We start from the raw sequence: 276,880 nt of genomic DNA, 5'->3' as shown, positions 1-276,880 counted from the left end.
CATGTGAAGAACCTGAATCCCAGAGTAGTTAAGCAGCTTGTTCAACATGCTCACTTACCAACTAGTAAATGATGACACAGGGGTTTGAATTCCAGTGTCTTAAGTCCAGAGCCCATGATCCCATCCTAGAACCTGAGGTCTAGAGGTGAACAGAGAGCTCATCAGACACAAGCCCTTTATTTAATAGTGCTGAAGCACAGGATGGGAGGTAACCTGCTCAAGGTCACACAAGCAAGCCCAAGCCAGAGCCAGGCCCAGGACCCAGGAGTCCTGACCCCCAGGCCACGGTTCTATCACTCTGGGCTGGCTCTCTTTAGAAACCTCACGTTAGTTCACTGATCTTTAAAAAGACAAAAATGCCAAATGGGATCCTGTGGACAATTCAGTTTTTTAAAAAAATGTATTTGACCTAAGTTTTGGCAAATTAGAACAAGTTGTTTCCTTTTTTGGAGTCGAAACTTAGCGATTAGTTGGTTCAAACTCTTCTACCCATCTCAGTGGAAAGTCTAGTCTGTACAAAATTTTTCAGTTCTCAAGTGATAAAGAGGAAGGAAAGAACGCAATGATCAGAGCCTCAGCTGGGGCTTAACCAAGATTACTTTGAATTCCAAGCTCATGACCCAGAAATGCCTTATTTGTGGTGTTTAAACACGTCCTATGTAACACTGCCTTGGGAAGCCTCTTGATAGAGTAAAATGTGTACGTTTTGAATCCCACTTCTACCACCAACTAGCTGCGGGAACACATGACCTAGGCCCACTGTGAGACTTGCGTGGAGCTAATGTACAGACAGCAGCTGGCACAAAATGGGACAAACCAAGTGTCATTTCCCCTTCCCCTGTCCTCCAGCGCTTCCCCTTCAGACTTGGGGCTGAAATATCTCTAGCACACAATTTAACAAGGAGTGCCTGCCTTCCCACACTGCTTTCTGTTTCAGAGGGTCAGAGTCCCTTTTGTTGACAGGACTCAAACCTTTCGGGGGAAAATATTTGCTTAAATTGAAAAGTCATTTTTGTGTTGCATTTACGACCCTAGAGCATCAAGGTTATAAGCATAGGCTCTTGAATCACACAGAGGCTCCGTCACTTCCTGTGTGTGTAGTTGTGTAACCTCCTTATGTCTCCGTTTCCTTCTCCACACAATGGAGGTAATAACAGTACCAACCTCAGGGGGCTGCCGTGGGGATTAGATGAGGGAATGTGTGTCACTCTGTAAGCATGTCATACAGGTTTGCCGGAGCCTTGTTGGATCCTTCAATCTAAGATAGGCTGGGACCTAGAACCTCCTACCAGAGCGACACAGTACAAAGAAACGATAAGGGACTAAAAATAACTATATACATGCACAGTTGGGGCAACTATGAAGAATAAGACATAAAAAGGCCATAAACCTACTGCTATTTCTGAGGTGCTAGGAGAAAAACAGGGTGAGCCCTGTGCATGACTCCTGCACACAGCCCCACCGAGGGGGTGGGCAGACCACCTAAGCTACCCCTCTGGCCCGACCTACCAATCCGCCCCTACCATCACCCCATGTAAGGGACCAGCCCACCCTCCTGGGAGAGCGAGCAAGGGAACCCATTATTTGTTTTTGCTCCCAATAAAGCCTTGCCTGAATTCCTCGTCTGGCTTCTTATCAATTTCTATGGATTAAAGAGTCCAAGGACCCGAACTGGTAACAAATCTCTTCCACAGTGTTTTTCAAGAGTGTTCAGTGTGGGTTAGACAAAACATTTTCTCTCCTTCTTTTAAGGAGACAATAAGGACAATTGGGCAAATGACAGCACAGCAGGGCAGCACAGCAGACAGTTGGAGAGAACTCAGGACTGCAGGCAGGATACTGGGTTCAAGTCCTGGCTCTGCCACCAGTGCCCATGTGTCCTTCTATTCTCTGGGCTTCAATTCTCTGCTAATCACGGCTATTCAAATGTCTTCTTGGAAGCCTTAAGTGACCAAGACTAGCAGGAAACAACAATTTGGTAAAGGTTTAGAATTCTGTAATTTGGGCTCGAGAATGAAGAACTCTTTCAAGATCTTCTCCCAGAACAAGAAGAGTCAGTTAGGAAGGAACAGCAGCATTTTCCTTGGGCAAACTTGAGGAGTCCCCTGCTTGTCCTCCTCACCCTTCACCCCCTCCTCTGTTCCTCCTTGGACACAATGTGACTTCCATCCTCCACTTTGCCCCCAGATACCACCATAAACAAGTTCTCAGATCCTTTTCCACCATCTGAAAGAAATGCACTCAGCAAACATGCACATTTACCTTGTCAGCCTCACGAGGGCAGGGACCGTGCCTCAGTCCACTGCTCTGTGTATGGACTGAGACACAGAGCAGTGGACTGAGGCACGGCCCTGCCCTCCTGGGGCTGACGTACTATAGGGGCAGACAGAGGCAAGCAAAGTAAACAAGTAAAATATACAGTGGAGCAGGTGGAGCCGGCCGAGAGCTGGATTTAACTGGGCTGGAGTTTTGCCAAGTGAGTACAATCTAGAAAGCTTGAGGTACGGGAGGGGAGGCTGTAGACAAGAGAAGAGTTGTAATCACTAACAATGGAGTTGAGGCAGGGAAAGGAGGGGAGAAGGGATTTGAAGGGGACAGTGAAAGGTAGTGAGATCAGTGGACTATGGGGCCCATGGGAGTAAAGGCTTGAAGAGAAGAGCTAGAAAGAGCTTTGAACATGGGATCTTCAGAGGGCCTAGGGCTTGAGTGTGGGGCTGAGTAGTGAGCCAGGGAAGATAAGATCACTGGGGGAGAGGAGGCCATGGAGCAGGGAGGCCAAAGCATCGGTGGATTGGGCAAATGGATGGTGAAAGCACTGAGCGTAGTGGCAGGATGAGTGGGACAGAGGACAGTGAGGTGGGAGTGAAACTGTGTGGGACACTTTAGGACCTCTCGGGTGTACAAGCCACCCCTCCCATGTTCCCCATCTCTTGAGGTAAGAGGCTTTGCTTCAGGCCCCCCCTCAGTTTCAAAAGTCTGGCTCAAGAGTTAAATATTAGGAAATTCGAACACACAGAAACAAAGAATAGCTGTTGGGCTAGGAAACATAACAATTTAGACTATAAATCAGTTACATAGCAGAGTCACTGAATTCCCAGTTCCCTGAAAGATATAGATAACGAGGTCTGACACACATTCCTAAACTGTTTTTACACAAACCAGACTTCTCCTGCTTCCAACCAGGAAAACTGCTGTCCACAAGCACATAGACCCCCCGGCCGGTTGGAACCAGAAGGTTGATGATGTTGATTCCCAAAACCTCACCCGGTTACCTCACTACCAACCAGCCAGAAGAATGCAACCCACAGCACTAATACTGCCTTTTAAAACCCTTCCCTGAAAGCCACTGGGGAGTTTGGGTCTTTTGAGCATGAGCTGCCCGCTCTCCTTGCTCAATGCCTTCAATAAACACTGTACTTTTCTTCACCACAACCTGGGGTCAGTAGATTGGCTTTGCTGTGTGTCAGGCAAGCGGATCCAAATCCAGTTTCTGTAACAGGAGATAGGACCTTCAGATAATTCGTAAATAGTGGCAGTGGTGAGAGGAGGAGTTTGTAAAGTCATATTTAATAGTGTGATTTAATGTTACATTTGAGTAAAACCTCTTTTGTTTTATTGTAAGAACTATAGAGAAGGAGAAAGCTGTTCATGGCATGAAAAGCAGGACTGAGCATTAAAAAGTTGACAAAAGACCTGGGAGTATCTCATTTCATGAAGGATCAAAGCTGTCAGCCTAAGGGATATAGCTCTACTTGTGCAATCATAAGCAGCTCTAAACTGGTGGGAAGGTATTTAGATTTTTATGGGTGAAGGACCTTCCTTTTTTGTTTGTTATTTTATTTTATTTTGTAAAATGAGCACGTTATTTATTTTTTTTAAATTTTTTTGGGGGGGTCATGCCGCACAGCTTGTGGGATCTTAGTTCCCCAACCAGGGATCGAACCCATGCCCTCGGCAATGAAAGCGTGAAGTCCTAACCACTGGACCACCAGGGAATTCCCCCAAGGACCTTCCTGTCATCCCTAAAATACCAAGCAGAGAGCCACCATTTCAACAGAGGCTTGAAAGAATAGAATGATAATTCATTAGTGTCATATACTAAAAGCCATTGACTGAGAGCCAGTGGTATAGAAAAGTTAAGAAAGTGGACTCCGCTTGGGTTTAAATCCCGGCTCTGCTACTTACCACTCATTTAACCTCATCTGTATGAGGGGGATAATAATGTCTCAGCTTCTGAAAAGTAAATGAGCTGAGAGGTTACCTGGAGTGTGTGAGGACTCAAAAAATGTTGGTTAGATATTCTGATCTTTCTAATCTTTGTTGGCAAATAAACAAGAAAATAAGGCTTTGAAGGCCCTGGCCATTAGTTCTGTGTAGGGAAAAACAGCCAGAGAGTAAGGCTGAGACAAGGATCCTACCTCAGCTAATTGCATTTCAACAGCCCCTGGGAGGCAGTGTGGCCCGGGGTAGTGAATCTGTGCTGGGAGTCAGAAGCCCTGGGTTTCCGTTCCTCCTCAGCCTGAGGCCAAGATCAAGTATGGCCAAGGGCAAGACTGGGTGTCTCTGACCCTCAGCTTACCCACCTGTAAAATGGGGATGATCATTCTGCCAGGCCCACACACAAGGTCGTTTTGAGGACCAAATGAGAAAATGTTCCATGAAGGTTAATGGTAACTCAGTTCACCTGTGTTGAGTGCCCACCTACTGTGTGCTGAGCACAGGAGAATGAAATTAGGCCTGCTCTCTCCCTAAACAAGTGCCCAGAAGACAGGACATGTACCCAGACAGCCAGAGTCTATGGGTGAAAGTGCTAAGGGAGTCTGATTACGGAAGGAAGAAGTATCTTTATGGTTGAGTCTTATGAGCAGATTCAGGGAGGATGTACTGAATGGTGCCCAGTGCACTCAGCAGCTCCCCTTCTAGAGCCTCATCCAGCACATGTACCTGCTCATGCCAGATGACCTGAGGTCAAGGGGGTTCACTGTAGCATGCTTTATAGCTGCATAAGTTCAGAGCCCCCTAAAACACCCACCAAAGAGAGAATATGTGGGCTCTATAGCAGAATAAGGAAAAGTTCTTTGTGAACCGACATGTCAATTTGGGCTTCCTTCCCCTTCCTCCGGATGCTCTCAGACCCTGAACTTGTGTCTACCATAGTCATTTTCATGGGCTCCTTGAATTAGAAGTGTCCTTGATAACAAGGAAAGCTATGACCTGCAAGTGTGTGAACACAGGCCCCACTGGGCCCCAAGCCCCAGAGAAGGGTTACTGTCCTCTTTCTATAAAGAAAATGAGGCCCAGGTTTGCCAGGGCAGCACAGCCAATAGATGCTGGGCTGGGATTTGTCCTACAACTGACTTCCTGGTTGTTTTATATATCTGTTGCTCCGCCCCCTTTGAGACTATTCATTCTGTAAGGGCTGCGGTCAGTTTTCTTATCCTCTCCTTCAGGGCCAGGCAAAGTCCACCCCCTTAGGAAATATTAATTCTTAAGATGGGGATGGTCCTAAGAAGGAGATGCCGGGGTAGGACGGTCTCTAAGGAATCTGTGTGTGTGTGGTGGGGGGGGTGGAGTGTAGGGGTGAACAAGTTGGTTCTGGGTTGGTTCAGAGGGAAGGGGGGAAGATGAGCATTACCATCTGAGAGAAAAGGTGTGGTGGTGAAACAAGACAGGACAGATACAGTTCCCATCTTGGGAACTTGGGGAATTAAGGGAATTTGCCGGAAGTGGACAGGTGGTGGGCCAGAGGGGAGCAAAAACCATCTTCCATTTTCATCTAAACGTCTCAGAAGGTCCCTATGTAAGAAACCTACATATAGACTCCTTCAGGTACAGACACACTTTACCATCTCTATACAAAGCTATTCATTGCAGAATTGACTGTAAAACAATGGAGCCAACTCAATGTCTATCAATAAGGAACTGGTTAAATAGTCAGATTTCCATATGATGGAACACTCTCCAGTCCAAGAAAGGAGGAGGAAGTCCTTACCGCTCTGATATAGGACAATTGCCAAAATATATTTTAAGTAAAAAAATTCGAAGTGCATAATCAGGGAAATAAAAAATTTAAACCACAATGAGTTATGATCCCACATGTATCAGCCTGTAACATTTTAAAAACTGATAATTCCAAGCATCGGCGAGGGAGTGAAGCAAAGGGAACTCTCAAAGAGCTGGCAAGTATGTGAACTGACACAACCACTCTGGGAAACAGTTTGCCCTTATCAACTGAAGTTGACAATAATGTGTGTTCCCTAGGCCCCTGCAAATGCCCCACGGAAATCCTTACCCCAACCAACTCCCCAAACATACATACACACCAGGAGAAACAATTAAGAACATTCACACAAGCACTGATCCTAGCAGCAAAAAATTGGAAGCAACCCAAATGTCCTCAAATAGTGCAATGAAAACTTAATTGTGGTGTCTTCATACGATGGAATTCCATACCAGAGTGAAAATGATTGGCATCACTCACCTGAACCTCAAGACCCTTAATCTAATCGTGGCTGGGATACAAGCAAGCTGTAGAAGACTGCAGGCAGTACACTTCCTTCTCTTCAAAATCCAAAAAGGTGAGACACTACCCCATACATATTGTATGGTGACATGAACATATGGCAGGACTATAAAGGAAAAAAGGGCATGATAAGCATCACATTTAGGACAGTATTTAGGGGAAGAAAAGGTGAGGCTGGGAAGGGCCACAAAGAGGATTTTAAAGGCCCTGTTTCTTTGTCTAGGAGAGGTGGTAGGGACCAGGTGGCTTATTGTATCATGGTTTTTTTTTTTAATAGGTATATATTGTATAACTACTATTTTTATAACTAATCAATATTTAATAAAAACAATTTTAAAAAATGAGGGCTAGGGCTTCCCTGGTGGTGCAGCGGTTGAGAGTCCGCCTGCCGATGCAGGGAACACGGGTTCGTGCCCCGGTCTGGGAAGATCCCACATGCCGCGGAGCGGCTGGGCCCATGAGCCATGGCCGCTCAGCCTGCGCGTCTGGAGCCTATGCTCCGCAATGGGAGAGGCCACAACAGTGAGGGGCCCGCGTACCGCAAAAAAAAAAAAAAAAAAAATGAGGGCTAGACCAATGTGAACAGTGTGCTACCATTTGTATAAAAAAAGGGACACATACACCCATAGACACACATGTGCGCACGTGTACACATACGCTGATATTAAACTACCTCTGGAAAGTTACATATGGAACTGGAAAAATCGGTTGCCTCTGGGAGGGGAACTAGGAGGCTGGGGACAAGGAGGGAGACTTTCCTGAATATTTAAATTTTCTAAATCACTTAAATCAATTGGAGTTAAAAATAATAAAGAATAATAAAATTTGAAGAGAAACTGAGAGAGGGAGACACAGAGGGGAGGGAGAAAGGGAAGGGAGGGTGTGAGGAAGGGAGGAGGGAGGGACAGGGGCAGGAGGAGGGGGAATGGCGGGGCTCTGGCTGCCAAAACCTTCCAAAACATTGGGAATGTGTCCAAAATCATAAGCGGACCCAGAAGCCCCACTGGACAGCCCAGGGAAGCCTGTGTGCTCATCCCACAGCTTGGCCTAGACCCCAACACGTTCTTGCACCTAAGGACAGGGCTGGCTTCACACAATTGCCCACATCAATTCGGGCTCTGCAATCTTTTGTTTCCAGAGCTTTGTTCCCAAACAAGACTCCCTCTCTGGGTCTCTTCCCCTGACCCTATGGTCTTATCTCAGACCTTCGCCCACCTGTGATCTGAACAATTCCTCTGAAGTCGATTTAGTGAGCCATCATCCTTGATGGCTCTGAAATGTGTGTCTGTGTCACCAAGGTCAGCCAAAAGCAAATAGGCCCTTTTCATCCCCTCTTTAATCCTCCCCTCAAGGACCCGGTGTCCTTTGCTCTACTGCCTCATCAAGACCTGCTTGCACATTCTTTATCACGCTGGGATAACAATAATTCAAAGGAAACCAGGGCCACAGGCATGTCCCCAAGGATCATGGCCTTGAGAGGTAAAGGCATGAAGTGCTAATGGAATTTCAGATACCAGCCAGTGGGCGAGGAAGGATTTGGACACAATGTGCAGGGGGTGCCTTCTGCCCTGCTTGTACCCAGGATGCCAGAGGAGTGAAGTATTGGCAGTGTGGGTCTGTATGAGAAAGGAAGCCCCTGAAGCTGGGCTCAGTCCCCCAGAGTCCAATGGCCAGGGGTGAGGAAGAGGGGGCCAGGGAGGATTGTGTTACTCTGAACTAAGAAGTTCCTTATTCCCCAAAGAGCCAAAAGCAGGATCTGGGTGGCACCATAGTACAGAGGTAGGTGCTAAGAGAAGGCTGAGCCACACAGGACAGGATCAGTTCTCCCACCTCACCCATCCCCTCAATGGGGGGTTCCCTAGTTGAAAACACCTTGGCAGTTCATAACTCTTCCTTGGGAGCAAGGTAGTGTTGTACAGGAAGAAAGAAGCCTTGCTGTATGACGGCTCTTAGCGGAAGTTGTTCAACAAGCAGGTCTAGAGCAAACGTCATGGGCTGACAATACTAAGTGCTGGCAAGGATGTGGAACACCTGGACTGCCGTACACGGCTACAAGAGTGTAAATCATCCAACCAATGGAAAACTGTTTGGTAGAACTACTAAAGCTAAACACACACCCAACCAGTGGCCTAGCAATTCCACTCCTGGGGATTTTCTGAAGAGAAATGAGCATTGTGTCCACCAAATGACATGTACAAGAATGTTCATAGCAGTGTTACTATGGCAGCTCAACATGGAAACAACCTAATGTCCACCAGCAGGACAATAAACACACTATGGTATATTTGTACAATAGAATACTACTCAAAACAAGCTACAGCTATGTGCATAACAGGAATGGAGCCCAGAGACATGATATTGAATGAGAGAAGCCAGACAAAAACGTACACACACTGTCTGATTCCATTCATATGAAGTTCAAGAACAAGCAACATGGATCTATGGTCATAGAATCCTGGATAGTAGTTACCCTTGGGGGATGGGGGGAGTAGATATTGACTAGCATGGAACATGAGGAACTTTCTGGGGCACTGGAAATGTTCTGTATTTTTTTTTTTTTTTTTGCGGTACTTGGGCCTCTCACTGTTGTGGCCTCTCCCGTTGCAGAGCACAGGCTCCGGACGCGCAGGCTCAGCAGCCACAGCTCACGGGCCTAGCCGCTCCGCGGCATGTGGGATCTTCCTGGACCAGGGCATGAACCCGTGTCCCCTGCATTGGCAGGCGGACTCTCAACCACTGCGCCACCAGGGAAGCCCTATGTTCTGTATTTTGATCTGGGTGGTGGTTTCATGGATGGTTACAAATGTAAAATTTCACAGAGATTCAAGGTTGTGTATCTTAATTACTGTATATAAAGTTATATCAAAAACAACAAAATTTGTTTCTTGGTCTAAAGCTCTGTTGCTCTGGCCCCCTGACGGGCCTACTCAGCAGCTGGTTTTGCACTCAAAAGAGTGTTGTGTCCACCTTGGAATGACCTTTCATGCCAGGTGCTGGTGCTGTACCAGAGGGCAGAGAGCAAGAACTTCTCAAGCTGAAGAAGAATGTATATGGCCTCTTGGGGGCCATCTCGCTCACAGGTGTTTGAACATGGGGTGGAATTTGGTCCAAGACTTATTTCCATGGAAATATATCCCCAAGAGCAAAAGTTCTTAGGATGGAGAACTATAGCTCTTATTCAATTTCAACTGTTAGAGTCTACCAATATCTTAGCAAAATGACGGGAACAAGCAAACAATAACAGGCAATGGTTGGCACAGGCCAGTTCATGATACTTAGCAAGTGAGGAAAAGTTAAACTTGGGCAGAAGAACTGTTGGGCCTTGTGTTCCAGTCATGCTGAGAACTTCTGCAGTGACTGCAGACAGCTATCAGCTGATTTCCCAACAACCCAGTACAAGAAACTAAAATACATGCATGCTCTACCTAGAAAAAATGAGACAGTAAGGAATTACATTAAAATAGTGGAAATGGTTATTTCTAAGTGGTTAAAATAGTCTTACTTTCTCCTTTGCACATAAAAAATTTTCTTTTCCCAAATTAGATAGCAAATAACAAATTTTATATTCTTTTGTGACCAGCTCAGATAAAATCCTTCGGCAGTCTTCTGGACTGTGAAGCTGGGGTGGGTGGGGAGGCCCTCCTCTGGACCCCTGTGCATCCTGCACTCTTGCCCACCAGGAACCATCAACATTTCATCCCCCCAACTATCTTTATGGCCCCAAAAGAGGCCAATACAAAGTAGAAAGAAAGAGGAAGGAACTCAGACACTGCTTCAGAAATGAGGGGAGTTAGACTGAAACCCTCCACTTCCAACCAGCCTTACAGGTGCCAAGCAAAGGACACACAGTGTTCTTTGAAATAACAACACAACAACCCTTCTGAAGTTTGGGGACAATTAGCTTTTTCTACTCCATGTAGCCTGTGAGTCCTAGCCCTCTTAAGAATATTAAAATTGTAGAGAATACTAACATATATGTAATTATATTGCAATATATATAATATAGCATGCAAAATATAAGTAAATACATCTTTATCTTTTTCTTTCCACCCTTTAAGGGAAAGGACAAGCAGAAGGGAACCCCCAAGTGCCAAGGTCAAGTCAGAGTTCCCCTCCAGCTCTGGCTCAGACACACACCTCCCTGGCCCCTCTTCTCCACCACACAGTCAGGCAGAAACTTCCTCCCCATCTTTTGAAGAAACTATTTTCCTCCTTCAAAGACCTCCCTCCTTTCTTCCTGGTAAAGGTCAAACTGTCTGCAGTTGGCAGGACCAGATGTTCACACTCCTTGCCCTACAGATACCGTGGAGAGCCTGCAGAGCCAGGGGCAGACAAGGCTCCCATACTCAATCTCCCTTCAGCACCTGTCCCAGAGCCTAGCAGTCCTACCATTCACCCCCTCTTCTCTCAAAGCTCACAGCCTGGCCAGGTCAGAAGAGTCTATCTGAAAAGCAAATTCACACTCAAGTGTTAATAGCAACTATTACATTAATGAAAGTGGTCAAGCTGACCAGGGTTTTGGCAAATGCTTTTTTTTTTTTTTTTTTTTTTTGTGGTATGCGGGCCTCTCACTGTTGCGGCCTCTCCCGTTGCAGAGCACAGGCTCCGGACGCCCAGGCTCAGCGGCCATGGCTCCCGGGCCCAGCTGCTCTGCGGCATGTGGGATCCCCCCGGACCGGGGCACAAACCCGTGTCCCCTGCATCGGCAGGCGGACTCTCAACCACTGCGCCACCAGGGAAGCCCCTGGCAAATGCTTTTAATGATATTTTTTAACTTGCTAGGAAAGTGAGATTTTCTTTTCCTGGTCAGAGTGCCTCTACATGCTCCAGTATCATATTTCAGAATTGAGGCCATGAATTTTAATAACAGCAGTGATAAAATTAATTAAGGAAACGTCTACTCACTTCTAGGGCTCTGAAAATGTGCGTATGGAGAGAGTAGAAAGTGCTGGGTTCTGGATTCTGATCCAGCACTGCCTCTTCCTGCTCTGTGATGCTGAGCACACCTGACCTGCCACTCTGTGTGAAATGAGTTGGTGGGGGGGTGGGTTGGTGGCTAGATGATCCTTAGGGTTTGACATTGTGTCAGGCCCTCCCTGGGGACCAGATACCTCTGAAGGTGCTGTCTCCATCCTCTGTCCCCCAGCCCCATCCTCTAAACATAAGGGGCTTTCCTCAGCACTGCCCTTGCCCCTCTCTCCCCTTGGCCATTCTCCTAACTACACTGATGGGCTTCAGTGGCTCCACATTTCTGTCATCTGCTCCTACCTTCCTCTGGAACTCCAGGTCCAGTTCCATCTGCTTGCTGGGGGGTTTTCTCAGATGTCCTGTAGGCAACATAAACTCATCAGGAACTAAACTCTTCCTCCCTCCTCACCCGCAAACCCACTGCTGGTCCCTCCAGCCACACAGTGACCCTGCCATAACACTCCTTTTTGACTCTGATGTCTAATTAGTTGCCAAGCTGCAATCATGTTTCTTCCCTATTCAAATCCTTCAATAGATGCTGCCACCTACCATGTACTAATGCCTCACCCTGGCTTTGGGGTCCTCTATTAAATCAGTCTGAGAGAGGCTCAGAGAGGTCCAGTACCATGCTTGAGGTCACACAGCAAGTGAGTGACAGGGCTGTTAATCCCAACACACTGCCTCACTCCCTAAATTGTTTCCAGTCAAAGGGGATGGCAGTTGGTCACTGGAGTTGGAATACACACCATACCTCCCAGAGGCTGCCCTTTGTTTAAGCTGCTTCATCTATTTACAATGACTTCTTTTTATCCTTCTCTACTAAAATCCTACTCATCTGGTCATTTTTCCTTTATTTGCAAAATGTTCTATAGGGCGAGCTTGTAATTTCGCTCTAAATGCTTTTGTAATTCAAAATATAAATTCATATATAGGTATTTTTAACCCCACTTGAATTAACTGCTTCATTCTTCTGGAAGCTTTTTCAGAGTTGTCTGCAATGTGTCTTATAAATCAGGTTGTTAGCTTCGTGGGATTAGGAGTGTGTCGCTTTGCACTCTAACACATAATATAAGGACTATCAGTACATTAGAGATACTTGTTTAATGTTATACCAGATTGACAGCCTTTACACTTCAGTGACTTCAATAAGAATTTCAAAGGCCCTGTGGAGGAGGTGATCAGGAGACTCCTGTGTCCTCCAGCCACACACTGAAATACAAAACTCCCAGCCAAGCACAGGAGCCAGGCAGAACCAGAGAGAATGGGTCAAGGAAAAGCTATCCTAGGCCCAACAAACAGTTTGTCTCAGGGAATACTCCTGCTTCTGCTCAAGATATCCCTTTCCAGAAATGTTGGAGCCAGAGCCACAGAGAGGGGAGGGAGGTACAGAACAGGCCAGCATAGCCTTGAAATGCTATGGAGCCCACAAAGAAAGCCTTGGCCAGATCGCCGTCCCACAATTCTGCCACCATGTCTTGGCTGGCTGACCTTGGCCAAGTTTTTTAATCTTGCTGGTCTGTTTCCACATCTGCAAAATGAAGACCAGGTAAGTTAAAGGCTCGCTTCCAGCTCTAAAAGGAGTCAGGCTCATGTTCTGACTCTCTGTGTGTCCTGGCTCCCTCCCTCTCTATAGAATGGGGACGGCAATAATGTCAAAGGAGGTGGGAGCAGCCTAGACACTCCAATTCTGCAAGCTTGGTGAACAGGTGCCCGAGATGTCCAACGGGCCACTTCTCCCACTGAACAAGGAGCAGATGCTCCTAAAGGAATGGCGCTACAGAGCAGCCAAGGCATGGGAAGTAGGCTGGACCTTCCACAACTCCCAAAAGGCAGTGCTGTTGGGGAGGAAAACGTCAGAAATCATTCTTGCACCCCTCCCAGGGGTCCAAGAGACAGACGGGCAGGCAGACAGACAGAGAGACAGAGCCCTGTCCAGCTGGGAGTGTGCAACAGCTAGACAACCCCATTCTTAATAGGCCCTGGTGTCTTGAAGAGGGGGAGGGCTGCAGAGATTAGGAGGAGAAGGGCAGGCCTCACTGACGACATCAAACACACACAGCAACTGCTGCCCATTAGAACATTTATTTCTCAGAGAGAAAATAAGTTTAAGACAGTCATATTACAGTAGGTAAAATTAACTTTTGTATTCTTTACAAGCATAGATTTTTCTCTGTTTATTACCTCTCTTATACCATCTGTTATAAACAATTCTAGAAAGCAAATAAAGTCACTTTCTACAATAAATAGAGCATCGTGTGCTTCACAGCAGACGCGACTGAGACACATAGGCCCCATGCCACAGCAGGATCTGAGCCGTTTCCCGTTCTAAAAGAGCAGTTTTAAAAATGAGACTCAGAGAGAGACTGAAAGATTCAAAGAGACTGAAAAAAAAAAAAGGGAGAAAGAGACTAAGAAAGAGAAAGTATTGGGGGGAAGAGACAGACACAGAAAGAGAGAGAGAGAAAGCCCCGAGATCTTACAACACAGGTTGAGACGAAGGTCACATAGTCCACAGCCGACCGACTACCTGGGGAGGGGGGACGCATTGGCTCCTTTAAATAAACCACACTGTGTGCATTTAAAATACTCAGCCACACAATGGAGGACTCCAGTAATGGAAACTATAGGCCTGAATAATTTAGAACAGTATTTTACAATTATATACACTATGTCCTTCCCTAGCCATAGGCTGTATTGTAGTTTTATTATTGTACAAAATCCAAAACCCCATCCTTTATGTTATAGAGAGTTTTGTTGGTTCCCTTTTAAACTCTGGCTCATGTCCCAAACGTATAAGAAGTCGTGGCGGTTGGTTGGTTGTATTTTTAAAAAGTGTGTAAAAATGGCAGTGATCTCCCCAGTGACTTTGTTTTGTCCAAAACTCCCCTATGAAAAATTTAAAACAATTAAAAAGAACGTCAGGTTAAAAATCAACATGGCAATCAGTGGCCTGCAACCTGGCCCTGCAACTTTGGTGCTTAAGAGGTGAAAAGAAACATCCAGAGAACAGACATCGAAGCCTCTGAAAGTTGTGTTGGTTTGTCAGTCAGCATTCCCGTTTCACAGTTTTTTTTCCCTTCTGGTTTTGAGAAGGTAAAGGTGGAGAGGGGGTTGAAGGAAAAGAGGGAAAGGGACAGAGGGTTTGAAATAAAAGACTGTGTTCCCTGGAGTTCAGAGCAGCAGAGGCTAGGCAGGGCAGAGTGCAGGACAGGAAGATGCTGGACTGCAGGCCCCACGCCATCCCTAGTGGTAGAGAGAGAGGCTAGAGGCTGCAGGTGCAGAAAAGGAAAAGCCCACGAGGAGACGCTAGGAGGAGTGAAAGGGCAGACCCAGCCAAAGGGCACAGCTTCACCCAACAACCCTCGAATCCACGTGGACAGATGGACACTGGCACAAGCAGCCTGGTCTGCTGACAGGAGCCCGTCCAGCCTGAGCCCACCTCTCTGCAAGACAGAAGAGGGCTGGAGGGACCCTGCCTCAATCTAAACGGGCAAGTTCTCACAGGCTGGCCTCAGCTGTTTGTCTGTAGCACATGTAAGGGGGTGGGGAGGTGTGCTGGTGAAGGGGTCACCCAAGTGGTAGGCTAGCAGCTGGCCTCAAAGGGAATGAGCCATAAAAAGAAAAAGATCAGTTTGGTGATGGTTTCTGTCAGTTTGGCACAAGAGGAAGTCGGGAAAGGAACAAGGGAAAAAGAGAGACTGGGCAGAGGTGCAGAAGATGGGGCAGGGAAGAGGTATGAGGACAGGTGATAGAGAGAGAGGGTGAGCTCCGTGAGATTCCCCGTGGGACCCTAGTGTATCCACAGCACCTCTGGGGTCAGTGTCAGAGCCTCGCTCACCCTGAGGTGTAGTTAGTTGGGAATGGGTTGGAGGGGCCAGGCACACCCTTGAGAAAGCCCAAGACCTCTTGCTTTCTGGGGCCAGGTCTATCTCCTCGGCTGGGCCCAAGCCTCACAGCTGTTTCTATTTCTAACTGGTTCTTCAGTGGACAAGCCCCTGAGGGAGCTCAGGTGGGAGTTTTTGGCACACAGCAGGCCCACCAGGGGAACCATGCAGTTTAGTCCAAACTGGGGCCTTGTCCTTGGGGAGGATACAGCCCAGTCCCTGGCCTGCCATGGAAGGGGCAAGCTACCAGCCGTACGTCTGGCTGGGGCAGGAAGAGGCTTCTCTGTGCCCCACAGGACGGAGGCAGGGCAGGCAGATGCAGGCCAGGCCCTGCCCTTACAGGTAGCTGGAGGTGACAAAGGAGTGGGGTCCCCGCACTCGGCTCAGGTGGATCATCGCACGGTCGTAGGCCACCTGCACTGACTTGCGGATGCTGGTCTTGCGGCCTTCCAGCATCTTGAGCTTGTCCACAGTGTCTTCCACACCCAGGGGCAGGACTTTGTCCCTCGGAAGCCACTGCCTAAAATACAAGCACAGTAAGAAGGCTGGACCATGGTGGGTCCCAAAGGAGGCTCTTCTGGACCCACTTGCCCAGGACCAGCAAAGCCAGGGGGAGGGGACAGGGCAGAGGGAGGCAGGCTGGGATGCCACAGGCAGGAAGCTACCAAGGGACTTATTTTGCAGCTGGGCCCAGGACACTCACTCAGCTTAGACGGTTGCCAGAGGGAAGCCCATGTGCCCCCAGGGAGACTAGCTGAGTCATCTGGAGGGCTCTGAGCCTCACTCTGCCTTGCGGAGTCAGGGAGCTACAGCTAGGAAGTGGAGCTGATGTCAGGAATCGATGAAATGATCTCTGGTGGGGCCTGCACCTGGTGTTTTTTAAAAGGTCCCTGAGTGAATATAACATGTGGCTAAGAGCCCAGCCTTTGGAGCCAGATCTTGGTTTGTATCCCAGTTCTGGCTATGGATTCTTGGCTTTCTGAGCCTCAGCTTCCTCATCTGTAAAATGGATTGGGAGGGGATTAATGAAGATTTAAATGAGGACCAAATGAAATCATACACGTAAAGCAATTTGCATAAAGAAATGGAGTAAATGCTCAATAAATGATAGCTATTAGCTAGTCCTACCTCCTCACTCTACAGAAGCAGAGGTGAAAGAATCCTCCTGCTGGTGTTTGTAAGCCATGAGCAGACAAGCCCCTTGCGGTGGATCCTGCACTGCCCAGAATTCTCCGCCCAGGACTGAGACATGCTTCCCTGCAGCCGCTGGGAGTGTTGGCAGATTACAGGCTCTCAAGTGAGTCCCGCTCCAGGAATCAACCCCCATCAATGTCACCCCCCTCCCCAGGGGCAGCCAGCATTCAATGACTGGTTGACATGGGGGTACAAAGGCACAGCCCCAATCCCTGACATCTCTAATGAGCCACCCAGCTCCAGAGCTCCAAACAGGATGAGCTGAGGCCTCTGCAGCAAGCGCACTGCAGTTCAACTTTTTCCTCTGCCCAGTGCTGCGCCCCCTCACCCTCACAGCTCTTCCCAATGACTCCGAATACAAATCTCCATCTCAGAGTGTTTCACAAGGAATCTAATCTGCAATACCCCTCAGTTACTATTAACACCATTAATCAGTGTTATTAGTAACACCAGGTTACTGTTAACATGGCAAATGCAGACCGGCTGCTGGCAGGTAACCATTCACCTTCACCTGGGTGGAGGAAGGGTGGCCGAGTCCACAGCCCCTCTGTGTACCTCTCCGGCACGTCAGCATTAGAACAGCCACCTGGTTGGGCCCCTTGGCCTGCATCCTGGTGCACCCTCCCAGCAGCAGCACCCACTCACCAGGTGCGTTTATTGTCAAAGAAGAGGACAAGGAAGAGCTTCTCTCCAGCCTCGGCCTGTTTCTGCTCTCCCAGCTTCAGCACATCCAGTGGGGGGACGGGGATGGGGACGCCATTGTGCAGAAGGCCCTCCCGGGGCATCTTGGGATCGATGATCTGGAAGCAGGAAAGGAGACAGCATTCAGCGGGGGGTGGACGGGGTGACCAGTGCACCCTGCTGTAGGACTAACCACTGAACCACCGTACACCAAAGCTATGCAGGGGATTGGCTCGGCCCACAATGCAGTGATGGAGGGGATGACCTCTTCCAATGACCCTCAGTACCCCAAACAGAAATTCTGACCCTGTTTCCCCAGGTATTGTCCTAATCCTTTGGCCCTTTCCAATCAGACCTTCCGACAAGGGAGCTTGCTCCATCAACTGTCAGGCCCCAGAGCTGAAAGAGGAGTACTGGGAAGCCAGGGTGGGGGGTTTTCAGAAGTGAGTGGAGCATCTCTGACGTCCAGGCCAGATAGACAAACGCCTTCCTCCCAATGTCCCTTAGGGGAAAGGAATGGAGGCCATTTTTTTCCCCTGCCAATTTACCTTTAGAACCTGTGCAATTCATTTCAAAATCTCAGGGGCTTCCTAGACACCATGGCTGTGAAGAAGGTCCTGAATCGGCCAGAGGGCCCATCCCTTTGGTTCTACCTAAACAGATCTCCTGGTTACCCACCACCTTCCTGTCTGACTATAATCCTTCCTGGTGCATAGACCAGATACAATTTTAGCACCTCCACGGTAAAATCAGAGAGAAGGCAAAAGACTGAGCGTGGAGGGTTGCTGAAGAGGGGAGAATGATGTGGTCGGAAACAAGGGCCACTGGAAGAATGAGTCCTTGAGGCTGCAGGCTCCACAAGGGCAAGGGCTCAGCAAAATGCCTGGTGGCATCAACATAATAATCCTCCAGCGCTGTGGAGCACTGACAAAGTTACCAAAGCTCCTAATTATTCACACATCATCTTATTTCATCCTCTTGCTGATGCTGAGAAGTCTGCTGACAAGTACTAGCTGACAGAGGAGAATGCCAAGCACAGAAGGATGTAGCTGGCTGGGACTAAAACCAGGCGCCTGGACAAGGCTTGGGCCTCTGCTGCCCACTGCCTCCTACACAGCCCCTGCTTCCAGAGCAGCTGGCTGATAATCTCTGTGCACCAAGGCCAGGGAGACTTGGAAACTTACGGAGGAGGCAGCTTTCTCCAGAGATGGAGCAATCTTAATTCCTATACCCTGTCCCAGGGGGTCTCTTATAATAAAAAATTGCTCTATTTACTTCTGGGTGTTTGCCAGCTTCCCTACATCCTTCTCAAGATAAGCAGCTAAAAGCAGGTCCTCTAGTTAAGAGTTTACTCTAAGGAAGAACCACCACTACCCTGCCCCCAGCTGTGTGATTTGGTAAAAACTCTAACTCCCAGCCTGTCTGTCCCTCCTGGGACTGAAGCTAAGGGTCCTAATGAGAACCACCAGACAAGCCCTCCTGAACCTCCTCGATTATCAACAGTGGGGATAGTGCCTGGCTTGGAAAGTGGGGCAGACTGTGAAAAGTGTCCCCCCAAGGGCAGAAGCAAGATGGGCAAGTCTGCCTCTTAAGGGGAGCTCGCCTCCCTTTTTAAAAAAGACAGAGGCAAATGTATCCCCAAATAATAAATAATGGTCCATTCACTCAAATGTCATGCAGATGTAAAACATGGAAATAAAGTCTGCAATAACATTTAACACATTACATAACAAATGTGTACACACACCATTGTTACGGCTATAATATATAAATGATAAATAGAAGCAACAATACAAAATGCTTATAGATGATGTCATAATGCTGCGATTTGTGTTGATTTTCCCTTTTTCCAAAGCTTCTGCAATGTAGATACATAATTTTTACATAAAAACAAAAAACATTTTTTTAAAGAACAAGAGCCTCAGAAATTTAAAAACCGTATAGTCACTATATGTGCAAGTACATATTTAAGTATGCAGAGGAAAATGACTGGGAGAGCATAAACCAAAATGAAAACACAGGTTGTATTCAGGTGATAGGTTTCTTCAGGTGGTGGCTGAATTTCTTTATCACAAAAGAAAATGTATGATTAAGAAGATAATTAAAAAGGAAAAAAAGAGGGGCTTCCTTGGTGGCGCAGTGGTTAAGAATCCGCCTGCCAATGCAGGGGACACGGGTTCGATCCCTGGTCCGGGAAGACTCCACATGCTGTGGAGCAACTAAGCCCGTGCGCCACAACTACTGAGCCTGCGCTCTAGAGCCTGTAAGCCACAACTACTGAGCCCACATGCCACAACTACTGAAGCCCACGCAGCTAGAGCCCATGCTCCACAACAAGAGAAGCCACGACAATGAGAAGCTCGCACACCCCAACGAAGAGTAGCCCCTGCTCACCGAAACTAGAGAAAGACCGTGCAGAGCAACGAAGACCCAACACAGCCAAAAAATAAATAAATAAATTTATTGAAAAAAAAAAGAGACTAGTTTTAGACTGGCTTTCTTTGTATTGTGAGATTAAAAAAAACAAAACTAAACCTGCACAGTCTTAATCAATTCTTCAACAACTAAGCTGGGGGTCTCACTGACAGCTGGGCATGGAGCCTGTGAAGGCAGCCCCAGGTCCAACCTCCTCAGCGCTGGATCACAATGTGGATCTCCCACCTGCCACTGCTAAGCAGGGGGTGAGGCAGGTAGCATGGGTTCCAATATGACTCCAGAAAGTCATATAACCTCTTGGAGCTACAGTTTCCTCACCTGTCCAAAAAGGATCAGAGTTCCTGCACTCTTCACCTAAAGAGGCTGCTGTCTATGAAAAGAGCCATAGACAAAAATGAGCTGGGAGAGGCTCAGAGCTCTGTGTGCACGCATAGGCTGGCAGGGCGGTTCTCAACACCCACTATAGATCATCTGGGGAGTGTTAAAAAAAATAGTCATAAAAAAAAGAAACAAAAATATTCATGCCTTGGTCTGGCTTTAGAGAGTCTAATACAGTTGATCTGAGATGGGGCCCCAGGATCTACATTGTTTAAAAAATTCCCCCAGATGATTGTGACATGCCCCAAAGGTTAGAATCAGTATTTTCAGGGCCAGATGGATATTACCTCCCTAATATAGAAAGAGCCCTAAGACATAACAATCAGGGTGGTAAAAATTAGAATTTTTAGCTACTGCCACTATGGAAAAAATGGAAATTTTAGCTACTGCTGGTGGGAGTATAAACCAGAACTAATGTTCTAAGGGGCAACTTGGCAATTTGCATCAGAATTTTACATAGATGCCCCAAGAAGGCATTCCTAAGACTTCTTCACTGTGAAGAAATAACCATGGATGTGCACAAATGTTAAGCTACAATGATGCTTACTGCTGGCTGTTTATCATAGTGAAAAATTCAAAATGATCTAAATGACCAACTAGGGAATGGTTAAAATAAGGTACACGCATACGACTGAAGATGATGCAGTAATGAAAGTGTTGCTGATGAAGAATGTTTAATGGCATAAGCCATGCATGCTCATGGTGTACTGTTAAGTGAAGGGGAGGTTAAACAGAGTACGGTCTCATATTTATGCACATTTATGCATTAAACAGAAAAAAAAGGGCTGAGGATATACATCAAGAGGTGATCTCTGAATAGATGGCACTGTGGGTGATTTTGAACTCAGTGGCTCGGAACACAGGCTTTGACATCACACACTTTGAGCCCTGGGCTCAAATTCCAACCCTGCCACTTAATAGCTAGATGACCATGGTAGCAAATAGATCTTCAGTTTTTTCCCCTATAAAATGAGAATAACCATACCTTCCGCAGCATTTCAAGAACTTAGCATGACAGACATTTAGTAAAACACCTAAGCATTATTAACAGCTTTTACAATTTTCTACAATGAGCACATTTTACTTTTATGAATAATAGATAATTTTTTTTATTTAGCAAATAAATATATGCTATTAAATCACTAAGAGCCCTAACTTCTGTCTGCAAACTTTAACCTATTTTAAGAGCCCTAAGCAGGGAGTCTAGCTGGTGTGACCCACCCAGGCTGGGATAAAACCTCCCTCCCTTCTGCAGCTAAAGGTACCCTGACTCCCAATCACACTCTCCTGGCTTGATCCAATCAGATAAGCCCCCAAGGCAAGGCAGGGGCCAGACCACCCATAGGAGGGAGGAGGATCAGGCAGACTCACCAAGGCGGGGTAGGAGGGATAACCTCGGCACTTGGCCCACACCAGCTCCAGGGGCTCCAGGTCTCCACGGTCTTCAAAGGGCATCAGGAGGCTTCTGCCTGGGGGTGGGGGAGGGGAGGAGACAGTGCCCAAGGGGGCATGGAATGGTGCCCAGGAGGCCTGCCCGGGGCCTCCATTTGACTGGGGCAGCCCAGGAATGAGTCAGCAACATCCCCTCCACCCTTCCTCTTCCCTACCCTCTCCTTAGTTCTTAAGACTAGATCAGGAGACGGCAAACTTGTTCTTTAAAAGGCCAAAAGGCAAACTTGTTCTTTAAAAGATGGCAAACTTGTTCTTTAAAAGGCCAAACTTGTTCTTTAAAAGCACTCCTCACCTGAGCCGTTGTAGTAAGTATTTTAGGTTTTGCAGTCTCCATTGCAACTACTCAACTCTACTATTGTAGCATGAAAGCAGCCATAGACGATTGGTAAATGAACAAGCACTGCTGTATCCCCATAAAACTTTATTTCTGGACACTGAAATCTGAATTTTGTGTAATTTTTACGTGTTACAAAATGTCATTCTTCGCTTGATTTTCAATCATTTGAAAATGTAAAAAACGTTCTTAGCTCGTGGGCCCTACAAAAACAGGCAACAGGTTACAGTTTGCTGACCTCTGAACTAGAACCCTAGGTTGATGTTCCTTGGAAAAATATAACTGCTTCATCACCAGGACACAGGAAGAAGGACTATAATGCATCTTGGCAAAGCCACAAACTGCTCTCTGGGCCTCCCTGACTGGTGGGCCTCATGATGGAGGCTTCATGGAAAAAGATGCCTGGGATGGATATCCCAGTAAAACTATTTGCTAAATGAGTTCTTTTCTGACAGGGCCATACCTGGCTATCCAGGACACCTGGCTGCACAGCACTCAGCAGAGCCAAGCAGGTCTGCAGATTCTTTTCTTGCCAGTTTTGTCAGAACCTTACACAGGGTGTCCTGCCTGGGGCAGGCACCACATCTCTTCGGTTTACTTTGTTCTGCACCTAATGCATTAGCACACGTGGATGGGTACTTCACAAATGTCTCTGAATACACAGAGGAACGTCCCTTCCCCTCCCCAGTCTATAAGCTGGCAACAGGGAGGTGACCACACTCAACTAAGGAAAAGATCCAATTCCACAGAGTAGAAATCATGTTCCTAAGGAAACATTACCATCTACATATATAATTTTTTTATAAAGTATATTCCTGATAATGAGGTCTTGTTTTCTGTCTATTAAATCAATAGCAATAACAACAAAAAGACAAAATCCATTACTGAAGAGGCAGGCTGTGGGGAAACTGGTGCAATCATATACTGCTGAGGAAATTGCAGACCAGTCTAATCCTTTCAGAATATAATTTGGCAGTAAGTCTCAAGAGCCATTTAAAAAAAAGTATGAACAATCTACTCCAGTAAATTCCTTCCCTGGGAATTTGTTCTTAGAAAAATAACTTTTAAAATGAATAAGAGGCTTTTGAACAAAAATATGGGTTCACTACCTTATGTATAATGTTAAAATTTGAAAATAACCAAATTCTAACAATGAAACAAGTAAATTATAATGCATTGATTGGAAGATAACATTGAAAAAAGCAGAATATGAAAGAGCATGTGTTTTGGATTAGCATTTTGTGAAAAACGTGCCTGAAATAAATAGAAGGCAACATAGAGAAATGAAGGCAATTGTGTTAAGGTGATGGAACAGTGGAAGGTCAGTTTCCTTTTTAAATTTCCTTTGGCATCATTTTAATAATTACGTGGTTTTAAAAATAAGAATAAAATGTCACCACCAGAAGCACAAAGTACGTGCCAATCCGCTCCCAGTTCTGCACTAGATGCTGTACAAATTAACCTAGACATAAGCCCTGCCTTCTGGGCACTGACAGTCAGACAGTAATGAAACATGCAGGCATGCATTCATCAACACACATATGAAAAAGAAACTGATGCTAAGGGAAAATAAAGCAGTTGGGAAAAGGAAAGAGGGGAAGAGAAGCCCTGAAGGCTGAGTGTTAGATGGAAGCTTCAAAGACAGGGCATCCAGAGTGCACACCCCCCATAGGAGGGCTGGACAGAGGTGTGCTCAGAGAACAGCCAGCCCTGCACCTGTTCCACCTAAGCACCACCCAGTCCTCTCCTTTGGCTCTGCCCTGTCCTTTATTCCTTCAGTCAGAGGAGATAAGATCCATGTGTTTTACTGTTTGGACCTGCTGGAGTAGAATGTCTCCATTTTACCCCAGTAGGGAGTAGAAGCATTGGATCACATGAAATTACAGGGTTATGTGTGAAATTCAGTGACACAGGATATCATATTACTCCTGTGAGGGCAGACTGGAAATATCTATCAAAATTACAAATGCATACTTCCTCCAATACAGCAATAGAGTATATCTATAGATATACTCCCCAGGGATACAAAATGATCTTTGTACAAGGTTGCCCACTGCAACATTGACTATGACAATTAAACAAAAACAATTTAAACGTCCATCTGCAGAGGGCCAGCTAAGTAAATGATAGCACACCTATGTAATGGGATATTAGGCAGCCAATAAAAAGCACAAAAGAATCTCCAAGATATATTATTAACTGAAAAAAGGCATAGTTTAGAGGAATGTGCATGTTAGGCTTCTCTGCTCACTCTTTTAAATATACACACAAGTTTTTGGTTTGTGTACGTATGGATTACATCTGGAAAGACACAAAAGAAACCGCTAACAATGGCTATTCTAGGGAGGGGAGAACTGGCTTTTCATTATGCACCCTTTTGTACATTTCTGATTTTTGTCACCATGGTATGTGTTACTTATTCAAAATAAGATGAATTAAAAAAAAAGTAAAAGGAGTATGAATGACCTGGGAGGAAGGGCCATTTCCCTGACGAGTGCCCCCAGGTTCGGAGGAGCTCAGGGTCTGGCTGCAGCCCGCAGAACTGGTTCTCTGGAAGGCCTGGTCCCCCAAGATGCACCTGTACAGCACTCCTCACCTGAGCCGTTGTAGTCAGAGTCTCCATTCACACCTTCCAGGAAGGGCACTCGAGACAGGGCTGGCTTCCCTCGGCTGCGTTTGGGGGGTGTCAGACCACTGCATATAGAGCAGGGAGGGAGAGAGGAGCAAAATGAACAATTTCAATGAGTAACACATCCACTCCTGCTCTCCCATCTCTGCTAGGAGCAGAGCTGCAAAAACCCTTCAAGGAGAATGGTTTCTCACCTTCCCCTAAAAACTCATATTAACCCGTGATATACTTCTGACCAGAATGTTCCCACGAGGCTTAAGGAAACATTTCATCCATGTGGAAGGACTGAACTTGGAAAGAGAGGCCTGCTCCCCTGCCCAGGGACACTGGATTTCATCCAGAGGGAAGGTCACCCAGGCACTTGTCAATCCTTCCAGAGTCTAAGCAGCCTGGCCATGAGGAGGGCCTGTCTCACATCTGCCCAGAATTCTTAACTCTCTGGTTCACATTGCTTCTCTAGAAACCAATTTATTTTTGAGGTACAAAAATCTGCCTCTTTCCCAAATTTTCTATAATGGACATGCCTTACTTCCTTAATTAGAAAAGACTTTTTAAATTGGAAAAACAATCCGCTTCTCACTTCTACTTTATGTGTGTGACGTTTTTCTTAGACAGAGATGGATTTTTTTTAAACTACCAAGCAGACCAGTTTTTTTAAAATATGGCTACTGCAAAGAGATAAAAAATATATAGTAGACAAAGACTAGAAGGTAATAGGCAAAAATGAGAACAGTAATACAAGAATAATGGTATAACTGGAACCCACCCAGGCATCAGTATTTTTAAGTTGCTCCCAAAGCAATTCTAATGTACAATCACAGTTAGAAGCTCTCGGCAAGAATGATGTGGCTATGGTTTTTTCCCATTCAAACTTTAAAAAATATTACTGCTGTATAATTATTTCAACAAAAAAAATTGCTTAAAAGACAAGTCAACAACCTGCAGTAGAGTAAAAATGCTTAAGAAGCCCCTAATGGGATACGAAGAGGCCAGGGTTAAGACTGGTTGGAGAGTAGGGTAGTCCTGTGTTACTGAATCATAACTGACTTTATCATGGTCTTATACAGAAAACCTGGCACAATGAGAACCTGATGAATCATAATCCTTCAGTTAGTAGTAGGTTGGGAGCTTTCTTCCTGCTAGTCAAAATTAGGACCTGTTGGGGAAAAAACAACACCCAGTTCACATTCAGAATTCAGTTCCCATGCACCCTACAAAAATCTGTCACTGGACTTAAAGAATCTGAGTCCTTATAAAAATGTAAGGTACTGGTAGTTCTATTATGAAAGCCTCTCCAAGTTCACATCATGGATCTGGGGAGACATCTCCAAATACAACATAGGAGGGCACAACCAAGCAGTTAAGAGAGAAACTCTGGAGCCAGACTACCTGGGTTCAGAACCTCACTCTGTGCTACTCATTCATTCTGTGACCCTGAGCAAGTTAACCTCTCTGAGGCTTGTGTTCCCCATGTGTTGCTGTGAGGATTTAATGGATTAATACACAGCAAGCACTCAGTACAGAACACACCAAGTATTCAATAAATAGAAGTTATATAGTAAATATTATTATATAAACGGCAGTAAATTTTAAAGTCTCACTTGAATATTATAAACTACCAATGTTATACTATCAGATGATGAGCTCTGAGAAGGTTGAGCTCAATGAGACAGGATGCAACACCAAAACTAGGTCCATATGTTCCTGTTTCATAGAAAAACGCACAAGTGACTCGATCATGGCCTGCATTTCAGCCCTCTCTCTAAGTTACCCAGGTCTAAGCAGACAGCCCAATCAATAATTATTTTGCTTACTCGCTTAACATTTATCTCTCCCTTCTAGATGATAAGCTCCTTGAGAACAGACACCTTATCAGGGCTTAGAACAGTACCTGGCTCAAGGTAAGTGCTTAATTAATAATTGAATGAGTGACCCAAAGAAGAGGGTGCAGCTCCAAACTGCTCAGAAAATCATTAGAAAAGATAAACCCAGGGACAGGATGGGAAGGGGATGGGATTAGTGACCAGAAATTCTTTCAAGGTTCTTTATTCTGCGATTATATGATTCTAGTCTAATTAATAAGATCTTCCTTTATGTACTTACCTCCACAATGTAGGAAAAAAGAAAAGAAAGAAAAAGAAAAAAATCCCTGTAGTTGAAGGCCTGAATCTCCTGTTGTAAACCGCAAAATTCTACTGAGAACCACTGAGCTAACGAGGAAACGCCTTCCAAGGGCATTGTTCCCACACTGAGCAGGGCCCCAGAGAAACTGGTGGCTTTGGCATGTTCCGCAGAAAGGCAAGCAGTCTGAACGGGCAGGCTAACCAGAGCCTGGCCTGGCTTGCTCCTTGCGGCTCACAGCTGGGAAGAGCACCCTTTGTGGAGGGAGGGGCCGAACATACCTTCTACCTTTAGTCAAGGACTAAGAGGGGACAGTTTGATAACCCCACTCCTACCCCACCCCAGTGAATTGGGTTTCCAGGCACCTTATCTTTGAAGGGAGTCAGGAACTCCAACCCGGGACCGGGCTAGAAGCATCCTGTATGATTTTGAAATCTCTGCCTCTTCTCTATGCCTGGTAACTGTGTTTTCCCATCCACTCCTCCTATATCTCTAGAGCTGTAACATGGAGGGAGACAGCTAGGACATTTCTGAGGCTTGGTGGGGAAGAATATCTCTAAGGAGCCACTGAAAGCTGGGCCCTGCTACAGCGCGGGAGCAGTCCAGGCCCAAGGGGGCATCTGGGGGCCTCCAAGAGCCCAGCACCAGTGTAGAGTGAGAACCCAATAGAACCTACACCCAGCCTGCCTTTGAAGCACTTCAAACACAGACACATAGTATTTTGGTGCTGCCCTGGGACCTCTCCTCCCCTGCTCTGAACCCAGAATCCATCCAGTAGCCATGTGGAGGGACCATGAGGTCAGCCTTCAGGACAAGTCATTCTTCTTCTGTGGCACTGAAGGTCTCCCATTTCCAAGAGTCCCACACTCCCTGGTGTCTTGCAGAGCATACAACACAGAGCAGAGAGATTCAATAAACTCTTAGTCGTGGAAGAAAGTTGAAGGTTCTGGCCTCGGAAATCCTCCCTTCAGGTGAAAGAATGGGAAAAGAAACCCATCCCTTCCCAGCTCAAAGATGGTAGAAGAGCTGGGGCCTTTGTCAGACTAAAAGGCAATTCCAAATTTCCTATCTGTCCATTTCTTATTCCTACACCACTGCTATGATGCCCTGAAAGGCAAAGGGTGAAACCATGTCTATAACTGGGTTATCTAAATGGGCCAGGGGGTGGGTGGGGATTGGCTCAAATGTTAACTTCACTGGGCAATACAGAGGGTGTCCCCACCCTCTGGAGCCAAATTCAGGTCTACAAACCCTATAAAGCATCAGCACTACTCCCCCCTAGTCAGATCAGGCCTGACAGTCAAGGGTCACAACGTTTCCTAGGAGCTACCAGAGTCACAGATGAGAGGCTTCAGGAAATAACAGGGGTGCGGGAAGAAAAAAACTGAGATAAGCAGGAGGAGGTTCAATCTGCAGCTGAAAGGAAAATAAATGGAGAGGTGGCAGAGCTGCAAACACGGCTTTGGGACAACTGTTCTTACCTGCAAGCTTCAAATGCCAGTCCACCACTGAGACCCAAACTACATTCTGAGTCAGACCCGCTTTCAGTGTGTTTTCCAAAGCCGTTGGTCACACCTGCCAAGAACACACAAAGTGAGCCTGAGTGTAGAAACCCCCTTCCCCGACACATGCTGCAGTGTGAGGCAGCCACCTTGGGAGGGCTCAGCAGGGAGGGATGGAGAGCATGGCTGGTCCCTCCTCTTGGGAAATGGGTCTTGGGTGGTGGAGAGAACCTGATAAAGGTTTGGGGGAAATGTTGGCTAGGGCAGTGAACAGACACCGCATTTACCGTCCCATCCTTCTGGGTTTACTTGAAGGAAAATAGCCTATAGCTCATTCCAGTTACTGTCATTTGACTACAATGGGAAATACCAAGACTTCCTCACTCCGGCTTGTTCACAAGTCCCTGGATCTGCTTCTAATTTCAAGCCTCAATTATCAGGGAGTCTCCTCTGCCTCTTGGGAAGCCCACCCACCTTGCCTCTTCAGATAAACACTCACACACCCTATCCATCACACAGCTGGCAATAGCTAGCTTCATTCTTTTGGGATGGTGTCAGGGGAGGCTGGAGCCGGATAAGGACTGTGTCAACCACACCCTGAGATATCTAGCAGAGCTAGTTAAAGTTGAGGATGGGGGGAACTTTTCAGCAGATCTAAGGCAGACCAGACCTTCCTGGGACGATGGGCAGTCAGATTCCCTGGGTTCTAGACTGGGCTCTGAAATATGGGTCCCTTTTCCTCTTTAAGCCTTGGCTTCTACTTTCGTGAAGTGAAGGTAATACCTTCTTACTTATGGAGGATGCTATTAAGTATGAATGAAAGAAGGTCTGTTTACAGCAGGGAGCCCTTCAGAGGCAAATGAAGACTGTCTGGTCATCCCAGGGACAAGAATCTCATCTGCCATCAAAGCTTCAACTCTCCTCTCTATCTACCCAATTCCCAACCACCATCCAGAATCCCACAAGTCTGACAGCTGAGCCAAGAGCTCTAAGTCACATATACCTTAGCCAGAAAACTGTGAGGCAAGTCACACCTGTAAGAGCAGGTGTCTGAGCCAACATATCTGGACCCAAACCTGGCTCTGCCTCTAACATCATGACCTCAATTTAAATCACCAAAGCCTACTGTGCCTCATCTATAAAGGATCAACACCTGCTTTTAAGAGAACCCACTAAAGTTGTGCAAAAATATTCCTGGGTACCAGGTAGCTGGGATGGTGGAGGAGAAACAGATTCTAGCCCCCAAGCGGTGGGCCCCCTCAGGTTGGATGAGCCTGATGTCTAGACCTATTTCCCAACAGCAGGATTTTTCATTTTTAGTGCTCAGTGCTGTTTGGCTGTGCCTGATATAACTGACAGGATGACAACAATAACTGCTACCAACTACTGCTATATACCAAGTGCTTTATATAGGCTACTTCCAATCCTTAGAGCCACACAAGGAAGGTGTCACTAGCCCCATATTAGAAATAAGGAATAGGCTCACAGAGGTTAATTCATACGCCCCAGGATACACAGCTAGTAAGAAGATGGGATTTGAATTCAAGTCTGCCTCAAGCTCTTGACTCTATATAAACACCCTACTGCCCTAAAACAGGGAAGCTTGGACCAGACAGGAAAGGAAGGTACTGCTGGTAACAAAGTATTAGGTAGGAAGACAGAAAAGCAGAGAAAAGCATGTGCTGACCACACAGCCCAAAGCCACCATGTAACAGGACATGAGGAGCAAAAGCCAAGAGCAGGCCCCTCCCTGCCAAGTGAGCTGGCCTTCCATATCCCACCAAGACTAAACAACTGTCTGGTGATGGGGGCCCTGCATGTCCAGGTCCACCTTGCCCACAGCATTGGCTCCTGATGCCCCTCTTCGCTTTAGAGAGGGAAGCCCCTCTCCAAACTGTCCCTCACAGGGACTCTGACCTTGTTTCTACACACCTGGGCCTGAGCCCTTTGTTCCTTTCTAGTCTGTCCTCATTCCCTGGGCCAGCTTAGGCACTGTCTACTCATGAAGCCTTCCCAACTCCCCCAGTTCCTATTCCCTGAACCTCTAGCAGTGCTGTCACCTGACACATAACCACAGACTGTCCAGCACTGGGGTATCTCTATACCTCAGGACACCATCTAGTCTCCCCACTGGATGGTAATTTGGACCTGGGTCTGATTTACTGCTCCCCAGTGACCAGCTTGTGTTGGACATGCAGTAAGGACTCTTTAGTGACAAGCCCCTATTACTACCTCTGAGACCGCATCTCCTATGATCCCTTGGCTCACTCTGCTGTGGCCACATAGGTCCCCTCACTGTTCCTCAGACATGCAAGCATGTTTCCACCCCCATGGCCTGTGCACTTGCTAGTCCATCTTTTTGGAACATCTTTTCCCCAGATACCCAAAGAGCTCACACCCTCAGCTCCTTCAGATCTTTACTCAGAAAGCCTCCCCTGGCCACCCTCTTTAATATCACCTCAGCATCCCCTCTCCCCCCCTTCCCTGCGGGACTTTTCTCCACAGCTTCTAATATGCGATACAATTTATTTATTTGCTTTTAGTCTACCTCCCCTACAAGAGAGGGGACTTGTCTGTTTTATTTATTGATTTTTCCCCCTACACTTTAGTGCCTACAATAATGCCTGATATAAATATCTGATGAATAAATGAACTAAAATGAAAGTAGGAACCATTTTATCATATATAGCTTTATACGCTGCTCAGGGCCAAAGAGAGCCCCAGACACAAGCTGGCCCTCTCAAAACACTTGCTCAAAGCCTATTTCCCCAGGCCACTACTCATGTACCAGGCCCAACTGTGCACTACGGAGCCCTCAGTGCTACTACTGGCATCCACAGGGGCCATCCACAGGGGAGGCAGCTGACTGGGGAAGGTGCCGGCTGGCAAGGCAAAGCAGGAAAGCAGATGAGAAGTAGCGAGAGAAGTCACAGGCGAGGTCACCTGTCTCTTCCCCCTGCTGGGGGGACCTCTCCCCTTCGCTCTCACTACAGCTCCTGCTCCTCGGCCGCTTCCGGGAGTGCTGTTCATCCTCGATGCTGGTGGGAGACGCAGGAGAGCCCACTGCGCCATGGTCCTCGCCGTTCTCCAGGGCCCTGTCTGGGCTCCTCTGTAGTTTAACCCCGTTCTTGGCCTTCTTGAAGAGGACTGATGTGCGACGGCCCACGCCACTGAGTGGGGCACCTGCGGGGGATGTATCGGGGGTCATGAGGGACACTCTATTAATGCCATTGTCACTGAGCAGGCGTTGCAAGGGCTCACTCTCTAGCTGCAGAGGTGATTTTTCCAAAAGCTCATCTTCTTCCACTTTTCTTGGCTTTGGGAATCGGCTTGGAGGTTTGCTATCATTGATGGGTTTCAGAGTGGGGGGATCCGGAGGGGATTCTTGCTCAGACAAGGAAGGCGCAGGCCCAGTAGGCTCCAGGGTTGGTGGGGGAGGCATTTTGGAGTCATCTGTTAGAGAAAAAGAGAACCTGCTTGAACATTTTAGAAAAAGTCTGCCCCTACAAGCCAGATAATGACACTGATAACTAAGAACCAAGAGCATAGGCTATTAGAAGGTTTGAGACGTGTCTCAGGTCTAAGGTGAAGAGAAGGTAGGACTAAGTTGTGTCTACACTAGTAGTTCTAAACCCTGGCTATGTATTAGTTACTCAGTTTCTTAAAAATTCCAATGCTGAGGTCCCACCCCAGACAAAATGAAACCAAATAGCTAACGATGGATTTTTTTTTTTAAAGCTTACCAGGTGAGTTTGATGAAGTCAGGGTTATAAACCACTGCCCTACACCCAGAAAGCCCAAAGCCCCCTGCTTAATCAATAATTAAGTAAATCTCAGCCTCACAGATTAGGGGTCTACAACTCTCTTTAGACCCAGGTGTTTTCCCATCTGTCAATGTATTTTGTTTCATATCACAAGTGAAGCAAGAAGGACAAGCAGAAAGAAGCAGCTTACAGATATGAAAAAATGAAAGCAAGGAAGTTAAATCAGTGGTTCCTGAACTTGTCTATTCAACCTCCACCTTAAAAAATGACAGTTTCGGGGCTTCTCTGGTGGCGCAGTGGTTGAGAGTCCGCCTGTTGATGCAGGGGTTCGTGCCCTGGTCTGGGAAGATCCCACATGCCGCGGAGCGGCTGGGCCCGTGAGCCATGGCCGCTGAGCCTGCGCGTCCAGAGCCTGTGCTCCGCAACAGGAGAGGCCACAGCAGTGAGAGGCCCGCGTACCACAAAAAAAAAAAAAGACACTCAAAACAGAGCTCAGATTTCCCTAATCTGAATTTCTGGGAGATGAAGCCTAGAAATTTTTTGAAACCTCTAGAAGCTGCTGCAGCCGGTCCACTGGGCATGACTCTGCACTGCCTTAGCCCAGGAGTGGGGATGGATACGAGTGGCATGCTGACTGCCACATGGGAAGCTGGGAAGGGTCACAATGGACACGAAGCCCTCTAATGATAAACCTGACCTCTCCGCCACATCCCCGCTCTCCCCCAACCTAAAATAAAATGGGCCATTCCCTGCAATTTGGCCCCTTTTCCCCTGGAGATAATTCCCAACCTTCTTGATTGTGTGGATGACAGGCCCTCCTGAGCTACAGGCTCAGATCCAAGGGCTGGTAACAGGGAGACAATTCTGTCCCCAAAGAAGCGGAGAGGATGGAAAGCAACTCAGGTAAGACACCTGGATCTCTGAGAATCACTTCCCCCAGCTGTCTTTTGCAGTTCTGGGCTTTTCTGCTTGGGGTGGGCCTACTGTAGACTTGGCCAGCTGGGGTCAAAGCCATGAGCCCAGACCATCCTTAGGGTCTTTCTTTCTTTTCTGTTCCCCCACACCACAACCTAACCTGCTCTAAGAGCCTCTCTATATGATGGTATAAGTTGAACTAATATTTAACTGGTATGTGCAATATGGCCATACCAGGTGCAAAATATTGAAATACTTCTTTACAAGTTAGTAAACAGCTACTGGGCCCCAGCATCTGAAACTCCCTGAACCCACTCACAATCCAACAACTAAATATCTGCATCAGAGGCCCTCAGGAGCCCCCTCCAATATAAAAGCCAACATCTACTCTGACGGATGAATTTTGGTCTCTACGTATTGTTAAATATTTTGAGTATCATCCCTGGGTATGCATGAAAGTGTGACCCCTCCCAGGGCTTTTACTTGCCCATGAGGGTCACACCTAGAGTTGGGGAAGGATGTTCCCACTACAGGATTTCAGCTTAACTCTCCCTTACCCTGGCCCGCAGCCCCCGGCCTGCCCGTGACTGTCTCTCACCTCTGTCCCCATCGTCTTCTGGCTCCTCCTGCGGGGCCTGCTCCAGCACAGCCACATCCCCCCGGGGCCCTGCTGGCAGCTCCCCATTGGACACAGTCTTGTTTAGCGATGCCAGCTGCGGTGGTGGCGGCTGCGCCAGCTTCTGCCGAAGGGCATTGATCTCCCGGCGTAGCAGGCGGACACGGCGGGTCCGGGCCCCACTGGACCGCATGGCACTCACCAGGTCCAGTTTTTCCAGCAGCTCCTTCAGCTGCACCTCTGGGGACAAGTGGGCCCGGTTCTCTGGGATGAGGATGTTGTCCACTGCCAGGGAGAAGGGAGGACAGAAGAAGGGGCTGAAGGACCTGACCAGCCCAGGGCAAAGGGAAGGGCAGGGGCCAATTCCTTCGGATGCAAAATATTCTCCTGGAGTGCCTGGGCCAGTGGCTTCCAGCAGCGTCACTGTGGGGCCTTGGCCCTGGCAACACTGCTCCCAGGAGAGCAGCCACAGGGACAAGGTCAGAATCTGGGAAACACCTGCAGGAAGCAGTTCACAGTCACGATTATGGGCTCTGTGGAGCAGGCACGAGGCAGCTTGGCAATCCCCCGGCCTGAGTGACTGTTTGGCTGCTGCCATCGAGAAGCAGAGAGCAGGGGCAGGCAGAGTAGGGAATTACAGAGGCAATTCCATTTTTCTGATGCTCTACCTGCACTCTTCTGAATGAGCCAGACATACATCAGCACTGCGCTCCTGCTGCCCATGCTCCAACGCCACACAGAGGGAGTCCAGGAAAGAAAGACCCTTGGTGAATCTTTAGCTTTCAGACAGACAGCTAGTACCTTATTCCCCTTATCCTACTATTCAAGAAGTGCTCAGGGAATTAACTTTAACCCTCGGAACTATTCCAGCCACAAGCACATGTACCCCAGCCTGTGCCTATCCCCAGCTTTGCTCCTGGAGTCCACCCTATAGCCCCAAGGCCCATCCTGATCCCTGGCTCTCTGGGCTCTATCCCTGCGCCTCCTCCTGGCCCCTCTCCTCCCTGCCCGTCCAGGCTTCTCACCGTCTTCCCAGGAGAAGCGGTAAAAGTCCTCCAATTTGGGTGACTCGGGCAGGTGGGTGCCCCTCTCGGGGTCATAGCCGATGTTCTCTGCCTGCCGCCGGGCGTGCCGCAGGATGGCCCCTCCCAGGTCCCGCAGGCGGACAGCTGCTCGGTGGAAAATTGTGTCTTTAGCATTATACTTCATGCAGTTGGTAACTATAAGGTTAAAGTCCTCCTCAAACTCCTCCAAGGTGCCGTACAGGTGGGACTCCAGCTTCCGCCTCATAGTAGAAAAATCCATTGGCTTGGATATGAATTCCAGGTAATCTGGAACCTAAACATATAAAACCTGTACAATTACAACAACCATTTACTAGCCAAACAGGCGCACCCTTCAGCGGCACTCTTGCCACCCCATTTTCTGGCTTGGCCATGCCAGGCTCACTCACAGCCCCAGGGCTCTGGCCCACCTTGGCCTGCTGAGCCCTCACCGTGGGCAAGTCTACTAGCCTTGCCAGACACCCCCAGGTTTTGTACACCCTGTGGCCCAACCCCTTCCTAGCCTACTCAGACCCTATTTCCATTTCAGGCAGGGCTCACTGCTCAGGAAGTAGCGGGGGAACTTGCCTCACTCAGGTTGACAGGCTCGGCAAAGATGTGTGCGGGATCCTTCTCCTGCAGCAAGTCCAGTGTTGTCCTCAGCAGAACGTTGAACGGCATAAGCTCCAGTTCCATGGCGGCCTGCTGGACCTTGACCTGTGGGGGAGGTGGAGAGAAATCAGGACACCCCCCAAAGAGGCACCGAACTTTTGCTTGATAACTTGACTTTCACCAGTTGTGTAAGACAAATTTTCACAAGATATTAAGCTGACCACTATTTGAGGAGTTACCACTGAACTTTTAGCCTAGAAATAATCATACCAACAGCTGCCACTTTGTGAACATTTCCTATGCATTCAGGCTATATCAAAACTTACAGTAATAATAGTTAATACCTTTATAGTCCTTACTAAGTGTCAAGTAATGTTCAAAATAGGTACAAATGAGGTATTTTACAAAGAGGAAACTGAGGCACGGAAGGACTAAGTAAGTGACTGGCCCAAGGTCACACAGCTAATAAGGGACAGATTGGGATTCACAGTGTGTGCTTTTGACTACTATGCCACACTGCCTTTCTACTTATATTACCTCAGTTAATCATCACAATAACCTCGAAGGAGAAACTGTAATTATCTCCATTTTACAAATATGGAATCTGAGGTTTGAAAAGAGTATGGTGAGGAGTTACTAACCCAAGGTCACCTGGCTAGGAAAGAACAGAGACGGACTTATACCTAGGTATGACTTAGTCCAAGAGGCACACTGATGATATAAAATGTCCCTTGGGCCAGGATTCCCACCTAATTGGCCCTTGGACCACCTAGGTCGGCCTAGGGTGACCAAGGCCTCGAGGCTCACCCCCTTGGGTGGCAAGTAGCCTGACATATTTGCAGCAGTGTGCTATACAAATGTTATTTTCCATGTGTGCCCTAATGTAAAAAGGTTGGGAAGCCGTGTATTATACTACAAGTTCCTGCCTCTTGGCTACATCAAAACAAATGCCTGCCTGCATCCCCTGCCTGCTTCCTTTTCCCTTACATTTCTCTGGACCAGAAATGGGAAGAGAAGCTCAGCTGTGGGGCCAGGCCTGGGACGGCACAGACGGTTTGAATCCATAGACAAGGTCCTGAGATGTCCTCCATGCCCACCTGTGCTAAGTATGGCAAGAGCTGCCCAGTCTCAGTGGTGGAAACTCGGGCTACAGGACCGTGAGAGAAGGGCTTGTGCTGGGGCTGAACAGTGAAGCAGAGTTCGGAGAAAGAGAGAAAGAACATCTTTAACCCAGGCCTCTGAAGCATGAGAGTAACAGCTGCTATTCCTGGACCAGAGAGAACAGTTTTGGCATTCAATTAATAGTTTTTGCTCACTGTCATGTGCAGAGTGCTGCCGTAGACACTTCAGGGAGGCAAAGAGTATCAATAATGATGATGATGATAGCAGCTGACACTTCTATAGCCTTACAATGTGCCAGGCACTGTTCTAAGCTCTTTATATACACTAAGTTATCTAATCCTCACAACCTTATGAGATGGGTTCTATTATTACCCCCATTTTATAGTCAAGGAAACTCGAGGTATAAGGAGATTAAGCAACTTAATGTCATACAAGTAGTAAGTGGCAGAGCCAGGATATAAATGCAGGCTGTCTGAATAAAGATGCAGATGTAGAGAATGGACTTGAGGATGGGGAAGGGGGAAGGGTAAGCTGGGACGAAGTGAGAGAGTGGCATGTACTTCTATACACTACCAAATGGAAAATAGATAGCTAGTGGGAAGCAGCCGCATAGCACAGGGAGATCAGCTCGGTGCTTTTGACCACCTGGAGGGGTGGGATAGGGAGGGTGGGAGGGAGAAGCAAGAGGGAGGGGATATGGGGATATAGGTATATATATAGCTGATTCACTTCATTGTACAGCAGAAACTAACACAACATTGTAAGGCAATTATACTCCAATAAAGATGTTAAAAAAAAAAACAAAACACGCAAGCTGCCTGATGCCACAGCTCATATTCCTAATTCCTAGGCTACACTACCTACCTCAACATTCTCCATGCTCAGAGGCTTAGAATCTCTTTGAACAGAGGTTGGAAAATTTAAATGATTCAAGACTATAAGTGTTTAAAGGCCAAGTGAGAAACCCCAGAAGCTCCCAGGTCAAAGGTGATACCCATAAGAATGGCTTGAGAAGCTCTCCAAAACAGAAGGCCAGGCTCCGCCCACCCCCCACCCCCCATATCCTGAATGAGAAACTCCAGGGATGGGCCCAGGCATAGGATATTAAGCTTATGCCTGAGGCCACCAGGAGCTAAACTCCCTAAGTTCGAAGCCATCAGCAGCACCACACCCAACGCAGAGTAGGCAGGTCTTGGAGCCCACAGTGCTGGGCAGGAAGGTAAGAAAGCTGACACCAGGCAGGGGCTCCTGGGTCTCCTGAAGCCATACTGACAGTAGGAGAAAAAGATCTTGAACAAGAGCCCTGGGGGCTCCTCCTCACCTGCTCCCGCTTGAGCTTTTCTCTTTTCCGAATCAGCTCAATCAGCAGCCGTGCCCGCTCCAAGTCGTGCCGGAGCTTCTGCCAGTATTTCAGCTCTTCCTTCACTGCATTTGTCTTCTCGTCCTGCTCCCGCTGCAGGAGGGAAGGGAAAGGATAGAGGAACTGTGGGCCTCCTTCCTGCCCAAAGTCCTCTCCCTGCTCAAGCCTCTGGGGCCTCAGCAGGTAAGAGCCCCATCCCCTTCCTGGACCCATGGTCCCGGAGAGCCCTTCCACCCCCTCTACAACCCTTCCTCCAGTGCTTCCCCAGCCTTATAACAATGTTTCTTCACTATAGCACAATAACCATTGCTGGGGTGAGAGCTGGGACTGCTTCTCCCTACCCCCAGGGACACCAGAGAGCAGCTGTGCATCCTCAGGGCTGGAAAGAATTTCAGAAGGAAACTAATAGACACCTCAGGGTGGAAAGAATTTCACCCTAGAGCTTCGACTTGGCTAGAAAACAAAGCGAAGTTTTTACTACGAGCTTGTGCTTACTGACTTGAACATACTTTAAAACACCACCACCACCACCAAAAACGTGATTCGTGCCCTAAAAGTGGTTACAGTGTAGTTGAGGGAAGAAAGAGGCCCAGGGTTTGATACGCAAGGGCACAGCAGCATAAAGACAACAAAAACTGATTGGATAAACTGAATATAAAATGCTGAGAGGACATAAAATAGAGAAGATCTCAGTGGACTGGGGTTAGGTCAGGGATTCCTGGGGCGAGCAATCTTACTAGGGTTTCACATGTAATGATGCATGTGGATGAAGAAAGCAGTAAGAAAGGCCTCTTTTGGAACCGAAGGGACCACAAAGCAGAAGTATGAAGGCAGAATTAGTGATTCTTTGCTTGTTGAGAAAAACGGGCTGGCCAGAGCAGAGAAACTGGAGAACCACAAAAGCCAAGGAAGACCCAGGATCCAGCTGGCAAGAAGCTTCAAATGGCAGGCAAAAAAGCCTGGACGTGGCCTGCCTGGCGAGGGGGAATTTATTCCGGAAAAGGAAATGACAGGATGGAAAATGGTTAAGTGTGTAAGACAGTACCAGCTGTAAAGCAAAGAAAGAATTAGAGGCTGGAGACCACCTAGAAAGCTACTACTGAAATTAAAGGGGCATGGATGAGCAGGGTAGCTGTGGAATGGAGATAAAGGGCCATATACTGATAAATCCCCCAAAACAGATCAGGGGATGATTAACTGCAGCTCCTTATGGAGGAAAGAGCCAAAAGTAACTCCAAGGTGGGCAACATCTGAGGTCAGGAGGAAGAAGCTTCCATAACAGTAATGGGGAAATACATTTACGGAGATGAAGGAAGATAATGAATTCAGTTTCCAATATCTGAGTTCAGGAAATAACATCTACAAGGACATCTATAGTTCGTCTGCCCCAGAGGGACTGAGGGCAGAAAAAAGGGAGGGGACAAGACAAGAAACCTGGAGCTACTGCTACACAGTTATTGGCAACTATGAGTGTGGACAAGCTCTCCAAGCCAACAGGGAGGCAACAGAGCCCCTGGGAGTGTTACCATTAAGGGGTAAGAATTAGGATCAGCACAGGGTACAGTTAGTGGGGTAGAGGGGATGGGAAATGGTGTCACAGAGAAGCTGTAAGACAAAGTGATCGTGGTGTCAAATGCAGTCCAACAGTCTATAAGGTGAGAATCTGAGGAAAGACTTGCTGGGCTGGAAGGGGTCACTGATGTTCTAGAAGAAGCTACAGGGGAGCAAGCAGACCATTTCAAGGAGAGATTGGATATACACTTCCCCTTCAGGACTTCAGTTACAAAAGGCAAAAGTAAAATCAGACAGAACAGAGGGCACCAGAGTCATGGGAAGGCTTGCCTTGTCTCTGGAGTAATGGTGTGGGAATATTTCAAGGCAGAAGTAATGGAACAAGTGAAGAGGCAGAGAGAACTAAATATGTTTTTTTAAAAGTCTCTCAGGAGGCCTCCACCATCTCGGAAAACACTAAACATGCAGCAACTCCAGTTGCTAATGTCTAAAAGATCACCCCAACTGGGCAGGCTGTGCGCTACAACCTAGATGGTTAGCGTATTTTTTATGGAACATTTTTAGGCAGATGGCAGTATAGTGTCTTAAGGAAAGTATGCCTTCCTAACTTATACAACATGGTCACCTGACCCTCACTCAGCCCACTTCTTCCTTTCTACCATATCTAAAGGGTTTTCCCCACGTAGAGGGAAAGCTGGGCTTGCTTTCCACTCTCCCCTAGAATTTGCTCCAAGCCAAGCCTCTCTCATCTAGAAGGGCTGCTGTCTGGTCTAAAGAGCTCTACAGTCCTGGAGGTCACTCCTCGGATGGACCACCTAGAGAGGTGATGGCTATAGGCAAAGGTCCCGCAGAGGGCTCAGGGAGAGTTGCCCCAACCATCTCTCCTTCGTCACTCTCCACCTCCCTCCACTGCCCTCAAATAACTACTTCACCTACCTGCTCAGCATTCCTTTGGGATTGCAGGTGGGAGTGCAGGCGCCGTATGAGGGGGACACCATTCCGTGCCTGCCGCTTCAACAGCCAGTAGTTGTGAAGCCGCTGCATGAACTGGTTTTTCCTCTGAAAGGAGAGACCACTACAGATCTTGTTCAACCTTGAGTAGAGGCAGAGGGAAGTGAAAGACAGGGTCAGTGGGCAGCCCAGATTACAGCCTCCTATTCAGACCCCCTGGTTCATTTCTGAACCTTATAGAGGAAGACAGAATAAAGTAGCCAAAGCCTCACCTCAGAGAAAGCCTTGAAAAGGACAGCAAAGTTAAGCAGCTCAGATTCAGCATGGGATATTTCACTTGATTTTCCACCTCCTGCCTTGCAGTCCTGATTCTCCAAAAGAACCCTCCCCCAGGAACCCTGACCCTATAGTCCTGGACTCCTGAGACACAGGTCTGTGCCCCAACACCCCCACTCTTCTCTTGATAAAGGCAGCAAAAGAGAACAGGAACTTGCATAAGCTGTGGGCAAAGCGGTCACTGTTTCCTGCCCCCTGTAGTTAAGGGTCCCACCAGACCAGGGAGTAGTCCACAGCCAAGCTGGAAGGAAAATTAGTAGGAATATAGCAGGCTACTGCCTTCTGAACCCAAATACAACCCTTTGGAGTTGTCTGACCTCTGGTTTTTCATTAAAAATCTCAGTAGCCTAAAAATGTCTAATTTTGAACCAAATGAAAAAAAAAATGGATCTAAAGATGTAAGAGGATGGAGAATCTGAAAAGTCAGCTGGCTAGACAAAGAAAGATAAGTACTGTATGATAACGTTTATATGTGGAATCTAAAAAAGACAACAGGGGAATTCCCTGGCAGTCCAGTGGTTAGGACTCGGTGCTTTCACTGCAAGGGCCCAGGTTCAACCCCTGGTCAGGGAACTAAGATCCCACAAGCCGTGTGGCGTGGCCAAAATAAATAAATAAATAAAAAATACAACAAGCTAGTGAATAAAACATAAAAGAAGCAGACTCATAGATATAGAGAACAAACGAGTGGTTACCAGTGTGTGGCAGGGGGGTGGGAGGCAATACAGGGCTGGGGGAGTGGGAGGTACAAACTATTGGGTGTAAGATAGGCTCAAGGATGTATTGTACAACACAGGGAATATAGTCAGTATTTTGTAATAACTGCAAATAGAAAGTAAGCTTTAAAAATTGTATGAAAATTAAAAAAAATTTTTAAAATTTAGCTGGCTAAACTGCGCCAAAAGAGAAGTCTGGAGGTCAGCGTTCAAGCCAAAAACACGTGGCGGGGGAGGAGTGGGAAGGGAATTAATGAGCTCCCACAGTCTCTACCATAATGCCCAAATTTCAACGTGGGTCACATTATTCCCATGTTACAAAAGATGGAAAGGCAGCTTAGGAACATTGTCAAAGTCACTAATGCAGCTAAAAAGATGGTGAAGCTGGGCAGGATTTGAACTCATGATCTCTCTGCTACAACATCTGTGTTCCGAAATTGGTTAAGCAAGGCCTCAGTGCTCCTGTGGCGTTTCCTCTGCTTCTTCTCTTCCTCTTACTCCACTGAAAGGAAGACAATTGTGGCTAAACAAGAAGGTGGAATCTAAGAAGGATGTTCATGTTGGGCTAGATATTGCTCACCCAGGCCTTGTGCCTTTCCATGGTCAGACATTCCTGCCCCAAAGCCAAGCTTACAAAATCAAGACCTAGGCCTTTCCCCAAAGGACAGATCCCCCACCAACACCCATGCCAAGCACACCTGCCCAGATGCAGGCAGCCCCCTCCCTCTACAACCTCTTGGCCATGGAGGGTCCCAACGGCATTTGTGCAGGTGGGGAAAAGAATAATAATAAAATAGCAGTAGCAGCAGCAGCCATCATTTATTGAGCACTTACTATTTGCCAGGCACTGTGCTTTACTTGTATTATCTCATCTATTTCTCCCAACAACCCTGTGAGGTAGTTTCACTTACAAATAAATAAACTAAGGCTGAAAGAAGTTAAGTGACTTGCCAAAGATCACACAGGTAGTTAGTGACAGAAGCAAGATTCAAACACAGGTCTGTCTGGTTCTTAGCCAGCATGCTGTGCTGGCCCCTGCAAGAGACCACCTACAAGAGCAGACCTGACAACCAAAAAGTCTAGCCCCAGGGCATAACCACCCTACAGATGGAGACTAAGCATGGACCTCACCTAAGGGAGGAGGGGAGCCTAGAACAGCTCTGTGACTAGAAGGCCCATTTCCAGTTGACTGAATCTAACTCCAGCCATGGCTCACAAGAGCCTCTCCCTCTGGATCTTGTCAGCTCTTGTGTCTTCCTTCCAGACCAACAAGTCTGGTTGCCTATTTCCCTCATACAACTCACTCCCCACTGCCCTCCAGTACTCCTTTCTCCCTATCCCTTACACCAAGAGAGACAGACAGCAGGAACAGAACCTAGAGGCATCACAAGCCCCAGCTTGTCCAGGGTCTGTCGCTTTACCCCTGGTTCCTTCCAGCCCTTAGAACAGGACTTGGCATATAGTAAGTGCTCAATAAACATCTCATTGAATGAATAATGGAGTGAACAACTTTACCTCCCGTGGCCGCAGTTTCTTCATCTGGGGGTGTGGGAGAAGGTGCAAGGACTATGTTAGATGAATAATCTCCAAGATTCCTTCCTGCTCTAACACTGTAGTCTTTTTAGTGAACATCACCAATGAGATGGGCCTCCGCTGGAAAATCTTCCCTGTCTCTTGCTTGTCTGCCAAGCTCCCATCCCTCCAACAGTGCCAGCTATCTCTCTGATGGTTTAAAACAGGCACAATGGTTTCTCTACAGACTCGGTGGGGGCCAAGGCGGCTTAGTTACACAGCAGAGCTGAGTGATCTTCTTTCCGCTAAATCTAAAAGCTTCTCAGGAGACATAATATATCTTCCCCACATGACCACCCCCTTATACAAAGTCCGCATCATTCCCAGGACAGAGCTTTCTGGACAGCAGGTACCTATACTGACCCCTTGAAACAGTGGTTCTCAACTGGAAGTAGTTCTAGCCCCATAAGGTTACTAGAAATATAAGTAGGGAGCATCTGAGGTTGTCACAAAGACCAGGCAATGAGGGAGGGGATGCAAATGGCACTTACAGACAAAGACCAGGGATGCTAAACATCGAGAAATGTACGGGACAGCCTTAATAATGAATTACCTCCTGTCCAAAATGCCACTTGTGCCCTGTTGAAAAATATTACCTTAGGCATCCTGTCACCTGGGTTTCTAAGCAACTTAAGTGTCTGTCTCACCTTGAATCAAAGGAAATACATTGCTTTGAAGGGCACAATCAAAACCACAAACCAGTCCAGGTGAGCCCAGGGTCTAAAGGAGAAGTCTAAATTTGAGAGCACAGAAGAGAAGAGGTATTCACCAACCTTGGGGAAAGAAGCCTGGCTCAGAAGCCTGGCTCAGGGCCAACACCAGCCCGAGAAGAAATCATGAGTCCCTAGGGAGCCCTCCTGGGCAGGCTCACCTGTAAGAGGGTATCTGTGGGACAGTGACCATGGGGACAGTGGAGGGTGTGTCTCGGCCCACTTCCTCTGGCTCCTTCTTGATCCTTTGCTTCAAAGTCATCTTGTTCTTCTTGGACACTCCCTTGAGGGGGCCACCTACCCCATCTTGGCCTTCATCTTCCTCCTCCTCTTCTACCTCTTCCTTCTCTTCTTCCTCCCCACAGCCTTCCTTCAGCCCTTCTTCGTCCCCAGCCTCACTGAGACTTCCTGGGGAGTCGCCCTTCCTCCTAGCAGTGGCGGCACCTGGCGGCGAGTGGGCTTCACAGTAGGCGGTCTTGCGCACTGTGAAGATGGTGCCATTGAGGCTGGTCTCACGCATAGGCTCAATCTTCATGAAGAGCCCAGCCCGCTGTGCACACGTCACATGGAAGGCCGTGTAGCAGTTCACCTTATGGCACTGGATGGCTGCACCCAGCCCCTTCTGCTTGCAGATATAGCAGGTTAGTTTCCAGCGGGCAGGTGGGATGTTGTCGATGCCCTCAATAGGCTCCAGGAACACGGTGTTAGCAAAGCAGACTTCAGGGATCCAGATGGCACACACCACGTGGGCCCAGTGCCCATCACTGGTCTGTTTGAAGGCGCCACCCTTGTTGGGGCAGAGGACGCAATCCACAGGCCGGGAGGGAGACTGTAGACAGCAGCGGCATAGCCACTGGCCCTCGGGGATGTAAGGGACGCCATAGCACTCCTGGTGTACAGCCAGGTTGCAGATGTCACAGAAGAGAATGACGTTGCTGTTGTGGCATTCGTCATCCAGGCATACACAGCAGAAAGCATCTTCATCAATGAGTGACTGTTGGGCCCCACTGCTTCGACTCTCCAAGTATGACTCCTTCTCAAGCCGATCCACCAGCAGCTCAAAGGTATCTGCCGACACCAAACTGTGCCCATCTACTCGCCGCTTCTCATTTACCATGTCCAGCCAGGCAAGGTCCTCCTCATCCATGTCGTATTCTACTTCTGCATCCAGGTCTTCAGGTGGCTTCTCAATGTAGCGGTAGTAGGCAGCAGGCAGCGGGGGTGCTTCTGGTTGACTGCCTGAGTCCACCATGCGGAAGCTGGGTTGTGGGAGGTGGAAGGAAGTGCCGGATGCATGCTTGGAGCAGGACTCCTTCTTCTTGCCCTTGGATGAGGGTTTTTTGGACTTGACAGGGAACTGAGGCTGCTCACTGTTTTCCTTGTTACTATTGCATTCGGTGATATCCTGGGCAGTCAACTCATCCTCTGTGATGATCTTGAGCGGGTCATAGATGCTAATACGATGCAGACGTCCATCAATGTCCACCTCGACGATCCGTTGGGCCTGGGCATATGTCAGGGTCTCCCGAGTGGGTGAGCACTTCAGACTATAGGGGGATGGGGAGCGCCGGCCCTCGGCATTCTGCCGTGACTTCCGGCGAGGCTTCCTCATGGCACCCGGGAACCAACGAGACAGGCCTAAAGAGGAGGCCAGGAGACTGTGAGCCAGACGTTCAGGCATGCATGCATTCATTTACCCTTCCATCTGATCAAGTGGCCACTGAGTAAACTGGCTATTCCCTCTGTCTGAACATCCTGCCCCTCAGGTATCCACATGGCTTGCTCTTTCACCTCCTCCAAGTCTTTCCATAAACAGTGTTTCTCAGTGAGACCTATGACCATTCTATCCAAAATTGCAAATCCCTTTCCCCCACCAGCAATCTTTCATCCTGCTTTATATTTCACTATAACACTCACCAATTTTTACTGTGCTATGTAATTTATATATTTATCATGTATATTTGTTTCCTTCCTCTAGAATGTAAGGCCCATGAAGGGAGGGATTTTTGCCTGTCTTGTTCACTGCTGTATCTCCAGCACCTGGAATGGTGCCTGACTCCTAAGTAAGCATTCTATAAGTGTTAGCTGAATGAAATGAGAAATCAAACACTCATGATCCCTGCCCTCAAGGAGTGCTGTCTGATTGAAGGGACAGAAAAGTAAACACAACAGATCACTACAGATCAATGCAACATGGGGAGAGAGCTAATGTTCTAATGGGGTATTTAAGGCTGTGGGACAGCTAACTATGGAAAAGGGGGTGGTGGTTAAGGCTTAGGAAAGGAGTAAACAAGAACAGCATCCACTTACAAGCTCTACACATGACCTGTGGCCCCATGGGGGATCAAAAATCCACAGGTCTAGAGCCCTCTCCCAACCCATCTTACCATGATCCATGATCAGAAACACTATCCCCGACCATGCCCAGGGGTGAAGGGGTAAGGCACGTGAAATGTCTATCGCATGTGGTCTAAGGACTTCAAACTACAATGTGCAGGGTATTCTCTGCAAAAGGCAGCATTCAGGATGCATTGGCTAGTACATCTCTAAGCAGAAACCCTGGAAGCTCTGGGTGTGGCCCCAAGTGGCCTATTTGGTACCCTCACTGGACCTAAGGCCAAGGTAACTGGGGCAATATCTGGGGTAAACTCTCAATGCATCTGTTACTTCAAAAGCCCCTCTCTCCCAAAATACATCCAGTCCACCCTTGTGCAACAAAGAGAAAGCTCTAAATTTTTCCCATTGTTCACTGGGATGGAGGGAATTATGACAAGCTCACAAGGAGCTGTGGTCACAGTTACTGAGGCCATCAATACTAAGAAAGACCTCTGGGGATATGGTGCCCTGAGGTGCGGGCAGAGGCTTGGAAGGGTATGAACAGGGAGACGATTTCAAGGAGAAAAACAGAATTTGTCACCTTGCTTGCAGGATCTACCATCTTCATAAAGTGGAGATGGTGATGATAATGTAGCACACTTTCACAAACTACAAAGCCCTTTTACTTTTAATATTTTTCACAACTACCTTGGAAGGGAGAATAGATATCCTCATCTCCATTTTACAGATGAAGACACAGAAGCTCAGAAAGGTGTCACTCCCCCTAAAGCTGGTAAGTGACAGAGTTACAATTCAAACCCAGATCTTCTGATCTGCTCAAGCCATCTCACTAGGACATAAGAACACCACAGAGATGCCACGGTCTGGTACAAAAAGAGGCTCTGAGGCAATCCAGGTACTAATCTTGGCCCTGTGTGACCCAGAGAAAGTCACTGAAACGTTCTGTGCCCGCACACTCCATCAGTAAAATGAAATTAATAAAATTTATTTCTTAAGGGTTGCTATTTGGTAGTAAGGTATTCTTAACATCCTTATTTTAAAAGCCTTCCAATCCCAAAGTCTGACTGAAAGAAACAAACAAAAAACAACTTGGCTGAGGCACAGTGCCAGGCAGGCACAAACCCTATTTGGAACCAAAGGAAAGAGAATCATTTGCAGAAATTCTGTCCAGGTTCCAGAGACCCTTGGCCACTACATGCCTGACAAATGCCAACTCCCTGGGGGCGGCCCGGGCCAACAGACCTGCTTTATTATCCCCACCCTGTCAAGGGCATGCAGACCCTTGCAGAGGTGTGAAAATCTATCTCAATAGTAACTTGAAATGCTTCAGAAAGGGGATGTAGCTCCTCCTTTGTCAAAGCCACGATATATTCCTCCTCCCTACCCACTACCTCCTAGAGTATCTCTCAATCAAGCAGCAAGTATCTACAGAGGCCTCTGTTGTCCTACCCAAGCCTCTAGACACTGGGGGGCCAACTCCAGAGGGGGAAGGGCTGCTGCTGAGGAAAAACGAAATGAGTTTCGCCCTCAAGGAGCTTACAGTCTAGTTTTTTGGCGGGAGTTTCTCATCCCACACAGCCCTTCCCACATACACAGCTCCAAATAACTCCAACACCCCCAGAGGTCTACCCGGCATCCCCTGAGCCCCCACTCGCCCACCCCACCCAGGTCCGCGAAGAATAAGGAGTTTCTGCAATTAAACTGTTTCCCCTGCACCCCATACGAGATACTCATGAGACAAATAAGGACCCCAGCCAAGACTCCCGCCCCTTTAAAGGGGCACCTCTTCCAGAAGAATCCTGACCCTTCGGAGAGGAAAGGAGGGAAATAACATCTCCTCACCAGAGGGGAGGGAGCGAGCGTGCCTGAGACAGACGCGGAGTCCGACCCTCAGACAGAGAAAGCTAGCGCCTGCGAACAAGCGGGTCACAGAGGCAAGCGCCCATTGGCCGCCTCACCTGCCCGTCTGGAGGAACCGGGGGCCAAGGGACGCTCAGGGGGTGGAACTCTCCTCTGACCTGACCAATTGGAGAGCGTGGCGGGGGCGGGGCTCGGCGGCTCGGCTTCCAGGGCCGGGGGGGAAACAAGATGGCGGCTGCGGGAGGGGGTCCTCGCTTTTCAGCTCCCCCCCTCACCCGCCTTTTCCTTCTCCGCTGCCACCCTGGCTCCAGGAAAGAGCTTTCGCGCCGCCCCCGCCCCGCTCGGGAAGCCCCTCGCTTCCCTCCCCCATCCCGTGCAGTCCCTGGTCCCCGTAGGCCCCGCTGCTCCCGCCCCCGTTCCGTCCGGCCCCGCTGCCGCCCCCATTACCTCAGCAGCCGGCCCGTCCCCACCGTTCGGGGCTCCTGGGCGCGGGCGGGCGGGCCGGCCGCCTAGCAGGTCGGCGCGGCCCGGGGAGCGGAGCGTGGCCTCCTCCCGCGCTGACCTCCGTGGCCACCGCCGTGCCCCCTCCCGGCCCGCGCTGGGGCCCCGGCCCGGCCGCCGCCGCTCCCGGGGGAGGAGGGGGAATGGAACCGCCGCCGCCGCCGCCGCTGCCGCCACGGAGCCCGGCCGAGGGGAGGGAGGGATCAGCCCCCAGGCAGGATCCGCCCCTCCGGCCTCCCCCCCTCCCCCCGCCACCTCCACCCCTTCCCTCGCTCCCTCTCTGGCTCCGCGGGCTCTCCCGCTGAACAGGAGCGAGAGCGCGAAAGAGAGGGGAAACAAGAAAAAAATCCCCCCGCCCGTGCCCGGCGCGGCGGCGGCCGGGGCGGCGCGGAGAGGAGCGCGGAGCCGCTGCCGCCACAGGGCACCGTCCCCTGCTCGGCCTCACGGTGGCGGTGCGGACACGGCAGGGGCGCGGAGCAAAGGCGGGATCTGCGCTCGTCGCGGCCCCGGCTCACGCCGACCTGCCTCGCCACGGGGAGAGTCCGACTAGAGAGCTGGGGGGCGTTATGGTCCAGCTGGGAAAGACGGGGTCCATAACTCCTTAGAGTGGTTATTTACCCACTCCCCCAGCCCTGCGGGGGAGGTGGCTAAGGTTTGGAGCAACAACCCCCCTCCCTGAGCTAGAAGGTCCCTCCAAAGGCTAAGTCAAGAGCAGTCATTGAAGACAAAACCGTTCTGTAGTTTCTTGGGGTGCAGGTGCCTGCAGTACTCCCAGAAAGTCGCCCCCTTCCCCCCGTGCTCCAGTCCGGAGGACAAAGGTCTATCGATGTCCATACTCTTCCCCAGTGAGGACAGCCGGGGAAGACCTGCCTCTGTTGTGTAAAGGTGAGCCTCATTCCCCACGAGACATCTTTCTTAAGAAACAGACTTGACTTTTCGTTGTGTGCCATCCTCTCCCTTCTGTGTTTAAAAAGAGTAAACATAAAAGAGTAAACATAAAAGTTTGACGGTCTACTTAAGGACGTCTGGTAACTCGCTTGTCACCATAGACATGGGAAACACTGTCTCCTTAAACCTTATTTGGCTAGGAGTTGGTTAATTTAATGCAAAAGCCGCTTTATAATAGATGTTTGACAAATGGCAACTTCAGACTTTCAGATATAATCAGCCTGGCTTTTGCTTTGGTAAATAAATTTAAGAAGAGAAAAGGGCTCCTTTGTCACCCCTCTTTTGCCTATAAATTGGAAAGCTTACCTCATATGACTGAAGTCTTAAGCACCAGTATTTAACGATGTTTATAAAGGATGTATGGATAGACTGCCTTTAAATGTGAACATGAATGACATGTTTTGAAAGCGTTTCCTCTCCCCGCGCTGGTGGTGTAGCTTGGTAAGACTCACAATTTCTTGCTTGGTTCTGATCATTAATGACAGAGATTGTAGAGTCAGAGGATGAAGGATAAAGGCTTAGGATCCAAGTCTTCCAAATGCTTAAACTTAACGAACTGCTACTTTTGAAGTATAGATGTTCATTATCCTAAGGAATTTAAACATATTGTGTTTTGGATTTGAAAGTTTGATAAAAGTAAGGAAGCTAATTTGTATGACAAAGATGTTTTCCTGATTACATGGTAGCACCTTCTGGCAAAATGATAGCAAAAATACTTCATTAACCAATTTTTTTTTTAAGAGAAAAGGACTGGCTTGTGAAGCTAAGCAAGGACAGGGCATTGTTTTGAAAGCTGTGAAGGTGAAATAGTATGAATTAACGTCAAAAGGCTAGGGAGAATAATCATTTGGAGGGAAGGTGTAGAAGAAAAGATGATTAATTGTGGAAGGGAAAGCCCCAGAGGCAAGAGAATATTACAATTACTTTTAGTTAAAGAAAAAAAAAAAAGGAGACTAATAGAAACAAGAACACTGAATTTCATTTCTTGTTCTTTTAAAATGTGAAATATAACCATTTCTACATATAACTAGTAACTTTTATTTCTTGAGGGATGTTCTCAAAATTTATTTAGTACAATTCCCATTTGTGTGATTGGGAGCTTTTTCCACTAAAGTTAAAGAATAAATACTTTGAGGAAAGGTATTGGTTTCCATTTGTAACAGTAAGTAAAATAATTATTTAAATGCTGTTGAAAATGCATTGTTAACCTGATACATATGATTTCCAGGTTTTTCTATTCAAAGCTTTCATAGAAGACCTTATTCAGCCTAAATGTTTTTCTTCCATTTTCAACTTCCACTTTCTTAATGGTAACTTTACAGTTGTCCTCGCTTCTATTTTTGATATTTGGAATTGGTTTCTGTTTGTATAACTGCACACATAGCCAGTTCACTATGATGTAATCTTAAATGTAACATGGGACAATTATGTCATTAAAAACAAATTTGAGGGCTTCCCTGGTGGTGCAGTGGTTAAGAATCTGCCTACCAATGCAGGGGACACACATTCAAGCCCTGGTCCGGGAAGATCCCACATGCCGCGGAGCAGCTAAGCTCGTGCACCACAACTACTGAGCATGCGCTCCAGAGCCCGCGAGCCACAACTACTGAGCCCGCGTGCTACAACTGCTGAAGCCTGTGCGCCTAGAGCCCGTGCTCTGCCACAAGAGAAGCCACCACAACGAGAAGCTCATGCACCACAACAGAGTAGCCCCAGCTCGCCGCAAATAGGAAAGGCCCGTGCGCCACAACTAGAGAAGGCCCGTGCACAGCAACGAAGACCCAACGCAGCCAAAAGTAAATAAATATATTTACTTTTTAAAAAACAAATTTGAAACATGTATCAAAAATCCCAGAGGCACTAAATTTAATTCTCTTTAATCTTTAGCTATTTTAAATAGTTTAAATTCACCAGCCCTTGGCCTTTCCATTAAACCATACAGCAGTTCAGTTCAACAGACAGAGGCACAGACCTTTGATTCCCAACAGTAGTTTTTAAAATCCTCCATTTCTAAGTAGACACTAACTTAATTTGAAGTAGGAGACTATTTTACTACTTAAACCCAGAAAAGGAAACATGAGTACAAAAAGTTTCCCCCTCAATTTTTTTTCAGCATCTTAGGATATCTTTGTCAACAATTTACTGTTATCATTAGTTTACCAAAGCAAGAAACCTCTGAAGGGTCAGATGCAATACCCACTGGATTAATAAAAATATGTGTAATGAAAAGGAAATAGACTTTGAGTAATTGTTGAATTTTTTTTTTTTCCCTGCTGTACGCAGGCCTCTCACTGTTGTGGCCTCTCCCGTTGCGGAGCACAGGCTCCGGACATGCAGGCTCAGCAGCCATGGCTCACGGGCCCAGCCGCTCGGCGGCATGTGGGATCTTCCCGGACCCCGGGGCACGAACCCACGTCCCCTGCATCGACAGGCAGACTCTCAACCACTGAGCCACCAGGGAAGCCCTGTTGAATTATTTTTAGTAGAATATTCCTTGCTTAGACTTTGGATAAAAGAATTCTAAACCATACATAGGAAGAATATGGGAGTTTGAAATCATTGTGATATTTTTATGCTGTAATGAAAATGCTGTAAGAATATAGTTTACTTAGAAAAAGGAAAAAATTTATGCTAACAACAGGCTTTAAATCGAATACCACACCCTCTAAATTTAATTGCATTCATTTATTCCTGTAACACATTTATCGAACATCTGTGTGTCCAACACTGTTCAAGTTGCTTTGGAAAATAATGACAAAATCTCAACGTAGGGCACAGTGATCATATGTAAATGTAGAATATATTTTTCTTTGCCTTGAGTAGTGTACAATCAAGAAGCAAGCTAGAAATAACTAGAAAATACATGTAGGAGAAATCAGATAAGGCAGTGAACAGTGTAGAGCCACTGCTATTCAAATGGAGGATAGGAGACTTCTTTTAGCCTGGTTCTAAATAGTGATGGATGTGAATTGGCGAAAAGAGTGTGGAATGACATTATTAGGTTGGTGACAGGGCAGCCCAGGCAAAGGGAAAACATGCAGGGAATAATAAGGAAATTACCCTAGCTAGTCTGTATGGGAAGTTGTTAAGAAAGAAAAAGTTGAATTGGATATGGCAAGGGTATAGGAATAATAAAAATAATACCTAACACTTATTTACAAGGTACTGTGCTCAGTGCTTTACCTACTGTATTTATTAAAAATCTTTGTTGCACTTAGAAAACAAACTAGTTTAATTAATAAAGGAAATCTATTGATTATCATAACCAGAAGGTCCAGGGGTGCATCTGGTTTTAGGTAAGGTCAAGTCAAGAGATTCAGATTACGTCATCAGGACATAGTTTCTTGCAGTCTCTCAGCCATCCCGAACTAATAGCTGTGGCCAGAAAGACATGATACTCTAATGAGGTGTGGTCATTGTTCACTACCAGAACCAGAGGACACGGGCAGGAGATGATTCTCCAAAGATATAGTGGGCACTTGTACAAAGTAGGTCCAATATGCATGCTATATCTCATTTATCAATTTGTAGCTCTGTGAAATTATTATTATGGTCCCCATTATGCATAGGATAAACTAGAGCAGGAACAGTATTAGGTAAACCAGGAAGAATTTATAGTATTTGTTGTGAAAATAAAAGGACATTAACCAGAATGGTGGAGGAGACTGTAGAGAAAAAGGAAAGGAAGGGTCAAATCAGAAGACAGATCAACAGTTTTATGAGTGATTGGACATAGGAACAAAAGAGAAAATCAAAGATGAATCTAAGCTCAAACTTAGGAGGTTTTGACCATGCTAGTATGGTCATTGCAAATTAAGAGGTGGCAAAGTGTTACTCTGGAGCTCCTTTTGGGTCTGAGGGCCTGAGGATTGAGGAAATGATAAGTCAGCCCAAGTTCTCTGGAGCCCCTTTTAGTCACACTAAAACACATATTCATTCAATAATTATCTGTGAGCTGCAGGTAAGGTTATATTTTATGCCTGTGAAGACCACAAAGGTGAAAAGGCTATGCTGTCACACTTGAAGTCACTTAAAATCTAATCACAGGAATAAAGCAAGTATATTAGTAACCAGAACATGCAATGGCGTATAAGCACCTCAAGAGAGATGCAAGCAGAGTGGCATGAGAGTTAGAAATGAAAGAGAAGAGGGGAAGGCTCCATGAAGAAGGTGCCAATTGAGCTCCACCTTAAAGCTTGGGTTGAGTGTTAACTAGGAGGATGGGGGAGTGTGGTCCAGGCTGAGCACCATGAGTAGAGAAAGGTGGGACACCATAATATTGATTCAGGGGACAGTGGGTTATCCCGTTTGACCAAAAATGGGAGGTGTGAGAGAAAAGACTGGAAAGATAAAGTCCGAGCATGGAGTCTGTTTTATAGGGAACTGGATGTGAAGGGGCGGTAGTTCCTCATGATTTTTAGAACAAGGAAATGGCTTGAATAATTCATGCTTGAAGATCCAGTCAGGCAAGAGAGTATGGTACAGTATGTTTTAAATTCTCCACCTAGTATGGCTTACATTATCCTCTTTGGACTTGAATTCTGGCTAGAACATTTTACCATATTCTTAGTGAAATGTTAAACCACAAACCTAAAAGTAAATAGCATGTGGCAAGTGTAAATTGTTCAACCTGATTTAATGTCCTTTCATTTCAACCTTTAATTAGCATTTCTGTTAAGTCCTAAACTTTTAATCATGCGTGAAGTCAGGACACCATAAAATATGTTATTTCCATATTTTAACAAAAGAACTGACCCTGCAAGTAGCCACCTACTTGGTATAATTTTACTAAAGAGAGAAAATGAACAAAAATAATAGCACCTAAAAAATAATAATAATAGCATCTACCAAACCAGAACCTGCATTTTAACAAAATCCCCCTAGGTGATTCATATGTGTGATGGTTAATTTTATGTGTGAAGTTGACCAGGCTAAGGGATAGCTGGTAAAACATTATTACTGAGTGTCTGTGAAGGTGTTTCTGGAAGAGATTAGCATTTTAATCGGTAGACTGAGTAAAGAAGATAACCCCTAATAGTGCGGATGGGCATCATCCAATCTGTTGAGGGCCTGACTAGGACAAAAAGGTAGAGGAAGGTTGAATTCGCTCTCTGGTTGAGCTGGGACATTACCTTCTCCTGCCCTTGGTCCTGGCTCCCACGCCTTTGGACTTGGCTAAGTTATACCAGCAGCCATCCTGGTTCTCCAGCTTGCAGATGACAGATCATGGGACTTCTTGGCCTCCATAATTGCTTGAACCAATTCCTATAATATCTATTTATTCTGTTTCTCTGCAGAACCCTGACTAATACAATGTGCATATTAAAGTTGAGAAGCAGTGGATTAGAGGATATTAGACAATTCCAGGATTAAAGTGTTTTAAGGTCCTTGCATTGTCTGGGAAAAGGGTAAAACTCAAGAATTAATATTTGCCTTTGATTAGTCAAGAATACCTGTTGTAATGTATGATTCCATTTATCTGAAATTCTTGAAAATGCAAACTAATCTATAGTAACAGAAAGCAGATTGGTGGCTGCCTGGAGGTAGAGGAGAGTACTGACTATAAAGGGGCATGTGGGAACTTTTGGGAGTGATGGAAACATTCCATAAGTTGATTGTGGTGGTAAAGAAACATTTGTCAGAAGTTATCGAAATACTGGGATAGCCGTCATGTATTTTACATAAATTTTACCACAATTAAGTTGATTAAAAAAAGAATACCTGTTGTAATTTTTAGACTAATCATTAAAAGAATGAAAAAAAGTATATAACTCACAAACTAGTAGAGAGGAAAAAAGAAATAATAAATATTCAACCAATCAAAAAGAAGACAAAGAAAAAGGAACACAAATAAGCAATAAGAAGAAAAATAAGCAATAAGATGATGGCAGATATAAACTCAATCTACAGTCTAAACGGTAGAATGAACAGTGTACAATGAGAGGGACATTTTTGGGAAAGTTCAACGATAGACGGTTAAAATGTGTGGATTGAGCACATGCACTTATTCCCCAAACTTTACTTAATATGTTAATAAAGGATTAAAAAAAAAACCCTGCAAGATAATAAAATCCACAAGAACAGAGAATGGGGGGAAGAAACAACAGCAGTTGAGAACTGTCAATAAAATTTTGGAGAATGGAAGTAGATGGGTGAACAAATCAGAGAAAGTTAAAAGTCTGCAAGAAGAGCCGGTAAAAATCAGCTGATTCACATTAGACCACTAGAAAGGCTTAGAAGTAGGAGACTGCAGGTACTTCTGAAGAAATGTGTGTGCTGGGGGGCAGGGGGTGGTGGTGAGGGGGTGGCAGTGGCTTGGAGAGTAGGCCTGAAAGTAGGATTGGCTGGAAAACCTGTTAAAAGGGTGGTTAGATGCCATCAGATCTCCCCACTACTCCTTGGAGATTTGCCGTCTCAAGAAATTGAACTAAAGAGATCTGGACTTGGAGATTCCAGGCAGTCACCAATGAAGGCAGGGACAAAGTGCCATTCTGAAAATGGCAATTAGAATGAAACTCTACATACTGAATGGTGAGACACTCCATCCCCACCTCATTTCCCTTCTCAGTGCTGATAAAGAGGAAGGGAGAAGCTGGTACAAATTGATGGGATCTGGTGGTCCAGGAGGGGGCTGAGAAAAAAATCCCACGAAAATATTTTTAGCCAGCTTATCCTTTCAAGTGGGGAATTGAAAAAAATGTTTTCTTGATATCAAAATCCTCAGTGGCCCAGCCTCTTCCTCCATCTCACATTTTAGAACACCAGGTATTGGCATGCCCTGGGAGGAGGTTAGAAATGCTGACTCTCAGGCCCCACTCCAGACCTGCCAAACCAAAATCTGCATTTTAACAAGATTCCCCCAGGTGATTTATTTATTTTTTTAATAATTAACTCTTTTTTTTTAATAGATTTATTTTATTTTTTTATTTTTGGCTGCGTTGGGTCTTCGTTGCTGCACGTCAGCTTTCTCTAGTTGTGGCGAGCGGGGGCTACTCTTGTAGCGGAGCACAGGCTCTAGAGGTGCAGGCTCAGTAGTGGTGGCGCACGGGCTTAGTTGCTCCGTGGCATGTGGAATCTTCCCGGACCAGGGATTGAACCCATGTCCCCTGCATTGACAGGAGAATTCTCAATCAGTGCACCACCAGTGCATGTTTTGCATGTTAAAATTTGAGAAGCAGTGGATTAAAGGATATTAGAGAATTCCAGGATTCCTCTCTGAAAGTAAAGTCCTATTTACAAACATTTATGGAGGAACATCCCCAGTAAAAACAAAAAAATTTCAGTTTGCCACCTTTTGCCTTATATTGAAGCCTACCAGATACCAAAATACCCCCTCCCTTTGCCCCAACACACACAATTTTAAACAACTTTTTATTACCTCACTCAAAATTGAGTAGACAGTCAAGAACCAAGAGATATATGAGGAAAGTCTCACGAACGTCATAGCCCAAAACAAAGGAACGGAGTGGAAACAGTTAATGTAGAGAACCACAGAAGTTTTAACAAACAAAAATCTCAGCCTCAAAGAGTAGCATCCAAAAAAAAAAAAAAAAGAGTAGCATCCATGAAATGGGAACGTGATAATATTAGAAAAGAAGGAAGGGAGGGAAGGAGGGAGAATGAAAAGACGCAGTCAAAAGATTAAAAGCTCTTGAAAATTAAAAATAAGAAAGTATGAAAGATTTTAAAAAGATACAATGGAAGATTTGGAAGGTGAAGTTGAAGTCTCCCAGAGAGTAGAGGGAAAATAGGAAAGTACAGAGAAGAGAAAAGAGAACTTGAGGATCAATTCAGGACACTCAACATCCCATCTATAGTAATTCTAGAAAGAGAAATGATAAATTTTCCCAGAAATGAAGGTCTTGAGTTTCCAGAATGAAAGACTCCACCAGTGCCCTGGTACAATGAATGCAAAAAGATCTAATCTAAGAACACTAGTGATAGAAAAAGGGAGGATCCTAAAAGCTTCTAGAGAGAAAAAAGCAGGTCACATAGAAAAGATTACGAATCAGAATGATACCAAATTAGAAGACATCAGAATAATCCCATCAAATGCTGAGAGAATGTTGTTTTCAATATTCAAGTCTATGCCTTGCCTAAGTATCAAGTGTGGGAATAGTATAAAGACATTTTCCAACTTGCAAGGTCTCATTTATCTATTCTTTCTCAGGAAGCAACTGGATGACATTTTCCACCAAATGATGGAGAAAAAAATCAAGAAAAATAGAAGTCACAGGGTCCATGAAATGGGATCCAATACAAGAAAGAAGCAAAAGGCATCCCCAGTTATGATGAAGGGAAATCCCAGGAAGAGTTGTGTGGCAGGCTTAGGGTGCAACCATTGGAGTTGGAGGACTCCAGAAACAATTGGAATGGATAATTTACCATATACATTTGACCGTATGAGAGGAGGTTTTCAGTACTGATAGAGAGTTTAGAGATGGATTTAATGATACGTATATAGATAATTAAAAATTTTAAACAGGCTATTATTAATTCCAGGAAAGACAACTCATGTGAAAAAAATATAATTTCTATATATTTCACAATATAATTTCTATAAGCCTGTGACTCATTTGCAAACATTTATATAATCATAATGAAAAACAGAATAGAGATTTAACTAAAAATTATGATAAAACTGTTTTGAGAATATGAGGTGAGTGGTAGGAGATATAAGAAAGTTAAATCCTCATTGTCTATAGTTGAAAGGTAATAGATAATGTGTAAAGTTGAAAAATCAAGAAGTAACAGTAAATGCGAGTTATTTAGAAATGAAAGATAAATACTGGAAGAAACTACAAAAGAGTTTGAAAGCGTTGCTTATGGATTAGGAGAGCAGGAATTGGGGTGAAGCAGAGATCTCTGGTTTTATTTTTAAGCCTCAGAATTATTTGTGTTTTTATTTCTTTTTTTAAAAAATTATTTATTTATTTATTTAATTTATTTATTTTTGGCTGTGTTGGGTCTTCGTTTCTGCACGTGGGCTTTCTCTAGTAGCAGCAAGTGGGGGCTACTCTTCGTTGCGGTGCGCAGGCTTCTCATTGCAGTGGCTTCTCTTGTTGCGGAGCACGGGCTCTAGGCGTGCGGGCTTCAGTAGTTGTGGCACATGGGCTCAGTAGTTGTGGCATGCGGGCTCAGTATTTGTGGCTCGCGGGCTCTAGAGCACAGGCTCAGTAGTTGTGGCACATGGGCTTAGTTGCTCTGCGGCATGTGGGATCTTCCCGGACCAGGGCTCGAACCCGTGTCCCCTGCATTGGCAGGTGGATTCTTAACAACTGCACCACCAGGGAAGCCCTGACTTTTAAAAACTGTGTAATTTCGTAGACGTTGATATGAAATATACTTAAAATTAAATGATATAATTTCAAAAGTAAGTGAATGGATTGAAAAGTGGCTGTAATAAATTAGCTGTCCAATTCAGTATGGCAGAAAGAGTGTGCATCATACGGAAGAGAGTTAACATAGCAGGCCTGACTGCTGTCCTTTGAAATGCCTGCTTACATGGGTGGCATCTGGGAACTTCCTGGATTTCAGGAAGGTTCTCACCACCCTCACTGATAAGAGTGATTCACTGTGCTTAAACTATTTGTGCAAACAATATGGTTTACGCTAGACAGCTGCTTTCCTTCTGGAGTACATGCCACCAGGCAGAGGGTGCCTTTGTAACCAGCCCCCAGTAAAAACTCTGGACAGTCTCTAATGAGCTTCCCTGGTAAACAACATTTGACATGTGTTGTTACAACTCATTGTTGAGGGAATTAAGTGCATCCTGTGTGAGAGAGGACTCTTGGAAGCTTGGTCCTGGTTTCCTCCAGACTCCACCCCATGTGCCTTCCTTTTCTCTTTGCTGATTTTACTGATTTTGCTCTGTATCCTTTCTCTATAATAAATTGTAGCCATACATACAGCTGCATGCTGAATCCTGATTCTTCCTATTGAATCACTGAATTTGGGGGTGGTTTTGAGGACCCCAGACACACATTTTACTTCAAATACCCATTAAAATAATAGTGTAATTACAGGATGCATGTTTGCAAGCAATAAAACCCAATTCTAGCTGTCTCAGGAAAAAACAGAATTTATTGGAAGGGTTGAAGTGGGGCTGACAGAATTGAAAGGAGACTGAAGGAGCAAGCTAGAAATCAAATATAATCTAGCTAGGACATTGCCACCACTGCCTATACTGTAAGTAGAAATTTAATATTTCTTCTTTTACTTACTAGTATTGGAAATACAGTTTATTGTTGCCTGTTCATCTTATATTTAGCCACCTTGCTAAACTTATTATTTTGAATAATTTGGTTGGTTCTTAAGGGTTTTCTCTATAGATAATTATATTATTTGTAAATAATAGTTTTGATCTTCCCTTTTCAAACATTCCTTCCTCCCTTCCTTCCTTCCTTCTTTCCTTCCTTCCTTCCCCCCCCACCCCCCCTTTCTCTCCTCCTTACTGACCTTCAGCACAATGTTAGATAGAAGCAATAGACATCCCTGACTTGTTACTCAGTTATAAGGAAATGCTTCTGACATTTCCCTACTAAGAATGATGTTTGCTTTCGGTGTTATGTGAGATACCCTTTAACAGATTCAGAAAGATCATTTCTATTCTCACTTTGCTAAAAGTTGTTTCATCATGATGAGTGTTGAATTTTATCAAATGCACTTTCTGCATCTATTAAGATGATAATCGGTTTTCTCCTTTACTGTTAATGTGAAGAATTGGTTCTCTAATATTAAACCATTCTTGTATCTCTGAAATTAGCCTGACTTTGTCATGATTTATTACCTCTTTTATATATCACTGCTTTGGTTTGCTAATACTTTAATATATTTGCATCTAGGTTCACAAGTGAGATTACTGTAATTTGATAGCTTTGGGAATTAAGTTTTATTAATCTCATAGTATGAATTGGAAATATTTCCTCTTTTTCAGTTTTATGGAAGAGTTTGTATATGATTGAAATGAACTGTTTCTTGGAAGGTTGGAATATTTTTTCTAGGGTTTGTTCATCTGAGTTTTGCAAAATGTTTTCTTTTGAATGTCTGCTACATCTATAGTTATGTTCCCCTTTACTTTACTGATATTTTTTTCTTCTCTTCTTTTCTCTCCCCTTTACCCCCACCCCCAATCAATTTTATTAATTTTTTTACCCCAGATAGCTAGCTTTTGGCTTTGTTGATCATCCTTAGTCTTTTTTTTTTTTTTTTTTTTTTTTTTTGCGGTACGCGGGCCTCTCACTGCTGTGGCCTTTCCCGTTGCAGAGCACAGGCTCCGGACACACAGCCTCAGCGGCCATGGCTCACGGGCCCAGCCACTCCGCGGCATGTAGGATTTTCCCAGACCGGGGCATGAACCCATGTCCCCTGCATTGACAGGCGGACTCTCAACCACTGCGCCACCAGGGAAGCCCCCCATTTTTTTGATTGTTGCTCTAACTATTTTAATCTGCTTCCTTCCACTTTATTCTGTTACTTTTCTAAAAGTTTGGGTGCCTAGTTTTTTAAATTTTCAGACTTTCTTCATTTCTAATATAAGCATTCAAGACTATAAGTTTACCTCGAATTACCACTGTTGTTTGTTTGTATGTTTCTCAAGTCTTGATACATAGTATTTTCATTATTGCTCAATTATAAATATCTTTACACTTCTCTTATGATTTTATCTCAGATCCAAGTGTTGTTTTGAAGTGTGTGTATGTTAAATTTTTAATTTTGAGATAATTTTAGTTTCACAAGCAGTTATAAGAAATAATACAGAAGGATTCCATGTACACTTTATCCAGTTTCCTCCAATAGTAATATCTTGCAAAACTATAGAAAATATCACATCCAGAATATTGACACTGATGAGAATTCAGCTGTTAATCTTACTGAGGATCCCTTATATGTGATGAATCATATCTGTCTTGCTGCTTTCAAGATTCTCTTTGTCCTTGGCTTTTGACAGTTTGATTCTGATATGTCTAGATATGGATCTGTTTATCTTAGAGTGTGTTGAGCTTCTTGAATGTGTAGATTCATGATTTTCACCCAATTTGGGACATTTTGGGCCAAATTTTTTTTTTGTTCCCTTCTCTCCTCTCCTTCTGGGACCTCCTTATGCACATGTTGGTACACTTCATGGTGTTTCACAGGTATTTGAAGCTCTGGCTGTGTTCATTTTTCTTTATTCTTTTTTTTCTCTCTATTCCTCAGACTGGAGAATCTCAACTGACCTGTCTTCAAGTTTTCTGATTCTTCTTTCTGCCAGCTGGAATCTACAGCCATGCTCCTCTAGTAAAAAATTTCATTTCAGTTATTGTACTGAAGTTCTTTCTTTTTTTTTTTGGCCTCGTTGAGCGGCATGTGGGATCCCAGTTCCCCGACCAGGGATCGAACCCAGGCCACAGCAGTGAGGGCGCCAATTCCTAACTATTGGATTGCCAGGGAATTCCCCTGAAGTTCTCTTTTTATATTGGTATTTATATTGATTCTTTTTTTATAATTCTTTCTCTTTACTGATAGTCTCCATTTGGTGAGACATTCTCATACTTTCCTTTAGTTCTTTAGATATGATTTCCTTTAGTTCTTTAAACGTATTTATAATAGATGATTTAAATTCTTTGTCTGGTGAAGTCTGTCCATCTGAGCTTTCTGAGAGACAGTTTCTATTCATTGCTTCTTCCCCCCCACCTTGTGTATGTCCTGTTTTCCCCTTTCTTTGTATGTCTCATATGTTTTTTGAAAACTAGACATTTTAAATAATACAATGTGGCAACTCTGCATATCACATTCCCCTCTCTTCCCAGGGTTTATTGGGGTTGCTGTTTGTTGTTGCTGCTGCTGCTTCTGTTTTTTTAGTGACTTTCCTGAACTAATTCTGTAAAGTCTGTATTCTTTGTCATGCATGGCACTGATAGTCTCTGCTTGGTTAGTTTAGTGACCAGGTAATGAATGGACAGCTATCTCATTACATGCCTTGAATTAATGTCTCCTGGCCTTTGCCAGGTGTGTGTGTGTGCGCGCACATGCGTGTGGTGTTAGGGTATATCTTCAAGACTCCAACACACTGTGGACAACTCTGCTTTAGTCTTTACTTCCTGCTTGTGCAGAGCCTAAAGGTCTCCCAGCAGTGAGTGAGATTAGGGTCTTCTCAGACCTTTCCTGGGCATGCACACGGCCCAGCACATACATGTGGTCTTCTAGATATCCAAGAATATGTTGGAACTTTTCAAAGGCTCCTATAGATACCTTATTCCAAAGTTTTTCCTTTTAAGCTTTTTGTCAGCTTCTTCCTTGCCCCACACAATTGTTATCGCCTAAGTCACCTGTGATGTTAAACAATTGCCCCTGGTTATTTTCAATAAATGCTCCAGGGAAAAGGGTATTCACAGTGAATGAGCTCTGAGTCAGTTCAAATAAACACAAACCCTGAGAGTGGTGGTTTACAGGGAACTGCCAGACAGGTCAAATAATGACAGTTATTTGGGGATGGAGCCTTTGAAAAGCTCCAAGCCTATTTTGACCTCTCCAGTGACTGCTAGGCTGCTAGTCTTCATGGCTGCCATGTCTGCAGGGCTGTTGGTTTCCAAGGCCACCATGGAAGTAGAGAGAAGACGTGAATAGGGCAAATTAAAATGCTACAAAGTTCTTTGTTTACTGAGATTCAGCCATTTTTTGTAATAAATACTCTTCAGACTGTTCTGAGCCTTTGGTTAATTTTCAGAGTTCGGACAATGTTGATTTTGGCAACTTTGCCGGTGCTTTCATTGCTTTTATAAGGAGCAGTTTTCTAAGGTCCTTGCTCTGCCATTTTGGAAGGGTCTCCTATCATTTTGACATTGATACAGTCAAAATAAAAACAATTCCAGCACCACAAGGATCTCTTATGTTGTCCTTTTATAGCCACATCTGTTTCCTTCCTGTAGCCCTCTTAAGTCCTGGCAACCACTAATCTGTTCTCTGTTTTATAATTTTGATATCTCTAGAATGTTATATAATTGGAATCATATAGTATATAACCTTTTAGATTGGTTTTTTTCACTAAATATAATTCTTTGGAGATTCATCCAGATTGTTGCCTTTATGAATAATTTGTTCCATATTATTGCTAAGTAATAATCCATGATATGAGTATACCACCGTTTGTTTAACCATTTACCCATTAAAGGACATCTGAGCTATTTCCAGTTTGAGGCTTTTATGGATAAAGCTGCTCTGAACATTCACGTACACGTTATTATGTGAACATAAGATTCTCTCTGAGTTAGAAGCCCAGGAGTGCAATTGCTGAGTCATATGGTAATTGCATGTTCAGTGTTTTTATTTTTTAATTAATTTATTTATTTTTGGCTGTGTTGGGTCTTTGTTGCTGCGCGCGGACTTTTCTCTAGTTGCAGTGAGTGGGGGCTACTCTTCGTTGCGGTACACGGGCTTCTCATTGCGGTGGCTTCTCTTGTTGCAGAGCACAGGCTCTAGGCACGCAGGCTTCAGTAGTTGTGGCTCGCGGGCTCTAGAGCGCAGGCTCTGTAGTTGTGGCGTGCGGGCTTACTTGCACCGCGGCATGTGGGATCTTCCCGGACCAGGGATTCAACCTGTGTCCCCTGCATCAGCAGGCAGATTCTTAACCACTTTGCCACCAGGGAAGTCCTTTCAGTGTTTTTAGTAAACTACCAATCTAGAAGACATAAAAAATGGAAAAATACTCCATGATCATGGATTGGAAGAATTAATATTGTTAAAATGTGTACACTGCCCAAAGCAATCTACAGATTCAATGCAGTCTCTATCAAAATTCCAATGGTATTTTTCACAGAAGTAGAACAAATGATCCTAAAATCTGTATGGAACCACATAAGAAGCCCAAATAACCAAAGCAATCTTGAGAAAGAAGAACAAACTGGAGTAATTATGCTTCCTGTTTTCAAACTATATTAATCAAAAGCTGATTTCAAAGCTATAGTAATCAAAAAAGTACAGTATTGGCATAAAAACAGACACATGGATCAATGGAACAGAATAGAGAGCCCAGAAATAAACAATGCATATATGACTAATTAACTTATGACAGAGAGCCAAGAATATACAATGAGGAAAGGACAGTCTCTTCAGTAAATGTCCAGTTGGGAAAACTGGACATCCACCTGCAAAAGAACAAAACTGGACCACTATCTTATACCATACACAAAAATTAACTCAAAATGGATTAAAGACTTGAAACTCTAAAACTCCTGGAAGAAAACATAGGCAGTAAGCTCCTTGACATCAATCTTGGCAATGATTTTTTGGATTTGACACCAAAAGCAAAAGCAAAGGTAAATGAATAAAGTGAAAAGCTTCTGCACAACAAAGGAAACCATCAACAAAATGAAAAGGCAAACTACTGAATGGGAGAAAATATTTGCAAAGCATAGATCTGACAAGGGGTTAATATCCAAAATATATAAACAACTCATACAACTCAATAGCAAAAGACAAAACAATCCAGTTTTTAAATGGGCAAAGGATCTGAATGGATATTTTTCCAAAGAAGACATACAAGAAGCCAACAGGTACATGAAAAGGTGCTCAACATCACTATCATTAGGGAACTACAAATCAAAAGCACAATGAAATACCACTTCACACCTGTTAGAATGGTTATTATCAAAAAGACAAGAAGTAACTAGTATTGGTGAGGACATGGAGAAAAGGGAACCCTGCTGCACTGTTCATGGGAATGTAAATTGGTACAGCCATTATTGAAAACAGTATGGACGTTCCTCAAAAAATTAAAAATAGAACGACCAAATGATCCAGTAGTTCCACCTCTGGGTATTTATCCAAAGGAAATGAAATTACTAACTTGAAAAGATATTTGCATCCTTATGTTCATTGCAGAATTATTTGCAGTAGCCAAGACGTGGAAACAACCTAAGTGTCCATTGACTGGTGAATGGATAAAGAAGATGTGCTGTATAAGTCAGCTGTATATTTATGAATATTATTCAGCCATAAAAAAAGAAGGAAACCCTGCCATTTGGGACAACATGGATGAACCTCGAGGGCATTATAGTAAGTGAAATAAGACAGAAAGACAAATATTGTATGATATCAATTATATGTGGAATCTCAAACAAACTCACAGATACAGAGAATAGATCGATTGTTGCCAGAGGTGGGGGTTGGGGTAGGCAGAATGGGTTAAGGGGGTCAAAAGGTACAAACTTCCAGTTATAAATAAGTCCTGGGACTATAATGTACAGCATGAGGACTACAGTTAATAATACTGTATTGTATATTTGGAAGTTGCTAACAGAGTAGAACTTAAAAGTTCTCACCATAAGAAAAAAAAATTTTGTAACTGTATCGTGATGGATGTTGACTGGACTTATTTGGTGATCATTTTGCAGTATATACAGGTATCGAATCATTATATTGTACACCTGAAACTAATATAATGTTATATGTCAATTATATCTCAATTTTTTTAAAAAAAGCGTCTTCCTTTTGTTAACAGGACTAAGCCAGTGGCACATAGTTATCCATGAAATCAGGTAGAAGGTACAGGCAAGCAGTGACTGGTACGTGGATAAGTCTTCCTGAACAATATAAGAAACTTAGAACTCTCTTACTCCAAGTACCTGGCCTTCTGGTTACATAATATAATTTTCTAGTATTCTAGAACTGTTCTTTTGAATTTAATTTTTGTGGCTAAGTAATAAATTCATAAGGTTCAAAAGCCAGAAATATAAAATGGTATATAGCAAAAAGTCCCATCGCATATTTGTCCCGCATCCGTTCAGTTCTCTCTCATAGGAAATTGCTGTTCTTAGTTTATGTAACCTTCCAGAATTTTATTATGCACAAACACAAAGTAACATAGATTTTTCGTACTTTACCTCTCCTTTTTAATAAAAAAGGTAACGTGCTGCATTAACTGCTCAGCGTCTTACTCTTTTTCACTTAGTATATCTTGGAGACCTTTCTATATCAGTGCATTGAGATCTAATCAGTGCATTGAGATTATTATTTTTTTAAATAGCTATCCATATTTCATCATATGGATTACTATAATTTAGTTACCAGTCCCATACAGATGAAATTTGGGTTGTTTCAAGCCCTGTTATTGCAAGCAATTCTGGAAAGAATAACTGTATACACATATTGTTTCATACATATGGAAGTATGTCTGTGGGATAAATTACCCAAAGTAGAATTCCTGTGTCAAAGACTATCACATGTGGAAGCGTGATAGCTCTCCGTAACGACTGTGCCAGTTATGCTCATATAAGCCATGTGTGAGAGTGCCTGCTTTCCCACAGCTTCATCAATGGAATGTGTTGGCAGACTTTCAGAGTTCTTGCCAATCTGATAGGTGAAAAAAATGATATTTTGATGTAGTTTTAACTTGAATTTCTATTATTATGAGAGTCTGAGCATTCTTTCATATGTTTAAAGCCATTACCCTGGGAACTGACAAGAGTAAGAATGCATTTATATATACATTTGTTAAAACTGGTGGAACTGTGCAGTTTAAATCTGTGCATTTCACTGTATGTAAATTATACTTCTAGTATCATTTTTCAAAAAGATTTTTATTTCTCTATTTAATGACTTTGTCAAAAATAATTTGACCGATATACGTGGGTCTATTTCTTGACTCTATTCTATAACATTGATCTATTTGTTCTTTTGCCAGTGTCACACTGTCTTGATTTTCTTTGCTTTATAATAAGCTTTGAAGGCATGTAGAATAATATCTCCAAATTTACTGCTTTCCTTTTCTAAGGTCATTTTGAGTATTCTATGTCCTTTGCAGTTCCACATAAATTTTAGAATCAGCTTATCAATTTCCATAATAAAGCTTGCTGGAGATTTTCATTGGAATTGCATTGAGTATATCAATCTGGGGGGAGTAGCTTAACAGTATGAGTATTATAGTCCATTAATAGAATATTTTTTCCATGAATGCATGTCTTTAATTTCACTCAGAAATGTTTTATAGATTTCAGTGCAAGGGTTTTGTGCATTTTTATTAAATTACCCTAAAGTATTTTCTGTCTTTTAATGATCATATAGATGATCTTTTGCTGGCTATTCTTGTTTTTCCATACCTATTTTAGGATGAAATTGGTTTAAAAAAGAAAGATTCTTTTTTTTAAGATTTTTTTGATGTGGACAATTTTTTAAGTCTTTATTGAATTAGTTACAATATTGCTTCTGTTTTATGTTTCGGGTTTTTTTGGCTGGGAGGCATGTTTGATCTTAACTCCACGACCAGGGCTCCAACCTGCACCCCCTGCATTGGAAGGTCCAGTCTTAACCACTGGACCACCAGGGAAGTCCCAAGAAAGATATATTTTTTAAAAGAAGTCATTTGATTTTTTTTTTTTTTTTTTTTTTTTTGCGGTATATGGGCCTCTCACTGTTGTGGCCTCTCCCGTTGCGGAGCACAGGCTCCGGACGCGCAGGCTCAGCGGCCATGGCTCACGGGCCCAGCCGCTCCGCGGCATGTGGGATCTTCCCAGACCGGGGCACGAACCCGTGTCCCCTGCATCGGCAGGCGGACTCTCAACCACCGCGCCACCAGGGAAGCCCTATTTGATATTTTTAAAGGGAAAATTGAAACCGCTTTGATATTGTCTTACTATTCAACAATAGGTCTTCTTTTTGCTTGAGTCTTTTGTGTGCTTCAATAATGTTTTAGGCTCCCCCGCCCCCCCCACCCCAACCCATGCTAGGTCTTACACATTTCTGGTTAAGGTAATTCCTGAGTATTTTATATTTTTGTTGCTGTAATGAATGGGACCTTTCCTTTCAGTGTATCTTCTGATTATTGCTTGCATATGCAAAAATTACTTATGTTCATATATTAATTTTCTATATTTTACTGTACTGGATTTTATTATTGTTTGTAGTAGTTTTCAGTTGATTATCTTGCATTTTGCATGTGTATAGTCACATTATGCAAATAGTAATAACTTTACCCCCTCCTTTCCAGTTTCTATACTTCTGAATTTTTTTTAGTCTTCACCAATTGTGTTGGTAGTATCTCTAGTATAATGTTAATAACAGTCAGGGTAATAGACAGTCTTTTCCTGATTCCATTGAAAATGCTCCTACTGTTTCCTCATGAAGCATCATATTCATTTTGGGGATAAAATTAATTTATTTTACAATGTTAAAGAAGAATCTATTCCTCCTTTTTAGAGGGTTTTTGTTTTAATTTATTTATTTTTGTCTTCATTGGGTCTTCACTTATGTGCACGGACTTTCTCTAGTTGTGGCGAGCAGGGGCTACTCTTCGTTGCGGCGCACAGACTTTTCATTGAGGTGGCTTCTCCTGTTGCGGAGCATGGGCTCTAGGCACACGGGTTCAGTAGTTGTGGCGCACAGGCTTAGCTGCTCCACGGCATGTGGGATCTTCCTGGACCAGGGCTTGAAACTGTGTCCCCTGCATTGGCAGGCAGATTCTTAACCACTGCGCCACCAGGGAAGTCCTTTAGAGGGTTTTTATTTTATTTTTAAAATTTTATTTATTTATTTATTTATTTTTTTAGTTTTGGCTGCATTGGGTCTTCGTTGCTGCACACAGGCGTTCTCTAGCTACAGTGAGAGGGGGTTACTCTTCCTCGCGGTGCATGGGCTTCTCATTGCGGTGGCTTCTCTTCTTGCGGAGCACGGGCTCTAGGAGCACAGGCTACAGTAGTTGTGGCTCGAGGGTTCTAGAGCGCAGGCTCAGTAGTTGTGACGCACGGGTTTCGTTGCTCCATGGTATGTGGGATCTTCCCAGACCAGGGATTGAACCCATGTCCCCTGCATTGGCAGGCGGATTCTTAACCACTGTGCCACCAGGAAAGCCCCTTTAGAGGGTTTTTAAATCAAGGATGTTTGTTGAACTTTATCAAAGCTTTCTTAATATCTGTGAAAGTTATATCCTTATATTGAACTATCTTTGTATTTTTAAAATAATCTTACTCGATCATAATGTGTTGTCTTTAATGTATTCCTGGTTTTTGTTTGCTATATTTTACTTAGTGTACTTAGGCAGTATTTTGTACTGTTGTATGATCCCCTTCCCTTGAAGAAGGTAGGCAGGTCCTATGAAATATAATAGGGTATATCACTCCCGTGATTATGTTATATTATGTGGCAAAGGTGAAGGGATTTTGCTGATGTAATTAGGTCCCTAATCTGTTGACTTTGAGTTAATGAAAGGGAGATTACTTTGGATGAGCCTTACCTGATCAAGTAAACCCTTTAAAAGAGAGTTTAGGGCCTTCTCTGAACTCAGAGAAGCTATCCTGCTGGCTTTGAAGATGTCAACTGTCCTGAGTTTACAGCCACAAAGAAATGAATTCTGCAAACAACCATGTGAGCTTGAAAAAGGACGTGAGCTTGAAAAAGATTGTGAGCCCCGGATGAGAGTGCAGCCTAGCTGACACCTTGATTGTTACCCTGTGAGACTCTGAAAAGAGGGCCCAACTAAGCTGTGTTCAGACTCCTTAATCCATGGGAACTGTGAGATAATAAATGTATATTGTTTTAAGCTGCTGTATTTGTGGTAATTTATCACACAGCAATAGACAACTAATAGTATTTTTGCATCAATACCCAGAAGTGAGATTGGTCTGTAATTTCCTTCTTTCCTTGTCATATTTTGGTACTAATGTGATACCTGCCTTATAGAAATAACTTGGAAGTTTTCTTCATTTTCAATCCCTTGACATAGTTTAAAAAACATTTGGGAAATAAGCATTGGACGGTTGTCTGTTTCTTAAAGGCCTGGTAGAACTTCCTTGTGAGACCTGGGACTGATTTTTTTGGTAGGGGTATTCTTTAAAAACTATCGCATTTTGATTTTCTTCTTATTTGGGAGTTTGTTTTTTTTGTTTGTTGTTTTGGGGTTTTTTTTGCGGTACACGGGCCTCTCACTGTGGTGGCCTCTCCCGTTGTGGAGCACAGGCTCCGGACGCGCAGGCCCAGCGGCCATGGCTCAGGGGCGCAGCCGCTCCGCGGCATGTGGGATCTTCCCGGACCGGGGCACAAACCTGTGTCCCCTGCATCGGCAGGCGGATTCTCAACCACTGCGCCACCAGGGAAGCCCTGGGAGTTTGTTTTGATAAATTATATAATTCCTCAAAAGTGATGTACTTCATACAGGTTTTCAAAATTGCTTGCATAGGGTTAAACAAAGTATTTTTATTTTATTTATTTATGTTTGTTCACACAGCTTGTGGGATCTTAGTTCCCCGACCAGGGATTGATTGAACCTGGGCCCTCGGCAGTGAAATCACAGAGTCCTAACCACTGGACGGCCAGGGAATTCCCAGCAAAGTAATTTTTAAATGATTCTGTAAACTATTTTTGTTTCTATGGTTATTTCTTATTTTTGTGTATTTGTGCTTTCTTCCATCTTTTCTTCATTAGTTTAAGTTAGGATTTTTTTCTTCCCCACACCTTTTCCATTTATTTATTGGTTCTTTCCTTCTTGTTTTCTAACTTATTAATTTCTGCTTTTACTTTTTTTTTCCATATTCCATCTCCTGTTTTCTTGCCATCTCTTCCTTGACTTCTTGCATTTCTGCTATGAAGCCTTTCTTCATTGAGGTAGTTGCTTGTTTTGTTCTGTTTATAGTTAACTTGTGGTTAGATTTTTAATCTGTTTCTTGTCTGGTTCTTCATCTCTTAACTTTTGGTGTTCCTTCCCACCTTTTGTCTTATAGTATCTTTGTAATGATGATGTGCCACTTCCTTTTTTATTACTCTTTACTCAATGAGTTGGATTTTTCTGGCCCAGCCATTTGTAAGAGGTTCCTTCAGTGATTGTATTACATGGGCATTTTCCAAGATCTGCCACCTCTGGGTCATTTCTCTATTCTCCCTTTATCTTTCTTGTACTTCCATCCACATAGCTTCTGACCAGTTGCCTTCTGCCTGGTGATTTCCAGCTCTCTCAACTCTTGTGGTGTGTAAAGGATGTAGGTTGCTCACTTCAGGGTGAGCCCTTTACCCACAGGAAATGTAGTTTTACTAATATTTTCTGAGATCTGTCACCTCTGGCCTCTTTCTGTTCACTTAATCCCTGTGGTATCTACTTGATCCCTATGCGGCGTCTGTGATGCTTTTGGCAGCACTTAATGCATTTTTAAGTATACAGATGATACCTGTCACTCAGTTTTCCTGAAAATAGAGTTAACTGGTTTTTAATCCCCCATATTTCTTGCAGTTTTTGCAAGACAAAACTTTAAGAAGAGAAATTGTTCTCACCAACCCCTTTTTACCACAAGCCTTGACCTTTTATTAACTATACATATTAGATATTTTCATTATCACTTGACAAAATGTTTGTTCAGATTTGCCTACATTTCTACTGTTTTTTTTTTTTTTTAGCCTTCCTTTCTTTCTTGCATCTCAAACCTTCTGACTGGTATCTTTTTCCCTCTATCTGAATTGTATCCTTTAGAAATTCTCAAAGAAGCCTAGTTGGTTTTTGTTTATCTGAAAATATCTTTAGTTCATAATTTTTCTTGAAAGATAATTTTCTGGTTGTAAGTTTAGGTTGATAGCTATTTTCTCTCAGCACTTGGGGCAATTTTCCAGTAGTCTAGAATTTACTGTTGCTGTTGAGAAGTATGCTGTTAGTCAGTTTGTTGTTCCTTTGTAGGTGATCTGCCTATTTTCTTTAGCTGCTTTTGAAGCCTACTCTTTGTCTTTGATGTCCTGAGTTTTACTATATTGTGCTTAGATGTGGTTCTTTTTTTATCTTGCTTGGTATACACTCCGCATTCTTATCAGAGGATTCAAGTCTGGAAAATTCTCAGTAATTGCTATCCCAGACATTGCTTCTCTCCAGTCTCTTTGTTTTCTTCTGCTGTGACTGATTAAATTACATTAGACCTTCTCGTTCTATCCTCCATATCCCTTAAACCCTCTTTCAGAGCTTTTCACCTTCTTACCTCTTTGTATTCCAATTTGGGTCTTGTTTTTTCACTCATAGTATGATGGCATTTTTATTTCTTTAAGCATTTCATACATTTAAAAAGATTCAAGGTCTTCCCTGGTGGCACAGTGGTTAAGAATCTGCCTGCCAATGCAGGGGACGTGGGTTCAAGCCCTGATCCAGGAAGATCCTACGTGCCATGGAGCAACTAAGCCCGTGTGCCACAACTATTGAGCCTGCGCTCTAGAGCCTGTGAGCCACAACTACTGAGCCCGCACGCTGCAACTACTGAAGCCCGCGTGCTTAGAGCCCGTGCTCCGCAACAAGAGAAGCCCCTGCAATGAGAAGCCTGCGCACAACGAAGAGTAGCCCCCACTCGCTGCAACTAGAGAAAGCCCATGCACAGCAACGAAGACCCAACACAGCCAAAAATAAATTAATTAAAATAAATAAATTTAAAAAAAATTTTTAAATAAATAAAAAGATTCTATGCCAAGCGAAAGATGCCAGACACAAAGGGGTACATAGTGTACAAGTCCATATAAATGACATTCTGTAAAAGGCTAAAGCATAGGGTCAAAATTCAGATCAGTGGTTGCCGACAACTGGGAACTGGGGGGAGCAAATTGACTTCAAAGGGGCATGAGGGAGTTTTGGAGGTAAAGGAAATATTTTGTATCTTGATTGTGGTGGTGGTTATATGACTGTACACCTGTCAAAATTCATTGAGCTGTACATCTAAAAAGGATGAATTTTACTATACTAAATTATACCTTAATAAACCTGATTTTTAAAAATTGTATAATTAACCACAACTTACATGCCAGATACAAATAGTGGAAGTGGGGAAGAGGAAGAAAAACATTCATTAAAATATATAAATATATACACAACAATGAAAGAAATATGGCTAGAGGTGACAGTCTTTATTCTGTAATTGCTTATGAGGATGCAGTTGGTATGTATGACTTTCCCCTTCTGTAATTTATGCCACATTCCCTTTGCCTTCACACAGGCACTCAGTGAGCTGGGGTTTCTTAGTATATTTACCTTCACAAGGGATCTAGCCCTTGATAATTCTGTCCTTTGGGGGTGTAGTGGTCTTCCATTAACTTTTTCCATTGGATGTGGTAATATAAGACCTGCTCTAGAACAACAGATCTGAGTTAAGATTCTCTCATGCCCACTTTGAAGCTGCAACATTTCTATCTTGATTGTCAATATTATTCAGGATCAGTCACCCCAGTTAACACCATGACCCCTCTTTTGCCTAATTATTTGTGGTATAAAAGTCCAAAATGACCAACAATGGAAACATTGTTTTTTCCCCTTGAGTAAGCTCTTGTATCCCCAATCCCAAATCAGCAGAGTCCCAAGTCATGGAGATAAGAAGCAATTATTTGGCAAGTCATTTCACTTAATATTGAAAGGCGCTATTCCACTTCCACCTCATCGTTTCCATACCTGCCATTAGGAGAAGCACTGTGTGCAGATACATTGGTTCATGATTTCAAGCATATAGTACATCCTGCAGGCCAGCATCCAACACCTCATAGGTGTTGTCTCAATTAGAGGTTCACCTGGATCCTCAATAGGCCACTCTGCTGTGCTATAAGGCAAGCTGCTGGTTGAGGCATGGAGAAAGTATGAGATATCACTTCACACCCATTAGGATGGACACTATCAAAAAAAAACAAAGCAACAAGTGTTGGTGAGGATGTGGAGAAAATGGAATCCTTGTGCACTGTTGGTCGCAGTGTAAAATGCTATAGCCTCTGGGGAAAGTATTATGGTAATTCCTCAAAACATAAAAAATAAAATTACCATATGATTCAGCAATTCCAAGTCTGGGTATATACTGAAAATAATTGAAAACAGGGTCTCAGAGTGATATTTGTGCACCCATATATGCATAGCGGCATTATTCACAATAGCTAAAATGTGGAAGCAACCCAAGTGTCCATCAGTAGATGAATGGATAAGCAAAATGTGGTACATACATGATATTCAGATTTTAAAAGGAATTCTGCAATATGCTACAACATGGAAGAACCTTGAGGACATTATGGTGAGCAAAATAAGCCAGTCACAAAAAGACGAATACTGTATGATTCCATTTGTATGAGGTACTTAGAGTAGTCAAAAGCATAGAGATAGAAAGTTGCCAGGGTCCGGAGGGAATGGACAGTCATCGTTTAGTGTGTATTTTACCATAATTTTTAAAAAAACTGGATAAAAAGCAACAAAAATATCAGTATTAATCCTATACAAAATTATTATAATAAAAAGGAATAATATACAGAATAACATTCCTTCAGCTAATGAACACATGCCAGAACAAGCTCAAACAGTAGATCAAAGCTGTAACCTATTATTTTAAAACAAGCTAAAAGACATTAAAATAAAATAATACATGGCATGAAAAATAACCCTAAATCAGAATTAGAAATTCTGAGGTGACGGAATTCAGAAAGTAATTAGAAATTAAAGATCATTCCATAAATGAAGACCTAATTAAAAGAAGCACAAGAGTGGGAAAACACAACAGATGATACCTTAAGAGAAATACAAAGTGAAAAGAAAGAAAATTTTGAGATAAAGTGCAGAAAAAGATTTTTTTAAAGGATTTTAGATATAAAGCAATTCCAACAAGCGGGGAGAGCATTCCTAGGACATCCTCAGATCAGTAACCAGTACGTGGCCACCCCAACAAAAGCCTCATTTCTCTCCAACGGGTACATCACTTCACTTGCCTAGTATAAGTTCCACTCAGGGTCAAACTTTCCTCAAGTGTCCCTGAGCTGGAGGAAAAGATTCGCAGCCCAGCGGCTCACTCTCTCCCTCCAGAGAGACTCAAGGGACTCTGAGGTCTTTCCCCCCTTGGACTCCCAGGGCTCTTCTGTGACACGATAGAACAGCCAGTGCTTTTTGAGATTTGAGCAAATGGTTGAGGGAAATGCCAATTGATAATATAGAAGAGAAATGTTTACCAGACACTTGATTAGCCAATAACGAAGCAAAACAAAAAAAGAAGCAAAATTTAAAGGTATAGTGAGTGTGTTGCCTTCTATAACTTGGCTGGTGACCAATTATGAGACCTAGTCCAATACATCCTGCTCACGTTCAGCTGCGATTATCTTGCTTTTAACTTTTACTCAGTCACTTTGACAATTTCCTTTAGTTAATATTGGGGAATTGGGATCTTTGTTTTCCTCATTCTTTTGCGGGGACTGAAGACAAGCATATTTAGACCCTGCTTCTCTTTGAAGGTTTAGAATAGGCACTCTCTCCTTCTGAAGCAGCCCTTCTTCACAGCTATAACCACATACCACACCACCACCCCATTTATTCTTCCTAAAGCACATTTTGTCCTGTGTTTTTCTTTCTTTAGCATATCAACTTTGAATTTGATACCTTAGGCCTCTAGCATGCACTCTCATGTTCCCCAAAATGATATGTTGAAGTCCTAACCCCTGATACCTGTGACTGACCTTATTTGGAAGAGGGTCTTTGCAGATGTAGTTAGTGAGATGATGTCATGCTGGAATAGGGTGGACCCTAAATCCAATGACTGGTGTCCTTATAAGGAAGATGGAGATTTGGAGACACAAACACACAAAGGGAAGATGGTCATGTGAAGACGGAAGTGGAAGCTGGAGTGATGTAGCTATAAGCCAAGGAATGACAAGGATTGCCGGTAACCACTAGAAGCTAGAAAGAGGCCAGGAAGGAGTCTTCTTCTCCCTAAAGCCTTCAGAGGGAGCATGGCTCTGCCAACATCTTGATTTCAGACTTCTGGCCTCCAGAACTGTGAGAGAATAAATTTCTATCGTTTAGTCACCCGGTTTGTGGAAGTTTGTTACAACAGCCCTAGGAAACTGATACACACTCTCTGCCTCAGCTTGTTTAAGTTAAACATGTCAGACAGAAATTATGTGAATGATTTAGTGGTTTATCTTTGTAAAAGCATGCTTAATCAGAAAGAGCAGTCATTTATAAAAATTACCTAACGAGTCCATCAAACACATTTCTTACTGCTATTGTTTTCTAATCAAATAAAATATGATTGTTAGAACCTTTAGGGACTTAAATTACTCAATTACAAAAAGAAAAGACAAATGGGAAGAAACCAATTTGTTTTTCCTTTTTGATATAAGAGATATTGTCAGTTTAAATTCTGTAGCTGAAATTTTTTCTTATAGAGTTTTCCTTGCTAAGTGTGCGAGGAGAATCAACAAAGAAGGCTGTTAATTAACAAGTGAGCACTGGATATGAATTTAGATCAAACAGGCTGGAATTACAAAGTTTGGGAAGTGTTTGCTCTTTCGTCTCCTGAGATTGGTTCTGGGAACTAGCAAACGCTACCTCCATATCATTTGCTTTCTTTCCTTTTAGACCTCTATGGCAGTGTTTTGAGGATTAAACAGTGCAGTGATGGTTGTCCAAAAGTCAAAGAACACAGCTATGAGACCAGAGACACTAGAAAACTGAAAAAGTAATTGGCTTTTACTGACTCGGGGAGATGATTGCCCAAGAGGGAAGAAAACTAGTATCTGAGAAATAAAGGATTCAGAAATGTGACTGCTGAAATAGGGAAAACTAGAAAATAGCACAGAAACTTCTGAGATGAAGTCAGAAGAGGGTTGTACTGTGAAGAAGAATGAAAAAGCCAAACATTTCAAGTCAAGTGAGTATATAATATAGGAGAAAGTCTAGGTGACCTTGGGTTTAGTGATGAGTTTTTAGATACAACACCGAAAGCGTGATCCATCAAAGAATAGATACATAAGTTGAATTACATTAAAATTGAAAACTTCTGCTCTGCAGAAGATACTGTTGGGAGAATGAAAAGATAAGTCACAGACTGGGAGAAAATATTTGCAAAGCATGTATCTGATAGAGGACATGTATCTAAAATATACAAAGAACTCAAAATTCAACAATAAGAAAACAAACAACCTAATTTTTTTTTTTTTGGCTTGCACCGCGTGGCTTGCGGGAGTCTTAGTTCCCAGACTAGGGATTGAACCCGGGACCTCATCAGTGAAAGTGTGAAGTCTTAACCACTGGACCACCAGGGAATTCCCCAAACAACCTAATGTTTTTAAATGGGAAAAAAAATCTGAACAGTCACCTCACCAAAGATGTCCAGATGGGAAATAAGCACATGAAAAGATGATCAACAGAATATGTCATTAGAGAATTACAAATTAAAACAACAATGAGATACAACTACACAACTATTGGATTGGCTAAAATACAAAATACAACACTAAAGGCTGATGAGGATGTGGAGCAACAGGAACTCTCATTCTTGGCTGGTGGGAATGCAAAATGATGCAGCCACTTTGGAAAACAGTTTGGAAGTTTCTTATGAGGTTAAACAAAGGCTTACCGTGCAATCCAGCAATTGTGCTCTTAGGTATTTACTGAACTGAGTTAAAAAACGTATGCTCACACAAAAACCTGCACACGTATTTATAGCAGCTTTATTCATGACTGCCCCAAACTGGAAGCCACCAAGATATCCTTCAAGAGGTGAATGGATGAATAAATTGTGGTGCATCCAGACAATGGAATGCTATTCAGTGAGAAAAAGAAGTGTTATGTTATCAAGTCACGAAAAGACATGGAGGAACTTTAAATGCATATTGCTAAATGAAAAAAACGATGTGAAAAGGCTACGTACTCTATGAGTCCAACTATATGACATTCTGGAAAAGGCAAGACTATAGAAACAGTAAAAAGATTACTGGTTGCCAGGGCTGCAGCAGGCAGGGGGTGGGGGTGGGATTAATAGAGCACTCAGGGCAGTGAAGTTATTCTGTATGATACTGTAATTGTGGATACATGACATTGTGCATTTATCAAAGCTATAACAACTATACAACACACAGAGTGAACCCTAATGTAAACTATGAACTTTAGTTCATGAGTATATCAGTATTGATTCATAGATTGTAACCAATGTACCACAAGATGTTAATAATAGATGTGTGCCTATGTATTATAACCAAGAAGGATTTACCATTGGAATCTAAGGATAGTTTAACATTAGAAAATCTATTAGTAGATTCATTATATAAAGAGATTTAAAGGGGAAAACATGATCATTGTTATAGAAAAGGCATTCAGTACAATTTAACAGTCATGCAACTTTTTTTAAAACACTAGCAAATTAGAAAAAAGTCAACTTCCTTAACCTGATTAAATGTATCCACCAAAACCCAGTAAACATTCATACTTAATCACAACATTAAGTATTTTAGAAGCACTTCCTTTGAAACAAGGCAAGGTTGTCCACTATCTTATTGTTGTACAGACTAGGTATAACCTCTGCCCTTCCCCAGTGCTCATTATTAGACAGAGGAGCCAAAATAAAAAGACATCCCAAAGAGAACTACCTTCAGAAGTAGAGGTATTCAAACAGATGAACCACAAGTTTAGAACAAGCATAATAGACATTAAAATAGCTAAGGGAAGGGCTTCCCTGGTGGCGCAGTGGTTGAGAGTCCACCTGCTGATGCAGGGGACACAGGTTCGTGCCCCGGTCCGGGAAGATCCCACATGCCACGGGGCGGCTAGGCCCGTGAGCCATGGCCGCTGAGCCTGCGCGTCCGGAGCCTGTGCTCCGCAACGGGAGAGGTCACAACAATGAGAGGCCCACGTACCGCAAAAAAAAAAAAAAGCTAAGGGAAGATGTTAGTGATATGAAACACAAAATAATGAAATAGATATATTGGGCATGTTCTGTCAGTATGCATGCATTTTGAAGCTCTGTTATTAGGCACACACACGTTTATGATTGTTACGTCTTACTGATGATGAAAACTGACCTTTTCATTTTATAAATGTCCCTCTTTGTCTCCAATAACTTTGTCCTGAAATCTTTTTTGTCCACTGTACTGTAGCCACTCAAGCTGTCTTCTGCTTAGTGTTTTCATAGTCTATGATTTTTCATCCTTTTACTTTCAATCTACCAGTGTCTTTATATTTAAAGTACTTCTCATGTAGACAGCATGTTGTTGGGTCTTACTTTTTTATCCTTTCTGACAATCTGGTAGGATTTAGGTCTACTATTTGTTACTTCTGTTTGTTCATCTGCTTTTTTCTTGCCTTTGTTTGGGTTAATTGAATGTTTTACTCATTTTGTTTTAATTCTTGTTTTGCATTATTTTTCAGTGGTTGCTCTAGGGATTACAGCATGCATCCTAAACTTATCGTAGTCTACTTGGATATTAATTTTTTCTTTTAAATTTTTTGGCCATGCCATGCAGCATGTGGGATCTTAGTTCCCCAACCGGTGATTGAACCTGTGCCCCCTGCAGTGTAAGCATGGAGTCTTAACCACTGGACTGCCAGGGAAGTCCTCTACTTGGATTTTGTATTGTCTTACATCACATGAAATGTAAGAATCTTACAACAGTAAAGTTCCATTTCCCCCAACTTATCTTTTGTGCTATTGTCTTCATATTTATTAAATGTATTATAAACTCTACAATGTAGTGGTATATTCTTCACTTTAAATATTCATCTCTTTTAAAGAAACTATGAGGAGAATATACAGTTGACCTTTGAACAACGCAGGGGTTGGGGCACAGACCCTCTGTGCCGTCAAAAATCTGCGTATAACTTATAGTCAGCCCTCCATATGTGCAGTTGCTTAGTATCCACGGCTCTGCCTCCACGGCCTCAGCCCGCCACGGATCATGTATTACTGTATTAAGCCTATCTAGTCAATTTTTCATGTATGGTTTTTAATTCTAGAATTGCCACTTTTTTTTTATAGTTTCTAGTTCTCTGATGAATTTGCCCACTTGCTTATTCATTATGAGTACATTTTTTAAAGGTTCTTGAACATATCTACTATAGCCACTTTGAAATCTTCACCCACTAATTAAATATCTGAGTTATTTCAGAATTGATTTTTATTGACTACCTTTCTTTTGGCTATGGTTCACATTTCCGTGCTTATGTGCAAGTTCAGCATTAAACAAAAATCTTTTAATACAGGGCATTGTAGCAGATACATTGTAGAAAATCTAGATTCTGTTATCTTCCTCTAGAGACTATTTATTTTTATTAGGCAGTTAACTTGGCAGGCATAAAATTCCAAATTCTGTGTCCCTTGAGATAGGCAGCAGCTAAAATTTCTGCTCAGTTCATTTATTTTCCAGTTGTCTTTTTCTCATTGTTTTCTGCTGGGCTCCTTGGAGTATCCCCTGCACATGCACAGGTCAGGAGTCAGCCAAGGAGTTGGTCAAATTTTATATGCATTTTTAGGAAGCCTCTGTGCCTTCTTCCTTTCTTGGATTTCCTTTCTAAACTTGATTCTCTGACTTGTCAAACTAGCAACTTTACACTTGAATTCTGGCCATTCTATGCTATGTTTTCTGGGTAGTGCCTTCAGGCAAAAATCCTTATAATCACAAGTCGTATCCACTGCACCTCCCTTCTATCAATGGTTGACTCCCTTCCAGTTTCTTCCTGCTTTTATTGTCTCCAGTCCCTTCAAATCATTGTATTCTTTTATTTTATCCAGAGTCCATTATTATTATAATACAATACAGGCTACTCCGTCACTACTAGAAGCAGAACCTCCTACTTTTGTTTCAAAACACTCAAGTGAAGATGTTGACTTGTCTGAAATTTAAAGGAAAGATCCAAGGTAGATATATACATTTGGTATGCATTGACCTATAGATAGATGGTACTTAAAGCCATGAGAATAGGTGAGACCATTAAGAGGTGAGCATAAATAGAAAAAGGAAACAAGAATAGAGGTTTATTAAAATTAATTTAATCCTCATGAAATTAAAAGTAATAACACATGCTATTTATTGAATCCTATGCAGAAGACTTTTTTTTTTATCTTTTAAGAATTTTTAATTTATTTATTTTTGGCTGCGTTGGGTCTTCGTTGCTGTGCACAGGCTTTCACTGGTTGAGGCGAGCTGGGACTAGTCTTCGTTGTGGTGTGCGGGCTTCTCACTGCGGTGGCTTCTCTTGTTGCGGAGCACAGGCTCTAGGCGCACGGGCTTCAGTAGTTGTGGCACACGGGCTTAGTTGCTCCGCGGCACGTGGGATCTTCCCAGACCAGGGATCGAACCTGTGTCCCCTGCATTGGCAGGTGGATTCTTAACCACTGCTCCACCAGGAAAGTCCCCTGTGCAGAAGACTTTCTATGCGTTCTATGCATTTCTCATTGAATTCATCCAACAGTATCACCAGACAAGAAATTAAGGCTCAGACGGAAGTGGTTTGCCGGTAGTCACATAGGAGGTGGATGAGAAGAAGAAGGAGGGAAGGAGACTATTGAGAAGAAGCAAACTGTACAATAGCAGAAAAACCTTGGGTGAACTTTTTAAACTCTCAAGAGTCCCAGTTTCCACATCTGTAAAATGGGAATAGCAATTACTTTGTCATTAGCATGAGGATTAGAAACAATATATGTAAAGTACCCAAAGCAGTGCACCTAGGAAACATGCAACTAGAGGATAGCTATAATGCCTATAAATGTTTTATTTGTTGTATTTAGCTTTATTATTTCATGCAAGTAGAATGAAGTTTCCCCCAAATTCCTTACCAGGAGTAGGTGGACATAGGGGTGGAAAAGACGGAGAGGATCAATAAGGAAAAAGACAGACAAGAGAGGGAAGGGCCTTTAGGATGATTATCCAAAGTGGACTCTGGATTGACCAGCATCCAAATGGGAGAAGTGGAAACTGTTTCCCACTACCCCTAGGACCCTGTGTGTTTGCAGGATTGATGAGTGGACTCTCCGTCTGGCTGTGGGCAGTACCTCCAGGTCCTTTCAGGGATATGGGCTCAATCTACACAAAAGGAAGAAAACCTACAGATCAAGTCAAAAGGTAAAGCTTTTATTATTTTTATTTTATTCTTTTATTTATTAGATTATAACCCAAAGTATAAAATAAATATCCATGAGTCCATTCTGGTATAAATTGCTGAATAAATCTCCCATACAGGAGAACTCCAAATAATTTTTGTAGATATTCCCTTCTCAAGGAATGGCAGTGAAAAAGGGGAATGAAAAGGGGGAAGAAGTAACTTTATAGTGGAGAAACCTGGCTAACACAACCTTACCTAGGTAATCAAGGTTAACACTGACAGTGATAAATCTTTTTTTTTTTTTTTTTTTTTTTTTTGCGGTACGCGGGCCTCTCACTGTTGTGGCCTCTCACGTTGCGGAGCACAGGCTCCGGATGCGCAGGCTCAGTGGCCGTGGCTCACGGGCCCAGCCGCTCTGCGGCATGTGGGATCTTCCCAGACCGGGGCACGAGCCTGTGTCCCCTGCATCGGCAGGCAGACTCTCAACCACTGCACCACCAGGGAAGCCCTGATAAATCATTTTGATACTATATACTCTTTTTTTTTTTTTGGCTGCATTGGGTCTTCGGGTCTTTGTTGCTGCGCGCAGGCTTTCTCTAGTTGTGGCAAGCGGGGGCTACTCTTCGTTGTGGTGCGCGGGCTTCTCATTACGGTGGCTTCCCTTGTTGCAGAGCATGGGCTCTAGGCATGCGGGTTTCAGTAATTGCAGCACGCGGGCTGTAGAACATGTGGGCTTCGGTAGTTGTGGCTCATGGGCTCTAGAGGGCAAGCTCAGTAGTTGTGGTGCACGGGCTTAGTTGCTCCATGGCATGTGGGATATTCCCAGACCAGGGCTCAAACTCGTGTCCCCTGCATTGGCAGGTGGATTCTTAACCACTGTGCCACCAGGAAGTCCCTGATGCTATATACTCTTGATACAATGTGATCAGAATGTCATTTTACTCATGTGGTCTTAGTCCACAAAACACATTATCCCAGTCTTATCATGAGAAAACATCAGACAAACCCTAAGTGAGAGACATTTTACAAAATACCTGACCAGTAACTCTTCAAAATTGTTAAAGTTACTGAAAATAAGGAAAGTCTTAGAAACTGTCACAGCCAAGAGGAGCCTAAGAAGACATGTGGCATCCTGGATGGGATCCTGGAACAGCAAAGAATAGGTAAAAATTAAGGAAATATGGAAGTTTGGATTTTAGTTAATAATATATCAATATTGATTTATTAGTTGTGATAAAGGTAGCATACTAATGTTAGATATTAATAATAGGGAAACTGGGTGTGGAGTACATGGAAATTCTCTGTTTTTTCTTTACAGCTTTTCTATAAAACTATTCTAAAACTAAAAGTTTATTTTATATATTTAAACAAATAAATTTTAAGGTTCAGCTTGACACTAGACACAGATAAGGTTTTTTGGAATCATTTTATTCCTAATTCTTAAGGAGGTGGCTGAAGTCATGGTTTCACTGTAAAAAAGGATAGGAAACAGGGACTTCCCTGGTGGTCCAGTGGTTAAGAATCCTCCTTCCAATGCAGGGAACGTGGGTTCCATCCCTGGTTGGGGAACTAAGATCCCACTTGCCGAGGGGCAACTAAGCCCACGTGCCACAGCTACTGAGCCCACGTGCCGCAGCTACTGAGCCCGCGTGCCACAACTAGAGCCCGTGCACCACAACTACTGAGCCCGTGCGCCTCAACTACTGAGTCCACACACCGCAACTACTGAGCTCATGCGCCACAACTAGAGAGACCACACACCGCAACTAGAGAGCCCATGTGGTCTGGAGCCCAAGTCCCACAACTAGAGAGAAGCCCATGCACTGCATTGAAGAGGCTGTGTGCTGCAATGAAAGATCCCGCGTGCCACAATGAAGATCCCACGTGCTGCAATTAAGACCCTGACACAGCCAAATAAATAAATTAAAAAGAAAAAAGGATAAGAAACAGGAGAGACAGGTGTGGATAAAGGCAAGCAGACTCCTGGACAGGTAGAGAAGGGTGCCATTGGAACAATGGAAAGGTCTCAGAGACAGGCAAAGAGACCCATATATCATCTCACCTATTCTTGAAAACTCATACCTAGGCTGAACATATTAGAAGAAGTAGTTGAGCACTGGCTTAAAAAAAGGAGTGAAAAGAAGGTAGGTAGGTAAGAAGGAAGGAAGGGAGGGAGGGAGGGGGGAAGGAAGAGAGAGAGGGAGAGAGGGAAGAAAAGGAAGGGAGGGAGAAGGGATAGGAGGGAGAGTAGGAGGGAGGGAGGAAGAGAAAGAGGAAGAGAAACAGAATTTCCATTTTAAAAAATTCATCTTAAAACAACTTTCTGGAATGTTAGCAGTATTTCACAATGCAGTCATCTCATTTTGGCAGCTTGATTGATTTCCTGATTTCCAGGAAAACTGAGCTGTCATCTGGTTCCTACTTGGCGCTTTACCGACATGAATATGCAGTTCTCACAAAATGTGAAATGGCTGCTGAAGAAGTGAAATTTAATTCTTTCTGATGTATTGCTCCAAGCCCTCCACTGTCTCAAAGATAAAGAAACCCAGTGGAGAAACTTTCCTCCTCTCCCCATAAAAAAGAGAGTGAAGGTTCATTTCTTTGGGAGTTTTTCACATGAACTAAAGGTTCTGAGCCAGTCTGTTGGGTGGGAACAGATGGGAGAAAGCACAGTGCATACCTACATAACTCAGCCAAAAGCTTGAGAGCAGCGGCCATGGGCCATGGCGTATATTTCCCAGTACTTCCAAGAGGATTGCCATCATCAGTGTGTTTTTGAGCACCTCCTGGTACAAGAACTAACATTTACTGTGCACTCTGTATGCACTTACCCCTCACCAGTCCTGTGAGGTAGACCCTTCTATTACTCCATTTTAGAGAAAGAAAATGAAGCTCAGAGAAGTAAATACCCTGCCCTCAAACACATGGTGTGATGGTTAGCTTTATGTGTCAATTTGGATAGGCTGTGTGCCCATTTGTATCCTTAAACACTAGTCTAGATGATGCTGGAAAGAAATTTTGTAGATGTGATTAACATTTACAATCAGTTGACTTTAAGTAAAGCAGATCACCCTCTATAATGTACGTGGACCTCATCCAATTAGTTGAAGGCCTTAAGAGCAAAAACTGAGGTTTCTTAGAAAAGAAGGAATCTGCCTCAAGATTGTCATAGGTATGGAAATTCTGCCTGAATTTTCAGCTTACTAGCCTGCCCTACAGATTTCAGACTTGCCAACCACTCCCCACCCAGTCACTGAGCCAGTTCCTTAAATCCATCCCCCTTCTCTCTCAACCTCAGGTCTTTTCAGATGGAAAGCTCACATTCTCAACTCCACACTCTGCTGCCTCCCAGGCCCTGCATGAGAAGCTGCAGATACCAGGGTCATAAAATAAGCTGTAGTATAAGTGACTGGGGCCAGGTCTCTTGAGGACCTATGAGGGAAGATTTAACATGAAGGAGACCAGGTGAGTGGAGAAAACTGCTGTTGAGAAGGAGGAAATGACAATGTCCGGAAGATGGGGTAATTGGGGAGGGAAGAGGATGTGGTAGAGAAAATAATTAAAAATAATAGTTAATGCTTGGTGAGCCCTTCCCATGTGCCAGGTACTCTTCTGAGTGCTTCCCTTATGTTAATTTCTTTAGTATTATTATCCTTATAGATGAGGAAACTGAGGCCCAAGGTCACATGGCTGGTAAGTGGTAGAGCAGGAGGCAGTATGCCTCCAGAGCTCAACACTTAACCACCTTAGTAAACCACATAGGGAAAGAAGAGGGTAAGACAGAGGTGCCACTCTTCTGACAGAAGATAAAAAGGAGAGGCTGGATTAAGCTAGAGTTTCTAAAGCCAAAGCTGTATCCTGCTTGGCTGGAGGAAATCCACCCACTGTCTTTATTGGGGTTCCTCCTTGGAATTATACAAAAGTTCTGGGATCTTATGGACCCCACAATACGAGGAGAGTTCCTCTGATCATCAGTCTGTACTTAAAAATACTGAGCTGCTGCATCAATTAAGAATGGTGGGCTATCCATAGGAGAAACCCTGAGTAATTTCAGCCAAGACCAGGAGAATTTGCTTACGGTCCAGCGTCCCTGAGCGTACCCAGCACCTTCCTCGTGAGTTTTGCCAGGGTGTTAACAGGGAACTGGACATAGTCCAAAAGAATGTGAGTATTAATGGGCCTCTACCTCCTTCCGGTCAGGAGAAACTGCCTAGCTAAGCCACACTGCTTCTCAAATGCACTTCCCTTCCTCACTCCCTCACCTTTTCCCCTCCCAGAGTCCTACCAAAATATTCTCAAGGGTGAGACCTTTAAGAAAACAGAGAGAAACAAGTGTGCTTCTGGGAGTTTCTTCCCTTGGCCAGTTAACACAAACCTGTCTCAAAGCCCTGCTACTTTTATGTCCGTGATGGTTGGGGGGAACAGGGACAGTAATGCAGGGAGAGAAGAGCACGCATTGACCTCAATGTGTGCTTGTGCCACGTTGCAGTGGAAAGAACGGTGCAGTGGTAAATAGGAGACCTGGGCCCCAGTCTCTACTCTGGGCCCAAATGTCTTCATCAGTAAAATTGTGTAGAAGGAACGCTGTGGGGTGGGGATGGGAGGATTCCACCTAGTTGAAAACTAGATATAGAGGCCTCAGCAAATTCCCTAGCGAAATGCCCCAGTCAGACCCATTCCTACCTGGACAGTAAGGTTGGGAAACACAGGGGAATGGTGGTTAGTATGTGTTCTAGGCATCCAGGTGCAGATCTGGGCATTTCCAGCATGGCTCCACGATCATGCAAGGTGGGGGGTGGGGGCACAGACGGCGGTACAATACGGGGGTTGGCTAAGACGTAGCAGAGGATTCCAAAAGTCACATTTTAGCATCTGGGACAAGCGTTTTTAACCGGGGTCCACAAACCATAGACTGTACACTGGAATTCAGAGGTCCATGAATTTGGATTGGAAAATATTACAGCTTTTAAAGGCAGCAAACTACAGTTGCATTAGCTGGGCCAGTAGAAAGCAGTACTTTTCATTTCCCTTTACAGTTGCTGCAGATATCTTGAAACATCGTTTAAACTCATTTCTACTTCAGGTTTGCAGTAGTGTGTTGGGTTCACCCCCTTGATGCTGTTATTTAATGTGTTAATAAAGAAACCCATGTACACCAAACATCACACCCTTAAATATTTTCACAACTGTATTTCGACATAACTAGCTTCCTTTGTGATCCTGTGTATTTTATTTTATGCATAGGAAAATATTTTGAGAAGGGATCCACGGCACAAAAAAGGTCAGGAGCCCCCAGACAGGGCGGAGTGGGGCCTTGTTGACACTCTGGCCCAGAGTTAGCACGGCTGCCCCGCTGAGCACAGGCTCGCACAGGAGGAACCAGGTCAGAATCCCAGCAGGCACTGCTCCAGCTCCAGGAAATCTTGGGGTAGGGGTGTGAGGCATGACAGCAACATCTTCTTTAGCTTGGTAGAGTAGCCTTGTGCCTCTGCTGCCCATTGTGAATACGGGGAAAATCACCAGCCTCTTACCTTAAATCACAGGGGGTTTAGGGAGAATGAGGACAGAAAATGTGGGGAAAAGAGGAAGAGATTCCTCGCTCCCCAGCTGTGGTTGTATCTCAGCTCAGGGACATGACTGTCCCACACCCTCCTGGAGAACAAAAGCTATTTCAATGTGCCAGGTGCAAGTTGAGCCAAGCCCTCTTTCAAGCAAGCCTCCACCCTTGCGGGCACTGGGACATCTGAGCACACCGGGCTCTCCTTGCAAGGGCAGTTCCTCCATCTCTGCCTTTCCATGTGCTGCCCTTCACTGGGAGCAGTGCCACCCCCATTTCATGCCAGGCTAGCCCTTCCGCAAGTGACACAAATTGCCAGGCCCCAGCGATAGGTCCAGGCTGCCTTGGGAGAGGAGCTGTGCCTTTGTGCGAAGACACCCTTCATTTCACAAAGGAGGGAATCAAGGGCACGATCGCTGTTACCTCTCTCCAGTTCCCGAGTCTGGCTTCCTTATCTCTGTCAAGACCTTTTGAGCTGCCCCACTGGCCACAGGGCAAAGCTCAACCCTGTCCATCAAGGGCCAGGGGCAAAAGACCTGCAGGCCAACTGTGAGAGTAACTGAGCCCAGAACCCCAAGCTCAGCCCCTTTCCCCCACCCAGCCTGAGAATGGACTCATTTCCTGTCACTCTGGCCAGGTGCTCACAGGGTAAGGCAGAGCCCACGAACCCCTTCACACTGCTCAGCACCTTCACCTCCCTCTGGAGAAACTTCCCAAGTTTGAGATAATTGTAGAGAAGGGGCTGAGGTGACACACACAAGTTTAATTCTGGGTGGGGGATGGACTGGAGGACACTGAGGGATGATGGGGAGAGGCCTGGGAGTTTGAGAGCCTGAGATTTTCAGGGGAAAAAGTCTTAAGGTACAGGCCAAGGCACCCACTTCTGCTTCCTGCTGGATTCTCTGCTGCCCTGGATACTATGCTGGTCTGATCTGGGCAGAGAAACGACCAACAGGCCCCTGGGACATCATTCATTCATAGATGTTTGTTCCAATCAGGGGCTCACAGTGGGCAATGGGGAGGGAAAGCAGAACCGTACACACTGTAAATGCTGTTCATAGAGGGCCAGGGGCAGAGGGAGGAAGCTGCCCATTCTCTGATGGAGGGTGATGGAGAATGACTTCCTGGAGGGAGGCCTGAGGCAAAGTCTTGAGGGAATAAGGAGGAGAAGGAGGGAGGGACTTCTCCACAGAGGCTTTGAAAGAAGCCCAAGCTCCAGGCCTGCTTGGGGAAAAGCAGTATTGGGACCTGCATACTGGGCTGCACTAGGCAAAGAGGCTTCTGTGCATGCTGGCCGTCAGGAGAAAGGGGGTCCTGCGGTTAAGCACACTTGGCAAGTTCTGGATTAAACAATGTTGAACAGTTCTCCTCACTGCAGGACTTGTCAGAACCTTTAACCTGTTAATGAGCCTCATGGTGTTGTATCCCAGGGCTGGTGTTCCTTGGCAGGCCATGCTGGCATAGGGAAAACGGGAGGCAGTAGGAGTAGATGAGTTTAGAGAATGCAGGGGACTTTGAATACCAGGCCAAGAAGGCTAGACTTTCCTTGGGACTATTGAGGAGTCTCAGAAGACAATTCACTGAAGGATTTAGACTAAGGGGACGGTGGCAGTTTAGTCAGCAGCAAGGTCAGAGCCCCTCCCTCGACCCACTCCTCCCTCCTGGATAGGAGGGCCACTCCTTGGGAGAGAAAACAGGGTCCTTGGACACAGGCAGCAGTGAAGAAGCTCAGAGACAGGCTAGAAGGGCGGGGAAGCTGGCAACCCTTGATTCCAGGCTTGGGTTGATGGCCTTTGGCACAGTGTTCAAGGCTGCTGTGGTTCAAATCCTGGCTTTACCACTTTCTCACTGTGGGTATCTCTCTGGAGCCTCAAGCTTTTTCTTTTTCCTTTTAAAAATAGACATTATCTTTTAGCGCAGGTTTAGGTTTACAGAAAAATTGTGCCAAAAGTACAGAAGGTTCCATATACTCTCTCCCTCCCACCCCCATGGTTTCCCCTAATATTAAATATTAACATCTTACATTAATGTGGTACATTTATTACAACTGATGAACCAATATTGGTACATTATTATTAAAGAAAGTCCATAGTTTACTTGAGGGTTCACTCACTGTGTTGTACAGTTCCACTAGTTTTGACAAATGCATAATGTCGTGTATCTACAATGACATCACTGCCCTAAAAATGCCCTGACTGAGCCTCAGTTTTAACATCTCTAAAATGAGAGTGTGAAAGTCATCTAAAGCCCCTCAGTCTCCCATTGTAGGTTTCTAATTTAGGCCTTTTGACAAATTAAGTGGTACTGAAATCAACTAAATGTTTCTCTAAATGTGGTCAGATATCCATCAGAATCACTGGGCTTGGGTTGAGGTGAAGGGGTCCTCATTCAAACGTTCTAGGGTCTCAACCCCAGACCTGCTAAATCAAAATCCCAGGGGCTGGGCCCAGGAATCTGCATATTAACCAGGCCCTGGTGCATAGGGAAGTTTGAGACCTGAACAGAGTTACTGAACAGAAGGATCCAATCTGTTGTCAGGTTAAAGCTCAGGAGAGATGTACAATTCCCAAAAGGGGGAAGGAGTAGAACCGTTTTCCTGGAAAAAGCCCATTTCTGCCTTCTGCAGCTCCCAGTCAACAAGCCTGCTGTTTCATATCTTGACTACTGATCACTCACCCAAAATAACCTGCATGCGATGTCTCACCAGCTGCAGCTCTCTCTGCAACTCCCTTAATTTAGCAGCCAAACACATTTGGCTCCACAACAAAGGGGCTCTGGGATGGGGCCCCTCCCTCATGGCCATCTGTAGTGGGTTGAAAAATGTGCCCCCAAAATTCATGCCCACCCAGAACCTCAGAATGTGACTTTATTTGAAAATGAGATAGTTGCAGATGTAATTACTAAGGATTAAGATGAGATCACACTGGATCAGGGTGGGTCCTAAATTCAGTGACTGATGTTCTTACAAGATCAGCCAAAGACAGAGATACACAGAGCAGAGAAGGCCCTGTGAAGACAGAGGCAGAGACAGGGGTGATGCAGCTATAAGCCAAAGAACACCAAAGATTCCAAGAGCCACCAGAAGCTAAAAAGAGGCCAGGAGGGATTCTTCCCTAGAACCTTCGAAGGGAACATGGCCCTGCCAACACCTTGATTTCAGACTACCAGCCTCCAGAACTGTGAGAATAAATTTCTATCATTTTAAGCCACCCAGTTTGTGATCATTTGTTACAGCAGCCCTAGCAAACTAATACACCATCACTGCCGTAGACTCCTGCCCCAGTTCAGCCCCACTACAGCCATGAAGGTAAGGACCCCACACACAGGCGATTCTCCAGATGGGCGCTTTAATATGGCCAGTTATGATCATAGCTATTTTCTCCCAACCAACACCTCTGAATTCTGCATCTCCTAGGCCTGTTTCCTACACAAGGACAAGGGTCCTCTGTCCTCTGCTTGGAAGGCTATATAATCCAAGACGGATTAAAGCTTCAATAAATAAATATTGGTCCCAGGGGCAGTGCCTGGCGGGTGGTACCATGTGGCCATTCCTGGGCTCAGCCGAGGGTCGGGCTAGACGGGTCACTGCAGCTTCATGCCACTCCGGCGCCGAGAGTCCTTCCGGGCGATGGGGCTGAAGTTCACAATCTCCTTGTAAATGTGGTCTGAGAAAGACAGGGTGGTTCAAGGGGTACGGGGTGCTGAGGGCAAGAGAGAGCCCCCCTCTCCCAACAGACATAGTGTGGAGCAGAAAGTCAGCTCAGCGCAGGGAGAAAGAAGTGCACACAGGAGACGATATTCGCTCAGAGAGAAAGAGGTGATAGTCTCCGGGAGGGGGTTGGGACCGGCTGAGGGCAGGCAGGAAAACGAAGCAGGCAGAGGAGAGGGGTGCTGCAGGCAGAGAGAGGAAGCAGCCCGAGGCCCCGAGCCCTTACGCTTCCATTCATCCACTGTGAGTTTCTCCTGTTCTAAGAAATCATCAAATGGCTGCTGGGCCTCTGTTTCCTCCTCAGGGTCCCGGCAGGATTCAAAGAAGGGGTGGGTGAGGGCCTGAGAGGCGGTCAGGCGCTTGTCCATGTCCAGCTCCAGCATCTTCTCCAGCAGGTCTGCAGCTGCGGTCACAGAGTGTGAGCCTCACACGCCATGGAGAGCCCGCCCGCTGAGACAGACTGCAGGTCCCAAGACTCACCCTGGGGGCTGGCATGCTGGAAGAGCTGAGAGAAATCCTTCTTGGGGGTTTGTGGCAGGGACTGGATGTAGGATTTGGCCTGGAAGACAGAAAAGCACTGAATAATCCCCAGTTGTCAGCCCCTCAGGGCTTAGGCCATGGGGTATAGAGCAGGGACCCCAGAAAAGCCCCTGAGCGGGGCTGAAGGCTCAGGTCCGAATCCAAAGTGAGATGAAGGCAAGAGCCCTTGCCAGGGCAGAGGCGAGGCGCAGCCTGCAGCCCACCTGGGCCTGGTCAGCCAAGCGCACAGCCCTGGCCAGCCTGGGCCCATCTGCCACTCACCGCTTTGTCATTCAACTTCTGCACAAACTCAGCGTCCGGCACCCCCGTCACTTTCAGGATCTGCGTCAGCTGGTCCAGGTCTTGGCAGGTTAAGGCTCAGCCTTACTCCCTGTGGGTGGGTCTGAAGCTGCCCTTCCTGCTGCCCCTCCATCAGGCCCACCCAGCACTGTGGACCATCCAGGTTCCAGACACTCACCTCCTCCTGCTTTTAGGAGGGGAGGTTCATCCTTCAGGACTCAGGTCTCTGGAAGGCTTCCTACCTGCCAGGCTGGGTAAAGGGTCCCTCCCTACAAATGCTCCTGCATGTGCCACCTTCCTGGCCTCATCCCGCTCAGTCACCTCCATCCATTTCTCTGTGTACTCCCCCCCACACCCTCGCACTCTGAGTTTGGCAGGGAGACCCACATCTTCTCCTTAATCCCTGCACAGCACACACAGGTGCCCAGTTTCAGGTGTGTGGTGCCAAAACGTCAAGCATTTTCTGCATTTGTGTGTTGGAATGACAGGTGACTAGTTTTCATCACTTTGCTTCTCTGTACTTTAAAGTTGTTCCACAGGGAGCATGTATCACTTTCACATTAAGAAAAAAAGAGAGATTTAAATAATAAAGTGTCTGTTGAAGGAATGAATCCCTGGATGCAGTTTGCCTTTTCCAGCAAAGGATACAATCTTTCCCCTTGAACAGAGTTTTCCCCGTCAGCATCTCCGCCATGATACAGCCCACAGACCAGATGTCCACTGCAGAGGGAGGGGGAGGAAGTGTCACCTGGACCAGCTGACCAAGACCCGGCAGTCACCAAGAGTCAACCCAGAGTCACCAAGACAGCCTTGAGGAAGCTGTCAGAGAAGAACCCCAGCCCCATCCCCCTCCCCCGGGCAGCGGACCACTGACCAGTCTGGTTGTAGTGCATCCAGCTGAGGATCACCTCAGGGGCCCGGTACCAGCGGGTCACCACATAGCCGGTCATCTCTGCATCTGCTTGCCGTGCCAACCCAAAATCCAAAATCTATGGCTCGGGGCACATAGGAAAAAGGAGCTCGCTTAAGAGAGGCTCCCCGAGCAGCTTCTGGGGGCTCCTATTGGAGAGGGGCCCACCCCAACCCCAGGCTGACCCTGCCTGGGCCCACTCACCTTCAGCTCACAATCCTCATTGACAGCAAGGTTGCCTGGCTTCAGGTCCTAGATGAGACAAGAGATGGAGCACTGGGCAGAGGCAGAGGTGGGCGCTGTCCCCACTCGGCTGCCAGCCAGCGTGTGACCTTGGCCAGGCCCCTGCCCCTCTCTCTGGGTTCTGGTCTCCTGTGCAGAATGAGGGTTGGACTAGGTGTCCTCTAGGGCCCATCCAGCTCTAAAATGCCTCTCGGAGCCTGAAACACCCAGCTCAGGGCTTGCTTTGTTGGCAAAAATTTCCCAGAAAGTTCCCCAGAACACAGCAATTCTTCTGAGCAGGTCTTCCTGGGCCAAGCCTAGATCTGAAAAATCCACTTTCCCTGCTTCCTCCACCTCCTGGAACCCCCTAACCCTAACCCTAGCCCCCAGGGGTGGGCGGGGCCTCTGGGGATGTAGCAGAGAAAGCACTCACCCTGTGGATGACCCCAGCTGAGTGGATGTACTGTGTTGGGGAGAGAAGAAGAAGGGTAAATCCAGTGCCCGGCTTTTGCACCAGGTGTTGCAGGCTGGCTCAGAGATCTCCTCTGCCTTGCCATGGTGTGCTCTCCCAGCCTTCAAGGTCTAGCCTCCCCCAAACCCCAGGTCTCAACACCAAGCCCCCCTCCCCTGCCATCTTGCCGGCTCCCACCCACCTTAAGACCTTTGAGCATCTGATACACCAGGTACTGGATCTTGTCCTCACCGAACTCCATTCCCATGATCTTCTGCAGATCCATTTGCATGAAGGGCATCACCAGGTAGCTGCAAGTCATGAGGACTTCTTGAACATCCCCAGCCCCACCCAGCTCCAGGTCTGAGCTCAGAGGAGGGCAAGGGGCTGGGCAGAACAGAGGCCTTAGGGATGACCTTCATGTGCAGAAAGAACCAGCCCCACCACAGCCAGCCAGACCCCCATGCAGTGGGCCTCCTGACTCCTGGCTCCCAGCCTGGCCCTGGTGGCTGCCCTGTTGGCAGAGCTCAGGGTACATATTTCAGCTGGAGCTGTGCTCAGGGAAAACAAATGGAGCAGTGCTCCCTCTCTTCAAAGGTGCCCTCTGCTTGCCCTCCTCCACGCCCCACAGAAAGCCACTGCTGTGAGTTAGAAACATTTGCCGGTGTTTCCTTCTGCTTCTATACAAATATTTCCTCCCCCAGAGGGTCATGCCCCGCCAACATGGCTCCTCAAACATACAAAAATGTCCTCCTTCCAAGAAGGAAACAATAAAAGTTTCCAGGAGGGTGAAGAAGGAAGAAGGAGGTAGCTGAGCCAACACACCCTCTTAATGGGATTGCAAAACAGGTGGAAGTCAGCAAAATGTAACTGTTACTCAAGGCAGTGATAGCAAAGTCCAGAACAAAAAAGGATAAAGATTTAGGAAGGAATTAAAAAAAAAAAAAAAAAAGGATGTGGAAGCCATCTCCCTGAGCCTGTGACTTTTGAAGTCTCCCCCCACCTGACCGCACCCCCGCTTCCCGCCTCCACCCCCCCAGCACGGGGACCCTGCTCCATGCACAGACCCTTCCCCACCTTTGTGTTTCACCTCTGCGTGGACCCTGATTCTTTCTTCTCAGCTGACAAACTTGCTGAAGTCTCTCTGTGATACAACCGCCTTCCCTTGCTTAACCTTGTTTCTTCAAGTAACCACCCCTTCTCTCTCTTTCCCTCCCGATCAAACTTCTAGAACGAGCGGTCCTCACCTCTTGATCCCACTGCCTTAACATCCAGTCCCCTGATAACTTGGCATCTGCTCCCACCCCACCAGCCCAACACATAACGCCCATGGCTCCAGTTCTTTATATTCAAAGTTTTGCAAAGCCTGACACTCCCTCAAAATTCTCTGCTGCTTCTACCTCTAGTCAGGCTCTGTCTGTTCATCCTCTTATACCTTTTCTTTAGTGTTGATACCTTTTTTTTTGGCTGCTCCGGGTCTTAGTCTCGGCACACAGGATCTTCGTTACAGCGCGCGGGATCTTAGTTACGGCATGCGGGCTTAGTTGCAGCATGCAGGCTCTTAGTTGCGGCATGCATGCAGGATCTAGTTCCCCAACCAGGGATCGAACCCAGGCCCCCTGCACTGGAAGTGCAGAGTCTTAGCCACTGGACCACCAGGGAAGTCCCTTTAGTGTTGATACCTTAATGAACAGTATCGAATCATGTTCTACACTAGCCTGTCCCTGGGCTCTGGCTATCATCCACTGGTGATTATTCTGGTCCAAATCCACATCCCTAGCCCAGACCTTCCTAAACTCCAGGTTTATTTGCAGCTGCTGATTAAACACTGGAATGTTCATAGGCTCTTCAAAAGTGAAGTGTCCAAAATGGAGCTCACTATCTTTCTCCCAAGATCTGTTTTTCCTCCACCTTGTATTCTGAGCAGGAACCTGGCACCCCCTGACATATGCCACCTCTCCCAGCCACTGCATCACAAGGGGTACAACATTCTGACAGTCCTGCCTCTCGATGGATGTCAAGTCTGCTCTCAGGACCCCATCACCTCTACTTTATTTGGATCAAGGTCGGGGTCTTGAACACTACCCTCCAGGTTTCCTACCTCCCAGAGTTGCTCCCTGCTCCTTTCTTGCTGCCTCCAGAGGGTATCCCCAAAATCTGATCTGACCACATCACAGCATCTCCCTGCTCAAAACCTCTACAGACCTGAGGATGCCTGTAGGATCAATTCTGGTCTCAGCCTAACCAAACCAGCCTCTGGTCTCCACTAGCCACACTGCACTTGTCAATACTGCCCAAACGGCCCAGCCTCTTTCAGGCATCATGGCCTTTGCCCATGCAGTTCCTTCTACCTGGGCTCCCTTCAGCCCCTTCTGCCTCAGGCAAATATCAACTTATCCTTCAGGACTGAGTTCAAAGTTTTCTCCTCTGTGAAGCCCGCTGAGGCAGCTTGCAATTTCTGGCTCTCTATCCAGACCTAGAGTACTGACCACCACTGTCAGTATTCACTACTGTCAGCCCCCGAGGTCCACTTTAAACTCCCAATGCTTGGGCTTCCCTGGTGGCTCAGTGGTTAAGAATCCGCCTGCCAATGCAGGGGACTCGGGTTCGAGCCCTGGTCCGGGAAGATCCCACATGCCGCAGAGCAACTAAGCCCGTGCGCCACAACTACTGAGCCTGCGCTCTAGAGCCCACGAGCCACAACTACTGAGCCCATGTGCCACAACTATTGAAGCCCGCACGCCTAGAGCCCGTGCTCCACAAGAGAAGCCACCACAATGAGAAGCCCGCTCACCGCAACGAAGAGTAGCTGCTGTTCGTGGCAAAAAAGACCCGATGCAGCCAAAAATAAATAAATGAATTTATTAAAAAAAAAAAATTCCCAATGCTAAGCCCAGCAGCTGGCATTATAGGGAAAAAAACCCATTCAAAATCACTGCATTAAATTGAAAACGAAAGCATCCTAACAAAGAGACCTGCAGCTGCATTTGAAACAGGACTGAAAAAAAAATCCACCTTCCCAAAGCTTCCTATATTTTACACCAGGTACTGCGCTAGCAAAGCCGTGCATTTAGCAACTAAATTTTCTCGTTTTATGTGACTCTGATAAACATCCCATCAGCTAGAGGTAGCCAAGGCTTCCTGATCCTCGCTTCATGCTAGGAAGAGCCCCAAGGTCCAGATCCACACCTGCGTCCCCAGGAAATGGTGAGGTAGGTTGATGCAAACCCTGTGGGGACTGGCAACGATGTCTCTTTGGTGGTAAAGCTGGGTAAAGCAATGCAGATGAGCAGACAGCTCTGTGTCAGGCAAGGTCCATATAAAGCCCCTCCCACCTCTTCCTGCCGGCCTTTCTCTCCACCCTTGGCTGAAAGAATCTCTCCACAGCCCAGAGGCACAGGGACTCCTGGGGCAGGAAGCTCCCCTACCCAGAAGAGAGAATCTGGACCCTCCCCTTACTTGCTCCCCAGTGTCAAGTAAGGCCTGCAAATGTCCTGGAACCCAGCGCAGCCCGACTCACAAATCATGAAAGTTGCGCAGGGAAGAGGCTGGGGTGAAGACATCCAGGAGTCCGATGACCTGGGGAGAAGGTTGCCAGTGAGGACTGGGCAGCCGCTGCAGCCCTCTGCTCCCCTCCTCTGGGGCCCCAGGCCTGCACAGGACCACCTGCCCTTTCCTAAAACACCATCTCCAGCAGGAGGCAGGTTCCCAGCCTTCTGGGAAGCAGTAAAAGGGGCAGAGGTGGAAGAGGAATTCCTCTAATTGGGAGGGAGTTTGCAGTGCACAGTGATGGAGAGTCAGGCTGGGGAGAAGGGGAGTTGGACACTCCTGTGCTCACTGACCCCAAGTCTGGTGTTCCGGACAAGCAGCACAAACCCACTCTCAACTCAAGCAGGGAACCACAAGTGGTGAAAGGAATCAAGGAGGAAACAGAGAAGGGGTCTTCCAGCCAGCAGGCTCCCTGCCCTTGACCTTGGGTCTCTCACCACATCCAACCTTACCTGCCAGAGGGCTGGTTCAGAGCTGGGGGCAAGATTACCCTGGCTGGAGGCCATGGGGATGGGTTTGCTGAAGAGGAATGGGGCTTAAAACGTGAACAATATTTTGAAATCGTTATGTTAAATGCTTACCTTCCAATCTAGGTATCCTGCAGAAAAGCCTGGGCTCCAGGCCCAGCACTGGGTCATTAGTCTTCCTGGCTGTTTCAATCAGACAGGGTAGTCTAGAGGTCAGGCCCTGGGGCCTGGAGCCAGGTTGGGTAGGGTCAAATTCTAGCTCTGCCACCGACTAACCATTTAACCTGTGAGTCTTTCTGTGCCTCAGTTTCCCCATCTGTATATGGGGGTAATAGTACTTATGTGATATTGTGAGGATTAAACAAGTTAGTTTATGCAAAGTTCTTAGAACTGTGCCTGGCACATAATAAGCGCTCGTAAGTATCTATTATTCTTGTTGTTATTATGTGGAAACAACACTAACCAGGATTCTGGGCACCACCTCTTAGATCTAGAACAACTACGAAGTTCCTCTGTGCCTATTTCCTCATAACAGTGAGACAGTAAGTTCGCACCTCACGGAGTTTGCTCTGCTCCACTGCCAAAAATGCCCTTTGCACTCTTCCTGGGAAGTAGGCAGGGTGGGTCCTGGCACCTGATTTTAATAATTAGGTGAGGAACAAGGATCAAAGGAGCAGGGAGGAGATTCCCCTTCTGCTGGCCCTGTTATGAGTTCCCTGCACCCTCGTGGGCCATCTCCTGTGTGTGACACACACACACACACACACACACACACACACACACACACACACGCAGGGGCCTGGTCAGGACCCTCTGTGGGGCTGCCCTCCACTCCCTGCCTCCCAGAAGCAGCCCCCAGGCCCAGCCTACGTTCTCATGCTGCATGTGCTTCAGCAGCAGCAGCTCGCGATAGGCCCGCTTGGCAAAGATCTCAGACTGGAAGGGCCGGCTCAGTTTCTTGATGGCCACCTTCTCCCCTGACTGCTTCTCGATGGCTGAGCTGTAGGGTCAAAGGCAGGTCAGCAGCCAGTGGCTCCCCATCACAACCCCGGGACTCCAGATCCTGGGTGGTCACTCCCAGGCCATCTAGGAAGCTATGGCCATCCTCACCCCAATCCCTCTTGGCCAGCAGTCTAAGCTGGGAGGAACTGATGCCCACCACCTGGAATGTGAGTGAGCAGCTGACAGCACAGTGGAGCTGGGAGAAGGGGGAGACAGCAGGCAGAATCTGAGAGAGGTGCACTGCCCCTGGGTCAGACACAGGTTAATGCCAACAGGATCCTGAGCAACTTGGCAAGTCACTTCTTGTTTGGGCCTCAGTGTACCCATTTGTAACAATGGGGATTCGCCTGGATGAACTCTGGGGTCCTCTGTAAGGTTCAAGTCCTGGAGAAACAGATCCAGTCCTAATTCAACCCACAGAAACTCCCACCAAGCCGGTAAGAAAAGAGAGATGGCGCCTGGAGTGGCCCTAGGCCAGCCTCCAGAGCCTGAGGCTCCTGCTGCTACTCTACTTCACTACCCAGCTTGCCGCTTCCTCCCAGCTCCAGGCCTCTGCCCCGGAAAGGCACCCGCGAAGTTATTCCAAGCCCGCAGGGCTCCGGGCCTTGGGGTCCTCCATCAAGGTGGTGGGCGCACAGCCTCGAGCGCCAGCAGGAGAGGCGACACCGGAGGCGGGTCCGGGAAGGGGGCATTGGCTGGGCCCCGGCTCTTCCGGAGGCTCCACTCGCCTGGGCGGGTGTCCCGGTGCCTGGGCGCCCACCATAGTTCCACCCCGATGCTCCAGGCACACACCGCCCCCCCCCGTGCCCCCACGCCGGCGCACAGGCCCGGGGGTCTCACCACACGGCGCCGTAGGCCCCGCTGCCTACGTGCGTCAGGGACACGTAGGTCTTGGGCAGCTCCCAGGCGGTCTTGTTGACGTCCTGCTTGTAGAAGCCCTTTTTCCAGGTGAAGTTCATCCTGGGCACTCAATCTCGGCGGCCCCAGCGCGATGGGTACGTTCGCGGCCCGCCAGGCTCCCAGCACCCGCCCCCGCCCGCAGTCCCCGCGGTGCCCGCCCCGCGCCGCCCGCTCCTCCCCACCCTGTGCGAGGGCGGGGGCCCCGGCCGGCCCCGCGTCCCACTTGCCGGCTCGCCCAGGTGCGCCCCGCAGCCACGCCCAGGCCTGCCAGACGGCAACCTGGGGAGCCCGATTTCCGCCAGCCCCGGAGTTTGGCGCCCGGACCAGAGACCAGCTAGAAGCGGCAGGTGAGCTGCCCTGCAGGGAAAGGGTGCTTCCCGTCGTGTGCTGGGGTGGGGCTGGGGGCCCGATAGACCCGAGGGGCTCCCACGGATGGCGGACGGCGGGAAGATACAGCCTCCCAGATTCCTCCAGCGCGGGACTCTGTAGGAGGATCTCCCCGGAGATTCTGAAGACAATTTTGGGAAAAAACAAAGCAAAACAAAACCCCACGTCTTTTGATTATGGAAAGTTTCAAACGTATACAAAAGTAGACAGACTAGCTCAGTGCTTCTCACATTTGAATGTGCACACGAATCCCCTGGGAATTATATTATATATAAAAATTATATATAAAAAATTATATATAAAAAATTATATATAAAAAATTATATATAAAAAAATATATTATAATATATTTTATTAAATACAGATTCTGATTCAGTAGATCTGGGGTGGAGTCGATTCTGCATTTCTAACTAGCTCCTAGGCTCCGAAGATCTCTGGACCACACTTTGATAGGGAGGTTCTAATGACCCTGCATGGCCCCAGTCCCACAGCTTCAACAACTACATCAACTCCTAGTCAGTTCTGTTTCCTCTACATACTTCCTCCCCCATCATTTTGAAGCAAAACCAAGCATCATATCATTTCATCCATAAATATTTTTTGTATCTCTGAAAGATAAGAATTATTTTAAAAACACAACTACAGTATCATTTTTACACCTAAAATTAATAATAGTAATCCTGTAATAACAACTATCCAGTCTAGGTTCAAATTTCCAGTTTTGAATGTAGTTTTTGCTGGTTTCCTAATGCCTCATGAGGGCAATGACAAGCCAAGGCCTTCTGCCACCTGTGTCTGGTGGCTTGTGGTCCTGGAGAAGATTCCGTGCTCAAATTAAATTACCGAGAATGCCCAGGAACAGGGTCAGGTGTGGCGAATGGCTATAAGGGGTCCAGATGCCTGGCCTGGGAAGGGGATTGTGGAAGGGATGGGGACCACTTGCTTCACTTTGTCAACAGTAGAGAAGAAGGAAAGGAACTTGCTCGTGGCCTGCAGAAAGCTGGGGGTCCTCCCTTAGAGAGTCTTCTGAACCCAAACCCTATGCCACAGCCCCTCCCATGCAGTCCTGCAGCGTCGGGCACAGCCCAGACGATTGGGGGTTTGGGGGAGGGAGATGCAGGGATCCCACAGAAATGCCCAACAGGCATTGCAGACAGGGAATCTGTCTTACGCATATCTGGCACACAGTAGGATGAGTAAAACTATATGGAGAATGAATGGAAGAGTCAGTCCATTAAAAGTGAAAAAATATTTATTTAATGGTTTGCCACGTACCAGTCATTATTCTAAGTGTTTTACACACACACCTCCCTTAATCCCGGTAAGAGTCCTATGAGTCAGTTGTAGTATTATCCTCGTTTTAGAGATGAGGAACCTGAGGTACAGAAAGGTTAAGTAGCTCGCCCAAGGTCACACAGCTGGTAAGGGACAGAGCAGGGTTGAAGAAGCTAAGACCATCTGGTTTGAGACTCCAAGGCTATGCATTGTCTCTGGGTTGAGAGGCATTGCTTCTTAAAGGAGACAGCCTGTGTTTCAAATCATCTACCTCACCCATCATAAGGACATGTCTACTGATCAAACCATGTCTCCCTCATACATCCTGCCCTAGAAATCTGACATACTCCCCACCCTCTCCCCTGCCCCACCCCCTACTCCAGCCCTGAGACACTATAGGAGGAGAAGGTGAGGGGCTACGAGCCTGGGAGGGCTGCAGGAGTTTTGGGTCTTGGGGGTCGGTGGCGCCAGTGGAAGGCACTCTGATTCTGAAGTTGGGGCAGGATTCTGGAAGGCAGAGTCTAGGGCTGGACACAGGCAAGAGAGAGTCGTCCGGGAGACTCAGGTTTCCTTCTGGATTGAGGATCCAGTTCTCCAGGGTAGGGATGGGCCTTGAGCCTCTGTGCTGTGTGTCTCGAAAACCTGAGTGTGGCAGAGGTGAGCCCAGAAAGGTAAGGAATACCAGGGAAGCGCTCATTGCCCAAGTGGGTGCAATCCTGCAAGGGCATGAGCTGGCCACTCAGGTTGTGGCTCTGAATGCCTCTTAAGCAATGGTCAGGAAGTGACTCAGGCCTCAGACTCTGCTGACACTCCGCAGCCTTGGAGAGATGGCCTCCGCAGCCTTGGAGAGATGGCCTTGGGCGATCCTGTCTGGGAAGTCATGAATGGGAGAGGAAGAGGAGGGGTCACTGAGGACCTCCTGGGTGTCCCCTCCCACAGTCCCGGTGCTCTCTTCTCTTTGAGCTCCGAGGCCCCTCTGCTCTCCTCCTCCCAGACACCGGCCCAGTGTGGTTGGTTTTTGCCCTGTCAACGTCGAGGCGGGGGGTGAGGAAACCAACTTTGGAATGGAGACCTGCGTTTCCATCCTGCCTCTGCACTACCAGCTATGTGACCCTGGGCAAAGTTCCTTCCCCTCTCTGAGTTTCAGTGTCCTCTTTGTAAAATGGAAATGATATTAAAACATGATAAGTATATTTAAAGGGTCCTGGGAATGCTTCATTCCAAGTGCAGTAAAACAACAACCCGATGAGGTAGGGACTGTCAATGCCTCTAGCCAAAGATACCCAGAAACACACCTGTGGGTGAACAAGCTGGGCTTGTCACTCACTGCATTGAGGCGGGAACATGCACGTGGGAACCGGGGGCGGGGGAACGGGGTCTGTGTCTCAGTAAGAGGGTGTTGGAAAGGACTTATTGTAAGGTTTGGGCTTGCGTTAGGTAATTTGGTAGAGGGTATAAGGAAGCCAGACTTTGGTCCAGATGAGTTGCCATCAGGAAGTGGAGGTGATTCCGTGATTAGGTGTCTTAAGAAATCTTATCTGGAAGGACGGCCAACTAGAATGAGGAGAGAGCCGTAACTGGTAAAGCAGCAACCTTCACTCAGGGTAGCTAGATGGGGTGTTTGGTCACGTTTGTGGTTTGGACAATACTCGTGTTTTCTCTGTGATTACAGAGTGTCTTGCTTTTGTCTTGATCCATTGTGGTCACAGATGGCCTTGTCTGCATTCAACGGGAGCACATCAAGATGAGCTGTGCTAGGCCAGCTCTGAGCAATGCCAGGGCCTGGCTGATGGGACTGGGCAGCTCCCAGGTGTCAGGATACCATTATTTCCCTAGTACAGATGGAGAAACTGAGGCCCAGAGGCATTAAGTAATTTGCCCAAAGCCACGCATGACCAAGAAAGTGGTGGACGTGGTCTTCAAACCTGGTGTCCTGCTCCAGAGTCTATACGCCTAACCACCAGTCAGGCTGCCTGGTGCCCAGCAAGTGCCTGTTCTTGTGGTGCTGCCTTCCTAGCGAGGCTGTGAGCCTCTGGAGGGCAGGGACATGGTTTTGGGGTTGCGGACTGACGTCTTAGAAACTGAGACAAAAGCCCCACATGATTATGAGGTTGGGTACCCATCCTGGCCTCCCAGACTGCATCTTGACTCAGAAATATGGCAGCTCCTCCAACACTACAGTCCTCGTGGTCCCAAACAGCAGGGCCAGCTACTCAAATTCTCACCATGGTTGGCCATGAAGCCTCTACAAAAAGAGAAATTATGACCTACCTGGGGTCTCGCAAGCATGAAACAGCAAGGCAGCCTGAGAGCTCTGGCCCCAAATCTGAGAGGGTCCCATGCTCCTTAGGGGCTTTTGAAACTCCACGAAACAATCAAAATTGCAAGGAGGTGAGGAGATGCAGAGGGAAGGCCTCCTGCACGTGGGGGCTACTCTGTGGCTTGTTAAGTTAGCTAGTGAGCCTCAGACAAATTAGTTAGCCTCGCTAAACCTTAGTTTCCTCATCTGTATAATGGGAGAGTAAGTGACAATACCCATCTCATGGGGCTGTCACGAGGACTAAAAGAGATGACAGAAGTGTCTAATTCAGTGCCTGGCACATAGTAGGTGCTCGCCAGATGCTCCTTCCCCAGTGCTGTCCAGCTTTGCCTCCCTGGCCCAGGTACCCGGCTGCTCTGCCCTTTTGCTGTTCAGTCCCAGCTGCAGAAGCAACTCCCTAGTCAGCTCCAACTCATGTCCAACTCCTTTATCAAGTTTTTTTGCCAAACACCCAGCCCAAGGATTCATACACCCATTCATTCAACATTTACTGTGTGCCAGGGACTGATCTAGGTGCTGAGGATGTAGCAGAAATGCAACAGATAGGACTTCCCTGGCGGTCCAGTGGTTAGGGCTCTGCGCTTCCACTGAAGGGGGCCGAAGTTCGATCCCTGGGCGGGGAACTAAGATTCCACGTGCCACACAGCGTGGCCAAAAAAAAAAAAAAAAGCAGTGCAGCAGATAATAATCCCTACCGGGTGGACCTGACATTCTGGTGGGGGAGGCAGATGAAAGACCAGTGAACAAATATACAGTATTGGGTTGAACCATATGACATTGCTGATATTTGACATTTTTTTTTTTTTTTGCGGTACGTGGGCCTCTCACTGTTGTGGCCTCTCCCGTGGCAGAGCATAAGCTCCGGACGCGCAGGCTCAGCGGCCATGGCTCACGGGCCCAGCCGCTCCGTGGCATGTGGGATCCTCCCAGACCGGGGCAAGAACCCGCGTCCCCGGCATCGGCAGGGGGACTCTCAACCACTGCGCCACCAGGGAAGCCCTGATATTTGACAATTTTATATGGCTCAGTCAAATGTAATGCCAGGTAACAGTAAGTGCTGTGAAGAAAATATTGCCAAGTAAGGATATAAAGAAGGGCTGTGAGTACTGATTTTAGATGTGGAAGGAGGGGGAGAGGCAGAGAAGGTCTGTATGAAGAGGTGACATTGGAGCAGCACCTGAATGAACAAGGGAGCGAGCCAGGCAGATCTCTGGGGGGGTGGGGAGCAGGTGGCTGCCTTCCAAACGTTTCCGCTCTGTTCCCACATCGGACCTGCCCTCCAGCCTCATTCCTCCTGTGCCCCCCCACTCCCCACTCCAAAAGTCTCTGGTAAGTCCTCCAGCTCAGCACACCTGGGGCAGCTTACTGGCCTCTGGCTTACTGGGTCATCTTCCCGCAGTACCTCTTCCCCTTCTAGGGACTCAGGGCCAGAACAGAACATCCATCCCAAGAACAGAACATCAGCCATGCCCTGCTCACAGGCGCCCCTCCATTGCAGAGCTGTTCTCTTAGCCTCCCCACCCCTTGCCTTGACCTGGTCCTCTCTCCCTGCCTCAGCGCTAGCACCCCCTGGTGGAGGATGGGGGTAGGGACAGCGCTGCTAGAGGGGCAGCTCCCAGAAAGCACACCTCCCCTCTTCACACCCTACACCGCACTGTCCTTCACACCCCCTCTCCTCCACCCAAGAGCCACCTGCCTTCACCCAGCCTACTGGACGGGCCCTCCTGTCCTTGACCCAGTCCTGTGAAGACATGGCCTGGGGTCCGTCTGGTGGAATATTCCAGCAATGTCGAGGCCTCCGCTCCCTCTGATCTCTGCATTGTCCTTTGTAGCATTCACCACACTTTTAATTAACCTGCATTGTCCTCTGTGAGGTGTCCGTCTCCACAAATGGAAAAATGGCTCCATGAGGGCAAGGACAGTGTCTTGGTCACTGCTGAGCCCCCAGCACAATGCTGGCCCACAGTAGGTGCTCAGTAAAGACTTAGTGAAGGAATGAACCAAAGATTTTTGTGTCTCTTGTGGGTACAAGAGGCAGTGAGGGGATGTGGTTTGAGGACCAAACGGTGGACCTGAGGGAGCAACAGTAGGGGAAGGTGCTTGGCATCCGTCTACCGTGAGGCATCTGGGGAGTGGCCTCTGTCAGTTGGGCACCTTCTGTCCTGGAAATTTGGCTTTCACTGTTCTCTCCTTGTTTCCTGAGGCAAGGCCCATGCATGTTATGCTGTGTGTGCAAGGCTGGACCTCTGTGTGGTGGTAAAAAGCTCTTAATTAAAAACCAGGGTGCACAGCCCAAACTTGGGGACCTCTTTTCTCCCCAAGAATTTGCACCAAACTTGATTCCAAAGCAGGCCTTTCCCTGTCTATGTCCCTCACTGCTCCCACTGAGGTTCTAGATATGACAGACCCTCCACCCTTTGGAATTGCCCTTCCTTCCTGGTCTTTAAAGTTCGGCTCTAAACTCACCTCTTCAAAGAGGTGTTCCCGAGTGAACCGCAGACCTGCTCACCCCAGGACCCCTGTACATACCCTGCCGACCCGATGACCCCAGCTGCTCCCCACCACGCACCCCCAGGCTTTGTGACATCCACGCTCTTGGGTGGGCTCGTACTCTTCTGAACCAGTGGAGAGTAGCCAAGGACTGGGAAGCAGAGCTGGGTTTGAATCTCATGCCAACACATAGAGCTGTGTGACCTTGAGCAGGTGAGTGCATGTCTCTGAGCTTCCTCATCAGTACAATGGGAGAGCGACACCCACCTGGCAAGGAGGATTTAATGAGACTGTGGATTGCAAGGTTGCAGGCCTTGTGCGTGGTGCTCCCTTCTGTCCTTCAGGACTGCCATATGTCACCTCCTCTGAGAGTGAGTCCTCCCTGACCCATCACAAGCCATGCCCCACCTGCCTTTCCCGGCCCCAGTCTCCTTCAAGCCTTTATTTATTTTATATATACCCTTCTATGTGTCAGGCCTACGAGGGTAGGCGTTTTGTCTATTTTGTTTGTTGCTGAATCCCAAGTTCCTAGAGCTATGCCTGGCATACATTGACTGACTGAATGGCAGGTACTACGTAGTAGGGGCTTTATAAACAGGAGATACTGTTATTATCATACATCTCTGTCTTATTTGTTTGCAACTGATAGGTTGGCCGAACTCACCTTCATGCCTGGGGGGCAGTCCTGGCTTGAATGACCTTATGAACGAACTTCGGTAATAGGGTCGCTGTGCTGCCTGGGCTCCTGTGTGACCTGCCCCAGGAAGAGGAGGCTGTGTACCTGGAGGACACCTCAACAGCCTGCTCTTCCGGGGCAGAGGCCACTGGGTCTGCCTGCTCCACCCTTTCTATGTAAAAATCCAACGCTGGGACACATGGATCATCCCCACAACACTTGTCAGGTCAAAGAAATCCAGACAAGACTAGTAGGGATGATTCCAACTCTGCCTCTAACTTGCTGTGTGACCTTAAGTAAGTCACACTGCCTCTCTGAATACTTAGTTTTCTATTTTATGTATCTAACAAATATTGACAGAGCACTAATTACTTGCCAAAAATCATTCAAAGAGCTTATGTACATGTAACTCATTTCTCTCAAGAACCCTATGAAATGGGTTAATAATACCCTTCATTTTACATACGACAGGGCTTCCCTGGTGGCGCAGTGGTTGAGGGTCCGCCTGCCGATGCAGGGGTCACAGGTTCGTGCCCCGGTCCGGGAGGATCCCACATGCCGCAGAGCGGCTGGGCCCGTGAGCCATGGCCGCTGAGCCTGCGTGTCCGGAGCCTGTGCTCCGCAACGGGAGAGGCCACAGCAGTGAGAGGCCCGCGTACCACAAAAAAAAAAAACAAATACCCTTCATTTTACAGACGACAAACATGAGGCACAGAGAGGTGAAGTGACTTGCTCAAGGTCACACAGCTAGTAAATAAATAGCAGAGCCAGGATTCAAGCCCAGGAGTCTCGCTGCAGAGTCAGTGCTGGTAACCACTACGCTCAGCTGCACTGGATGGTGCCTGTGAAGGGCCAGCCTTTACCTGTTTGGAATCTGAATTTATTCTCCTGATGGTGCTTCCATTATTTGGCAGACACTCATTTTCCTAAAGGCTCCATTTGGCTTCCCTAAACAAGAATCTCCCGGGAGTTCCCTGGCAGTCCAGTGGTTAGGAGTTCGCGCTTCCACTCCAGGGGTCACAGGTTCAATCCCTGGTCGGGGAACTAAGATCCTGCCTGCTGTGCAGTGTGGCCAAAAAAAAAAAAAAAAAAAACTCCTTTCCTGCCGTTCTTCAAATCTAATAACTGAATCCCCGTGACTTCCAGAAGGAAACAGCCAGTGGTATGTGGGACAACCAGCGCTGGGGGATGCCTAGTGTTTGTCGATCTCTGTGGTATAAATACCCCCACCATGGCCAAGTTCACGCTACCAACCTGACATCAGTGAACACAGAATTGAGAAGAGGTACATAAAATCAGCCCCCAAGAACCACCATGAGCAGCTCCAGGGCACCCCTGTCAGCCCAAGCAAAGGTGTGGCAACAGGGATGAGTAAGGGACTCCTCAGGTACAAACCACCAGCTGGACCCCCTGGCCCTGCCTCACAGGCCGTCAGGCCTCCCCTCCCTCACACTTCCCTGAGGCTGCCCTTCCTAACATGCAGGGGGCTGGGGCTCCAGCTCTGGTCACCTGGAGAGGGTGCACCAGTTGGGCGGCTTGGGAGCCAGGCTGAGCAGGTGTGACAGGCGAGCCAGCTGTGACTAATCTTCCTGGTTAGAGCAGCATTGCCTCCTCGTCACTCCCCACCCTGTTAGCTCCCAATTGCCTTTGGGATAAAGTTTAAACTTCTTAGACTGCTGGACAAGGATTGCCCTCATCTGGGCCCTGCCTTGCTAATCAGATCCTCCAAGGCACCTGTGCACAAACAACCTCTATTCTAAGTATCTCACAAACATGCCTTACCCACCTCTGTCACCACACCTTGGCTTGAGCTGTTGCCCGCCTGGAATGCCATTTCTCTGCTTTGCCCAAGATGGGGCGGACCCTCATGCCTCAAGACCTGGCTCAGTAGCACCTCCTGGGGCTGGCTTTGCCAGGCTGCTCCTGCCCACGGGCGCTCTCCCTCCTCTGACTCCTGTAGGATCATGGCTCAGCAGGCCTAGACTTGAACTGTCAGTTAACTTTCAAACAAAACTAAACTGTAAGTTTCTTGAGGGCATGAGTGTCTTAGTTTTCTCTGTTCTCTGTACATACACAGCAATGTGTTGTAAAGCCTTAATCCATTCCACCAATGAGCACCTATCAAGACATGGAGGAGACGTGGATGGATGTCATGTATCCTGTCCTCAGGAAGCTCATACCCTAGTGAGGGAGGCAGAGCAAAAAAGGGAATGACAACGCACTGTCACCTGCAGGTAGGAGCGTAAATTGGTACCAGCTGTTAGAACTGGTTGGCCATTTGCTCTTAAAAGGGTGAAAATGTGCACCTCATCTTTCCTGATAATTCCATTATGGATGGATTTAGCCTACATAAAGCAGGCAAGGGGTCACACACTATTACTGTATTGTTTATCTTCTGAATCAATAAAGAGACGTTTCCAGCATTGTGAGAAAAGAATAAAGAAAAAAAATGCCTGGATGGATTGTTCCAGATTTGGAAAGCTGGCACACATCATTCCCATATGTGCTATTTACTTGTGCTATATATGCATGTATCTATAAAAATATCAAGCTAGATAATTCTGCAATTTCCTTTTTCACTCAAGATTGTTGGCGAGATCCACCCATGTTGATTTAATCTAGCTTAGACTTCTCAGCCTTGGCACCAGTGACATTTACATTTGGGGCCCAATAATTCTTTGTGTGGCGGGGGTGAGGGGCTGCCCTGTGCATCAGAGCAGCGTCCCTGGCCTCTGCCCACTAGATGCCCGTAGCTCACCCTCCACTCCCCAGCTGTGACCAACAGAAATGTCTCCAGACATTGCCAGTTGTTCCTGGGACACAGACGAAATCTGGAGTGGGGTCGGGTAGCAGGGGAGAGCAGAAGGCAAAGTCACGCTAGTTCATTTGTTCTCACTGCTGTGTACTCTTTCGTCACATGAATGCACTACAATTTATTTTTCTATTCTGTTTTTTGGCCATGCCGTGGGGCTCGCAGGATCTTGGTTCCCCAACCAGGAATCGAACCCATGCCCCCTGCAGTGGAAGCACGGAGTCCAAACCACTGGACCACTAGGGAATTCCCTTTCCTATTCTCCTATTGATGGACTTTGAAGATTGTTCCAGGCTTTTTTTTTTTCTCTGCTATTACAGATAATGCTGAGTGAAAAGTCCCCATACTCATTTCCTTGAGCCCATATGGGAAAGTTTTTCTAGAATAATTACCTAGAAGTAAAACACAGGGTCATAGGGATGTGTAGCTTCCACTTTTACTAAATCCTGCCGAACTGCTTCCAGCGTATGAAAGTTTTACAGTTTTTGTGTCGTCAAGATCACGAGCCTTCCTCTTGTGGCTTCTGGGCTTTGTGACATGCTTCAAACGCCTTTCTCCATTTAAATCTTTGATTTGCCTGCAAGTGATTGTAGCTAAAGGGAGGAAGGGAGGAGGTGTCCAGTTTTTCAACACCATTTATTGACGCAGATGACTGAATTATATGCATCTGTGTTTATAAAAGTTATATATCTTTACAGATTTAGGAAATTTTTTAGGAGTTACACCAACCTGCCAACAGCTCTTATTTCCTGGTAGTGAGGTAACAGAGGTTACCTAGCTACATTCAAAAATTTTCAGCAATAAACATGTTTTACGTGTGTCGTGAAAGAATAATATGTAGTTAGAAAAAGTACAGTGGTAGGTGCTTTGACACTAGTCAGCTTGGTGCAAGTTACGGAAACACGTGGAGTGGCTACCTGACTCCCATGGAGGCTGGGGAGAGGCTGGGTGGGGTGTGGAGCAGGGTAGGATTTGTCAGGGGAGAGAACAGCTTCCAGATGGGGATACTCCCTACCACAAACACTTTGTCAGCAGCTATTATCAGATAGGCAATGCCTCTGTCACCAGGCAGAGCTGTGGCTTCGAGTTGGGTCACGCCTGAGCAATGGTGGGGCTGAAATGGGCCTTCGTGCACTGGCACAGACAATGACGTCACCTCACAACCGGCAACAGACGGCTGCCTTGGCTGCCCTGCAAGCGGAGCCAGCTGATCAGGTCACGGTAACACCCAGGAGGACACACAGGCCCAGGACTCCCAGTAGAAAATCCCACTCCCTGTCTGCTGAGTGCCATGGAGGTGAAATCAAAGGTGCATCTGGCCCAGAAATGGCCACCAGCAAAAGACGCCCAGAGGTTCTGTTCTATGGTGCCAGGGAAATGGTACAGTCATTGTTTACGACTGTTCCCCCATTGGAACGTCAGCTGCAGGAGGGCAGGAATCTAACCTTTATTTTTTCCCCCATGTTCTCATGCCTGACACATCAAAGTTACCCAATAGCTCTTTGTGGAATGGCTGAATGAGGGTGCAAGGTACCCTAATGACTTCCAATTCCCCTTCTTTTTCCCTGATATTTTCACTTTAAAGTGGCAGATGGATGGGGAAACAAATTATCTAGATCATGGCCCTTAGCCATCTTCAATAATCTTTTGATTCTTGTTCCAATTCATTAAATTGCTGTGCATCCAACTTGAATTACACGGCAAGATGCAGCCAAGAGAATCAGAAACTAATTCTAACACTTGTCTCTTCTTAAACTGGGAACTTGCACATGGCAAGGTTTCTTAGGGCAGATAATCTTTACATATTTGGTTTCTTTCTTTGGATGTTCTTTGCTACTGCAGACTGTGGATTGTAAAAACAGGAAACAGGACAAGATGATTTGCAAGTGATTAAAAGATGAGTTATTCACTGACTCAGTCAATAAAGATGAGATGCCTACTGTGTGTCAGGTACCATGCTAGGTGATGGGGACACTGTAGTGCACAAGAGAGTTTGTGCCCTCAAGGACATACAGCCCTGAGCTAACTTTTATTGAGCACTTACTGTATGCCAAGGGCTTTACATATCTTGACTCATTTAATCTTCACAATGAGGACTGTGAACCTGTGAGATAAGTTCAGAGAGAAAAATAATTTGCCCAAGATTATACCAATAGGAGATGGAGAGGCTGGGATTTGAACTCAGGCAGACTGGTTCCAGAGTCTGTGTCCTTAAGCTTCATGTTTTTTCTCTTGAGCAAGTGATACAGACACCAGGCAATGACAAAGCAATGTGACAAGTGCTACCACTGATCAATGTAGATGAGTACCAAAAAAAAAAGCACACAGAAGCCACACCTAATGCAAGCTTGGGGATGCTCAGGGAAGATTTAGAGGGAGTGACAGGGAAAGTTGGCCCAGAGGAGTGAGGCAGGAGAAGGCAGGGGGTCCTAGGCAGAAGGAATATCACGCACAAGGACCAGGAGACAGAGAAAGCAGTGTGCATTTAGAGCAGTGCCACAGAGGAGAGGAAGCGACATGAAGCTACGGAGAGAGGCGCTGAAGAGAGGCTGAGGGAGGGAAGAAGGTAGCTGCTGTAGCCCTTCGTTGGCCTGCTTCTCTCCGGAGGGTGGAGGTGCGTTTCTATACCAGATGATAAGGAAGCAGTGGAGGGGGGCTGGGACCTGGGTGAGGCCCAGCGTGTGCTGCACGAGATAAGGCGCCAAGTGCCTATCCTACCCGTTCTAGTCTTCTCAGTCTCCAATTGATTATATGGTAAGCAATATGACAAATGACACAAATATAATGCAGATTAATTGCAATAACTGCAAATCTTGCAAAAGAGTGGATTTGATGAACTTGACAAATAATGCTAGAAAACTGCTCAAATCTCAAGCAAAGCCACTGAAAAATGTGGATCTGGCAGACTCAGAGGATGACAATAAAGGGAGAGGTGATAAGGTGATCACCAAGGTGATCACTTATAAAAAAGGACAATGTGAATATCAAGAGATTGAGGTCCACAGGAAAACAGGAAGATCTCAATTTTTTTTTTTTTTTTTTTTGCCACTGAGTGGCATGTGGAATCTTAGTTCCCCGACCAGTGATCGAACCTGTGCCCCCTACAGTGGGCACTCGGACTTTTAACCACTGGACCGCCAGGGAAGTCCCAGATCTCAAATAGTTTTGAAAAAATTCCCTCTATGATTATGCTGTAAAAATCAGGTGGAAAGAATATGTAGGATACTAAACATGGTTTCACTCGAAAAACAAACACTTGATTCTTTCTTTTATAAGAATTTTTTTAAATTACAAGCTTTTATAATTTCATTCGGTTTTCATGATGAAAGTCCCCATTAGACTTCCTCTCTCCCCGAATCCCCACCATATACAATGAAATTCTGGTCCCCATTTTAAGTGGATTCACTTTTAGGTGAGCTTTTTCTGGTGTCAACCCTTTCCCTGAGCTAAACAGGCCCTTTGCTCTCAGCAGCCTGGGAGGAAGGTTGTGTCACGGTGCCGATTCTGGTATGGGAAGGCAAAATATTTCCTACCATTGTCTGATCCTTACAGGGGCTGATGTATCACATGTCACAACTGGGTCTCTTTTCTCTTACCTCCTTAAGAAGTCACTGAGGACAGAATGAAGACAAGAGCCTGTGCTTGGTTTGCCTTCTATCCCTGCCATCATTCCCAGCTGCCAGCCAGGGACCAGACAGCACAGGACAAAACCCCCAGCTGCACAGTCTCAACATCCTCACAGGCTAGGCCTCACAACCCACCCTGGGACCCCTGTCAGTCGGCATTCCGGGGCCACTGAGGAAGGAAGCACACCAGCACAGGCCCTGAGAACAGCTGTGAGACCTCGTGACTCTAATCTTGTGATGCAATCCAGTAGTTTTGAAGAATATTGTTGTCAAGGGCCATATGACGAGTCATCAAATACATTTGCTCAAAAGTCTATAAACAATGTACACATACAACCTTCTGCCTACAATTTTAAAATAAAAGCATAACTTTCTACAGATAGTCTTGGAATGTCAAAGCTGAAAAGAACTCAAGCATATTTAAACAAACTTCATGTTTCAGATGAGGAATCTGAAATCCTAGGCCAGGGGTCGGCAAACTTTTTCTGTAAAGGGTCAGAGAGTAAATAGTTCAGACTGTAGGCCATATGGTCTCTGTCGTAACTATTCAACTCTGTTGTAGCACAAAAGCAGTCACAGACGATACATAAACAACGTGTGGTTGTGTTCTGATTCAACATTTATTTATGGGCACTGAAATTTGAGTTTTACATTATTTTTCACATGCTACAAAAATACTGTTCTTCTTTTGACTTCAAGCATTTAAAAAGCTAAAAACCCCTTTTAGTGGGCTACACAAACAGGTGGGAGACTGGATTTGGTCCCCGGGCCATAGTATGCTGACCCCTGTCCTAGGCCACTCTGACACACAAGTGTAGCCTGTAGTGTTATACCTTGTTTATTTGCTCTTTGCTTTGGCCATCCACATCAAAGACTCTGACCTGCTTAACCATAAAATGTACAAGCAAGGAGCTCTATAAATGTTTTCTACATTTTAGGAGTAATATTAAGGTCTGTCAGAAACATATGCCAGGCCACAGTTGCAAGACAATTGATAGAATGCTATATTGTGTATTAAATAAAATCAAGAGAAAAAATATAATAAATTTGAGAAACTCACTAAATTTGAAAAATAGGCTTTATTTTAACCAGTGGTATTGTATGACATCCTATATGGCATAAATGAATACAGCCAAGTTCATGAGTACAAATAAAATAGAATTTTCCCTCATTCTCTCTTTCGTTTTCTGTTCAGAGAAGTCAGGAGATGGGAGCATTATGCTCAGAGACCAAGGAGCTCTTCCACAGGCTCCAGCTGAGTCCAGGCTCCTGGCGCGTTCAGCCTCTTAACACGTATATGGTCTCGTATGCAAAGACCTTTATGAAAAAAATATTCAAAGCAGTATTTCTGTAGGAAATCACACTAGCATTTACAACAAAACATGGCTGATAAAATTCATCCTGCTGTGGATCACGAGGATTTGAACTGCATATAAAGGAGATGAGGCCTCTGCATTCATTTTCCTTTAAAGAGGGGGCGAATCCCGGGTGAGGTGTGATCACCATCAGCTGCCTCCTTCCTTCTCGCTCCAGTTCACGTGGGGGTCCTACCCTGTCCCTCTGGAGTGCAGGTATCACTGCACTGTGACAGAGAAATGGAAACACCTTGGCCCCAATACAAGATTCTGTCACACAGCCAACACCGGAAGTGGCTCTACGCTTTCTTCTTTCACAAAAGGTTTAAATGTATGGGCCCTTATGTAGCACAAGATGCCTGAAATTCAGAAAATTATGAAAACAACTCTTCTCCACCCCTGAGGATATTTCATCTTTATAAAGTTGAAAATACAAAATATTAAAATAATTTGCCCTTTCTCCCCATCAAAAGGAATCATATTCTCAATGGATTCCTGCAATATAGAAAATTCTGAAACAAAATTTATTTCTCCACGAACCAAGACCAAGAAGTCAATGTTAAGCTGCCGAGAAGCCCCTTTTCCAAAGGGTGGAAAAGACACCTCGTTACTTTTTTAAAAAAAATAACCATATTTAGACAAAGATAGCAAAAGGAGTTTCTGGCCTCATGAGCTTTTATTTTTCACTTTGATTTTCAGCATTTCTTAGCATTGGTTATTGGGAGTGAAGAGAATGACTTGTTCTCCAAAGTCTGAGATATTCCTGGGACAAGCCCTGATCTTTCCTGGTTGACAGCTCCCCCAAAATAGTCTGTTGAAAACCAGATGGCAAGAATGGAAATGCTATACATCCATCTGTTCCATTTCTTCATAGTTTTCACATCAAAAGCACCTGGAGTATCACTTGTGTTCAACACAAAATAGCACTGGGGGCTGAAGAGAGGATGACATCACTTGCCCATAGCATCAGCTGAGGTGACGTGGATTCTGAACTACCCACAAGGTCTTCACTGGCAAACTTGCCTGGCACCAGGGCCTCCGGAAGAGAACAGGACGAGCAACCGTGCATGCTCAAATAGCAAGACGTGCAAAACACATCATCACTCTGCTAGGAATAAAGAGCACGCAGGAAGTACACTGAGAGCAAGAACCAGCTTCTGACTACTGGGGCCAGTACTTAAGAAACCTCTGCACTGAAGGTGGTGGGTATGCAGAGAAATGGCAACGACACCTGGGTGGGGGTGTGGGCGTGAGGGAGGAAAAGAGAGAAGCACATATACGCATGCTCACACATGGTGCCTCTGAAGGCTCCCTGGCCACTTCGGGTTCACAAGTGGCCGTCCAACAACCTGACTACTTGCCTGGCTCAGAACTTCATCCGCTGCACTCTCCTAACCAACTACACTTTCTTCTCTCCTTTTAAGGCACAGACATATTTATAGTTTCAGGTACAGCTGTTGAGTTCTGAGAATCACACTAAGCAAGTTCATCACAGACTAGTGCACAGAAGCCAGTTGGTCCTTTTTGGCTGATGCATCGCTGAGGGACAGCTCCAGGTGTGAAGCAACCAGAAGGTGTGAGCCTTCTCTCTATGCCACTGTGGGATGTGGTCAAGTCTAACCTCCACCATCAAGGTGGGGCCACAGGAGAGGCCAAAATGGCAAAAGCATGACTGGGGTCTGGGATGTTTAATATTTTTCACTTTGCATTTAACAAACCCTACAAGATGGCAGCTCTTGCCCGCCTAGCTGACTCTCACGAACAAGAGCAAGCAGAGGCTGCCACAGAGCATCTGTCACTCCACGTAAAGTCACTGTGATAGTTTGCTCATAATCTCTTACCCTCCACAAAGTCAGACACACATAACACACACACACACCCCTTCCACCATGGAGGAAATCTTTGCAACAAGAGGCACTTGAATGATATTTGGAGAGTTCCCATGAAAAGGCCTTCCCCTCACAGTGAAGTGGGATCAACGGAACAGAAACCAGATACTCAAGACTCCATCTCTTCTTGGTCAAGGGGTGGTGGCACAAAGCTGATGACTTCATCGTAGGTCAGGCCTAGAAATTGGGAAGGAAAAGTACGACGTGAGAGTTTAGACTATGCACTTTGCTGGCAAGCACCCTAACTTCTAAGCTCAAGATCCTTCCTCCCTGTTCAGGCCGCTGGTTCGATGGGCTACTTCAAATAATTGCCTCATTGCTTGTGTGTAATATCCTAATGGAACGTGTGATTACACAGAAGTTCAAGGATACATATAAAAGAACCATTTTTCTTGTTTCTTTCATCATCTAGTGCCTCCTCTTTAAAGCTCTGGAGAAGATGCTCAAGAGTAGCAAAGCAATCCCACACGCTACAGCAACAGATAATCCTGGCTTTTGGGATTTAACTCGAGTTCTGAATTTGTGTTTTATGGAAAGAATATGAGATTGGGCATGGGAGACCTGGGTTCCATTTCTGGCTGCATCCCTAACTATGTCTAAGGTAAGAGATATGATATAAACTCTCTTCGCCCCAATTCTATCACTTGTAAAAATTCCCTATTCCCTACTTAGCTCAGAGAGATGGTATAAATGCAGAAATTCTGAGAACCTCAAAGCTCTATGCAGACGTGAGGGGCTGTGCACAAAATCAGACCAGACAGAAGCATCTCAAAGGTCCAGAGTGTCGTCATCTACAACAGACAGTTTCCATCAGAGGAACATACTCATTCTGCATTAGAGACCCTCATTACAAGTTTTAACGAGTTGGATATAACCAGAAAAAATTCCACCACCACCCCCACACAGCTTTTGGATAGTGGTTCACGTAGGAAAGATTTTTAAATCTAAGTTCTCAAGCTAGATGTTCATCCTGCTATGACTTACTTTTCCATTCATCTATAAGGAGGTCCCTGCTTTCGAAAGACTGATCGTAAGGATCAGCCACGGGTTCATCGTCAGGATCATGGTACTGGGCAAAGTAGGCATGTGCAAGGGCTTGCGCTGCTGTAATTCTCTTATCTGAGTCCAATACAAGCATCTTCTCCAGCAAGTCGACAGCTATCAGTACCACAGATTGGAAGGAAAAAAGAAGAGTTTTTAACACGTTACCAAAAATTTATGCCTTATTAAGCAAACACACAGTTTTGACCCTTCATACCCAAACAAAGAATTCTCCAAAGTGTCTGATCTAGGATATATTACTCCTTTCCTCCTTTAAACACACACGTGTGTGCATGCTTGCATGCGTGTATGGATGTGTGGGTGGATTTTGTATTTTTTAAGAATATATTACTGGGACTTCCATGGTGGCGCAGTGGTTAAGAATCCACCTGCCACTGCAGGGGACATGGGTTCGAGCCCTGGTCCAGGAAGATCCCACATGCCACGGAGCAACTAAGCCCATGCACCAAAACAACTGAGCCTGTGCTCTAGAGCCCTCGAGCCACAACTACTGAAGCCCGCGCGCCTAGAACCCGTTCTCCGCAACAAGAGAAGCCACTGCAATGAGAAGCCTGCACGCTGCAACTAGAGAAAGCCCACGTGTGGCAATGAAGACCCAGTGCAGCCAAAAATAAATAAATAAATAAATACCCCCCCCAAAACTAGAGAATATATTAGTAAAGAAGAATTTTAAAAAGTAACAGATTGTGTTTGAACAAGCTTCTGTGGAATGTCAGTGTCAAACTGCTACCACTATGGTCAAAATGTCAGAATGAAAGTCCATAACTAAAGTAATCTACAAGAGGTAAGTAGGGCCGGTTTCTTACTGTTTTGTCCCTTCTGTTTATTTACATAAGGAAAGTGAATATTCATCTAATGGATCTAATGAACAAATTGAGGATTTTTTATGGGTGTGTGGATGAGACGTGGTATTTGGATAAAATCATTATGAGCAATTTCAGTATACAAAATAATAGGACAGTGAACAGTCATATGCCCACCACCAACAATTAACCTTCTGTATTTCTTTATCTATATATACATATATTTTTTGCCAAACCATTTTAAAATAAAATTAGAGACATGAAACTTTACCTCTAAATATTTCAGCATACAGATAGCTTCCTACACAATCATAAAACTGTTATAACATATGACAAATATATAATTCCCAAATATCATCTAAAATCCAGTACATGTTAAAATTTCAATTACCCTAAAGTTGTTTTTTATACCTAGTTTGTTCAAACCAGGATCCAATTAAGGGCCATGCAATGCATTAGATTGAGTTTCCTTAGTCTCGAAATAATCCCCCCACTTGTAACCCCTATTTTTTCCTAACTTTGACCTGAAAATACCCACCCCCAGTTGTCTTGTGCTATCATGTACTTACACCCTTGTTTTCCTCTATTCCCTGTATTTCCTGAACCCTGTTAGATCTGAAAATTTGGTAAGAATTGCGTTATAAATATTTTTGGAAAGAATATTTCATAGGTGATGCTATGTACTTAATGGTACATTAAAGCCATTTGTCCCATTAATAATGATGCTAAAATTTGATCACTGGGTTAAAATGTTTCTTTTTTGCCCCAAGAAAGTACCCAGTGGGACACACCAGGTAAATATCAGTTTCTTTCACTTACAGCTTTCAGCATCCATTGATTTTTCCTTCCCAGCAACTAATTCATTAGGGGGTCACAAAACAGTGGGGTTTTTTTGTTTGTTTGTTTGTTTTCTAATTCTTACAAATGAGGGTGTGTTGAGTTTCAGAACGGTGGCACTTGGGAGGACAAACAGTGACATTTTGACAGTTATCACTTTGGTGTAACAAAGGCATTTGAGGCTTTGCAAATTATCAATGTTTCCTTAAACGTGGAAGGGGGCAGGGATGGGTAGTGAAGGGAGGACTGTTTCCTGAAGAGATCCATGCTGCATACACTGGAGGATGTAAAAGACCCCTGTCCTGCAGCCTCAATTCCAGAGTAATCCAAAGGAGAAATGTGGGTTTCAGAGGACTACAGGAACAAAGTGAATATTTATGTGTCAAGTTCATAAGTTTATACTTTAAAGCATTGGGAAAATTGCCTAGATATATATTCTTCTTCTCTACTTAGAAAGAATAATCTTATCAGGTGTTGTTTGGGTCATATGATGAGTCTTTGCCACCCCCAGAGTAAAAAGAACCATGTCCTTATAACCAATACCTTGATAAAAAATAAGATCAAGGTTAAGAAAAAGATTCCTCTAAGATCTTGACAGACACAAATACACACACTCCATCAAAGGGCAATTTAAGTTTTACTTCATGTTTTGAGGCTAATGGTGAAACCTGAAGTCAGTAATGGACAAAACAGAGCTGTCAATATTTACACTGTTAGTATATTCCTTCTCGGTTAACATGCTGGGCACAAGTTCCTGGTCAGTAACACCATGCTCTGCCTGCAAGAGACTCCATATGACATCACTGGGCAGTGGACTGATAGGTCTGTTTAAATTTTGAGAACTGCAGTGCTGAGCAGCAGATGGCTCAAAGCCTCCTTCAACTCACTAGCAGCCTGCAGTACTAAGTGGTATCCAGTTCTTTTGAATGCTTAAATGTCATGATTCCAGAGAAGGGGGACACCTATCAGGATAGATGTGACCCAAATAAGCTGCTGGGACACACACGTATTCCCCCTTCCTCGGAAAAATGAATTAACAAATCTCTTTGAGTCAGCCTTCAGGAAGTCAAACAGTAAGCATTGCCATGTCAAAATGTGAGCTGATATGATGAAAAAACTCATAACAGAATGACAGACAGGGGAGCGACCAGCATACAACATAATTTCCCAACATCCTACAGTACTATGACTCAAAGAGAGCTTCTCACAGACCCTTGAACTAGATAACACAGTATAAACAAATCATACAAAGCCAACCACAGCATACCAGGGCAGATGCAAACCCAAGCCAACCCCGGCAGAGTTCTGTATACCCCTGATGAGTTTGTGGATTTTTTTCTTCGATGTGAGAGTGATCCAGCTGAGATCTGACATACTCTCCGTCTCAAAGGCCGACATGGACTCATCTATAGCTGCCTAACACTTGAAAGAGTGCGAGCATCTCTGCTATTGTAAGAATTATCACAGTAACACTAAACTGCTCTCAAACAATCACCGTGGATGAAGTACTTAAAAAAGTAAAGCCACTTAGCCTTCACTCCAACTTCTAAAGAGGCTGTTATGGGTGTCAGCTCTCAGAAGGATAAAACTAAACCTGAAGCCCGGTTGCTGGGACCCTTAAGCAGAGGGATGACCAAAACTGAGATTTAAAAACATACTACTAAGGGACTTCCCTGGTGGCGCAGTGGTTAAGAAGAATCCGCCTGCCAATGCAGGGAACACGGGTTCAAGCCCTGGCCCGGGAAGATTCCACATGCCGTGGAGCAACTAAGCCCGTGCACCACAACTACTGAGCCTGTGTTCTAGAGCCCGCGAGCTGCTACTACTGAGCCCGTGCGCCGCAACTACTGAAGCCTGCGCGCCTAGAGCCCGTGCTCTGCAACAGGAGAAGCCACCACAATGAGAAGCCCATGCACCACAACAAAGAGTAGCCCCCGCTCGCCACTAGAGAAAGCAAGCATGCAGCAACGAAGACCCAACACAGCCAAAAATAAATAAATAAATAAAATTTAAAAACAACCACCACCAAAAAACATACTACTAAGATACAATCTTCAGAAAAGTAAGAAGGTTGATTGTACTATTATCACAGCATTGGTCCCCTCCTGTCATAGAGAGGCCCTGGTCTGATTTTTCTGTGTCTGTCATTAAATAGCACTGTCCTCCGTCTTCTCCTACAGTCAGGGAATTAGAGTCTCAGGCAATAACACTTTTGGGGACCAAAAAAAGTACACATCAGCCCCCGGTTTTAAGGAACAAAGCAACTCTTTTTTTTTAGCCAAGGCAGTACACATCCTGCAGCTGCCACTGTTATGTCCCTTTGCCAAAGATCCTGGAAGTGATGGTGGCAGGAAGGAATATGGAGCCATTCCTTAAAGTCTGTGGTGGCAAATTAGCTTCGCAAAGAGAGAATGGTTAAGTCTCTAAGGGCAAAAGAAGAAGGGGAGGGAAAAGTACCTGAGGATGATGGGACCTGTAGGTAGAGCAGGGCACAATGCAGGGAGCGCCTGGGTGGGTCTACTAACCACCATCTGTGCTTTGGTTGTTTTCTCCCTCAGTGAGGGACACCACAGAACAACAGCAGTGGGCTTCCCTGGTGGTGCAGTGGTTAAGAATCCGCCTGCCAATGCAGGGGACACGGGTTCGAGCCCTGGTCCAGGAAGATCCCACATGCCGTGGAGCAACTAAGCCCATGCGCCACAACTACTGAGCCCACGTGCCACAACTACTGAGGCTGCATGCCACAACTACTGAAGCCTGCGGGCCTAAAGCTCATGCTCCACAATAGGAGAGGCCATCGCAATGAGAAGCCTGCACTCTGCAACGAAGAGCAGCCCCCGCTCGCTGCAACTAGAGAAAGCCCGCATACAGCAACGAAGACCCAACGCAGCCAAAATAAATTAAATAAATAAATACATAAATAAATCTATTAAAAAAAAAAAAACCCAACAGCAGTGGTGAACGACTCACAGGCTTTTCTCTGTTCCTCTTTCTTCCTGTATCCCTCAATCTGTTCTCCTAGCGTTCCCATTACTTCCTCTCCTTTCCTCACTGTCCCAGCCTATTTCCCCATTCAAATTCTGTGATCATATAAATATATAAGCATGTCATGAGACTGAAAAAAAAAACCTGATAATACAAACACGGATAATAAATGGCATTATTTACCTCCTTCCAAGATTTAATTAATGGTATTTAGTCAAAAGGAAAAACTCTTCTTCAAATACCTAACTTATGTCATAACCAATATTGAATATATTGATATTGAATCCATTAGATGAGGATACGGTCAACTTACCCAAGGGATTGGCACCAATAAATACATTTGCAAAGTTCATCTTTGGCATCTGGGTCAAAGACTGAATGTAGTTTCTTGCCTGTAAAACAGAGGGTTTTCAAAATGGCTTTGTTCAGTATTGTTGCTGCTCTCAAAGAGTCTGGGTCCTGTCAAAGAACGAGTGTTAACTGACAGGGTCTGCTAGCTTCAATGTTTATGAATATCACTGACATTCTTTAAATACTTCTCTCTTACTGCCAACCTAACCTCCTTATTTACGATCAGCACCTTTATTTACTCCTGCTATCACTCACAGTTAAATTTCAAGTGAACAAAAATGCGAACCAATTAAGTTCCCTTTCATTAGCATTCTGGTCACAGGATCAGAAGTTTAAAAAGATATCTAAGGGCTTCCCTGGTGGCGCAGTGGTTGAGAGTCCGCCTGCCGATGCAGGGGACGCTGGTTCGTGACCCGGTCTGGGAAGATCCCACATGCCGCGGAGCGGCTGGGCCCATGAGCCATGGCCGCTGAGCCTGCACGTCCGGAGCCTGTGCTCTGCAACGGGAGAGGCCACAGCAGTGAGAGGCCTGCGTACCACACACACAAAAAAAAGATATCTAAGAAGTAGACCTTTCTGAGACAGCCTTCCTAAAAAAGCTGCAGTTGGCATAGGGATTGGTATTCCCAAGGAAAGTCTAGGATCAACTGTCTTTTGATGGTGCTGATCTCAGCAGGTACTCTTAGTATATGAAAAGGGTATCAGTATTAACCTTGCTAACAAAATATTCATGGTGACAAGAAAGTAACCATAAGCGTTATATATATTATTCTAAGAGGTTCAAACACATTTTAAAAATACTAAACCAATTTAATAAGAGTAATAAAGAATAGTGGATAAGTTACACAGCCTAGGCAGAAATCCCTCCCCTACCACCTATAAGATCCATCTTCTTGGGCAAGTCTTAACTAGCATATCAATAACCTCATCTGTAAAATATTACTATTACTATTAGATATTAGTATTTGGCTTGCCTATACCATATGGTTATTGTGATACTCAAGCAAGATAAAACTCATGAGAGCTTCCAACTAAAATTTTGACACACAAAAATTTATATACCAATATAGGTTTTATAAGTTTGATCCTTGGGGTGGGACAGGCCTGAGTTTGAATCTTGACTTTACCACTTTGGGTAAATTATTCTCTTTTAAGTCTTCAGTTCTTCGTCTATAAAACAGGGTTAATAACAGTGCCTACCTCACAGGGCTGGAGTGAGGACTAGCGATAACAAAGCAGTACCTCCTTAGCGTGGTACTTGGTTCAGAGGAAGAGCTCAAATTAAACATTAGCTGCTATCACTGTTGCCTTTAGAAAGGAAAGCCTGACAATTTCTGGACTTCATTCTAAGGAACTTAAGGTGCTAATAAATACTTTCAAGGACGGACAGCTCTAATCAAGGCAAAGCCAAACACTGGTCTTGAGAATAATCATATAAACACAAATGTAACTCATAAATGTGTGCTTCAGGTATTAGGTATTAAAGTAAGTTTATGACCTTCCCTGTTTCAAAGAATAAATCCCACTATCAGTCCATCTGAGTAGCTGAGGTAAAACTTCTTTAAAGGTATGCATTATAGTTATGTATGTACGTATATACACACACATACAAGGTGAGAAAAAGTTCTAGCTGCTAGGGCAACTTCACCTTTTTAAAATTTATATATATATATATAAATTATATCTATAATATTAATACATATAATACAATATTATGTTATTTTCAGGTATATAACAGTGATTCAAATTTTTATAGATTATATTCCATTTAGAGTTATTTATAAAATATTGGCTATATTTCCTGTGCTGTATAACCTATCCTTGTAGCTTATTTATTTTATACATGGTAGTTTGTACCTCTTAATAACTTCACATTCTTAGTCATTGTATGCAGAGCAAGCAGGAGAGGCCCACTTTTTGAAAAGCAGCTGAGAATCTTTCTGATTTGAAAAGAAAGCTCTAGGAATTGAATTATCGACATGCCTGTTATCCCTTCCTACTTGAGCATGTAGATAAAAGAATGAAGGGAAAACAGAGTTAAGAGACCTGTCTCATGCAGAGAACAATCTTCCCTATAATAAGCTAAATAAAAAGACTACCTGAATAAAGCTGTGTTGCCAACTTGATTCCCAAAAAGATTAAGGGCACCTTAGAAAGAAGTGCCCCAATCATCTCTGATGATAAAACCAGAGTTAGATTAAGTAGCATTGGTAAAAAAGGCACCTAACCCTATCTAAGTGTTCAAATTTATTTTATATTATTTGCATATCTTCTTTTAAATATAGTCCTTACTAGCATTAGACTTTTTTTTAGGTTTGTTTTTTCTTTTTAAATGAAGACTCTTCTTTTGGTCATTAAAAAAATGGATGAATAGGAAAGGATGTTAATGGACTTCAGTTAATACACCTCCAGCTGAAAATCATTAGATGGTAGCATACCCTGACTGTAGGCATAGAATCCTAGGAAAACACGAACTTCCTCTTGAACACTCAATTCATAAAACTCAAATATAAAAGTAACATCATTTTCTAAGTACAAGCCTGTAAATTATATTCTCAGTTCACAGGACTGGGTGACGTTTTATCCCAAATGTCAACATTCTGTAATAGCACACAGGCAGTCTTTGCCTTAGTAGCCCTCAAGGCACATGCAAGCATTCAGTGACATTGAAAACTGTGTTGGTTATACAGTGGCAATAAAATGAGAATGTGGCCCTCTGAATTAGATATCCCTGCACAGTCTATTTGTTCTCACCTCATGGCTTGGCATCCTGTTAATGAGATAAGCAGGGGGAGTCCCCGTCAGACGCATAATCTGCTGAAGCTGGTTAATATCTTAGATGCCTAGTCAAGGGCATTGTTAAGCATACAATGCGAGAAATAACTTTCAACTCAAGTTTTAAAAAAGGCCAAAAAGCCACCCCCAAACAAACAAATAGCCTACTTCCACCCATCCCACCCACCCCAGGCCAGAGCCCAAGGCTGCACGTGAAATCATGCTTCTGTGAATGGCATGAGAGTTAGTAGGCATGTGGCCGTGACCGGCCATGTGGAGAAGAAAAACTTTCTTTTGGTTTTAGCATCATCTTTAACATTAAATATTTAGGCTCCCTGGAAAGAGACTGCCCCTTGGATCCAGGATGCCAGCCAGAGAACTGTTTTCAAGTACTGATGGCCAAAACGTGTTTGCTTGTGGGGTAAATGGAGAGGATTCAGAAAAGTTTGACTCAACTTTGGATATAATAAAATGTCCAATATATCCATTTAAGGTAGAGGTTAAATTTTTGTGGCACAGGTTCAGGTGATTCTCCAAAATACCACCCCTCCTAAGGTAAGACCAAGGTGGTATGTGGGTTGATAAGCAGTGCCAACTTTCAAAGACAGTAGTTAGTGATACATTTAAAATACATGCCACAAACACACAATGGGAAGTGACAGGGAGATGGGGGGGAAAGTTAGAAGCTAATGGCAGAGACAAAACAGAAGTCACAAGCTGCTGACAGTATTACAGCATGCCACAATGATTTCTCCCACAAGTCTCTTTAACAGATGAACAGACTGACTTTTGCTTAAAAACATCCTGGAGGAAGTTGGCAAAACACTCTGCAAGTATCTGACAAAGGCAGAACTATGAGGCCTTCCAAACGTATGCGCACGTAGGTAAGTTGTACTCTAAACTTCTCTCATTTAGCTGTCCCATCAATTTTAACACAAACACTACAAGAATTGTTAGTTTATCATGTGTTGCTTATTAAAGTAGAGTGATGGGATTTTTAAAATCCTCAGCACAATTCAATAAAAGCCTTTTCATATTCCCTTTGCTGTTATCTGTTAATTCTCTCCTTCTGTTGTAGCATAATTTTCAATAAGTACCTGAATCAAGTAATTTCACTTCTTTGTGGCTTCCCTCAATGATTTTTCCACTTTAGCTCATCCTCTGAACTCAGATTCCCTAGTGGTCAGATTACTACAAACACATGTTCAAGGCTGGCTATTAGGAAAGAGCTGGGGCCATGAGCTCCACCCTACCGTTCATGCTCCCTGGCCCAAAGACAGAAGCCAGCAAATTCAAAAGGTGGTATGAAGTTCTTTTAACATTCTCAATAAAGTTTAGATTTACCTCTAAATAAATTACATAACAAACTACTTTGCATGCCAAGAGAAAGAACAAAAGGGGGTCAATAAGTAAACCAGCAATAGGAATACCAGCTGGGTTTTAAATGTTAAAATCCTGTCACCTTTCTCTTCTTTCTTGTGAACAATAACTTGGCCTGCACATTTTCTGTTTTTTTTTTTTTTGTCTCCTTTAGTCAAATAGGTTATTGTATCCCCTTTTTGTCGGGAAGTTAGGAAGAAAATATTTCCAGAGAAAAATGTGAGAGTGAGTCAGTGAAAGGGCTTTTGCTTTCTTAATATGATATTTTTTTTTGTCCTTTCACTGATTACTACAGGTAGTGGGTCACCAACAAAAAAAATTCCCTCTCCTTACATCCATCGTGACCCATTTATCCCCTTTCTCATGGCACATGCTAACTTGTTCTCAGTCAGCCCATCTATCACTGCACTCTCTTACTCAGAATGTCCTATTATTTATTGACTGAATTCCATCAATCAATAAATAATGGCATCACTTCTTCACTACTTTTCAGGAGTAACGAAAATAGCCATTGGCTTTCTCTGTTTACTACATTCCTCCACTAATGAATTTTTCTTTTCACTTTGAAAAGCTTTAAACCATTTTATTCACCTGGCTTTGTTATTTATGCATCATGTGTTCCACAAATCATGTGCTTCTAAGATAAACTAGTACTTGAACAGTATCACTAACATCAAATTAATCTTGTGTACCCTTTTCAATGTTTAAATTACTTTTATGCACTAGTCGTAACTATGCAGGAGAAAAAAACACCATTTTCTTATTTCTATACTCAATACAATATTACTTAAGTTCTGTATTCTGATACTCAATTTTATTATGCCGAACTCTATACTAGAGCTGTTGAAATGTATGATGTGCCCTATATCACATAAGATAAAGACATTTCATTATTAGGTCAGGCACTTAGTGTTGTTTCTTTCTTAAAAAAAAAAAAAAAAAAAAAGATGGATTAATGACAGGTAAACATGATCATTTTACCCACACTTTTTCTTTTAGAAATTCTTGTGACTAACAGCACGTACCTATAGGGCAGATGGCTGAGGGTGGGCGAGAACACTTGAGAAAGAGCTGCTAGTGGCCACCCCCAGACAGGGAATGCATTTGCTATCTCAGTCTCATGAGCACTATTCATTAATAAACGGAGTTCCTCCCCAACCCCACTCCCTTGCCCCATGTCCTCTCTATTAGCCAATCTTTCTAAGCAAATGCATTTAAGACAAAAAAGCACCATCCTCTCTAAACATCATCCCATATCTTTGATTCACTCCAACCCAGCTTTCTGCATTTCATAAAGCAAAAGGAAACACTCCTTCAGGCTGACACTGTGGTTGATAACTCTGACAATGACTTTCAAAACAGTGTGCAATCATGAGATTAAAGTTTAGAACACATTATCAGAACATCTGGGATGTATGCTCAGCTCTGTCAAGTGACTCAGTGCGTGACTTGGGCAAGTCACAGTCTTTCTGTGCTTTTGCTTCCTCATCTTAAATGAAACAAATTAAAAGCCTGCCTCTGGCTACCCAGCAGTCTTTCCAATTGGGCAAAGGGACCCCTTCAGTCAGAAACGCTGGGAGGAGAATCCAGAAAGGCACAACTGGAACTTGGCTCCACAGCTCTTTTTCCCTTTTATCCAACTGCCTGGCAGCAGACAGAAGGGAAAGGGGAGAAAGACTGGGCTTTCATGATTTCTCTCACGCGTCTGGCCCAAGAAACTGACCAACAGCAGGAAATGAGAGCCAAAGTAAGCCAGAGTCATATTCCCATGGCTTCTCTCTAAGTGCCTGCTTAGAAGCAGGAAGGCATTAGCTCCAAAGCTTTTTCTCAGGTTACTCAAACTTGTAATTACAAAGGCAGGCTGTGGGAGAAGGATTTACAACCCTACTCCTGTGTTATCTGAGGTGTCAGGAGTGGGGCTGTTACCTCTGATGGTCTGGAGACTGGGTAGAGAGGGACCCCTGTGGGGGATAGACACCTTACACAAGATGTGCGAATTGTCTATTCTAAAATAATAAAAAGAAAGTAACTTCTGGAAAAGGGCAAGCGAGTGCAGACAATGCACATTTCCTTCTTTTAGTGATAAAGCTAGACTAATACATGGTGAGGCTCATGCTCTGAGGATAAACACTAACCCAAAAGTGAAAGGAGCCCTTGAGTATATGTGAAACTGAGAAAGACGAAGTCAGGGCTGGACAGTGGAGACAACAAGTTTTCCATTAATCTCTTGGAATGAATTAGAATCTCACATCTCATTTACTGGCATACTACTGCCCAATACAAGCTCCTATGCTCTAGTATTACATACCCAGATAGAGAGAAAACAAAACACACCCATGCATGTGAGCAGGCAGGTACACACAGACACACACACACACACACACACACACACCCTTCATCTCGGAAGTCAGCACACAAAGGGCATATGTGCTTACAAACATACCCGGGTCAAAGTACAGACTGACAGAAGGGAAGTGGCAGAGGCTCCCAACAGGGCAGATTATTACAATCAAAGCAACAACTCACAGACTCTGAGGAGATTTTCTTCAAAAGCTCAGCCCCTGGGGTTCCAACGAGTCTTAAAATGAGCTTCAACTGATCAATATCTAATGGTGGACTATAAAGGAAAATGTTGGGACAAAATAAAAATGAAAAACAAACAACAAACAAAACAAAACAAACAAAATACCCCAATAACAAAAATTAAAAACCCCAAACCAAGCCAAAATGGTGAATTCATCTAGGTCAAGCCTTCTGTAGGATGGTCACTTCAAGTAGAACATGCTCCTCCTGTACAAAGATTCAAAATGCGACCACACACATATCCAACTTATATTCATTTTATGCTTCTGTCAACATCCCCTATCAGTAAAGTGAAGCGACTATAGCTGGGTACTTAGATGCCAAAGACAGCATGTGAAAACACAAAAGCATCACTCAGTCCATATGCTCAGCCCACACCTACCTCCTTACCTTCCACCAAAGCACCAGTAGCCAGTCAAGCAAAGAGCACCGGTCAGCAGAAGGTCACAGAGAAGAAAGAAGCAGAGAGCATAGGAGCTAGGGATGTACAAGCCTACCTGTGAATATTCCCCTAAGGCTTGATCTAAGGAGCCTGTAATACGACAGGGGCCTGGGAACCTCCCGGGGCCTAACCACTTGAGATGTCCTCCAGAAAACCTCTCTGTCCACACTGACTATGGTAAGCAGAGAAGCATTTGTGAGCGATAGTCAGCCAGCAGAGGGCCCCACCACCTCACTGCATCTGCACAGCCTTCTGGAGCGCCATAACATAGAGCATATGAGGCTTCAACTTTATAAATGCATTAACAAACCTCACGCATCCCCAGAGCTCTAAATAATAGGCCACAAGGCCCAGACCTTTATTGTGGCAGCCAACTCTTCTGTGCATATTCACTATGTATGTACATGTATTGACCAGAAGACAGAAACTTTCCATTTGTTCTTACTGCTTTTAGCCTTGCCTAAAAAGCTAAAAGGAGAGAAAAAAAATCTTATAAAATAGCTTTCAATATTCTCTATGAAAATTTGAATAGCTTATCCATGTGTATATTGACATTCAGAGGGAAAAGGAGGAGAGGATGACTATCTTCTGATTCCTGTCAAAAAAAACCCTGTCAGGTTTTTTGCACGATTAGATCCTTCTCAGCTTCAGGTGTCGGCTTGAACTTCACCTCCTCAGAGAGGCTTCCCCCAACACTCTATGGAAGAAGCACTGCCCCCCCTGTTATTCTCCACCTCAGCACAGTGCTTGATAACGTCACAGTGCTCGTCACAATCTATAATTGCTTAGTTTGCTTATTGTCTGTCACCTCTACTGATCTATGAGGAGAGGGGCTGCTCTGCCTGTTCACCACTTATCCCCAGTGCTTAGCCTAACATCTGCTACGTGGTGGGCACTCAAAATATTTAAGGAGGTACAGCAGGATGGAGAGGAGAGAGAATGCAAGAAACTATTTCTGTTTATGATTATACATATGAAGGCAGTACAGTGTAACTTGAAAATAATGGCCTCTGCAAGCCAGAGTTGCCTGAGTTACAGGAATTGGTTACGCAATAATATCCTGCCCCATTTTTTTTTTTTCTCCAGATATGGAATTGGCTTAAACACAACAAAATTCGAGACAGGAGTCAGCAAACCCCAATCTGCTGTCTGTTTTGAAAATAAAGTTGTACTGGAACACAGCCATGCTCATTGTTTATGTATTGTCTATGGCTGCTTTCAACTTACACAGCAGAATTGAGTGGTTACAACAGAAACCGTATGGTTCCCAAAGCCTAAAATATTTACTATGTGGCCCTTTAAGAAAAGGTTTTCAGAACCCCATCGTAGACTCAAACAATTTATGTTCTATACAAAATAAATTAAAAGCAAGTCCCCTCACAGAAGTTACTTCTGAATTAAGAATAGTAGAGAATAACACTGTAAATCAACTATACTCCAATATAAAATAAAAATTTAGGGCTTCCCTGGTGGCACAGTGGTTGAGAGTCCGCCTGCCAATGCAGGGGACGCGGGTTCGTGCCCCGGTCCGGGAAGATCCCACATGCCGCGGAGCGGCTGGGCCCGTGAGCCATGGCCGCTGGGCCTGCGCGTCCGGAGCCTGTGCTCCACAGTGGGAGGGGCCGCAGCAGTGAGAGGCCCGCGTACCACAAAAAAAAAAAAAAAAAAATTTAAAAATTTAAAAAATAGTAGAAAATTTTGTCCTCTGCAAATGGCAAAAATCAATGTGTTCTGGAGGCTAAAATTTCAATACTGATTTCTTAATTCAAGGTGTTGTTAAGAAAACAATTTTAAAGCATACATTAATGGGGATGGAGCAAGCAGTGGGGACAGATACCATCTTGCTCTAAAATAATCAAATTAACTGTATTACAACAGAATTTAGTATAGGATCCTCTTTGCTCATTTGAAATGATTCATTTTACAAAAATTTAGTTCCCTCACATTCTTAAGGAACAAATTTAACAGGGTAGCTATCGCACAAGATAAAGTATATCACATATGAGAAAAAAACTGGACTACCTGAATTCTCAAACAGGTAGTTTTACAAAAAATGCATCAAAATTGATCTCTAGAAATAATACTAGTGAGATTGACACTCTTATATAAAAGACTTCTGACTAATGAAAATGAGAATCAAGTTTTATACTCCCTCTGAGGAAGACTCTGGGCTTCTCAAGTGTCTTAACTTCACCCCAACATACCTGAAAAGTATGCCACTTCCACTGGTCACAGTGGTTATGACAACAATGACTTGGGGGACTCCATGTCGTTCTCCTGCCTCAGCCAGTATGAAACAACCTCAGGCCTGAGGAATAAAGCCCCAATTCCTCAGCCTCAAATTCATGGCCTTCCCTGATGTGGCATCAAGACTCTTTTCTGACTCTCCCTCAAACTATTATTCCTTAATGCACTCAATGCTTCAACTCACACCAAATATTCCAGGCACTTTTAAGCTTCCAACTTCTTATTTCTCCAAGTCATAAAGAGGAATACCCTCCATCCTCCCCTCCTACCAAACCTTTTCTTTCCCTATTTACTCTTCAAAGTCCTGCTCAAACAAGAACTCTGCCATGAAGTCTTCCTGGACATCCTGAGTTTGAATTAATTTCTGCTTCTTCTCAGTAACTTATTTATACCTCTATTATAGTATTCTTATCACTACACCTTGTTTTATAAGCAGAGGGCAGACATTTGTTCAAGTGACTCCTATAGCTCACTTTCTGCTGAGTACGATCATTCTGGTTTGGAGGACAGGTACCATCTTACCTCCAGCACTTTCCACTGAGTAGCTCAATAAATATTAACTTGAAAAGACTTCCTGTAATATGCTTTCCAACTCAGCTCCACCCCTCTGTCTTGCCCTGAGAAATCTAGAATGACCATACTCTAATGGAAAGTCTATATACAAAAAAGAAGTCAAGAAAAGTTGCTTCATTTCATATGCAAATGCCCCATCTGAAGTGTTTACACCATAAAGAGTATACAAATACAGTGCAATGAGTGTGTAAGGGGTACGGACAAAGAGCTGGTACAGCATGACAGCCAATACTTAGGAGATTAGTAAACACACAATGCAAAATAAAAATCTACTTAGTAGCTAAAAGCACTTGCATGAAGGAAGTCAAAGCATGCAAACCTCATAGGAAATCACCATAGGTTCTCCAAGAGCTGGCAAATCCATTGAAATACAGGTCAGTCTTCCAATAATACCAGCTACTGTAAGGCCACTACAATTTGTCCAGGCAGTTAAGGCCAGAAGGAGCTTCAAGTAGCTATATAAGCAGAGCAAAGCAAAATTTACCACATTATGACAATTATTTCCACAGCAAGCCATCCTTCTTAACAGGTTTAACCCATTTTTCCCTAGATAGCAGATATTTTTACTGTTAGTCAAAAATGTGTTTTAATTGTAATAATCACAATGTCAAAATTTAAATCATAAATCTCCTGATTTTTCCTAAAACAACTTAGGCTTAAGGTTACTCTTTAGACTAGGTCCTCTGTAACAAAAGTAAAAGGTGGCCAGAATGAAAAGGCAAGGAAAAAAAACTTAAGGGTAATGGGGTATTTAGAGGGAAAGTAAAAGAGGGATATTCTATTCATTTCTAAGTGTTCTAGGCAACTCCTAGGAAACCTCTGCAGGCTGGAGAGTTGAAGATGAATAAGAGGACCATTTGCAGAACCTACATGTGACTACTGCTGCTTATGAGCTGCAGTTTTCAAAAAAAAAAATCCGTGTGAGGCAAAGCTGGAACAAAGACCTGTGGAAATTCCCTGGTGACAGACAGGTGGACTAGAATGGGACTTAGCTTACTTCCTTCTCTTCTTGGTCATCAAAATAGGCATTTTCACTGTCATACAAGGAAAAATTTTTAAGGTACTTTAGATTTGTGGACAAGCCTGAGAGTTCTAGCCTTTTCAAATGGGGAAATATATTCTTAAGTTAGAGAAGAAAAGGCAAATAACCTAATAAAATATTTTTCTTCTTCAACATTTATTAGGACACTTGCTTTTAGTGTCTGAAGTACAACTGTTTTTTTAAAATGAGAGACTGTTTGAAACCAATGTCTGAAAGAAAGGGGTAGATGTGACAGGAAGGGGTATACCAGAAGTTTTAACTCTACTGGCAATGTTTTATCTCATAATCTGGGTCATATAAACATAGGTGTTCATTTATTATTCCTTGTCTTTTTGTATGTGTGAAGTAGTTCATAAAATGTTTGAAAAAAATCAAAAGAAGACATAAGGAGCCAGTAAACACTAATAAAAGTCATATAAAGTAGGGCAGCAAGCTGATGGCAGGAGCCTCATTATCTTCTAGTTAATGTCGAAGTTAATGATAATGTCTAGTTAATGTCTAGTTACCATTTCTATTAAAATGAAAGAAGGAAAGAAAAGTTTTACACATGAACAAAATTCATTTGATTACCTAGCAAAGGAAAACAATAGTAAGCCAAGGCTGAGATGTCTGGAAGAAAACAGTATTTGACGTGCAACAGGGCTAGGGAACTCATTGTCTCTCTTCCTTAGGCTGCAGACTGTCAATCATTAGTAGCAATATTTTCTAATTGGCTTACTCTTTTCAGAACCAATGGTTTTTGAAATAAGTTAGCACCATACCTGAAGACACATTCTGTGTCCCCACTCTCTTTCTAATAGACAGTTCTCTCAGGTGTGTCCACTTGATATATATATATATACCCAGTCAACTAGACTTATGAGGAAGGGCTCCATTCTTTAAAAAAAAAAAAAAAAAAAAGTACTATTTTTGAGCTAGTTGGGAGGGTTTTGCAAAGTCACAAATGAGAATAATTTCTAACCTAAAAACATAATTAGCTTTAAGACAAAAATTAGTATATCTTATATCTTTAGGGGAACTCCAGGCATTATTAACAACTAGTAACAAAAGATTCTCTCAAGAAGACTAATCGCAAAAAAAATGAGAAAAAGGTATTATAGGAAGATGATTTGTCAAGATCTAAAACTGCATAGTCCAATACAATACCAATAATCACATGTGATTAAATTTAAATGTAATCTAAAGAAAATTTAATAAAATTTAAAATTCAGATAAATACACTCATAAAACTATGAGTTTTATGAAACTATAAAACTATTCAGAAGAGAACTCCTTGCCATGATAAAGCGTATTTATGAAAAATGCAGAGCTAAATTATACTCAAGGCTGAAGATAAGAGCAAGAGAAAGCTGCCCACTTTCACCACTGCTATTCAACACTATACTGGAAGTTCTAGTCAGAGCAATTAGAAACGAGAAAAAAATAAAAGCATCTAAATTGGAAAGGAAGAAGTAAAACTATCTCTATTTGCAGATGCCATGATCCTACATATAGAAAATACCAAAGAATCCACAAGAAAGCTACTAGAGCTCTCAGCTTTCAGCTATGCAAAGGTGCAGGCTACAAGATCAACAAACAAAAATCAGTTGTGTTTCTACACACCAACAATGAACAAACCAAAAAGGAAATTCAGAAAGTAATTCTATTTAAAATAGCATCCTAAAGATGCTAGGAAAATACCTAAGAATAACTTTAACCAAGAAAGTGAAAAACCTGTCCACTGAAAATTATAAAACATTGCTGAAAGAAATGAAAGGAGACCTAAATAAGTGGAATGACATCTCATATTCATGAATAGGAAGACTTAATATTGCTAAGATGTCAATATTACCAAAAGTGATCTAAAAATACAACACAGTCGCGAGCAAAACTGCAACAGCCTTCTTTGCAGAAATGGAAAAGCCAATCCTCAATTTCATATGGAATTATAAGGGAGCCCAAAGAGAAAAAAAAAAATCTTGAAAATGAGAGCAAAGTTGAAAGACTTAACACTTCTTGATTTCAAAACTTACTATAAAGCTAGAGTAATCAAAACAGTGTGGTACTGCTATAAGGATAGACATATAGACCAATGGAATAGAACTGATCTTTGACAGAAGTACCAAACCCATTCTGTGGGAGAGGACAGTCTCTTCAATAAATGGTACTTAGGACAACTGAATTTCCACATGCAAAAGTATAAAGTTGGACCCCTACCTCACATCATATACAAAAATTAACTCAAAATGGATCACAGACCTAAGTATAAGAGGTACACCCATAAAACTCTTAGTAGAAAATACAGTAAATCTTCATAATCTTGAATTTGGTAATACATTCTTAGAAATGACACTAAAAGCATGAACAACAAAAGAAAAAAATAGATAAATTGGAACTTCATCAAAATTAAAACTTATGTAAATCAAAGGACATTATCAAAAAAGTGAATAGACAGCCCACAGATGGGAGAAAATATCTGCAAATCATATATCTGGTGAAGGCTCAATATCCAAAATATATAAAGAACTCCTAAAACTCAACAACAAAAAGACAACCCAATTAAAAGATGGGTAAACGTTTCAAACAGATATTTCTACAAAGAAGACATACAAACGGCCTGTAAACACAGGGAGATACTCAACATTATTAGTCATTACGAAATGCAAATCAAAACCACAAAAAGATACCACTTCATACCCACTAGGATGGCTATAATTTAAAAAAGAAGAAGGATGGGAGGAAGGGAGGAAGGAAGGATGGAAGGGAGGGAGGGAAGGAGAAAGGAAGGAAGAAATGTTGGTGAAGATGTGGAGAAATTGCTCATACATCACTGGTGGGCATGTAAAATGGTGAAACTGCTTGGGAAACAATGACTGCTCCTCAAAAAGTTAAATACAGAATTACTATATGACTCAACAATTCCACTCCTAGATATATATCCAACAGAAGTGAAAGCAAGGACTCAAAGAGATACTTGTATGTCAGTGTTCACTGAAGCACTATTCACAATAGCCAAAAGGTGGAAACAAACCAAGTGTCTATGAACAGATGAATGGATAAATAAAATACGGTATAGCTCTACAATGGAGTAGTATTCAGCCATAAAAATGAAGTTATGATCCATGCTACAATATGGATGAACCTTGAAAACATGCTAAGTGAAATAATTCAGACAAAAAAGGACAAAGATTGTGTGGTTCCACTTAATATTAAATATTTACAATAAGCAAATTCATAGAGACAGAAAGTAGAAGAGAGGTAACCACAGGCTGTGGGAGGGAAGAATGGGGAGTTTTTGTTTAATGGGTACAATTTCTGTTGGGGTGATGAAAATGTTTTGGACATAGTGGTGGTGGGTGCACAATTTTATGAATATAATTAGTGCCACTGGACTGTACACTTTAAAAGGGTTAAAATGGTAAATTTCATGTTATGTTTATTTTACCACAATAAAAAAAAGTTAAAATGGCAAATTTCATGTTTATATGCTTAACCACAAAAATATTTTTAATTCAGTTTCTAAGTTTCACTGGCCACATTTTAAGTGCTCAATATCCACATGTGGCTGGTAGCTACCAACAGCCCTATTGGACAGTACATACATAAACCATTTGCAAGCCTACAGAAAGTTCTATTAGATAGTTCTTATCTAGAAGCTAAAACCGTCAGTTCCAAATGCAAGATAAATAATGATTGAGGAAAACAGGGAGAAAACTGTGTACTCAAATAAAGAGCATAGTCTAGAGGTTGCCTCAGCATTCAGCTGCATCTTCAAATCATAAATAAGCAGTAGATGCATGCTTTTCTGGGCAACAGAAGAGTGTGTGGGGCCAGCACATTCTGCAAAGGTTTTAAGAAAATGAGTTTCAGAAATTAGGAGAACAGGCAACAAGTAGAATATTGGAAAGAAACTAATACCTGAGTCAGATCAGAGGTTTGTATCTATCTTTTTCTGGGTTCTTAGTTTCCTTATCTATAAGAACAGAGGATTCAACTAGATGTTTTCTAACATCTTTCTAGGTCCCCAAGTGGATAATTCTAGATTCTTAATTTTTCTGATCTCATTGGTACCTTAAAAAAAAATGAGGAAAAACTGCTAACTAAGTAACTTTTTCAGGGTCAGCCTGAAAGATTAAAACTAAAATCCAACCAGGGTAAACTCTAGTTGTACTCAACACTGGCTGCACACGAGAATCAACTGGGAATTTTAAAAAGTAATAGAAAACACTTTCCTCTCCCTTTGTCAGGCAACCAAAGCTATATCCACACAGATTGCAACTGACAAGAAGGGAGTTATGTATATTACTAATACAATCCTCTGAATCTGAATGTATATTACAAATACAGTCCTCTGAATCTGAATGTTCCGATCCAGGAGAACATCTGTCTGAAGGAGCCAAGTAGGAAAGAAACAGTGAATTACTAAAATAAGAATTTTGAAATGAATTCTCATATATTAAAAAGAGAATCTCCTGGGCTTCCCTGGTGGCGCAGTGGTTGGGAGTCCACCTGCTGATGCAGGGGACACGGGTTCGTGCCCTGGTCCGGGCGGATCCCACATGCCGGGGAGCGGCTGGGCCCGTGAGCCATGGCCGCTGGGCCTGCGCGTCCGAAGCCTGTGCTCCGCAACGGGAGAGGCCACAATAGTGAGAGGCCCGCGTACCGCAAAAAGAAAAAACAGAGAATCTCCTAGTAAAAAGTTTAAATGCTAGATTTTCTACCTAAAGTTCATAGAAGGAAAAGAAGTATGCATAAAAGGGAAGATTTCTAGGGCTTCCCTGGTGGTGCAGTGGTTAAGAATCCACCTACCAGTGCAGGGGACACGGGTTTGAGCCCTGGTCCAGGAGGATCCCACATGCTGCGGAGCAACTAAGCCTGTACGCCACAACTACTGGGCCTGCGCTCGAGCCCACGAGCCACAACTACTGAAGCCCACACGCCTAGAGCCCATGCTCCAAAACAAGAGAAGCCACTGCAGTGAGAAGCCCTCTCACTGCAACGAAGAGTAGCCCCCCTGCTCACCGCAACTAGAGAAAGTCCACGCGCAGTAACGAAGACCCAGTGCAGCCAAAAATAAATAAATAAAATTTATTGAAAAAAAAAAGAGAAGACTTCTTAGAGGCTGAAAGTTCGCATTTTAAAAGGGTCAAGCCATCAGTAGGCAGCTGTCCTGCAGATAGGACCATAGGACACACACAACTGCTTTGAAACCTTTCTACCAGTAGCCTGCCAAGGGGATCTATCCTTTACTACCTGTTACAGAATTTAAATAAAACAAAAAACTAGCCTTTAAATGATTCACAATTAGACAATAAAGTGGGAAGATGAAGGGAGAAACTGCTTCCCAAAGATCACTGATGAAGATGATGGCTAATATCTGTTGGCAGGCTCTGTTCTAAGTACGTTCCAGATTTCATCTCACTAAATTCTCACAACCACCTTATGAGGTATGTACTATTATCAGCATTTTATAGTTAAGGAAACTGAGAGACAGAGGTTAGACAACTTGCTCAAAGTCACAGAGCTGGGAGTAAATAAGAGCTAAGTAAGATCTCAACCCTGTAAGTCTGATTCCAGAGCATGTGCTCTTAACCAGTATGCTCTACTGTCTGTCTCTCTCTACCACTTTGTGTGTCTATGTAGGTATGAGTGTCCACGACTGACTGTAGATGGAGATACAGATACAAAGAAGAGGAAGAAGAGGGGGAACAGAGGAGAGCATCAGAGCAGTGTGCTTGGGAGGACAGACTAAAGAATGGGACTCTAAGGTATGTGCCTGAGGAAAAGGAGAATTACAAATTTTCCCTAATTCTCTTAGCTTGGACTATAATGCATATATCAAATTTCTAAGAAACAAGTATAAGGTAAATGAAGCAAAGGACAAAGGAGAAACACTAGGTATTAAAATTAGAATCTGGGGATGAGGAGGAATAAGGTGAGCTATATAAGGAGACTATACTCTGTATCAATCCAGTAATATTCAGAGGGAAATAAATGGCTGAGGGAAGAGGTTTTTCAGTTCATTAGGAAAGAACACTCTAGCAGAAGATAGAATATGTGGATCGATAACATGAATATCACAGTCACCATAGAAGTATTATCCCAACTGTAAGCCAGTGAACTGACAATCTGGTTTACAAACTCAATGAGTTTGCTTAGGTGAGGTGCTAAAACACCTTTTAGGTCTCTAACCATGACAGAACACAGGCAATTGCAGCATCTCTCAACCAAACCCACGGAAGGCTGGTCAAATGAATTTTACGAAAACCTTCAAACCTAATTCTAGACATATATTTCAAAATTCTTTCTTGCCTAAACATCTTCCTCAAGTGGAACTGATGGGAGTTACAACAAATCACATTTTGATGATATTATTACTAAACTGTGAAATGGGCATGCAGCAGACAGGAAAGGGGCTAAAATAAAGGGGCCATGATAAACCATAAACTAGACAATAACTCTGGAAGTAAATTAAGGTTTGGCTACAATCTGGGATAAAAATAAAGTCATGCTGAGGGGAAAAAAAGGCACAAGACAGGGTGACCTTATCTCCTTGCTTTTATTATTTGTTGTTAGACAACAAACAAAACGAGTCAGCAGGTGTATCATTACAAGGACCAAATACAGCCTTTTTAATATGTAAATCAAACATACAAGCAAGATATCCCCGATTTATAAATGGTTATCTTGTGTTCATTGAGCGCTGGTGCAATGAAGACTAAACTAGTCATTGAGATCTAGAACTTCTCACCAATACACTCAGGTGGCAGAAGGGCTGTGGGAAGATTAATAAGGAACTTGTTGCAAAAAAGATGACATATGAAAGATTTAAAGGGCGTTCCAGATTATGAGGAATTTTTGCAACTCTCAAAATAAACTGAAGCCTCTTTCTTGACAAGGCAAGATACTCAGCAAGAGGGCAGATCTCACAATGCACATCTGGACTATAAAAGCAAGCAACTGAAGGCCCTTCCTAGAGATAGGTAAAAGTAATATACTACCATGGACACCAAAATACAGACAAGAAACAAGAACCCAAAACTTTTTAAAGGATACGGTCTGTACCAGGAAACAGTGTTCTTCCAGTCAACAGCTCGGCCATTATGCATCCCACTGACCAAATATCAACTGGCAAAATTAAAGAGAAATAAAAGTAATATAATGTCACTATTATCATACTTGGCTACAAATGGAACTATAGTTAAGGGGTGAAATACTGAAATTAATATTTAAGACATCCGAGGTGCAACAATCACACTCATTTTTATAGAAATAAATAAGCTAAGACCCTTACCACATTAAAGGGCTTCATGGGTGGGCTAAGTCAAAACATAGTTATGGCAAGAGAAATAAGCTGTTCACAAAAGGGCAAAGGTTTCTTACTGGTAGAAATGATGGATTCTCCCAAGTAATATTGAGAGGTTAATATTATAAACCCAATGTCTTCAGGCAGGAGTACTCAGAGAATATGCTGAAAATATAAATAAGTAAAAAGCCAGGGCTTCCCTGGTGGCACAGTGGTTGAGAGTCCACCTGCCGATGCAGGGGACACGGGTTTGTGCCCCGGTCCGGGAAGATCCCACATGCCGCGGAGCGGCTACGCCCGTGAGCCATGGCCGCTGAGCCTGCGCGTCCGGAGCCTGTGCTCCGCAACGGGAGAGGCCACAACAGTGAGAGGCAACAACAGTGAGAGGCCCGCGTACCGCAAAATAAATAAATAAATAAATAGCCAATTGTTAAATCACAAAGTTTGAAAAAACCCACTTTATCTGAGCAACTATTTTTCTATTCGTGGACTTAAAATGATCACTGAGGGAAGAACAAAAATGTTTCTTCCTACTCCTGCCATCTCCACTTCTGAGAACCCCAAATACACACAACATAGTATTAATAAGGCCCTATACAAGTGCAAGTAGTACCTGTCTGGTTGTAATGCATCCAGTTCAGCATGATCTCAGGAGCCCTGTACCACCTAGTGGCTACATAGCCTGTCATTTCATCATCTGTATGTCGAGCCAGTCCAAAATCCAAGATCTAAGGGAGAGAAGAGAAATCAGGCACTGGAACAAACTCCTAAGGCTTGTAAAGCAGGAGGGAAAAAACTCCAGTGCCTTATAAAAAGCGAGAATATAGTACTTTCATAAACATATTTCCTGGTCCATGCTTAGAATGCATGGGGAACACAGCAAGAACTTAAAAAAAATGAAATCACAAAAAGCAAAACAAAAATGCCACTGCTAGGCATTTATCCAAGAGCAACGAAAATATATGTGCCACAGAAAGGCTTGCACATGAATATTCATAGCAGCTTTACACAGCCCTGAAATGGAATTGAAGCACATGTCTATCAATAGGTGGATGGATAAATAAATTGTGGTATAATCATAAAATGGATCTACTCAGCAACAAAAAGGAATGAACTACTGATACACACAATACAGATGGATCTCAATAATATTATACTAAGCAAAAGTCAGACACACATAGAAAAATACTGTATGATTCCACTTGTAAGAAACTCCAGAAGAGATAAATCTACTCTATAGTGTCAGAAAGCAGATCGGTTGTTGTCTGAAGCCAGGGTTAGGGGTAGAGGTGTGGGGACTGGCTAGGAAGGGGGCACAAGGGAACTTTCTGGAGTGATGGACATGTTCTTTATCATAACTGTGTTGGTAGTTACATAGCTATATAAGTTTGTCAAATGTACACTTAAAGTGTTGCATTTTATTGTAAATTATGTTTCCAAAAAATTGAGTAAAAAAAGAAATGAAACAAAAAATTCCAGAGTTGCTTGCTCTTTATAGATTATTTATGTCATTTGAATTATTTTGAATAAGTGTGTTTCTGCCATTTTTTTCTCTTAGAAACCCATAAAATCTAATAATTACTCTTCAAGAGGACTGCTTACTTGATAGTCACACTATAATTCTCCTTTATTATAACTAATATATTAAATTTCAATTTAACTTTATTTTAGAATGAAAACAAGACACCTGATACTACCTTCAATATCACTTAAACTAATGCTTACTAAATCTCTGGTTTAAATTTCAAAGTCTAATGATATTCTTAAGGACAATAAGAATTTTCAGATTAAGAGTCATGGCTTTATAAACACATTCCCTATATAAATTTGCCTGGTTAGTTAAACATATAGTTACAAGGTGAAACAATTACCACTGTCACTTCATCCTACCTTCAGCTCACAGTCTTCATTCACAGCTAGATTACTAGGTTTTAGGTCCTAGGAAGCAAGTAAGAAAGAACAGGATCAACTTTATGACACATGGTAAATTCTCTCCCTAAGGGTAATGATGAAGAGCTAAACATAAAGGACTTCATCTAGGGCTTCCCTGGTGGCGCGGTGGTTAAGAATCCGCCTGCCAATGCAGGGGACATGGGTTCGAGCCCTGGTCCAGGAAGATCCCACATGCCGCGGAGCAACTAAGCCTGTGCGCCACAACTACTGAGCCTGCGTTCTAGAGCCGGCGAGGCACAACTACTGACCCCACATGCCACAACTACTGAAGCCCACACGCCTAGAGCCTGTGCTCCACAATGAGAAGCCCATGCACCACAACAAAGAGTAGCCCCTGCTCACCACAACTAGAGAAAGCCCGCGTGCAGCAACGAAGACCCAACGCAGCCAAAAATAAACAAATAAATTAAAAAAAAAAAAGACTTCATCTAGCTATAAACAATCTCCATTCTACAGTCACTATCTAGTCCTCATTAGCCTTAAATAGGTAAAAACTATACATCTTCATTCTTTAGTTAAACCTAGAGCAAAGTTGCAATCACTCAATATTTCAATGGGTAAAATAAGCTTAGATTAGGATCTTGCCAATCTCCCCACCCACCAGCACCCCAATAATTTAATCAAAAGACAATACCTACCCTGTGAATTATGTCGGCTGAATGTATATACTGTGAAAAAGCAAAAAATCAGTTAGTTATGTCCAGCCTCCTACTGTCATATGACATATCTGAAGTACATTTTTATGAGTCAATAAGAAATGCTAGTATTAACAGCAGGATTAGAAATCAGAGCAAGTAATTATCAGTAGTCTGTACATTTATCATAACTATGATTTCCATACCACCAACTCTGTTCACAGAGCTGGAGTATGAGAGAAATAGAGCTTTCAACCTGTTTCCTGGTGGGTGCTCTGGAGCACAATAAGGACTCAAAGATGCTAAATATTAAAGGTGGTTTAATTTAAAAACGGCCCCTGCCACAAATAAATTAGCCTTCTTGAGGATGTTTTCAAAGTTTCAACATGACACTGACCAGATATTAGATTACATCAAGAAATTATTATTATTGTTTAGATGTAATAATGAAGAGTCTTTAACTCTCAGACATGCCAACAGAAGTACTGATGGGTGGAGTGATATGATGTCTAGACTTGCCTTAAAATAATCCAGGGTTTGGGGGAATACAAAAGAAACAAGATTAACCATATGTTGGTAATTGTGGTCGCTGAGTAAACACAGGGGTTCATTATATTATGATTGTACTTGTGATTTCTGTATTTGAAATTTTCCATAAGAAAAGTTTTGTTTGTTTTCCCTTAAGCCCTAAATAGAAGGGAGAGAGGGAGAGAGAGAATTCATTCCACAAAATTATTACTAATACTGTCTGTACCTTGAGACCTCGGAGAATCTGGTAGATAAGGAACTGAACGTGGTCATCCGTAAGCTTCTGACATTTCACAATGTTGTTCAGATCTGCCCCCATGAGATGGGTCACCAGGTACCTAGAAATTAATGGACAGTTACACAATAATCCAGAACCCTAAGAAAGCTCTGATCTTCATAAGACTGTTAGAAGTCCACTCAGTAAGTACCACAGTGACACCTAAAAGCTTAGTAGCTACTCACGCGCGGCTTGTTTGCAACATCACTATTCTAACTTTACTACCTGTCGTCTATTTTTCTGAAAATTTTTATACTAGTTCCTACTTGACATCTTTTCCTAGGTTCTCTAAAGAAAAGAAAAAAAACAAAAATGGAGATTAGAATGATATATGTGTTAGTATCATTTTTCTTAAAAATGATATTACTGCATGAGAAATACACAGTATAACTAAATGCATGGCCATATTTTTAAATCCGCCATTACATTTCTCACCTCATTATATATCCTGTAGGGTCTAAAATAGGAGTATCTTCAAATGAACTTATTTACAAAACAGAAGCAGACTCACAGACATAGAAAACAAATTTATGATTACCATAGGGGGGAGGGATAAATTAGGAGTTTAGGATTAGTGATTCAGAAATATATGTATATAAATAAACAGAATACTGCTGTACAGTATTCTGCTGTACACCAGAAACTAACACAACATTGTAAATCAACTATACCTCAATTTAAAAATAAATAAATAAAATAGGAGTATCTTTAAATTTTCAAATTATTCCTCTCCTTTTTCAGGAATGACTGGTAAAAGGATATTGTTCACTGACGATATTCCTGCATTTACTTTAAAGGAAGGAGGAACACAATTTATCTGCAAGCAAGATGAGGCATTCTAGAACTTCTCCCCACAGGTGTGGTGCTGGATACGTATCCTGTCCTTACATCATAAGATTAGGGAATGATTACATTCAAGTCCAACAGGTTCACCACAGATATTCTAGACGCAATGCCTTACTCACTCATTACTGTATCACACTGCTACGGGAACATAACAACCACAATCAGTACTAAAGAAGTGGAGTTTTTAAAAATTCAGTTAGGTTTTATCTAGTATGAGAATGATTACCCATTCCTGAGGCTGAATAATAATGTATATCAGTTGAGCTATAAAAAAATGCTGATTTCATTTCATTTCAATTTTTATTTTTGATAAATTTGGAAGAAAAGAAACCAGGTCAGTAAATTTAAATATACTATTAACGTCTTACATGACTATATATGTGTATAACCTCTCTTTACACACACACACACACACACACACACACCACCACATTTATTACTTTCTTTCCTCAAGGAAGAATTAAAAATTTTTTTTTTCTGTTTCCTAATTTCCCTGTTGGGCTGCTATGGTCAGTTCCCAATTTGATGAAGAGCAATAGGACTTAGCATAGATGTAACCTTAAGTTAGATTTTTTAGCCCTTCATATTTTTAAAACTTGCAAGTTTATATTGCCTTGAGGAAAGAGTATACTCTGTCACTTAAAGACTATATTGGATTTTTGGAAATATTTTCACAAAGGTTGCTCTGATTTAAGAGATGCTCCAAGCTCAACATAACATAATCAAAGGCATTCGTGCTTATTCTGTGCCAAGCACTATTTATTATGCCCGTGTCTCATACACTCTTCCCAACAAAGCTGTAAGGTAAGTTCCATTAGTATTCCCATTTCGCTGAGGAGGAAACACAAGACAGAACAAGTATATATAACCTGCTCAAGGTTAAAAGAGTGGTAATGTCAGGGGCTGAATCCAAAACTGTTTGATCTCAGAAAATATGATCTTAAATCACAGCCCATACTGCCTCCAAATTCTTCCAGTTGACAGAGAATTTAAGTCAAGAGAATGACTTCTTTTAAGTTTTATAAATGTTGCAATATTCCATCCTAATCACAGTCACTGTATTTTTTTAACCCCAAATTGATACAAAATCCGACAAATACGAGAATGTTGTGAATAACTGGTTAATATTGTGAAATCAGAACTTCCCCCAGAAAACCTGGGATAATGGTTGCCATACCCATAATACCAATTATGACAATTTGCAAGGCTCAGGTTGAGGAAGAGGGAATCCAATTTTTGTTTTATAAGACTGTTTTGCAAATAATTACATTTTATGACATTGAATAGTAAGAGGATTATTCTTTCAACTTTCAAAAATATTTTTAAGGAGAAAAGGTAAAAAAAGGAAACACTGTTCTGCATGATTCTACCTAGAAATCTACCTTAATTTGTCTTGAAATAAAACCTAAAAATCTTAACTCTCTAATGTCTGCGCTAGTTCACAAAGGTGTTAAGCAGTATTACCAAAGCAAACATAGTAATTTCAAGTCTGAGTATTGGGTTTAAATGGTTACCAATAACTTAAAAAACCCTATACAGACAGAAGACCACTAACTGCACAGCCTGAGAGAGCGAGCATGCTTTTAGTTAGAATATTCCACCACTGGGCTTCCCTGGTGGCACAGTGGTTAAGAATCCGCCTGCCAATGCAAGGGACATGGGTTTGAGCCCTGGTCCAGGAAGATCCCACATGCCGCGGAGCAACTAAGCCTGTGCACCACAACTACTGAGCCTGCGCTCTACAGCCCGTGAGCCACAACTACTGAACCCACGTGTCACAACTACTGAAGCCTGCGCGCCTAGAGCCCGTGCTCCGCAACAAGAGAAGCCACTGCAATGAGAAGCCCATGCACTGCAACGAAGAGGAGCCCCCACTCGCCACAACTAGAGAAAGTCCGCACACAGCAACGAAGACCCAACTCAGCCAAAAAATAAATAAATAAAATAAATTTATTTTTTAAAAAAGAAAAAAGAATATTCTACCACTGTGTAATTCCCTTTAAGTCCCCTCCCCATCAGAGACCACATTCATTTTATCACTAAAATTTCCAGACACCGGGAGAGACTGTCAAGACATTATATAAGTACATAAGGTTAATCAGTTTATATAGTGATAACTATCAAACGTTGCTGCTAGGCTCCAATCAAATCAGCTGAACCACATTATTCATGGCAGATGTGTCTGGCAGGAACTAACCTAATCACTATATGTTGTTTCCACGAAGCCCAAAAGACCAATCCATGAAAACCAATTGTCAAATTCCAACTCATCACATATAGAAAGGTTTTTGAAATAAATTTTGCAACAGTGGACAAAAGCAAGTGTTGTGCAAAGTTCCTGAATGCTTATGGAAGACATAACAATTTCTAAAAGTAGTGAACAAGGAAGTGGGAGGAAAATGTCGATGGGCACATTTTAAATAAGCCAGTCCCAAAAGGAGCATTAATAGATGCCACATAGGGGCTTCCCTTGTGGCGCAGTTGTTAAGAATCTGCCTGCCAATGCAGGGTACACGGGTTCGAGCCCTGATCCAGGAAGATCCCACATGCCGTGGAGCAACTAAACCTGCATACCACAACTACTGAGGCTGAGCTCTAGAGCCCGTGAGCCACAACTACTGAAGCCCATGCACCTAAAGCCTGTGCTCTGCAACAAGAGAAGCCACTGAAATGAGAAGCCTGTGCACCGCAACAAAGAGTGGCCTCCGCTCACTGCAACTAGAGAAATCTGCACAGCAACGAGGACCCAATGCAGCCAAAAATAAATTTAATAAATTAAAAAAAAACAGATGCCACATAATTTCTATAGTATTAGTCTCTGCAAAGCAATTACATTTAATTGCTTAATTACATTTTAGTAAAGACATGCCTATTACTGTCAGTGTTCAGAACACCTCAAATAATTAAATCTGACCAACAGCTGGAAAGCTACCTAGTTCCCCCATCTTTAAAAAGGAATTAAATAAGTAGGGCTTTATTAGGTAGAGGGCTGAAAATATGATTTCACAGCCTGATGATACAAATCTTGTTTTCCACTTTTCTTGTGAGGATGGTTTCCTTTAAACTTAAAGAGCATAAACCATCATTTCTCAAAGTAAAATGTACTGTACCAGCAAAAAGGCAGAAGTCTACAATACGTGGTTTTCAGTACTCAAGACAGCACCCCATTTAGAGCTTCATTTATTAAGCGCTTCTTGGATAACACCCAATTGTCAAAGACTCCTACTCTACTGCCTTTTCTTTTTTTGAAGCATAATACAATCAGAAAGAACCTATGTAGAAAAAAATCTCTTCTATATCTATAGCTTGGCATCTCTACTACCGTCAGCCCTATTTGATAAAATAATTATCAAAAAGGGCAAAAAACATTTCCATATTAAAACAAAGTATTTAAAATAATCATAGGGATTGACAATTCGTAACCACATGCTTCTGAAATACACCCAATGATCCTTGGGACTCACTACAGCCCATTCTGAAAACAGCAGAGTGATTCTGTAAAAATGAAAAACAGACCATGTCACTCCTCTCAAAAGGCTTCCCATTTCACTTAAAGACAAAAATCCCTTCAGCAGCAGATAAAGCTGTACATAATCCAGCATCCTGTCCCCAATTCTCTCTCTCATTTCTTCATCTACTTCTCTCCCCTGCTCTCACTTAGCTCCACACTGGCCTTCTTACTGCAGCCACACAGGCCCCCTTGCTGCAATTCCAATATAGCATGCAGTCTTCTGCCTCAGGACTTTTGCACTGGCTGTTCCTTCTGCCTGGAATGCTCTTCCTCCAGATATCCACAAGTCTAATTCTTCTACTTCTTCAAATTTTTGCTCAAAATTCACCTTTTCAATGAGGCCTATCCTTACCACCCCATTTAAAATTGCATCTCTCCCTCAACCCTCACACTTCCCTGCTCTATCTTTTTCCTCCTGTCCATAGCATTACTGCTTGCTAACATGCTAATTTCCTCTTTTATATGCTCATTGTTTATTGCTACCTATCTGTACAATGTTCAAGGAGGACAGGCTTCTTTTTTGTCCTCTGTAGTATCTAAAGTACCTAAAAACATTGTGTAGCAGATATCAGGCACTCAATTACCACTGAATTTAATTGAATGACCCAGGACAACTCATATAGTATTACTAGTAAGACCAGGCAAGGGCATATCTTATTGGAATACTCATGCCAAAGATCTTATCTGGTAAGCAGACCAGACTGTTCCAATGTAAGGGGTAAAAGCACCATTCAGCAGCCAGGTAGGCAGCTTAGCCAGCTTATTTCACAACAAACTATTCTCCTCATTTGAAGTAAAGATTACTGAAAGGTGCCCTCTACATTACCTGCATCAAATAAACCAGATTCAATATTCTACCATATGGTCTATATTCCAAGATAAAAACAAAAAAGTTAGTCAAAAGAGAATGCACTGGGCATGCTATCAGACAACTAGATTGCCAACCAGTTATAAACAAGAAAGCACAAGGTTATTCATTCATTCAGTCACTCCATCAACAAATATTTATTGTTGAGCACTGGGAGTACAACAGTGGAAAAGAAAGATACAGAATTTAGATGAGAGGAAGGTATATACTCATAATAGAGCATAATTAGAGTTATAAAAGTGTACATCAAGGTGCTGGAGAACACACAGGGGAGGGCACCAATCCAGACTTAGGAAGCAGTTAATTACAGGAAAATTTCTTGAGAGAATCAAACTCAAAACTATACCTTGAAGCTTCTTTACCTTTTTACAACAGCTAATCTGAGAAAAAGGGGGCATCTTACTGATCACGTCAGACAAAAACTGAATGGTGTTTTCTTAAAGGATGTGTAATTTGTTTAGATTTCAAATGTGAGTCAGTGACGACACCTACATGCTTTACCAACTCTCCATCCTCATTTGAGCAGACCTCTCTGATATGGAAATAAATTGCAAATATAACTGTTAATACAGTTAACTCATTCATCTTTCTCCCAGACTGCTTCTCTTTCTGTATTACCAATCTTGAGCACTCAACTTATTTTCAAGGAAGAAGAATATTTCTGTAAGTCCAAACAACTGGGCTGGGAATTTCTTTCAGTGATAGAGGAAAGCATTATTTCCAAGCACATAATGCCTCTTAGCTAAATTATGAAAACAAATCTCCTCCGCCACCAAAAAAAAAAAATTCATAATTTACCAAAACACGATTTTTATCCAAGTACAAAAGAAAAATCAACGGTTATCTACTCCTTTAACAGTCTCCATTCCACACAAATCTCCTTTTTTGTATACTTTATACATTTCCTTCATTTCTTTGACTATCTGGAATATATTTCGACCTCTACACCCAATCCTTATTTATCTGCTTCTTCAGATACAGTTATTACCTTCTTTAGAGGCTTTCCTCCACTAAGTTTCTCTCATATTCTGAGATCACTTAATACCCTGTATGTTGCTTTGACACTGCAAATTTGACTTGGTCCTTTAAGTCGTTTTAGGTAAGCATTTATGCTTCATCTCATTAATGAGACCACATGCAGCTGAAGGCCTTTAGTTTTGACATCTTACATACAACCTATCACAGCATTTACCCAATGAGAAGGGTTAGCAAACTTTCAAATAATAGAGCTCTGGATCAAGAAAAATGTGACTAGAAATAGACTTAGAGCCAAAAAGACCTAAGATGTGTACAATTTTTTTTTTTTTTTGTGGTACACGGGTCTCTCACTGTTGTGGCCTCTCCTGCTGCGGAGCACAGGCTCTGGATGTGCAGGCTCAGCGGCCATGGCTCACGGGCCTAGCCACTCCGCGGCATGTGGGATCTTCCCGGACCGGGGCACGAGGCCGTGTCCCCTGCATCGGCAGGTGGACTCTCAACCACTGCGCCACCAGGGAAGCCCAATGTGTACAATATTATATGTGGTATTATACAATTCAGTTCATCACTCAACTTCTGAGAATTTCTAACTACTAAAGACTCAACAAGGGGGCTTCCCTGGTGGCGCAGTGGTTAAGAATCTGCCTGCCAATGCAGGGCACATGGGTTCGATCCCTGGTCCGGGAAGATCCCACGTGCTGTGGAGCAACTAAGCCCATGTGCCACAACTACTGAGTCTGCGCTCTAGAGCCTGAGAGCCACAACTACTGAGCCTGCGTGCCACAACTACTGAAGCCCGCGAGCCTAGAGCCCATGCTCTGCAACAAGAGAAGCCACCACAATGAGAAGCCCACACACCGCAATGAAGAGCAGCTCCTGCTCTCTGCAACTAGAGAAAAGAAAGCCCACACGCAGCAACGAAGACCCAACACAGCCAAATAAAGAAGACTCAACAAGGAAGAAAATAAACTCCCTGCTCTAACAGAGCTTACAAGCTACAGGGAGAAGACAGACAACAATAAATATATGATGATAAAATTTGCTAAGAAGAAAGTAGAGTAAGGAGTAGACCCTGACAGTGGGGGTAGTATTTCAGCTATTGTGGAGAGGGAAAAAAAAGCTTCTGATGAAATGACCTTTCGGTAGGGTCTTGAAGGAAATGAAGGAATCAGTCATGTGGATATGTGGGGAGAGTGTTCCAGGCCAACATTAGAAACCAGTACAAAGGTTCTACTGGGAATGTGGATGTCTGTATTCAAGGAAGAATAAAGAGGCCAGAGTGGCTGGAATGGAGAGAGTGAGTGGGAAAAGTATTGATGAGGTCAGAGAGTGAACAGTAATAAAAATCATGTAGGATCTTCCAGAACCTATCACACTGTATTTTGTTTGGTCATTTAAATTGTTCTTCTCTCCAATTAAAGAGTCTCAATCTATCATCAGGGACCATGTTTATATAATTTGTTATATTCCCCAGAGACTAGTACTATGCTTAACACAGGATGGGTATTTAAATATTTATGAATTAAATCAGGTTAAAATATAAATCTAGAAACTTCCTTTACCTATTTGGTACATTCAGCAGCTTTTACACTGATAAAAAAGGCTACACTTAGTGGCTGAACAATCATTTTTAGTTAGTGGATGGCTAAATAAGCTAGGTGATTATCTGCCCATTGGCTTTCACTAAAACAATGGCTGCTGACTGACCCTGTTGTAGGTCTTCTTCTAGATCACGGCAGAATCTAAAACCCCACTTCCACATCCCTCTTCAAGAACCAAGCAAAGATAAGGAACTTGGGTATAAGAAACCTGGAATGGGAAGTTATAAAATAAGGGGGAAAATGGCAATTCAGCTTTCCTGAAATTTGAGGAAGTTGTTTGCACTGAGTCCAAAAACTCTTCATTGTCTACTAAGCTTGATCAGAGAACCACTACAGTTAAGAAAAGGCAATGTTGTAGTAGCATGAAGTTGCAGCTTACTCTAGGGTTAGGTTCTAATACTGGCTATTTCAAGATTTTGGATTCCTATTGGTAACTAAATATTTGCAGCATGCATATGGCACATATATGCCACCTCCTGACAAATATTACCATCAAGAAGCAAAGAGACAGCCTACCCGGCTCTTTGGTGGGGTTGGTGGCGGACTCTGGGACGGCTCACGCCAAGGAGTGCTTCCCACGACTTCTGCTGCCAGTGACCTTGTCCCCCCGGTGAGCTGCGGCCACCCCACGCCTCTGCAGGAAACCCTCCAACACTAGCAGGAGTATGGATTACGTCAAAGCAGTCAATGATGGAGCTGCCTAGTGGGTTCCTGCTTCACTAAGCTCTACATCTTGGTGTGTGTGTGAGGACCTGACTATATCGTTAAGGATCTACTTTCCCGGGACTTCCCTGGCGGCACAGTGGTTTAAGAATCTGCCTGCTGGTGCAGGGGACATGGGTTTGATCCCTGGTCCAGGAGGATCCCACATGCCACATGCAGAGCAACTGGGGCCATTCACCACAACTACTGAGCCTGCGTTCTAGAGCCCACGAGCCACAACTACTGAGCCCTCATGCCACAACTACTGAAGCCCGCAGGCCTAGAGCTCAAGCTCTGAAACAAGAGAAGCCACCACAATGAGAAGCGCGCTCACCGCAATGAAGAGTAGCCCCCATTCGCCACAACTAGAGAAAGCCCTCGCGCAGCAATGAAGACCCAACACAGACAAAAATTTAACAAAATAAAAAAAAGAAGCAAACAGAAATGTCCAAATGATATCCAATCACTAAAAAGATCTAGATATATCTTATAAAATTTTGCCAACTGTACAACCACATCATATCGCAGTCAAGAACAACTTGGTACTGTATTCTCATCTTTTAACTCCACATTTTCCAAACACCAGCTCTGTTATATTCAGTAACTGCACATTGTTTCTAATGATCAAAACTCACTACCTATTATTCCTTTCTCAAAAGTATAGTCTTACTAATGAATTATGTAGGATGCCTATTAACTAAGAAATTTAAAATTCAGTAAAAGCTTGAATTGTATGATAAATGGAAAGTGCTAACTGAAATATAAAGGCACAAATACACATAACACATGATTAAAAGCCAACTATAACTATGAAAAGTAATTAGAGATTTTGTTAATTAGCACAGAAAATTAATGTTCAAAATTACTGTTTGGGGCTTCCCTGGTGGTGCAGTGGTTAAGAACATGGGTTCGAGCCCTGGTCCGGGAAGATCCCACATGCCGCGGAGCAACTAAGCCTGTGCGCCACAACTGCTGAGCCTGCGCTCTAGAGCCTGCGTGCCACCACTACTGAGCCCATGTGCCACAACTACTGAAGCCCATGCACCTAGAGCCCGTGCTCTGTAACAAAAGAAGCCACCACAATGAGAAGCCTGTGCACTGCAATGAAGAGTAGCCCCTGCTCGCCACAACTAGAGAAAGCCTACACACAGCAACAAAGACCCAACACAAACAAAAATTTAAAAAAATAAATTAAAAGAAGCAAACAACCCCCCCCAAAAAAGAATAAATAAATATTTTAAACAAAACCAAAAAACAAAATTACTGTTTGCTCTAAACCTGGCAGCCTGTAGAACCACTCTAGTCTTCAGTTTGTTTGATTTGGCCAGAACAGTGGGTCTTTGTCTGTTTATTTTGTTTTAATGTAAATTTGAATGCGTTTAGGAAGTGCAGGTATTCTGTATAGCACTGAGCCTAGTTTATGTTATTTGTATGGCCCTAAAGGTATTTAAATTTGCACAACCTGTAATTGTAGGTGAAGATGTTTGATCTCTTATGCAAATTCTGAAATGACTTTGGAAAACACTGAAATAACCATAGTCCTGGACAAGTATTAATTTTTTCTCAGTGATACATAAATCATAAAAAAGTAAACAATGAAACATTTTTCCAAAAGGTATCCTTAGGTTCATCATTCTATTTTCAGAGATTCTCTGGGATTGAAAACACTTCAGAAGTGAACCATCCCAATTTTCATCATTTTACACGGAAGTTAACTGGGACCCAGAGAGGAAAAGTGACTCGTCCAAGGTCTTACAGTCAACGGATAACTTGGTTACAAAAGTGTTGTTTTTGTTTTTTTAAATTTACTTATTTTATTTATTTATTATTTTTTGGCTGTGTTGGGTCTTCGTTGCTGCACGCGGGCTTTCTCTAGCTGTGGTGAGCTGGGGCTACTCTTCGTTGTGGTACGCGGGTGTCTCATTGCAGTGGCATCTCTTGTTGCGGAGCACAGGCTCTAGGCACGCAGGCTTCAGTAGTTGTGGCTTGTGGGCTCTAGAGCGCAGGCTCAGTAGTTGTGGCACATGGGCTTCGTTGCTCTGTGACATGTGGGGTCTTCCCGGACCAGGGCTCGAACCCGTGTCCCCTGCATTGGCAGGCAGATTCTTAACCACTGTGCCACCAGGGAAGCCCCTACAAAAGTGTTTTGAATTTATTTCCCCTAACAAGATTTTTATTTCATCAAGGGAAAGACTAGTGTTTCTGATTATCCTGAGCCTTGTTCTAACACTCTGCTCAGCAAGTATTCAACAAGTAGTACTGAGATTTGCTCCCAAACGGTGAACTAAGTTCTTATTTATAAATAATCAAAATCTAAATTACACAATGTTGTATGTCAGTTATATCTCAGTAAAGCTGGAAATAAATAAGCAAATAGAACCCAGCTACAGTTACACAGAAAGAATAGATTCCTGCTCAGTAGCCATGGTATCTGTTGAATGAATGAATGAAGAAATAAATGCAATTTCAGTTCAGTGGGTATGCTTGTAAGTCAGTGAGCCTTCAAATGGATAAAGGAGCCAACAGGCACCACAATGGATAAAACTTAACCTCCCAAAGACACTAGCCTTAAATAAGGTCTTTGACATAGGAAAAACAGGCTCATAATCCAGTTCCATACGCCTGATTAAGGCAAAATACAGCATTAGCCTAGGTCAGCGAATTATCAATTCCTTTCTTAAAAAAAAAAAAAATCAATCCTCGTCACACCTGAAATTTTGGGCTACAGCTCAATCCTGATTCAAATGTTTTCTAAAGTAATTCACAAACATATTACTTCAGCATTTTTTCCACATTTAGACAGAATATCAAAACCCATCATTCTTAGGGCAGTGAAAATACACTGTATGATATTATAATGATATGTCATTATATATTTGTCTAAATCCATAAACTTTTCAACACTAAGAGTGAATCCTATGATAAACTATGGACTTTGGGTAATTATGATGTGTCAATATAGGTCCATTCTTGGTGAAAAATATACCATTCTGGTGATAATGAGGGAAGCTATGCATGTACAGGGGCAGGAGGGTAAGCAGGAAACCTCTGCACCTTCCCCTCAATTTTGTTGTAAACCTAAAGCTACTTTAAAAAAAAAAATCCTCAAAAAAGTAAAAATTAATGAATTAATGTTAAAGAAAAAAAAACATCATGGCAATATTCTCTTTTCCAAACATAGCCTACAGCAGAGCTCAACAACTTGCAACACACATGCTTCTGCCTGGGGCATCCAGTAAGGAGGCTTTAGAAGCCTCCACATTCTAGAGACACGCAGGGCTCAGGAAGCACAGCTGTTCTTAGTTACTGCCTTTTTTTTCCCCTTTGCTTGAAGGAAGTTCAAAGTTTTTTCTTAAACTTTCATTAGCAGGATCAAGGTTAAAGTGGGTGGGAGTTCTTGCACTTAGACTAGATTCTCCTTCTTTCATCTTCGACTAACAGTCATATCATGTTCCAACTAAGTTCAAGTGGTGGGAGATTTTTTTGCTACCTTCCTCTTTCTCTTTCCATTTAATATTCCACATTTCTTTTTAATTTTTTTTTCCCCTTTCATTAGACAGAACACACAATCTCAAACATCTCCTCCACTCCCTCCCACTTGTTCTTTGGGAAATGAGCAAATGGTGCTTGCACTTGGCCTAGGGTAAGGGTAGAAGAAACTGAGCCCAGGATAAGGGTGGGGTTAAGTTCAGCACTGGGGACAGTGGAGAGTAGAGGTTAAGGAAGAGAGGCCAAGATCTGCAATTTTATTTGGATTTTCACAATAGTCCTCCTGTCCACTTAGGAACGCCAAAATTTCACCAGGACAAAATGTATAACCCTAAATTTAAGGTGTTCCTTCTCTCTTATGGTATAGTATACTTGTGAATTGGGGATGGGAGGTTATGTTAATTCAGATATTGGGAAAGCTACAGTAGAGCACTCACACATACACAACACCTGCACAACATCCACAACACTTGCTGGAATCTATCTTGTACTCATACAGGTGCAACCTGGGCAGGTGAGGGCATTACTGCCCCATGGGGCAACACTTGACAATGGAGTCAGAAGCCAGTGGGTAAATGCTCCCATCTGAGGTGCATTCTACACAACTTTTGGAAAACTGAAGACCCTGGCAGTTTTCAGCCCAGTTGCACAAAATGGTGACTGACTTAATAACATATCCTCGTAGCAACTTTCTCTTCCTCTCTGTTTCCTTTTCCCTAGCCCTCAACTACTGGTTCCTGAGAATCTCAGGCCCTCTTTCTAGGGGGGGTTCCCCAGGCTAAAACAATAGAGATGGTCACAAAACTGGGAGAATCAGCTTTCTAAACACATGAGGCTCACCATTTGTCCCAGTACAGAAATTCAATACTTTAAAGATCAGCATGCATTTCCCACACACAAACAGGATAAAAGAAATGGAAGAATCTATATGGAACCAGGACTCCACTACATTTCTTTCTTTCTTTTTTTTTTAAATAATTTTATTTATTTTTGGCTGCGCTGGGTCTTCGTTGCTGCATGGGCTTTCTCTAGTTGTGGCGAGCGGGGGCTACTCTTTATTGCGGTGCATGGGCTTCTCATTGCAGCGGCTTCTCTTGTTGCGGAGCATGGGCTCTAGGCAGACGGGCTTCAGTAGTTATGGCACACAGGCTCAGTAGTTGTGGCTCACGGGCTCTAGAGCGCAAGCTCAGTAGTTGTGGCACACGGGCTGAGCTGCTCCGTGGCATGTGGGATCTTCCCAGACCAGGGCTCGAACCCATATCCCCTGCATTGGCAGGCGGATTCTTAACCACTGTGCCACCAGGGAAGCCCACCACTACATTTCTTGATATAAACATGTCCCTTTGAAAGCTAGGACAGACAATTTGAGAATAAAAATCATGGTCAAAACTCCCTATACTCTTCTCCATGGAACTGTTGCCAGGACCCACCACTGTGTCTCCAAATAGGGCACAATGTGCCTGAGATGATGAAAATACGAACTTATACCCCCCAAAATATACATCTTCTGTATCCATTCCCCATTCCGCAGAAGAGCTGGATGACAGGAATAAAGAATCTAAGTCTGATAGTGCTAAGTGGTTCAGGATTAGAAATGGGCTGCTAATCTTTAACCTCTAGCGGAGGAAGGCAAACACAGAGGATTTACTCACACATCATTGAATTCCTCCAGAGACCTTGCAGGTGTGAAAACATCCAACAGACCAATCACCTATAAGAAAACATAAAAATCAAACAGTAAATAAATACTGAACTTATCCATCAGGTCTTAGTCATTTTTTTTTTTTTTTGTGGTACGCGGGCCTCTCACTGCTGTGGCCTCTCCCGTTGCGGAGCACAGACTCCAGACGCGCAGACTCAGTGGCCATGGCTCACGGGCCCAGCCTCTCCGCGGCATGTGGGATCTCCCCGGACCGGGGCACGAACCCGCGTCCCCTGCATCGGCAGGCGGACTCTCAACCACTGCGCCACCAGGGAAGCCCAGGTCTTAGTCATTTTAATAGGAACTAATTCCAAATCCTGCTCTCAGTTCAATAACATTACATTATCATATACTTAATAACTCCAACTTATTTTTTACCCAAATTATGCTTTTGTTTTTTACTTGTTAAATGTCACTTTTCATAATAACTCATTTTACTACTAAAATCTTCATGTCTTTAGAATTTGGTCACATATAACCATTAGCTTATCAGGAAGCAAAAAGATTTAGGACTCTTGACCTTACACATGCACTGATAGTCTAATGATTAACAAACAGAAAAAAGTCATACTTCTACAGCTGTTGTTACAGTATCATTTTTCTTTTTAAAATATATTATTATTCAATAAAAATTACTATATAGTCTTCAAAACTGACATTTTTAAAGCCCCAATATATCTTCTCAGTATATTCTTGGTATTATTCTTATAATATTCTTAATATTAAGATTATTAATCACTATCAGGTATTTAGATCAGACTATAAAAATGAAAAAAAAAGCTATCTTTATACAAGGGTAAAGCAAAGAGCTACTTAATACTCAGTAATCCATGGTCTTTGAGCAGTTTTTCTGGTTATGACTTTACACTGATTAATTTAACACCCCCCCCTTCCCCAGTTCCTCCTAAAATCCAGACCACTCATTTCCACAAAGCTAGGCACTAAGAAGGCAAACAAGACATATAATTCATGTGCAATATGTTCAGCAAGATTTAAGGGAAACTGGAAATGGAAAAAACAAAAGCTAAATGGGCTTCATGAAAACTGACCCATGACCGTGGACTCAGTAAAATATACCAACACTCAAAATATTATCATGAAAAAGAGCACTTTTTTTTTGCAGTACATGGGCCTCTCACTGCTTGTGGCCTCCCCTGCCGCGGAGCACAGGCTCTGGACGCACAGGCTCAGCGGCCATGGCTCACGGGCCCAGCCGCTCCGTGGCATGTGGGATCCTCCCGGACCGGGGCACGAACTCACGTCCCCTGCATTGGCAGGCAGACTCTCAACCACTGCACCACCAGGAAAGCCCAAAAGAGCACTTTTAATTAGAATGTTACACCACTCATCCAAATATCAACTTTTGGCTTCCTTGGTGCCACAGTGGTTAAGAATCCACCTGCCAACACAGGGGACATGAGTTCGAGCCCTGGTCCAGGAAGATCCCACATGCCTTGGAGCAACTAAGCCCGTGCGCCACAACTACTGAAGCCCACACGCCTAGAGCCTGTGCTCCACAACAAAGAGTAGCCCCCACTCGCCGCAACTAGAGAAAGCCCGCATGCAGCAACAAAGACCCAACTCAGCCATAAATAAATAAATAAATTCATAAGACAAAAAAAAAAAAAAACCCAAAAAACCCCCACACAAATATCAACTTCTAAAAGCAATTTCAGGGCTTCCCTGGTGGCGCAGTGGTTGAGAGTCCGCCTGCCGATGCAGAGGACACGGGTTCGTGCCCCGGTCTGGGAGGATCCCGCATGCCGCAGAGCGGCTGGGCCCGTGAGCCATGGCCGCTGAGCCTGAGCGTCCAGAGCCTGTCCTCCGCAACGGGAGAGGCCACAACAGTGAGAGGGAAACAAACTAAAAAAAGACCTTGGAATTCAAGAAGAATAGCTTTTCAAGTCTTTGCATCTTATTGCAAAGGAAAGGTACAGTTATCCATCATCTCCTTATCCAGGCAACCGTACACAAGAAAACGAAAATTACCTCTAATTGTACTACTGGTTATAACTATCATTAACATTTTGAGATACTTTCTTTGATTTTTCTGATGTACATAAATTAAATCAGGGTTATACTATGCATACAGTTTTATATCCTGCCTTGTCACTTAACAAATAATGACTCTTCTCATGTCCTCAAATGTTTTTCAATAATATGTTCTACCATTTGTATACACCATAATAAAACCAAGTTCCTATTTTTGGACATTTAAGGAACACTGCAAGTATATGTGCATATGCGTGCATGCGTGCATATATACATCTTGTATTTTCTTCCAGAGAATAAATTTCAAGAAATAGAATTACAAGATCAAAGGACATCAATATGCTTAAGGATCTTAATATTGTCAAACTGTCCTCCATAAAGATGAGGCCAACTTACATCCCCACCAATAGTGTTATCTATGACCTTATAATAGCTCTGAATAGTGCTTTAAATTAAGTCAAATCATTTTCTTTTTCCTTTCCCATCTAAATCATAATTGTTCTCCTTGAGTTTGATACAGTCCTGGCTTAAGACCTCTGGTCTTTTTAAAAATTAATTAATTAATTAATTTTTGGCTGCATTGGGTCCTCACTGCTGTGCAGACTTTCTCTAGTTGCAGTGAGTGGGGGCTACTCTTTGTTGCGGTGCGCGGGCTTCTCATTGCAGTGACTTCTCTTGTTGCGAAGCATGGGCTCTAGGCACACGGGCTTCAGTAGTTGTGGCACGTGGGCTCAGCAGTTGTGGCGCACGGGCTTAGTTGCTCCGTGGCATATGGGATCTTCCTGGACCAGGGCTCGAACCAGTGTCCCCTGCATTGGCAGGCGGATTCTTAACCACTGCGCCACCAGGGAAGTCCCAACCTCTGGTCTTTTGATTACTACCCCCTATACCCTCTTGTACTTCTGATAGCTGAGAGCTAGAAGCCAATTTTATTCACCTGCTCCAATATTTTCTAATCATTGATTCTTGTTATTTGAGATGCCCCATCTTCTCAACAAGAAAACTTAAAAACAATTTACATTGTTTTACATTATTTGAATTGTGGCTTTGAAAATATCCTCAGATCAAAATAAAATTAAACTACTAGAGATCCAATTTACACAGGATTATTCATGCAAGGGTTATCTCAAACACACTAAAGTGAAACAAGTCCAAGCATTTTAAATAAAAACTCCCATTTCAATCTGAAAACACAATAGGTATTTAGAATCAAACAGCTGTAAATTTGAACCCCCAATCAATCTGTGACTTCTTAGGCCGAGGAGCTTCTTTCTTTTACATTCCAATAACCCCAAAACATGGGATGTTGCCGGGCACACAGCAGTTCAATTAATATTTGTTACATAAATAAAAGTATCTTCTCTGAGCCTCATTTTCCTCAGATGAAAGACACGTGTATATCATTGCTTATTTTCATAGTATTTTGGGGAAGCTTATGTAGACTGACCTGCTGTGGATTACCAAAATAAATCGTGACCAGAAACTTCAGAGTTTTATAATGAATTGTAAAATACAAATCACAGAAACAAACTATTTGAAGCAGCTACTTCCAGTAACAAAACATGACATATAAAGCTAAATTCAATTATTCAAATGATTAAAAAGTATGGCTGCAAGAAGCACAATGACTAATTTGGAAAAAAATAATAGAACAAAGCATATTAGCAAATACTCTATCAAGTTTTAATTTCCTTAAAAGGGACACATTTTATGACATTAAAGCCACTCATGTTACAGCAAAGTATTTTTAATTTTTTCTGGGCTTTTACAAATATCCCTTCTCTATTAATCCTATTTATGGAGTATTAATCATAAGGAAAATACTGTAAAACAAAAGTTTCCCAGCATTAAAATAGATTTGGGGAACATTCCATAATCGATTCATTTCTCATTTCTTAAATGGAAATTTATTTTTAATTTGTCATATTTTAGCCTATTTCCTTACTCCTTCTGCCATTATGATTTCAGACGCTTTAGAAAGTAACCCAGGAATTAAATATTTAGAAAAGGCGGTTATAGTATAAATAATCAGCAAATATCTCTGATGACTGTCCTACAATGACAAACAGAAGTAATATATCTTTATTAAATTGGTACACACTCACAAAACACTTTAAGTCAGTAACCAGTCAACGACAATATTTAATGTATTTAACACAAGCACACCAAAACAACCACTTGTTCTATCATGGTAAGATTAACTCTAAGGCTCCCAAATAAAATTTATGAAAGGAGTCCCTTAATCATTAAAAGTTTTTTTTAATGTATAGCTCTCCAGGCCCTTAACTGTACAGTACCTACTCAGACAGCAAAAGGATGCAGCTAGCCAGTTGCTTCCTTTTAATCTTTCCTTAGACCAGGTGTCAATGAGATCAAGGTCAAAAATTCAGTCAGGAATGGGCCAGGTGAATTTGTTCAGAGAGTAACATCCCCTAGCTCCTATAACCCATATGAAAATTACATATCTGTCATTCATTATCACTAATAAAATAAAGAAAATGAACTACGGATTGTAAGTCAGAGGCATTTTTGTGTAAAAGATCACATATGCATTCTGGCACCTAAAAATTCTATTTGCTACCAATCCTTACTTAAGTTTTTCACGAGTTTTAAGTTGCTGCTGCTGCTGTCTTTGGAGTCAAGGCAGCTAGCTAAAAGTTAGACAGTGGCCCAAAACAGTCATTAAAGAGAAAGAAAGAAAGAGAGGAAGAGAAGATAAAGGAGAGGAATTCCTCTTAAAATCCTCGATTAAACTTCCTTGGAAGTCTTGGTTCTTCACCTGGTAAAAATACTTTTACACTGTACATACCTAAAAAGCGTTTGTAGAATAGACTGAAATTCCGGAATTTTTCTACATTTAGTCAAAGTCTTTTGGCCCCTTCCCAGTCCCTCTTCAAACATTTGCCAACAGAATGGAGAACTATGAACATTCAGCCATCTGCCTCCTTTTGTTCAAACAACAAATCACCATCTAAATACAGGTGACCCTCTACATCGATACAGTGAAAACCTAAACATTTTAATACAAAAAAGACTGCTATTAAGCAAACTGCTTATAAAACAATTTAGATAAATTAAAATCCTGTTTTCCTAATACGGTCAGTCCTCTTTAAAGTCGCATAGCCTTTCCTAAATTAAAACAATTGTATCCCATCACTGTGGCCTCTTCACGTCTACAAATACAGAATGGCTCAAATGCAACCAGCCCAATATCATGTAAGACATATTTCAAAGTATCTCATTACGGAAAATTAAAATATAGCATACTAAATAAGGTTGTTGCAATGATCACTAGAAAAGCCAAGGCATGGATTCAGATAACCCAAAATAATTTTTGCCCTAAACACTGGCTTAAATTGACTATGAAATAAAGCAGAACAATAAATTACAGTGCTGGTAATCTTCTACAGTAGATGTTCTTAAATTAGCACAGACAACATCAGTGGGATCCTGGGGCCTCCTGGAGGTGCTTTGGGGTTCCATAAATGTTTGGCTTGCATTCCATTTTCAAAGTATTCTTAAAAAGCTATGACAGTATCTTTGTCACATTTATTAACGTGTAATGAAAAACAGCATACACACTCAACTGTGTTAAATGCCAAATGTAAACCCATCAGTTAAGTTGCCAGACCACCTTGATTTTATGCAGACTTCGGAATAAAGATTCTCCTGTCAGCTTTCTCCACATATCTCAACTTCTTATAAACATGTCACTGATTAGGAAGGCTGCAGCTCTGCACTGAACTTTTTAAAAACTCAAGTTTGCACATGGATGCTCATATAAAAATTATACCTAGGAATGGAGATAATCTGTGGAAAACAGGACGTTCTCAATAGTATGCAATTAAAACATGAAAATAAATAAGCTGCAGCTGTGATTACAACAGCTTAAATTCCAAATTTAAGTCACAATGTTCTCAATTTAGAAGAAATTTGTACTTTGTGAAACAAATGTATTTTAATACATTTTTTTCTCACTATGCAGAAAAAAAAGTTCAATTACTGAAACAGAAAAATATCTGAATAGCCAAGTAATAAACTGAAAAATTGAATTTTTTTTCTACACAGCAACCACCAATAGGGTCAAATAGTTCTAAAATCTCTATGGCCATTGTTTCTACAATGCTACAAATTTTACAGTTCCTTTCATACAGCAATCTAACTTGATTTTGAAACTCAGGAAAATAAGTGTGCTCAGTCAATTGTTTTTTCACTTTCAGTTAATATTCCAACTGCATCCAGTTATTTATGCTATTAGGATTTTTAAGCACTCCTTTGCAGGACAGCATTGCTCTCAAATGTCCAAACTTATAGACAAGAAAATGTTATATTTAACTTAAACAATGTCTTTGTCACATTTGTTAAAATCCCTGAATCTAGAAAAGCTGTCTTTTAAAAATTAAAAGAAAAAATTATAATATTAAATTATTCAGAAAATAATACCCATCTCTGATAGGACATTCAGTGAACCTAAGGCACTCTTCCTCAAACTTCTCCACTGAAGAAACCCATAACAACACAAAATACCATGGATTCCCATATTCTGATAATATAGTCTTAAGTAAACCAAGTAGAGAATACGAAACTTCTTTGTAATATTTTCTGTTAAAAATCCTTGTGAGTTGTGTTTTATCTCACAATATTCTTTTATTTATTTATTTATTTTCAGTACGCGGGCCTCTCACTGTTGTGGCCTCTCTCGTTGCGGAGCACAGGCTCTGGACGCGCAGGCTCAGTGGCCATGGCTCACGGGCCCAGCCGCTCCGCGACACATGGGATCTTCCCAGACCGGGGCATGAACCCGTGTCCCCTGCATCGGCAGGTGGACTCTCAACCACTGCGCCACCAGGGAAGCCCACAATATTCATTTTTATTAAAAAAATTTTTATATGCTTTCCCTCTAAAAATCTTTAAGTAAAACTGAAACTCCAGGAAGATGCACCGATTTCATCCCAAGGCTTTGAGTATCTACCTGACACAATGCAGTGGTCACTAACACCCCAGTACAAGGACGGTCCAAAGTTTGATGTACTCTAATGCATTTCCATTCGCAGTAATTAAAACACAATTTTTTCCAGTCTATTAAACAGCAGAATTTATCCTGCCTTGAATTATTAACTTACATTTTCATGTTTCATATGTTTAAGTAACCGCAGTTCTCTGTAGGTCCTTTTGGCATGAATAATGGACTGAAATGGTCTGGATAGCTTCTTCACTGCAACACGTAACCCAGTTTTTGTGTCAAAAGCAGCACTAAGGGAAAAAAAAAACATAAAAAGCTCATCATTAAATGTTCTCTAAATATATTAAAATCAGTATTTATAAGGCTATTTCATTTCCAAATTAAATGGGTCTCTAACAAATTTTAAAAGTATAAAGATAAAAATTAAAATGACATATAATCCTACTATCCAAAGTAATCTATTAATTATTTTTGGTGTTTCCTTCTTGTCTTTTTTTCTATGCATCTAAATCAAGGATCAGCAAACTTTTTCCGTGAAGGGCCGTGTAGTAAGTATTTTAGACTTTGTGAGGCTTAGGGTCTCTGTCTCAACTACTCAACTCTGTGCTTGGAACTGGAATGCAGCAGATAGTAAATTTTTAAATGAATGTAGCTATGTCCCAATAACACAAAAGAAGCAGCCACTTGATCTAGATGAGCCAACAGATTGGTACACAAAGAGCTGGATTCTGTCTTCTTGGCCTAGGCCTCAGTGTCACCTTGCCACCAAATGCTGCCTGATCAGAGGCCTTGGAAACCACCATGTTTTCAGGACAATGAGTTGGCAAAAAAATTTCTTGAGCACCTACAAAGTATTTGTCACTTTCTAGAAGCTGAGATACAGTCGGGAATAAGTCAACATATCCCTGACCTCAGGGGATGGGGGGAGAGGGGAAGAGCAGAATAATAAAATAAATTTCACACAGTGATGAATGCTATGAATAAGTAAAATAGAATAACGGGATAAAGAGCGACAGAAAGCTGGTGGAGTTATGCTACATTAGCTAGGATGTCTGAGGAAGTACATTTGAGCTGAAGGAAGTGAATGATAAGAAAGTAGCAACCATGTAAAGATATAGTGGAAAAGAGCCTCAAGCAGAAGAAAAAATAATATTATTAACATTTAGTGAGTCTTTATTATCATTCCCCAGTTGACAGATAAGGAAACTGAAGCACAAGAGAGTATAAATAACTTGCCCACAGTCACAAAGCTAAAGAGTGACAGTGCAGGAAGTCTGGATCCAGAGCTCACACTATTAACTATTTTCCTATGCTGCCTCTCAGAAAAGCAAGTGCAAACAAAGGAAAAATAAAACAGAGGTAGAAAAAATATGGTATGCTGGAGTGACAGAAGAAACGAGGAGCAAAGGGAGCGAGGAAAAGAATGAGGTTAGAGATACAGGCAGAGGCCAGATCATACAGGACATCTACAGCAAGAAATGATGTGTATTCTAATTATTTTTAGAGACTGTTTGGGTTAATTCTATCATGTCTCATCCTCCTGTTTATCTCCAGTCTCTAATGGGTACATCCAAGGCTTTCGGATCACCTATTCTCACCAAAACCTCTTTCCCATATGACTCTGGCTCCATAAGTTCCCCTCCCCTCGCTCCCAAATCCTTACCTTATGTCCTTGCTCTTCAACTCCCAATTTGTAATAAACTCCTGTAAATCTTCACTTCTGAACTTTCCCCCATCTCCTTGCTTTAATTGAAACCAGGCTGTACCTTGAAGACACTACTTCTCTTATAGCTATGCCATTAGAGTGGATTCTCACTCTCATATCCCACGTACCTCACGACTAGCAGGTGGCGTAGATGTCCTCCTTGCCAACTGTTTCCACTTCCAGACCATAACTTTCCCTTTGATTTACACAAGCTCCTGCTCACGAACATCTCTCCCTCTGTTGCTGTTATCCACTGACCTGGAATTTTCCATCTTAAAGTCCTATCTTAAAGTCTCTCGCCCCTCCCAACTTCTGTCATCATTCCTGGCAACTTCAGCATCCAGGTGGAGGGCACGTCCAATTTCCTGGCCTCCTGTGTGACCCATCCTCTTCAGCTCTTCACCTCAGAGTCTGCCTGCCTACCCGCAGGCTGAGTATTTTCCCCTCTCCACTGCTGGGAAGCCTGTTGGGGCCTCTTGGAGCAAGGAATGCCATCGGGTTTCTAGCTGACATGCCTGCAACTGAGTGTGCAAGTTCAATTCAGTGGAGAAGAAAGAAGACGCCCACTTGAGCCACCTGTCCAAGTCATTCTCCGCGCTAGCTTTCCAGTAGTAAAGTACATATTTTTATCTCTATTTGACTCCTGTATCTATTAAGCAAAAGGCAAGCTAGGATTAATCAGTACCCTACAGACCCCAATAATCACAATTTATTATTATATGTTTATTTACCACCCAGCAGAGTGGTTAAATAAGGACTGGGGCTTTGGTATTAGGCTCTGGATTTTAATTCCAGTTGTGCCAGTTAGTAGTTATATAACCTTGAGGAGGTTAATTAAATCCTCTCGGCCTCATATATAAAATGAGGATAACGTTTATATCTAATCTGTCCGATGTTTGTTAGGATTAAATGTGATAATTTTTGCAGTAGGTTTAGCAAAGGGCCTGGCCATGGTAAAGCTCAAATATTAGACATAATAATATCTCGTTTTCCACTCATCATAAGCACCTTGAGGGCAGGAAGCGTCTTCTGTTTTATTCAGTACTGTATTCCATAGGACTTAGCTTAATGCCTGGCACGTGGCCCATTCTCAATAACTGCTTTACAAAAGTATAAAATGAAGTATGAAAGAAAAACTTCAACTTTATCATTTGGCCCTCAATTCTTATAAATTCAATAGCATCCAACAAAAAACTGATATTAATGTTAAAAACTTACCTGTGTGTTGAGTGTTTATTATTGTTAGGCATTGGTTTTAATCTTTACATGAATGAACATCTTTATCACAACTTTATAAGAAGACATTATTATTATTCCCATTTTACAGATGAGAGAACTGAGGCACCGAGAGGTTAACTAATGTGCCCACACAGACAGAAAATGGCAGAGCTGGGATTCAAATCCAAGTGATGTGTGTCAAACATGAACTCTTTAACCATAACAGAAAAGCAAGTTCAACCTAGCCACCAGTTCAGTCCATTTTAAATATATTCTAATCGTATGGACTCTGTTTCTTTTCTAAAATGCGTCCCACTATAATTAATTGCATTTCATAAGGAAAGTTTTTCCTGTGATCTTACATTGAACTCAGGATAATTTTAATGAAAAGTATTTCATAAGAAATAACTTTCACTCAATATACATTACTTTATCAAGGGGGAGTTTTTAATCCCTAAAGTTATACTATGACTCTAAAACATTATAAAGGAGTCAATGATGTAATAACTCACAAATACCAAAATATCACTTCCTAAGCATTTACTGAAAAATCTCCTTCATGAGATTCTTTGTGGATACAAAAGAAACATTAAACATAGTACCTGATATCAAAGAATTTAACCATATAACTGGGATGATGAAACATACATGAAAGCAAAGAATGCCCAATAATACAGTGCAACTATTACACTTTTTAAAAAGTTGGGTTCAAAAATATGTAAGTTGGGTTTAAAAATATAAAAATATATAAGTTGGGTTCAAAATACATAAATGTTCATTGCAGCCAGTTCACAAGAACAAAACTAGAAACTACCTTAATATCCAATACAGCAGAGTTTAAACTATGGTACATTCTCATGTACCGTATACTGCAGCCATTAACAAGACCCTCCACATACTAATATGTACTTGTTATACTGCTGATGGGAAAGAGAACAAGTTTCAGAAGTAAAGAATTATCCCCATCTGTGGGGGAAAAATATGTACACTCATTCAGATATATACACATAAGCAGAGAATAAATGTCTGATATACTCAGGACTTTTAACACTTTTGCTTTTTAATGTATATTTTTCTATCCCCTGACTTTTTAAAAAAATGAGCTTATATCTTTTAACAAGGTTATTAGTAAAGTCAGAAGCATAAATCGTCTGTGCTTTTCTGTTACCCTAAAACAAACAAAAAGAGGCATGCTTTCTAACTTTCATAAAACCACTACTGACAGGTATATTTCCTTCGAATGATCCTTACATAGCTATACTCAAAGTATATAAATAAATTTTACCCACCTTACCTAAGCCATAAGAATTTTCTATTTTACTAAACAATCATTCACAACAATTTCAAAAATATCTGAACCACAAACTACTCATTCTCTTATTGATGGGCCTTATAAGCTATTCCATTCATTCACATACACAAATAATACAAACACTACTACAATGGACATCTTCACTCACATTGCTTCTTCCATAATTGCATGACTTCCTTAGAAGAGACTAATAATTTCTACTTCAAAGGACACATATTCCCACCTTTTAAAATATACTTTACTTACAGAAGAGAGCAAACAGGAATTGTTCAGAGAAACTGCTCTGTTAGTTAGTAATCCTTATGGCAAAAGTTGCTGAAGCAAAGAATATATGATCCATCCCCTCCCCCACCTCTTTAAGCATTTAACTCCGACCTAACCTGTTCTATCACTAATCAAAGCAATATTTGGAGAAAGAGGAAACCACATATTTCATCCTAAATTGAACATTGTAATTACCCAAAGCAGAAATTCCTAATAATTTTTTAAAGATCATCTGATAAAACCAACTGAATACTCAGAGAAGAAATTCAAGTTATTGAATACCTAATCATACCACATATTATTTGGGAAACATTTCATTCAATCCTCATAACTTTGTGAGATAGTTATATTTACTTTCCAAAATAAGAAACTAATGGTCAGAAACATTAACAACTCACTGAATGGCATATAACTCATATGCAGTGGGATTCAGACTCAGATCTGTCTAATTTCAGGGCTCTATTTCCAGGATGCCAAGCAGCCTGAGATAAGGACAACCCCAGCTACTGGCTTGCCTTTATTATTACACTTACTAGTACTACAGTTGGGAAGATTCCTCTTAATCACATTTAAAAAACTGTAACTACAAATAAAACTGTGTTTTCATGAGCAACATCATAACATGGAATTACCTTTATGAAAATCAGGTTCTCCAAACAATTGAATAAAATCCAGGACACACTGCTCAATAAGTTTTTCTCCCAATTGTAAACTCATAGAGTTCTAAAATTAATTCATACTTTACAAAAAACATTGCTATGGTAGAAAAAAATTAAAGGGAGAAATATAAAATTCATTAAAAACATATTATAATATTAGACTGTCATCATCATGTATCTACTGTTGACTGTGAATGCAGTGCCTAGGACAAAATAATATTCATTAAATAAAATTAAATGTTTTGTTATACATTCATACCTGCCTCCCCTCTCCCTGAAAAAATAGTGGCTTACTAGGTTCTTAATATCCTAATTTTGTTTAATTCTAAATTTACTTACATATACCCTACTTTATTTCACAATGGATTTAAAGTAGCCTAGAACTATATACATACAACTTGACATAAGAATAAATGACTAGGGGAAAAATAAACAAGATAAATAAGAAATTATGTATGGGTGAGGTTAGTGCAAATGTTTATTGTGAGGTCCTTTCTAAATACCTGTTAGAGGTGGGCCCCAAATTTGGCTCTGAGCCCACTAAAGCCATCACAAAGAGAATACAACCAGTTAAGACATGAATCATAGGAACCATATAATAAAAACAAACCAGGTACTCAGAGAACTGAAGAGAGGCATAATTATTCTTGTAATAACACCTGAGAAGAGTTCCTCCTGTGTATGTTTATGAAGGAGACACTGTATAATGTGGTAAAAATGTCCTAATCAACATCCTTACACAATTATAATAGTGGGTTTCAGATGGTTCTTTACTTAGAGCATCCATCAGTGGAGACTGTTTCATAAGGCCAAAATACAGTTCATTAGCAACGGCAGGGAGGAGAGGACAAAACAGCACAGCACACTGCTCTCTGACAGACTTACTTAATCCAAGAGGAAATCTTAAGTGTTTCTAGAAAAATAGATAATAAGCTCCATATTCCTCAGACAATCCTCCAAAGATGATTTCCATCAACTGAGCTTTTGATAGATATAGAGACACAGGGACTTTGTATTTATGCTCCATGACTGGAACCTGGCTTGGAGAGTGTCTGTGTTGCAAGGCAAAGGCAGATCAACATGCTGAGTGAGCAAAGGAAGAGAGACAACGTCTTAAGAAAAGTGAGATGCTGCCTAACCAGGACAACTGCCCACGTCCACAGAGCATCAGAGTATAAATGCCTACATCAGGATTTTCCTCAAAAAACAATTTGGGTTTTCCCCAACAAAATGAATAATGAGCAATCACCTGGCAAGTATCTGAGTAATCTGTGGGAATCATAAACGATTTTATAATTTCTTTTAATGGTCACAGACAACTTCTCTAATCCTTGAATGATGTTAAGGAAAAATGAACGGTCAATAATGGTTAAGAAGACAACACAATTTTACGTATTTTTGGAAATTAATGGAAACATTTTTTTAAAAAACTTTATTTATTTATTTATTTAAATTTTTGGCCGCCTTGGGTCTTTGCTGCTGCATGTGGGTTTTCTCTAGATGCAGTGAGCGGGCTTCTCATTGCAGTGGCTTCTCTTGTTGGAGAGCACGGGCTCTAGGCACGTGGGCTTCATTAGTTGTGGCATGCAGGCTCAGCAGTTGTGGTGCACAGGCTTAGTTCCTCCGTGGCATGTGGGAGCTTCCCAGAGTAGGGCTTGAACCCATGTCCCCTGCATTGGCAGGCAGATTCTTAACCACTGTGCCACCAGGGAAGTCCCAATGGAAATATTTAAATATATTAAAATTCGTAGTTACACTGAATTAACAAATTGTCATTAATACATTGAATTCATTAAAATATCTACATGGAGATAAATAATTTGCAAAGAGATGACATTTCTTCCCCATATAATTTGAGGCTTTTTTCCAATTGAATTCAGGTTAATTGATAACAGTTTTCAAGAGTTTCTAAATAACTAAGTAATTCAGATGACTAACTTTGAACTTTCTCTTTACCTATAACAACTTGACAAAAATACTAGCAAATACCATACTGGAAATATTTTTCAGCACATCTCTCTCTACTACAGAAACCTACTTTTTCTTTCTTCTAAATTCAGACAAATGTGCAAGTACCACTGTACTTTTGATGCTTATGCTCTGCCCCTCCATTTCGGAAACAATGCCATGAAAATAAAGGCAACTTTATGCAAAAACAATAACTCAAGTTTTAATTTGAGAACTTCAAAAATATTCTTTAGAGTAGCAAGGGACTTAAAGTTGACTTTAAAAACTCTTACCATTTGAAACACTATTAGCTCTCTTTAAATATCTTTTACTAACTCTCAAATATCTTGTTTGAATGTCTACCTTACACTTTCATTTTTAAAATAAATCACAAAATGATCTACTTGCACTACATATAGTATTTTAAAATGGAATTCAATTTCTTACAATAATACTTTCTTATTGATAGGAAGAAAATCAGATGTTATTAATACAGTTGTTACAAGTATGTGCAATATGACCAATCCCCAGCTTTTCAGTTTCTAAAAATTCTTCTCAGAGGTTAAAAAAAACACAAATGACACATGAAAAACCTTACCAATAGAGAAGCAGCCTGGAATGGAAAAAAGAGTCATTTAATTGATCACTTACCTTGCCTTGCAGAAACTTACAGTTCAAGAACTTTTAGGAAAATTCAGTATTTTCATGAAAATCTCATTCAGATAGAAAAATGTATTTGTGATAGGATTTATTAGGGACATTAGCCATGGGGCTGGCACTCAGGGAATGGCAACATATATGCTAATACTTGCCATTCCTAACTAATCTGATCCAATTCCTGCTGCAAAAGCTTCTAAACTACTGGAACAAAAATGTTTTTCACAAACTGCTTCCATTTTTACTAGGCTGATGGAAACTAACATTCAAACAATGTAGAAATTCACTTAGGCATACAATCTAAAAATCCCAAACCATTTGCGATTAAAATGCACTTAATCTTCATTTGCTGAAAGCTCCGTCTGAAGTAAGAATAATTTTGTAAGATTTGCAGAAATTTATAGAAATTTGTAGAAATTATTTTGTAATAATTTCTTCACTGAAGCTTTAAAAGCTGCAGTGGTGTCAGTTAACATATATCTTTGATTGCAAATGTGAAGTATGTATCTGCATCAAGAGCAACAGTTATCCCATATTGAATGCAAAAATATTACACATGGATTATTTCATTTCTTTTAAAGGGGATTACTTTCCAAAGCCTCATTAGAATGTTCCCACCACGGGTTTATATCTTCTCTACTTTTATGTGTTTGAAAATTTCAATAACAAATGTTTTGGAAGTTATCATTAAATAATTTTAACTCCTTTCAAGCAAATCTGAAATACTGAACAGACTAAACATATATATTACATTGTAACTATTTAGTATTACCATCAATCAACTTTGTCTTGCTGCTACAATTAAAAGTCTTGTACAGGGCTTCCCTGGTGGCACAGTGGTTGAGAGTCTGCCTGCCGATGCAGGGGACACGGGTTCGTGCCCTGGTCCGGGAGGATCCCACATGCTGTGGAGCGGCTAGGCCCGTGAGCCATGGCCACTGAGCCTACGTGTCCGGAGCCTGTGCTCCGCAACAGGAGAGGCCACAACGGTGAGAGGCCTGCGTACCGCAAAAAAAAAAAAAAAAAAAAAAGTCTTGTACAGTAATAGTGTTCATAGCCTTCATATCCAGAAAAGCACCCTACAAATATATGCTATGATCATGACTAGAGATGTACATAACAGGCATTGACATGACTTCACAACTTTTGGGTTTTGCTATGTCTGTGACTCTCCATCTTATATGACATATCTATCTATCTATCTATATATCTGTACACACACACACATATATATATATACACACACACACATATATATATACACAAACACACATATATTTTTTTTATAGTAACACTTAAGAGTATTAATTATCTAGCACTAGATAATAAATTACCCTCAAATTTGGTGACTTAAACAAGATTTAGTATCTCAGTTTCTGTGGGTCAGGAATTCAGGAGCAGCCTAGCTGGGTGGTTCTGGCTCATGGTTTTTCCTGAAGTTGCAGTCAAGATGTTGGTCAAGCTAGAGTCATCTGAAGGCTTGACTGAGGCTGCAGGATCCACTTCTAAGACGGTTCACTCACTCGGTGTTGGCAGGCCTCAGTTCTTTGAAATGTGTACCTCTCCATAGGGCTGCTTCAGTGTCTTCTCAATGTAGCAGCCCTATGGTTCTCAACACAGGGCAATTTTACTCCTCAGAGGACATCTGACAAGGTCTAAGACAACTGCGAGTGTGTGGTGGCGATGGAGGGAGTGTTGCTAGTGGAAATGGTGGGTAAAGGCCAAGGTTACTGCTAAATATCCTTCAAAACAAAGAATTCTCTGGCCCCCAATGCCAATAGTACCGAGGCTGAGAAACTGCCATAGAGCAGATGATCTCAGAGAAAGACCAAAGCAGGAGTCACAATGTCTTTTATGACCTACCCGCAGAAGTCACACTCCATCATTCCTGCCACAGTCTGTACTTTAGAGAAGTGAGTTACTAAATAGTCTTCACTCAAGGGGAGGAGAATTAAAGCACCACCTCTTTAAGGGAGGAGTATCAAATAATTTTCATATCATTATTTTTAGCAACTTGATTTTTAAAAGTCAAAACACTGGAAAATATCTTGCTTACTTTTGGTAACACTAGATAAGTACTTTTTTATTGCTCTAGAAAAAAAACCTCTGAAATTCCACTTAACAAAGCTACTTTTACATCCTAGTGAATGGTCTCTGTTTGCAGTATTTCGATGATCTGATCTCAAAAAATTCTGTTAAGCATAAACATAGGCAGTCTGACATAGAAAAAAGTAAACCAGTAGTCAAAAGATTTCAGTTCTAGCTTTGGTTCTGGAACTTCCTAGCAAGTGATCTTGGCCAAAGCTTCTACGAGCCTGTTTCCAGATCAATAAAATGGGGGTGTCACTAGCTCTGCTTATCTTACAATGCTGTTTTGAGGCTCACATAAGATAATTATGTATAAGTACTTTATGAACTATAAAAGACAAGTAGTAAATGTTCCAAGTGGAAATGAACGTGCTATTATATAATACTTTCATGATCAGCTTCCAGCACGGGGTTTATCACATAGTAAATTCTCAACATATATTTTTAGATCTCTTACTCTCAATTTTGAGGTTGAGTATATTTCTGAAATAACAGTAAGATAGGGCAGGTTATTAAAATATAACCAAGGACCCAAATCCTTGATCATTTGTTGTCATGTTACGGAAAACTAAAATATCGTTTCCTTTCAAGTTAAAATGCACATTTATTCAGCAGTTTATGGATAGGATCTAGGAACTACTACAATCAGAAACATAATGTAGCCAATTCTTTAGGCACTAAACTGAAAAAAAAGGTATTCCTATATATATTTGTTTCCCAATTTAGACTCTGAAGGAGAGCAGAAGCTATAGTTTATTTATCTGTTTATCTTCAGGAACATAATGCAAGATTAGTAAATACATACCGAAGCAGATAGTTCCTGACCTCAAGGAATTGAGAAACCTAGCTGGGGAGTCAGATTAAACAGATACGCACATAAATTACTATAGACTTTTACAAAGCAATATATTTGCTTCCTCCAATCCATTCTGTAACACTCCAATCAAACCAATTTTAAAATACTTTCCCTCCCTACTTTCCAACTCAAGAAACTGTAACTAGCTCTCTATTGCCTAGAAAACTGCAGTTGCCTTAACCCTACTCCAGACCTAATTCTTAATTTCTGGGGGTAGGACCCAAGCATCTATATGTTTAAAAGCTCCACAAGTGATTCTGAAACACAACCAGAATGAAAACCACAATTGGGTTCATCCTATCTGAGATACTACCCTTGTCAGGGCAGTCCATCTCATATCTAATTCTCTTAGTTATGTTTTCTCCTGTTACCTAAAAAGTTCCCTTTCTAGAAATGCTCCAAATACTACCCATCCTTCAAAACAACCTTCAGGGCTTCCCTGGTGGCACAGTGGTTAAGAATCCGCCTGCCAATGCAGGGGACACAGGTTCGAGCCCTGGTCTGGGAAGATCCCACATGCCGCGGAGCAACTAAGCCCGTGTGCCACAACTACTGAGCCTGCGCTCTAGAGCCTGTGAGCCACAACTACTGAAGCCTGCGCGCCTAGAGCCCGTGCTCTGCAACAAGAGAAGCCACTGCAATGAGAAGCCCGTGCACCACAACGAAGAGTAGCCCCCGCTCGCCACAACTAGAGAAAGCTCGAGTGCAGCAAAGAAGACTCAACACAGCCAATAAATAAATAAATTTATTTAAAAAAAAAACCAAACAAACAATCTTCAAATCCTTCCTTCATGAAACATGCCAACTACTATAGCCCACAGGGCCCTCACATCTCTGTATACATCAATACCTTTATATATATATACATAGTTCACTAATATTTTATGTCTGTTTCTTTTAGACACTGGTGGACATTTAACACTATCAGATGGATGACCAACAGATTTCTTTCACTACAGCAAATCTAAAACATAAATATAAAAATACATACATTTCAAACTTTCAAAATTATGTTGCTTTAATACCTAGTTATAGAAATCTTCAGGCAATTGGCTTATTCCCTGACTGTAATTTTCATGACCACTGTCATTCATTAGTGCTAGTGATAAGCTTCCTTCAAATATCAGTTCCACATATCTAAGGCTGAACCATACAAGTTTATAACATGAATCTAATCCTAGGGTAGTTAGTGCTACATCTCTGAGATTGTCCTCAAGAAGTATGTAGAAAAATAATCAAGGGAAAGCATGAAACATTACCTTTCAATAGACTTGAAATCCAGGGTTAGACATTCTTGATATTAGGTTTGGAAGTATAAATTTGAATGTACAGTATATGAACAAGACACTGTTGAGACTGTATCAGACAATGAATTCAAAGGGAATATGCACAGAAAGTATAGTGTTTCTTTTTGCAGGTGGAAGGTTCAAGTTATCCTATCTAGTTTTTACTCAGGGCCAATCAATCCAAATATATAGGGTTATATAAGCAGTTCTCAGCCAAAGGTGATTTTGCCCCAGAGGACATGTGGCAATGTCTAGAGACATTTTTGGTTGTCACAACTGGAGGCTGCAACTGGCATCTAGTGGGTAGGGTACGGGGTTGCTGCTAAATATCCTACAATGCACAAGATAGTCCTCACAACAAAAAAAATTATCAATCCAAGATGTCAACAGGAGGAGTAACCCTAGTGTTATACTATATTTGGGAATGTAAGCACGGCTTGATAGATGCTCATAATACTCACTGCATGTTCTCTTAATTTGCTATTTTTTCCCTTTTGCTCCCTTTAGCATCAATATCACTGAGACTGCTAATTTCAAAGCAGATCATTCAAAGCATAAGGCATTTAGGCCACTAACCTAGGTATCAGAAAATGAACCAAGCCAAACTTATAATGTCAGATGAGGAAATTATTAAAAGCATATCAGTGTAAGATGCCAACATCAAAATTTCACTTCAATTTAATACTAAAATCATGAAGGAGTCATGTTTTATTATACCAAGTGAGAAAGATAACTAAGATTTTTACAAGTATTTGGTAGCCTAGGGAAGAAAACATAAATAGAAACTAGTATTCAAAAGTCTAAGTTCAAGAAGGTTCAAGCTACCTAAAGCCCTAGATGCAGGATTTGATGAAGGGGGAAAAAAGAAATAGCTACTGGGGATTAAGAATAAAGCATTTAGGGCTTCCCTGGTGGCGCAGTGGTTGAGAGTCCCCCTGCCGACGCAGGGGACACGGGTTCGTGCCCCGGTCCGGGAGGATCCCACATGCCGCGGAGCGGCTGGGCCCGTGAGCCATGGCTGCTGAGCCTGCGCGTCCGGAGCCTGTGCTCCGCAACGGGAGATGCCACAACAGTGAGAGGCCCGCGTATCGCTAAAAAAAAAACAAAACAAAAGAATAAAGCATTTATTTCTAGGAATAAAGTTATATGTATTACAGGGATAAGGAAATACAAGAATGAAGAGTTCAGAAAATACTTGGGTAAACCAGACACCTCAAGTTCAGTGTCACAGGACGGACTAAAGGCATGATTGTTAGGGGCACATAATTTGCAGGTGAGAAGACGGTCACAGCAGAGACACTACCCCATGTGGAATTATAGGGCTGCGTTAATGATCTACAGGACACTTACTCTCATTGCCCCTTTCCTCCCCTAAACCACAGCCTCCCTGAGCCCTTGGCAGATCAAAAGTAGAAGTTCTGACCTCTTGCGGGCACATGCTGATGTCATCGCTTTCTAGTTCTGAATCAGATGGAAAGGTCTCTCTGACACAGATTTCAAACACACATCCTTGCAAAAAGTTGCCCTAGATGTAAAAAGTGACCAGTACGTCACTAGATTCAAGAGAGACACAGAAAAACCTAAAAGAAGATTTCAAGGGACACATTAGAAATATAAAGGTAGATTTGAGATGGCAACTTAAGCTGAAAGAATGCAGAAAAGAAAAGCTACTGAGGACTTACAAAGCAATCTCTGAGAAAGCAACATAAATGTGTCCCTTCCAGACTGATATTTTCAAAAGCAGGAACCCTTCCTGCTTTTTTGTTTTTTCAGTCTTTATAAACAGAATACCTACTACAGTGCCTAGCACTGGCCATGCTGAATTAATGAATTTAAGAAAACAAAGAAGAAATTGGTTCAGATTTTTTTTTTGCATAATGATGTGTGATGCCTACACTCTGGACCGTAAGCTTGGTAAAGCAACCGATGCATACTTGCAGGTAGACTGACAGTAAGACACACACACTCACATACCTTCCGTCGTGTCACAGGCGTAGTGACAATGCCACCAAGGCCTAAGAGGAGAAGGTTTTGAGGAAAACAAGGAAATCTGAAACATCATTCAAGGTAACAGAAGTCAAAATGTTCAGGGTATAAAGTTACTCAGACAGCAGGCCTAGACAAAATAAACACTTGTTCTATTACCTTTTTGTTTTGTTGTCATGGGAATCTGTGTTTAGGAACACTTATTTTCTGCAACTAGATGATAGAGCAGTAAAAGGGGGATGGCTTTCATAAAAGAGAGAAACCTGTATCTATAAAGGCAGAAAAGTAAATAAATCCTATGGGTTTTTGTACAGTGACATGTGTGGAATCTGTCAATCTATAAGATTTATTCAAGTTAACAGAGAAGTCATTGCGGGCTCCTAGCCAAAACATTATTAACAGGTAACAATAATCCAACCTCTACTAAAATTATTGTGATGGGGGCAAGGCAGAGGAATGTAAAGCAGATACAGGGCCAAATAAAACAGAAAATAAATGAGATCTTAAAAGTTGAAAGAAGGTAAAAATGACTTTTTAAAAATAATCCAATAGTAAGAAAAAACCTAGAAGCCCAAAGAAGTTAGAAAACATTCAACCTGCCAGCAGGCTAATCTTCTTTTGTCAGAAGTCTAGAGCTAATCTCTTTGCTCCCTCCCTTTTGGCAACAGAAACCTGAAAAGTGAAGTTAAGCTCCACATGTTATTTAAAGAGCTGGACTGGAATACCCTGCATTTCTAGGGCCCACCAAAAGTACTGGCTCTGGTACACTGAGCCTTCCTGGAATGAGAGTTGTTGAATACACATCAGGGCTGTACACCAATTCATCTGACTCCCCCACTCTACCCTAAACTACAGTTAGCACCTCTAAATGGGTGAGGAACAGAAATGAAAAAACAGGGACCCCAGAGCAGAGTGATCTGTTAAAACACACGTTAGATCATGTCTCCCCTCTGGTTATAACCCTCCATGGTCTCCCGTCTCAGAGTAAAAGGCACAATTCTTACAAAGGCAAATAAGACCCTTTATGATCCCAGCACCTCTGTAGCCCCTCCACTCGCTTCCCCTACTACTATTTGGCCCCTGGTTCATTCAGTTCGAGCCATACTGGTCTTCCAGCTATGCTAGAGAATGAGGCCTTTGCCTCAGGGCATGTGCTGATCCCTCAACACGGAATTGTTCTTCCCTCCCCATTCAGGCCCAACCAGTGTACTACATCACTTCCTTCAGGTCGTTGCTCAATTGTCACTTTATCACTGAGGTCTACCCTGCTTAAAAGTGCAACACAGCCATCCCAGTATTCCCTCTCTTTTCCTTACTTTATTCCCCCATAGTATTTATCACCTGACACGTTATAAGTTTTAATTTTTTGTTTATTGTCTACTTTTATTCCCCTGCCCTTAGAATATAGTTTTTTTGGGTTTTTTTTTTTTTGCAGTACGCAGGCCTCTCACTGTTGTGGCCTCTCCCATTGCAGAGCACAGGCTCTGGACGCGCAGGCTCAGCGGCCATGGCTCACGGGCCTAGCCGCTCTGTGGCATGTGGGATCCTCCCAGACCGGGGCACGAACCCGTGTCCCCTGCATCGGCAGGTGGACTCTCAACCACTGCGCCACCAGGGAAGCCCAGAATATAGTTTCTTATGGGCAGAAATTTTTGTCTGTTTTGCTCATACTCTAGCACCTAAAGAGTGACCCACGCATAACAGGTGCTCAAAGTATCGGTATAACAAAGTCCTGGCCTCAAGGAGATTAGCATGAACCCATCCTCTTCTCCTTATAAGACTCCAAAGTTAGATCCTGTGCCCTGTAAGACTCCAAAGTTAGATATATCCATTTGTCCAAGGCCAAAACTTAGGGATCATTCTACACCCCTCTCTCTTCTGTACTTTCTCCCCCACGTTCAGCCTAGGAGCCAAGCCCAGAATCCATTTGTCAAAAGTGCAGAATTTACAGGCCACCATCTACTTCCTCCCTAGAATAAATTATTAAAAGGCTAAAATGCTGGGAAACTGGTTAATTTTATAAATCCTTAACAGACATGTACTGAACTTACAGAAGGACTATGCAAAGACAACTACTTCTAAGACTAAAAGCTTCATTTATTTAAAAAATTTTTTTTTCAAGTTTAAAGAGGTTTTATTTGTCCTGAAGAAACCCGTGCATCACTTCCAAGTACATGGCAACCATGAAATGATATTCCTAGGTTCCAGAGTCAGGGGAAGCCACTTTATAATGAGGTTTTTTTGAGCTCTATAGTAATTATATCTCTTGGATAGAAACAAATCAATACCAAATTTCACAGTAAAGAGCAAAAGTCCAGTGTATTTTCAAAGGCCTAGAGAGGCAGTTATTTCTATTTATATCCTATACTATACTTACATAACAGAAGCACATACAGAGAATCTCAACTTTCCAAAATGTGCACAGAAGAATTTCAAGCCAAGGGGATTCATAAATTCAGGAATTAACTAGTTGCACTGATGATCCTTTGGGAAAAAATGTAATCTGGGCAATAAGTCCATTTTTGGTCTATCAATTCTGAGGAAGAGATATGACTTTAATAAGTCATTACCTCAGATTAGCTAGGCTGACATTGGTGGGATTGGTTAGTCATAGTTCTACTATTTCAAGTGACCCAGCAACCCCTTTCTTCACAAAAGGAGGGAGGGGAGAGGCAAACAGCACAAGAGAAGGTGCCACCACACAATCTTAGCAGTCTACAAGTACAGGAAAGAATTCTAAAGTGTTGAAACCCCAGAACCAAATCCAAAGTAGCACTGACAAGTATGCCATTCCTTTAAGAAGTCCAGCTCCTCATCTATACAACTGGGTTAATAATACCAGCCTTCACAGAGCCAGTGAAAACTGAATAACAATGCTTTGAAATGCAAATACATTATGAAGTGTAAAATCCCATAAAAATGTCAGTTAATACTAAAGTGAGAGGGATCTAGCACAGTGACTTCTTCCACCTTTGAATCCTAAGCCCCAGGGTCTCAGCACCATCTGCACTATTGCCCATGAAAGGCAAAGTCAATGCAGATCATCTCTGAGGCTGATTTAGAGGGAAATCAAAAGCATAGTCCTCAGTATCAAGAAATTAAACTGGCAGAACTGAAAAGCCAGAGGTTCAGGATATCCTTATTTTAAAATGGGAGCCAGTGGAAAGGTTTCAGTGGAAAATGGAATCCGATAAATAAAGGATGACTTTATAGCCAACCTGATTGAACTCTTTCTTAAAAGTCTGTATCAATAATGCAAATATTTGCCATTGTGTTTAACTATTTATTGGTTGGCACTGGTAACATGCAGACAATCACCTTGCTTTTGGTTACAAAGGAAAGCAAATGGGAAGCAAGATCAGCATGGGCCTATTATCACCACTAGGAAAATAAACGGCACACCCCTCTCACTCATTAGGAGCCAAGAAAGTCACCTTTGCATACTCAATAATGACGTGCTTTTATTTATTCGTGCCCTGGCTCATGCTAAAAAAAGGAAAAGATTTAAAATGGTGAAGGGCCATTAATACTAAAAAAATTTAGCTTCACTTTTTTTTCTAATAAATTTTTCTTTTACTATTTATTTTTGGCTATGTTGGGTCTTCGTTGCTGCGCACAGGCTTTCTCTAGTTGCAGTGAGTGGAGGCTACTCTTTGTTGCAGTGCGCGGGCTTCTCATTGCGGTGGCTTCTCTTGTTGTGGAACATGGGCTCTAGGTGCACGGGCTTCAGTAGTTGTAGCACGCGGGCTCCGTAGTTGTGGCTCGCGGGCTCTAGAGCGCAGGCTCAGTAGTTGTGGTGCAAGGGCTTAGTTGCTCCGTGGCATGTGGGATCTTCCTGAACCAGGGCTCGAACCCATGTCTCCTGCATTGGCAGGCGGAGTCTTAACCACTGCGCCACCAGGGAAGTCCTTCACTTATTTTTATTAGTTATTTACACACAATCTTGTTCCACAAAGCATTTAGGAAGTTGGATTTGATTTCTTAGTAAATTTTGCCATCCTTTTATCAAAAGTTTTGTTATACACTTTATATACTGATGATAAACATAAAATGCACAGCACAATGCCTGGAACATAGAACACAATCCATAAATGTAGTTATTATTTGCATCAGGCTATAAACCCTATCAGGGAATGGACTGTCTTAGTCTGTCTTGCTTAACACTCTAGCTCAAGAAACCTAGCCTGCTATCTGGTCCATAGCTGGTACTCAATAAATATTGTTTAATAAATGATTGAATATGATTTAAGAATAATTCTCAACACTCACCTATTTTATGGTACCAGTGCCCCACCTCCTGTAATCAGAGGCAAGTGTCTGGAAAACCCATACACCAGAGGAAAGGCATTTAAGTTCCTGTTTATATTTCCTTAAACTCACCACAAAGCTCCTCCCCCTCCTTCTGTCCCCAAACCACAAAATCAATGCTGTGCAACAATGTATTCTTCAAAAATCTTGCTTCATTTCCCCTCACAGACAACAAAGTTCCTTAAAATTGCAAGACTTAGTTTAGTTCCTTTTACCCCTTAAAAAGGAAAGGCATATTTGTAAAACCCTATCAATTCCCAAATTTCTAGTCTGATTCCTTGATCTTTAATTCACGGTTGGTTATCACTCAGGTTGCTACATACTTGCTTTACTATATATATTCAGTACAAATTAAAATACTGAAAATTGGCTTAATATTTAAAAAAAATTTTTTTAAGTTTCACATCAAAGTGTATCACACTTCAGAGCAATCAAATTAGGAAACTGACACAGATTATTTCAGTGACATTGCATTCCTTGAAATACTTTCAGAGATTCTTTTTTGGAACAGACTTCAGATCTAGTTCTACAAGTCACACAGGAAATTCTGTGTCATTACTTTATGGTTACAACTTCTATCTGACCTAAAACAGTATCATCAACCTGGCTACCTAATCTTTTTCACCAGACTTCAGTCCAATTTTCTAAATTATTTCAGATTCAATTTGATTTTGTCATTTCCTAAAATTAAATCTGCTCTCAAGAAAATGAAGATAGTGAAAAATAACACAGGCTCCAAAGTGGATTCTAAGAGAAGTTAAAAAAAAAGTTTTCTGCCACACCTGAAAGTTGCTAATTGAAAGAACAACTTCAAATAACTACTCTGAATGAGATAACACTTGTACATCTAAATTCTGATACTTTCAATCCAAAATCAGTTACATTTGTTTATGGTCAACTGTCACATAATATCAGTTATTTTTCTCCACCAATATGCTATAGGTTACATCTTAAATACCCTTAGCAGAACTGCCTCCATGGAAAGACACACAAGAAACTTAACAGTGGTTGTCTCTGAGGAAAGGAATAGCACAATTGGAGAACAAGAAAGGAAAGGCAACTTTTCGCTATCTTTTTATACCTTCTGAATTTTATACAATGTGAATGTATCACCTACTTTTAAAAACCTGTTTAACAAAATTACTTCCAAGTGTCAGATATTGATGGTTTCTAAAAGCCAGAAAAGTACAGTACTAAAAAAACATGGAGTTCATTTTAATGGCACTTCGACGTAAATCTGGATCTCCAGAGCTAAGGCAGAGCTATTCACACCAACGTAGGGAAACCTTGCAAGGAATTCTTTTCAAGTCCACTAAACTCCCCATAGTTGAGCTGTTCTGCTGTATCACTCCTTAAGGTTTAAACATTATTGGAAACAAAAACTCGGTACCACAAAAATTAATGTGTCAATTCAAGAATGAAAAATGGAGGTAAACTAATGAGCTATTAAAGGAGCAATGATCCAAACACATCTTCGAAAATTAGCAAATCAACAGCACACTATAAAAATGGAAAAAAGATGTCAAGCATAGTGCCATCAGCAACATAACTCAAACAGCCTGAACCAGAAAATGCAATATGATCTGTTGCTGGACACAATTGCACAATCTCAATTACCCAGAAGATTCTATAAACCGGAAATTCATGCTGGGGCTTTAAGAAACACAGGAATTATATTTAAAGATTAACAAGTCCAAAAGCCTGGAATTTGTGGCGAAACAAGAAAATAATTTTGTAGACCTCTCTTCAAATGATGCATGCACAGGAATTACATGAATTAGCTTCAGATCAGGAGGTCTCAAATTTCGGTACATCTAAAATATAGTGTTTAAAGCCTTGAAAGTTAGAAAAGTTTAGTGAAATATTTCAGGTCTGAACATTTTACAGTATCATTTAATTGAAAACACATTCACAGTGTGAATTAAAGCTGCAAAGTGTCTCTTCCTTCCTTTGCTATATATTCCATATCCATATCGTGTACCTCAGGCTCTAAGTGTAGATAAGTTCCCTGCAAACTCTCAAAGGGACTTTAAAAACACAGTATTTCGCAAGAATTATCGCAATTAAAAAATATTTACAATACCTCCCAGCATTGTTAATAACTTTTTGATCTTGAGGGCGTGCATCGGATCTGAATCTCACTTGCTCCAAAGGAGAAAACTGTTTTGTCAAACAATACTTAAACGAGCAGTGGTATGTGACTAATCAGTGAGGCCGCCAGTTTCTCAAGCTGCAGTGTGTTTGCAGGCACTACCACCCACCCCCCACTCTGCGAAAAGGAAATACGCTTTCAACTGAATCGGAAACACACCACACTAAAGCTGGCACAAGACTCACCGAGATAAAGTCGGTATTTTAAGCTCTATGGATAGCTACTAATTCAGGTGCGAATTCAAAAAGAACGCTTCTCAAAATGGGATTTCGACAGAGGTTTGCAAAAAAGCCCGCACTGAACGCCCTTCGTCCTCAGTTTTGTTCAGATGACGGCAGTCTCCCGGTCGAGCTTTGCCCTTCTGTTTCTCCAGGCAGCTCCCCGGGCTTGTCTGCTCCGAGGGCAGGCTCCGGCGCCCAAGGTGGGCACATCTCGGGAGAGAGTCCTTCTGCTCGATGCCAGCTGGGAGACCCCCAAAGAGGGCCCTCCTGTTCCTGTCCCCAAAGCAGCAACCCCCCAAGAAGGGAATGCGCAGGGTGCGAGCCAGGGCCGGGCTCCAACACCATCACCCACCGCCCATCGTGGACCTGCGTCCTACACACAGCTGACCACCTATGTGGGTGTGCAGGGTGAGGGGTGCAAGGGGTACAGGGAGAGAAGGACAGGGAGAGAAGGGGCAAGGATGCCCTCCCCCAAGGAAAATTCCTACCGCTTGGTGCATTGCTGAGCCGTGGGGGCAGGCCTGGCTCTGGGGCATAAAGGGTCACCCAGCCCACCGAGGCCCCGAGCCCGGTGACACTCACCACACGGAGCCATAGGCGCCGGAGCCCACCGGGGACAGGTTTTGGTAACGCTCGGGCACCTCCCAGATTGTCTTGTTCAGCTCCTGCCGGTAGAACGTGGGCCTCTCCTGAGACATCTTCCAGCGGTGGCCGCGGGGCGAGGAGGTGGCCCTGCGGGGCCCCGCCTGCGCCCGCACCCGCTTCCCCGACCTCGTCGCCCGGCCGGACGGGCGGAGGACCCTGCGCTGGCCGCCCGCGCAGGTGTGAGTGCCGCGAGCCAGACGACTCCCGCGCGCGCGGCCCCTGTCAGCCGCAGCGGCTGGACGCTCCTCCGCGACGGGGGTGAGCCCTGCTAAGGGCAGGGGCACGCTCAGGGGCTCAAGGCTGCGCCCGCCAGGTTCTCGCTGCACCCTCTCCAGACCAGGCCGACTCCCGGCTGCACCGCGGGACTACGGCTCCAGCTGCAGCGACCGCGGAGGTTCCAGTGGTCGCCGTTCCACAGCCTGCGAACAGGAGCCTCCCGCCGTACTCTCGCGAGAACAGCTCCGGGGCCTCTCTGCGAGCCGAGATTTTACCCAATATGGAACCTGCCCAAGGGAGGGGGTTGATGAGAGGAGAGGATGGGAGGAGCAATTCTCGCGAGAAGAGAACAACAGCTGGCCACCAGAGGTAGGAACTCCCAGGGACTGCTCTTCTGAAGGGCGCCAAGGCGGACCCGAGAAGGAGGGGATAAGCAGACAACACATGCCGCGTGCGCCCCGCCGTGGTCGGCGGGGCAAACGCCTGGCTCCCAGGTGGAAAGCGACATTGACAAACAAGGTGTCGGGAAAAGAGCCAAAAGACCTTTGAACTGCGGGTAGTCACCAGCAGCCAGCCGAGTACCTGCTCAGCAGAACCCCCAATTTCCAAGAAATACTTGCATAATAAAAAGGAAGGTTCCGGCCAGAAAGCCGTTGCAGTCCCATCTGCTCAAGGACATACACGGCTTACTCTTCGGAATTCTGACGAAATCTGTCCCAAAGGTAAATATTAGCCCTGCATTAAGGTTGAGGTTTTCCACCCAAACTCTTCTAGTAGTTCTCAAACTTTTATGTGTAGAAGAATCACCTTGAGAGTTTAAAAATGCATATTCCCAGGATCCACAGTGAGTTTAGTTGGAGAGGTCCGTGATGCGCACCAAGAACGTGTATTTTTACAATACGCCCCAGGTAATTCAGATTCAGGAAAGTCCCTGGTATCTCCCTTTGAGAAATATTTCTAAACCATTACCCTGAAGGTTTGAAACTGATTCCTACCTTGAAGAGCTTCCAGTGAAGAGGATTTTAAGAATTTTAATCATGCCTCTCAGAGTAAGAACAGTGCAGAGAGTAGTCTTCCGGCAGTGTCATATTGGGCAAGTCAATTGACATTTCTCAGACCTTAGTTCCAGTTTATGCAAAGAGAATTCCTGCCCCACATTCCCACCTGAAAGGTGAACAAGATAATAAATGTGAATGGGCAAGGTATTCTAACCCCATACCTTGCCACCACTGTTAACCTATTCCTACGCTAAAGCTTGTAACAATAGGCAGAATTGGACCCTATCTTATTCTTAGTCGTTTCTTTTAGAAATAACTAGATTCAAGCCAGGACAATTCTCATCACTATCCATGATTATTCTCTTTTGTGTATGCATCCCTTGGAGTGCTCAGACTTTGCCTATCTTGTTCCAGCATCTAGCACAGTGCCTAGAACATAAAAGGTACTTCATAAATATTTGTTGAACAAATTATGAACAATGACCATGATCTCAATTTAGGAGGCGGTGCAGGATTCTCAGTTCTCCTCAAAGAAAACCGAAATAAAACCCCAAACCAGGGTCATGGGTGATTTGTGGAAAGCTTTCTTTGGATTCAATGTGACTTAGCCTGGAATGTGACTCTTGCCTACGAAGACATGTTGCTTAAAAATGTTCCAAGGGACTTCCCTGGTGACACAGGCACGTTAATCCGCCTGCCAATGCAGGGGAGACGGGTTTGAGCCCTGGTCCGGGAAGATCCCACATGCCGCGGAGCAACTAAGCCCATGTGCCACAACTACTGGGCCCACGCTCTAAGGCCTGAGAGCCACAACTACGGAAGCCTGTGCTCCTAGAGCCATGCTCCGCAAGAAGAGCAGCCACCACAATGAGAAGCTGCACACCTAGAGCCCGTGCTCCGCATCAAAGGGTAGTCCCCACTCGCTGCAACTAGAGAAAGCCCGCGCACAGCAGCAAAGACCCAACACACCCAAAAATAAAAATAAAGAAATAAATTAATAAAAAATAAAAATGTTCCAATTCAACCTGCAGGGTAGGGAGCTTTCTAAGAAGTATCAGAGGTTGAAGGAGGAAGTGAGAGCAAAAATGCAACTGTAAAGATATGAGGGGTGGGAGTGGGGAATCAAGGTGATGAGTGCAAGGATACAAGGGAGGAAACCTGGAAGTAGGAATTCTAAGAAATTCATATATTTATCCAACAAATTGGAATGATGAAGTGAGAGTGACCAAAAGGGTAAAGATGAGCAATACATTCACTCATTCAACAAATATGTATTGAATGCATCCTAGGTACCCGGCAGTTCTGATGGAAAAGTGATTAAAAAGCAGAGAGTTGCTGCCTATGTGGAGCTTACAGTGAACAGCAGGGCAATCATTCAATTATTCAACACAAATTTATTGTGCACTTACTAGGTCTATCACATTGCTTTAGGCACCAATGATACAGCAGTTAATGAACGAGAAAAATCCCTGCCCTTTTGGGGATGAGACAAATTACAAAAAGGGATAGGTAAAGTGAACAATATATTAGACACTAATACAGGAATCAAGCAAGTGTAAAACTGCAACTGAGCCAAGCAGGAATACAAGGCACAGTGAGAGGCAGTGATTGGTATTGAGCCTCACAAGGAGGTTAAGGGGGATTAGGGGCGGGGAGCAGAGCAGGAGACCTGGGCAGCAGTGTCCTTCAGTGGAAGAAGCCAAGCTTGTGGGGCTGAGAATTAAGGTTGGAGACCTCGGTGACCCTCTAGCCTCCAGTTTCCTCCCGCGTCTTCTCTTCCCACAGGGTCGTCGGGAGACTCAAGTGAATTACTGTACGTGAAGTGCGGGGCGCGAGGCCTGGCATCAAGGAGGCCCTCAATCAAGAGTCGTCGAGAGCGGAGGGCTGGGTGACACAGGTAACCGCGGCGCAGCTGGGCCTCTCCCCGCTCCCCACCCCGGCTGCCCAGGCTCCGCTTCCTCGCCCCGCTCTTGTCCCCCGCCCGCCAGAACGCCCGCGGGTTCGGACGCAACGGCTCGGGAACCGCCGGCGTCCGCGTCCACAGCGCCGCCCGCCTGGCCGGAGCTGCTTCCGGCTCCAGCGCCCGCCCTCCCGCCGCAGCCCGGGAACCAGGTGAGCCGAGGAAGGAGGGGAGCCGCTGCCGGAGCCGCCCGGGGCCGCGGGCTGCAGGTGGTGGCGGCGGTGCCCCGGCCCGGACGTCGGGTGCGAAGGACCAGCCCCTCGTTACACTCGGAAGTCCCTGGGCGAGGCCCGCGGCCGTCGCCGCAGGGCTAGGCACGTCGCGGCCGCTCAGTCAGTGTTTGGGGAATGAATGAGTGACAGCCGTCCCTGGGAGCTTCTCTCTCTTACGTGTCGGCTCTACTTGTGAAAGGCCGCGTGGAACAGCAGTGAGGAGAGATGGTGTGTGCGTTTGGCAAGTTGAATCCTTCCACACTCGTGGGTCTCAGTTGTCAGAAGCGCCAGAACTGGTCTACTCCATGAGCCTCACCTGACTCCCCCATCCGCCTCCTCCTGAGGCCTGACTGCCCAGACGCTCTTCCTCCTTTAATACTTCACTGCTTTTGTTCATCTTGTTCCTTCTGACTGAGCCCCCACTTCCACCTCTCTTGGCCCCTTTCTTTTCCTGTTAAGTTCTGTTTATGTATGTGTCCCTCTGCGAAGCCTTCTCCAACATCCCCACCCCAATAATGAGTTTCTCTCCAGCACAGCCCTTTACTAATACTCTCACCAGTTCACATTAAAGGTAGTTGTCGGTGTGTTCCCACCATCCCCAGCCACTAGACCGAGTGACTGAAAGATACTGAAAGCAATGCTCTTTGCTTGTGCCTTTTCTTTTTCCACATACATTCCCCCTTAAAAGCATAACATAAAAGCATAACAGGCAAAGGGCTGTTGTTTCTGATGGAATTACAAATATTTTTTTTGAAATTCTGGAAGTGAATTTTACCTTCCCATGATTGTAGAGCACATATGAAAGATGACCATATGAGAGGATAGTCTTGAAACTAAACTAAGGTTCAGGATTTCACATCTGTTGGGTTAATAGTCAGAAAACTGGGCTGTATTTAAATATTTTATTCTTGGCTTTTAAAGTACTTTCAACACATTATGTAAAAGAATCAATCGATGGCTGGATGGATAGGGGTAGTATGGGGGAAAGAGCTAGGTCAAAAGTACCCATGTTAACAGTATGCCCAAAACTAGCACTGAATGACTGAATAAAGATAATTAGCTATATTTACAGTGGTCTTCATATTTCATTGTGTATCAGAATCATCTGGAGGGCTTCTTAAAATAGACTGCTGCCACATCCTCAGAATTTCTGATTAATTTTGTCTTGCTAGTTGGGCCTGAGAATTTGCATTTTCAACAAGTTGCCGGATGCTGCTGATGTTGTTTGTGGGACCAAGTGTGGGCTACAGAGATTAATTTCTATTAGTTAGTAGTGAATCCAGATGTCCCAAACTATGTCACATTTGTAGAATATGAAAATAAAACCTTAAGTTGTTCAGACCATGGCCCACCCACCTAAATATTTTGTCTGATGGCAGGAAGCATCAGGGAATTGTAGGAGTCAGTAACCGAGATTCCCTCTTGTGTTGTGTCTCAGCTGAAAGGTCATTATCCCATCAGTATAGTTGGGATTACTTTCTTCGGAAATGCATCATCTTTTCCACGTTAAAGTACATTTGCCACTTGTCAGTAACAGCTTCTGATCATCATACCTTATAGGGAAGGGTCCTGCTAGTGCATAAAAACAAGCCAGTAGGGCTTCTGTGAAGTCAAGAAAGACATAATGGAACTGAAGAAATTTCAGAGATGACTACTAAAAACAAAACAATAAGGAAATTATGTGTTTTCCCTTGCTGCCTTTATCCAGTCATATGATAAGTCCTTTAAAGACAGCTTTCTACCTGCCCCTCCTAGCCATCCTGACTGTGGTCCCATGAGTTGTGACTTGATTGCCTCTCCCTTAGACTACCATGGTAGTAATGGGCTCCCACTGGTCTTTTTGCCTCAGTCTCTCCTGTCTCCAGTGCTGTCCAATAGAACTTTCTGTGATGATGGAAGTGTTTTATACCTGCCCTGTCCGGTACAGTAGCCCCTGCCACACATGGCTGTTGAGCACTTGAAATGTAGCTAGTGTGACTAAGGAGCTGAATTTTTCATTTTATTTATTTATAATCTTTAGGCCGTGCCACGCGGCATGTGGGACCTTAGTTCCCTGACCAGGGATCAAACCCGTGCCCCCTGCAGTGAAGCGTGGAGTCTTAACCACTGGACCAACAGGGAAGTCCCTCATTTAATTTTAATTTTATTTAATTTAAATAGCCACAGGTAGCCAGGGGCTACCGTACTGGGCAGCACAGCTCTAGACTATACCACTGATATGATTCATCTTCCCAAAGCACATCTCTGTGCATATTACTACTCCTTCTCGAACATTTTAAATAGCTAAAAAGTCCAGGTTCAGCCCAACATTCAAGACCCTCCAGAAGTAGGCCTCAACCTACTTTTTTGGGTTTGACACTGACTTTACTCAGGCCTATTGAATTACTTGCCTTATATTATCTCTGTAATTTTATCCTGTTCTCTTTCTGAAATACCTTATTCTCCTCCCTGCCCCCAGCTTAGCCAGAGCAGAGTTCAAACGATATCTCCCCTAGGAGGACTTCCTCATCCTTCTAGGTTGGGGTTATTAATCCCACTCTATAGGAGATCATGTGGCATTAGATGTGACATCTATTTTAGAATCAGAAAGACCAGGTTCAGATTCTGGCTCTGCTGTTTAATAGTTATATGATTCTGAGGAACCCGCTAAACTCACAAGTGAAATGAGTATAATCATTATCAGGAAAATAATACCTATCTTTTGAGATGATGTGTGTGAAGAAGCTGGCATATGGCAGGCCAGCAATAAATGTTAATTCCTGTCTTTCCCACCTCTAAAGTCTTATAGCACCATATGTTGGTATTTTTATTCTACTAAATTGTAGAGTCTTTGTCCTTTTTTTTTTTTTTTTTTTGTCTGAGGTTCCCTGACCAGGGATGGAACCTGTGCCCCCTGCTTTGGAAGCACAGAGTCTTAACCACAGGACTGCCAGGGAAGTCCCAAGTCTTTGTCCTTTTGTATCCTCAGAGCACCTAGCATTCAGCAAATGTTTGTGGAACACTGAATTAATCGACCACAGGTGAAATAGCATTCGTCAGTCAGAAATAAATGAAGGCCAAGAATGCATATGGTAGAAATTCACAAGATTGTGAAAATGAAAGCAGACAACCCCACCAAATCCTGGTCTAGTAGATGGTGGCCACCTCTTGAAATATAAATGATGTAGACTGAAGACAATAAAATGAAATCCTTCTTTCCATAAGTGAACTGATGAGATATAATACCTCCTAAGGGTGCGACAACAGAAAACATAAATGCTTTAGCTTTGAAAGAGAGAGAAATTCTTGGGGTATAAACTATAATTTGTGATGGGAGGAATCTAACCTGCAGAGATGTTTTGTTAGAGGTGTACTGTGTTTTTAAAAATATGTAAGGTAATCAACAACATTTAAAAGTCAGAAGATTTCACATAAAAATCTGGAATTATGACTTCTCTGGGAAAAGATCAGATCTGGCCATGCTGGACCCCACATGACCCATGGCAACAATTGCTGCAGTTGAGTAGCTGTAGCTACCTGTCCCAGGCCCACTGTTTCCACTATGCTTGATGTTCATATGTTGCCTGCTTCATGCCTGCTTCGTGCTACTTTCAGAAACAAAATGCTGGATTCTAGACACTGCATCTAACCCAGGATGGCAATTTTTATAATCTCAATATAATAAGCAAGTTAATTAGGGTCTTTTCAGTTGCCAGGAACAGATATATTCTAGTCATAGAAGTTTATTGTAAGATTACATAGGAAAAGTAAGGAAGACTGGATCAATATTCCTATGGGTGGAGGAAAGAAAGGGAAAAATATTACTTATGTTTTAGTGTCCAGTTCTGCTTTTTTTTCCTGTAAGACACGAAGTACTGATTCTCTTAATACATTGTAAAATACCTCTTCCATCCTCTTCTGTATTCCCTAACCACACTCACTTTATTGAATTTGTGATCATTAGTTCATAAGTGTTATACAGCTCACCCCTGCTACCCAATGCTTTGAGAATAAACATACATTATATAACTATGGTCAAGTTACCTAACTTTTCCAAAACCTCAGTTTTATCACCTATAAAATGAGGATAATAGTAGTACTAGGATTGTTGTTGGAATTAAAAGAAATAACTCATGAAAAAAATCTAGTGCAATGCTTGGTATATAATAAGTGCTCTACAAATGTTGGTGTTGATAATGTTTCCGCTGCTGAAGATACAGGATAATTCTGATGGAAAACAAATGTTGCTGATACATTGAACTTGTTTGCAGCCTCACCTATACAAGAACTACTTGTGTAATCTGCATAATTTGAGTGTTTACCTATATATTTTATAACTATGCAAAATATATATATGTATACTTTTTACACATTTGTGTGGAAGAATATTAGAGTTCATGCTGTTTTTATTATTCAAAAACACAGATGATCAAGAACAGTTATACCTTCTCCCAGAGATGGATCTATATCCATCCTCATTAACTCTTTCTTCTCATTCTCTTTAAAACAGCAGGATGATACTACAGATTTTTAAAGCTTAAAGTGACCTTAGAGATCATATTGTCAAACCATGTCATTTTATGGACAAGGAAACTGAAATTCACTTTCTAAGAAACTTGCCCCCGGTCATACAGCTAGTTAGAAAAACAGCCAGGGCTAGAACTCCAGAATCCTGATATCCTGTGCAGTGCTTTTTCTGCTACATCATGATGCCACTAACTGGATACTTGACCATAATTCAAGAAATACTTGTTGAGGGCCTGCTAAGCGTCAGGCATTATCCTGGGCTCTGGGGATACAGCCATGAACAAAGTCCTGCCTCTTGGATTTACATTTTAGTGTGGGAAACAGACAATGAACAAATAGACAAATATTGAATCAGGTACTGGTTAGTTCTATGAAGAAAGGAAAAGGGTAAAGGGATAATGATGGATGCTATTTTAGAGAGAAAAGGAGTTAAAAGACACTATGTTGACCCTTTAACCCTTAGCATTTTCAGTGAAAATTGGTGATTATACTTTTACCTCTTAATCTTTTCCCCTGCAACATAGCAACATAATTGAATATAAAGAAAACTAGGCTTTCTAGCTGGACACCTGGGTTCTAGTCCTGACTCTAATTATTCAAAAACCAAGGTTGTTTAAACTTCTGGGCTTTGGTTTCTCCATTTTGAAAATGAAAATAATATATACCTTGCTTTCTTTATAGGGTTGTTTTAAGTATAAAATTATACAATAAATGGAATGCTTATTTCCATAAAAATGTGCCAAGGATCTAGACTTTTTAAAAACTCTTTTGTTTAACTTCTTTCCACTTATCCAGGAATGATGCAACCAGAGAGGAGCTTCCAGAGTTTGGGCTCTAGATACAGGCAAAACTCTTTCATGTATGATGTGAAGCGAGATGTGTACAATGAGGAGAACTTTCAACAGGAGTACAGAAGGAAGACCGCTTTCTCTGGGAAGTTGGACATCGACATCAGCACCGTCAGTCACCATGTCCAGTGCCGGTGCGTGTGTGCGATCATTCAGCTGCCACCAAGCTGGCAGCCCTAAAACTCTACTTGACACCTTTGGTGCCTACTTCTGTTTTCCTCCTCTGAATTCCTGTCATCAGAACCCTTAGCTTATTGCATAATTCCTCTACAGTTTTTTTGTGGTTTGTCTTGTAGCACCTTCTTTTTTTTTTTTTTTTTTTTTGCGGTATGCGGTCCTCTCACTGTTGTGGCCTCTTCCGTTGCGGAGCACAGGCTCCGGATGCGCAGGCTCAGTGGCCGTGGCTCACGGGCCCAGCCGCTCTGCGGCATGTGGGATCTTCCCAGACCGGGGCACGAGCCTGTGTCCACTGCATCGGCAGGCGGACTCCCAACCACTGCACCACCAGGGAAGCCCCCTTCTTTTTTTTTTTTTTACTTTTTAAAATTTTATTTTATTTTTGGCTGTGTTGGGTCTTTGTTGCTGCACACTGGCTTTCTCGTTGCTGCGCGGGCTCCTCATCACGGTGGCTTCTCTTGTTACAGAGCACGGGCTCTAGGTGTGCAGGCTTCGGTAGTTGTGGTGCATGGGCTCAGCAGTTGTGGCATGTGGGCTCAGTAATTGTGGCACACAGGCTTAGTCACTCCGTGGCATGTGGGATCTTCCCAGACCAGGGATCAAACCCGTGTTCCCTGCATTGGCAGGCAGATTCTTAACCACTGCGCCACCAGGGAAGTCCCTTCTAGCACCTTGTTGATTATAAACTTCATGGACATGAAGACCTTGGCTGTCCCCCACAGCATCTAGGGATGGTATTTAATAAATACATTGTTTGATTAACCACCATTGCCAGTCTCCTAACAACAACAACAAAAGCAACCGTGGTGAAATAATTAATGATAGCAGAATGACTATGTAAACCCTATAGTTCAGGAGCTCGTAACCTGTTTTTGTGCTGTGAACCTTTTAGCAGTCTATCAGAGCTAATGAACATCCCTTCAGAATAATTTTTTTTTTACTTTTTTAAATTGTGGTAAAATATATATAATATAAAATTTGTGGTTTTAACCATTTTAAAGTGTACAAATTAGCAGCATTAATGACATTCACGTTGTTGTGCAACTATCACCACTATCTATTTCCAAAACTTTTTCATCACCCCAAACAGAAACTCTGTACCCATTAGGCAATAACTCCCCATTTCCCCCTCCTCCAGCCCCTGGTAACCTCTCTTCTACTTTCTGTCTCTATGGATTGTGTATTCTAAATATTTCATTTAAATGGAGTCAGACAATATTTGTCTTTCATGTCTGGTTTATTTCACTTAGCACAATGGTGTAGCGTGGATCAGTGCTTCATTTCATTTTATGGCTGATGATACTCCATTGTATGTATGTACCACATTTTGTTTATCCATTCATCTGTTAATGGACACTTAGGTTGTTTCCAATTTTTGTCTATCGTGAATAATGCTACCATGAATATTGGCATAGGAGTATCTGTTCAAGTCCCTGCTTACAATTCTTTTAGGTATACACCTAAGAGTGGACTTGTTGGATCATATATTTAACTTTTTTTTTTTTTTTTTTTTTTTGCGGTACGCGGGCCTGTCACTGTTGTGGCCTCTCCCGTTGCGGAGCACAGGCTCCGGACGCGCAAGCTCAGCGGCCATGGCTCACGGGCGCAGCCGCTCCGCGGCATGTGGGATCTTCCCGGACTGGGGCACGAACCTGTGTCCCCTGCATCGGCAGGCACACTCTCAACCACTGTGCCACCAGGGAAGCCCCTGTTTAACTTTTTGAGGAATTTTTTTTTCACAGAAGCTGCAGCATTGTGCATTCACATCAGCAAGTGTTCCAATTTCTCCATATCCTCTCCAACATTTGTTATTTTCCATTTTTTTAATTATAGCCATACTAGTAGGTGTAAAATGGTATCACATTGTGTGTTGCTTTTTTTTTTTTTTGCATTTCCCTAATAACTAAATATGATGAGCATCTTTTCATGTGCTTATTGGTCACTCGTGAATCTTTTTTGAAGAAATGTCTATTTACTTCCTTTGCCCTTTTAAAAATTAGGTTGTTTATCTTTTTGTTGTTGAATTATAGGAGTCCTTTATATATTCTGGATATTAAAACCCTTATCAGATATATGATTTGCAAATATTTTCTCCCATTCTGTAGGTTGTCTGTTGATAGTGTCCTGTGTACACAGTTTTCATTTTAATGAAATGCTATTTATCTATTTTTTTCTTTTGTTGCTTGTGATTTTTGTGTCATATTTAAGAAACTATTGTGAAATCCAAGGTAATGAAGATTTTCCCGTTTTCTTCTAAGACTTTTGTAGTTTTAGCTCTTAAATTTAGATCCTTGATCCATTCTGAGTTAATTTTATATACAGTATAGAGTAAGAGTCTGGCTTCATTTTTTTCCACGTAGCTATCCCATTTTCCCAGCACTATATGTTGAAGAGTCTATTCTTTCTCCATTGAATGGTCTTGGCCAGAATATTTTTAAATGCATAAAATACATAGTATTATAAAGGAAACCAGTTATATTGAAATATAGTTATCAAAATATGAAAATATCCAAAAATTATATTTAATGATTGTGGGTCTAATAACTACCATACTTTCTAAGTAATGATGAATATAAATGCTATTTTAAGGTATCTGCAGCAATTTTAATGTAATATGAAGATATTTGTGATTCTATTGGTGAAGAAGTCAAGCTCTGCTGATACTACTGTGGTTTGTTGTCAGTGTTCATAACTGAAGGAAATGCTACATTTCAGTTAGGAGGTTAGTGAAAATAAAGATATAATTTTTCCTAAAGTCACATATCCCCATGAATTCTATCTAGAGACACCTTGATCATCCATGGACCTCAGGTTAAAAACCCTTTGTGACCTACATCATGATATTAACCCTAACTACTCAACCTGTCCTCACTCACACTCCAGATTTATTAGTCCCTCTTGTTCCTTGATTTATCACTCATAATTGGCATGAGTTAGGTGACAAGTGAAGAAGGCTTCCACGCAGCCCTATTGCAGACCTTCCTCCCTCTGAGCCTTCTCCTTTGCCCATATCCTGCCGTTTGCAAGTTGTGGTTTTGGATGTCACTCCCCTGTCCTATATCACAACTCTCATTTTTTCTGCTCCAGGATGGGTCAGAGGTCATATATCAAAGAGAGCATTTGGGGGCCACATTGGTTTTGTCTCTACAAAAGGATAATCTTTTCCTGACTTATACCTCATCATAAACAGGTACTACCAAAGAAATTTCAGCCTTACTCCCCTCCAGCTGCCCTATCCTTAGACCCTTAAATCTGACCCACACTGCCTCCCATGGGTTTTTATAGCAGTGCTTATTCCCTACTTCTAAAACAAACAGTTATATCCACTTCTGAATTTTAACCTGAAAGGTAGCACAGCACTGTGGTTAAGAGCAAGACTCAGAAGCCAGATTGCCTGGTTCTGAATCCCAGTTCTGCTGCTTTCCAACTGTGTGACCTTAGGTAAGCTATCCATGCCTACTGTGCTTCAGTAGCCTCATCTATAAAATGGGGATGATAAAAGCACCTACCTTATAAGGCAATTGTGAGGATTTAAAGAATATTTGTAAAGCACCTAGCAAATAGTAAAATAATAATAATAATCTTTTAATTTCATCTCTTCCTTTCTGCAGAAAACCTCATATCTTCCTTCATTTTCTCCCTTTTAGTTACCCAACTGCAATACTCCCTCTCTTTAAAAAAATCTCCCCTGTGCTTTCACATCAACTCTTACATTCCTCACTTTTAAGATGCTTTAACTAGGATCCAGATTCATGTCGAAGTGCTTATAACTCTTCCACCACCAGCTTCAGTTTCTGTTCCTCTAACTCCTTCCTTGATCCCTGTCAGTCTTAGGTCCTCATTATTCCATGTCCATTTTATTTTTTTGCCATGTCAGAGAGCTTTGATGACTCTCCCTAGGGTCGCTGGTCTTCCAGGGTGGCACATGGAGAGGAAGGGACACCGGACCAGATGCAGAAACAAATTGTCCCAATGCCATGCTGTATTCTCCCCCATAGAGGGCCGTAATTGGAGACAGCACACTCTCCACACCCAGGGATTCTCATAAAAATAGCAATATGTTGTTCTTTCTAAACCTATGGTCTTGCTTCTGGCTCCTAAGCAGAATTCAACAGCTGTCGATAGGAACTGTGATGATAATAGACTGGATAGAACACTGAACTAAAAATCACGAAATCTGGATTCTAGCCCCAGTTCTACCCACACTTGTTACTGTGACCTTGGCAAAGACATTTACACTTCTTTGGCCTTAATTAGCTTAGGGACTGTAATGCTCATAGTTGTTAGAGTCAAGCATATTGAAATTACTTCTTTTCTGAGCACACATTTTAGCCTTGCATACACTGAAGTTATATTTGTTGCTACAGTCAAATCGCAATTATTCAGAGATAGCTCATACATGAAAAATCTCCATACTCTTTGTTTTCAGCCCATAATGAGATATAAATAGCAAAAAGCAATTTAAAACCATATTAGCAAAAAAAAAAAAACCATATTAGCTTTACTAGTGGATTAATTGATTAACAGATTGATTGATTGGTTTACAATGATTCTGCTGCTTTGATGATCTAAAGGTTTAAGTAGGTTTCCTCAATCTCAGTACTGTTGACGTTTCGGACCGTGAAATCATTTCTTGTGGAGGGCTGTCCTGTGCATTGTAGGATGTTTGGTGGCATCCCTGGCCTCTACCCACTAGATGCGAGTCGTGACAATCAAAAATGTCTCCAGACATTACCAGATGTCCCTTAGGGAACAAAATTGCTTCTGGTCATTATCCACTGGGTTAAAAGATAATAAGGCCTTATTTTATTCCCTTTTTTCCCATGACTAATGCCATAAGCACAAGCCTCCATATTCTATATTTTCTGTAAATTTCTGCATGTTACAGGTCAAAGCCATGTAGAGTTAATGCTTGGTAAAAATTTTAGTATACAGGAATGATGTGAATGTGTTAATTCTCTGCCACCCACCAACAGCACATCTCAAAACACTATCCTTACCAAGAGAAAGCCATAACAGTCCATTTTTCTACTGGAAAATTTTGGTAGGTTGAATTCTTTTCAAACATTCTGTAAAACCACAGGCCTGATTCATATGCTGGACTTACAAGGCCTAGTTCTTGTCATACATATGGCACCGGATCTCAGTTGAAGTTGATACTGTCCCCCAGGGAACATTTAGCAGTGTCTGGAGACATTTTTCATTGTCACAACTAGGGGAGGAGATGCTACTGGCATCTAATGGGTAGAGATCGGAGATGCTGCTAAACATCCTACAATGCACAGGACAGACTCACAACAAAGACTTATCCAGTCCAATATGTCCAAATATCAGTAGTGTTGAAAGAAACTCTGTTGTAGGGGAAGAAGAAGGTACTCACAATGCCTTTTCTTGGCCATGTGGGCTTTTTCTTTGGAGAACCTAATCAAGTCTCTGTTCTTTCTCACAGCTGCTCATGGTACAAGTTTCGAAGATGCATGCTTACAATCTTTCCCTTCCTAGAGTGGATGTGTTTTTATCGATTCAAGGATTGGCTTCTTGGAGACTTACTTGCTGGGATAAGTGTTGGCCTCGTGCAAGTTCCCCAAGGTAAGAAAGATACGAAGATTTTTCACCCACAGACAATACACCAGACCTGGTCACTTGCCCAGAGTAAACAAATTACTTGTGCTAGATGAATAGAAAAAAAATGTGAATTCCATTCACATCATTACCATTTGTTTCCTTACCTGCCAAATTTCTAACTCTTCTAGGGTAGTTCCAAAAGTCTCAGTTTAGTTTAGACCCCTGATACCTTCTAGAGTATTTGTAATGCCTGCTCATGGTCATTTTTTGCTCAACTAGTCATTTTATGCTCACTCCAATAGATCTCACTTGGCATTGGTTTTACTTAAAAAGGTGAAGGATAGGAAACACAGCATGCTAGCTTCCCTTCAGCAAGTTACACACACAGCAGTACAGGGGTTATTCTTTGGTCGTACAAACGGCAGTTCAGATATGACACAACAAGATCACACAGATAGGTGCGGGAGCTATCGGGCTTTAGAAGCCCCATTTCCCAAATAGAAACCAACATCTCTTGTAATTCCCATAACTGATGCCTCCATGGGTCCCACAGCGACATGCCCAGTTACAAGAGTCATTGTGCTCTGAGAAGCTCAAAACTAAGGCTTCCCACAAGATATTAATCTTTAATTCATAGTCCCCTTGGTCCAGGTAGAATATACTAATCAGGCTCCTTTTACCATAACTAATGTTGGCTGGTAACACAGCTGACCTTCCACCATTATCAGGTTTCCAAAGAAACAGAGCTAGAAGGTTAACCCAAGATCAACTTGATCAGAGAAAGAGAAAGGATTTTGTGTTAATCCGTTACTCAGAGTAGTTCACAATTCCCTACGTAGTCTTTAAACACCTCTGTTTCTCTCTTCTTCTGGGGCAAACCAAGCAGTGTTGAAACTTGTGATTGTAAAGCACAAATGAAGCCAACCAAAGGGGCCAGTGGCAGCTGAAATCCAACTCTGGCATAGGGCTGTTAGTTGGAGAAAAGGGATCCCTTTAAAATAATTAATTAATTATCATACAGTAAAATTTACTTCTTTCATACAGTTCTATTAATTTAAACACAGGTATAGGGTTGTATAACCACGCCACAGTCAAGTTACATAACAGTTGCGTCAGCCCCAAAACTCTCTTGTGCCATCACTTTTTAGTCACATCCTCCACTAACTTCTAACCCCCGGCAACCACAGATCTCTTCTCCATCACCATAGTTCTGTCTTTTCGAAAATGTCATGTAAATGGACTCATACAGTATGTAACTTCTGAAGGGTGGCTTCTTTAATTCAGCTTTATGCCTTTGAAATTAATGCAAATTGTTATGTGCATTGATAGTTTATTCCTTTTTATTGTAGAACAATATTCCATTATATGGCTATATCACAGTTTTTTGTCCATCATTCACTTATTGACGAACATTTTGTTTCCAGTTTTGGGCCATCACAGAGTTGCTGTGAACATTCATGCACAGGTTTTCGTTTGAAAATATTTTTCGTTTCTCTAGGGTAAATAACCCAGGAGTGATATTGTTGGTTATATGGGAAGTGTATGTTTAACTTTGTAAGAAACTGCCACACTGTTTTTCCAGAGTGGCTGTACCTACCATTTTACATTTCCACCAGCAATGTATGAGAATTCTAGTTCCTCCACACCCTTGTCAGCACTTGATATTGTCAGTATTTTAAAATTAAGCTTTCTATTTTGAGTTAACTATAGATTCACATGAATTTGTAAGAAACCACAGAGAAGTCCCTTGTATCCCTTACCCACTTTCGTCAGTAGTAAATCTTGCAAAACTATAGATCAGTCTCACAATCAGGATGTTAACATTGATGCAGTCAAGATACAGAACATTTATACCACCACAAGGATCCCTCATATTGCCCTTTTATAGTCACCCCCACTTGCTCTCTGCCCCCATCCCCTCCTTAATCCCTAGCAATCACTCATCTTTTCTTCATTTCTATAATGTTATCATTTCAAGAAAGTTACATAAATGGAGTCATACAGTGTGTAACCATTTGGTATTGGCTTTTTTCACTCATCATAATTCTCTGGAGATTCATCTAGGTTGTTGTGTGTATCAATAGTTTATTCCTTTTTATTTCTGAGTAGTATTCCATGGTATGGATATACCACAGTTTGCTTAAAATTTCACCCTTGAAAGACATCTGGATTGTTTGTAGTTTTTGGCTATTACAAATATAACTATTATGAACATCTGTATGTAGGTTAGTGAACATAGTCTTCATTTTTCTGGGATAAATGTCCAGGAGTGCAATTGTTGGATTGTATAGTAGTTGGCATGTTTAATTTTCTAAGAAACTGCCAAGCTATTTTCTAGAGTGGTTGTATCATTTTACATTCCTATTGTCAATGTGTGAGTGATACCGTTGCTCTGCATCCTCACTACCATTTGGTGTAGTCACTAGTTTTTACTTTAGCCATTCTGATAGGTGTGTAGTGAGATCTCATTGTGGTTTCAGTTTGCATTTCCCTAATGGTTAATGATGTTTAATATCGTTTCATATGCTAATTCTCCATCTATACATTTTAATGAAATGGCTCTTCTTGTCTTTTGCTCATATCCTAACTGGACTGTTTGCATTTTTACTTTTGAGTTTTGAGAGTTATTTATATATTCTAGGTACTAGTCCTTTGTCTTTTGTGTTTGGCAAATATGTTCTCCCAGTCTGTAACTTTCCTTTTAATTCTCTTAACAGAGTATTTACAGAGCAAAATTACTAACTTTGATGAGGTCTACTTTTTGGTATCTGTTATTTTAGCCATTCTAAGAGATATGTAGTGGTATCTCATTGTGTTTTTAATTTGCATTTCCCTAATGGTTAATGAAGTTGAACATCTTTTCATGTTTTTATTTGCTGTCCTTCGATCCCCTTTGGCAAAGTGCCTGTTCAAGTTTTTTGCCCAGTTTTTAATTGGAATTTTTTTCTTATTGTTAATTTTTTTTTTTTTTTTGCAGTACGCGGGCCTGTCACTGCCGTGGCCTCTCCCGTTGCGGAGCACAGGCTTCGGGCGCACAGGCTCGGCGGCCATGGCTCACGAGCCCAGCCGCTCTGCGGCATGTGGGATTTTCCCGGACTGGGGCACAAACCCGCATCCCCTGCATCGGCAGGCGGACTCTCAACCACTGCGCCACCAGGGAAGCCCAGTCTTATTGTTAATTTTTGATAATTCTTTTTATATTCTGAGTACAAGTCCTTTGTCAGATATGTGATTTTCAAATATTTTCTCTCAGTCTGTAGCTTATCTCTTCATTCTCTTGACAGTATCTCTGGCAGAACAAAAGGTTTTAATTTTGATAAAGTCCAATTTATCAATTTTTTTTCCTTTTATGGATTGTACTTTTCTTATCATATATAAAAACTCTTCACTTAACCATCAGGTCACAAAGATTTTCTCCTATGTTTTCTTCTAAAAGTCTTACATTTTATGCTTTACTTTTAGAACTGATCCATTTTGAGTTAATCTTTAAATAAGTTGTGAAGTTTAGGTCAAGGTGTATTTTTTGCTGCATTTTTAAAGAAGACTATTCTCCAATGAATTGCTTTTGAACTCTTGTCAGAGATCAAATAGCCATATTTTTGTGGGACTATTTCTGGACTCTATTCTCTTCCATTGATGTATATGTCTACCCCTTTCCCAATATCATGTGTCAATTATTGTATCTTTTTAGTGAGTCTTAAAATTGGGTAGTGTGATTCCTCCAATTTTATTCTTTTTCGAAATTGTTTTAACTATTCTTTCATACAAATTTTAGAATCAGCTTGTCAATATCTACAAAAAATTCTTCTGAGATTTTGATAGCCATTGATTAAATTCATAGGTTACTTTGAGGAGAATTGATATCTTATTATGTTGAGTTTCCACTCCATGATCACAATAAGTCTCTTTATTTATTTAGGTGTTGCTTTAATTTCTTTCATCAGCATTTGTAGTTTGCAGCATACAGATTCTGTATATATTTTGTTAGATTTATATCTAAGTATTTCATTTTGGAAGAGATATTGTATATGGTAATTTAAAACATTTTTGGTTTCCAGTTGTGCATTGTTTGCATATAGAAATACAATTGAATTTTGTGTGTTTACCTTGTATCCTGCAACTCACTTATTAGTTCTAAGAATCTTTTGTAGATTCCCTGGGACTCACTACATTGATAGTCATATCATCTGTGAGTAGAGACAGTTATGTTTTCTTCCTTCTAATATGAATGGCTTTTATAACTTTTTCTTGCTTATTGTACTAGCTAAGACTTCCAGTATATGTTAAATAAGAGTGGTGAGAATAGACATTTTTGCTTTGTTCCTGATCTCAGGGGAAAATCATTCAATCGTTCAACATTAAGTATGATGTTAGCTGTAGGGTTTTTGTAGGTGCCCTTTATTAGGTGGAGAAAGTTTGTATCTTTTCTAGTTTGCTGAGAATTTTTATCATAAGTGAATGTTGTATTTTGTCAAAGTTTTCCCTTTAGACTGGATTACATGAATTGATTTTAAAATATTGAACTAGCCTTGTATTCCCAGAATAAAGGAGTACCTTTTAAATTTTTCATATGGCAGATACAAACCAGAATGATCCATTTGTATGTGTATATTCACTTCCAGGAAAGTATCAGAAAGTCTCTAGAGCATTCGTGTGGTGCTGAAATGAGAGACCTGAACTCTTGGCACTGATGCTTTGCCTGTGAGTCCTCTACTGACACCACTTATGAAACATCCTTCGTTTATGGTCAAAGTTTGAGGACATTTCTTTGCTAAATTTCCAAGTCATCAGTATAATTTCGTACCAAAATAAGAATGACATTAGGATGTATAAGTATACCTAGCATCCAGCACAGTATTTGGCACATAGTAGGTACTCAAGATATTTGTTGAATAATGATTACATAACTGTGTGAATGAATGAATCCAAGCAACTCTGCTGACTGACTAAGGGAATGTGTGTTATTTTAAGTAGTGTGAATAATGAAATAATTTGTAGTGTAAATAATTCAAAAGTTTTACTTATATTTAAACAGGTAGGCCCTAACGACTTAATAATTTTCTTCAGATGAAACAAAAATACTGCATGATGAAAACCTTATTAAAAAGATGCTGGCTCTTCCTTACAGTAGAATCCCAATTTACAAATGTGAAAGAAAATAGAAAATCACCATTAGTGAAAAACTACAGTCATACTTATTGGAGATAAAATCCACTAACAGAGGTTAAAATTAGTGGGTAAAAGTTTGCAATCTATGTAACAGGATTTGCATAGTTTCAAAGTATCTTCCTCAAGATATTTATCAACTACTCCACTAATTTACAGTAGAGAACCTGGGAGAAACTACCTTAAACAAGTGATCAATGCTATCACCACCAATAGTAAGACATACGGAGATCACGAATCTTGTGATATGATGCACTAAAAAGGACACAATACCATTTCTGCAGTATGCACATCAAAAATGTATAACCTTAGCATGATCATAAGGAACCTAAGCAACCCCAAACTGAGGGGCATTTGGCAAAATAGCTCATCTATTTATACTCTTCCAAAGTGTCAAAGTCAAGAAAGACAATTAAAGACTGAGGAACTATAACAGATTTTAGGACTAAGGAGAAATAACAACTAAATGGAGTAGGGAACTGTGGATAGAATCCTGGAACAGAAAAAGGAAATTAGGGGAAAAACTGTTGAAATTCAAGTAAAGTATTTAGTTAAATTTCTAATGTTAATTTCCTGATCCCAATAATTATACTATGATTATGACAATGTTAACATTAGAGGAATCTAGGTAAGGTATATATGGAAATGCTCTATTATTTTTGTAGCTTTTCTATAAGTCTAAAATTAGTTCAAAATTAAAAAATTTTTTAAGGTTTTGGAAAGTCTGGAGACTTGGTTTCTCTCTGTTTCTCCATGGCCTAAGCTTAACTGAGACTTAGACCACTTAGTTCTCAGGCCGTTACCAAGTAATTCTCTTACCTTCCCTGCATTGGTGAATTATTTGAAACCCTACATTTCAAAGGACTTTCTCCTCACGCTACGTGTTGCTTATCAAGAGTAAATAGGGCTATTCAGGGACTTCTCTCGTGGCGCAGTGGTTACGCATCTGCCTGCCAATGCAGGGGACACGGGTTTGAGCCCTGGTCCAAGAAGATCCCACATGATGTGGAGCAACTAAGCACGTGTGCCACAACTACTGAGCATGCGCTCCAGAGCCCGCGAGCCACAACTACTGAGCCCGCATGCCACAACTACTGAAGCCCGTGCGCCTAGAGCCTGTGCTCTGCAACAAGAGAAGCCACCGCAATGAGAAGCCCATGCACCACAACGAAGAGTAGTCCCTGCTCACCACAACTAGGGAAAGCCTGCGTGAAGCAACAAAGACCCAATGCAGCCAATAAAAAAAAGAGTAAATAGGGCTATTCGATATTATACTGGAATTCACAGGCAGTGTATTAAAGCAAGGAAAAAAATATAAGGGTAAAGAATTGCAAAGCAAGAAATAATACATCATTCATAGATTTTTTTTTTTTTTTTTGCGGTATGCGGACCTCTCACTGCTGTGGCCTCTCCTGTTGCGGAGCACAGGCTCCGGACGCGCAGGCTCAGAGGCCATGGCGCACGGGCCCAGCCGCACCACGGCATGTGGGATCCTCCCGGACCGGGGCACGAACCCGTGTCCCCTGCATCGGCAGGCGGACTCTCAACCACTGCGCCACCACGGAAGCCCATAGAGATGTATTTTTTAATGTAGAAAATTCAAAAGAATCTACAGATAAATTAATAGAATTAATAAGATTTTATCAAAGTTGCTGGATATAAGATGAGTAAATAAAAATCAATTACACATTCCTTTATACCTGCAGGAAACAGAAAGTGAAAAAAAAATTTTAAATACCATTTACCAAAGCATAGTAAATATGAAGTAAGTTGTAATGAAACTAAGAAATGATGTGCAAGACCTCTATAGAGAAAATATGCAACTTTATTGAGAAATATTAATAAGGACCTAAATTAATTGAAAGATAGCATTTTCCCAGAATAGGCAAATTATTTTGAAGAGCAACATGGGAGGATTTGCTTCTCCAGCTATCAAGACTGAATGTAAAGTTATAATGTTTAAGATAATGTCCATCAAAAGTAGCAAGAATAAATAAACATTCATATATACATATATTGGAATACACAGAAGGAAAATGAGCACTCTCAAGCAACTCACAGCAACATGGAAGATGCTTATATACATAATAATAAGAAAAATAAGCAGAAATAAAAATTGTATACTGTGTAATTCCATTAATATAAAGTTCAAAAGTGGACAAACCAAACTACACTGTTTAGGGATATGTATACCAGTGGTAAAACTATAAAGAAAAGCAAAGAAATTATTATCACAAAAGTCAAAATAATGAATACCTCTGTGGGGAGGGATGGAGTTGTGATTAAAGATCTGGGTGGGGATAACATGGGTGTTTGTTTTATAAATATTTATTAAGCTCAATATCTATTTTAATGAACTTTCTATTTATATATTTCACAATAAAAATAGGGATTGCTAAATTTATTACAAAACTATTACTAGACTAATTACTAAAAAAAGTAATTAAACAGTGTGGTGGACTTCCCTGGTGGTGCAGTGGTTAAGAATCTGCCTGCCAATGTAGGGGACACGGGTTCGAGCCCTGGTCCGGGAAGATCCCACATGCCACGGAGAAGCTAAGCCCGTGTGCCACAACTACTGAGCCTGCACTCTAGAGCCCGTGAGTCACAACTACTGAGCCCGCGTGCCACGACTACTGAAGCCTGCGTGTCTAGAGCCTGTGCTCTGCAACAAGAGAAGCCACTGCAATGAGAAGTCCACGCAGCGCAACAGAGTAGCCCCTGCTCGCCACAACTAGAGAAAGACTGCATGCTGCAATGAAGACCCAACACAGACAAAAATAAATAAATAAATAAATTTATATAAAAACAAAACAAACAAAACAGTGTGGTATTACAGACTTAGACAATTAGGCCAGTGGAACAGAAAAGGGTCACACATTTATATGTTGCATGGTTTGTATCAGATGTGTCACTATAGAAACAGACTTTTAAAAAATGATGTGAAACAATTGAATACTTATATAAAAAAATCAATTTGTAGACCTCTACCTCACAGCATACACAAAAATCTATTCCTTTTAGATTAAAGACCCAAATATGAAAGATAAAACTATAAAGATGTTTTTGGAATAATATAGGAGAATATCTTCATGGTCGTGAGGTAGAAAATGTTTCTTAAACAAGACACAAAAAGCACTAGCCTAAAAGGAAATGACTGTTAAGTTGAATTAAATAAAAATTAAGAACTTCTGTTTATTCAAAGACATGATGAAGGTTGAAAAGCAAACCATGGAATACCCAACAAAGGACTATAATATATATATTCCTACATATGTGTAAGGCACTGCTAAGTAAAACTGATCAACATTATTGGTAATCAATGAAGTAGAAGTGGAAATTAACTAACTCATACACACTAAAATAAAAATTCTGACAGTATCATGTGCTAATACAGATGTAGATAATGGGAGTTGTCGTACGGTGTTGGTGGGAATGTAAATCGTACAACCATTTGGAAAACAGTTTGGCATATTCTGGTAAATGCCCCAGCAGTTATGCTTCAGGGTATATCATCTTGAGGAATTTATACATCTGTGCACCTGGAATCATGTACAAGAATATTCATAGCAGCATTGTTCATAATGGCCCCCAAACTGGAAACAAAGACAGCAGACTATGTAAGCCTGGAGACAAAGAGAATGGGGAGATAGCTGCCTGGACCCTGATGGCTTTTTAGTTCTGTTTCCAGTCTCTGATGAGGCCCAACTGACCTTTGTCCTCTTTTAATAAATTTCCTATTTTGGGAATTCCTTGGTGGTCCAGTGGTTAGGACTCAGTGCTTTCACTGCCAGGGTCCAGGGTCAAGCCTGGGTTGAGGAACTAAGATCCCGCAAGCTGGGCGGTGCAGTCAAAAAAAATTCTTCTCTTTTGCTCAAGCTGATTTGAGCAGGTTTTCTGTTACTTGCAGTCAACTGAGGCTTGCTTAGGGAAAATATGTGGAAGGGGAACCTATAAATTACAAAAGACTCAAGAGACATATCTACTAATGTGAGGACCTAATTTGATATAAACACAAAAATTGTGAAAGAAAGCACAACAACAACAACATCAACAAAACAAAACACAACATATAATAGCAAATAACTTTTTTAAAAGATCACCCCCAAACCCACCATACCTCTGGTTCAAGGTCTCTCAGGAGGTGGCAGTCAAGTTGTCAGTTATCTCAAGGCTCTACTGAGGCTGGAGGATCAGCTTCCAGGCTCACCCGTGTTTGCTGGCAGGCCTGGGTTTCTCGCCATGTGGGCCTCTACATGGGCTGCTTGAGTGTCCTCACAACACGGCTGCTGGTAGGACCGTGTATGGGGCCCAGTGCAAGGTGAAAATGCGGCGTCCCTAGTTCAGAAATTATCCAGAATTTCAAGATGGTCAGAGTAGAGCATTAAGCCAAGTGTGGAGCCTTTCTAAGCCCAGGGCACTGTGTGATTGCATAGGTCACACACCCATGAAGTCAACTCTGGCAGCTGATGACCTGAATGAAAGAGAGAGCCAGAGAGCAACCAAGACAGGAGCCACAGTCTTGCAACCTAATCTCAAAAGTGACATCATTTTTGTTGTAGCCTATTTATTAGAAGTAAGTTATTTCATGCTTTAGGGGTGGAGCTCAAAAAAGGGCATGAATACCAATTAGCCATTGTAGATCATCTTAGAGGTGGTCTACCAGTACAACCATGTATGAGAAATCAGGGAAATTTGAACATTGACTGGATATTTGATGATGTTAAAGAACCATTAATAATTTCTTAGGTGTGATGATGGTATTGTACTCAAAAGAGGGTGTTTTTAAAAAAGATATATACTGAAAATATCTACAGGTGAAATGATTTAGTGTTTTGGATTTGCCTCAAAATAATATGGGATGGGAGAGGAATGGGGGCATTGATGAAACAAGATTGGCCATGAGTTGACCATTGTTGAAGTGGGTGATCGGTACTTGGGGGTTCATTATACTCTATTTTTCAATAAGTTTAAACTTTTCCATTAAAAAAAAGCCTTGCTCGTTTAAGGCAATAAATTGGCTCACCGGATTCATAACTGATTTCTGATGAGCACACTGGTATGATGTAAATTGAAGAGAGTCCCTCAGGGCAGGAGCTGTGGACTTGAGACGTCAAAGGATGACACCATGAATGTTAATCCATTTGCCTCAAAATTTCCAAATTCTCATGGTGCTTCTTAGAAAAGAAAGTAAGTATTGAAGAAGGAGCTGAAGGAAGAGACTGGAGTGGTTGGCATATGCAAGAGAGACAACACATACCAACTTGGAGTCACGTCAGTTAAGTGTGACAATCCTTACCTGTTCTCCAGCTTTTTCTCCAGCCCTGGAGGATTCCTAGGGCCTTCTTGTACTAGACTGGGGGTAAGAATGGGGCTCTTCTGAGCTGTTGGAATTAAAGGTCTTATTGCTGTGATGTTTGCTTTCCATGATTTGCATGAAGGCCTCACAGTGAAAGGTGTTTAAGCCTATGATTTAGAATTGATGTGTAAGAGCTTGTGATAAAATAGGAAGAGAAGGGCTTCCCTGGTGGCGCAGTGGTTGAGAGTCCGCCTGCCGATGCAGGGGACGCGGGTTTGTGCCCCGGTCCAGGAAGATCCCACATGCCGCGGAGCAGCTGGGCCCCTGAGCCATGGCCTCTGCGCGTCCGGAGCCTGTGCTCCGCAACGGGAGAGGCCACAGCAGTGAGACGCCCATATACAGCAAAAAAAAAAAAAAAAAAAATAGGAAGAGAAGTTAGAAATCAAAGGAGATAATAAAAAGTACTAATTAAGGGCTGTATGCCAAGGGATTCTGTTACCATAGTCAGCTGTATACATGGGTCATTTTTATTTTAAATATTCTTTACAGCTTTTATTTCAGGTGACTTTTAAAAGCCAGGCTACCTTTGCTTACTTAAAGTATCTTGCTTTTCAGGCCTGACGTTTGGTTTGCTGGCAAGGCAACTGGTTCCTCCTCTCAATATCTCTTATGCAGCTTTCTGTGCTTCAATAATTTATGGAATTTTGGGATCATGTCATCAAATGTCCATTGGTGAGTTCAGTGCCGGAACCACAGGAGGTGGATGAAGTCTCCATCTCAGTCATTTGCTTATTGCTAAGGAACCCAAGCTAAAGCTATGTTTAAGGTAGAAAGAAAGGAGGCAGAAGATGGATATTCTATCCATAGCATTAGTGTTCAGATTTTAGAAATTGAACACTTCTTTTGTGATATTGTTAATGTCACCACCAGACAAACAGGCCAGCAAGCTATTAAAGGAATTATAGGACAAGAGGTACTTTTCTTGGTGAAATTACCACATGTTGGAATCTGACTATCCTCAACCTGGAAGATCCAGAAATGATTTTGCCCAAACTCCTAGAGTGGATCCACTTTTCAGCTGTACCCCTAATAAACAAAATCTGTGGACCTGATTTATAATAATCATGTCAGGGCTTCCTTGGTGGCACAGTGGTTAGGAATCCGCCTGCTGCCGGAGACACGGGTTCGAGCCCTGGTCTGGGAAGACCCCCACATGCCGCAGAGCAACAAAGCCCCTGTGCCACAACTACCGAGCCTGCACTCTACAGCCCGCGAGCCACAACTACTGAGCCTGTGTGCCACAACTACTGAAGCCCACGCGCCTAGAGCCTGTGCTCCGCAACACGAGAAACCACCGCAATGAGAAGCCTGTGCACCGCAGCAAAGAGTAGCCGTTGCTCACTGCAACTAGAGATAGCCTGCGTGCAGCAACGAAGCCCCAATGTGGCCAAAAATAAATAAATAAATAAAATAAATTTATATAAAAAATAACAATAATCACGTCAGATTATTAATTTACATTGAGAAAATGCTGTCATAGTAATCAAAGCACTCAAACCCACAGGATAAGCACTTTTCTTCCCTGAGTCAAAAGTCCATCTACTAATTTATAATTGGAAATGACTGTTACAGAGACCAGACTAGCTGAAGTTCATATAATTAGCACAATTACTTCCCCTAGGTGAACGCATACAGAAATCAAATCACAAAATGCCCTGAGAGTCTCAGAAGGGCATCGCCAACATTCACTCAGTAAAGTGCCTTTTTCTGAGCTTCCACACTGTGTAACTGACCAAGCAACCAACACTGACCATTCTGACTGTCACAGTTTTTCTCCAGGTCTGTTTGTATATTCAGTCCAGTTCCCATCCCATTCTGTTGAGTGCTCCTTTGCCTTTTTTAAGGACAATATTCCATATCTTTCCTAAAATCTATCATGTGTTGATTTTACATTTGAACACTAAGAGAACTATTTTATTCCCATTTTTCCAAGTTCCCAGAGCACATTACAATCATTTCCAAATACTGATAACAAGGGCTACTAGAGTTTTGTTTCTGTTAGGTATTTTAAAGGTAAGATTTGCCTTTGCCTCCCTTATGCTGATAGTAGAAGTAAATGAAATTATATTTGAAATAGGTTTAGCTCCATGTCATTTTGCACCTATTAAATCCTTCATAAGTGTTAGGTATTATTTTTCTTCTTATTATTATTGATTAGCTTTGTTTTCTGATCCTTTCACCACCATCTCATGTTTTACCGTTTCTAAGAACAGGCACAGTGGCTGAGCCTGATATATATTTCTAGTCAATTTCTCTTTAATCCTACTCCATATGCCCATGATGCAAAGAGGTTAATACCTAGACCACCAAGATCTAAAACTTGTGAGTTCGTTACAGTACGTGGAGCCAGAGTTCTTTTCCCTGCTCCTTCTTATTTCTTGGTGGCCACTTTCAAATAAGAAAAGTTTGTCAGATCAAGAACAAAACATCAGACCATGCCTTGCTTTTGTCAATATCTGTCAGTTTACCTGGACTTAAAACCTCACCTTCTGCCTGAACATTTTCTTTCATAGGTACATTCTTCCTTGTGAGTGCTCTGACGATCAATGTCCTGAGGACGTACCCATTCAACGGTGGCCACGTAATACTGGGAACTTTCATCAAGGATGACTTTTCTAACCTCTCCTTCTTTGAGAACTATAACAAATCCTTGAGTGTGATGGCATCCACAACGTTGCTGACTGGGATTATTCAGGTAGGACCTGAGTCTCTGAACCCCTAAAAAAGCAATAAATAAATAAAGGGTCTGCACGTGGACCCCTTCCTTTAATTGCTCCTGTTACCCATTGTGATATATCTGGAACTTAAGTGATTTAAGTTTTCAAAAACTTATGGGTCTTGTGGATAGGCTATCTCCTCAGTAACAAAACTGCTCCCTCCTCTGAAGTCTACCACATTGGTTTAGGATGACATACTCAATATTCTCATCAGTCCCTGATACTCTAAGACTAAAGAAGTGTCCCAGGGACTGTGGCCTAGAGTTCTACTCATGATTTCACGTTTTATTATTATTATTATTATTTTTTTTTTTTTTTTGCGGTACGCGGGCCTCTCACTGTTGTGGCCTCTCCCATTGCGGAGCACAGGCTCCGGACGCGCAGGCTCAGTGGCCATGGCTCACGGGCCTAGCCGCTCCGTGGCATGTGGGATCTTCCTGGACCGGGGCACGAACCCGTGTCCCCTGCATCGGCAGGCGGACTCTCAACCACTGCGCCACCAGGGAAGCCCATGATTTCACGTTTTAAAAAATTTCTTTCTATTCTTTCAACAAGAATAGCATTCATGGGATCACATACTATATTTTTGGTTAGTGACCATTAGAGTCAGACCTGAAATCCTTTTTCTGCAATGACGGGACTCAGCTAATGGGCAATATCAATGACTTATTAAAATATCAAACCTTATTTTGGGCTTATTTTTAATTTCTTCTGTGAGTCTACCATCTGAAGTGTCACCCACTGAACTAAAGTCACATATTTCAGTTTTATTTCTCTTTCTTCTCAGCTAACCTGCTCTATAGCTAATTTTCACTGATTTCCCCTGGGGCCATCTTTTATTAGGCAAGGACTTATTGGAAGCCTACAAAGGCAGGCTATTATGGTAGGCTGACCCCAGCCCTGACACTTACCAGCTATGTGACTTACTTAAGTTATCTTACCTTCGTGGGCCTCAGTTTCTTCATGTTTAAAATGGGAAAAATAATATTTGTATTGCAGAGTTCTTGTGAGGATTAAGTGAGAAAATGCATGCAAAGCATTCAGCCCAGAGCCTGTCACATAGTAAGTGTTAATAAATTATAATTACCAAGTATAGAGAAATGAAATTTGTACTTTAATAGAGACCAAAAATTTTTTTTAAAAAGATATAATACCAGGCTTCCCTGATGGTGCAGTGATTGAGAGGCCGCTGGCCAATGCAGGGGACGTGGGTTCGAGCCCTGGTCCGGGAAGATCCCACATGCCGCGGAGCAGCTAGGCTCGTGTGCCACAGCTGCTAAGCCTGTGCTCTGGAGCCTGTGAGCCACAACTACTGAGCCCACGTGCCACAACTACGGAAGCCCACATGCCCAGAGCCCGTGCTCTGCAACAAGAGAAGCCACTGCAATGAGAAGCCCATGCACCACAACGAAGAGTAGCCCCCGCTTGCTGCAACTAGAGAAAGCCCGCAAGCAGCAACGAAGACCCAGTGCAGCCAAAAATAAATAAATAAAATAAATAAATTTATTAAAAAAATAAAAATAAAAAGATATAATACCTGTGTTTAAAATATTCAATCTTGTAGGTGAAGACAAAATAACAGGCAGTAAGTCAGCAACCTATTAATTATCTAAGTGGCCTTGACAAGTTCTTTCCCCTTGTTTGAGTGTCATTTTTTTTCATGTAATAAAGGAGGAGATATTCCATTTACAGAAAGATGGAATATATGTACTTTTGCCTATTCCTCCTGCTAAGAAAACTAAAAACCTTGGAAAATTATATACAAAACAAACGTAAAATGACTCTGGAAGGTGAAGAGAAGAAGACAAACTGGCTCAGACCCAAGGAACAACACAGTGGTGAATTCCTTGGGTTTTCTTCTTTGCCTCATATATCTCAGACTTGGTGCTGAAGAAGCCAGAAACCCAAAATGCCAACACGGGCAGACCAAAAAAAAGCCCCAACAAAAGTCTGCTCTTTATAGCCACAGGACCAGGAAAGACTAGCAAGACTGAAAACTTTTACCCTATAACTGCTCTACTCCAGACAAACACCAAACAAAACAAAACAAAACAAAACAAAAACAACCTGTGGTGTCATCCCCACTCATGCCAGCAAAGGCCAAGCAGGGAGCCCAGACTTCCACACTCACCCAGCTGTAATGAGGTAGCCACCTGGGGTATTGTCAGAGAAGGCCTGGGAGTCAAGGGAGTCAAGACTTTCATCTCCACGGGGCAGTAATGAGACACCCTTCCTAATCCTTGCTGGGGTGTGTCAGAGAAAGCCTAGTGAAGGGTCAGATCTTTCACCCAACACAGCATTAATGATGACAACCCCCTCTTCAGCAGTGTCAATGGAGGCGATGTAGGGAGAAATAAAGGCATTTCTGTCTCTCCCAGCCAGGATGGGAGGCCTAGTGGGGAGCCAGAACTTCCATCCCTTCCCAGCAAAAATGAAGAGTCCCTATTGCCTCAAGTGTCAGTGGATTTTGAGAGGATTTTGAGAGGAGAACCTGGACTTCTGCCTTACCAGACAGTAACAAGGTGGCACCTTCCCCTTCCCCTGCCAGCAGTTTATCAAAATAAGCTGGCTAAAACAGAAGGTTTAAATAAGATCCAGAGTCTTATAGCATAGTACACAAAATGTCAACAATTAAACTGAAAATAACTTGTCATATCAAGAACTGAGAACATTTCAACTTAAATGAAGAAAGACAAGAAAAAGATGCCAGCACTGAGTTGATAGAGATATCAGAATTATCTGGGATAAATTATAAAGCAGCCATCCTAAAAACGCTTCAGCAACCAATTATGAACATGCTTGAAACAAGTGAAAAAATAGAAAGTCTTAAAAAATAAATAGAAGATGTAAAGAAGAACCAAATGAAAATTTTGGAGCTGAAATATACAGTAACCAAAATTAAAAATTCAAAGGATGGGCTCAACAGCAAAATGGAGGAGACAGAGGAAAAAATCAATGAACTTGAAGACAGAACAATAGAAATTACCCAGTCCGAACAACAGAGAGAAAATAGACGGAAAAAAAAATTAACAGAGCCTCAGGGACAAATGGGACTATAAAAAAAGCTCTAAAATTTGTGTCATAAGCATCCCAGAAAGGGAGGAGAAAAAAGATGGGGCTGAGTTATTTGAAGAAATAATAGCTGAAAACTCCCCAAATTTGGCAAAAAATATAATCCTACGGATTTAAGAAGCTTGGAAAAACCCAAAGAAGATAAATCCATAGAAATCCACATCAAGACAAATCATGTTTTGTTTTGTTTTTTTAATTTTTGGCTGCATTGGGTCTTTGTTGCCATGCTCAGGCTTTCTCTAGTTGTGGCGAGTGGGGCCCATTCTTCATTGCGGTGCACAGGCTTCTCATTGCGGTGGCTTCTCTTGTTGCGGAGCACGAGCTCTAGGCATGTGGGCTTCAGTAGTTGCGATGTGTGGGCTCAGCAGTTGTGCCACATGAGCTCAATAGTTGTGGCTTGCGAGCTGTAGAGTGCAGGCTCAGTAGTTGTGGTGCATGGGCTCAGTTCCTCCGTGGCATGTGGGATCTTCTCTGACCAGGGCTTGAACCCATGTCCCCTGCATTGGCAAGTGGATTCTTAACCACTGCACCACCAGGGAAGTCCCCATAGTCAACTTCTGAAAACTAAAAACAATGAAAAAAAAATCTTGAAAGCAGTGAGAGAAACACTTCACTACAGGAGGAAAATAATTTAAATGATAGCAGATTTCTTGTTAGAAACCATGGAGACCAGAAGGAAATTGCACAATATTTTTTGTTTGCTGAAAGAACTGTCAATCCAAAATCATAGCCTCAGTGAAAATATCCTTCAAGAATGAAGAAGAGGGATTTCCCTGGTGGTGCAGTGGTTAAGAATCCGCCTGCCAATACAGGCGACACAGGTTCGAGCCCTGGTCCGGGAAGATCCCACATGCTGCAGAGCTACTAAGCCCATGCAACACAACTACTGAGCCTGTGCTCTAGAGCCTGCGAGCCACAACTACTGAGCCCACATGCCACAACTACTGAAGCCTGCATGTCTAGAGGCCATGCTCCACAACAAAGAGAAGCCACCACAATGAGAAGCCCACATACCGCAACAAAGAGTAGCCCCCGCTCGCCACAACTAGAGAAAGCCTACATGCAGCAATGACGACCCAACACAGCCAAAAATAAATACATTAATTAAAAAAAAAAAGAATGAAGGAGATACCAAGACGTTCTCAGATGAAGCAAAACTAAGAGAATTTGTCACCAGCAAGACCTACCCTAAAAGAATGGCTAATGGAAGTTCTCTAAACAGAAAGGAAATGATAAAAGAAGGCATCTTGGAACATCAAGAAGGAAGAAAGAACAATGGAAAGGGAAAAATATGGATAAATATGGTAGTTTTCCTTGCTTGTTGGGTTTTCTAAATTATGTTCAATGGTTGAAACAAAATTATAACACTGTCTGATGTGGTTCAAAATGAATATGGAAGAAATACTTAAAACAATTCTTTTATAAAAAACATAAAGGGAGGTAAAGTTTCTATAATTTGCTCAAACTGGTAAAATGTTTACACCGGTAGACTGTGATAAGTTATGCATATATAATGTAATACCTAGGACAACCACTTAAAATCTATACAAAGAGATACACTCAAAAACACTATAGATAAATCAAAATGAAATTCTAAAAAATGTTCAAGTAACCAATGAAATCAGGAAAAATAAAGAGTTGAAAAACAAAGAAAACAAACAGGAAAATGGCAGACGTAAGCCCTAACGTATTGACATTTACATTAAAGTTAGAGACTGACATATTTAGAAATATGCTGTCTACAAGAAACATCAAATATAATAATATAGACAGGTTGAAAGTAAAAAAATGGAAAGATAGATCATGCAAATATTAATCAAAGGAAACAGGATTGGCTATATTAATATCAGATAAAGTAGACTTCAGAGCCAAGAAAATCACCAGAGGTAGACAGGGACATTATATAATGATAAAAGTATCAGTCTACCAAGAAGACATAGCAATCCTACAAAGGTATGCACCAAACAACAGAGCTACAAAATATGTGAAGCAAAAACTGATATAACTGGAAAGGAGAAATAGACAAATCCACAATTACAGTTGGAGACTTCAACACCCCTCGCTCAACAATTGATTGGACAACTAGACAGAAAATCAGCAAGCATATAATAAAATTCAAAATATCAACAACACCAATAGGATTTGAGACATTTACAGAATACTCCCACCAATAACAGCAGAATACACATTCTTTTCAACAACCCATGGAACATACAGCAAGATAGACTGTATCCTGAGCTATAAAACAAACCTCAATAAATTTAAAAGAATTGAAATCAAACAGTATGTTCTCTGACCACAGTGGAATCAAACTAGAACTCAATAATAAAAAGTTAACAGGAAAGTCTCCAAATATCTGGATACTACTAAACAGCATACTTCTAAATAATCCATAAGTCAGGTAGGAAATCTCAAGGGAAGTTTTTAAAAAACACATTGATGTAGGGACTTCCCTGGTGGCACAGTGGGTAAGAATCTGCCTGCCATTGCAGGGGACACGGGTTCAATCCCTGGTCCAGGAAGATCCCACGTGCTGCGGAGCAACTAAACCATGTGCCACAACTACTGAGCCTGTGCTCTAGGGCTGGCGAGCCACAACTACTGAGCCCACGTGCTGCAACTACTGAAGCCCACGTGCCTAGAACCCATGCTCCGTAACAAGAAAAGCCGCCGCAATGAGAAGCCCGTGCACCACAATGAAGAATAGCCCCCACTCGCCGCAACTAGAGAAAGCCCGCATGCAGCAACAAAGACCCAACGCAGCCAAAAATAAATAAAATTAAATCTTAAAAAAAATACCTTGAAGTAAATGAAAATAAAACATACCAAAATTTTTGGAACACAGCTAAAGCAGTGCTGAAAAGGAAATTTATAGCACTAAAATGCATAGAGTAGAATAAAGAAAATGTCTCAAATTAATAATAAAAGCTCCCTCTTCAAAACCTAGAAAAATAAGAGCAAATTAAACCCAAAATAAGCAGAAGGAAGGAAATAATAAAGAGCAAAAATAATGAAATTGGAAAGTTTACATACTGATGATTCCATTTATGTAAAATTCTTGAAGTGACAAAATTATAGAAATGAAGAATAGATTAGTTGTCGCCAGGGATTAAAGATGGGTAGAGGTCAGAGGATGGAGATTGGAGGTAGAGATGAGAGGTAAGAGGCTATTAAAGGACAACAGGAGGGATCTTTGTGCTGATGGAATTATTTTGTAACTTGGTTGTATTGATGTCAGTATCCTAATTGTGGCATTGTATCAATACTATAGTTGTGCAAGATGTTATCATTGGGGTAACTGGGTAAAACGGATCTCTGTGTGTTGCTTTTTTACAATTTCATGTCAATCTACAATTATTTAAAATAAAAAGTTTAAATTAAAAAAAAAGTCTGAACTAGATATTAATATCTAACATTTATTGCTATGTGCTGTCAATATTCAAAGCACTTTACATGTTTTATCTCATTTGATCCTCACAACACCCCCCTGTATGAGGGTAGGTATTATTCTGGTACTTATTTTAAAGAAATAAAGGTATAAAGAGGTTAAGTGAATTGCCCAAGGTCACATAACCAGTACGATTCAAAACTGGGATTCAGGCTCAGTTTGTCTACCTCTAGCATCTGTGCACTAGATAATCTTAAAGTGAAAACTAGTGTTAATAAAAGTGAAGAGTTTGTTGTCAAAAGAATATAAAGTGGGGACTTCCCTGGCAGTCCAGTGGTTAAGAGTCCACACTTCCACTGCAGAGGGCATGGGTTCAATCTCTGGTTGGGGAATTAAGATCCCGCATGATGCGCAGTGTGGCCAAAAAAAAAGAATATGAAGTGAAGGAATAACTTTTAGCTGGGATGGAGTTGTCTGGGAAGGAAACAACCATTTATTGAGCCTTTCCTTCATTCATCAAACATTTAGTACAGAACTTCCTCAGCTTATGATGGAGTTACATACTGATAAACCCATGGTAAGTTGAAAATACTGTAAGTCGAAAATACATTTAATACACCTAGTTTACCAAACATCATAGCTTAGCCTGGCCTACCTTAAACATGCTCAGAACACTTACATTAGACTACACTTGGGCAAAATCATCTAACACATTATCTATTTTATAATAAAGTGCTGAATATCTCATGTAATTTGTTGAATACTGTACTAAAGGTGAAAAACAGAATGGCTGTCTGAGTACAGAATAGTTATAAGTGTATCAGTGGTTTACCCTCATGATTGTTTGGCTGACTAAGAGCTGTCGCTCACTGCCACTGCCCGGCATTACAAGAGTATCATACAGCATATGGCTAGCCCAGAAAAAAAAAATCAAAATTCAAAGTACGGTTTCTACTGAATGCATATGCTTTTGCACCATCGTAAAGTTGAAAAAAATGTTAGAACCATTGTAATTTGGGAACTGTCTGTACTTGTTTTCAATAAGGATGGCAGATAGGTTTCATGTCACAGACCAATTCTGACTGACAATTGATGCCTAGAAAATTACATTAACATCAGATTCTGATGCCACATTACAGCTGGGTAAGGAAGAGTTCTATGGTTAATTATAGATATTTTCCATTTACAAGGTGGAAGGAAGGGATGGCATGAAGAAAGAATGGTACATATTTGCATCTGTCACTATTTTCAGATTTGAGCTAAGTGTTTTACGTGAATTATGTAGTGTAATCCATACAAAACACTGCATGTTGGGTATTATTCATTCTATAGGTGAGGAGACTGAGGTTTGGAGAGTTTAATAAACTTGCCCAAACTCACTCAGGCAGTGAGAAGTAGAGCCAGCATTGAAGCCAAGTTCTCCATCCCCAGGAATCATGCTGTTTGCACCACACCTCCTGAAGAAGAGAAGTTTCATTGAGCTTTTGAAAGAGATGATAAACATGGATTGGCAAAGAGATGGCAGAGGGGTTTGGGCATAAGCACAGAAGTAAAAATCAGCCAGCCACACTAATGACAGGAAGCAGACTGGCCTGACTAGAGTAAAGGAGCATATTGGGCAGTAATGACAGGACATTAAGGGAGACCAACTGCCCAGCTAACTGAAAGCTTTGAAACAAAAAGCTTTTAAAGCTACTAGATTTATTCTTCCAAGTTTGTTTTCTGAGAGTTCCTAGTGCAGTGGAAGATGAAGCAGTGACAATAGAAGACTTCACGACTTTTGTTTTTCTTTCCCCATCTTCTTCATTGGGCTGTGTCATTTTTCTTAACCTACCCTCTTAAGAGGGTTGAGGCTCACACCCTATCCATAATTTTACAATTTTTTTTTATTATAAAAGATGAACATGTATATTGCAAAAAATCTCAAATAATAAAAAAGTGTATAAATTACAAATATTGCCCCAAACTTTTAATCCCATTCCCCAAAGGTAACTTCTGTTAATAGTTTGGCATCTATCCTTTTAGATGCTTTGCTTGTTTATTACATAACATTTTAAAAATATATTTACATGTATATGCATGTGTACATGTAAAATGCTATATCATACATGTATTTATGTATAATTCTGAAGACATAAATTCAGCTTAATCATTCTTCATAAAGATAAGTGTCAAAGGCCAGAAAGTTTAAGCTGGAACCCAGTTTTTTTTTTTTTTTTTATTTGCGGTACGCGGGCCTCTCACTGTTGTGGCCTCTCCCGTTGTGGAGCACAGGCTCCGGACGCACAGGCTCAGCAGCCATGGCTCACGGGCCCAGCCGCTCCATGGCATGTGGGATCTTCCCGGACCGGGGCACGAACCCGTGTCCCCTGCATTGGCAGGTGGACTCTCAACCACTGCGCCACCAGGGAAGCCCCCCAGTTTGTTTTAATATTTTCCTTTGCGAAAAGCTGCATTCCTCACAGGGATATTAACCTCTCATGAAGAGGGCTATCAAAGCTTCTAGTGAAAAGGGCTTTGAAAAGGCAAGGTCTTGTTCTGATCACTTTGTCACTGTTAACCCCACATCAACAAGGTCAGTAGATTCTAGAGTAAGAACTTAAGCTTATGAACTCGTGAAGAAAGGAGTGTGGTCTTATGTCTGTAGGAAACCTCTGAATCAACACCAAGGACCTACCTTAGCTCATCAATTTCAGTTGATTAGGGAAAGAGGAACAAGAGTTATCAAAGGGGCCTAACTTAACTTTTTTTTTGGAACCCCTCTGGAGTTTGCCTAATTGGTGACATTGCTGGTTTGATGACATTCCTCCTCACTCTGGTTTTCTTTTCCATCTGAACCCCCTACAGCTATCAATGGGCATGTTAGGTTTTGGCTTCATTATCACTTACATTCCGGAGGCTGCAATCAGTGCTTACCTGGCTGCCACGGCACTACACATTATGCTGTCCCAGTTGACCTGCATCTTCGGGATTATGATTAGTTTCCATTCTGGTCCCATCTCCTTCTTCTATGTGAGTAACTTCTACCCTCACCTAGACTTACAAATGCCCCTCCCCTTGCCTCCAAAAAAGTAGACCCAAGTGGAGAGACTCCTGCATAGGCAGCTGGGTCAAGAGAGTCCTAGAAATAATTTCACCTCTTCTAGATTTACAGACTTGATTAATTGCAGATGCCAGTTGGACCATGTTCCCAGTTGCATTAACCATTTCACCCCAGCCTTTTAAACCAACGTGAGTTATATTAAAATTTGGTCTTTGAGATACTGTATTATCATACTTCTTCCCGTTACATGCCTCCTGAAAGACATATATCCTAAAACATAATATATACAGAATATAAAATGCAAAGTAGTCCCTGAATGCAAGCATGTCCTAGGAGCCAAGCTAAACATACATGGTCTGGGAAAATTGATAAAGAATAGGCTAATAAACATAACTCCTGGGTCCTTTCCACTACACTGAAACATAGAAAGTGTATTATCTTCTTACTGGACATTATAGTCTTTTAATATATTGTTTTCAATTAAAAAATATGTATCCACCTACTTGCTCTCACTGTTCTAGGAATGCTCATAAAGACCTCTGTGCCCAGCAACACTGCCTAGGGACTTCCTTTTCAACTAATTTAGAAAGAGTGTCATTTTCTAGATTTAGGCAGTTATCACATCCCTTTCTAAGCCTCTGTAATTTTGTTTTCTTTCAGAACATAATTAACTACTGTATAGGTCTCCCCAAAGCTAATTCCACCAGCATCTTACTATTTCTAACTGCTATTGTTGCTCTGAGAATCAACAAATGTATCAGAATTTCCTACAATCAGTACCCCATCAAGTTTCCCATGGAAATTTTTCTGGTAGGTGTTTTCATTTTGTTTTGTTTTGTTTTGCTTTTTATTGGAGTATAGTTGCTTTACAATGTTGTATTAGTTTCTGCTGTACAGCAAAGTGAATCAGTTATACGTATACATATATCCCCTCTTTTTTAGATTTCCTTCCCATTTAGGTCACCACAGAGCACTGAGTAGAGTTCCCTGTGCTATACAGTAGGTTTTCATTAGTTGTCTATTTTATACATAGTAGTGTATATAAGTCAATCCCAATCTCCCAATTCATCCCATCCCCCTTCCCCCGTTGGTATCCATAAGTTTTTTCTCTACATCAGTGTCTATTTCTGCTTTGAAAACTGGTTCATCTGTATCATTTTTCTACATTCCACATATATGTGTTAATATACCATATTTGTTTTTCTCTTTCTGACTTACTTCACTCTGTATGACAGTCTCTAGGTCTATCCACGTCTCTGCAAATGGCATTATTTCATTCCTTTTTATGGCTGAGTAATATTCCATTGTATATAGGTACCACATCTTCTTTATCCATTCCTCTGTGGATGGACATTTAGGTTGCTTCCATGTCCTGGCTATTGTAAATAGTGCTGCAATGAACATTGGGGTACATGTATCTTTTTGAATTATGGTTTTCTCCCAGTATATGCCCAGGAGTGGGATTGCTGGGTCATATGGTAATTCTAGTTTTAGTTTTTTGAGGAAACTCCATACTGTTCTCCATAGTGGTTGTACCAGTTTACATTCCCACCAACAGTGTAGGAGGGTTCCCTTTTCTCCACATCCTCTCCTGCATTTATCATTTATAGATTTTTTGATGATGGCCATTCTGACCAGTGTGAGGTGATACCTCACTGTAGTTTTGATTTGCATTTCTCTAATGATTAGTGATGTTGAGCATGTTTTCATGTGTTTGTTGGCCATTTGTATGTCTTCTTTGGAGAAATGTCTATTTAGGTCTTCTGCCCATTTTTTCATTGAGTTGTTTTTTTTGATATTGAGCTGCATGAGCTGTTTGTATATTTTGTATTTCTTTTTTTTTTTTTTTTTTCGGTATGTGGGCCTCTCACTGTTGTGGCCTCTCCCATTGCGGAGCACAGGCTCCGGACGCGCAGGCTCAGCGGCCATGGCTCACGGGCCCAGCCGCTCCGCGGCATGTGGGATCCTCCCGGACTGGGGCACAAACCCGTGTCCCCTGCATCGGCAGGCGGACTCTCAACCCCTGCGCCACCAGGGAAGCCCTGTTTGTATATTTTGGAGATTAATCCCTTGATGGTTGCTTTGTCAAATATTTTCTTCCATCCTCTTGGATGTCTTTTTGTTTTATTTATCATTTCCTTTGCTGTGCAAAAGCTTTTAAGTTTCATTAGGTCCCATTTGTTTATTTTTGTTTTTATTTTCATTACTCTAGGAGGTGGGTCAAAAAATCTTGCAGCAATTTATGTCAAATTGTGTTTTGACATAATTTGACATTTGACAAATATGTCAGAGAGTGTTCTGCCTATATTTTCCTTTAAGAGTTTTATAGTGTCCAGCCTTACATTTAGGTCTTTAATCCATTTTGAGTTTATTTTTGTGTATGGTGTTAGGGAGTATTCTAATGTTATTCTTTTACATGTAGCTGTCCAGTTTTCCCAGCACCACTTATTGAAGGGACTGTCTTTTCTCTATTGTATATTCTTGCCTGCTTTGTCATAGATTAGGTGACCGAAGGTGTGTGGGTTTATCTCTGGGCTTTCTATCCTGTTCCATTGATCTATATTTCTGTTTTTGTGCCAGTACTATATTGTCTTGATTACTGTAGCTTTGTAGTATAGTCTGAAGTCAGGGAGTCTGATTCCTCCAGCTCCGATTTTTTCCCTCAAGATTGCTTTGGCTATTTGGGGCCTTTAGTGTTTCCATACAAATTGTAAAAATTTTTGTTCTAATTCTGGAAAATTGCTATTGGTAATTTGATAGGGATTGCATTGAACATGTAGATTGCTTTGGTTAGTATAGTCATTTTCACAGTATTGATCCTTCCAATCCAAGAACATAGTATGTTTCTCCATCCGTTAGTGTTGTCTTTGATTTCTTTAATCAGTATCCTATAGTTTTCTGAGTACAGGTCTTTTGTCTCCTTAGGTAGGTTTATTCCTAGGTATTATTCTTTTTGTTGTGGTGATAAATGAGATTGTTTCCTTAATTTCTCTTTCTAACCTTTCATTGTTAGTATATAGGAATGCAAGAGATTTCTGTGTATTGATTTTGTATCCTACAACTTTACCAGATTCACTGATAAGCTCTAGTAGTTTTCTGGTGGCCTCTTGAGGATTTTCTGTGTATAGTATCAAGTCATCTGCAAACAGTGACAGTTTTACTTCTTCTTTTCCCATTTGGATTCCTTTTATTTCTTTTTCTTCTCTGATTGCCGTGGCCAGGACTTCCAAAACTATGTTGAATAATAGTGGCAAGAGTGGACATCCTTGTCTTGTTCCTGATCTTAGAGGAAATGCTTTCAGTTTTTCACCATTAAGAGTGATGTTAGCTGTGTACTTGTCATACATGACCTTTATTATGTTGAGGTAGGTTCCCTCTATGCCCACTTTCTGGAGAGTTTTTATCATAGATGGGTGTTGAATTTTGTCAAAAGCTTTTTCTGCATCTATTGAGATGATCACATGGTTTTTATTCTTCAGTTTGTTAATGTGGTGTATCACATTGATTGATTTGTGTATATTGAAGAATCCTTACATCCCTGGGGTAAATCTGACTTGATCATGGTGTATGATCCTTTTAATGTGTTGTTGGATTCTGTTTGCTTGTATTTTGTTGAAGATTTTTGCATCTATGTTCATCAGTGATATTGGCCTGTAATTTTCTTTTTTTGTGATATCTTTGTCTGGTTTTGGTATTAGGGTGATGATGGCCTCATAGAATGAGCTTGGGAGTGTTCCTCCCTCTTCAATTTTTTGGAAAAGTTTGAGAAGGATAGGTGTTAGCTTTTCTCTAAATGCTTGATAGAATTCACCTGTGAAGCCATCTGGTCCTGGACTTTTATTTGTTGGAAGATTTTTAATCACAGTTTCAATTTCGTTACTTGTGATTGGTCTGTTCATATTTTCTATTTCTTCCTGGTTCAGTCTTGGAAGGTTGTACCTTTCTAAGAATTTGTCCATTTCTTCCAGGTTGTCCATTTTATTGGCATAGAGTTGCTTGTAGTAGTCTCTTATGATCCTTTGTATTTCTGCAGTGTCAGTTGTTACTTTTCCTTTTTCATTTCTAATTTTTATTGATTTGAGTCCTCTCCCTTTTTTTCTTGATGAGTCTGGCTAATGGTTTATCAGTTTTGTTGATCTTCTCAAAGAACCAGCTTTTTTTTTTTTTTTTGCGGTATGCGGGCCTCTCACTGTTGTGGCCTCTCCCACTGCGGAGCACAGTCTCCAGACACGCAGGCTTAGTGGCCATGGCTCACGGGCCCAGCCGCTCCATGGCATGTGGGATCCTCCCGGACTGGGGCACGAACCCGTGTCCCCTGCATCGGCAAGCGGACTCTCAACCACTGCGCCACTAGGGAAGCCCAGAACCAGATTTTAGTTTCATTGATCTTTGCTATTGTTTTCTTCATTTCTATTTCATTTATTTCTGCTCTGATCTTTATGATTTCTTTCCTTCTACTAACTTTGGGTTTTGTTTGTTCCTCTTTCTCTAATTCCTTTAGGTGTAGGGTTAGATTGTTTATTTGAGCTTTTTGTTTATTGAGGTAGTATTGTATTACTATAAACTTCCCTCTTAGAATCTCTTTTGCTGCATCCCAGATGTTTTGGGTCATCGTGTTTTCATTGTCATTTTTTTCTCGGTGTTTTTTGATTTCCTCTTTGATTTCTTCCATGATCCATTGGTTATTTAGTAGCATATTGTTTAGCCTCCATGTGTTTGTGTTCTTTACAGTTTTTTTCCATAATTGATTTCTAATCTCATAGCATTGTGGTTGGAAAAGATGGTTGATATGATTTCAATTTTCTTAAATTTACTGAGGCTTGATTTGTGAGCAAAGATGTGATCTATCCTAGAGAATGTTCCATGTACACTTGAGAAGAAAGTGTATTCTGCTGCTTTTGGATGGAATGTTCTATAAATATCAATTAAGTCTGTCTGGTCTAATGTGTCATTTAAGGCTTTTGTTTCCTTATTAATTTTCTGTCTGGATGATCTGTCTTTTGGTGTAGGTGGGATGTTTCTGGTAAGTGTTTTGATACTCCAAACTCATGGTTCAGATCATTTAAAATATGTATTTTTTAAATTAAATTAAAAGCAAGTAACGTCGCAAGGGAAATGTTCATAGGAGAATTGTAAAAATAATATTTTTAAAATGTTTGTTGAGGGCTTCCCTGGTGGCGCAGTGGTTGAGAGTCCGCCTGCCGATGTAGGGGACATGAGTTCGTGCCGTGGTCCGGGAAGATCCCACGTGCTGCGGAGCAGCTGGGTCCGTGAGCCATGGCCGCTGAGCCTGCGCGTCCGGAGCCTGTGCTCCACAACGGGAGAGGCCGCAACAGTGAGAGGCCTGCATACCGCAAAAAAAAAAGTGTATGTTGAATTGTGACAAAGCTGAATACATACATTTAATTAGCTTATATATTTTTAAACATGCTTATTTTTCAAAGGACTTTTATCTACTGCCTCTTTTTCATACTATTTGAAAAATAGGGTGTTTTTTTTTTTCCATTATGACAGTAATACAGGCTCATTCTAGCAATTTTTTTTTGGCCATGCCAAGTGGCTTGTGGGATCTTAGTTCCCTGACTAGGAATCAAACCCAGGTCCCCAGCAATGGAAGCATGGCGTCCTAACCACTGGACCGCCAGGGAATTCTAGCAATTTTGAAAAACAGAAAGAAAAAAAAAGAAGGAGGAAAAGAAATTCCTATAGCTGCACTATCCAAAGTCAACTACAATTGATATTCCTGTACTTTCAGTTATTCTCACCTTTCCTCTTTCAAACAAATACATGACAGGCCTATGCTCAGTGTTGATGAATTTCTGTATTCTTTTATGTAGAGGTTTCATTTCTATTTTAGTATAGCAGCAACCACACTGTTATTCAGCCTCCTTTCATTCTCCCTATGCTACAGTAAAGAAATTGAGGGAGATGAGATGTTAAATGAAAACTAACCCATGTCACTAAGTGGCAGAGCTGGGTTTGGGGAGGAGGGGCTGCTGGGGAAGGTGTGTGTTCATGTATATGTCCTAGGTTTTTTAAACATCTTTTTCTTTAGATCAGGGGAAATGTTAAACTAAATCAATATGATTGTTTTCTTTCAAGAATATTTAAAAAATGTTGTCTAAAGATGACATTTCTTGTTTGTTTTAAGAAATCTGGGGGAATTCCCTGGTGGTCCACTGATTAGGACTCCACGCTTTCACTGAGGAGGGCGTGGGTTCAATCCCTGGTCCAGGGAACTAAGATCCCACAAGCTACGTGGCGCGGCCAAAAAAGAAAAAGAAAAAGAAATCTGATAAAATTTATCTTTTGCAGTTAACATTTTTACAATACTAAAGAGATTTTCATAAATAAAGCTTAGGTTTTTGGAGTCATCATTTCTCTTACAAGGATCAATAAATCTTTGGGTGTCCATGAGCATTACTTTCCCTTTAAGAAGTGTTCTGTGATGGAGATAATTAAAGTTCACTGTGTGCACCCCTATATTTCCCAGCTGCCCTTGTAGTTAGGCAGGACCATGCAACTTTGGGGCTAAAGCATAGGCGAATAGGCATGAGTTCCCAATGTTCCTTCTTCCCCTGCTGTAGTAATCATAGGGGCTATATGTTGAGGTGATAGAGTCTCCAGGAAGAATTAGCCTGGATCCCCAAGGCACTATTTGCAAAAAAGCTGTCCTGCAGAGACACTGACCCACAGTGGACTTTGTGTGGGTAAAAAAATAACTTTCAAGTGCTAGGACACTAAGATCTCATGGTTTGTATATTGCCACAGTATAACATATTCTATGCTAACTAATCCAGGTCCATACTCTTCATGATTGAAAGAGTATAGGAATTGCTTTGGAAACTGAGACCAAGCTCTGTCTTATAACTGTTGTCTACTTCTTGTGGAGGTGCATATCCTTTCTTCCTTGGAGTAGTTAAAAAGCTATCAATTCATAAAGGCCAAAAGCTGAATGGCTGCTTTTACAAAAGACCTTCCAAAACACTGTATACAAATAGTGGGGCCCTAGAGCCCAGGGAACAATGTGCATATGGAGTTTGGGGAGTGGAGTCAGAGGCAACCTCTCCTTCTCTTGGAACCAAGTACAACTCTGGCTTTTAGGAGGCTGAGGCTTTGGAGTCACCAGCAGATGGCATCTGTGACACAGACATCAGCGCGCTCTCTCTGTTTCTATCTCTGTTTCTCTCTTTGATTCCAGCTTTACTCAGGTATAAAATTATAAGATATTTAAAGTGTGCATCATGATGATTTGATACAGATATATATTGTGAAAGGATTTCCCCCATCTAGTTAATTAACACATCCATACCCCATATATTTATCTTTTTTTTTTTTTTTTGGTGAGAACATTTAAGTTCTACTCTCTTAGCAATTTTTAAGTATATGATAAAATGTTATCAACTATAATCACCATGTTTTACGTTAGATCCTCAGACCTTATTCATCTTGTAGCTGAAAGGTTGCACTGTTTTACCAACCTTTCTCAATTCCCCCATCCCTCAGTCCCTGGCAACCACTTTTCTACTCTCTGTTTCTATGAGCGTGACTGTTTTCTTTTTTGTTTTAGATTCCACGTATAAGTGATACCATGCAGTATTTGTCTTTCTCTGTCTAGCTTATTTCACTTAGCATAATGCCCTCAAGGTCCATCCATGTTGTCACAAATCAACCCTCTTTTAAGAGACATCAGCAGCAGGGATCATAGTGATGTTCCTTTAAGCAACCTCAAAGGCAATAACATTAACCTGGGTTATTAGGAAAGGAGAGGAGTAAGAGTATAGAGGATGCTGTGGGTTGACTATGGCTGACAGATTGGTTTGTGAGCCATAGTTAAGACATTCCTTTGGGGAATGCTATAAATAATTAGGATGCACCATGAAGTGAAGTGGAGAAATAAACTGAGGTCCAGCAACAAATGTAGGTGGAGACTTAGAATTATTGCAAATTAGACATTAAACTTTTTTGTGACCTGATTTATCCTCAAAGGTTATTGAAGCCTGCAATACACTACTTATACACATGTCAAGTCAAGTGATTGGGAACATTTTCTACTATATAGCAGGGATTAGAGATGTAGTTTAGAATTGGAAAAAGACCTCCATGTTTCCCTTGGAAATGAGGAAAGTAGGAGAGGGAGGATGAGAGCTGCTATGGTGTAGCGGGTGAAAAGCTTTTCACAACACCCCATAAGAAACTACTGTGAAACTAAGATGTGCTGGAGATGGGCTTCCCTGGTGGCACAGTGCTTAAGAATCCGCCTGCCAATGCAGGGAACATGGGTTCAAGCCCTGGTCGGGGAAGGTCCCACATGCTGTGGAGCAACTAAGCCCGTGCACCACAACTACTGAGCCTGTGCTCTAGAGCCCGCGAACCACAACTACTGAGCCCGCATGCCACAACTACTGAAGCCTGCGTGCCTAAAGCCCGTGCTCCACACAAGAGAAGCCACCACAATAAGAAGACTGCGCACCACAACAAAGAGTAGCCCCCGCTCGCCGCAACTAGAGAAAGCCTGTGTGCAGCAACGAAGACCCAATGCAGCCAAAAAAAAAGGTTGTGCTGGAGGAAACTGCACATACCCAGCCGTCTATCCTTTAGATGGTAGTCTCAAATATTAAGGGAAAATTTCAAGGCAATATTTGGGATCCAGGTAAAATAAACTGACAAATAATTCAAGAGTTTCATAGATATAAGAAATTGTACATACTGTACGTTCATAATTAATGTATGTGTATGTGTGTATTTGTATATGTGTATATTTAAGCTGTATAGCAAACACCAAAAAAAAGCATCAATAGTAGTTATCTTTGGATGACTTATTTCTGCTTTTAAATTTTTCATATTTTCTCTATTTTCCTTAATGAGCAAGTGTAACCTTTATACTGGAAATGAAAGAGTTTCTTGGCCACTTGCCACACTTCCTGTCCCTTAACTATATAAAGATCACAACTTTTCTGTTGATCCAGATCTTCCTTCCATTCTGATCTGTAGGCTTCCTAGGGGTCGTCATCTGAACACAGCATCACAGGTAAACCAACTGCTATCCTGCTCAGTGTCTAGCTGAGCTCTTAGAGTAGATGCTGGGAAAAGATTTATGTGTTAGTAGGGATAATGGGGTAAAGCAACTATATATTATTATTTTTAAATGGGCATTGAGTTCTCTTGTCTCTGCTTTAATTTGCTTTGGTGTGAGGTCTTTATAAGGTGTAACAGCTGCTAGCTTGTCTATTTTCCCTCTAACAGACATTAGAAATGGAAGGGAGACTTGGTATTTCAGAAGGAAATGAAAGGAGAAAAAAGAAAGCAAGTAATTGCTTTGCTAAAGCAATTTTTCGTGTGTGCTATCAAATGCTGCTCCATCTTATTAATGCTTATTAATGATTATCAATATACCTCAACAATCCCCCAGAGGGCTTACTTGTATTGGGACAGTGTACCTAGATTTTAAAACTTTTAAAACTGAGGCCTTGGTTACAGCTATTATCTGAAAACATGTTTATACTTGATCCAGATATTTAAAGTTGGTGAGGAAAGAGAAGTCTAGGGCAACCATTTTTTCCTATTACTATGTCAGAGACCAAGCCTGAAGTTGTTTTTCATTCTGGTTACAGTGCTAAAAAGAGTTCAGGGAACCAAAAGTGTTGGGGAGGACTTCTGCCTTTGTTGTTCCACTGAACTGGCACTGCCTCTTTCTCCAACCTTCATGTATAGGGACTGCCACGTATTGCATTCCCTGTGCTGCCAGAGGCTATGGGCACCTCTGCTCTTGGAAGCAATGCATAATATTTAGATGATCACATGCCTTTTCTTTTTAAACCCCTACAGATTCTTGGGTTCGCTGCATTTGCAAACAAGGTAAACGTGGACACAGAAAACAGCAAGATGCTCATTGATATGATTCCTTATAGGTTGGTAATTCCACTTTTCAAGACTACTTTTCCCTTCCTGTTAACTCCTCTTAGCCTCTGACTACATAGCCTGTTTGGTATCATTGACCAAAACAGAGTGCCAGTTAGTTCTCCAGCAAGGATGGGTTTATTCGGGATCAGCAAAGAATTGCAATTTGGGGTCTGCAACCATGGCGAGTCACATGCAAGTCCTCCCACAGCAAGGGAAGAAGATTTTATAAAGGAAAAAATAAAACTGGAGTGGGGGGAAGCTATGGTAAACAAAAAGTCTATGACTTTTCATTGGCTGAGTCCTTTGCCAGGAAAGAAGAGGAGTCTTTCTTCTTCCTGTTGGGCTCTGCAATGGTCACAGGGTGTGAGAACTCCCCCTTTTGGTCTCCCAACTCTACTTAATTATTTTCTGTTTATTAATATTTTTTTAAACAATATTCTCTGCTAACAGTCTCTGGCCACAGCCAAATCTGGGTCATGGGCTCAAGTTCATTTTAGAGCACAGAGGTTCTAAAGGACAAGGGCTAGGACAACCCCGTTCTTCTCTGGTCAGCCTTTGACTCTCTTCCCATGGTTGAGCCAATCCCCTTACCCAAGTAAACTGCTTGGATGCACTGAATACCAGAGAGACTCATGCATCTTTCTCACAGCACATTATGAACCTTCTCAACCTCCATACCTATCTGATTAACTCTCAAGGATGGGACAAGAGATACCTCTTTTCCTAGCCTCTCTCTGGGCTTCAGTGCTCAGGAGGTGAGCATTCCTTCTGTCTTCACCTACTTAGACTGAATGTCCTTGAGCAACATTACTTCATCACTCTGAGTAGAAAGCCTTCTTCAAGTAGTCTGGCATATGGAGTTCTTAAGGACTTGCAATTAATTGACATTATGATTCCTACCAGTGACTATGGGGCATCACTCTTGCTTCTGTCAGGGAATTATAGTTTCTTTAACCTTGACCAGATGAATCACTTTAGCTAAGAAAGGCCGCATACCACAGTTTCTTGGCTCATGAGAAGGCTTTTGAAGAGCACTGTTTATTTCCTCATGTTCTTCAATAGGGAGTACAGCAAAGAGTCAATGATATTGGCTAGCCCCCAGCATACAAAACAGAGGCTACTTTGATGCAACCAGATTGAATGAATCTCATATCCTACCAGTTCTCAGTGAAATCTAATGATGATTAAATACATTTGAAATTCTGTTCACTTTTCTTAAACTGTGAGCAGGCAACCTAGGTACCAGGGAATACAATGGTAAATAAGACTTGGTCTCTGCCCTCAGGAAAAAAAAATGACAAGGGCAACAATGGGATTGATGCTTTACATAATTATTTTATGTCATTTGTTCCTCACGGTAATACTATAAGGAAGATATTATCTTCTTTTTATGGCTCAGGAAACTAAGGGTTACCAAGTTTAAATTACTTATCCAAGCTCACACAGCTGGTCAGTGTCAGAGCTACTATTTGAACCCATTTCTATTTAATTCCAAAATCTAGTACAATAACCCCTCTATTATACTTACTTAATATGCTTCTGTTATTAATGACTTAAAAAGCATACAATTAACCTTTGCTTATATTTCATCATAAGATTCAAGGGTATAGGTAGAGAAACAAACATTTCAAAAATCTAATTTTAGGTATTGCTTTGAACTCCCTTTTTAATTACCTGTTTATCCACGGTTGCTAGGGACTAGAAAAACTGAACAATTTAGGTTAGTTCCTTCCACGTCCATGTCCCCTTTTAACTAAATTGCTGACAAAGAATTGAATGTTACAGAAAACATCAGGAAGGAAAGAAACAGTAGTTTATGCTATTATCATACTAAATATTTAAGGTTTACTAACATAGATTTGGGCAATAAATTCATGAAAATTAAAATCTTTTGTGCATCAAAAGACACTATCAACAGAGAAAAAAGACAACTCACAGAATAGGAGAAAATATTTGCAAATCATATATGCTAAGGGGTTAACATCCAAAATACATAGAGAACTCCTAAAACGCAACAACAAAAAACCAACAACCTGACTCAAAAAGTGGAGAAAGGACTTGAATAGACATTTTTCCAAGGATGATACACAAATGACCAATAAACACATAACATGCTCAACATCACTAGTCATTTGGGAAATGCAAATCAAAACTACAATAATTCAATAGATACCACCTCACACTCATTAGTGTGACTACTATTTTTTTTAAAAAAAGATGAAAATAACAAGTGTTGGTGAGGATGTGGAGAAAATGGAAATCTTGTGCACTGTTAGTGGGAATGTAAAATGTACAGCCACTGTGGAAAGTAGTACGCTGATTCCTCAAAAGATTAAAAATAGAATTGCCGGGCTTCCCTGGTGGCGCAGTGGTTGAGAGTCCGCCTGCCGATGCAGGGCACTACGGGTTCGTGCCCCGGACCGGGAAGATCCCACATGCCGCGGAGCGGCTGGGCCTGTGAGCCGTGGCCGCTGAGCCTGCGCGTCCGGAGCCTGTGCTCCGCAACGGGACAGGCCACAACAGTGAGAGGGCCGCGTACCGCAAAAAAAAAAACAAACAAAAAAAATAGAATTGCCAAATGATCCAGCAATTCTACTTCTGGATATATACCGCCCAAAGTTAAAAGAAGTGTCTTGAAGAGATATTTGTGCACCTATGTTCATAGCAGCATTACTCACAATAGCTGAAATGTGGAAGAAACAGTAAGTGTCCATCGATGGATGAATGGATAAGCAAAATGTGTTATAAACATACAATAGAACATTTTTTGACAGTAAGAATATAGTTTTATTTATAGAATTAATAAAAGGAATATACCACACAAGTATTTTACACACAAAACGCCTTAGACACAAAGATATGGAAGTGAATTTTTACAGTTTATTCACATTGAGTCTAGAATACTAGGTGACCCATTGTCACCTTTAAAAAACAGAACCTTGTCACATCTCTTGAATACAAATTAAACAGCTCAGACTGAGTTGGTCGAGGTCACATAGAATCTGGAACTCACTCTAGTCTGTGCCTTTACCCTAGCTCTTGAAGCTGCTACACTCGTGACAGAATAATTCAGTGGGTGGTGAATCAGACAAAACAAACACCAAACAGACTCTCCTTCACAGCATGGCAGGTGTGAGGGAAAGATAAACTTTAAACAAAGCTGTATTTATCTCGCAACAATGCCCCAACTGGAGCACTTTTTTTTTCCCTATAGACAGATACTCCTAACACACGATTCTTCTGCTGCTCAAGAACCTTCAATGGCTCCCTAGTGCCTATGAACTCACAATGGCAGCATGTTAAGGCTGGACTTTTCTTGTTTGTGACTAGCCCCAGTGGCTTAGCTGAAATTGTCTAAGATTTGATTGGAATTCAGTATTAATTGTGAAGTGGGAGAGAGAGACTGAAGGCTTCATAACGGTTCTGGAATGTGCTTAATTTGGGCACTGAAAATCCAAATATTTTAGCATTCAACTCCCCTCATACAATAGAATATTATTCAGTCTTAAAAAGGAAGGAAATTCTGACATATACTACAACATAGGTGAACCTTGAGGACGTTATGCTAAGTGAAATAAGCCAGTCAGAGAAAGACAATTACTATATGATTCCACTTATCTGAGGTACTTAGTAGTCAAAATCACCAAGACAGAAAGTAAAATGGTGGTTGTCAGAGCTGGGGGGAGGGAGAAATGGAGAGTTATTGATTAATAGTTATAGAGTTTCAGTTTTACAAGATGAAGGAGTTATGGAGTAGATGGTGGTGATAGTTGCACATTATGGATGTATTTAATACCACTGAACAGTACATTTAAAAATGGCTAAGATGGTAAATCATGTTATGTGTCTTTTACCCAATTAAAGTAATTGGGAAAAAAAGGTGTGGATAAGAATCAGAAGCAATTTTTACAAAAGACAATGACTAAAATTATACCCTAAAAGATTTGAGTTTGACTAGAAGGGAATACATGGAGCTTTTTAGCTCTAAACCCTCTTAGGTATGATATATGCCTATTGCTTACCCACTGGTATGGTCTCAAACAGTGTAAATAAACTATTTTTCATCGATTTTTGTAGTTTTGCCTGTCCTATCTGTTGCCATTGGTACATGGCAGAAACCTTGAACTAGAAGATAGCAGAGCATGTTCTCTTAATGGCTTTTGTAACCTGGCTTGAGTTGCTGGCAGTTTTGGCAAGCTGCTGCCTGAGTTGCTCTTCTTATCTCTTATTTTTATTATTTTTTAAAAGGGTCAGACCTTTTGAAAAACGGATGATAAAGTACGATAAGGTTGGAGTGGGGGAGATGCCAATAAATGATTCCTGCTATCTAGGAATAATTCCACCCTTTTATTCCAGCTTCCTGTTTCCTGTAACACCAGATATGAGCAATCTTACTGAAGTGCTTTTAGAAGCGTTCTCCTTAGCTTTAGTGAGCTCCTCTCTGCTCATATTTCTGGGCAGGAAGATTGCCAATTTCCATAACTATGATGTCAATTCCAACCAGGTGAGAGGACAGGCCTTTCTATTACTTTCTGTGACCCTTTAATCTTTGTTCTCTAACCTTAGCCTGCAGTTAAAATGAAGACTGGATTCTTCTGTAACCAGAGAGTCACTTGGACCATGATTTGAATTACAATTACCAAAGGATGTTGTAAAAAATTATTTTTAATTATTTACTTATTTTTGGCTGCGTCGGGTCTTCGTTGCTGTGTGGGGGCTTTCTCTGGTTGAGGTGAGTGGGGGCTACTCTTCGTTGTGGTGCGCGGGCTTCTCACCGTGGTGGCTTCTTTTGTTGCGGAGCACAGGCTCTAGGCACGCAGGCTTCAGTAGTTGTGGCACGTGGGCTCTAGAGTAGAGGCTCAGTAGTTATGGCACACGGGCTTAGTTGTTCCACGGCCTGTGGGATCTTCCCAGACCAGGGCTTGAACCTGTGTCCCCTGCATTTGCAGGCGGATTCTTAACCACTGCGCCACCAGGGAAGTCTTACCAAAGGATTTTTGAGAAGTGTGGCATACTTAACTCTGAAGCCACTTGAATTAATGTGTATGGTTACTCTAGAACAGATATGGTGTAGGGAGGCAAGAAGGTAATGTATGACATCATGTTGTTAAGCTAGCAGAGTTCCTCTCCTCTCCTTTTATCTTCCTTTCCACCAAGTCCTTAAAAGTCAACCACATGCCAAAGCACAATAAGAAATGCAGTGGAGGGACTTCCCTCGTGGTCCAGTAACTGACTCCGCTCTCCCAATGCAGGGGGCTCCGGGTTCCATCTCTGACCAGGGAACTAGAACCCACGTGCCACAACTAAGAGTTCGCATGCCACAACTAAAGAGATCCCGCATTCCACAACGAAGACCCAGTGCAGCCAAATAAATAAATAAATATTTTTTAAAAAGAAATGCAGTGGAATATCAAAACTAGGATAATAAAACAATTAAGTTGGCCTCCCAGAAATAGTCCTTCTCATTTTCTTTTTTTTAGTCTCCGACTATTTTGAGTTTGGCTTTTTCCCTAGAAATTAAAAAGAGAATATGGGGACTTCCCTGGAGGTCCAGTGATTAGAACTCGGTGCTTTCACTGCCGTGGCCCCAAGGTTCAATCCCTCGTCGGGGAACTAAGATCCTGCAAGCCGCTTGGCACGGCCTGGTGGCCTAATGGTTAGGATTCCGGGCTTTCACTGCCTGGCCCGGGTTCAATCGGTGTCCCGCTTTGACTTTAGGATAGTATAGAAGGAAGCAAGAAAAACAGTACTATATTTCTCCCTGTCATCCTAATTCCCAGCAATCATGCAGAAGAGAATAACAAGGCAAATGTCTCATTTACTCACTTTGAAAAAGGACTTTCCTTATGATCTCTAGCTAAAATGAAGAAATCAGATTTACCATCCTTCACTTCTTTCCAATAATATTTCAGTGTTATTTGAAGTGATGTACACAACCCTATCTTCATGCATAAGAAATAACAGTATACCTTTAGTTCAAACTCAAATCAGCCTTCTTTGACAAACAGTGGCCCTAAAGTATTTGCCATTTCTTTACAGGATTTAATAGCCATTGGCCTTTGCAATGTCGTCAGTTCATTTTTCAGATCTTATGTGTTTACTGGTGCTGTTGTCAGGACTATTATCCAGGATAAAACTGGAGGAAGACAACAGGTATGTGAAATAGAATTTGATCTCTAATATAGAAAGACACTTAGGTCTATTCATATGTATATTCACAGAAGGAGATTATATTAGTTTAACTATGTTACTGTTTTAATGTGATGCTTGTTTGGGAAAAATTTGGATTTCATGCTTGGCTTATTTTTTGATTAGATTTTGTCTTAAAAGCTATCTGTCAATGTGGAACTTGAAAGTCATTTTTTATAAAAATACTGTTCTGTTAAAGGCTTCTATATATTAGCCCACAAAAAGCTACTTTCCATGTAACATACCTAAAAGATAATATTTCAGATAAACCAACCATCACCTATTAACATTTTTTTCTATGGGGAGATATATTCTCAGCCCTAGTCTGGGAAAATAATAATATAACTCTCTCCTTCCTGACAGCAGAACTAGAAACTTTCCTGGCTTCCTCAAAGGGCATGACAAGAGGCTTTCATGATAGAGAATAAAGTCTTTGTCTAGGCAAGCTTAGGGAATTTATGACCATTCTACCTTTGTGTAAGAGAAAATTATCTAGGTCAGACCCTATTCAGGTATCCTGAATTAGTACACTAAATATATAGGGTATGGAAGGGAAGAAGGAAAGGGAAAATGTTGGCAGAGAAGGCTCTAAAGGCAAGCTCTCTAATTGTAGGTAAGATATTTTTTTTAAATTTATTTATTTCATTTACTTATTTTTGACTGTGTTGGGTCTTCGTTGCTGCGCGCGGGCTTTCTCTAGTTGCGGCGAGCAGGGGCTACTCTTCGTTGTAGTGCGCGGGCTTCTCATTGCAGTGGCTTCTGGTGTAGCAGAGCACGGGCTCCAGGTGTGTGGGCTCAGTAGTTGTGGCTCACGGGCTCTAGAGCGCAGGCTCAATAGTTGTGGCACACGGGCTTAGTTGCTCCGCGGCATGTGGCATCTTCCTGGACTAGGGCTCGAACCTGTGTCCCCTGCATTGGCAGGCAGATTCTTAAACACTGAGCCACCAGGGAAGCCCAGCAAGAGAGGTTTTTTTTTTTTTTTTTAATTAATTTTTTTTTTTTTTTTTTGCTGTACGCGGGCCTCTCACTGTTGTGGCCTCTCCTGTTGCGGAGCATAGGCTCTGGACGTGCAGGCTCAGCGGCCATGGCTCACGGACCCAGCTGCTCCGCGGCATGTGGGATCTTCCCGGACCGGGGCACAAACCCGTGTCCCCTGCATCGGCAGGCAGACTCTCAACTACTGCGCCACCAGGGAAGCCCCGGCAAGAGAGTTTTTAAGTCCAATGTTCATGAGTTTTAAACTGACTAGATAAAAGTTACAACTTGACAACATGAGAGGTGTCCCATCTCAGTTATATAGCATGATTAAGTGTCAAAGAACTATCAGAATTGAACCTGGAGTAAGCCCATGGAATGAGTCCGGGGATCAGGAGGCACAGAAACAGTGACAGAAGTCAAAGACAAGCTTAGGCCACAGCAGCACAGTAGGGAGGTATAGCCATGGTCAAAAAGTAAAGTGTCAGAAGAATGGACACTGAATTTGAATGGGGAAAGATAAAGTGTCACAGTCCATGGGTAAATATAAGTGAAATATAAGGTGAAAGCTAATAAAAGTCAGAAGATTGGGCAGGGGTGAGAACATGGGTCTAGAGTAAGCCCATACCACATGATTTTATGTGGACTGAGTTTTTTTGTCATAGAGCTTCTGCCAGACACATTGGCCTTTAAGGTGTATGTAGCTGTTTTGCATTACTATTTGACCAAAAGAAGGAAGATGAGTTACGTTAAAAAGAAGGATGTTCTATGCAAGTCTGAAAAAATTTTGAAGTCAAAATGAGAGGATTTTATGGTAAGAAAAAATGGAAATTCCAGACAATAGTTCCCACTGACTTGTGACCACACACTTTGTTTATTTAGTATACAAGCATAACAAATTTGGGGAGAAAAGATGCACGTGGTTGGAAAAAACTAAATCACGGTGCAGGTAAAATTAAGTGCAGAATAAATACAATAAATTTTAAAATGCCGTAAATATTGCAAGAAGGAGAATGATGGATAAAGTGAGACTTTCATGGATCATTGCAAGAGGGTTAGGATATGTATAGATGGAGGGAGGGAAGAAGGGCTTCAGTTCAGCCTCAGAGTTGCCTTTAGCCTGTTGGATAAAGTGCCTGCTTCAAAGGTTGCCGATGGCTCTCATTCTGTTTTCTGCTATGGCATTGTTCTCCCCTACCAATGACATCTCTGTTTGTGGTACAGTGACCCTTCAAAGGGAAGTATGTCCCCAGGGATACTGGTAAGTCCTTCCCCAAGACCCTGACTTGCCCAGGGCAAATTGCTGGTTCAAGCAGAGAATTCCCCTGACCCTGGCCCTCCACATTGGAGCTACCCCACCTCCAATAAGTTTCTGATCTGGACTCATTCAGCCTTCTTTATCCCATAGCAGGGGTTATTCTCTCCACCCTTTTTCTCTGGGGACTTTTGATTCACTCTGCCTGAGAACACCCCTACTTTTTCAAAGCTCCTCAGGACTGCAGGAAAGAGAGGCTAGGGGGCTGGCTCTGAACCTCTCCGACATGACTTGTCACCAGGAGCCACTTATATATATATGTATTATGTATGTGTGTATGTATGTATGTGTGTATGGATGTATGTCTGACATAAATACAAACTGTATAAAATGTGTCTGGATTTCACTTTAATTTCTTCCTGTCTAGAACCCACTTGTCTTTACTGGTTGTAGCAAAACCTATCAGCCCTTCCAGCCATGGCCTGGGCCTGCTCATCCAGTTCTGACCACTATGCTTCCCTCTTCTCTATGATTGGGTTCTTTTCCTTGTTCTCTGCTTTCCAAGGACCAGCCTTCTTGCCTTGTCCCCAGGCTCCCAGAACTGCTTTTAAAAATAAGTTATTGGGCTTCCCTGGTGGCGCAGTGGTTGAGAGTCCGCCTGCCGATGCAGGGGACGCGGGTTCGTGCCCCGGTCTGGGAAGATTCCCACATGCCGCGGAGCGGCTGGGCCCGTGAGCCATGGCCGCTGAGCCTGCGCGTCCGGAGCCTGTGCTCCGCAACAGGAGAGACCACAACAGTGAGAGGCCCGCGTACGGCAAAAAAAAAAGAGTTATTATTTTAAAAAAGAAAAGAAAAAAATTATCAAAGAGAGAAATGAGCTGTGTTCTTTTTAGAGGAAGAAGATAGGGCAGTGGAGAGAGCCTGGATTTTGGGGTCAACTGGTCAGGTGGATTGAAACCTGACTCAGTAATTCTAGATGTGTGACCCTGGGCAAGTTACTTTCACTTTCTGAGGCTCTAGTCCTTACCTGTAAAATGGGGATAAGGATAACCTTTCAGTTGTGAGAATTAAACTGGATGACAATAGGGCCCACCATAGTGCGTGTCACTTAAGATGTTCAAATATCAGAGCTTCCACCCCAGGTCCCTAGTGCCCTGGCTGGTCCATCGTAATGTACTGTCCGCTGCTTATGGAGCATTTGGTGTCTGAGGTTCTGCATGTCAGTAGTGGCTGTGTTTTATGTGACCTCACATTGCCTTGAATGCCCAGAAAGAAGGTAGAGTCAGTCTTTGTTCAAGAAAGCCTGGAAAAGTGATGGAAAATCAGAGCAGAAAAGCAAAACATGCATGAGATGTAAAGTTGTACATGCTCGTTGTCTCTAGACCCTGTTCAGGCACTGAGTCTGGGATTCTGAGAGCCATCAAGCATCCTCTTAAGGCACAATGCCACCAAGGATGGCCCTCTGATCCCAAAGCCCACCCCTTTGCGTGTGCAGCCATGGGGGACACACAATTATTGGCAGGCCTCCCTGAGCAGCAAGTTTTATGGGATTCAGTGTCTGGTTTGTGCTCATTTTAAACTAGGTTTATACAGCTAATTTTGGTGTCTGTATGTCTTCGCTTCCTTAAAAATAATCAGAAGAATTTTGGAGAAAGGAGTAGAAGGAAGGAAAAGTCCTGATATATTTTCCTGTGCTAATCAAAGCAGTTTCTTCTTATAGTGCAAGACTGCCTGAAGCTAGACTCTAAAACTCGACGCAGCAACAGGCTGATATGTACATTGGCTGGAGGAACTTATGGCTTCAGTTACTTTTTTTTAGTTCCACAGTGTATAAAATGTTTGCCATGAGAACTTCCTGAGGTTCAGTTACAGTGATCCATTCTCCTGAATCCTTCTCCCTTCACTCTTCTCTCAAGGTTCAACTTTTCCATGTTGGCTTGGTCCCATTAGCTGTGCATCAGCTGGGATGGGGAAAGAAGGAAGTAGGATGTTGATTTCATTGCGATTATTTTCAGCGATATATTTATATGGCAAATAGCAGTGAGTAGTGAGAGGGAATCCAGTAGGAAGTTATTTTTTTCACACCTAATAAAAAAAGAGAAAAAAAGTTAGAGAATCATTGCTGAGTGGTCATTTAATGGTTTAGATTTAAGGTTGCTTGTTCTTGCTTGTATATGCCATTGTTTTGATTTGTGGTTACATACAGTTTTATTCCCCCTCCACCCCCATCACAGTGGGCAATTATGCTGCTTTATATTATTTTTTCTTAGTAGGGGCTTAAACAATGGAAATTTATCAATAGAGGATATAATGAGTTCAAGATTATGTCCAGAGAGCCTTGAGATTATAAAGGGAACTATGTTTCTTAGCTTTCTACCTGTATTTGCCAATCTGAATCACTGCTTACCAAGTGGTACTGAGCCCAGAGTAGTCAACCCAGGTGGGATAGGACCCAGAGCTCCTATATACAGCCCTGACTCATGTGCATAACCTTTTTTGATGGCAGTGAGGCAGAGGGAAACTGAAGTAGGGAAATCAGAAGTGAATATCATGGTGTTTTTAAGATGAAGCACCACTGAAGCTGTTAGATGGCAAGTTATCCAGGCTCCAAAAGAGCGAGGTGGAACGGTTGGGATTTTAGGGCTGACAGTGATGAGTCTACCAGGGCTTTTCTAAACTGTTCAAAGAAGGGTTAAATTTAGGATGAAATGCAGGCTGGATTTTAGTAGACTTCAGAGTCATAGCACAAAGCTATGGCAAGAAAGATTCAGATATCCAAGACAATCTGGGACTTTTCAGAAAGCCTCCATACGTCCAATCAACAAGAATTTATTGAGTACCTAGTATGTGTTTAGCACTTTGGCAGGACCTGAAAATGTCAGTTCACCAAAAATGCACTTATGCTGGATGGTTATACTCAACCCCTTTTAAGAAAAAAATGACATGCTTCTCACCAAGCAGAAGGCCTCAGTTGCAGACAGGGACAAATACATTCCTGATGGTCTCTCTCCAACTGGCTCTGTCTCCTCAGTTTGCATCTCTGGTAGGCGCAGTTGTGATGCTGCTCCTGATGGTGAAGGTGGGACGCTTTTTCTACAAACTGCCAAATGTAAGTAGAACTAATCAAATAGCTAAGTCAAGAAAGAATGGATCTCCAGATTACATCTTGGTGGGGCATCTCTGAGGAGAACTGCATTCAACTGATCCCCAGTGGTGGTCCCAGCCTATTTCTAGTTCCTTTTCTTTAAAATAATAGCCACTGCCTCACAGGATTGGGAGTTAAATAAGATAATATGTATAATATAGAGAGAATGGTTTTGAGCTAGTAATAAGCACTCAAACAATTGTTATTCTTCTCGTTCCCGTTAATCTTTTTTTTTTTTTTTTTTTTTTGCTTAAGCTATAAAGTAAGCTTTGGAAGTAAGGATTCAGTTAAACATGACCAAAATAGACTTCTGATGCCAGAACACCCAATACCACCACAGACTTGGAAGCTCATTGTGCATTCATGCCATCTGTTTTCCTAAATAGTTTCCAGAAGTCCTTGTTCTGCATTCATGTGAACTCAATCCCCCTACTGCTGCCACACTGCCTCTTGGTCAGTTCAGAACACTAAAGGCAGCATCTAAAAATTGAGTTTTAACTCTGTGTTCAGCTAGGATGCCTCTATATACTTATGTGCCATTTCTTCCCTTTGTGTGAGACGGATGACCTTACATTTAGAGATGCCAGGTGCATTAATTACTAGCTATAATTGATTTGTTCTAAGTGACAATACAGATCAATGCCCAGTCATCATAATTTCCTTTTAAATTTCCTTAATGTTCCCTTTAGCCATTTTTAGATAGTACTAAGGGAGTGGGGAGGAGATTTTATTCCTGGTGCAGCAGCCTGGTTACACACTGAGGTGGCAGTCCCTAAGCTGGTGTGGTTGTAAATATTATGCCCATCCTTTTGAATGCGTTTATTCCACCTGGTAAATATCAGGTTTCAGTAGAGCAGGACCATCTCAAGGCTGTTGCTGCCTTCTGCTCTTGTGATTCAGGGACCTTGGAAACCAGCCATGGAATATATGCATGGTGGGTGGGATTAAGCTTCTGTTTATCACACAAGCTGTCCTCTGATTCCCAGCAGAAGCCATCTACAGAATTTAGTTTATATAGCACCTTTGGTGCTGTAACTCTTGGGAGTCTATTTTCAGAGGGCCACTCACTAATTTACTTTGAACAATGATATTTTTCCATTCTAGAAGAGTCAGAATTTTTAAAAATCTCAAATAAAAATCTGTCAGAATTCACTAAAGGGTAGTGATAAAAGTAGGTAAGCCCTCCCTTACTATAAATATGTTGGGGATAGAACAGCCCTTGCTTTTGGCCAACCATGTTATGGCATGTTATTTTTATATCATCTAGTTAGGATGTTTCTGGGTGAGAAAATGTGAATACAATCTGATCAGTGGAATATCTGAATTTCTATAACACTGGGACTTTATGAGTATTAAACTACAAATGATTCCTTCCTTCTTTGAACGACTGTGGATAGCTTGTTGCAAAATCCTTAGGAGAGTAATTGGTGGAACATCCTGGCTAGGATCTCAACTAGTTAGCAACAGAACCAACATAAATTTTTTAAAAACGTAATACAGGGACTTCCCTGGCAGTCCAGTTGTTAGGACTTCGTCTTCCAGTGCCCGGGGTACGGGTTTGATCCCTGGTCAGAGAGCTAAGATCCCACGTGCCTCATGGCCAAAAAACCAAAACATAAAACAGAATAAAATATTATAACAAATTCAGTAAAAATTTTTTAAAAATAGTCCTCATCAAAAAAAACTTTAAAAAAACCATAATGCAAATAGTATATTCAATATTGTTCCAATTTTGTGTGAAAAAATACATAGGCTATACCAAAATGTTAACAATGGTTATCTCTTGTATGATGGAAATTATATATAAATTCAATTCTTCTTTACACATGAGCACGTTTTATCTTAATATTAAGAAAGGTAAGGGCTTCCCTGGTAGCGCAGTGGTTGAGAGTCCGCCTGCCGATGCAGGGGACGCGGGTTCATACCCCGATCCGGGAAGATCCCACACGCCGCGGTGCGGCTGGGCCCATGAGCCATGGCCGCTGAGCCTGCACGTCCGGAGCCTGTGCTCTGCAAGGGGAGAGGCCACAACAGTGAGAGGCCCGCGTACCGGAAAAAAAAAAAAAGAAAGGTAAAAATTTTATTGTATATTATGTCATGAAAAGATTTGTTTCCTCTTCATACGCCATACCTCAAGCCAAAAACCTGGTAAAAGCCCTATGAAGTTGAATTTCTTATCTTTCCTACCACATCTCCCTGCAAATTGTGGAAATTTTGGGAGATTCTTGACTGGAAAGAAGATGAAGATGGGAAACAAGTAATTTCTGCTGACTTCATCTTTGTTCTTCCCTCCTCTACTGACCTGTTAAGACCAAGTGGTCACTGAGTAACCTCAGAAAATAAGAGTAAGCTTGGATCCAATCCATTCCTGATGATAGGATCAGTTCTAATTCCCAGGCAGAGTATATAGAAGAGAGGATGGCTAGGAAAAGGATGAGAAATGTTTCTTAAAGTAGGTTCGATTCTACTTTGAGGCCCTGATGATTTTACATTCCTATGAGTATCCATCTTCATTTTCTTACATTTAAGACACTTTTTTTCCCTTAGAAAGGGAGACGTGCTTACTTTTAAAACTTTGGAAAATTCACAATAGATAAAAATCTATTTTTTAGATAGACTGGTTACACACTGAGGTGGCAGTCTCTGAAGCCATAGTCACAAATAAACCACTATTAACATTTTGGCATATGTCTAACCAATATTATTCTCTATAAATAGTACTTTGCATAATTGTGATCTAACTGTACAATCTGGTATTCTTGTTTTAATTTAATATGTAGCATGATACTCCATACTATAACTTAATCATCTTAAATTAGGTTATCTGAATTTTTGTTATTATAAATAACACAACAGTGAGCAATTTTGTACATCTACCCTTTTCTATATTTAAGACAGATTTCTAAGAGTAAAACAAAATTTCTGTGTGAAAGCATATTTGCATTTCTTGATATATTGCCAAATTATTTTCCAAAAGGGCAATACTCAACACCCATTTTTATGGGATGTCCTCAATGTTTTAAATTTGCTAATTTAATTTGATGGACAAAAATTGGTATCTCATCGTTGAAATAATTGTAGTACATCATGATTAGACTTGAAAAAAGCCCAACTGAAACTATTTCAGCATTCCTGTGAGTGGAAATTCTCTTAATTTGTCATCCCTTCTGAGAATGGTTTCTAAGCAACATCGGTAACATAGATTATGTCAAGCAAACTAGACAAAGCAAGGCCAAGTAGGCAAAGATAAGAAAAATGGCCAAAGGTGCCAGCCTCCCTGAGGGCTTGCCTCAGACACCAAAGTGACAACATGGAAGCAGAAGGGGCTAGATGATCATAACCTGCGGGTACTCTTCCTCTCACTGTCAGGGTAAGTAATCAGTGACCTGAATCTAAAAGGGGCTTGTGGATTTTGGCTGTCCGAGCACCATGGACAGCGAGGTCCTGGGAGAGGATGCGCTGCTGCGGAAGCTCAGGGACAGCCGCCGCCGCTTCCAGAGGCGCATGCAGCAGCTGATAGAGAAGTACAACCAGCCCTTCGAGGACGCCCCGGTGGTGCAGATGTCCACGCTGACCTACGAGACACCCCAGGGATTGCGAATTTGGGGAGGAAGATTAATAAAGGAAAGAAATACAGGACAAATCCAGGGCTCCCCGGTGAAGACGGACAACAGGACAGATGGACCCATGCGAATCCCAGCTGGAGGTCACGAGCTTCCCTTGCCCTGCACACAAGGTGAGGATTCAATAAGCAGTGATACTGTTACAACTTTATTCCAAGAAGATGTGGTTGCTGGTAACTTGATGCCTGCAGTGCCTTGGAGCCCATTGAAAAATGAGCTAAGGAGGAAGTACTTGACACAAGTGGATATCCTGCTGCAGGATGAAGGGTGTTTGGAGTGTGCCAGTTACGGAGAGGGAAAGGACACCCGTGTGACCCTGGTCCCTTCATTGGCCTCACCCGCCAGCCCTGCCCGAGGATACTATGGTGGCATCTCTGAAGAGAGCCCCGGTGGCCCATTTCAGCCAACCTCATTGCCCAGAGAGGGTGATGCTTTGCACTCTTGCTCAGCAGGCCTGGCCCTGGTGCCGAGGGGTGATGGCATCTCCTTACAGGGAGGGACCGGTGGCAGCAGCTTCTCAAGCAGCGCATGCTCTGAGGCTGAGGACGTCTGCAATGCAACACTCAGCGATCTGTATGTGGGCATGCTACACTCCATGAGCTGCCTGCTGGGTGTGAGGCCCTCCTGCGTCATCTCCACCAAGACGTTCATCCACCAGAACTGGAGCTCCAAGCGGAGGCCCAGGTGTAAGAGCAGAATGGACAGAACGAGCTGCAGAGGAGGCAGGCGCTCTCGGAGGAGCCCCCAGGAGAGACGTCCACCCGGCTCCGAACCTGCGAAGGACGTGGCAGTGTTAAGAGATCGCGAGAACGTACTCGATGTTTCTGGCCATAAGATGGGTTTAAAATTGGGAGGGGCTTTTTTTGAAGTAAACAAACCCCAGATCCACGCATTCGCTTCACATTGGAAGGAGCTTCCGAGAACGCCTCAGAAGGATCATTCTTCATTGACTTACTTAGACTCCAATGCAGTGTATCATCTTGATCAGGAAAATAGATTCATGACATTAAAGTGGTTGATTTCTCCTGTAAAAATAGGTTCTAGACCCAGAGTACCGCCGGGTGAGGGAGGGAATCGTTATAGGGAGATGGAAATCAGATTTGACGAGCTTCATCAGGAATATTGCTCGAATCTTAGGAAGCAGCCCTGCCTGACTTACCTTCCCGGCTCCTCGGCTGTGGATGTGTACAGAGGTGGTCCAGCAAGCCCTGGTAGCCCCCAGGGCGTAGAAGCCCACAGGCCGAGTAGCCCTCTCCGCAGAGCAAAAGCTAAGAGGTTGAGTGAGGCTTTTGAAAGCCTGGGCAAAGGATCTATCAGAGAGGGTAGCTGCCCACCAAAGAGTGATTCCTTCCCTTCGCTTTCAAAGACCACCTCCACATGTAGCCCGGGCCGCTCGGAGCAGACCTCTGACCTTGCTTGTCAAGGAAATGATCTGGGAGGATTTAGGAAGTCAGTATCACTCAACAAAGCCATTTCAGTACCCAGGGTACAACCTCCAGCCTGTGCCAGGGATCGTTACGATGACATTAAAGAAAAATTTGACAAGCTTCATCAAAAGTATTGCCAAAAATCGCTTCAGCAGACGCAGGTGCCTTTATGTACCAGAGCATCTCCAGATAAAGCAAGTGTGGGAGTTTGGTATCAAAAAGAAGACTTCTCAGGAAAATTCCATCCAGACTCTGGCTCCCAGGGCCCCCTGAACTTGTCATCGTCACCCCAGCAGAGCATTAAAAGTCCCCTTGGCTCAAACACAATTAGGGCCCCTCCATCTACAGGTTTTGCTCTCGATGCCAGCTGGGGCCATCAAGTGCCCACAAAACGACGCCGATTATCAGACCCTCAGGTGTGCAGACGGTGGGCTGGACCCTGGGATTTCTCACCTGTGGGCAGAGCCATCCCGAGGCCTGGGGAAGAGGCTGGCTCTTTACAGGTCACCTGGGAAGAGAAGAAGTGGAAAGAACAACACATCTTTCAGGATGGAAGAGAAAAGTGATTTCGTGTTAGAAAACCTCAAAGCTGAAAATCTGTTGCCAAGTTATTCTGAAGCATTCCCTCTTGCCTCTCTGATTTTTGTGTATTTTTTTTAAATTCTCAAGAATATGTGACAACTTGCTTTGCTTATCTGCCCTTCAAAGCAAATTTCTATGAAATTGGTTCCGTTGAGATGACTCTCTGGGTTCTTGGAAATTATTTGAATAAAGTTGACCAATTTAAAAAATAAATAAAAAATAAAAGGGACTTGTGGTAGCTGTACCAGCCAAATGAGTGACCTGGCCTTGCCTTGTTTTGTGCGTTTGACAAATTATGGAGGTGAGCAGAGAAAAACGTGGAGAAAACTTATTTGATTAGACAATGAGTCAAAGCATGGACCTGGTATTTTTATGAAATATCAGTGCATAATATCTCTGAGTGGCAAGGCTGCCTAACTCTCTGTGGTACCTTTGTGGAAATTTGGGAGTTTTACCCCAGAAAGGAAAATGAAGTAGTGTTTATCTTTTCCCCACAGGCTGTGCTGGCTGGTATTATTCTGAGCAATGTCCTACCCTACCTTGAAACCATTTACAACTTACCCAATCTGTGGAGGCAGAACCAATATGACTGTGTGAGTGTAGATGTCCTGGGTGGGGTGGGAAGGACGGAGGGGAAGCCTGCAGAGAGGGGAAGAGAACAAACGAAAGAGATCAACCGGAAGGCACTGGCAGATGCCTAGTACTCTCTGATGCCTAGTACTCTACTTTTGCTTTAAACAGGGAGTCAAGGTTATTGGTGCATGGAAATACCCGTTCCAACTATGCAAAGTTAAATAAAATGCAATTAATTAAGTAGCTGCAGTTACATACAGATCTAGTAAAAAGGGTTTATCGTACATCACGTATTTGAATGACTTTTAATCCAGTTAATAGAAATACATTCCAGGATGGGAGACACAAATTCTAACAAGAGAAGGAGGTGTCTTTCCAGGAGGAGTAACTGATGGAGCACTCTCCTTCTCTCTAGAGCACAAAACTAGAGGACATAAAGGGGAGACAGCAAGAAATAAAAGATGGGGGATATGATACAATGAGAGGAGAAGCACCCAGAAGAGGCAAAGAGATAGGAAGAGGGATCATTTTGGAATGCAGGTCCCTGAAAAGTTAAGAGGGGAATGTGGTCCAGTGCACAGGTAGAGCTTCTAGTCTTAGGAGGAGGGATAGCCCTTCCAAGAGACCTGGAGAGAACGGGGGAAGGTTGAGTGCAGGTACTAACAAGTGGTAGGTGGAGGGGGAAGTAAATACTTAAGGGAGTTTCAGCCTATCTTCTTTTTTTAATTTTTATTAGAGTATTATTGATTTACAATGTTGTGTTAGTTTCAGGTATACAGCAAAGTGAATCAGTTATACATATATCCACTCTTTTTAAGATTCTTCTCCCATATAGGCCATTACAGAGTATTGAGTAGAGTTCCCTGTGCTACAGCAGGTTCTTATTAGTTATCTATTTTGTATATAGTAGTGTGTATATGTCAATCCCAGTCTTCCAATTTATCCCTCCCCCCTCAGCCTATCTTCTTTGTGAAAATAAAGTCAACATCACCTGCTGAGAGTGATGGAGAAGGTGGTGGGATAGGAACTTGAAGAGATTCCCAATAACTATCATAGCTCTTAAAATAGCAACCACTAATTTGGTGAGTGTTCTGGGTTGCTTTACAAATAATATTTCTAATCTCAATAAATTCTATAAATTAGATACTATTATTCCTATTTTTCACACGAGGAAACTGAAGTTTTAAGAGAGAATTAAAGAGAGAAGTGACCAAGGATGCATAAAAGAATTGCTAGGTAGCCCTTGGACCCAATCATTTGTGATGGTATCAGTTCATATGGCTGTGGAATTTGTTCTCTAAATCCTAGGTGTTGGGAGAGAAAGGGTAAAGGTGAGTTGAGATAGAGGACTTGTGATTTTCTCAATTCTGCTTGTTATCACGGTCTTCCTTTTCCCTTCTTCCTCTTTTCCATAAGCTCATTTGGATGGTGACGTTCATATCTGCAATTTTACTGGGACTGGACATGGGATTACTTGTTTCAGTAGCTTTTACCTTCTTCATCATCACTGTTCAGTCACACAGGTACTTTGTCTCAGGTAATAGGAGGTGGGCCATGGCAAGGTAAGGCAACTGTGAGCTAAAGGCAAATGCATTTACTTTCAGAACTAAGATTCTCCTCCTGGGTCAGATCCCTAACACCAATATTTATAGAAGCTTCCATGACTATCAGGAGGTAAGAATCCAGATCAGTCCCACTCCTTTGCCCAAAGGATGGGGTGGACCAGGCCTGCTGCCTAGTTTTCCTACAAAACCCCTTTGCTCCTGTCTGCTGCACTGCAGATATGCATTTACAAAGGTGGGGAAAGAGATGCAGCCAGTTAAGGATAATTTTAAAATGTACTTTGGGGGAGGAAGGCCAAGGAAAAGAGAGGTATGAGGAAATGGAGGGGAAAAGAAGAAAGCAGGAAAAGCACATGATGAAAATGGGAGGAAGGAATTTGCTAGATCTTGCTTCTTATAAAGAATACAGATTCTCCAGGAGGTTCTAAGGATTATTTTTTCTTACTCCATAAAAGAGCTGAAATATTTCCCTCAAGTTTACATTTATTTGTCTTGCAGGTTACGAACATTCCAGGGGTGAAGATCTTCCAGTGCTGCAACTCCATTACATTTGTCAATGTTCACTACCTAAAGCGCAAGCTGTTAGAGGGGGTGAAGGCTTTCCTCCCCAGCCTCTCTCTACCTGCTCCCCTCCCCTTCCCCGAGTATTCTCCCCTCCCCCACTCACCATCCGTATGAGACCCCCTCATATGTCTTTCAGGTTGAAATGGTAAAGGTGCCTCTTACAGAAGAAGAAATTTACAGCCTGTTTAATCAAAATGAAGATGGCCCCCAGCAAGGAAAGCTTTGTTGGTGTTTCTGCAACTGTGATGAACCGGAGCCACCGCCCAGGGTTAGAAACATGTCTTCTTTTCTGCATTTTTCTCCACATTTTATAAAAAAGAAGTGCACTAGTAGTTTTTTAAAAAAAAGGAAGAAAAGAAAAGAAAATCTAAACCCCCTCAGGGATTTTAACTCTTAGACGAACCATGAGTAATTGGAAATCAAAGATTTCTACTCAGAAATGGAGACACGGGTTCCCTTTCAGGTTCAGATCTTGCCCTGAAAGTAGGAGGCAGGGGGAGATGTCCTGACTCCTGATTCCCTTCTCAATGGTCAGCAACTTATCTGAGCACAGAGTACAGTCTGCCTGTTGACGTTGTCAGTAGTTCCCTGGTTGTCCCTGTTTCCTTGACTTTTATCTTAGCTCCCTGGCTATCTATTTCTGAAAACAAGTGACTTAAAGATTGTTTTCTAACTGCAGCAGGGCCAAGGGCAGGCAGGGTCAAGGTGGCTGGGGTTCCCAAGGATCTGTCAGAGTCTCCTGATGTCTGCCTGTGACCCGGGAAATGATGATGTGGGGTGGAGGGCAGATAAGCAGACGTGGGGATTTTACAGCATCTGAAGATTATTTTAGCAGATGAGTTGTAGCGCTCATTAATTTCCAACTCAGATTTGGTCTAAATATTCCCTTTCCCCAGGGCAGGGCTGTTCATTTCCAGCTTCAAGGCCTTTCATCCACACAAACACCCTGGAGGAGCAGCTCTATCTACACACACACACAGGAACACCTCCCATCCCCCTCATCACCTACAATACCAAGCACTCACTCTCATTGCCATACACTCGAATGGAGCATAGGCTCTACTGAGCTCCTGGAAAATACCAACTTCCCTGCCAAGAGGACTGCTCTACTACTAGAACTAACACTATCTCTAATTTTTATTTTGTACCCACACTGCACTGAATATTGTAGAGAGTATTTACAGGACATCAGAAAATACATTTTAGAGTATAATATGATGTAGTATTTATTGATCTCATACTGTGTGCCCAGAACTATGACACTATGAAAAAGGAAAATAAATTTTTAGGGGCCTCTGTCTCCAGGTAGTTCTTTTTTCTTTTTCTCTTTAATTGTGGTATAAAATGCATAACATAAAATCTATCATCTTAACCATTTTTAAGTGTACAGTTCAATAGTGTTAAATATATTCACATTGTCGTGCAATCATTACGACCATCTACCTCCAGAACTTTTTTATCTCGCAAAACTGGAACTCTGACCCATTGAACAACTCCCCATTTCCTCCTCCTCCCAGCCCCTGGCAACCACTATTATACTTTCTGTTTCTGTGACTTTGACTCTTCCAGATGCCTCATATAAGTGGAATCATACAGTATTTGTCTTTTTGCAATTGGCTTATTTCACATAGCATAATATCCTCAAGGTTCATCCAGGTTGTTCTTTTTTTTTTTAAATTTTTTCATGGAAAAATTTGAACATATACAAGAGTAGAGACAAGTATAATGAGCCTCTATGTACTCACCATCTACTTTAAGATTTATCACCTCGTATTCAATCTTATTTCATCTATATCCCTACCCACTTACAGCCCCTCAAAATCACAGGATTATTTTGAAGCAATTTATGGAATTTTAATTCAAACTGGGGAGGATTTTCTGGCAGTCCAGTGGTTAAGACTTGGTGCTTTCACTGCTGTGGGCCTGGGTTCAATCCCTGGTCAGGGAACTAAGATCCCACAAGCTGTGCAGTGCGGCCAAAAAAAAAAAAAAAAAAGAAAAATCAAACTGGGGAAACAGCTCTCTATTAATGTGACATTTAAGGCTATTATTGTATTTATCCATCCAAAAATATACATTTTTTTCACATCTCTGAAATTTAGATGCATTGTACAATTGATGGCATTATTATAGTTTAATTTGCAGTGTTTTGTTTGTTTCTTGACAGTACAAAAAGTAATGGTGCATCTTAAAACTGATGAAATAAGATGGTAAACCATACCATGCAGTATTGTTATGTTCTAAATCGTGTGTTTATATTCTAACCACTCTAAGACTTCAGCTAAAGAGATTGGCATGAACTCAAAAAGGCAGGGAAACTTCACGGTAGTAATGGACTTAAGCTGGGCAGGAGAGAGAAATTTGGATTTACGTCAGGTAGGAAAAAGAAGGACTCCCAGTCCATGAATAGGCTTGGACAAAGACACTGAGGTAGAAATAAGCATGGGATCCTCAGAGTAAGAGGCTTGGCCTGGGCAGTAAGTTCAGGCAGACCCGGCGGGAGTGGATTGTGAAAGCTCTTGAAAGAGTATAGAGTAGACAGAGAGAAAGGGGAGGCTCTCAGAGGTTTCTTTTGCCTGAAGGACCTTGTATCTCCCCAACACTGAGCCAGTGCTCAGCTGTCCCCCAAAGGCCTGGCCTCAGTGACTGTCAAGGCTTGGGGAGCACCTCTCTCCTTTGAACTGTAATATTATCATTCGTCCACACCACTTTTTTTTTTAGCAATACAATATATACTACCTTGTTAGTTTTAATCTTTACTTTTTTTTTTCTATTTTTAAATAGAAAAGCAACAAGCAACAATGTTGCTTGTTGTTCACAAGCAACATTATTAGAACAACAGATTTTTCTTAAAGAAACATCACCCCAAAGTATACCACTCTAGCAAATGAACTCTTCATTTTCCCACATGCCTTACAGTTCTTGTCCATTTAGGTTGTTATTCATCCTTTAAATGGACACGTGCCCTCTCCCCAGGTAGAATCTGGTCCCTGTGACTGCAGAGTCAGCATTCACATCTTTCATGCCATTGTATTCCCGGTGCTTGGTCCTGTCCTTAAGCGACATAGGCCTATTAGGAGCATGAAAGGAGTGAAAGGTAAAGACAGCCACACTCAAGTACCTTTTGTCTCCTTAAGGAACTGTGACAGAAGACAGTTTCATTGATAAAAGAAGGAGGTGTTGAGAAAAGGGACTGATGGAAGAAATACTTCAAAGTTCTAGTAGGTGCGGGAGACTAATTAGAATCCAGGGATGAGGGAAAGGAATAAATCAAAGACGATTTAACGTCTGGCTCACTAAGACAATGATAATGTCACTGACGTGCGTGAGGAAGTTGGGAGGGGTGGCTCTGAGTGGTGAGGATCAGGAAAGATGAACGTGGTTTTAGTCACAAGCTGGAAGCGACGGTGAGATATCTAAGGAAAAAAGGTATAATGCATAGTCTGCGGAGTTTTCCAAGAGAGAGGGAAGTGAGTTAGTAGATAGAAACAGCATAGTTGCAAATGCTTCCAGGCTTGTTTGAGTCTTATCATAGTCCTCCCCTAACTCTGTCATCCCAGGTTGTTTACACAGAACGATTTGAAAGTAAAAGGGACCTCGACTCGTCGTCCTCCATTAACCTGGTCCGCTGCTCACGTTTCAAAATCATAGACACAAGCCAGACTATGTCCGATGACCAAGTACCGTACATAACATCTTCCACATCCCAGAGAAATCCAAACTACAAGGAGGTGGAGAAAGTTTGGCTTTCTGATGACCCCTCTAGGAGCATGTCGATCACACTCCCTGATGCTTCTGAAACTCAGGTTGGGGGTAGAACACTCCTGCCTTACTCGACTTCATCTCTTCTACCCAGCATCCACACCATCATCCTGGACTTCTCCATGGTACATCTTGTGGATACACAGGCTTTGGTCGTACTAAGACAGGTAAGTACTAAGGAGGTTTTCACAAGAACCCTGATCCCCTCCTACCACCACCATCCCAGCCCTGATCCTGATTGAATCCTGTTAGTCACTGGTTAGCTGCTCTGTGACTCCTAGGCCACTAGGAACTTGAGCACGAAAGACAGTTTAAGGTCAACCAGAATAAAAAGAAAATGAAGCAACTCTGATTTACTAAACTAGGGTTGGTTCCCTAACCATGGCATATTATTTCTCAAGGACTGAAAGATAAGAAACTCTTAACACCATTGAAACAGCAATCTGTGCCACACCCAGCAACTCCCAGCGTATCCTGGGAGTTAGCTACAAAAAATGTCAAGGAATAGGTTCAAATGCTACAGAAGAAAGTTCACAAGGAATTCTCCACTATTCAGCTGCTCTAAAAGGCACTCAGGTTTGAAGAAGTTGTGATGAAATGACACCTCAAGCATGGGGCTGCCTGGTCCGGTACCTGTAAGGATCTTCCCCAGTTCCTTCTTCATTGCCTGCATCTTTGGGTGAAAAGGGCAGGAAAGATTTTTCCTTCAAAGCTATGTTCCCTAAGTCCTGGCTTCTCTCCCACTTTCTGGTTTCTCAGACAGATTTCATTTCTCTCCTTCTTGTACAATATGGAAGTTTAGGTGCACAACTAACCATATTGGCTTTATTGTTTAATGTCTCATAAGTATGAGACATTAAAGACATATTTAATGTCTCAGTGTCTTTTTTTTCGAGCCAGCTTATCTCAGTTTTTAGTCCTCTATCTCACTCTTGCTCCTGTTGGCGATGGCTCAGGTTTACACATCCTGAACCCACTCGCTTCCTGGCTCTAACTGCACCCACATTTTTTTTTTAATTTATTTAATTAATTTATTTTTGATGGTGTTGGGTCTTTGTTGCTGCGTGCGGGCTTTCTCTAGCTGCGGTGAGCAGGGGCTACTCTTCGTTGTGGTGCGTGGGCTTCTCATTGCAGTGGCTTCTCTTGTTGCGGAGCACGGGCTCTAGGCGCGCGGGCTTCAGTAGTTGTGGCACAGGCTCTAGAGTGCAGGCCCAGTAGTTACGGCGCACGGCCTTAGTTGCTCAGTGGCATGTGAGATCTTCCCGGACCAGGGCTTGAACCCATGTCCCCTGCATTGGCAGGTGATTCTTAACCACTGTCCGTCCCCCACCCCCCCACCTTTTTTTGAGATATGCTCCTTTGGCTGACTTTCCTTCTTGTATCCTCAGATTCCATTTTAACAAAATATTTATAAATATTTTATCCTATGTCTTATTCCTAAGTGAAGATGATTCTGTCTTAAGTGAGTCCAGCTCCTCTTTGGTCTAAGGCAATAGGAAGCTTGTCATAGCAGAAAGAACTCTGATTGGTGGTCTGTGGATGTGTGCTTTGTCCTGGCTTTACTACCACTCACTGTCCATCAGACCCCAGGTAACTTAATAAATTGCACTTGGTTTCCTCATCTATAAAATGAGAGGCTTAGAAGAGATTTACATTAAGGTCTTTCCCATCCATGAGACCCTCTCCCCACCAACACCCCACCCCCTCTCCATTTGCAGGCTCAAATATACTTGATAATGTCTTATCTTTGGGACTTTTCCATCTTAGGTTGTACTACTGGGCTGTGTTCTCTTCTCCCAGTCTTACACTGTAGCTGTAGTTTTAGATTTCATTGACTACACTATCGAATGCCTCTTACGTGCCGGACTGAGTTGAGCACATTTATATACACTATCTCGTTTAGTTCTCACAACAGCCCCGAGAGACAAGCCATATTTCCCCCTAAGAGTCCTGTGCTCGCAGCTAGGAAGGGGCCTGCCCGGCACTGGAACTTAAAGCCTCTGACATTATATCACTCTTCCCCCTGTTCTGTAGTATAATTGGGCCATCCTTTCCTCTCTCCTCTCGTCTTCCATTTTTTGGAGGCACCATATGTTCTGGTCCGTGGCATAACCCTTCCATCAACCTGGCCTACGTTGATGACTTTCTGCTCCAGCCCCATCATTGAGGCAACGTCCGGCACCTTAACTTTGCAGGCTTCAGAGATCCACGGTACACCCTCACACTTTAAAAAGGCAGGTTTCCCCCCAGGTGTCTGGCTCTGTGTGTGTTCGGGTTTGGTTTGTAGCTTCTGTGGCCAGAGCATTTGAGAAGAATGATTTCTTTGACACCGGCATCACCAAGGCCCAGCTGTTCCTCACCCTCCACGACGCTGTGCTGTTTGCTTTGTTGTATCCCGCCTTGTTGGAGGAAGTCATTATGTTTTGTTTACTTTATAATTGAAAACTTGAACCCACTAAGAAAAATCCCAGTAGCTGTTCTTATTAGAGACAACCACTCCATTTAAGCTTCTTCTTAATTCACGATATTTCTATCTCCCATTGCTTGTCATTTAGAGTGTGTCTATAGTGGCTCTTTACCAAATAACTTTATGATTTACTGTATGATCAAGAATGACTTTCTTGTTTCCCCTTGGTAGTGAAAGAAGTAGAGTCTGTCTGTTTTGTTTCTTTTGACACTCCAACTTAGTGCCCAGGTTTGGAACCTGTTGAGTCTTAGAGTATTAAGGTGAATGGTGACTTCTTTTGAATTGAACGTTAAGATTTATAGCTCCAGAGCATATATATATATATATATATATAGGCTGAAGTATATACTTGGGGTCAGTTTCTGATGTTTTACTAAATTCAAATACAACTCTGCAGAGCAGCACTGAATATGATCCTCAGGGTTCCTGAATACCTTTCCCAACTGTATCCCTCGACCATCTCTGGGCCACATTTTGCCACCTCTGCTTAGTGGACTCCAGAGAGAAGGAGGTCACGTGCAAACACTAAGCAATAATACCAAGGTATAATTGTTCATGAGGCCTGTCCAGTGTGTCCCCATCACACCTGTGCCTGTGTCTATCCTAGCACTGTCCTCATGTGAACATTTATCTCTTTATGTGAACTGTTTCCCCACTTAAGGCCATGGGCAACCCTCCCTCTCACTCCCCGCCCAAGACCATCTGATTCTCTTTTGTATTCTGGCACGTTAGGCATTTCCTGGCATAAAGCAATTCACTCATCAAATGTTTACAGAGCTGAATGGGGTGGGGATGCAAAGGTACATATACCCCAGACAAGTGAATGACCAAAGAAGTTTTAAAACTCAGCTAATTAAAAGGCCCTTTCCTCTACTGAGCGTGAAGATCTCTAAAGCTGGCTTACTCTCTCCCCACAGATGTTCAGTGCTTTCCAAAACGCAAACATCTTGGTGCTCATTGCAGGGTGTCACTGTGAGTATCTTTCATCTTATGAAGAGGGCTGTGTTTTGTATCCTGGATCCTCTCCTCCCCAGATGTCTGACCCTGTGTGTGTTCCCGGTTTGGTTTGTAGCTTCTGTGATCAGGGCACTTGAGAAGAATGATTTCTTTGACACTGGCATCACCAAGGCCCAGCTGTTCCTCACCCTCCATGATGCTGTGCTATTTGCTTTGTCAAGGAGGTTGCCAGAGTCCTCCGAGTTAAATGTGGACGAATTGGAGACAGTGATACAAGGAGCCTACTCAGAAACAGACAAGGTTGGATGATGTGAAGCATCGGGGTGGGGAGTGGTATGGTGGTGAGGTGGGAGGAGACACCTAATCAGATAGAGATGAGCAACGTCCAGGAAAGGTTTTTGAGTGTGGCTGTCCCAGAATTTGAAATGTTGAAAGGTTCCCTTACCAGTTGGTAAATAGCAATAAACCTGAGTCCCAGGTTCCCACACTGCCATGGCATCTGGGTGTCATTCAGGATCCTTTCCCAACTGAAGAGGGGTTACCCAACCCAGCATAGGACTCAAGGATCTTTTTACAGCAGGCTTGGTTAGTGCCAGTGCCATACCAATTAATAAATATTTTAAAAATCTCCCTTAGCTATCCCTTTAGAATCCCCCCCCACCACCATCCTTGGGATGGATAATAAAACTGATGAACTAGCAGACGTAAAGATCTGCCAGTCTAACTCTATGGCTAGAGCAAAAGGTGGGGACTATAGACAGAGATAAAGCTAAAGAAGATAGCAGGAGGCCAGGTCATGAAGGGCCTGCTGAGGATTACATTAGGGGGTTGGAAAGACAAGTAAAATCAAGAAGACAATATGTCCAGGAATGCTGACCAGACCATTGTTATTTAAATGGTTGACCATGAAATCCAGGCTGGCTACAAAAACTAGAGAAATTGGAAGTTATGAATTGATTGAGCCTGAAGCATGGTAAGTAACTGAGGAACCAGAGGGTGCAAAGAAGATGAAAAGCAAATTTAGGCCAGAAATATTTTCTACTTTGCCAGGAACCCATGCTTTCTGGTACCTTAAGTCCTACTGTATTCTGAAATTCCTTGACTGTTCAAAAATTAAATCTAATTGGGAAGTTTTAACCCATCTAATTGTGTGTATTTCAGAAAGAAGAATCAAAACATAAAATGAGTAGCCGTCTTATAGAAGCCCCCAGAAGTAAAAGTCCAGCCTTCATACTCCAGGACCCAATAACAGAGGAGGAATCAGAGCTAGACTTTGATCTGTATCCCATGCAGGAGTCAGAACAAGAGACTGGGCTAGATCTAGACCTAGACCTGGATCACGAGATGGAGCCTGAGTCAGAGCTGGAGCCTGAATCTGAGCTGGATCCAGAGACAGAGACCAAGCCTGAGTCCACATCCAGGCCAAGCTCTCAGCAGCAGTACTAGCCTCTGTATCAGTTTATAACTCCCCAGTCCCCACCTCAGACTCAGCCTAGGACACAGTCAGTAGAGAGTAGGCATCAGCTTATGAATTCACTTACATCCCAGAGCAACGCCAGTGAGGATACCTTGTAGATGAGCTAGGAATAAGGGGTCAGATTCCCTCAGCAAATCCTCCCCACCCAAATGGGGCCACTTGGTCTGGAGATGCAGGCTAGTTACAAACTAGCAGTACTTGCTTTGGAACTCCTCCATCTGTTGGCCTTCCTCCTTCCTCAGCTCCCAGATCACAATACTAAACACCAAGAATTATCTCTGAATTCCTTATCCAGGTTCACTTCGTTTCACCTTCAGCAGATGTTCCACTGAAGGATTTCCTTCTTCACAACCCTCACCTCTGTGCTTTTTTTTTTTTTAAGACCATCTCTAACTTATTCCTCTCATCTGTGTTCCCCTTTCTCTAAAGAGATGAGGCTCAAATAAAATACATAACTCTAGTTACATTTGGACCCTTCCTGCATCTTCTACCTTTTCTGTATTCTGTATGCCGAAGGAACTGTCAGGTGGAAGAAATCCCAGAAGTAGGTAGATACAGTGGGGAAGAGATGAGCATGAAAAAGAAAAACTGCGTAGCATTTGTACTTTATATGTTATCTTCACTGCACTGCTGCAGTGGGAAATAGGGGGTAAATAGGTTAAGTTAGGCCAGGCTGGGACTTCCCTGGTGGTCCAGTGGTTAAGACTTTGCGCTTCCAGTGCAGGGGGTGCGGGTTTGATCCCTGGTCGGGGAACTGAGATCCCAAATGTCGTGCAGTGCGGCAAAAAAAAAAAAAAAAGTTAGGCCAGCCTGTGAAGGCTTGTAATACAAAGAACTGTTAGGCTAAAAGCACTTTTGCCGTCACTCCAAGGTCAGGATCTTATCCTGACAGTGTTTCAGAAGGCCAATAAGCTGTACCATCCAATGAGAATGTTAGCTCTATAGAACTCCCCCTGGTCTTCACATTCATATTCACTGTTGCTTCTTTCTTATAGGTTTTTAAGATCCAGGCAATCTAGGATCTGTACTCTTGGTGGACCAAACAGTTAAAATCTGTGACAGACACCAACCCCTTAGGAATTGGAAAAGTCAATCAAATCACTAGTTTGGTCCACATTTAAAAAAAGTTTTAAAAATTTAAAAAAATTTCCCCTCCTCCATTAAAAAAAATCTAGTAGTAAGGTACAACCTGAAGAGAAATATAAACCCCTGGGCAAAGGCATTGGGAATACTGAATTTTATTTCCCACTCAGTAAACAGGATTCCCCTTGCTTAGAAAATCAACTTCTCTCACCTGTTAGATGAAAGAAATACTTCTTAAAATAAGTGTCTCTTATCACAGAGATAACAGGTGCATTTATTCATTCTACAAACATTTACTAAGCATCTGCTATATACACAGCACCCCAAACTGTGGGGTAAATAAAACAATATTATCCCTCCCTACTTTACACATGCATAAAGTGAGACATAAGTTTTGTAGCTAGCCCAAGGTCATATACAATTGTACCCTAAAAGAGGTGGGGGGCCCAAGTTACAAGCTTCATTTGTTCATGTTTACTCAACACATTTATTGAACTCCTACTATGTGCCAGCCACTGTCCCAGGTGCTGAAGACACAAAAGTAAGCAGAATAGATGACAAAGATAATTATAAATTGTGATAAGTACCTTGACGGTAAAATACAGGAAACAAAGAGGGCATACATCAGGAGGACCTGAACCTATCTTGGGTGTCAAGGAAACTCTTCCTATGGTAATGACAATGACCTTGCATCTGAAGGATGAGAAAGAGCTAGACTGAAAGTAGGTTCCAATGACTGCTAGGAGGGCAGAACCAAACGGGGGACCAAGAGTGGTAACCATGGGTAAGTACAGAAGCTGGGCACCCAGGGACACAGCCAGATGGAGCCTAAGGGTGATTACCATGGCACCAAGGTCTCAACCAGAAACTGGTTCAAACCAGGCTGTCAGGGTGGCAGGAACAAGCACAGAAGTGTTTCAAAACCAAGAAAACATTTCACATTTAAAACAGGAGACTAGGAAGTGCACAGAGAGCCGTTTCTGTGGGCTGCCGCCCTCTCACTCCAGCTCCCTTCCATTCCCACATTTCCATCAGAGGAAGGTATTTAAACACAGAACCAATGGCTTCTGAGAGTCTGGTAGAGTTTAGACTTCGGACCTTTCTGTTACAACTGCAACATAGCTAAATCTTGATTTTCATGCATGACCTCAGAAAGACCAACCTGATGCTTGGACTATAGCCTATCTTTAAAGCATATTCTTCATAAATCCATAGCATCCATCCCCTCCTGAAATAATAAGATGAAGAAAAATGGTCAATTGATTGTAAACAGTTCAGCATTAAAGAAAGGCTGAGTCTTCTTCCAAAATGCAGATTGCCTGAAATTCTAAGACGTTTCAAACTTTACAAAATGCCATGGTTTGGATTGGTTAGCTCACTTTTCATTGCGTGGTCATCATTGCAGATTTTATATCTCTAATAAGAAATTGGAGAAAAATTTTAAAGACTAAAAAACTAGTATAGGCCAGATCTGAAAGAGTATTTTTCTCCATTACTGAAAAAATCTCAAAGTAGTTTATGTTCTACAGTAAATGGGCTATGGGGCATGATTTTCACATATAAGAAATTATGTGAAGTCAATACAACTGCAGAAAACTGGGTTTGGAAAAGAGATTGGTCAAACTAGGTGACCCTAGGTGCTGTCTCTAAATATTAATACATTAAATGTCACAAAGCCCAATGGATTGTAACTTGATCTTACCCATATCTGATTTAGATGACAGTTAGATGAGACTTTGGACTTAGACCTTTGAGTTGATGATATGTGAGAAGGACATGAAGTTTGGGGAACCAGAGATGGAAAATTATGGTCTAAATATTTGTGTCACCCAAAATTCACATGTTGAAATCCTAATCCCCAAGATAATGGTATTAGGAGATGGGGCCTTTGGGAGGTGATTAGGTCACTCTTACAATTATTAGTGGGATCAGTACCCTTATAAAAGAAGCCTCAGAGGGCTTCCCTGGTGGCGCAGTGGTTGAGAGTCCGCCTGCCGAAGCAGGGGACACGGGTTCGTGCCCCGGTCCGGGAAGATCCCACATGCCGTGGAGCAGCTGGGCCCGTGAGCCGTGGCCACTGAGCCTGCGCGTCCGGAGCCTGTGCTCCGCAATGGGAGAGGCCACAACAGTGAGAGGCCCACGTACTGCAAAAAAAAAAAAAAGAGGCCTCAGAGAGAAACCTCCTCCCTTCCACTATATGAGGACACAGCAAGGAGACAGCCATCTATGAACCAGAAAGTGGGTTCTCATCAGACATCTAATCTGCCAGCGCTTTGATCTTGGACTTCCCAGCCTCCAGAACTGTAAGAAATAAATTTCTGTTGTTTATAAGCCACCCAGTCTATGGTATTTTGCTATAGCAGCCCAAATGGACTAAGATGCCCAAGGACTTAACTGTATTGTATCTAGATTCAACCCTCATTTATAGGTAGAAATAAAGGAAGTAATGGCATAATCCAAGGTCATTAAGGGTCTTGAGATTATAGAATCTCAGTGCTAAAAAGGACCATGAGGGTCATCTGGACCAATTTTACCCATCCAGTCTCTTACAATTAAATTTAATTTGGGGCTTCCCTGGTGGTCCAGTGGTTAAGACCCCACACTGCCAATTCAGGAGACACAGGTTCGATCCCTATTAGGGGAACTAAGATCCTGCATGCCGCATGGTGCAGCCAAAATAAATAAATAAATACAAAAATAAATTTAATTCAATAAACACTTATTGGAAGACTCACCATACCCCAGATACTCTGTGTTTCCATAATCTATTACTGCAGGACAATCCACCCAAAATTTAGTGGCTTAAAACAATAGTCATGCATTTGTTCATTATTCTGCAATCTGGGCTGGGTTTAGCTAGGCCCATTCATGAGGCCGCAGTCATCTAGAGATTCACCTGGGGCTAGAAATTGAAGATGGGTTTACTCACAAGTCTCGACATCTCAGCTGGGATGGCTGCAAGGGCTGGAGGCTGGCCAGGCAGCCATCTCTCTCCACACAGTCTCTCTGGGAGGGTACCTGGACTGCACACAGCAGCTCAAGGCAGCATGTCACCTGCCACATTCCACAGATCAAAGTACGTGACAAGGCCAGCCATGATTCAATGTGAGGGCAAATACACTCCACTTCTTGAAGAGAAAATAATTTATGGCCATTTTTAATCCGCCACACTATGATAAAAGAATGAATAGAATATGATATCTGCCCTCAAGGAGCTCCCAAGCTACAAACATGCGGGGAGAGAGTGTCATGCCTACTAAACGAAAAGGTGATAATAATGAGAGGTAAAGTGCTATAGAAATACAGATGACAGGAAGGGTTAGAAAGAATGTGGGTCAGGGAAAACTACTGAGAAGAAATGACATTTGAGCTGGGCATTGAGATTAAGTGGGATAAACACGAGTCTCCCAACGGACCAAGGATGAGTAGAGGAGCCACAGCTACTGTGGATCAAGTGTCCATCTGAGTAAGCACCAAGAAAAATCTTGAGTTTTGTTCTGGGAAATGGTTAAATTACTTGGAAACAGTTTGATCACTTCAGGTATGACTTTTATGCTTTGTTAGGTGAGACTAGAGCACCATTTAGTATAGGGCTAATTATTCCCCCAAACTGAGGCAAAGTCTTTCTAAAAACTCTATCCAATGCTCTGAATATTGGACTTAATATAATCAAAGGAGACTCATGCTTTAATTAATTTTGTGTTATCTTATAAATTTGTTAAAATACAGCTTCTCATTGTAAGAATAATACTTGCTCTTTAATGAAAATTATAAAATACAGAAAAGTGGGGTGGAAAAAAAAGAAATCTCCTGTACTTCCATTCCCTAGAGAAATTCTGTTAACATTCTGGGGTGTTTCTTTTGTTTTACTAGAAAGCATGGGCTTTGTCTTAGTAATGAAGGATTCTTACCTCCCAAAGTTATAGTACTTTTTCTTTAGTAAATTAGAGGGTGCTTTGATTAAATCTAAAATACCACCATCCCAACATGCATTTCTTGTTCTTAAGGACTGAGATAAACAACCTGGGAACCCTGCTGGATGCCCACACCTGGCCTCAGCCCTCTAGGAAGCACCAGGCCTACAACTTTATTTCCAGTATCCTTTCTTCAGATTTAATAAATTTAAGGGAAATGCCAGGGAGTTGACAGAAATCCAGTTTACTTAACAGTACTTTTCACGAAACAGACAAGGAGACTGAGTATAAACTATAGCAATGCTTAAGTGAAATGCACTATGCCCTCATGTCAGAAAATTGCAATTTTTTTTTCCTTAAAGGAAAGCAGTCTTTATTTTGGGGACTTCCAAAGCTTGATTTATAGTAACTACAAACATTGCTACTTTTGAAAGTTTATAGAAAACATTTTTAGAAAAATGGTAATTTCAAACATTAGTCACACTGTTGTAACACTCATCCAATAATTATTTATTCTTCAGTAAGAAATAGAATTCTTCACAGCAAATGCCCCAGAGTTGCCTCACTCAATTACTACAGCCATTAAAAACCCATTAACTAAATCAACTAAATGTTTTTGTAGCCTTACTGAACACCTGTAGCTCTATCCTCTGTTGTCTCAATAGGCACCACGTTTATCTAAGTAACAGTAGATCACGTCTGACAGATACTAACACTAAGCTTACGTACTGTACTGAAGAAGCCTAACACTGATATGTTTGCTTGCTATAGGTGTACTCTCTGACGCACATAAAAGCAGATCTAGGTAATGTCCTTTGGGGATGGGAGAGTTTACTTTGCCTTGACTGGTTCTCATTCTAACCAGCGAACTCTTTTTGTTTTTAATGACACTCTTTTAAAAAATCCTGTAACATTGATGGGAAGGGAGCCCACCACCATCATATGTGGTGCACCTACAGATGACTGCATGGCAGTTATATTGCGGCCTAAAAGACAGTGTCCTATTTAGTGATATAGTAAGCAATGGTCCAAAAAACATGCAAGAGCTGGGATCTTTAAAGCGTTCCACAAAAGTCCTGTTACAGTGGAAGAATGAATTGTCTAAGGGTCGTGAGTATTAAAACTAAGGTTATGATTCCACTGTTCAATTTGGGCAGGCAGGGATCTGTTGTCACGTCGGAAGATCACGGAAAAGAGGACTCTTTGCAGAGTCCCTGATCAAAAATGGGCCTTCAGGTTTCTCTTCAAGAACAGCTCTGCTGGGTTTCCCTGGTGGCACAGTGGTTGAGAGTCCGCCTGCCGATGCAGGGGACACGGGTTCGTGCCCCGGTCCGGGAGGATCCCACATGCCGCGGAGCGGCTGGGCCCGTGAGCCACGGCCGCTGAGCCTGCGCGTCCGGAGCCTGTGCTCTGCAATGGGAGAGGCCACAACAGTGAGAGGCCCGCATACCACACACAAAAAAAAAGAATGGCTCTGCTTCGTAATGGTTCATCACTCACCAGTGACAGGGATTGCCTGTAATCTGAAGCAAATTGGGCATGAGGCAGTGTATGTAATCAATCTGTTTATGGACTTCCCAAGCTCTCCATCTACTAACATGGGCATGGCTGTCTCTGGGTACCTGACGTTGCCCTTGCCTGCGTGATTGCAAACACTGGGGGGTTGTGTCCTCTTCTGAGTCACAATTAGCTTGTGAAATTGCAGAATTGTTCTGATTTATTTCAGTCATTCTAGGAGCTGACTTTGGTTCCAGTTTATATAAAAAATTAACCGGTACAGTGTCTTCAGACGTATGTGTTTGTGCATCGGGAAGGGGATCAACCTCTTTTTCAACACCAAGCTGCCTTCTCTCTCTAAGCTTATCCTTTTCAGCTTCTGTAGAAGCCAAGGATAGATCAAACGTATCAAAAAATGTTAAATGTGGGCTCACAGGAATATGCTGTTTAATCAAAGGCCATTTAGGGGCTAAATCTGAGACAGCAGGGAAAGAACATTTCTCAAGCATTAATTCAGAAAGGCGTGTTTTTCTTTTATTAGAAAAGAGGAGCTTTGACCGCTTGTTTACGTTCTCATGGGAAAACACGAGCCTACAGTATCCTGCAATCTCTGTCTCCTACAGTGCTGCTGGAAATGATGTTCATGTCATGTACAGAGCTTATGTCATTTCGCCTCTCTCTCCTTTGAAGTCCACTTCGAGTTCCACCAAACTTTTTTTTTTTTTTTTTTGGCTGTGTGGCTTGTGGGATCTTAGTTCCCCGACCAGGGATCAAACCCAGGCCCCTGGCAGTGGGAGCGCCAAGCCCTAACCACTGGACCACCAGGGAATTCCCTCCACCAAGCTTTTTACCAGTATCCAATGAACTTTGTGTCTCTGCAGAACAGGAATGCTTTTTCTTCCTACCCCACGGAGCATGTCAATAGTAGAAACCTCTTCTTGCAAGTCTTGTCCCTGGGGTGACACATGAATTATTATCCATTTCAATGCTTATTTCAACAATCTGAGGAGTTTCAGTGGCACAGTTTTGGTTTCTCCTTGAAGAATTCTTTGAAGAGCTTAATCCCAGTCATAAGGCAACATTTCCTCTTCAGGGACTGCTCTGTTGCTGAGGAGCTGTCTCCTATACTGATTTTTTTCTCTTTGACAGACAAAACATCTGTTGGAGTTCATGCCTGCATTTTCACTACAGCTTCCTCCTTCATGGCTGAAGAGATTCTGACACCTGTATTGGAAGTTATTCCATATTTTCCCCACTTTATCTGTTGATTATAAGCTCATGACCAATAGCAGGCAGGGATTTGGAGGGGCAGGAGCCTTGAAGGAAATATGTTGTTCTTCTGGCCACAGATACGCATGGTGCCCTTAACCTGCTACACTCACTGAAACTTGCCCAGTGGTGTTCGTTCCTCCATAGAGCCCGACTCCCTGCGACATCCTGATGCATCTTATAAATGGTGTGTGGGAGACACAGCAGCTCAGATGATCCCCACTCTCCCACTCCGCTACTACCCTGGCGTGCTCCTTCTCTCCCAGGTAGCCCTCACTTATTAACCCTTTACTGTATATCAGGTTCTGTTCTAAGCACTTCACAAAAGCTAACACATTATTCTGCACAACAACCCTGCGAGGTAGGGCTGTTATTACTCCCATTTCCTAGATGAGGAAACTGAGGTACAGGAGGTCCCACTGCCCTGGATTCCCCCTGAGGCCCCTAACTCTACCATCTTGTCTACTGCTTAGTATCTGTGCCAGTGAATGTTCAGAATAAGTCCAATAGTGCAAATTTCTGGCCTAGTAGAGGGAAAGGTGTGTCACCAAAAGGAAAAGCAGGTTCAAATGAAGGACGATTCCTATTTACTGAGTGCATGCGATGGTGCAGGTACTTCACAGGCATGATCATATTTGTTACTTGCTCCAAAGCCTCTCGTTGAGAGAGGGACAGTTATTCTTTTTACCCAGGGTAGGACTCTTAAGACCAAGAGTTTGCCAAAAGTCACCACTATTCAGTGTCAATGTCAAAACTCAAACCCAGGTGAGATGCCAAAGATTAGGCCTTTTCTCTACTCAGTGCTGCTTCAATTTGGGGAAAGGTGGCTTCTTGGTGCCTTTGACATGAGAAACTCAAATCAGTGCACTGAGTGCCTCTGTGTCTCTGCCTCCTGCCCTGGTCCCTTCCCCCCCATACACCCAGCCACCCATGATTTCTACATTCTTTCATAACATCCCAGATAATTCACTGAGCACTTACTACGTATCTGACACTTTTCTTGTAGGCCCTGGAGATACAGCAGTAAACAAAAGTCACTGTCATTCCAAGGAGTAGTGGGGCAATCAAAGCAAATAAACAAAAAAGGCCTTTCCCTCCCCAAAAAGTCATTCTCAGGTTCACTGCCAGAGGGTGTATAAACCTCTCAAAGGTCCAAACAAAGGAACATATTGAAATATTGGTGTTTGGATTGAGAGAGTAAGTAACTTTAATGACTTTTTGCAAGTCAGATGGTTTCCAGTTATCTGCCTTCAACAAAACTGAATAAGGACCTCTTGGAGTTGTCAGTTGACGGTCATTAATATAAATTTTGATGATGATTACTACGTGATTTTTTGGCACATTTGGAAGGAGTTTAAAAAAAACAATGATACTCCTGTGCCAAACTCTTTCCATTCCCATGTACTTATTTTATGTGACCAAGTTTTCGTAGCTATTACCAAACAAACATGAATAGAATGATGCAGGGCTTATTGAGAAAAATCACCTACCTTTGCACTGAGGTATATTTGCAATAAAATTTCATCTATCACAAAATGATCCTATATGTTATCTTGATTAATCATGCAATAATAATACTCATAATGATAGGTAAGAAAGCTTTTAGAGGATCATGATCTCAGGAAACATTTTTACAAATTAAATTACAACATAAACGCACATTTGTATGGTGGAGAAGTATGATAGGATGATCAATACAAGACTTTTAAGCATAAAATTGTATTACCTGAGGATAAACTTCTGTGAGAGTAAAATGAAATAGAAATACAAGTTCAGGGAGAAAAGCGGGTAATGTAAAATTTCTTAAAGTGATTTTTATTTTTTACTTATAAAAATGAATGATGGTGGGTATCAAATTGCTATTGTATTTAAATTCCATTGGATGGCATTCAAAACTGTGATGTTAACACTTTTAAAGTGTCGATTTCCTTTGCAATCTGTATGGCTTTTATGTAATTTTCTTGCCTAGTGACCCTATCTAGAAAATCCAATACAAGACTGAACAGAAGTGGTGAGAGAGTGGACATCCTTTTCTTGTTCCTGATCTTAGGGAGAAAGCTTTCAGTCTTTCACCATTAAATATAATGACAGCTGAGTGTTTTTCCTCAGCCTTTATCAGGTTGAGGAAATTCCCTTCTATTCCTAGTTTGTTGCATGTTTTGCATGGGGGTAGTTTCAAAAAGTTATTTTAGTGAATAAGGAAGCAAAATGTTTGAAAACTCAAGTTCAATTTCCTTAGAAACTCTGTCCCTGCCATACCCCCAACAACAAGCACAGTGCCTCCATATGAAAGGGGCCCAATCAGCATTTGTGGAGCAAACTATCTCCCTCCTTCCCCGTTGCATTTTATACTCCAGTGATGCTACACTGTTTATGGTTCCCCCACATACCACGCTGTCTTCTCTGACCGCAGGTTCCGTCCCTCCCGTCTGTTCCCAGCTGACACCTATTTGATGTGTTCCAATGCTGCCCCCGTGTCATCTCATTCAGGAGATGCCTCTCTCCTCAGCTCTTCTCAAATCCTGAGCTGAGCGGGCCTCTTTTTTTGTGCTCCTGTGGTACTTTGTGCATCTACTGTATTTATAATCCCCCACTAAACTAGACAGATGATAGGGTGTGTGGTTAAGGGTATGAATTTGAGAGCCCGGCTGCCCAGATTCAAAATTCTGCCTCTTACTACTAGTTTGTGTGACTTTGGTTGTACCTCAGCTTCTTCATCTGTCAAACACAGGTGATAATAATGGTACTGATCTCATAGAGTTGTTTGAGGGATGAGGGGTAACAGTGTCCAGCAAACAGTCATTACTATGTAAGAATTAGCGAATATGTGTGTATGTATAAATGATTCACTTTGCTGCACACCTGAATCACAACACTGTAAATCAACTATACCCCAATAAAAATTAAAAAAAAAAAAAAAGAATTAGCTATTAAGTCCTACCGGGCAAGGGCTATGTTTTCTTCTTCTCTGCTTCTCCAAGCCCTTAGTCTCCTGCCTGGGCTGCAGTGGGTACTTGATACATGTTTGTCATGAGGGTGGGCCTGGTGGAAAGTATCTGAAAGAAGGAAAAGAAATATGAATTTGACATTGCATAGCAGGTAGAAATCAGAACTCAAATGTCTAAACCATGTTGCGCATTTTTATGTATTTCCTAAACAGTCTTCACCCTGGCCCCGAGATTGCCAAACTGGAGAAATTAAACCTGGGGCCAGAGGTTCCAAGAGGACAGAGTGACCTCAGAGAATATACACAAGTCACAAGAGCTGTGCTGTGCCTGCCTGCTAATGAATGTTAACAAATGTGTGTGGCAGATTTTAGTCAAAACTTGTTTTCTTTATATCCCGGGAGTGAGGATGTGGTGCGGACAAATCCTCATTACTATACACTTCTCTCGTAGAAGTTCTTTACCCAGGTAGAAGAACTAAGAGTTGGACACGATCAGCGCAGGTCAGTTTGCAACACCCTGCTGCCTCCCCAGAGCACCTCCAGGGAGCAGAGCAAGGGCTCTACCTGCCTCCAGAACCATCAAGCTCTGTAACCTCCTCATTGCTAGAGAATCTCCTCCCCTCCTCCAACCTTCACGCTGTGGCCAGAGCATCCAAAATGATGCATAGTTTCCCACCCTACCAAGCCAAGGCTTTTATTCTTTTATTTTTTTAAAGATTTATTTATTATTTATTTTTTTATTTTATTTATCTTTGTCTGGGTCGGGTCTTAGTTGCAGCACTTGGCATCTTCGTTGAGGCATACGGAATCTTTTTGTTGCAGCACGCGGGCCCTTTTGTTGCGGTGCACGGGCTTCTCGCTAGTTGTGGCGTGCCGGTTTTCTCTCTCTAGTTGTGGCGTGCAGGCTCCAGGGTGCGTGGGCTCTGTACTTTTGCGGCACACAGGCTCTCTAGTTGAGGCACGCGAGCTCAGCAGTTGTGGCGCGCGGGCTTAGTGGTCCTGCGGCATGTGGGATCTTAGTTCCCTGTCCAGGGATCGAACCCACGTCCTCTGCATTGTAAGGTGGATTCTTCACCACTGGACCACCAGGGAAGTCCCAAGGCTTTTATTCTTATATCTCCTCCACCTACACCCCTCAACCCTTCACTCCAGCACAATTTCCTTGTGAAGTATAAGCTTTTATAGAACAAAGCCAGAAAGCGGTTTATCTCCAAGCAACTTCTGTTATCAAGCCTCTCCAGGGATCAGGGAGCCCAAGAGGCTGACTTCTTGATTGGAAAGTGCTGGCTGCTTTGGGTGTATCCTACAGACTGCCCAGACAGGCCGTGCTGGATCTTTTGTTTGCCCTCCAGATTCACCCTCCACCTCTCCACCCTGCTCTGTGCCCTGGGAGGCTGGCCTGCATGGACTGCATCACCCAGGCACCTTTGCCTTCTAACTTCCAGTTGAGTTTTGTCAATGGGAGGCACTAGCTGGAGAGGATGACTGGAGAAAGAGGTTGGGTATTTATTTCCCTGCTGCGCCATGGTTATATCCCTCTATCAAAGGGCACAGCTGTATTCAGGCAGTCCTTTCTTACTGCTACAGCTCTGTTATGGGTTGAATTGTATCCCCGTCCTCAAAAGATATATTGGAGTCCTAACCCCCAGAACCTCAGAAGGTGACCTTTTGGAGATAGGGTCTTTACAGAGGTAATCAAGTTAAAATGAGCTCTTGAGGATGAGCCCTAATCCAATATGGCTGATGTCCTTATGAAAAGGGGAAATTTGAACATAGATTGAGGCACACGTACAGGGAAGATGATCTGAAGAGTCATGGAGAAGGCGGTCACCTACAAGCCAAGCAAAGAGGACAAATCCTTCCCTCATAGTCCTTAGAAGGAACCAACCCTGCTGATGCCTTGGTTTCAGCCTTCTAGCCTCCAGGGCTGAGACAATACATTTCTATTGTTTAAGCCACCCAGTTTGTGGTACTTTGTTAAAGCAACCCTAGCAGACTAACACAAACTCTCATTGGGTCTGGTAACACCTCCACCCCTTGTGTCTTCAGGCCTACAGGGTGGTAAAGACTCCCACTGTTGCTAGTCTTCACCATCCCTAGTTGGTTTCCCTTAATCCTGTCCACACCTCAATCTCTTTATTCAATTCTCTTCAATTATTCTGTTGACTGTGCCATGTTTACTGAGACTCAAGTCTAAAATATAATTATATTTTCCCAATATACTTCACAAAACAATCACAAAGGCAAGAGAAAGTTCTATTGGGGTTCTCCAATTATGCAGACATCTACTGGGAATCTTATTCAATATATCTTCACTTTCTTCTTCTGTTGCCTATTTCATCTTGCAGGACACAGAGGAAGCCATGAGGGGAAGTGATACTTTGGACTTAATTCAGATCAAAATTATGAGAGTTTGTGGTAATCAAGGCAGGGAATGGGTGTGATGAAACATGTATCCTACACTTCAGGTGCTCATATTTCAAAAATTCCAAAGAAGCATTAGGTAAGACCCTAGGAGAGCCTGAAAAAATAAGTTAGCTCAAAAGGAATGGGATCTTGCAGAAATTAAATTCTGACACTGCCCATGAGCAGCAAAAACATGACGACTCATGTTCTCTGAATAATCCTACTTTTAAAAGAACTTGCAGAAAAACAGTTGTGGGAGAGGCGTATGTATGTAATTGAAAATGAATACCAAAGAATGGCCACCACTTTTAAGAATAACTTCTGGAAGGGGAAAATCCAAAATAGGATAAGTCCTGTGAAAATGGGGGGGGGGGGCGGAAAGTGATTTTTAAAGTTACATTTAAAGCGAGAAACACAGAAAAAGGTATAGGCTTTAGAATACGGGAAAAAAACAAACCAGCTTATATGAACAATTATAGAAATTACAGAAAAGGTGTGAGGAACTGAAACATGCTGGGAGACTGGGGAAAAACAGATGAAAGAAAAAGGAGAAATAGTCAATTCTGGGAACTCAGTCCAGTGAACTTGACACTGACTCTGGAAAAATTCTCAAATGAGTTGTTAAACAGATGGCTGGTGAGCTCTTAGAGAGAGAATCAACAGTCACTCAGAGATGTATTTCCTTTTTGATGGATCTGCACTAACCCATTTGGGTTTTAGCACAGCTCTCCTGTTGTCCCTCTCAGTGTCTTCTCTCCCTCATCTAGACATTTCTCATAAACTGCACATCATTTATTCTTTGATTAGACAAATATTTGAGCACCTGGTAAGTGCTAGGCACTAATTTCCCCATTCTGGGACTTTCCCTCAGCCACCAGCTCTCTCCTGTCTTTTCTAAACCCCATGTGGTTTTCCTGAGCTGGCAGAATCCACATACTCCAGGGCTTGACTGTCTGCCCGAACTCACCTTTTGTTTTCCAGGATAGAATTGGGAGGAAACTGGGTTGCAGTTTTCCTTGGCCAACAGGTGCTGTCCTCTTTTGCAATATGCCCAGAAATGCTATCATTCGGGTTCCATGCAACAGATATTAATTAACTCAATTTCAAATTTGGCAAACCTACATTTCCAGCCTCATGTTCCACTTCATCTCTTCAGTCATTACCAGCCCCAGTCCCTGCCTGTAAGTTTCCAAGTCTGTGCCTTTTTGCTCAATTGATTTTCTCATTCAGGAGCCTGACATCTCCTCCACCTCTGGAAATCCTACACATTTCCCAAGACCCAACTCAAAAGCTGCCTCCTCCCTGGCTGGACTTAATGACCTACTTTGCTCAATAAAATCCCACCCAAGCCCCATGCTTGACCTGTGAAGCACCATTGTACTTTCATCTTCCCTTCTCAATTAATTACTTGTCTGTCTTCCTCACTGGAGTCTAACTTCTTTAAGGGCAAAGGTCTGCAGGCTTCCACCCAGTCCAGCTGCAGTACTTTACAAAGGGGTCGGCAAACTAAGGCCTGAGCAAAGAATGGTTGAAATAGTGGAAAAAAGAACAACAGAAGAATAATATTTCATGATACATGAAAATTACATGAAATTCAAATTTCAGGGACCATAAATAAGACTTTTTTTGAACACTGAGAGCCCCTATTTTCTATGACTGCTTTTGAGCTCTAGTGGCAGAGCTTAATAGTTAAGAGATCTTATGGCCCCCAAGATCTCTTGGGGTTTACTATATGGCCCTTTACAGAAAAACTTTTCTAACCCTGCTTTACAAGAAGGATTTGATGACTGATCACTGTGTCAGGACACCAAGGTTCTCAGTACATATCCCCTCCGAGTTTTAGTTTATTTGTGTATTGGAAGTAATAACTGTCTTGCCTTTAAGCTGTCATGAACATCAAATGAGATAATGCACTTAGAAAAGTATAAAAATATTCTATAAAGACAACTGTGTTTATCTGTACTAAAAAGATAAAGTGGTAAAATAAGAAAACACTAAGTTTTTATTCTCCTGCTTCCTTCGTTTACAGTCTTCTGTTGAATTTGAAATTTTAAGAGAAAGTTTTTACTTTTTAAGTGACGATAGGGTCACAGGTTCCTTCCTTCCAGTCTTTCTTTTGTGTTGCTCCCACCTCCTTTTCTTTCTCACTTGTAATTCCCGCCCCCCCTCCATTTTCTTTATATAGTTTCTCAATTGGCCCTCACAATAACT

General features: G+C 42.7%; 5 protein-coding genes, 1 long non-coding RNA gene and 1 pseudogene across 12 annotated transcripts; 3 read left to right on the top strand and 4 right to left on the bottom strand.

Moving 5' to 3' along the window:
• Nucleotides 1–13,873: 13,873 nt before the first annotated feature.
• BRPF3 (bromodomain and PHD finger containing 3) lies at nucleotides 13,874–48,179 on the bottom strand. Its single transcript, XM_030870923.3, has 13 exons — nucleotides 47,976–48,179; nucleotides 43,493–44,969; nucleotides 39,983–40,139; nucleotides 37,496–37,627; nucleotides 35,029–35,157; nucleotides 34,423–34,735; nucleotides 33,380–33,682; nucleotides 31,046–31,555; nucleotides 28,082–28,175; nucleotides 24,447–24,544; nucleotides 21,436–21,533; nucleotides 17,215–17,369; nucleotides 13,874–15,895 (listed from the first exon to the last, which is right to left on the bottom strand). The coding sequence occupies exons 2-13, from the start codon at nucleotides 44,941–44,943 to the stop codon at nucleotides 15,712–15,714; spliced, it is 3,624 nt and encodes a 1,207-aa protein (XP_030726783.1). The 5' UTR covers nucleotides 44,944–44,969; nucleotides 47,976–48,179; the 3' UTR covers nucleotides 13,874–15,711.
• A 3-nt stretch (nucleotides 48,180–48,182) lies between these two features.
• On the top strand, nucleotides 48,183–86,858 carry LOC115860781 (uncharacterized). Of its 2 annotated transcripts, XR_009565836.1 has the most exons (4): nucleotides 48,183–48,914; nucleotides 81,647–81,755; nucleotides 85,034–85,200; nucleotides 86,772–86,858. It is a non-coding gene; the product is annotated as an uncharacterized lncRNA (long non-coding RNA). The 2 variants fall into 2 exon arrangements; XR_004042541.2 differs by having other exon boundaries at nucleotides 48,191–48,914; nucleotides 85,034–86,828.
• A 2,464-nt stretch (nucleotides 86,859–89,322) lies between these two features.
• On the bottom strand, nucleotides 89,323–99,423 carry MAPK13 (mitogen-activated protein kinase 13). 5 transcript variants are annotated; one of them, XM_030870944.2, is made up of 12 exons: nucleotides 99,262–99,423; nucleotides 98,290–98,419; nucleotides 96,924–96,982; nucleotides 93,606–93,714; nucleotides 93,386–93,415; nucleotides 92,935–92,982; nucleotides 92,695–92,809; nucleotides 92,469–92,540; nucleotides 91,803–91,882; nucleotides 91,482–91,560; nucleotides 91,228–91,404; nucleotides 89,323–90,957 (listed from the first exon to the last, which is right to left on the bottom strand). In XM_030870944.2, the coding sequence occupies exons 1-12, from the start codon at nucleotides 99,378–99,380 to the stop codon at nucleotides 90,875–90,877; spliced, it is 1,101 nt and encodes a 366-aa protein (XP_030726804.1). In that variant the 5' UTR covers nucleotides 99,381–99,423; the 3' UTR covers nucleotides 89,323–90,874. The 5 variants fall into 5 exon arrangements, with proteins under 5 accessions (XP_030726804.1, XP_060163969.1, XP_060163970.1 ...); XM_060307986.1 differs by having other exon boundaries at nucleotides 89,323–91,404; XM_060307987.1 differs by having other exon boundaries at nucleotides 89,323–91,404; nucleotides 96,863–96,982; nucleotides 99,262–99,271.
• A 14,544-nt stretch (nucleotides 99,424–113,967) lies between these two features.
• Nucleotides 113,968–186,368, bottom strand: MAPK14 (mitogen-activated protein kinase 14). Of its 2 annotated transcripts, none has more exons than XM_030870946.3 (12): nucleotides 185,803–186,368; nucleotides 164,722–164,851; nucleotides 157,557–157,615; nucleotides 143,859–143,970; nucleotides 143,108–143,137; nucleotides 142,407–142,454; nucleotides 141,130–141,244; nucleotides 140,267–140,338; nucleotides 128,871–128,950; nucleotides 122,152–122,230; nucleotides 117,136–117,309; nucleotides 113,968–116,328 (listed from the first exon to the last, which is right to left on the bottom strand). In XM_030870946.3, exons 1-12 carry the CDS (start codon nucleotides 185,916–185,918, stop codon nucleotides 116,261–116,263), a joined length of 1,083 nt encoding a protein of 360 aa, XP_030726806.1. In that variant the 5' UTR covers nucleotides 185,919–186,368; the 3' UTR covers nucleotides 113,968–116,260. The 2 variants fall into 2 exon arrangements, with proteins under 2 accessions (XP_030726806.1, XP_030726807.1); XM_030870947.3 differs by lacking the exon at nucleotides 128,871–128,950 and adding an exon at nucleotides 124,944–125,023 and having other exon boundaries at nucleotides 185,803–186,366.
• An 8,186-nt stretch (nucleotides 186,369–194,554) lies between these two features.
• On the top strand, nucleotides 194,555–261,941 carry SLC26A8 (solute carrier family 26 member 8). The gene is given in 19 exon segments (XM_030870931.2): nucleotides 194,555–194,739; nucleotides 200,232–200,371; nucleotides 211,428–211,544; nucleotides 213,386–213,567; nucleotides 222,897–223,061; nucleotides 223,753–223,902; nucleotides 232,921–233,003; nucleotides 237,352–237,499; nucleotides 239,035–239,148; nucleotides 244,446–244,523; nucleotides 250,689–250,784; nucleotides 252,181–252,287; nucleotides 252,369–252,438; nucleotides 252,825–252,917; nucleotides 253,027–253,158; nucleotides 256,451–256,819; nucleotides 260,037–260,091; nucleotides 260,192–260,376; nucleotides 261,238–261,941. Coding segments are annotated over 19 exon segments (2,883 nt in total). The 3' UTR covers nucleotides 261,652–261,941.
• LOC115860776 (Holliday junction recognition protein-like) lies at nucleotides 247,989–250,175 on the top strand. The gene has a single exon (XM_060308535.1). It carries the CDS (start codon nucleotides 247,989–247,991, stop codon nucleotides 250,173–250,175), a length of 2,187 nt encoding a protein of 728 aa, XP_060164518.1.
• Nucleotides 261,942–267,381: 5,440 nt separating the features above from the next.
• LOC115860780 (suppressor of cytokine signaling 5-like) lies at nucleotides 267,382–269,303 on the bottom strand (annotated as a pseudogene).
• Between the last annotated feature and the right edge of the window lie 7,577 nt (nucleotides 269,304–276,880).

Source organism: Globicephala melas, chromosome 11, assembly GCF_963455315.2.
Source record: "Globicephala melas chromosome 11, mGloMel1.2, whole genome shotgun sequence".
NCBI lineage: Eukaryota > Metazoa > Chordata > Mammalia > Artiodactyla > Delphinidae > Globicephala > Globicephala melas.
This window is presented reverse-complemented; position numbering and strand designations above follow the sequence as displayed.

Coding starts and splice junctions, on each gene's coding strand:
- BRPF3 (XM_030870923.3), bottom strand. CDS start 44,943: ATGAGGAAGCCTCGCCGGAAGTCACGGCAGAATGCCGAGGGCCGGCGC. Junction 33,683..34,422: donor CCGCTTCTCCTGGGAAGACG/GTGAGAAGCCTG, acceptor TCTCCCTGGCAG/TGGACAACATCCTCATCCCA. Junction 28,176..31,045: donor CCAGCAGGGGGAAGAGACAG/GTGACCTCGCCT, acceptor TGTTCTTGGCAG/GTGTGACCAACGGCTTTGGA.
- MAPK14 (XM_030870946.3), bottom strand. CDS start 185,918: ATGTCTCAGGAGAGGCCCACGTTCTACCGGCAGGAGCTGAACAAGACA. Junction 128,951..140,266: donor ACTGTTTCCTGGTACAGACC/GTATCCTTTAAA, acceptor GTCCACCATTAG/ATATTGATCAGTTGAAGCTC. Junction 116,329..117,135: donor CCTTATAGATGAATGGAAAA/GTAAGTCATAGC, acceptor CCCAATTTCTAG/GCCTGACCTACGATGAAGTC.
- MAPK13 (XM_060307986.1), bottom strand. CDS start 99,380: ATGAACTTCACCTGGAAAAAGGGCTTCTACAAGCAGGACGTCAACAAG. Junction 91,883..92,468: donor TCTGTTCAAGGGGAAAGATT/GTATCCTTTGCT, acceptor TAACCTGCCAAG/ACCTGGACCAGCTGACGCAG. Junction 91,405..91,481: donor CCAGCATGCCAGCCCCCAGG/GTGAGTCTTGGG, acceptor CTGTGACCGCAG/CTGCAGACCTGCTGGAGAAG.
- LOC115860776 (XM_060308535.1), top strand. CDS start 247,989: ATGGACAGCGAGGTCCTGGGAGAGGATGCGCTGCTGCGGAAGCTCAGG.